The following is a 243,793-nucleotide window of genomic DNA, read 5'->3' as shown; positions in this document are numbered from 1 at the left end:
CTGCAAGGCAGGCTCAAGATTCTGCAGCTCTCTGCAGCATCATTCACCTCTAAAGAGGTTCTTCACCTCCTAATGGTAGAGCAGCACAGCAGGAAACGTAAGATTGAGTAGATCTGCAAAGTGAGAGAGACCAGTTCGGTCAAATGATCTTCGTTTGGCCCTTAACACCATGGAAGAACTATGAATAACCACAGATAAGGAAATCCATATTTCAATGTTTTCCCCAACAAGGAAACAGGATGTATTATTTACTTTATCATTAGTTATCAAGCTTTAAGTAAAACAGGCACTGATCCCTCAGAATTAATGATAGTTGAACAATAAATAATAGAGATGACAATATAATTCAGTTCAACATCCCTGGGGAGATTGCACAGTGCCATTACACTTCGAACATTACATTTCGAACAGGGAATTTCCAAACGATGAAGAAGCTAGTCAAGAAAGCCCTAAAAATCAAGAGTAAAGAAGTGAATCTATTGATTTGGCACGGATACTTTTGAAAGATACAGTACAAGAGTCCCAGGAGGCATGCACACTTTTAAATAAAGGAAGACAAGAAATAAACCACATGGCTAAGTGGCCAACAAACTCAAGAGTTTATCTGAGCCAAAGAAATATCCTTCAGAAAATGGAAATCCAAGCCACTAAAAAGGAACACAAAGGAGAACAGGCAATACGCAAGAAAGGAAACAGGAAAAGCAGCATTAATTAAGGTAGAGTGCTCGTCCTGCACAAAAGATGGCCCACTGAAGACACATGAGGCATTGTGTAGCATTAAAGGACAGAGACCTTGTTGATTGCATTCTTAACTCCCTCGAGGAAGGGGAAAAAACCTGTGCATGAATGCATCCCATCAGCCTGGATTCTGGGGTGAAAGGAGTAAAAATGGCTGACCAGAAGGAACTGAGGTCTCTTTATGCTGTCTGGACACTATGGGGCAAAGATTCCTCAACATAAACAAGAGATCCCCATGCTGCTTAGCATGGGTCAGCCCTAAAGGACATATAGAGCTGCTTATTATAGACATTTACCTTTTCAAATCTTAGACTAACTCATATGTGGATGTGTTTCCTGTTTTAACCTGGTAAATAATTCATTTCTCTTCTCAGTTAATACATCTTTAGTTAGTTTGCTACAAGATTGGCTGCTGGTGTTGTCTTGGGTTTGAATTCTGAGTCCAATGGACCTGGGTTAAGTGACTGGTCCCTTGAGACTGGGAGTAACCTGAATATTGTTGTGATTTTGGTTGTTTTTTTTTGGTTGTTTTTTTTTTGCTGTAAAGTGACCATCTATCACAGAGTCAAGCTTGCCTGGGTGGCAAGACAGATAGGAATGCCCAAGGGGACTGTCTGGGACTCCATGTTCACACTTAATAGTGCTGGAGGAGTTTATACTTGTTACTTGGCTGATGAAATCTAAGTATATTTCACAGCCAGTTTGGGGTTTCTGCCCTGCTTCTTAACAGAATGACCTGAGGTTGGTATTCTCACTCATGAGTCACTCCAGACAGTGAGACACACCCTCACCTCAGTTACTGCTTCCCTCGGGAAACCATAAACCAGCGATTACTGCTGTGATGGTAACCCCACATACCGTCAGTTATAAATAGCCCCATTCAGCTATTATCCTTTGCACCCATTGCCATATCAAGAGCAATATGGAATCAATGTGCAGGTTTACTGGAAACTCCTGACATCAGAGCAGGGTCCGGGTTCAACCGGTATTCAGCAGCGCTACATACCAGCTTCTCTCTCAAGCTGCTGTTCTGTTCTCCAGACTCTCAGCTTTCATTTTTAAGGAAAATAAGCTTCTAGCTATTGTGATCACAAAAAACACCACAAAAAAGTGAGCCCAGTGGAACCCACGAGAGGAGTCTTCAGGGAGCCTGGAACAATAGCGTAGCGAGGCGTGAATGGCCCCCCTTCATCTGAGTGAGGGCTAAGGTCAGATGCCCAGTGATGGTAATGGAACACTGTCAACAGTTTCTTTCCTCCTGGGAGGATCGCAGAGCTGCACGGGTTAAAGTGAGTCACAGCTCATTCTGGTGAGAAAGGCGGGTAGCATGTGAGAGTGATCCCTACTTTTGTTTTTTTAACCCAATCAAGATGGAGCCCAGCTGAAGGAACCTAGGGAGTATGCAAGACTATATTTGGAACTTCCACCCAGAGTAATGGGAGTGGCATCTCGTTTTCATGACTTACATGGGCAGAACTTGTTTGTGGTCAAGGCATGAGGAAGTACCAGTTCCTTTTCCTTCCCAATCTGAGACCTCTGACAGAGGACGTGGTTACAGGTGGCTGAGCAACCCTGCCTCAGGAGAATGGGAGCTGGTTCACATGTAGTTTTGGTGCATCCTTTGGACAGGGTCCACTCCAGTTGAGAATGGAGGCCCCAAATCAGCTGCTTACATGTACATTTTTAAAAAGTGAAATCACAGCCTTGCTCTGTGCTGGTCGCCTCCAAAAACCAAAAAATAATAATGATAATAATCATAATAATCAGACAGGTTCATTTTTCTGGGGGTCAATTGCTGAAGCATGTGACCCTGTTGCCAAACCTGGGTGGTGTTCTGAGTCCATCTGGGGGCAATTTGAGTGGAAACCATGTGAGTGCCTTAAACAGGCGTTGAGTTGGTGGCACACGTCTTTGGGACAGAAAGTGACAGTCAGCGAGCTTTCCAGCAAACATATTTCCATCAGAAAATTCTGGTTCAGTGAAATCAGAGTGTTGATTTCATTAACAAGAATCAACGGAACAAATGGTTTCAAGAAGGCGGAAAGATTTCATTTTGGCTTTATTGTTTCAACTTTGAGTATGACATGAGCGGGAGTCATTTACAATAAGGAACAAGCACTTTTTCCACACTCCAGGAGCATGAGGCATTTCACAACCACTCCCACACAGAACGAGCTAAGGATGCTCGCTGTACAGTATCACTCCTGGTGCCAGCATAGGGCTGGGGAAAGACGAGACCAAGAAACCACACCTGGGCGTATCACCCAATACAGCAGAGTGCCTGGCACAGAGTTGTCCAAATATTTGTTTTGTAGGCTAGTTCCTGCATTGCTGGTGCTGTGCTTGAGGCTTTTCAGTGGGCAGATTTGGGGGCTGAGCTTTCTTTTCCTAGAAAAGTCACAACGCTGTCAGGTGACTTCCGCAGATGGAGGGGCATAGTGCTGTAAGTGGCCTCCCTAGGCACTATCCCAATATCAATTATGAGTGATAGTAATAAGGCACCTAAGCTTTCTACACAATCGCACACCATTTACTGCTTGCATTGCAGTGGTGCAAAGGGGCCCAAGTCAGGGATCAGGGCCTCATTGTGCTAGGCACTGTAGATACACAGACCAAAAGATCAGTACCTGCCCCAAAGACCTTATTAAATGTGATACATGGCACTGGGATGCTGGGTGGATGATGTCTCCTCTAAGGTCAGGTAACAGCAGGCTTAAAACCAGGAATGAACGTCCGTACCAAATGAATCTAACTGAGCTAAGATTTCCCCAAAGAACAAGTGAACTGAAGTTATGCCCTCTAGTGTTCAACCCCGCACAATGTGAGCATCCAATAGGTTGAACCATGTTGCTTTGTATGATCCTGCTTTCTTCCGAATGATTATATTATTCCTCAGGGTACTACTAAATGACAACATTTTAGGTTGCTGGGCAGCTGGTGCATGGAGATGACCACCCATCATGTTGACCAGTATTGTCTCACTGTTTCCTTGTTCTTCCCACCTGTTGTCTCTTGTCGTATACTTCGATAAGATCCTTGGAACAGGGATCATCTCTTGTCTGTGTTCGTACCGCACCTAGCACAAAGGGGGTACTGGTCCATCACTGGAATTCCTAAGCGCTACCACAATACAAATGACCAACAATAATAATTTTGAATGCAACCAGCTATGATCCTGGTACTATATGGACCAAATTCTATTCTCAATCAACAATGTAAATTACTCTGTGGGTAACTGGGAACAGAATTTGTCCTTATGAAATGGAAATGCACAATGAAGAAGAGAGCGATCATTTTATACATCTATAAATAATACACAACACCCAGCCTAGGCACTGTGACAGCCTGTGAACTCTGGCCAAGGTTTTTCCAAGTGACGAGTGATTTTAGGTGCCTCCATTTTTGGGCCCCCAATTTGAGGCATTTTAAAGGGTCTGATTTTCAGAAGGTGGGTGCTCAGCACTTTCTGAAAATTAGGCCCCTTTAAGGCATTTCAAGGTGCCCAACTAAAAACCGAGGCACCCCAAATTACCCATCGCTTGGGAAAAATCTTGGCTAGTACAACTGAAAGCTGTGTTTCAGCTGGTGTTGCTAAATAAATTTCTTAACGAATACAAGCTTTGCATCTAGGCTGGAAATCGCTATATGGTGTTTCTCCTCCAACTCAAGGTTGCCTTCTCTGGTAGGGAACAGTTACCCAGTGCAGCTTATTTTAGTAACTTCCATTGTTGCTATTGCCTTGGCTTCCAATTGCTGCGATACGAAGCGTTACAAACATGCAGACAATGCACCACTGCTTGAACGAGGCAGCACAAAAAATCTACGGCAAGCCACCACATTTCCAGGAGCAAAACAAAAGCAAACTTAACCAAACAATTGCAGAGTGCTCTGAAGGCTGCTGAACGGAGCAAATTCCAAAGGCAAAGGGTGCTTTGCAGAAAACGTTCTGCAAATGGTTCCACTGCGTTCATCCCAGTTGATCTTCTCTGTTGCAGTGGTGTTTACAGAGTTCACTGGCCGGTGGTACATGCCGGATATACCCCACCCTCCTATTAACAGATTCACTGAGACAAGTGGCCCATCTGGATAGAAGGAAGATGGGTATGGCTGCCTGGGAAGAAAGAATCTCGTATGTGGGCTGAATTCAGAACTATTAATAAAGCACCAAACCAAGGTGAGTATTTCACGCAGCCTTTTAAACACTGCTGAAGGTTTGTGTTTACCATCAGGCTAAGGGGCAGGTGTTTCCCTTCTTCCATTCCACCCAATTTGAACTCTCACTTCCAATCCCCAATTCTCCCTTTTTCCCCCACCCCACTTCTTCCCCACCCCTCGTCTGTCTGCCAATGTGTTTCTTGCAGCATCCACCATCAGACTTGCTGGAATGCAGCCAGTCTACTAGGACTTCTGTACAAGCCAACACTGCTACCCTAGGGGCAAGATATTTCAGCACTGCTCAGGCATGGAAGAATAAGACGGGTGGATAAGGAAAGCCACTCGCTGCTCAGAGACCACTGGATAGTGTTCAACAAGATCTTAAAGCTCCAATGAAGTTGGGTTCTATTTTACAGCCCTAGATCCTGAAAGTTTACCCATGTACTGCGGGACGGGGAGGGTCATATTATACAGAAAATCAATGTTATTCCACCCTGGAATTCACCCTACAGGGAAGGAAACGTACTAGAAAGTAGATGGAATTTAAAGGCAGAAGGATATAGCTAAATTCCATACAGGGTGAGCCTGTTCCTTGCTCTCAAAGCTCTCCCTGACTTGAGTGCTTACGAAATGCAGGCTCTGATCCAGGATATACATGTAGGCCTGGCAGAATTCGATTTTTATGTAATTTTGATGGATAATGTCGATGTTTATGCTTTTTTCATTTGTATCCATTTAAATTCGTGGGAAATTATGGGTGGGGGGAATTAAAACATTATTTAATAACAGTAGATTGTGACATTCAAACAGTTAAAGCTTTAACCATTAAAATGCAAACTGTCAACATCACATGTCAAAGTATACAAAGTAAATAACCTGAAATCAAACTGAGTTTTCAAGCAGCGCTTTTGTTTACCTGTCAATTTCCATGATTGTCATTGGAAATATTGTTTCATCGGTCTGTGTGTACGGTGAAATTGACCAATAAAAAACTAATCCTTTTGAGCCCATTTATGTGGGGTTGCTTTCCAACCCAAGTAACTACTCCAAACCCTCTGAACCGAGGGTGAAATCTTGCCATTATGGGTAGGAGCCAAGGTAGAATGGTGCAGGCTACACAGCTCAGAGCAAGAAGAGCCACGGGTGGCATCCATACCACGTTATCTGGCACAGGTGCTAACTAGGGTTGCAACATGCTGCAGGTATGGCTTCTTGTATCTGACCCCAGATAAGCGGACCTTCGGGGGACATAGCCCACCGTCCAGCATGGTAACCGGTTCCCCAATTTAGTGGTGAGATCAGAATCCTGGCTTGCCTTCTTCCCGCTCTACAGCAGTCCTGCAGAACAGGGCAGAATTTAGCCATCAGTCTGTGATGCTGAGGAAAATCATTATCTGAAGACCTACCAGGCAAACCTATTGGAGCAGGCATTGTGCATTAGAGGAATACTGGGGGGAATCCAGTAAGGCGGTGAAAAGTAAAAAAAAGCCAGGGGGCCAATTCTACCCTCTGCAGCCCCACTGGGGAAAGAGGCTCTGAGGGAGAATCTGCCCCATATGAACTTAGAATAGCCTTTTCTTGTCTCACAAAACTGGCTTATCTGTTGGCACTAAATGACAACTATTTTGCTGAACATTTGATTGGGAGGCCTAGTGGATAGAGCACTAGATTGGAACTCTGAAGACCTGGGTTCTATTGTTGGCTCAGCCATGGGCCTTCCGGGTGATCTTGGGAAAGTCATTTCATCGTCCTGTGCCTCAGTTTCCCCATTTGTAAAATGGGGATTCTTCACTTTGAAAGAGCTAGGTATTATTATAAACTAGTGAATCTCCCCATTCCCATAGCAATATGGGCATTGACTGGGCAGCCATTCTGCAAACATCCAGGCATTAATGGCCACAAAGAGCAAAAGAAAAGGAGAATGAAAATGGTTCATCAACCAGATGTGTGATCAGTCTAAACAGACATACATTTTTTGGAGTTGCATGAGGTTTAGGTCTGGTTACATCTGAGGGGAAATCGGACTACATAAATAGTCCTACTTCTCACACACAGTTTTCATTTTTAGGTCTCATATTGCTTTACGTAGTCAGCAAAGCTGCATTAGCCCCATTTTACAGATGGGGAAAATTAGGCACAGACAGGGAATGTGACTTACCCAAGATGACCCAAATGAGACGGGGACAGATGCAAAACTGAAACCCACATCATGACACCTAGCCCCGTCATCCACCCTCTGATCCACACATAAACACTCATAAATCTCTCTTGTGGAATCATCTTAATGATTTTGGCAGCTATATTACTCAGAAGATTTAAGACTTGTCTGTAACTTGAAAAAAAAAATCTAAAACATTAACTCCTTTACAGATCATATTATTGAGTCATACCTCATTTTTATGAAGCAGTAACTCCAGCCAAAATCCCTGCGGCTGTACTGGCATAGCAGTGTTCCTTATTCTGGCTGCCGGAGCCTGCCAAAAACCTTTTTACTGCATGCCACTGGGTTTGCGCTGTTATTCCTACTGGCTTTACATTTCAGGTAGAAACTTTTTCCGTGTGTGCTTGTTTTGATTACATGTCTGAAATTCAGTGGTTGTACAATAAAACCCCACACAGTCTCTTAATTGTCCCTCTGCCTTTCATAAATATTGACGTGTGCCGGCAATATGAAGTCGGTGAGATACAAAGAGTTTCTCTATTGTGTTTCTGACGCCTTGGGCATGAGCATAGGGGCAACGCTCAGGAAACAACAGAGGCAGCAGGAACTAAAACGTCTTGGGGGAATAATTTTAAAAAGCCTATTGACTTCAATAAGAATTCAGACCCTGATTCAGCAGGGCTCTTAAGCACAGGGACGATGTTTCATCTTAAGCACAGAGCCTTAGGGACTAACTACATGCTTAAGTGCTTTGCTGAATCAGGGCCTAGGCCAATAGGGTTCTATAAAAATTAAAAGGTTCCTCTAGAAATTACGCCTAAAAGCTATGGAGAAGGATTTCCTTTCCTCTGAATTTTTAAACTATCCTAGAGCATTTCATAGAGAATTCTGTGTCCCCGGTTTAAAGATTCAATAGACGGATGATCAGTCTATCAGAATCCATAGAGCTTTTCCTGTAAAAGGGATGGCTTGATAAACCAACTCAAAAGAACGTCAGAGCCACACTTTAATGTGATATAATTTCCTGATTACCAAAGCAGACAGAAATCTAGACAGTGGAGGAGGGGATGCTCGTATGTTTTAGAATTGATGAAATATCAGGAACTGTGGATGCTGTCACAAAGTGTTAGCTAACATCAGCCACTCCCTTTCAATCTGAAAAATAACACATGGAGAACATTGCAAAGGGAAATCCCTGAACCTGGGCTATCGTCCTTCTGCTTTGCATACGGAACCCCAGCAGAGTATAAAATGTGTTTGCCTTGCAACAGGGGCACAGTACCTCTAAGGTTAAAGGAAAGAAACTTTGGCAGAGAAGACCATCTCTGAGCACACTTGGAAAAACCTCTCTCGAAAGCAAGGTAAGGCAAATTTATGTTTAACTGAGCAGCTGGCCAGGCAGTAATAGCTGCTTGCAAGTGGAATAGTTTTATTGCTGTTTGTATTTTTTTTCCTCCTACTAACACAGCACCGGTTTTTAAAATCGGTTCCCTGTAATGCTGCCTTGAAACCTTTACCCTCCTTGCTACAAGTAAGAGCAGTGCCACAAATGTGCTTTGAATTAACACTGTTGAAAAGATCTAAAGGAACAAGGGACTTATTTTGATCACCAATGAATGGAAAAAGAGAAATGAAGAAAAAGTGCACTTTGCCACCTCAGGAAGGCTGCGCTGAGATAGTGTGACATGACTTCCTAAAACTTTTCCGTATAAGCTGCTGCTCACAGGTCTCCTAGTCAAAATCTCAGGACACCTCTGCTGTTCTAAGACTGAGCCACAGCAATTATACCATCAGAAGATTAAAAAAAAAAAAAAATCAAATTAGCCTAAAAGACCAGATGCTTTTAATGAATGACAGGGTGAGTTTAGTTTTGCATCGCACTGTAATGTGCTAGCATTGTTTCCAGTGTGGTAACTCTGCAGATATTTTTGTTACAGACCCTTATCTTCCTCTTCTTTTTACTTTTATTAAGGGCCAGAATCTAACACCCCTACATTGAGTAGGACCTTCCAGCATTAGTAGTTGTATTCTTTTCAGCGGGGTTACTCACTGTGAATAGGGGTATCAAAATCTGGGTCTGAATTCTTACACTGAACTACTTAGATTGTGAGCTTTTGGGGTCAGGACTGTCTTTTTGGGCTTTATGTGTACAGCGCCTAACACAGAGGCCACAACTGGGGGTCATAAATATTACCACAATAAAAAAAAAAGAGTAAACAATTTATAACAGGGAAAAAAAAGAACGTTTTTCTCTTTCTTTCCTTATCTTTTGACCTTCTTGGCTACAGCTCAGTCTTTGATTTGTCTTATACAGAAAACTTAAACAATGCAGTAGCTTCACTTTTACCCAGCAAGCTGCTATGTCTTCCCAAGGAGGGAAACTTCGCTTTAGGATCAAAGATGAGCAGAAAAGCCCAAATCCAAAAGGACAGCAAGACAAAATCTGGATCAGCCTGTGACAATTAATGGAGCATCATCCTAAACTCTGATTAGTTTGCTACATGGGTTATAGATACGCTATAGTATTATTGACAAAAATCTAGAACCCATGCAAGATTCCTCGGTTCCACATTTACAACAGAACCTGGAATCCACAAACTTCACTTTCTATTTGGCTCTGGCAATCTCTAAAGTGCTGCAAGTTGTATTTTGGTTTTATTCCCTGGGGAAGAATAACTTTCAGCTGGGAATCTTTGCTTTGTTAATGACACAGGCCAGGTGTTGCCTCCTGTTTTCCTGCGAAACAAAGGTTCAAATAAAGAAAAATATTTTTGTGACACCCAACAAACCTTCACGAAACAAAACTAAAAAAAGAGCTCTTGTGGGTATTTCTGCTAAACTTGGAACACTTGTGTTTTCCAGACCCTAATTACGCTCTGAATTTCATTTGATCTGAGCATTTTGGAACCTCATTGCAAATATGTGTTTTATCTGTGGTGTCCTAGGAATAGGCAGCAGGTGTAGAATAAAACATGTCTACAGCTTCTGATTGGCACGGAGAACCCCTCATTTATTTGGTGTGTATTTACTACAGGATTTGGGCCCTGATTTAGCAAAGCACTGACCTAAGGAGTCCTAGGGTTTTTGCCGAGTCAGGGCCTTAGTAGCAGTTCAGCTTTCAATCATAGGCTATTAATTACAGCAGGTCCATAAATCTGTGGCATTCCCTCATCTGATTGAAGAGGGAGGTTCCTCCTTGGGCACTGTATAACCAGTGCTTAATATGTGCCAGGATCTTGCCAGGGCTGAGCAGTTCTCTTGGCTTGGCAGTTCATAGCCCTGGTCCCTCTGGCCTTGGTGCATCAGTTATGAATATAAAAAAAGTTGCTCGAGTCCCAGCACTTCTTTCACTACAATTCAAGCACCGTGTATAACCTCCTTTTATTTCCTTCCATAGCCGAAACCCCTCATCACCTAAACCAGGACTTCAGGGCTAGGAAACAGCAGGCTAATTAAAAGACCGAAAATGATGTGCCCTTGGCAGTTCCTATTCAAGCCCCAAACCGGTCGGAAAGTGTCCCCCAAGGAGGATATAAACAATAATGTGGAAAAAGCAGTCCTGAAAGTTCACGGGTAAGATTTCTCTCCTCTCAATTTGACCCTTACTGCTTTCCTACACTCTCCCTCCTTTAAGAAGGAAAGATCATGGGAAAGCACCATGAGGTTTCAGAGGTACAAGTAAAGAATTGCCAAAGCAATAATTTTAAAGGACAAAGTTTGAGGGATAACTGTTCCTACGTGTCAATTGCAGCCAAGTGACCTAGGTGAGGTAAATTTTAGATTTCCCTTGTGAGACATACTCACATCACTGTGACATAAAACATCCTGCCTTAAACTTTCATATTTCTCTTTTTAATTGTCTCTGTTTTCTATAAAGTGTATAATGGTGCATGCTATGGATGGCTAGATCCACATACGTGTGTGTTGTGGACTTCGGCAAAGTTATTTATTAACCTTGTAATTGTATTATTACCTCTGTAAAGCATTTTGGGATACCGTTTGCACGAAAGACGGTGTATAAAATAAGGTTGCACGCTTCTCAACTGTCCCTCGTTTCAAAGGATTTCACCCATTTTGGTGCCTACGTTCCAAAGTTTGGTGTCTACCCCCTTCCCTCGCTCCCCATTTTTCACTATTATCAGTGAAAGTTATTTACATCAGAAATAAAGAATCCTGAACCTGACTCCCACGGGAGTCACCGCTCACCAGTCAGAGCAAAGGACACACCATCTGGCCCTAAGATGGACATTATCTAAAGGCCATCACTGCCAGTCAAAAGCGGACTCTTTTGCTCCAGGATTGTCAGGCTAGCTCTTGTCTTCTCAAACCTTGCATCCACTTGACAAAGGAAGAACAGAGTTCAAAAGTCAGGCCTTTTGCATGGACTTCCTTCATTTCCTGCATAAGAAAGAAAGCCATTTGCTTAACCTGCCCGCCGCGAGGTTGGGCCTATTTGAAAGCTTCATGCAGTTATTCCCTAGAGAAAACAGATCTTCTCAACATTTTCCTTCTCTTTGTCTGTTTCTTATGACTAGTTCACAGTGGTAGCTTCTTGATGCATTTCCTTTGTTTAGTTTATAGTAGTGGTTCTCAGCCTTTCATACTCTAGGACACAGCAATATGGAAATGGTGGCCACAACCTGCTACCTGTTTCCAGTTCCCTTGAGTTGGCAACACATGGCTTATTGAGTCAGAATTGTTTTCAGACACTGTGTGCCTACTCACCCCACGAGTAAACAGCAATGGGTTAAAAACTAAGCCTCTTGTACTAAATCAGATTCTGCTTATTCATTTCAAAGCTTCGCAAAAGAAGAAGCTGCCCAGCTAAATGATCTGAGCAACAAGCAGGACGAGATGCCGCGCACCATAACTGCAGGAGAGGTCAGTGAGAGGAGACAATCTAGTTCTAACTTTGGTACTGGATGCTAAGGGGTCGCAGTGACAGCTGAGTGAAATTTTTCAGCTGAAATTTTTTTGTCCCCCCCACCTCCCCGGATTCAGTGACACCAAAATGTTTTGTGAATTCATGTCAGTGTCACCAAATTGTTCATTTTGTGCAACCCAAAACTTTTGTGTGCCTAAGGGAGTTAGATACCCACCTCCTATTCCAGTGGGATTTGAGTGCCTGACTCCCTTAGTCTCCTTTGAAAGTCCAAGCCTTTATTTACAAGTGTGTCTTATTTCTAAGACCATCCAGTTCATTGTTTCCCTTGGACCACCACAATTAACACACATTGAGAAATCCCAGTCTTCCCTGATGAAATTCTGTCGATTGGCAAATACACCAGGGATAAATTTAGTCCAATGGTTTAATGTTACATGATGAATTCAAAGATTATTTGTATTTTCTTTTTCTCTTTGCTCAGAAACCTCCGCAGAACGGCATCCAACCCATGAGCCAAATATCTGGGTGTCCGAGACATTTAAAAGTTAAAAACTGGGGAAATGGAACCAGCTTTAATGACACGTTGCACCAGACAGCAAAGGCGGTAAGACCATGAAACTTTAACGGACAACTTTCCCTGGCGGGGTGCCATTATTGTTTTTAACATTTCCATCTTTGCAGGTTCTCAACTGCAAGGCCAAGGCCTGCCAAGGGGCACTCATGAACCCCAAAGGCTTGGTGAAAGGCCCAAGAGACAGTCCAGTCCCACCGGAAGAGATTTTACCCCAGGCGATAGAATTCATCAATCAATACTACAATTCACTTAAAGAGTAAGGCCATTTTAACTTCATTCTTGAATTAATTGCTCCATCTATGGGATGTGAATGCCTCTTAGTATTCTTTCATCGGGAGCTGCAAACTGCCCTACCACACACCATCCGGTCAAAGAAAGGGACAAGAATTATGTGCTCTTAGTGAGTTAGTTGTACTAATAATATGCTGAAATGGTAGGTACTATTACCTGTAAGTCTCCACCCTCCTCAGTGAATATAAGAATGGACTTTATTGAGTGCTTTGTGCAATCTGGTTTTAACTGTCTTAACCCTCCTGAGGCGAATGCATCAATAGGCAGCGTAGAGAAGACTCTTTTTAAAAACAGTGTTACCATCCGTCCACAAACATCCATGTATAAACAAGTCTCTCCACGTCTGGTTTCTTAGCAAGGAAAGCTAATACAGCGCTAGAGTGGAGTAACGCCCATTGAGACCAGCCTTATAATGCGGATACGGCTTTTAGTTTGGCGTTGTTTTAAATGCCCTCTCTCTGTGTTCTGGCACCCTTTGCTCAAGGGCGGTACATGTTAGGTCAACATTTCCCATGGTTTAGGGCTTCTTGTAAAGTTACTGGCCTTCTAGGCAACTTGCTGCCATTCAGCGTGGCAGAGTCTTCTCATTCTCTCCCTATCAGGCTTACTGAGCATGCTCAGGGGAATTTCCTAGCATCATAAAAGATGGCTGTATCCTATAGTTCTCAAGATGGACAAGGGAGGGTGATTTCACCACTTTGGGTGAACATGTGGGAAACGCTGGAACATTTGAGTCCATCTCAAGTGCCACCATTTCCAGGCCCTAGGAATTAGTAAATAAAAGTTTGATCCTACAAGATATTGAGCAACTCCTGAAGCCAATGGGAATTAAAACTGCTCAGCACATCCAGGGCTTACTCAGCACTTCACAGGATCATGCCCTAGGTCTCCTAGTTAGCTACTTTGGTGATGCAGATGCTCTTGAGTTTAACACACTAGTTATTTTAAATTGGCCCACATTAACTTTTATGAAAGGAGACACTGATTTGCAGCTCATTTTATAGCTGCTTCCTTTCCTCTTTTTGTGCTGCCCACACGGCACTTTTATGTCTGCTAAAGTTCTGCTTTCATGGTGACTTTATAAGAAGAAATTACTCTTTGTAGTAATCAAGGGATTATGAAATCTCATAACACCAAATAACTTCCAATTGCTTAATTGCATGGTTAGAAACAAGCACTTTCAGAAATTCCTGGCATCATTGCATCTTAGTTGCACTTTCCTGGTCGGGTCATTGACCCAGTTTGATTCTGGTCTTGTCTTTGATCCAGATGCAGCAAACACTTAGGCACATGCTTACCTTAACTCCCATGAGTAATCCCATTGAAATCATACATGCATAAATGTTTTCAGAATCACAATCTTTGTCAATTAATAATGCAGTAAAATGTACATTTCTTACCGATGACAAATTCCCACACCAGCAGCACAAACACACAAGTATGGGCCAAATTTAGCCTTGGTGTCATTTACATCAAAGGGGAGTTGAACCCACTGCCAGATGCTGAACTCGATCTATGGTCCTGATTCCTGTCTCATCACACCAGCATAAGTAACACCACTGAAGTCAATGGACCCACATTGGCACGTGAGAAGGTGATCCAGCCCTAGGAGTTTTAAGGCCACATTTTCAGAAGAGCTCAGCGTCCAGATTTTCAAAGTGGCTCAATGCTCCCGGTAAAATCTGGTTCCATTTCTGATACCTGAGCCCTTCTGAAAACGCCAGTCTCAGGTACAAACAGCTTTCATGGTCCGAAACTTGGCTCTTTGATCACACTGATTTACGCTGTCTCATGTACTGCCCTTGATCTTTCATCCTGGTGAAATTCAACATGTGCTTTCAGACTCTGCAGGCTATTTTCATCCTATTTATCAGCCAGCAAACCAGTTTGTCTGTGCCACGATAAATATTTCCCCAATATTGTGTCTTCATTTTCTGTGTTATCAACCTAAAGAATTTGAGAGGTTAGCGTCTCAGGCCAAGAGAACTACCCAGCGCCTCCTCTTTGGTGTGGAGTTTTCTACACACTTTGCTCAAAAGAAACACTTTTGTATTAAAATATTAGACCTCAGAGAGGACAGGTATCCATTAGGCCACCTCCACCATCCTTCTGCCAATGCAGGATTTTTTCCCACCCATAGATTTCCAGTGCTTTCATGGATTTTAACATGCAAACCGGGAAAGTCCATATCTTCCTAAACAAGTTAACATGGGAAGCTAGGCAGAAAAAGGCAGCTTCCATTAATGTATTAAGTATCATGGAGATGGGAGCTGAGTGCTTAGAGGACTGAGCTGCACCAAGGTTAAAACATTACACTTTGCATTTCCAGTACTGTTTGCTCCTGAATAAGTTAATTAATCTGCCATTCACACGCAACAAGGACAGCTCAGAGATTTGGAGGCCAGAAGGAACTATTATGATCTGACCTCAGTTGTTACAGCGGTGGCCCTGTCTCCCCCCACACTCATGCCCTGCGCTTAGATAAGCCTTTTCTTTCCATTGCTTAAAAATACTAAGTCGTCAATTGTAACAATAGAGAAATATGGGACTTTGGGAAGAAGTGCGATGGGACGCACGGTGGCAGTTTCCTCTAGGCCGCAGGCTTGTTGATGCCTGTGAGAGGTGGCAAATATTTTCACCGTTGATGGTGTATTTTGGGTAGATCGCTTTCATTTCCAAGTATTGAACCTTGAGGCCAGCCCATCTATGGATATTCTCTTGCAACATCCATTTGTGCCGAATGACAATTTGCACAGGTGCCTAAGAAAATCCTATGCCTGTGTCTGTATTCTGTGGCAAAAGCAAACCCCATCTGTCTAAATCCTTTGCTTCATGGAGGAGCCCCTTATAATCAGCGAGCTTAAATTCTGCCCTCAATTACACCCATCCACCCTCCTGACCCACAACATAGTGACTAGAGGATATTTCTGCAATCACCTTTGTGAATGAAAATAGTTCTGCCTAAAGCACAGCTCATTGTTTCTCTTGATGATTGTTTCCTATTCTACAGGCCACAACCAGAAGAACACCAGCAGCGAATGCAATCAGTAACCGAAGAGATAGAAAAAACAGGAACCTACCAGCTGACAAAAGATGAACTCATTTTTGCAACCAAACTGGCATGGAGAAATGCTCCGAGATGCATTGGGAGAATACAATGGTCCAACCTACAGGTGAGTTACTGATTATAGAAATCTGGGGGCAGATCAGCAGCTTCTGTAAATCAGCATAGTGACATTGACTTCAACAGACTTACACCAAGTTACACCAGCTGAGGATACGGCCTGTATTTCAGACAATACAAACTGGTTCCTCATTCCAGAGACAAATCAAATAATTGTATATGGTTCAAAACACATTAAAAATCTGCTAAGCAACAGGAGGAAATGCATCTCCTGTACTTTACAGCAAAGCACAAATACGTTTATTGGGCCCATATAGCAAAGATGAAGATGACCTCTTCTTAGATGAGATAAAAGTGAAATCCTGTATCCAGATACTAATCTAAACCATTGCACCTGAAACTTAAATTAGGATAATGAACTTCATTAGAAAAATAATTCTAAATCATCATTCCTAAATCAATTTTTTCCTGTATTTCTTCTGGGAATATATAGGTGTTTGATGCACGTAACTGTACTACAGCCAAGGAAATGTTTGAACATATCTGTCGTCATCTTGAATACGCCACAAACAATGGAAACATCAGGTATGTGCTTTTTTATTCCAACATTGGTATTCCAAACACCAGTCTTTGGATCCAGATCTGGGTTTACATTCAGAATCCCCACCACCACCCCAAAAACTCTGGAGTGTCTAGAAGTTTTGGTCCCCCCGTCTCCAGCCTTAATTCCCTCCTTTATCCTGTATCATCATTTCTTGAAGGTTTGTAAGTTGCACAGTCCCTGGAAAACGAGGGGTTTTGGTTGGGTTTTTAATTTGTTTACAAAATGTAAATTAGCAGGAATAATTTTAAAAAATAATCCAAAAGCATATGACTTGCTGTGTTTTAATGGGAATTAATCTCTCTGGGTAGATCGGCCATCACTGTCTTCCCTCAGAGGACTGATGGGAAACATGATTTCCGTTTGTGGAACAGCCAGCTCATCCGATATGCTGGGTACCAAATGCCAGATGGCTCCATCTTGGGAGACCCAGCTACTGTGGAGTTTACACAGGTAAGTGTTGAAACAGAACTCACCATCCCTCTTATCTAGCTCATCTAACAGATTTTAGATATTCATCTATCTGATTGATGTAGGTACCTTGTTATGTGGCCCTCTATATTCAATTGGTCAAAAATACTCCACAGATCTGATCAAACTCCCATTAAGGTCAATGGAAGACTTTCATCGTGCTGAGTGGACACTTCTTGTTCTGTACCTTTCTGGAGCAGGAGGGAGGAATGAGGGTGGGCGAAAGGAATGGGTGGAGCCTTGGCTCCAATGCACCAACCAGCACATCTTACCTCGCATTGTGGGGGGGCTTGCAATTTATTGCTATTATAGTCCTGCAGTAAATTACTCCCTCCATCCCAGAGCAAGGGAGGGTTGTCGCTAAGGCACGCTGCCTCCTAGGCCTACCTCTGGGGTGAGGCAATTTATGTACTACCCCTCAATCTGGACATACAATACGCAAACACAGCATGGCTTTATTGGGATGGGGGAATGTAGTTTTTAACATTAGACAGCATGTAAAGAGTTAACATGTTTTTGTCTTCAAACCCATGGGAAAAAACCAAAACAAAACCCACTTTCTTCACTTACAGTTGTGCATCGAGCTTGGGTGGAAGCCCAAATATGGCCGCTTTGATGTCATTCCACTGATTCTCCAAGCAAACGGCCAAGACCCAGAAATATTTGAACTGCCGCCAGAACTTGTCCTTGAAGTGTCAATGGAACATCCAAAGTAAGCATGCTGGATTTAGATAATCGTATCTGTGCCGTACCTTGACTGCTAGGTTATTGTTAGGCCCAGTTTATTAGCTTGTGACCTGTGGCGGGTTCCTTTATTAGTTCTTTGTTCAGGTGAAATTATGTTGAATTAACCCAAGAGATAAAAATGTATGTTAAGGCAGCTATGTTACATTGAAATGAATGTAGGACAATAGCATTTTTGCAGGAAGTATTTGGGAGTTCTCATCTCTGTTTTAGTCATAGTCAGTCAAAAGTACATTGCTTTTAAAAAGTGTGCAGTTGAGTGCTATTGTAATACCCTTGTAGGGTATGGGTCTTCTTGCCCTCAACAAGCCCCTGATTCACCCAAGCATTTAAGCAAGACCAACACTGTTCAGCAAAGCACTGGCATCCTGATTCAAGAAAGCCCTGCTAGTCGGGACACGAGCACATGCTGATGTTGCATTAAAGTCATGTCCAACTCAAGTGAATGGAACTTATGCCCATGAAAGTTAAGGTCTGGCCTGAATTGGGGCCTTAATATTAAACATGCAAGAAGTCCTACTGAAGTGACTCCAGCTCAAGCATGTGCTTAAGTGCTCTGCTGAATCAGGGCCCAAGCAGCCCATTGAGGACAGCAGTCTACCTACAAAGGCTACCAGCTAATAGACGTATTCCTTAAAATCTAGTGGTACAGGTATGTGCTTTGGGGTTGAAGGTTGAAACCCTGCTGGCGACTCATGAGAGGGGCCATTATATAGGGCCAGCTCCTCAGTTGTTATAAATGAATGTTACTCTGTTGCCTTCAGTGGAGTTATGCTGATTTACACCAGCAGAAGATCTGGTTATTGTAGGTTTCATTTCCTGCTCTACCCTCTTGCTCTCTCTGCAGAAGTCCTGTACTGTGTTACCTACTATAGCGTTTGACAAATAGTTTGTAGTGATTAGCGATGAGCAAATAATTTAGTCAGTTTCTCTCTCTATTATTTTTCTTGTCTTGTTTATTTTGTGAAGAGACTGCAAAGAGCTCAAACATTCTTTGAGGTTATGCACCAGTTTCCTCAGCAAGGAATTCTTGATTTTCACATGGCTAGTGAAAAATTTGTGGTGAACTTTTGCAACCCCGTGCTGCACTGCTGAGTTACAGACGGGATTGTTCCTATCTATTCCCTGATTGGCATGGGTTGTGCTCAGAAGGAGACCACAGGGGAGGGTTCTTAACTAATGGTTCAAAATGTTTCTTTAAAAAAGGTATGAATGGTTTAAGGAACTCGATTTGAAGTGGTACGCGCTGCCAGCGGTCGCCAATATGCTGCTTGAAGCGGGGGGCCTGGAATTTACAGCTTGCCCTTTTAATGGCTGGTACATGGGGACGGAGATAGGCGTGCGAGACTTCTGTGACGTACAGCGCTACAATATCCTGCAGGTAACCGTCCAGAGGGTTTTTAATGCATCTGCGTAGAAGAGGCCAGGGAGAGCACCAGGTTTTACACTGAGCCCTGTGCAGGTTGGGGCAGGACTTTGGGGCCTTGTCTCAACCAAGTGCTTTCTTAACCATCTCACTGTTGCTAGTTCAGCTCCATTGGGGGCAGCAATGGTGGGAGAACTAGTGGTGATTAGGAAAGAGTCGTTAATGGCAAAAGGCAAATTAAAAACTCTTTCTGCTTTACTACACTCACGTTATTAGTGTCGCATGTGAAGGGGTGGTTGTTTTTTTAATACTGTAAGCTCTTTGGGGTAGGGGCTGTCTTTGCACAGCACCTAGCACATTGGGTTCCTAGCACATGCCTGGAGCGTCCAGATGCAACAACAATACAAATAATAATAGGGGACAGCTTCCCTTTAATACCATATAACCCAGTGAGAAACCCCCTCCCCCATATCTGACCACTTTCCCCTCCCCACCCCCCCGCACCCCTCCCAAATTTTGACCCAGATTTTTGTCCTGAGGATTAAATTTGTTTTTTCCTCTTTTTTTCCCACATGTAGGAAGTAGGGAGAAGGATGGGTCTGGAAACCAACAAACTTTCCTCATTATGGAAAGATCGAGCGGTGATAGAGGTTAACGTGGCCGTGCTTCATAGTTTCCAAGTAAGTCAGTGACAGATATACGAAGAGACAACACACACCCTGGGCCTGATTCTCCTCTCCCTTGCAACAGGTTTACAGCAATCGGACTCCAGTGTAATTGCTCCTGATTTACACTAGGCCCTTTATTTTCAGCAGTGTGTATGTGGCAGCCATTCTTCCCCTGGCTGCCAGTTAAAAACAGGATGGGGTGGGATGTTGTGGAAAAGGTTCAATCATCGCAGTCTAACTTCCTAGTTAGGTGCTAAAAAGCACCATTTGATTAACAGCTTGGTTTCCAAGGACACTTGTTGAAGCCAAAACAAGTCAAAGGGTGGGCAAATGAATCAGAGGCATTGTTTAACTTGCTCGCCCGATGCTGGGGCGATAAACCGCAGGGGGGGAAAACGGTGATCTTCGGGACTATAAAGCGAGCTGCAGCTGAGCAAGTCAAGGGTCCATCTAGTACAGTGCCAGTCTCAAATGACGGTTAGCACTGGATGCTTCTGAGTAAGGCATGAGGTCCCCTTAGTATGTATTCCACCCGGAAAAAGCCTTCTATATATAAAATCAGTGCAGGGAGAAAAGCAGAGGGTACCATAAAGCCCACTTGGGAACCACTGTGATGGACACGATAGAAACCCCTTAGATGTTATTGCACTTATTTGTGAAGCTCCATGACACGGGGCACAATCAGCTTATGGACTTCTCTACCCAACTCTTTTAGAAACAAAACGTCACCATCATGGATCACCACTCCGCGGCGGAGTCTTTCATGAAGTACATGCAGAACGAGTACCGCCTTCGAGGAGGGTGCCCAGCCGACTGGGTCTGGCTCGTGCCGCCGATATCAGGCAGCATTACCCCAGTGTTTCACCAGGAGATGCTGAACTATGTCCTCACACCTTTCTACTATTACCAGGTAAGGGCCACCGAACGATCTCAGCAGACAACTTAAAAAAAAACACAGCACAAGAGGTCCATCCTGTCCAGGGGTCATACGGCACTTCACACCACGGGGTTCTGGTCTATGACTGGGGCTCCTACACACAACGATAATGCAAATAAGTAAACAGGCAATATGCTGCCTGAACTAAAAACACTGTCATTCGTACTAACTGCCAGTGCCTGTGAAGTAAAATTAGCTCATGGCGACATACCGTAATCGTAGGGTTTCTAATGTTGGGGGGTGGGGGGAGGGAAACAAGGCCAGCAGTTTCTGTTAAGAAATATCATTAGCAGTATACTCCCAAATGGTCATTAAAATGCAGTTGGACACAACAGAGAGGCTGACCCTGCATTTGTGAAGTGGATGGGAGCAGGCTTGGACTTGCAGAATGGACCCTAGATGTAGATTCCCAAAGCAATCTGACTGTTTCAAGGGACGACTTGATCGGCGTCAAAGAAATTGTGTACATATTCTTTTAAGATCTCAGACCCGTATCTTATGTCTTTTTCCAGGTGGAGGCTTGGAAAACACATGTCTGGCACGATGAGAAACGCAGGCCAAAGAAAAGGGAGATCAAGTTCAGAGTTTTGGCAAAGTAAGGTTCCCAGATAAAAATCTTAAATATTATATGGGATTGAACCATGAAGAGCTAATCTATCCCATCCCAAAGTTAGGGTAGAGGCACTCCACTTCCAGGTTTTTGGTTTGTCTCATTACAGCAATCAGGGCCAATTGAATCACTTGGATCTGGACCCAGACTACCCACAATTTGATACTGTTCACATCTGAAATGTTTGTTTAGGCCAATCTCAAATATATTCCCCTGGAGAATGCCCCAGGCCATCCTCCAAGTCAGCCTTTCCCTGTATTTTTGTAAATCAGGTCAGAACATTTTGGTGAATAAATGACAAGGTGCATATGACTTTTCCCAGGGCTGCGTTCTTTGCAGCTGCATTGGTGCGGAAAACGATGGCAGCCAGGACCAAGGCAACAGTGATCTATGCAACCGAGACTGGGAAATCTGAAACGCTGGCCAACAACCTGTGCGCCTTGTTCAATTGTGCCTTCAATACCAAGGTAAGAGTCTGTCCCTCCCCCTGAAACCTCCCTTGCACCTTTATGCAGCATGGAGAGAAATCTTTACCCACTGGAGAACAAGAGTTAGAAGACTCAGCACTTCCAGCGTCTATAAGATGTCACAAACATTCCCTGGACATTTTGAATAGCCAAGGAATGCAAGCTCTGGCTAGAGTGTATTTTCGGTGTACCTTGCAACTCATTCTTTGTTAGTCACAGACTATTGTTGCAACAGGAAACACTATTTTCCATCCTCTTTGACACCCATTTAATGGCATCAGTCAGTGAAATATCCTGATACTACAACTGCAGCACAAATTCCTATCTAACACCTGAAGTCATGCAATTCGGAGAAGTGACAAATTCTCACAGTAGAGTACGACATTTATTGCATCAGTTCCCACCTGCGTCAGAGGGCTTTATGCTAACTTGGTGAAGCTTCACACTTCACCTTCAACCAGGTCATTGCTGCTGATTGCTCACTCAATCCATAGTGAGGATTTATTACTATATGTACAGCTCAGAGGACACAGCTGAAAAAGGGGCCCCATATTTCTAGATGCTAGACAGGTACAAACACAGAGTCCCTTCCCTGAGAACTCAGGCCCAGATCTCCAAAGGTACCTAACTTCCATTGATTTCAAAGGATCTAGGCCTCACAGTCGAACTAGAAAAGACAGACATGCAGTGGTAAAGTGAGAGGTGAAGTGACTTGAGCAAAGTCACGCAGTGGCAGAGCAATTAACAGAACTCGTGGCCACTGCCCTGTGTGCTAGCTCACGCTACCGCCCAGGTTGGGTCAGCAGCGACCTGAAAAGACCGTAGCTCTCGAAAGCTGGTCCTCATTTATGCCCCATAGCAATATCTTATGCACTTGGTCTCTTCCAGGTCCTCTGCATGGATGAGTACAAGCTCAGTGACCTGGAAAAAGAAACCCTCCTTCTAGTGGTGACCAGCACTTTTGGAAATGGTGACTCTCCAGGCAACGGAAAGGTAAATTTAACAGAGAAATCTGTGTTAGAGTCTAATCCAAAGCCCATCAAACCCAATGGGGAGATCTTTGAATCTGACCTTACCCTATAGATAATGTAAAATAAAAGTATTTGTGCAACATGAAACATTTTATTTATTTTATACAGAAACTGAAAAATGCCCTGTTCACTCTGAAACAGCTGAGCAAAAAATTCAGGTAATAAAGCCTCTAATTTGCCTCTGATCATATCTATTGCCTTTTATGGATCATGCTGTTCAAGGAGGAGCACTAACTGGATCCCTCCAAGACTCATCTATGTCTCTTTGTGCAGATATGCTGTATTTGGCCTGGGGTCAACCATGTATCCAGAGTTTTGTGCCTTCGCTCATGCCATTGACCAAAAGCTTGCACAGCTAGGCGCCTCTCCGCTCACCCAAACAGGTGAAGGGGACGAACTTAATGGGCAGGAAGAAGCCTTTCGCACCTGGGCAGTTAATGCATTCAAGGTAACTACGGTATTTAACAGCTGTCCCAGCTGCATCTATTTTTTTCCTGGCTCTCCACCAGCTAAATTGCCCCTGTAAAGAAACTTGGGGGATAAGAGCTACATACAATACACAGCTACCATTAATGATGGGAGCCAACTGCCCACTTCAGATCTGGATTTCAATTCCACAACATGTTGGGGATGTCGCTTTGGATCCAGGGTTTTGGTTCAGTTCATTATAATGACAGGAACCATTTGCAAGAGTGGAGGATCTACATCTAGGTTTGGATTTTGAACTCCCCGAAGTTCAGGAGTGATTTGGGACACTGTCTTATTTCCAAGAGCCCAGTTCTGCCACCTTGCGTATAGTTCCATTTCAATGGGACTACTTGTGTGGTAGGCTACACAGGGAGGCAGAAATCAGCCCTAACAGTTTTTCTAACCAGATCCTATCTCTGTTAGACTGGTGTAGATTGGCAGTAACCCCATTAAAGTCAGTGAAGAAATCTATTCACATTCGGAATAAGTGAAATCAAAATCTGGTCCAGGCACTCTACTTGATATAATTACTATGACTATTATTATTATTATTAATTTGTATTGTTTGAGATAGATGCTGCACAACATTATCAGCGAACACTAAAAATGGCAAGTTTTAACATGAATAATCTGAAGATTTTTTTTTTTTTTATTTTTTAAAAAAAGACTGCCTGTGAGACTTTTGACATCCGTGGAAAAAACAATATTCAGTTACCCAAGGTGTACACCTCAAATGAAACCTGGAATCCCAAGAATTACAGGATAGCATATGACTCCCAGCCTTTGGACTTGAGTAAAGGTACCTTCTCTTTCTCTCTCTGTACCTATTCTGCATCTCACATGCCCAGGTTTTATGGAGGAATTGTGGCGGGAGGGATAGCTCAGTGGTTTGAGCATTGGCCTGCTAAACCCAGGGTTGTGAGTTCAATCCTTGAGGGGGCCATTTAGCAATCTGGGGCAAAAATTGAGGATTGGTTCTGCTTTGAGCAGGGGGTTGGACAAGAGGATCTCCTGAGGTCCCTTCCAGCCCTGATATTCTATGATGTAGGAATGAGATCAGCTCTGACAATGCAGGATGATAGATCTGATGTTCCACCAAGTTGGTAGAAGCAGCAATGCCCTGATTTAGATGGGATAATACACAGTCTCTTATTTTAAGTTCGATAAGACATCACAAAAAACACCTCAGCTGGCAGCCATGTTGTCAGCCTCAGCAGAAAGGCCAAGGATTGAATGATTTTCTGTCATAGAAGGAGCACAAACAGCGGTGCAGTGTGTTCTCTAAATACGGTTGTCTATATAGGTTCTCATACTTGCTCCTCACCATAGCATTTATCGCAGGGCAATTAACTACTAAAAAAGCTGGAGCTGCCCTGGGTCAAAAGCAGCTCAGGTCTTTTCCACAATTACATGATGACATCTAAAATAAATTGAATCAATAAAACTTAGATTAACTGTGGCCTCTTTTCCCCCCCCCACAGCACTTGGAAACATACATGCAAAAGATGTGATTCCCATGACGCTCAAGTTCAGGCAGAATCTGCAAAGTTTAAAATCCAGGTATGGCACCTAGATCTTTTAGGTATTTTAATATTTGGTTTTGCTAGAAATTTAAAAAAATCCTGAGATCCAAGCATGGCTGACCCTGTAGGCGTTTGAGAAGGAGGTTTGAATTTCACACCATTACTCTAAACAGGCAAACACCACACAGCATTTTGAGACTAAATGTGGAATCTGACAGAAACCTTTTCCCTGATGAATTCACCAAATCCAATGTGAATTGCTAGTCAATTCAGAAAAAAGTGTCCCCTTGGCGAAAAAGGAATGGAAAAAAAACATAACTCAAATAAAGAAAAGGAGTACGTGTGGCACCTTAGAGACTAACAAATTTATTTGAGCATAAGCTTTCGTGAGCTACAGCTCATTTCAAGCTTATGCTCAAATAAATTTGTTAGTCTCTAAGGTGCCACAAGACCTCCTTTTCTTTTTGCGAATACAGACTAACACGGCTGCTACTCTGAAACCAAAAACTCAAATAACTAGTTTGTAATCTTACTGTCATGCAAATTGAGCCATAACAATGCACAAACAAGCTGAAAAGGACGAGTTACAGGCATTTCCAACAACAATATCCGTGTTAGAAATAGAATCCATAAAAGACTTCCCAGTATCCTCAAATAAGCCCCTTTCTTCTTCATTCTAAATACAGTCTTTGTACAGGAAGCCATCTGGCTTAGCGAGGCAAACCATTCAGCCTTCACTGGTACAGCATGACCTTTCCAGTGGCTCATCTATTTGGGTTCCTGCATGCTGATCAGCAGATCTTGAAGACCTCTCTCATTTTGATTAAGACGCTTGGCTTAACCAGACAGTGGTTTGAAGAAGTCTCCATAAATTAACACCAATTAACCCTCGCCGCCTGCCACTTTGAAAGTGTATTATTCTGCACTGTCAGAGGGAAATCCTGTCAACATAACCGTGATTCATCAGATCTCATCTTCTTATATTTCAGTCGTGTTACCATCCTACTTAAGCTTTCCTGTGAGACTAATCAGGAAGTGCACTATCTGCCGGGAGAACATGTCGGGATTTTTCCAGGCAACCAGCCAGAATTAGTCAGTGGCATCATTGAGCACGTTAAGGATGCACCACCAACTGATCAGACCATCAGACTGGAAACCTGCAATGATGGTAAGTTGGCTGTACTGCAACTCCAGGGCAATGGATGTTTTACAGATATTTTCCATAAACCACCGCTAGAGTTTTCTTTTAAAGCAAAAAAGTTCACCAAAATGCATTAAATAAAAATATGTATTCATTGGGTTCTTCTGATGTCTTCAGAAAACAGAAGAGTCGGTTCTTAGGCAAGAAGTGGTTGCTGCTAAGGGTTTTACTCTATAAACTCCTAATTTTTAGTTATTCTTCTGATGCTAGGTTCTGATTTCAGTCACAGTGAAGAAAATCCACAGTAACGTCACGAGGGCTAATGGAGTGATCCTGGATTGACACAGTAACAGAGATCAGAACCTGGCTAGTGACTGTAATTACGCTAATTGATACAGGGTGTTCATTACTACATAACATATAATCAGTCTCCTAAAAGAGGTTTCCATGTCTCTCCCTGCTCTGTTGCAGAAGCTTGCTAAATGATAGCCTTTTTGCAGGGAGACAGTTGTTTAAACAGTTCCCTTTGTTTAAAAGGAGTGTTCTATCATCATCTGTGATTCAGTGCATATACAAAAGGGCAGATCCTCAGCTGGTGTAAATCAGCTTAGTGTCATTACAGTCTTTAACAAGAAAATTCCTCTAGGAACACCTTGCACTGCTATCCCATAGCTTTTAGTGTTGATCACCTACAATATTATCTTTCACTAGGTTTGTTTCCTTAGTAGACACTCCTCTCAACTGAGGTCTATGTTCTAGATGTGATACATGGTTCACTGCGTGCAGTCTCCTTTCAACTACATTGAGATCTGCACAGCACTTCCAGCTGACAGACTCCTTGGAAAGTGTTCTCAAGTGTTCCTTACATTTCTAGGTGGCTACTGGACAAGTGACAAGAAAATTCCACCCTGTACACTTTCCCAAGCCCTGATGTATTTCCTTGATGTCACTACACCACCCTCCCAACATCTGCTAAAAAAACTCTCCCGGCTGGCAACAGAGGAAGGAGACAAACACAGACTGGAAGTCTTATGTCATGTGAGTGTTTGGACTTGACTTATGCATTGAGGGGTCAGTGCCCCTCCACTGCTGTGATGAAGGCTATAGAAATGCATGTAATAATGAAGAATAGCTGTTTTCCATTTACTGTGTAAGCTGCATTATTCCAAGACCATCCTTGAAAATAGGAAGGATGGTCTTACGGCTAAAGCCCAAGAGTGGGAATCAGGAAATACTGTTTGAAAGACTTCCCGCGGTATGAGATTTCCTGAGTGATTCTGGGCAGGTCACGTAGCCTGTTTGGGCCTCTGTTGAAAGAGTATAACACTACTACTTCCTTGTCCCCCAGCGGGGTGGCGAGAATTAATTCAGTTAAGGATTTTGAAGTCATCAAGTGGAAGGTGTTACCAAGAGCGCTGACAGACAGTTTGGTAAAGCAAAGAGAAGGGATTTATGAATCTCCAACGTGGAAATAACCAGCTGAAAGTTCAAGGTCCAGATGAGCGTCTGTTGAGTTCAACAATGGCTCAATAGCTTTCAGGATCAGAGCATATGGATGTCTGGCAAGATAGGGCTGGGAAAAAAACAAAAACAGGCTCCCCCTTCTACTTCCACATCCAGGCCCAGACAGCGAAAACAACCTCTGGGACGTATTTCAGAGCTTCTAATTCCAGACGTTAAATAAAAAAAAATCCCAACATTTTCAAACAACTCAGTCTAAGTCGCGTTCTAAAGCGGACTAAGGTTTGAGGGAGTCTCCTTTTATCTGAAGGATACCTATCACTAGCTTAGCAAGCAAGCCTGAAACTTATTCCAATATCCCTGCTCCTAACCCCGATGAGACTCAAAGTTCCTTTTTCACATTTGTGGCTGTGTTTGGCTTTCAGAGTTTAGAGGAGTACAACAAGTGGAAGTTTTTCAACAGCCCCACCATTTTGGAGGTACTGAAAGAGTTTCCTTCCACCCAAGTCTCCACGTCTTTTTTACTGACTCAGCTGCCTTTGTTGAAACCCCGGTACTATTCCATTAGCTCCTCACGGGACATGACGCCCAGAGAGATCCATTTGACAGTTGCAGTGGTCAACTACAGGACAAGGGGTAATTGTTACTTACATTTATTCTTTGGTTCGATGCAATTTAGGTGGCACAATGATTAAGTAAACTGGGTCCACCATACGGCATAAAACATACCATTTTAGCTAAGAGTGTATATTGTACTGCTCTCAGTCGATACGTGCAGAATATAAATGGATAATGAAAATTTGCGGTCTAAATAGGGAACATTACTGTTGGACTGGTAATATCCTGCAGCTAATCTTTGGTTTTCAGTTAGTAGACACCAATTTATTTACACACCAATTTGTTTTTATATCAGTTCAACTTCTACAAAAAGTACTTGATGGTTTGGTTTTGGTTTTTTTTGGAGGTTTCATAATGCATTTTCCCTTCCTCCTGTTAGATGGTCAAGGTCCTCTGCACCATGGTGTTTGCAGCACATGGCTGAATACGATAGCTCTCCAGGAGACAGTCCCATGCTTTGTGCGCAGGTGAGTGTATATGTCCTGTAGCGCGTCAATGGGAAAATATCAGTACTTAGTTCAGCTTCGTTATAACAATCTCTAATAATATCCATACTTATTGCAAGGCAACATGGTCTAATGGATTGATCGGGGGCCAAACACTCCTGAGTTTTTACCCCTAATCCAACACTTTGTGACTTGACCCTATGCGTGTGCTTCCACAAAACAGGGGTAATAACACTTCCCTACAACAGAGGGGAATGGGCAGGATTAGCCTTTTCACCATGCCTTGAAAATAGAGAGCCTGATTCTCCACGCTCTAAACACCAGATTTACCCTGGTGTAACTCTGTTGATTTCAGTGTAACAGAGTGGAAATTCAGGCCACTAGTGATAGATAATTGGTAAGCATTATTCAGGGAGCTTGGTAGGAATGGATTTACCCCATATGATGTTTTTCCTAACCACATTCTCACATTTTATTGACATCAGTGCTAGTGGATTCCGGCTTCCGAAGGACCCCGCCAAGCCCTGCATTCTGATCGGCCCTGGGACAGGAATTGCTCCATTCAGAAGCTTCTGGCAGCAGCGCCTCTATGACTTAGAAAAGAAAGGTACAGTGGGAATTACCCCCAGGAGGAGCGCTGTCCCCCCAGGGACGCCATTCATCCAGAAACGTCAACTGCATGATGCTGTTTTCACTAACTTGACATACAAGCAGCATGGAATTCATCCTCATAACTCAGCAATGTGGGGCGCTGTGGGTGGACGTGAAAGAGCGTGATGAGGGTGGGGGGAAGGGGGGAAAATGTACAAATGCTGTAAAAACGTGTGCTTGGAAGTGGTAGCCCTGAGCAAGGAGCACTGCAGACATCCACCAACCCAGGAAGAGCTTTGAGAAGGATTTCACGTTAAAAAACACACACAACCAACAACCACCACCCAATAGCCCTGTCTCCTTCCCACCCTCTTTGGGATGCCTGATAGCAGAGAGCAGACCACAAACATCTCTGCCTCTTTCACAGGGGCTTGTAGCATAGAGAGAAGGTTCTTTGTGATCTTACAACCCTTTTCAACAAGCAACCGGAATTTTGCGGTGTCCCTGCCTGGTCATATAAAGACGAGTTGAGCTTCTGCCAGTGACATTTTGTACCGTTAAATGATGCTGCAGATGCTTAAAGCAGAACCTCGCTCGCTCGCTCTTTCATACATACACAGTGGTAAAAGCTGGTTGGAAAATAGGCTCCTGTCCTTGCATGACTAGCTGCTGAGACAACGGGGCCCTCTGTTGCCATTGTAATTGCAGGTAATTGGGCTAACTTTCCAATGTTGGTTTCAGGAATTAAAGGCAGCGGCATGACATTGTTGTTTGGCTGCCGGCAGTCAGACATGGATCATCTCTACAGAGAAGAAACTCAAGAAATGAAAAGAAAAGGAGTGCTGAAAGAGGTCTACACTGCCTACTCCCGGCAACCTGGCCAAGCTAAAGTAAGCTTCATTCCTCTGCCCTCTAGAAAGGGGGATACAGATCCCCTCCTGCCCCAAGCTAAGGCTTGAGCACTGTTTAAAGTTCTCCTTTGAAAGGGTTCAATGTTTTGTTTCTATGTCTCGTGCCTGAGTGAAGAATGCCATTTTCTTCAAAGGAATGGAGCCAATCTTGCCCTTGACTTCAATAGGAGCAAAGTGTATCTATCTAAGCTTTACATTATTGCCCTGTAGAAGGAAGAGAACAGGCATATCCAGATTCAAGCTTCAGATGGAAAACTGTCTGTGAAGCTAAAACTTGTTCAAAACTCCAGCCCTAAATGCCCTGGACAAGTTCAGACCTGCACATTGTACCTGTTGGGGAAGATGTTGACCCCAGCTCTCATCAGTTTGCCATTTGTCTCTGAAATGGTGCAGCCAGAAAGACAGCAGAGCAGGCACTCTGGGAATTCCCCCAGCTGAGCAGAATCACTGGATGGTAATCTGTGGCACCTAAGCCACCCTCTCTCCAACTGCGGCTATAGGAGTGTGTGCCTGGCATGTCCCTATGCCCTGACAATCCCCAGCTAGCTGAATGGTTTACTGGGGCTGTGGACAGCTGGGGTAAATTAGAGCAGCCTTCAGGCTGCTCTAACTTATGTAAGGGACTGGCCCAGCCTCAAGATCAGGGTAGTATAAAAGGTGGCTTAAAGCCATTTCTCCCTTCTGCTCTTGGGCAGATTATAGTTTGACTGGACTGAGGGAGTCAGAGCCTTAACATGGCATGATGGGGTTGTGTAAGTCTACTCCAAATCTAGATCACCCATGATCTCAGACAGCATTAAGTGGACCTTATTTGACTTTTTCCCCCTCTCCCCTCCCCCCTTAAGGTCTACGTTCAAGACATTCTTCAAAGCAAGCTGCAGGCAGAAGTGCACCAAGCCTTACATGAAGATGAAGGGCATTTGTATGTCTGCGGGGACGTGCGCATGGCCAGGGACGTCTCCCAGACCTTGAAGGAGATGTTCACAAAGAAATTGAAGCTGACGGAGGAAGAGGCTGAAGACTACATCTTCCAGCTGAAGGTAGGTGTAGAAGCCAGATGTGCGTGCTCACCATCGTCTGGGTTGAAGCTAAAGAGTCCTGCGTGAGTTAAACTAGACTTCAGTGTAGTCATCGAGATGCAATGGAAAGGGCAACAATTATAGCAAACAGTAAATTTGTGTGTGTAAATTTGTCAGACATTCTGAATTAGAATGCAAGGCCGGGTGATTTATTTCAGTTTATACAACGTACCTGTTGAGAATGCTCAGGGTGCATGTACAGATTACAGTATTCTACCCCTAAACTGATTTGCAATATCCTGCCCCACTTTGACCCTGGACAGCCAAAGGGGCAGGATTTGCCCATGAATAGCTATGAGTGTCTTTGCAACATGACCTGAACCTCAACATTGTCAGGCTCTGTTGGCCCAAAGGGGACGGGCAGTGAATCTGAGAAGGGAAGAAACACTGCACACAGACACTAGACCTGCTCTGCGGGCTGCCTTGTGCTGTTGGAATGGCGCAAAGTGACAAGAGTTACAACGTTCAGCTTATCCTTGAGCTTGTAGGATTTCTTCTGACCCCCAAAAGTTCACCATCACTAGTCAGTAGAACAAACCCAAAGGAACTGAAAAACGAGCAGGCAGTTTGTTAAATAATGGGAAGCCAGACTGATGTTTTTGTTCTGTGTCTCTGATTTTTACAGAGCCAAAAGCGATACCATGAGGACATATTCGGGGCTATGGTTCCACACGAGGGCAAGAGAAATGCAAGCGCTTTGAAACCCACCAGCCCAAGAACCACTCAACAGTTAATGTTTTAGCCAACATTTGAACGTATGTGATCATTTTCAAACAGCAAGGGGTCAAATTCTCCTTCCAATGCATGTCAAGGCACGCGCATGCATTTGCTGGCAGAATTTGACCCTCAAAAGTTTAGCCTTAAGGAAAAGGTGACTTTTTAATGTAATTAAGCCTTTATTACTATTTATTTGCGACTTCTTTTTAATGTCTATTTTATTATAACCTTGATCATAGTTCAAGTGCAACTTATTTTTTAATGCACGTTAGGAGAGGATAAATGCCTGTAGTTTGTATTTAAATACAGAAGAAGATCTGCTCACAAGGGAAATACAGATTTTTTAAGTGATTTAGAATAATATTTTTGTGCAATGGATTGTGTGTGTGTGTGTGTGTGTATTTATATGGATTTGTTTTACAGTGTAAATAATACCCCTTTAAAAGGAAATCACTTGACGGCTGCGTTGCTTTTAAATGCTGGTCATGCTGATGATTTCTAGTTGTAGCAAAGTTCACATGAAGTAATATAATCATTCTAAAGTTGAAATATTTGTTGCCTGCAAACGAAGAAGTTGCAAATCCTGCTTCATAGGATGGCACTTGGATACGTCTTACTGCTGTTACAGAGCATGTGTCAACGAGGCTCAAAAATACATAAGCACTTTATATGTTTTAAATTCTGTATTCCCATTTGACCGACACTATGTTATAATAAATTATGCCTTTATAGTGAGAACACTCTGTGCTTGTGGACTAGATTTGAGTGTGTAACACGTTACTGACTCAAGCTTGCAAAGAGATCTGCGTGGTTGAGCCCCTGGACTTCAGCGGGAGCAGAATTGGGCCCCACCAAGTTTAGGGAACCCCCTCACCGAGGCAGAATGCTCGTCTACATGACATACATGCTTGGCTTACCCACGGTTAGAACATTCGTGGTATTGCGAACCCCAAACTTTTTTCAAAACAGCATGTGCCAGGCTCCAAAAATCACGAGACTGTCTTCTAAAAACCACCACAACACGGTTTAAAAAAAAAAAAAACCATCTTTTTTGCCTTCTGGTTTTTAACCCTCTTGGGTACCTTCGGGCCCCGTTTCCAAGCTTTCTCCAAACCCGTGAGCTATAAACTTAAAAAAGAAAAAAAAAATTAAAGCTTGAAGTGAGATTTTTCATGTTACTGCTTGCCTGAAGGAGCTGGGACTTTATGAAAACACACCAAATATTGTGAGAGTCAGCAACCATGCATTTAGCATATACACTGCAGCAGGAGACATTTAATGACTAGGGCAGAAAGCCTGGTGCTGCTGAGAGAGATTGAAGACCGACAGTTCAGGCACAGCGTATCAGACAGAGGGCAAACAAGGAGTAACAAATGAAGGTATATGGCAAGTACTGGGTCCAGCTGGTTACCAAAGAGACACATGACCATCAGTATCAATTCAGAATGCTTCACCCAGCAGGACACAAGTTGTCCACTCAGTCTTTTTTAGGAGACCTCCCCCCTCATTTATTCTGTGGAGGCTATCAGTCACTTTTGCGGCAGGGCAGGGCCATTTTTCCCCCTGCAGAACTCACCTTCAGGCAACAAAGTTCTCCCTCAGAATCCAAATTCCATTCTCAGTGCCACCCAAACATCAGCTGAGTCACACGGGCATGAAGAACCAGAGAACATGGCACTAGGCCACCGAGCTCCGGCATATTCCCTGTCCTGAGACGAACAACATGGAGGGCAGCCTGAACCCAACCCTTTCTCCATGCCCCTCAGGAGGTGAAGGGGCTCTCTCTAGAATCCCTTCTTGTCTCTCTACCTTAAGGCTTTACTCGCAGCTTGGTGGGGTGTATGTGTCAACCACCATTCTACACCAACACGTCATAATCCTTTGATTTGCTTTTTAAATGCTTACGTTTACTGCTATAGTTTAGAGAGTGTCATATTCCACTCATTCAGTGTACATCCCTGGAACAACTCCATGATGGAGTTTACATCACCATGAGAGCACAAGGTAGTGCTGTGACTGAAGTCGATGTCCAGCAGGTGGGAGAAACTATTGACAGCTTCCTCTTATGGGAACGTGAACAATTTCTCCCTCCTGTGCCTTTGTTAAACTAGATTAAGAGGCGCACTTGTTTCTGTTTCAGCACAGTGGTTCCATGATTTTCCCCTGCGGAGCCAGTCAGGCAGTTTTAATGTGGGACATTTCCCCCCTCATCTTAGTTCCACCATTCCAGGAACGTCCCATTAACAGGAAGAGGAAACAGGGCAATTCCAGGAAGGGATTAGAAGCAGCAGTGATCCGTTCTAATTCATTGTGAATTTGCTCCTTATATCAACTGGTCCTGACTGTAAATGAAGTCCCAGCAGTGGTGACTGATCTGAAGCCTTACATAATTGCCTTCAGTACAGGAATAAATGGAACAGAAAGTGCAGATGTGAAGGTCAATGGATGGTTATTATATTGCAGGATAAAAGCCAAAGTTTCATTTGAGACAACAGCATTATGGAACATCTCTTTTGAAGCTCTAAACATATTCAAACAATATATTGTCCAATTACTGAGTTCATTACAGCCCCCATTCAGCAAGGTACTAAAACACGTGCATAACTAAACCACAAGTACTCCCTCTAAACTCAATGGGCCTATTTAGATGCTAAAAGTTACGTGTGTGCTTAAAGACCTTGCAGAACCCAAGCCTTTACTCAAATTCAAAGCCAAGATTTTAAGTGAGCCTTGAGTTTGGGTGTCCACATTGAGACACCTAGAAGGAGTCTGCCTTTCTGAAAGTGCTGAGCTCTCACCTTCTAAGAGTCTTGTGTTGGCCATCCAAAGAAAAAAGTACCCCCCCAAATCACTAGCCACTTCTTAAAATCTTGGTCAAGATTTTCCACATGCATACAACCAGATATACAGCGCCCTTCATATACACTAAAGACCATCATGTAACTATTTTTTCCCCCTTTCTCTACTTGAAGTTGTTCAGGAAGGAAAGTTTAGGGGTTAAGGCCTGCATGGGACTCAGAAACCTGGCTTCAGTTCCTGGTTCAATTACCAACTTGCTGTGTCACCTGGGGCAAATCCCTTAACCTGCTCGGTCTCAGTTCTTCATCTGTAAATGTAGGGGATACCGCCTCACCTGACAGAAGGGTTGTGAAGATAAAATCCACGATTGTGAGGTGCTCAGATACTACAGTGATGGGGGCCATATAGTTACTTAGCCAGATAGGAAATGGAACATGTCTTAGTTATAACTTAAATGTCATAGAGCTGTGAATTCCCACCCTCCTCCCCTCATGCTAGCCATGCACCAGGGAAAAAACACAAGTCTTAGGGCGAAGGCAGAGGAGGATAGGGCCTTTAAGACCAAGCTTTCATATATTTTCCATATGAAGCATCCGATTGCCATGTCTCATAGTGCCCCAGGCCAGAATAAGAACTCCCTCCTACTTCCATAGTCAGGAGATGAGCTTGCTTTAGAAAGCAGAATTCTCTCCATGGGAGAGGTGAGCATCACCTTAAGACACACAGCCTCGATGACTGACTACAACCAAGGTACTAAAGCCTCCACTGCACAAGGCGCTGGTCAAGGAGTCACCTGAACCAGACACCTCATGGAGCCAGCTCGGCGCAGGCATTACAGAAAACAAGTTAACACTGAACTCAAACTAGCTACCGGGGTGTTAAAGCCCATAATAGAAATGTTAGTCCTTCAGAGACCCAAGGCAAATACTGTCAAGATTAGATTCCTGTCCAGGCCAGGTTACTTGAGTTAGGGCAAGGAGAGACATCCCTGCCCTGTCTTCACCCAGAACTGGTCTCTAGTAGAAGCAGCCAGCCCTTTTTTATCTGGGCTGCTGGGCCCTGATTGGCTTCCACCTGCTGCCCGCCCTTTGGCGCCACAAGATGCAGCAGGACACCTTCATGGGGAGGAGGAAGAGGTTTTCCCCAGGCAGCAAGGCACCTGACAAGGGGCAGGAGAGGCCTGGTTCACCCCGTCACAGTGCTCAACGTTCTGGTTCCAATCCAGCAAAGCGCCTAAGAACGTGCTTAAGTTTAAGTACGTGATTAATCCAATTGAAGTCACGTACATGATTTGGTGCATCAGGGCCAGGGTGCTTAGCATCTTGTGGATCACAGCCCCAAGCTTAGGTCTGATCCAAAGCCAACTGAAATCAATGGGAGTTTCTCTCTTGGCTTGAAGGAGCTTGGATCAAGCACTTTCAATTGTAAAATCCTTGGAGCAAGGATTGTGGGTTCCTATGTGTTCGTACAGCACCTAACACAAGGACCCCTGATTGTGACCGGGACCTCTGGCCACTACCACAACACAATTTGTAATAATATGGAATTATGAGGTTACTATTTTCCCGTCCCGCATTACAATCTGGCATAGGTAAACCTGGTGTATATAATTTTTAATCCACTGGAGCATCATGGATTCGAATGTTTGATTCAAACACAGTTGAGTTTGTGTTCCTTTAATGGAGACAGCAGAAAAAAAAAAAAAAGACAGGAGATGGGTGAGAACAATTTCAATTAAAGAAAAAAAAAGTACTGGCATATAATTATTATACACTGCTTGGGCAAGCTGAATAGTGGAGAGTACTTATACATATCCCTGATACCTGAGGGAAAGCTACCCTCAGCCAGAAATAGGCTTTTAAACTTCACTCAGCCTTGAAGATGGAAAAGAGCTTTGTAAACTACAGGAAAAATATTTCTAAACTGAACTACGTTTTACAAACCTCCTAGTACTTTGAGATGTTAGTAACACCAGCCGCTCCAAGAAGCAATGGTCTCAAGTAGCAGTAGGGGAGGTCTAGGATGTATATTAGGAAACACTTTCACTAGGAGGGTGGTGAAGCACTGGAATGGGTTACCTAGGGAGGTGGTGGAATCTGCTTCTTTCAAGGTTTTTAAGGCCCGGCTTGACAAAGCCCTGGCGGGGATGATTTAGTTGGGATTGGTCCTGCTTTGAGGAGGAGATTGGACTAGATGACCTCCTGAAGTCTCTGCCAACCCTAATCTTCTAAAGTCCCCAGCCCTAATTAGTGGCTCTTTAATCCAGTATAACAAAATCCAGTGGCTGGGAGCTGGAGTAAGCAAAGTTCAAACTGGAATTAAGATACACATTTTTTAAGCAGTGATGATAATTAGCCATTGGAACAGATTACCAAGGGATATTAAATTCTCCATCACTCAGAGTGTTATAGGGTCCATTTACCATATGGGGTGTCACCTGCTGTCAGCTCTGGGGATTAGCTCTTGCAAGGCACTGCCCTCCTTTGGTGGGGTCTCTGCGTGTTGTCTCTTTCACTCTGTGGCCCCTTTAACTCCTGAAGCTGCAGCTTCCTGTTCATGGCTTGGTCCTCTGGTCCTCCCCTTCCAGGGAAATCAAAGTCCTTCCAGACCATCTGCAACACCCTATATCATTTCCCAGTGCCTGGTGGAGGAACCCAGGCCCACCCTCTACACTGGGTTCCAGCCCAGGCATCCTCTAACAAGCAACAAAGGTCTGCACAGTCCCACCCCTTGCTGCTCTTTCCCTGGGCTTTTTCCCACTTACCTAGCTGCCCTCTCTTGCTGGGTTTGCCAACCCAAACTCCCTCTGCTCAGAGTAACTGTAGTCTACTTCCTTACAGCCTCTTGCTGCTCACAGCTCCTGGGCTTTCTACAGGCCCCTCCTTTTCCCACGCAGCTGAGCCCATTTCCAATCAGTGGCCTGCTCCTGGTCTCCTTCTTCAAGTGCAGCCTGGGTAGTTAATTGGCTTGTCTCACCACTTTAACCCTTCCAGTCCTATGTGGGGTGGACACCCCATCACATACCCTCCCTCTCAGGGGTGTGGATGCCTCCTGCCCTGCCTCTGCCGTACCCACAGCCCATCCCTCTCTTGTTCTGCTTCCTCCACCAGGAGACACAAATTGTACTGACCCTCCATGGCATCCCTCAACTTTTCCTTTTGAAACTCCAGGTCTCCTTCAGCTATTTGCAGGGGTTGTTTTGCCGCCGCTAGCTTCCCCTGGAGCTCCTTCACTTGCCCCACAGGATCCCCCACCGCCCTTTCACTCAGGGTCCGAATTCTCACCAGAGCTTGCTCCACTTCCGTGTGGAGCAGTTCCTATGCCTGTCTGGGCCCTCTCCCTCCCAATCATCTTATCTGTTACCTCCCTACTACCCCCTGCCGGGTGTGTGGGATAACCACATGCAAGGTCCACGGTCATTGCTGCTATGTCTATCCTGACGGTCTCTGGCATGTGCTGGTCTCCAGACACCACCTCCTTATTTCCTGTTTCACTGGGGTCCCTGCCTTCCCCTTTGCTACATCGCCCTTTCTTAAGAGGCCAGTGCCTCTTTTTATGGCTAATCTCATGGCACCTAAAACAAATCCTTGGCCTTTTCTTGGGAGTAGGCCATTCTTCCGCCTTCTCTTGTCTAGCCCCCTCTTGGGCTAGCCTTCCCCTCACAACTCAGAAATGGGCATCCCCTTCTGACCACAGGCGAAACAGGCCCCTCCCCTTCAGGTTCTCCCCCCACGTTAGACGTTTTTGGCTTTCTCGTTTTCCTGCCTGTATAGATGGGGCACTCTCTGTTTAGGTGTCCCCTACATTCACAGACATAACACCGCTTTGGCCAGGCCCACAGCCTCCTGGTGCTGGTGCCTCTCTTCTTATCTCACTCCCTGCAGTCTCTATGTAAGCTCCTGAGGGAAGAAACTAATAAATACAGCTGCTGTTCAGTTAGCCGTGTCAAAGAGGTTTGCGGGTACCCATGTGCCTCTCACTGTCTGTTGGTTCTCCAGCACTTGCCTCAGCAGGGTCTAGATCCATCCCTGCTGATTGTCAGTCCCCTTCTGCCGGGACGGTAACTCTGGAGTGCAGCCTGGGAAGTTATAAGTGCCCTCAGCAAAAAAGGCTTCCACGTACTGCAGCTCCATTGTCTTTTTCACCTTCATTTGTTTTTTTGCTATGGCTCACCACACTCCCTTGTATCAGAGATGACTGTCTAATGCAGTTCTTTGCAGTGCACCACAATCTCTTAACCACCCCCGTATGGTGGCCACTTCCCCCCACTACTTGTCACACGCTCCCAACACACCTCCCTTTGGCCAGGGAGTGACTGTAGCCTACTGCCTTGCAGCCTCTTGCAGCTGCTCACAGTTCCTGGGCTTTCTACAGGTCCCTCCTGATCCTGCCCAGCTAAACCCACTTCCAGTTAGTGGTCTGCTCCCTGTCCACTTCAGGTGCAGCCTGGGCAGTTAATTGGCCTGCCTCGCCCCTTGAACCGCTCCAGTCCTGGGTGAGGTGGACACTGCGTGGCATGGAGTTTTTAAATCAAGTCTGGCTTTCTTTCTGGAAAATATGCTTTAATTCAACCACAAGTCACTGAGCTAGATGCAGGAATAACATGATGAAATTGTACGGGCTGTGTTACGCAGGAAATCAGACTAGATCAACGGTTCTCAGACTGTGGGTCACGACCCCATTTTAATGGGGTTGCCAGGGTCAGCGTTAGACTTGCTGGGGCTGAGGGCTGAAGCCAAAACCCAAGTGCTGCCACTGGGAGGTGATGCCAAAGCCCGAGGGCTTCATCCTGGGGCAGCAGGGCTCAGGCTCGCTCCCTGTCCCTCCCCCTCAGGTCATGTTTTAGTTTTTGTTGCCAGAAAGGGATTGCGGTGTAATGAAGTTTCAGAACTGCTGGACTAGATGAGCACAAGGTCCCTTCCGTCCTTAATCTTTGAATCACAGCCCAACACCATAACTCAGCTGTTCTGATCTACGACAGGGGCTGTCCAGCTGGTATCTGCAACACCCTACGCCATTTCCCAGTGTCTGGTAGGGAAACCCAGACCCACCCTTCACACTGGGTTCCAGCCCGGGGATCCTCTAACAAGCAATGAAGGTCTGCACAGTCTTACCCCTTGCTGCTGTTTCCCTGGGCTTTTTCCTACTTACCTGGCAAGTTACTACAGGGCAAGCCAGGTGAGAGTCTACAGCGTACCACTTTGCTGCTCAGTAATGTCCCATGTGAATTCTGCTACAGCACAGGGAAAGTTGAGGGACTTTAATGTGCAGCAAGCTGGTGAGCTGTAGATGCAGACCCTGGCTTTCCCCACAGTAACTTGCAATGTAGACAGAATCTTTATCCATCAAGATAATACACAACCTTAAGTTTGAATGGTTTCTTCAGAACTCATTAAAAAAACTAACACATTTTCTCCAAATGTTTTAGTATTAAGTTTAATGCACAGATCCCTGATTATTCACTTACAAAATTAAGGAATCTAAGTATTATCGTAGTAAAAAGGCTTAAAAAAATGAACAATATGATCTGAACAGAAGTAAAGTTCTAGCATATAAAAAGCTTATACAAAAAGCGTGGGTTCGTCTAGAAATAGCAGGGTTGCTAGTTAGGTTGAAGTGGTTATAAAAAAAAAAAGAATTAGATTCTTGATTAAGTTTCAGTAGCAAATTCCCTAGTAAACAGCTAATTTTAGGAGGCGTACACAGAAGCTGACTCTGTTATATAAATTGTATGTAGGATTTCATCTTTAAACCTGAACATAGGTCAGCATAACATCACCCTCTACTTCAAGCTTGTCTATCTGCTGCAGGTTAGGAACTCGGTGGTTGTATGCAAACTGGTGGTGTCCATTCACAGTCACCATAAAGCAGCGAGCTTCACATAAAATCCAGATCTGCCAACCAAGGGAGGAAAAAAAGAGTGAAGAAATCCCATAAACAGGCATTCAGAAATGAGCAATAGCTATGGAGAAAAATATATAGAAAGCATCAAATATATGAATTTCTCCCTCTTTTATAAAAATACATTTGCAAAGTTGCGCTTGTAAACCATAGTAGCCATCATTCTAGCACCAGGGGCAGTGTGACCTGGTAGAGTGAACGCTGGACTGGAGTCAGGGGCCCTGGAGTTCCGATGCCAGCTCTCACTGGTTTGCTCTGTGTCTGCAGGCAAGTCATTTAACCTCTATGTTTAAGATTTCCCATCTATTACATGGGGTTATCGATATTTTCTCACCTACCCCACGGGGCTGACTGGGCTCCACAGCTCTGAAAATGTCAAACACTAGGAGTTATTACAGTGGGATTTACAATCCTAGTACAGACCAGCGCTCGTTCTGGGAAGCCTGCCTCCAGCAGGAATATATATGAATGCTAAAGCCTTCATGCAGCGAAATGGAGGGAAATTCTATTCTATGCTATCTGGTCACTGGCTTATTCCCTGAAGCACAAGCACTGATAGTCCTTGTACTGTTATCCTTACTACGAATACGGACCTAAACTTTCAAGAGTGCCTAGGGATTTTAGTACTTGGCTTTTGGGGCTGTCAGCTTGAGACACATTGAAAAGACCTAATTTTCAGAGAGTGCTAAGCACCTGCCCTCTGAAAAATCAGGCCCCTTTAAAGGTTCTCAAATTGGACAACCAAGAGCCACTAACCACTTAACAATTTAAGATGCTATTTCTCGTCCTAAATGTGCCTAAGTGAATGTAAAGGCCTCAAAGGCCAAAAGCAAAAATGTCCTTGTCAATGAGCATAACGAGTGACTAGTTTAAAATGGTTTTGCTCACTGTGAAGATCTGCCCACGGCTGAGAGGCATGCCACTTGGCAAGTCACGTTCCTCTGGCCCCCAGCACTGGTTCAGGAAACTGTTGCGGACAATGGTCTTCTCAGGGAATCTTGGGTTTAGATGGAAGGCAATTTCTTTGCCCCATTTCAGATTGACATGGAATCTAAACACACCGGAGACAAATCACACGCATGAAACCCCTCACTTTTAAACACCACCATTCACTACAGTTTTAACTGGGGAACACAATATGATTAACTAGAAGGTGTGACATGCAAAGTGAGTATCAAGCACAATAATACAGTACATGCATTTAAGCCACTTAAATAAAATATGCACCCTTTTATTTTGCCGCTGCAATTTGTGGCTGCTTCAAGTAGTTAATAGTTGGCCCCAGTTATAGAGCATTAAGTCACCTACTGTCTTAGTTTCAAAGATGGTGAGCAACTGCTGTTCCCCTTCACTTGACATGGAAGTTGTAAGCAGCCCACTCCTCTGAGAATCAGGTAATCAGCTACCTGAATGTGACTACAAGTCAGGCAGTTAAATGTGGCCATCTGTGCTTGCAATTCATTATTCTCATAATTAATTGCTGGTGCAAAGTGAAATGCTTGGCTGAGGCCCCTTTACAAATTCTGACCAACAATTTGACTCATCACTATTGTATTCATTATGATAAACTCAACAACGAGCTTGGCTTAATCAAAAAGTTTAAAAGCTTTAGAGAAAATACATTTTTATACAATGTACACTAGCACCTTCAAGTTGTACAGTCCTCTCCTGGTCATATACCACTGTCATTTTCAGTAATAAAATGCCTTGACTGAAACGTCCCATTCCTAGGATTAATTAACAGTGCAACAACAATTTCTAATGAGATCTAAAAAAGCAGGCTCTGTCTTGTTCAGAAGAACTACTTTCCTCCCGTCTGCAGAGTGAAAATGTCACAGCTGTGTGTGCTGACTGAATTAGCTGGCCAGGAGATTCCAAGAGCTCTCCGCATCTGTAGCCAGGTGTCTTGACAGACACCTCGACTCAGCAAGTGATTCCACACAGACAGACTCCTGCACTGCCATTAAGCATCACTGAAATCTAGGGTGCAGTTACAGGCAAAATTTGCCATCAGGGCTAAAATTTGCAAACCAAGAGCCAAATCTTACTCTCGGATGTACAAGCTGGCTGCAACTGAAGTCAGTGGAAGGAAGAGTGACCTCAACTGACTCTCAGTGAAGTCAATGCAAACACTCTCATGGAAGTCAACGGGAGTTGATCCCCCAAATTGTTAATTAAACACCAGCTGTACTGGCCTATTTGTAGTGGCTGTTATAGGCATACAGGCATGTTGCGCAGCCACTGAGGCTGAGGGGGAAAGATGTAGGGAGAAACACCAGCCAGTTGTAAAGGAAAAATCTTAAGGATGCCAGGACACGTCAACAGCAGCTGTGTTTGTGTGCAGAGGGATTGCAGCTATTTAAAATATAACCATGACTGTATGCTGGGGGGAAAAACCCTTACTGACAACTGCATCTTCCCTGAACTTCAGAGAAGTCTAAATGTGGCTGCAATGCAGACATGGGGCTGTCTCTGCTACTTACCTGTCAGCATCAAGAGGAATGGTCCCTGTTATTACGAAAGATCTTGATGGATAAAGTCCTCCAAGAATCCAAGTGTGGTATGGCACAGGCTAGTGAAAGATACAGGAAAACAGGCTTAAAAAATATCAATCAGAACATATTTGCTTCTGTAATAAATGAAGGGAGGGGCTAGCTCCCTTTTATGGACACCCAGCCAGCCAGTTAGCTATAAAATCCCTCTTAGTAGCTGTTCTCTACTTGCTTTACCTGTAAAGGGTTAAAAAGGAAGTAAGTGGGCACCTGGACAAAGGGGCCAGTAGGAGGCCTAGAACTTTTTAAAATTGAAACAAAACTCCCGTTTTGTCTGTCTGTTGTTAGCTCTCGGCTGAGAGGTAAACTGGATAGGAGTTATGCTGTAAGAAGTGGAGCCAGGTATGAAAAATCATCAGAATCATACCTAGAAACTGCTCATTGGAAAACCCAGATATGAAGTGAGCTGCAGCTCACGAAAGCTTATGCTCAAATAAATTGGTTAGTCTCTAAGGTGCCACAAGTACTCCTTTTCTGTTTGCGAATACAGACTAACACGGCTGTTACTCTGAAACCAGATATGTAAGTAGATCAGGAAATGTTTAGGAAGATGCGATTAGGTTTATCTCTTGTTATTTCTTTATGGCTTGTGGATTCCTCTGTGCTAACCCCAGGTGCTTTTGTTTTGCTTGTAACCTTTAAGCTGGACCCCCCAGAAAGCTATTTTGGGTGCTAAATTTTTGGAATTGCTCTTCCAAAAATCTAACAGCAGCCTGAGTTTCCAGATGTATTTTCTTTCTTTTTGTTTTTAATAAAATTTACCTTTTTTTAAAAACAGGATTTGGATTTTTGGGTCTTAAGAGCTTTCTGCACATGTTTTTAGTTAGCTGGTGGCAACAGCTGATTTCTTTGTTTTTGTTTCTCAGCTCTTCCCCGGAGAGGGGGGTACCTGAAAGGGCTTTGAGGATACCCACAGGAAGGAATTCCCAAGTGCGCCTTCCTGGGCTCTCAAAGGGGTTTGCATTTGGGTGGTGGCAGCATTTACCAAGCCAAGGTCAGAGACAAGATGGAACCTTGGGAGTTTAATCCCAGCCGGGAGGGGCCAGTATTCATTTTAAAGTTCTGGCAGGCCCCCACCTTCTGCACTCAAAGTGCCAGAATCAGCCTTGGCAGCTTCCTTTTTATTTTCACCCACCAGGGGGAGTCTAATAAATGCACATCGGTTAAAAACAAATGACAAAGGAAGTCAGACGGATCCTGAAACAGAAGTGTCAGGGTGTTTCAGGTCCATTTAGAGGTTGAGTCTGTCGCCTGTAAGGAGCACAAGTAATCTTGCAATACATTAGGCATTGCCCTGCACTGTAGGGTAAGCAATACTGAATGTATCAAGCTTCTGACTCGCGGGGTCTGTCTGTACTGCAGCGGGGAGTGCTTTCCAGCACAGGCAGACAAACGTACACTAGTTCTGTTTGGTCTAGTGAGCTAAAACTGGGAGTGTGGCTGCAGCAGTATGCAGGGTGGCTCAGGTGAGCTGAGTTCAAGCCGGCCTGACCCCCTGGGTACGTGTCGCTGTGAATAGAGCACTAGCTTAAGCAGAGCTAGCGTGTGTTTGTCCAACAGGGCTGGGAAGCGGGCTGGGCCCAGTCCTATTCAACAGATTCATAAATGATCTGGAAAAAGGAGTAAACAGGAAGGTGGCAAAATTTGCAGATGATACAAAACTACTCAAGATAGTTAAGGCCCAGGCAGACTGTGAAGAGCTACAAAAGGATCTCACAGAACTGGGTGACTGGGCAACAAAATGGCAGATGAAATTCAGTGTCGGGGGTGGGAGGGGTGAGGGAATAGATTGGTCTCCAGGGCCCATTCGGTCATTGGCTTCCACTCTTCTAATGAGACCATCCATCTGCACCAGTTTTTGTGACCTGACTCTGAGACCCACCAGACCACACTGAGGTCACTACTATACTTTTAATGTTCGCCTTTAGTTTTATTTAACTCAATCCCTCCCCCCCACTGGAATGCCAGGTAGCAATCAAGGCATGCAGGCTCACCAGCGCAGGTCTATGGAACCTTTCCGTAAGAAAGGGGCTCTGTAGACTAACCTTTCGACTGTTGGATAACCCAGTGGGCATTATTCTTTCCCAATGTGACAATTCAGAGAAGTCACTTCTCCTGACCCTCTTTCGGCTCTCCGAAATCACATTCTCAGCCAGAATTCTTTTTCACCTGATCTTTCAGCACTTCAGATTTAAAAAGTACCCACCTCCCCAGTGACAACCACCACAAAATAATGTTATAAAGACTTACATAAGTTTGCGGCTGGTACGGTCCAGGTGGGAAAGCAGGATTTGACGACAAACAGAAAGGAAAAGAGAAAAGATCTCACACATCTGAATAGTCAGCCTTGATAAGCAGGCAGAGTTAAAACAAAAGTGTGCTTACAAATGCCATGAGAGCTATGCTTCCAATTCTTAAATGTAACCCACTCGTTCTTTTAACTATGCTTTACTTCTGTGTATTGATTTTAAAAGTCTGTAAACCACACCAGGGTTTTCAAAGTGGGAGAGGAAGGAGGTTCCAATGACAATTTTGAAAGGGGATATCGCAAGATCCCTATTTAGACATTTGATTAATAAAAGCTTTCTATCTGTGCTGCCTAAAGTAAAGCCAACGAGACAAATTCTGTTCTTAGTGACACCCAGGCAACGTCACTGAATTCTGAGAGCAGAGTATTCAGAAGCTACACACAACAAAGAAAAGGATGGGATTCTCAAAAGCACTAAACATTGGTCTAATTCTACTCTCCTTGACAGCAAAGGAAGTTGAGGGTCCTCAGCACCTCACAGGATTGGACCCCAAGACAATCATTTCACATTACTATCCATCCAAAAGCACCAGTCTGGACTCTTAATATTGCAGACAAAAGTTGGCTGCTTTAGTTCTTGCTAAGCTTGCCTTAACAGACCTGGAATATTGGGGCTGGGCTATGTTCTGCTCTCCATTACATTGATGTAATAAAATCCAAACTAACACTAGTCAAGCAAATTTAATTATTTTCTACTTACATGGTGTAAAAGAGAACTCTATTTAGCCCATTGAATCAAGCAGAAAATTTTCCCTTCAATTAATACAAATGAATTCAGCATCACTTAAACTCACACTATATGTCGATCCAGGAGCGAACTGTGTAGGTGGGAAAACTGCATTGGTCTGAAAAGCGAAAGACAATCTTGGTACTTAACAAATAAAAGAATAGCCACTAGGAGGCACTAGTAACACAGAAAACAGGTGAATCGTCGTGAACGTACAAATTAGCCCTGAAAAAGTCATGAAGAAAGCCCAGACTGTGATATTTTTTTCTCTCTTTTCACATATTGCCATTATTGTCTTTGCGTGCTCTGACAATATGTTTCTTTCTGATTAAAATATTCAGAATCCTATTCTTCCTTCTGATTTTTCGTGGGGTGAAGAAATAAATAGAGCTTGTCAGAGTTGCTCTGTTTTCCAACTTTGGTTCATACAAGCCAACAAAAGGAATAAAGCGCACAAAGAAAGTTAGAGTAAACACTTACGATGCCAGCTGATCTAGGACACCAAGCACCTGGGGGCTAAATGTTATGAAAAAGAAAAAGTTAGTCCAAAAGGCTTGAATTAACAGTCCTGTCTGAATGGCAAAATCAGCTGACAGAAGTAATGTGGTCTAGTGATTCCAGGAGACCTGGGTACACACTCTTCCACAAACTTGATACGCAATTGCCTTCTCATCAGACCATGAGTATTTACTATTAAAGGTACTGATGCAGAAACAGTTACATTTCCTGCAATACAGTGAACTAGACAGATTGTTAGGGTAAGATATGTTGGACATATTTAGACACTCTAAGCAACAGATTTCCACAGTAGTGATGACATGCACCCTCCCAGTGACCATGCTGGAATTGCATTCTCAATCCTGCTCTTCTTCCCCTAAATATTGCTGTTTAAATGGATTATTCTTTTTTAAAAAATTGTATTTTACACATATATGGTCATGAATTTTCCAGCAGTTATTATTCCAAACGAATGGTGACAGCACTGGAAGCAGACAGGCGTAGGGGTAAATACCATGAGAGTTTCCTCAGTATTCCTGTGATAGTCCTTTTAATCCATTGCTAGACTCTTCAGTGTGTGTCAAATAATGAGCTAGTTCTGTTAGGTAGCCCCAGTGTTCACTAGGACTAGATTGCACAATCAAAATTATTTCAACCATGAGTTAAAAAACTAGATTTGAACCAGATCTTAGCATCCTGCACTGTTTCCCTGAATCCTCAGGTGAATTCCTTGCCCAATGCATCAAAAGTAAACCAGGATCTGCAATGGAGAATCAGTGGGCAAAGAAATTAAAGACCATGAGCCAAAGTCAGCCCTGGAGTATGGAAAATTTAGCATCCATTGAAGTTCATGGGAATTACACACAGTTCCTGTGGTACTTAATTCAGCCCAATGTCTAATTCACCAGCAAAGCAGTGAGAAGACACTGCCCCTTCCCTTTTGCTCAAACATCAGTGGGGGAGAGGGCGGGAATCTATACACAACAGTAGGATTATTGCAAAGAAACAGGAATCATAATATGGGAAAACAATAGGTGGCTTTAGTTTTTCAATTAGGTTACAAATTAAGAATGCTCAAATGCACCTGTAAAATTTGATTCAATGAGACAATCGCTGTATATTAAATACTAACTATTCCAGAGATCTTTGTGAAGGATTAAATAAATGTCATATACCAGATTATGAAATATTTGTGTCATTGTGCACTGTTATATTTTGCTCTCAGCATGGAAAATCTTATTATAAAAGCAGGTTTCTTAATTACTAGAATCTAGAGGGTTTTTTTTTATTCTCTGAAGTCATTTATATTTCCCTCCCTCCCCCCAGAAAACAGTAAACACCGCAGCTGTTATACAAATAAAAAAAACTGGGCAATTCTCCCAGAGATACCCTTTGAGCATGGCTACACTTGCAAATGTAGAGTGCTTTGAGTTAAACCAACCTTCGTGGAGCGCAGTAGGGAAAGCGCGGCAGTCTGTCCATACTGACAGCTGCAAGCACACGGACATGTCCACATTTGCGGCACTCGCAGCGGCATTGGGAGCGGTGCATTGTTGGCAGCTATCCCACAGAGCCCCTCTTCCCATTCTGGCGCTGTAGCTTGTGGGAAGGGTGCAGAGAGTGTGGGGCATTCTGGGTCCTGTTCCAACGCCCGGTGATGCATCGGTTCGCATCACAGCAATCCCTCTGCTTCCATCCACAATTGGTGCCATCTTTCAATGTTTTTTGTACTGCGCGCTCTGTCTTCCCTTTCGGTCTGCGGGAATGGAGCCCGAACTGCTGAGGAGTGTGCTCATGAGTCTCGCCAGCACATCACGTTTGGCAGTCGAGTTCCTCCTTACGATCCAAAGTGACGGTGAGGACTCCGACGATGATATCGATGCGAGTAACGCATACGACACGAGATTGCTTGTGGCGTTCACGGACATGCTCACCACCGTGGAATGGTGCTTGTGGGCTCGGGAAACAAGCCCTGAAGGGTGGGATCACATCGTCATGCACATCTGGGATGACGAGCAGTGGCTGCAGAACTTTCGGATGAGGAAAGCCACTTTTATGGGACTGTGTGCTGAGCTCGCCCCCACCCCACAGTGCAAGGACACGAGATTGAGAGCTGCCCTGACGGTGGAGAAGCGGGTGGCTATTGCAATCTGGAAGCTGGCAACTCCAGACAGCTACCGATCGGTCGCTAACCAGTTTGGAGTGGGGAAGTCGACCGTTGGAATCGTGTTGATGCAAGTTTGCAGGGCCATTAATCGCATCCTGCTCAGCAGAGCCGTGACTCCGGGTAACGTGCATGACATTGTGGCTGGCTTTGCACAAATGGGTTTCCCTAACTGCGGAGGGGCGATAGATGGGACGCATATTCCAATTCTGGCACCAGCCCACCTAGCCTCTGAGTACATTAATCGGAAGGGGTATTTCTCTATGGTTCTCCAGGCGCTGGTGGACCACCGTGGGCATTTCATTGACATTAACGCAGGCTGGCCCAGAAAGATGCATGACGCACGCGTCTTTCGGAACACTGGCCTGTTCAGGAAGCTGCAAGTCGGGACTTTTTTCCCAGACCAGAAGATCACCGTAGGGGAAGTCGAAATGCCCATTGTGATCCTTGGAGACCCCGCTTACCCTTTATTGCCATGGCCTATGAAACCCTACACAGGGAGCCCTGACAGCAGCAAGGAGCGGTTCAACAACAGGCTAAGCCGGTGCAAAATGACTGTGGAGTGTGCTTTTGGCTGTTTAAAGGGCCACTAACGCTCTCTGTATGGGAAGCTGGACCTGGCTGATGACAGCATCCCTGCGGTTATATCCGCGTGCTGTACCCTCCGTAACATTTGTGAAGGGAAGGGTGAACAATTCACTCAGGCATGAAACTAGGAAGTTCAACACCTGGAGGCTGAATTCGAACAGCCAGAGAGCAGGGCTATTAGAGGGGCCCAGCGTGGGGCTGCAAGGATTAGGGATGCCTTGAGGGAACAGTTTGAGGCTGAGAGCCACCAGTAATGTCTGGTGCCCTGCACGGGAGTGAAAGGTGGTGGTTCCAATGTTAGTAGAATCTGTGTTTGCTACGCATGATACACTGACTTGCAGTGCCTGTTGCTTTCCTGGGCTAAGGTATCTTTCACGTTATGCAATAATAAAGAATGTTTTCAAAGCAAAAAAAATCCATTTAATGAAAAGAAAATGCATTTATTGAAAAGAAACAAAACTGTGCAAGCGCATTGCCCAAGTTCTGGATGAGAACTTTGAAGAGATCACTGAGGCCAATTACTGCAATGTGAGAGAGCACCTCAACGCCCTATTCTGCATCTAGGCATGCATGCGGCCCTAACCCTCCTTGCCCCAAGAGCCCGCACCGAACAACTTCCTTCCCAAAATAAAAGCCGCTTACTGGGAATCTCCTCTGGTGTTTGTCCTTCTCCAAGCACTGGCCGCCGCGACTGGCTACCTTCCTCCTGGCTTGAGAACAGCTCCTGGTTGCATGCATCTACGGATGCCGGGGGGTCTTCCTCCACCTCAGCACCCTCACTCCTGCTTTGCTCCTCCTCCTCTTCCCGCCTCGTTGAACTGGGCTCTGAAGTGTCCATGGTGGTACTCGGCATGGAGGTGGGGTCGCCCCCAAGTATTGCGTCCAGCTCTTTGTGAAAACGGCAGGTCGCAGGGGCAGCACCGGAGCGGCGGTTTGCCTCTCGGGCTTTGCGGTGGCATTCCGCAGCTCCTTCACTTTAACCCTGCACTGCAGTGCATCCCGGTCATGGCCCCTTTCCAGCATGTCCCTTGATATCTGCCCGAAGGTATCGTAATTCCTACAGCTGGAGCGCAGCTGAGACTGGACAGCTTCCTCACCCCAAACACTGATGAGGTCCAGCACCTCGCCATTGCTCCATACTGGGGATCGCCTGGCGCGTGGAGGCATGGTCACCTGGAAAGATTCGCTGAGAGCACGCCACTCCTGGCTGAGCAAACAGGAAGGGGATTTTCAAAATTCCCAGAGAATTTAAAGGGCAGGTCTGACGGTTGGTCACCTGAGGGCAGGGCAGTAGAGTTCAAAGTGATGACCGGAGTGGCTAGAACAGGCATCGTGGGACACGTCTGGAGGCCGATCACAGCGCATTAACAGACCAGGGTGTCCACACTGGCGCCGTGACGCTCCAGCGGGGGCGCAGCAAGCGTTATTCCACTCGCTGAGGTGGAGCACGAGCAGCGCCATAGCCATGGAGTCAGAGCGCTCTACGTGCCTTGCCAGTGTGGACGCGTTGTGAGTTAGAGCGCACTGGGCTGCTTTAATGCGCTGTAACTTGCAAGTGGAGCCATGCCCTTAGTTGTAAGTACATCTCTGCAAGAAACTGATATTATTCCTAACACTTCATACTTCTCTAGGGAACTGCACAGATCCAAGGATCTCACAGTACTTTAGGAACATTAACTAATTAAGCTTCACAACACAATCCTCAGATTACTTCACCCCGCACTCAATTACCAGCACACCTATGGCTGCAGTTTATCCGAGCACTGCCACACTGTAAAACGGCAGAGGATACAAAGAAGGTATATTGTGTCCAACCGAAACTGCAGAGAGAACTCCCGCAGGAAGAATTAATTTACCTACATTGGAATCTGGACAGGAAAGGAGGGTTCACACCCCTAACTTTTGCAAGAAGAGCCAGGATCTTTAACACAGAGAACAGGTCAGCACTGAGGTTTCACATCTGATTTGAAAGACAGTCCCTGCAGCATCCCAGCGTTTATAAATGCCTGGCTGCTGTCTCTTGCTCACCTACCCAGGTCAGACTGATTGTTAGAGCTGGGGTTGAGAAGGAATTTCCCCCCAGAACAGATTGGCTGGGACCCTGGGGTTTCTTTTGCCTTCCCCTGCACCACAGAGTGTAGCTCACCTGCTGAGATCATCTAGGCATACCTCACCAAATAATTCCCTGTCATTGCAAGGGCCTCGGGCACTGGTGACAGTTTTGTAAAGGGACCATTCAGGGCACAAGAAACACACTTTGCTTACAGTACTGCAGGCTGGGAACTTGCTGCTTTACTCAACTATATACAGACGGGGGGAGGGGGTGAAAAACACACACTAATTAAACAGGAAATGAAGTCAGGGTGGAGCATGGCTCAAACCATCATACTCTGAGCCAGTGGCTCTCAATCTTTCCAGACTACTGTATCCCTTTCAGGAGTCTGATTTGTCTTGTGTACCCCCAAGTTTCACCTCACTTAAAACCTATTTGCTTACAAAATCAGACATACAAATACAAACATGTCACACAACACTATTACTGAAAAATGGCTGACTTTCTCATTTTGACCATATAATCATAAAATACGTCAACTGAAATATAAATATAGTACTTACATTTCAGTATTCAGAGCAGTATAAACAAGCCATTGTCTGTATGAAATTTTTGTTTGTACTGACTTCGCTGGTGCTTTTTACGTAGCCTGTTGTAAAACCAGGCAAATATTTGATGAGTTGATGGTGCCCCCGGGAAGATCCCTGCGTACCCCCAGGGGTACGTGTACCCCTGGCTGAAAACCACTGCTCTGAATAAACCCCATTAACCCCTTAATGACCACTTTACTACAGGCAGTTTGGTGTCTTCCATGACACACATTTTAGTTTCCAGAGGACTAAAATGGTATGGTCTAACTAAAGTCTTTGTACTTCACACAGAGGTCCTGGGTAAAAAGTAATGGCCTGTGATATTCAGAAGGTCAGACTGGATGATCTGATGGTCCCTTCTGGCCTTAAAAATACACGAAACAATGAAGCCTCTTCTAACGCCCTGCTGAGGCATTGGTCTACTACTGACTCAGAGAGAATGAGAATCAGTGACACCACTTGTTCTTTGTAGGCACCTACCAGTTCCTTGTAGGTCTCCAATCCAGTCCCCCGACTTTTCGTATTTAATAGGTTTATAACACAAGGTGGTCTGGCTGAAGGCTCATTACTATTTCCCTGAAAGGCTTGCCTCCAGTTCAGTAAATACGGGAATACAGTAGAGGTTTTGGTTTTTTTTTTACAAGTAAAATATTGGGTTTAAGGACCATGGGTCCAATGATTCCTGAAAGGATCTGAACATCCTCATCCCACACTGAGCTCAGAGCTCACTGAGTTTGCTGGCAATTTTTCCACTGTTGGTTTAGCTTAGTTACAGTTTCATTGATGGCAGCAAAATTGGAAGCACTAGCACAGACAAGCATTGGCTTTTTATCATTCTATCATCTTGGAGCATGACACGGCAATAAAAAAATACCTGCACTCTGTCCACGCTTGTTTTTTTTTCCCATGGTTAGTCGAACACTGGTAAAGCTCCACCACTGGGAGCACTAGTGGGGACAAGACCCGTCTGAGATATTCAGAAACCCATAGGATATACTCAGATTCTCACTGGATCATGCCCCAAATCTGCAAATACTAGAGTCTCTCCAGTTCACCTCGTGGTTCTGAAACACAATAATACATGCAATCGGCACTTACAGTAGCATCTTGGAAGCTGATGATTGCCACTTCCACACCCCCAGACACACTAAGGTTGTTCACTTTGGAAAGTGGAATCCGGTGCTTGTACTCCACAAAGTGCTTTCCATTTACAATAACCTGCCATGTGTAAAAATCAGAAGTTATTCTTTTGGGATAAAGGATAATGTCTCGTGCCCACAAGAAAATGTAAGGTTTGTTTTAAAAAAAAAATTACAAAACCTCAGAACAATAGAAATATTTCTATGAAGTTTTACAAAAATCAAGAAAGAATTCAAAATAAACCAACATTTCCCTGCAGCTTTTGCAACCAAAACACTGCAGCACTGTGCTAGTACCTGGGAACCCAAAAGTGAAATTCACTAGAAACTGACGAAGAACTCAGGCAAAACTGACTAGTCTTTCAATTGTCTAAATGGATGAAGGCCACAGTCCTGTAAACACATATGCCCATGCTTAGCTTTACACATCTGAGCAGTCTCATTAAAGTCAATGGGTCTTCTCACCTGTGTAAAATTAAACATGGACACGTGTGTTTTCAGCATCAGGGCCTAAAATGCAAAAGTAAGCACAGCGTTTTAGTCCATTCCCATTCCAATAAATGGAAAGACTTCCATTAAAGATTCCCTTTAAAAGAGAATTGTTTTAATATAACTCTTTACATGTGAGAATGTTCCTTGATTCAGCAGAATAGCCATTTTAAAAATAATTTGCAAGTAAAATACAGTATTAAAAAAATTACCAGGAACGAGTCGGGTTTTACCAAAACCCGAATCTCAAAGGGGTGACCTTTAAAAAAAGGCATTTCATATTTCCTCTCCTCTCTTCCCCAAGTCTGTCTTTCAAAAGTATTGCAAACCACATATCCACCTTCTTCGAATCGTGGGTTAAAATGAAAAGCAATATCAGCTTGAGGAATTGGGCAGGATCCACACTGAAAGTCTATCTGGAACCTGTGAAGGAAAAACGTACAAAGATGAACTAAACTGAGCATAGTTAAGAAATCTAGTGTGCTCTCACTTGTATCCAAAATAGTCTTTCTAGAGGACTAGCCTCTGCTCCCTCTCAAAGATGTCTCTTCTGTCATTACAACATTTCTGCGTGGAAAGTCTAAAGCAACATAGTAATTTAGGATCACAGTCTATTCTACTGTGAAAACAAACAACAAAAACCTCACGGTGTTCATACTTAGTAGTTAAGCCTGTTCTAACTGATTTCATCCTGCTGAAAACCAACTAAGGTTATGATCCTCCAAACACTTACTTCTGGGCAGAGATTTTTTTCCCATGACTAGTCCCACTGAACTTATTAATTATAATGTTGAATTGTATAATATGAATTAATCATAATGTTTAGGACTATTCCCGGTAGTAAATATTTGTGGGATCAGGGCTCAAACCAACAACTTGAATATTTACAATGCATGTTTCAACGCTACTGAGCCTCTTGAGATATTTCCATTGTTTTAACTGACCTTCCTTCTGAGGTAACTGCGTGATTGGCATATTATAAGATTGGAACTATTTATTGCTGCGATAGCACATCTCCCAAAGGTGCATTTCCTTTAGTATCAATGATAGTAATGTCAGGCCTGATCTTGCAAACCCTATCCCTTTGCGTAGTCCTGTTGATTTAAAGTAGTAAAAATTGCTCAAGAGAATAGCAGCTTGACGGATCAGGCTCTTATTGGGAGAATAGGATGGAGGAGACGAAGCGATGTTTTGGTCACACGATTTTTATAAAGGAACCTAAAAATAGTAATGTGACTAGTTTATGTTATACCAAAAGATGTGAACTCTAACTTGCCTTTTTAAAGCCCCAGTTCAGGAAAGTACTTCATCTCAAATATTCTTCTGAACAGAGATGTGATTACTCATGTGTTTAAGGTTTAGCAGGTGCTTTACTGAATCGGGGATTATATTCTGTATGCAATAAAGATGGTCAGCAGAGGGGGTACCGTACTGCAGTGATGTTAGTTGTATGTCTAAATCCAGTAATGGATACACATTCACCTACAGTATTTGTGCCTAAAGTCTTTATATCTCTGGACACCAACGAGACGAGAATATCAATTCTATGACACATATAGACTCTGATGGCCTGATCCAGGAACTCAAAACGCTTTCGAATTTGGATCTCTGAGCTATCAGCAATGCACAGTTCACCATCTTTTCATACATGATTTCGGCACGCTCTCAAAGCCATATCGGAACCACTCTGTGTCAACAGATAAGAACTGGATCAGTATTTCTGGGAATGGGGGAAACTTTAGCACAGATAAATCCCTCTGAGTCACTAGAGCTAACCTCATGACCTCTTCCTGGTCATATCCAGGGAGTAGAAACATTCCATTATTCTCAACAGTTCATTTTAGGCACAGGAGTGGAGCAGCTGTATACCTACAAGCACACACCTGTCACATGGAGGAAGAACAGTTCCACTGATGATAACCATCAAGCCATCACGAAGACTGCCATGAATAGAGCCAGTAAATGGGAGAGACTGGGGAATAGAAAGAAAGCAACACAGTGTACATTAAAGGGTTACAATATTTAAATCACTTTTCTAATCCTGAATTGGTGTTCATCTCCCATTCATCTGGCTGTGGATTTAGATTCCTCTGCCGGCAAGTCACTACAAATTCCAGCCTGATGAACTGAAGTCAGTATGCCGCAAAATTTCTCTCTGAGGACCGTTCCTAGAGAGCATGACTTTTCTGTGTAAAGGCTTGTCCCTTGCAGCCCAGTTACGTAAGATGAAACAGCTAAAACTCTGTCGATCCTAGTGGTAACAGTCAGCATTCCTTCCTACCAGGCAGAATGGATTGGTTCAGGACACCTGGGATCAACTCTCAGCTCTGCCCCCAGCGTCCTGGGTGACCTCAGGCAAGTCACTTCCCCTCCCTGTGCCTCAGTTTCTCCATCTGTAAATGTGACAAGAAAGCTGCTCACTGCTAGGGCTGTCAGCCTGGGGTGGTTTGGGACTCCAGCTAGAGCCTGGCTGCTCACCAGGTTCCCAGCTCCCCACTCCCAGCCAGGCTGCTGCCTGGGTTCCCCACTCCGATCCAGGCTGTGCCTGCCTGGTTCCTCACTCCTAGCTGTGAGCCCCGCTGCGCGGGGCAGCTCCCATGCTCCCGGAGAGAAACATGGAGCTGAGAACCCAGGGGCAGCTGTGCTCCCAGCGGGGAGCCCAGGGGTCAGGTGGGCTCCTGGTGGGGAGTTGCGCCCAGAGCTGAGAGCCCAGGCTGTCAGCCCCCCTGCCTCCCTAAGTTGGTGGAAGCGCTCCTGGTGAGGACACACATCACCCACAGAAGGAGGGTAGTGTAAGCGTGAACCACTGCAGTCATTACTGTGGTGGCTGTAAATTGACCTAACATAGGTTGACTTAAGTTTGTAGTGTAGACATGCCCTCAGATACAATATCACTGATCCAGGAGTAAGAAGAGGCAAAAACACCCTATACTAGCCTACTCAGAGAAGCTTGAATAGTAGCTTTGGAAGAAGACTCTCTAAGTGGTACTCGGAAGCTCAGAACAAAAAGGGAAGTTGCATGAAGTAAAAAAACAAGCAAACAGCCCAACGACGTTACCTAAGAAGACTATATCTATTCTGCATACGGAAGTATAAAACCAAGTTCATTCCAGTTTTCACACAACAAACACTGACTTTGTCGTTTTAAAAAATAGTTGTTTTTTTTAATCTGAGGTTCTTTTTCTCTCAGGCTTAGTTCTTTCATGTGTAACATTTTTTGTCAGAGGACTTGAGTGTAAGCATGCTTCAATTTCCTATATCAATGGTAAAAGAATAATACGAAGAGAAGATTATAGGTGCAAAACTTGCAAGCATTTATTTGTAAGGAACCTAACAAGACAGATTTCCTCTTGCTTCAACAGATTTCTTTGCTGTGATCATTCATCACCCCAACCCCGGAAGCAATGCGCCTTTCGATTTTGGGTCTCTGGGTTGTTGCTCAATGCTGTCCGTTTCCTGTCCCTCAAAGATGCACTCAGGAAACATGGGATCTTGATTCTCCTCTGCCTCATAGCTGAGGTAGTTATTTGCACCTGTGCAAAGTGGGTGTACAAAGATATTGCCAGCAGAGATTCTGATTTGACAGTGTTTTGCACGCAGATGTAGATGAATACACAAGGTGCAGGGTAGTGGAGAATCATATTTCCTAAAGAGCACCTGGCTTTTTCCAAGAAGCTGTGAAATGCATTAGTCCAAAAGTGAGAAATGCAGCCACTCGGACAGATGTGTCCCTGGTATTACTGTTGTTTAGAGCAGCGATACATTGGGCCCAATGTCTTTTCCAAGGAAGACTGCCCAGGATCTGTTCCATGAACCGCTGTGACCCCATCCCCTTTCACTGCCTTCTGAACCCTGGTGGCATATTACTTTCTCTACCAGACCCGGGACACTTGGGGCCACATTTCCCAGTGTATTTAGGTGCCTAAAGATATAGATAGGGGCCTAATGGATTTTCAAAAACGTTTACGAATTTGGTGCCTGGATAAGACAAAGTGGATGAGGTAATATCTCTTATTGGATGAATGTCTGTTGGTGAGAGAGACAAGCTTTCCAGCTACACAGAACTCTGGGTCTGGGAAAGGTACTCGGAGTGTCACAGCTAAATACAGGGGTGAAGAGAAGATAGTTTAGCACAGTGGCTCTCAACCATTCCAGACTACTGTACCCCTTTCTAGGGTCTGATTTGTCTTGTTTCACCTCACTTAAAAACTTACAAAATAAGACATAAAAATGCAAAAAGTGTCACAGCACACTATTCCTGAAAAATTGCTGACTTTCTCATTGTTACCATATCATTATAAAATAAATCAGATGAAATATAAATATTGTACTTACATTTCAGTGTCTAGCATACGGAGCAGTATAAACAAATCATTGTCTATGAAATTTTCGTTTGTTCTGACTTTGCTAGTGCTTTTTATGGAGACTGTTGCAAAACTAGGCAAATACCTAGATGAGTCAATCTACCCCCTAGAAGACCGCTGAGTACCCCCAGGGCTACACGTACCCCTGGTTGAGAACCACTGGTTTAGCATAAGTCACTAGTGCATATTCCAAGGGACCATTCAAGGTGCCCGGTTGCTTTTGAAAATCCCACTAGGTGCCCATCTGTGGCGCTTGACACACCTTGGGAAATCTGGCCCTTGGTCACTTTCAGCGTGTGACTCAGCCTGGCCCTGAAGGGGGCTTGGGAGGAGCGATGGCTCCCAACTCAGGCAGGGGCGAGCAACTTGGGGGTAACAGAGAAACCCAAGAAACACTTCAGTGGCTACAAAACGGGGGTGGGAGGAGGGGACAAGAAATAACTCTTCCTGTTTTCTCCCCCATCTCTCTCCTGCCCCCTCAGTCCCCACCCAAGTCCAGGGGTCCCTCTCCCCCTGCCCCCCCATGCCCCACACAAGCCCAGGGGTCCCTCTCCCCGTGGGCCCCCCCCCAGAGAGACAGAGAGACTCACCGGCTTGAAGTAAGGCGGCAGCTGAGCCATGGGAGCGACTGGAGCAGACACCCTCTGACTAAAGAGAAACCCAGAGTCAGAGCGGCGGAGCCAGGGGAAGCGGAGGCTATTGTAGGAGAGGGGCAGGCGCGGGGGGGGGGCGGGGGGGTGGCGCACAGGCTGGGGAAGTGGGAGGCGCAGGCTGAGGGGGGAGGGGTGCAGGGAGGAGCTGGGGGAGAGGGGGCAGGCTGGGGGGGGCACAGGTGGGGGGCGCAGGCAGGGAGGCGTGTTGTGCAGGTTGTGGGGAGAGGGGAGCGGGCAGGGGAAGGGGTTGTACAGGCTGGGGGAAGAGGGGGGCGCAGGCTGAGGGGGGAGGGGTGCGGGCAGGAGCTGGGGAGCAGGCTGGGGAAGAGGGGGGCGCAGGCTGAGGGGGGAGGGGAGCGGGCAGGGGAAGGGGTTGTACAGGCTGGGGGAAGAGGGGGGCGCAGGCTGAGGGGGGAGGGGTGCGGGCAGGAGCTGGGGAGCAGGCTGGGGAAGAGGGGGGCGCAGGCTGAGGGGGGAGGGGAGCAGGCAGGGGAAGGGGTTGTACAGGCTGGAGGAAGAGGGGGGCGCAGGCTGAGGGGGGAGGGGTGCGGGCAGGAGCTGGGGGAGCAGGCTGGGGAAGAGGGGGGCGCAGGCTGAGGGGGGAGGGTGCGGGCAGGAGCTGGGGGAGCACAGGTTGGGGGCACAGGCAGGGAGCCGTGTTGTGCAGGTTGTGGGGAGAGGGGAGCGGGCAGGGGAAGGGGTTGTACAGGCTGGGGGAAGAGGGGGGCGCAGGCTGAGGGGGGAGGGGTGCGGGCAGGAGCTGGGGAGCAGGCTAGGGAAGAGGGGGGCGCAGGCTGAGGGGGGAGGGGAGCAGGCAGGGGAAGGGGTTGTACAGGTTGGAGGAAGAGGGGGGCGCAGGCTGAGGGGGGAGGGGTGCGGGCACGAGCTGGGGGAGCAGGCTGGGGAAGAGGGGGACGCAGGCTGAGGGGGGAGGGTGCGGGCAGGAGCTGGGGGAGCAGGCTGGGGGGGCACAGGTGGGGGGCACAGGCAGGGAGGTGTGTTGTGCAGGTTGTGGGGAGAGGGGAGCGGGCAGGGGAAGGGGTTGTACAGGCTCTGGAGGGAGCACATGCAGGTGGGTGATCGCAGGCAGGGAGAAGGGGCACAGGGATGGAGAAGTGGGAGGAAGTAGTTGCTGACAAGGAGGTGTGGGGCAGGCTGTGAGACTGGGGTGGTTGTAATTAGGACACGTACCATAAGTAGTACCAGCACAGGAAACTGGGGCACAAGATGGGACCCACATTCACAATCTTGGGCCATGTCGGAAGAGCGGAGAGAAACAGTGGCAAACCGTTTGCTTTACAAAGGGCACGAGGAGGGAGAATTGCCCTCCAAAACACAGCACACTGGATGGAGGACTCAGTGTCCGTGCTGGCCATTGCTAACGCACCATAGGGTGAACGGTGTTGCCAGTTGAGCTGTCCACATGGACACGAAGGGTTAAATGTCCAGCAGCTCTATTTGAATCCGGAGGTTGCTTCTGTTCTGGGAATTGAGTAAGAAGATTGCGGAAGGAAAGACTGGGATGCACCAGATTAGAGGATTGTGCGATAGGGTTGGTGGACTCTCCAAACATAATCCTGGCGACCTGAGCTTCAGCTGAGCCCACATTGCAAAATGAGTGGCCACGGACCCATGCCACAGTGGGTCTCGGACTCAGACCTGTATCCCTGGGCAAGTCTGCAGGCCTGAGAGGTTTCTGGTGCAAGTCAGAAGACACTGTGTGTAGACAGTGAGTTTGGTGAGTTTGGGCTGAGTCTCAGCCAAGGTTTACTATGCAGTGCAGACATACGCACAGAGGTTTGGCCTGTATGGGATATAGTGTTTACCGAGTACTGAAAAACATTCCATTTTTAACAGCTCGGTAACTTGGGGGGTCAAGCTCTTAGTTACACTTGTGTAAAATGTGGTGTTAAATCTATTTCAGTGGATTTACACCAGTGCAGTTGAAGAGAACAGAGGTTAGCCTTGAGTATTTGGGAGGCATTCGGTGTTTGCATGGTTGTGTAACTAATGTCACCAACAGAGAATTTTAATAAGAAGTGGGCTCAAGCTGCAGAGTTTAGAGCTAGATTTGGATCTCGAACATATCATTGTTCCGATACAGCCGGTTTGGTACAATAGCGAGGCTGGGAAACCTGTGGCTGAACATAACCTGGGGCAGTTTTAGCACATCCCTCTTCTGCTGGAATAGAGGAGATCACTGGGTGAGGCGATCAGCGGAGAATCGGCATGGCAGCACTGATTACAATGCAGCTGCACTGGCCCCCTAGCCCATGGTATGGAGACCACAATTTCCAATTCCTGATTTTTTAGCCTCACCCTTTTCCACTTCAAAGTTAGTTATTCGCCTCCCTCTTTTCATGACGGGAGTATCCCAGACCACAGGCCATTTCTCCTGGAGGGTAGATGATCAGGAACACCAACGTACAAAAGAGTTTGTCCCATATGCCTTCAATTGCCAATGAAGAGGCCCACTCCTGAGGGCATCACTTAACTCTTCAGGGTTAGAGGCTTGGCATAGCTCCAGTGACTTCAGTAGAGCTACTCAGACATCCTCACTGCAGATTTGGCCTCCAAGTCATTACTCCTCCGCAAACCTGTCTTCCAGGCTACCCCCTTGTCACATTCAAAGCCCTATTTTTTTTAACAACACTTTTGCTTTCCGATTCATGAAAAGTGAGGTTCTGGGGAGAGGATATGACATAAAAGAAAGCGAATAAACCTCTCAAGCTGGTATGTAGCTGCTGAGCAGCCACGTGAAATTACTGTCACCCTTGTGCTTTCTCTGTTCTGCCAGCCAGCCTTCCTGTAATTCTTTTTATGTTTACAATGCCAGAAGTGCTGCATTTAATGGTTAGTATGTCTACTATAATGTAGGGGAGACTATGTGGTCTAGAGGATTGGGAGACAGGCTGGGTTTTATTTCTAATGACCATGGACTTGGTGTGTGACACTGGGCATGTCACTTCACCCCATTGTTTCTCTTCTCTATTGTGTCTATTTAGAGTCTGAGCATTCTAGGAGGAGAACTGTCTTTTCCTATGGGTGTGTACAGCATCTGGCATAAGGAATTCCTGGGTTCTCGAGGCACTCCTGTACTAAAATAATGTATCTGTAAAATACTCAGATCTTTCAGCACCAAAGGTGCTATATGAAGTGTAAAATATTCAGTCAGTTTGGAAATCTGCTTATATCGTAAATCAACCATAAGTCTAACAAAAACACCCCACAATTCCATGACTTTTGTTTTATTCAGAGCAGAGATTTATTCACAGAAAAGAATCCTAAATATCCAGAATTTCATTAGCGTAGAGTGCAATTTTTTTTTTTTGCCAGTTGCATAAACTAACCCTTTGTTAATACTAACAATTTTAATTAAATTAATAGCAATTCTGGAAGACAAACTCAGTTGATAGAAAATATAAAAAAAATTTACTGTACAAAGTTTACATCACATTTGAAAAGAAAATGTCAATTTTCACCGTATTACAGACTCCATTTACATACACTACGGAAGTCGTGGCTATTGTAGCAGTCTTGTACAGCAAGCTTCACATTTACAAGGCTAAAACGATACAGGCTTACAGTGCTGGTCATTCCCTTACATAACATCACCACAAGAAGACATAGTACAAACGATCATAAAACAATGCAGCATAAAGACCCAGTTCAGTTAGCAACACGTGTTAAGGAATAAATGGGCCTGGTGCTTTTCACACCATTTCACATCAGTTGAGTTACTTCCCATTTTCACCAGCAATCAGACCCAAAGACACCATTCACAGCCCAGGCTCTTGTAAGCTCTTCTTTAAAATAAAAAAACAATGTTAGATCCAAGATATTAGATCGTTAAGAGAACAAGTGCAGGATTCTAATACCTTAACTCACATCAGACCAGGTCTTCAACTAGCATAAATCAGCGTCACACACGCCTGCTGAAGATCAGGACCACCGAGCAGTTCTCAACATAGCATATGCACAGTAAAGTGCCACTCGATGTGGGTAGGGGTATCAGAATCTGTCCCTAACCTGTGTTGGGATATAAAGAGCCCTATATATTGGGACTATTGTGTCATTCCCATTGAAATGTGTCTGGGAGTTCTACTAAAAAGGGATGGGCAACACAGCCCTGTGTTTCTGTGAATAATATTTCTAAAATGTGCAAATAACTTTTGGGTAGTGGATCTCAAACTGTACTAGACAGAGAACTGGCTAGTCAGATGGTGCTGGCTCTCCTAGCTGATAATTTTATTAAAGAACAGTTAAGAATGCATCACTTTCCCATTACTTTTGCATGTTGCCACAGGAAGGCAACCCCTAGAGTTCCTCTGCTTCCACTGCCCCTTTCTGAAAGGCTGGGCACCCTCTCATTATTTTTAGCAACAAAATATTTAAATCTAAATCTGATGCCCAAGGCAAATGAGGAAGCATCTTACCATATCAACTCAGAAAAGCGGTCTGCTGTAATAACGCTAGACAGAAATTTTAAAAGGCAAGAGTACAACAGAAAAGGGAATTACTGATATTAAAAATTAAGGTCCAGAGCCTTCAAACTGATGTACTGTTTGCAGACCCTTGCACTGCACTCCACTCATGGCTTCAGGGGGGCTCCCCACAGCCTGAAGGGTCCAGACTAACATCTGTTTAAAAATAATTTTAAAAATAATTTGCAAGTAAAATACAGTATTAAAAAAATTACCAGGAACGAGTCGGGTTTTACCAAAACCCGAATCTCAAAGGGGTGACCTTTAAAAAAAGGCATTTCATATTTCCTCTCCTCTCTTCCCCAAGTCTGTCTTTCAAAAGTATTGCAAACCACATATCCACCTTCTTCGAATCGTGGGTTAAAATGAAAAGCAATATCAGCTTGAGGAATTGGGCAGGATCCACACTGAAAGTCTATCTGGAACCTGTGAAGGAAAAACGTACAAAGATGAACTAAACTGAGCATAGTTAAGAAATCTAGTGTGCTCTCACTTGTATCCAAAATAGTCTTTCTAGAGGACTAGCCTCTGCTCCCTCTCAAAGATGTCTCTTCTGTCATTACAACATTTCTGCGTGGAAAGTCTAAAGCAACATAGTAATTTAGGATCACAGTCTATTCTACTGTGAAAACAAACAACAAAAACCTCACGGTGTTCATACTTAGTAGTTAAGCCTGTTCTAACTGATTTTATCCTGCTGAAAACCAACTAAGGTTATGATCCTCCAAACACTTACTTCTGGGCAGAGATTTTTTTCCCATGACTAGTCCCACTGAACTTATTAATTATAATGTTGAATTGTATAATATGAATTAATCATAATGTTTAGGACTATTCCCGGTAGTAAATATTTGTGGGATCAGGGCTCAAACCAACAACTTGAATATTTACAATGCATGTTTCAACGCTACTGAGCCTCTTGCGATATTTCGATTGTTTTAACTGACCTTCCTTCTCAGGTAACTGCGTGATTGGCATATTATAAGATTGGAACTATTTATTGCTGCCATAGCACATCTCCCAGAGGTGCATTTCCTATAGTATCAATGATAGTAACGTCAGGCCTGATCTTGCAAACCCTATCCCTTTGCGTAGTCCTGTTGATTTAAAGTAGTAAAAATTACTCAAGAGAATAGCAGCTTGACGGATCAGGCTCTTATTGGGAGAATAGGATGGGGGAGACGAAGCGATGTTTTGGTCACACGATTTTTATAAAGGAACCTAAAAATAGTAATGTGACTAGTTTATGTTATACCAAAAGATGTGAACTCTAACTTGCCTTTTTAAAGCCCCAGTTCAGGAAAGTACTTAATCTCAAATATTCTTCTGAACAGAGATGTGATTACTCATGTGTTTAAGGTTTAGCAAGTGCTTTACTGAATCGGGGATTATATTCTGTATGCAATAAAGATGGTCAGCAGAGGGAGTACCGTACTGCAGTGATGTTAGTTGTATGTCTAAATCCAGTAATGGATACACATTCACCTACAGTATTTGTGCATAAAGTCTTTATATCTCCGGACACCAACGAGACGAGAATATCAATTCTATGACACATATAGACTCTGATGGCCTGATCCAGGAACTCAAAACGCTTTCGAATTTGGATCTCTGAGCTATCAGCAATGCACAGTTCACCATCTTTTCATACATGATTTCTGCACGCTCTCAAAGGTGTATCTGAACGACTCTGTGTCAACAGATAAGAACTGGATCAGTATTTCTGGGAATGGGGGAAACTTTAGCACAGATAAATCCCTCTGAGTCACTAGAGCTAACCTCATGACCTCTTCCTGGTCATATCCAGGGAGTAGAAACATTCCATTATTCTCAACAGTTCATTTTAGGCACAGGAGTGGAGCAACTGTATACCTACAAGCACACACCTGTCACATGGAGGAAGAACAGTTCCACTGATGATAACCATCAAGCCATCACGAAGACTGCCATGAATAGAGCCAGTAAATGGGAGAGACTGGGGAATAGAAAGAAAGCAACACAGTGTACATTAAAGGGTTACAATATTTAAATCACTTTTCTAATCCTGAATTGGTGTTCATCTCCCATTCATCTGGCTGTGGATTTAGATTCCTCTGCCGGCAAGTCACTACAAATTCCAGCCTGATGAACTGAAGTCAGTATGCCGCAAAATTTCTCTCTGAGGACCGTTCCTAGAGAGCATGACTTTTCTGTGTAAAGGCTTGTCCCTTGCAGCCCAGCTACGTAAGATGAAACAGCTAAAACTCTGTCGATCCTAGTGGTAACAGTCAGCATTCCTTCCTACCAGGCAGTGTGGCCTGGCGGACAGGAAAATGGATTGGTTCAGGACACCTGGCATCAACTCTCAGCTCTGCCCCCAGCGTCCTGGGTGACCTCAGGCAAGTCACTTCCCCTCCCTGTGCCTCAGTTTCTCCATCTGTAAATGTGACAAGAAAGCTGCTCACTGCTAGGGCTGTCAGCCTGGGGTGGTTTGGGACTCCAGCTAGAGCCTGGCTGCCCACCAGGTTCCCAGCTCCCCACTCCCAGCCAGGCTGCTGCCTGGGTTCCCCACTCCGATCCGGGCTGTGCCTGCCTGGTTCCTCACTCCTAGCTGTGAGCCCCGCTGCGCGGGGCAGCTCCCATGCTCCCGGCGAGGAACATGGAGCTGAGAACCCAGGGGCAGCTGTGCTCCCAGCGGGGAGCCCAGGGGTCAGGTGGGCTCCCGGTGGGGAGCTGCGCCCAGAGCTGAGAGCCCAGGCTGTCAGCCCCCCTGCCTCCCTAAGTTGGTGGAAGCGCTCCTGGTGAGGACACACATCACCCACAGAAGGAGGGTAGTGTAAGCGTGAACCACTGCAGTCATTACTGTGGTGGCTGTAAATTGACCTAACATAGGTTGACTTAAGTTTGTAGTGTAGACATGCCCTCAGATACAATATCACTGATCCATCCAGGAGTAAGAAGAGGCAAAAACACCCTATACTAGCCTACTCAGAGAAGCTTGAATAGTAGCTTTGGAAGAAGACTCTCCAAGTGGTACTCGGAAGCTCAAAACAAAAAGGGAAGTTGCATGAAGTAAAAAAACAAGCAAACAGCCCAACAACGTTACCTAAGAAGACTATATCTATTCTGCATACGGAAGTATAAAAACAAGTTCATTCCAGTTTTCACACAACAAACACTGACTTTGTGGTTTTAAAAAATAGTTGTTTTTTTTAATCTGAGGTTCTTTTTCTCTCAGGCTTAGTTCTTTCATGTGTAACATTTTTTGTCAGAGGACTTGAGTGTAAGCATGCTTCAATTTCCTATATCAATGGTAAAAGAATAATACGAAGAGAAGATTATAGGTGCAAAACTTGCAAGCATTTATTTGTAAGGAACCTAACAAGACAGATTTCCTCTTGCTTCAACAGATTTCTTTGCTATGATCATTCATCACCCCAACCCCGGAAGCAATGCGCCTTTTGATTTTGGGTCTCTGGGTTGTTGCTCAATGCTGTCCATTTCCTGTCCCTCAAAGATGCACTCAGGAAACATGGGATCTTGATTCTCCTCTGCCTCATAGCTGAGGTAGTTATTTGCACCTGTGCAAAGTGGGTGTACAAAGATATTGCCGGCAGAGATTCTGATTTGACAGTGTTTTGCATGCAGATGTAGATGAATACACAAGGTGCAGGGTAGTGGAGAATCATATTTCTTAAAGAGCACCTGGCTTTTTCCAAGAAGCTGTGAAATGCATTAGTCCAAAAGTGAGAAATGCAGCCACTCGGACAAATGTGTCCCTGGTATTACTGTTGTTTAGAGCAGCGATACATTGGGCCCAATGTCTTTTCCAAGGAAGACTGCCCAGGATCTGTTCCATGAACCGCTGTGACCCCATCCCCTTTCACTGCCTTCTGAACCCTGGTGGCATATTACTTTCTCTACCAGACCCGGGACACTTGGGGCCACATTTCCCAGTGTATTTAGGTGCCTAAAGATATAGATAGGGGCCTAATGGATTTTCAAAAACGTTTACGAATTTGGTGCCTGGATAAGACAAAGTGGATGAGGTAATATCTCTTATTGGATGAATGTCTGTTGGTGAGAGAGACAAGCTTTCCAGCTACACAGAACTCTGGTTCTGGGAAAGGTACTCGGAGTGTCACAGCTAAATACAGGGGTGAAGAGAAGATAGTTTAGCACAGTGGCTCTCAACCATTCCAGACTACTGTACCCCTTTCTAGGGTCTGATTTGTCTTGTTTCACCTCACTTAAAAACTTACAAAATAAGACATAAAAATGCAAAAAGTGTCACAGCACACTATTCCTGAAAAATTGCTGATTTTCTCATTGTTACCATATCATTATAAAATAAATCAGACAGAATATAAATATTGTACTTACATTTCAGTGTCTAGCATACGGAGCAGTATAAACAAATCATTGTCTATGAAATTTTCGTTTGTTCTGACTTTGCTAGTGCTTTTTATGGAGACTGTTGCAAAACTAGGCAAATACCTAGATGAGTCAATCTACCCCCTAGAAGACCGCTGAGTACCCCCAGGGCTACACGTACCCCTGGTTGAGAACCACTGGTTTAGCATAAGTCACTAGTGCATATTCCAAGGGACCATTCAAGGTGCCCGGTTGCTTTTGAAAATCCCACTAGGTGCCCATCTGTGGCGCTTGACACACCTTGGGAAATCTGGCCCTTGGTCACTTTCAGCGTGTGACTCAGCCTGGCCCTGAAGGGGGCTTGGGAGGAGCGATGGCTCCCAACTCAGGCAGGGGCGAGCAACTTGGGGGTAACAGAGAAACCCAAGAAACACTTCAGTGGCTACAAAACGGGGGTGGGAGGAGGGGACAAGAAATAACTCTTCCTGTTTTCTCCCCGATCTCTCTCCTGCCCCCCCCATGCCCCACCCAAGCCCAGGGGTCCCTCTCCCCGTGGGCCCCCCCCAGAGAGAGAGAGAGACTCACCGGCTTAAAGTAGGGCGCCAGCTGAGCCATGGGAGCGACTGGAGCAGACACCCTCTGACTAAAGAGAAACCGAGAGTGAGAGCGGCGGAGGAAGGGGAAGCGGAAGCTGTTGTGGGAAGGGGGCAGGCGCGGGGGGGTGGCGCACAGGCTGGGGGAAGAGGGGGGCGCAGGCTGAGGGGGGAGGGGTGCAGGGAGGAGCAGGGGGCGCAGGCTGGGGAAGAGGGGAGCACAGGCTGGGGGAAGAGGGGGGCGCAGGCTGAGGGACGAGGGGTGCAGGCAGGAGCTGGGGGAGAGGGGGGCAGGCTGGGGGGGCACAGGTGGGGGGCACACGCAGGGAGGCGTGTTGTGCAGGCTGTGGGGAGAGGGGAGCGGGCAGGGGAAGGGGTTGTACAGGTTGGAGGAAGAGGGGGGCGCAGGCTGAGGGGGGAGGGGAGCAGGCAGGGGAAGGGGTTTTACAGGCTGGGGGAAGAGGGGGGCGCAGGCTGAGGGGGGAGGGGTGCGGGCACGAGCTGGGGGAGCAGGCTGGGGAAGAGGGGGGCGCAGGCTGAGGGGGGATGGTGCGGGCAGGAGCTGGGGGAGCAGGCTGGGGGGGCACAGGTTGGGGGCACAGGCAGGGAGGCGTGTTGTGCAGGTTGTGGGGAGAGGGGAGCGGGCAGGGGAAGGGGTTGTACAGGCTCTGGAGGGAGCACATGCAGGTGGGTGATCGCAGGCAGGGAGAAGGGGCACAGGGATGGAGAAGTGGGAGGAAGTAGTTGCTGACAAGGAGGTGTGGGGCAGGCTGTGAGACTGGGGTGGTTGTAATTAGGACACGTACCATAAGTAGTACCAGCACAGGAAACTGGGGCACAAGATGGGACCCACATTCACAATCTTGGGCCATGTCGGAAGAGCGGAGAGAAACAGTGGCAAACCGTTTGCTTTACAAAGGGCACGAGGAGGGAGAATTGCCCTCCAAAACACAGCACACTGGATGGAGGACTCGGTGTCCGTGCTGGCCATTGCTAACGCACCATAGGGTGAACGGTGTTGCCAGTTGAGCTGTCCACATGGACACGAAGGGTTAAATGTCCAGCAGCTCTATTTGAATCCGGAGGTTGCTTCTGTTCTGGGAATTGAGTAAGAAGATTGCGGAAGGAAAGACTGGGATGCACCAGATTAGAGGATTGTGTGATAGGGTTGGTGGACTCTCCAAACATAATCCTGACAACCTGAGCTTCAGCTGAGCCCATATTGCAAAATGAGTGGCCATGGACCCATGCCACAGTGGGCCTCGGACTCAGACCTGTATCCCTGGGCAAGTCTGCAGGCCTGAGAGGTTTCTGGTGCAAGTCAGAAGACACTGTGTGTAGACAGTGAGTTTGGTGAGTTAGATGAGTTTGGGCTGAGTCTCAGCCAAGGTTTACTATGCAGTGCAGACATACGCACAGAGGTTTGGCCTGTATGGGATATAGTGTTTACCGAGTACTGAAAAACGTTCCATTTTTAACAGTTCGGTAACTTGGGGGGTCAAGCTTTTAGTTTTAGTTTAGATGCCTGAGGGCATCACTTAACTCTTCAGGGTTAGAGGCTTGGCATAGCTCCAGTGACTTCAGTAGAGCTACTCAGACATGCTCACTGCAGATTTGGCCTCCAAGTCATTACTCCTCCGCAAACCTGTCTTCCAGGCTACCCCCTTGTCACATTCAAAGCCCTATTTTTTTTAACAACACTTTTGCTTTCCGATTCATGAAAAGTGAGGTTCTGGGGAGAGGATATGACATAAAAGAAAGCGAATAGACCTCTCAAGCTGGTATGTAGCTGCTGAGCAGCCACGTGAAGTTACTGTCACCCTTGTGCTTTCTCTGTTCTGCCAGCCACCCTTCCTGTAATTCTTTTTATGTTTACAATGCCAGAAGTGCTGCATTTAATGGTTAGTATGTCTACTATAATGTAGGGGAGACTATGTGGTCTAGAGGATTGGGAGACAGGCTGGGTTTTATTTCTAATGACCATGGACTTGGTGTGTGACACTGGGCATGTCACTTCACCCCATTGTTTCTCTTCTCTATTGTGTCTATTTAGAGTCTGAGCATTCTAGGAGGAGAACTGTCTTTTACTATGGGTGTGTACAGCATCTTCTTTAAAATAAGCTCTTCTTTAAAATAAAAAAACAATGTTAGATCCAAGATATTAGATCGTTAAGAGAACAAGTGCAGGATTCTAATACCTTAACTCACATCAGACCAGGTCTTCAACTAGCATAAATCAGCGTCACACACGCCTGCTGAAGATCAGGACCACCGAGCAGTTCTCAACATAGCATACGCACAGTAAAGTGCCACTCGATGTGGGTAAGGGTATCAGAATCTGTCCCTAACCTGTGTTGGGATATAAAGAGCCCTATATATTGGGACTATTGTGTCATTCCCATTGAAATGTGTCTGGGAGTTCTACTAAAAAGGGATGGGCAACACAGCCCTGTGTTTCTGTGAATAATATTTCTAAAATGTGCAAATAACTTTTGGGTAGTGGATCTCAAACTGTACTAGACAGAGAACTGGCTAGTCAGATGGTGCTGGCTCTCCTAGCTGATAATTTTATTAAAGAACAGTTAAGAATGCATCACTTTCCCATTACTTTTGCATGTTGCCACAGGAAGGCAACCCCTAGAGTTCCTCTGCTTCCACTGCCCCTTTCTGAAAGGCTGGGCACCCTCTCATTATTTTTAGCAACAAAATATTTAAATCTAAATCTGATGCCCAAGGCAAATGAGGAAGCATCTTACCATATTAACTCAGAAAAGCGGTCTGCTGTAATAACGCTAGACAGAAATTTTAAAAGGCAAGAGTACAACAGAAAAGGGAATTACTGATATTAAAAATTAAGGTCCAGAGCCTTCAAACTGATGTACTGTTTGCAGACCCTTGCACTGCACTCCACTCATGGCTTCAGGGGGGCTCCCCACAGCCTGAAGGGTCCAGACTAACATCTGTTTAAAAATAATTTTAAAAATAATTTGCAAGTAAAATACAGTATTAAAAAAATTACCAGGAACGAGTCGGGTTTTACCAAAACCCGAATCTCAAAGGGGTGACCTTTAAAAAAAGGCATTTCATATTTCCTCTCCTCTCTTCCCCAAGTCTGTCTTTCAAAAGTATTGCAAACCACATATCCACCTTCTTCGAATCGTGGGTTAAAATGAAAAGCAATATCAGCTTGAGGAATTGGGCAGGATCCACACTGAAAGTCTATCTGGAACCTGTGAAGGAAAAACGTACAAAGATGAACTAAACTGAGCATAGTTAAGAAATCTAGTGTGCTCTCACTTGTATCCAAAATAGTCTTTCTAGAGGACTGGCCTCTGCTCCCTCTCAAAGATGTCTCTTCTGTCATTACAACATTTCTGCGTGGAAAGTCTAAAGCAACATAGTAATTTAGGATCACAGTCTATTCTACTGTGAAAACAAACAACAAAAACCTCACGGTGTTCATACATAGTAGTTAAGCCTGTTCTAACTGATTTTATCCTGCTGAAAACCAACTAAGGTTATGATCCTCCAAACACTTACTTCTGGGCAGAGATTTTTTTCCCATGACTAGTCCCACTGAACTTATTAATTATAATGTTGAATTGTATAATATGAATTAATCATAATGTTTAGGACTATTCCCGGTAGTAAATATTTGTGAGATCAGGGCTCAAACCAACAACTTGAATATTTAGAATGCATGTTTCAACGCTACTGAGCCTCTTGCGATATTTCGATTGTTTTAACTGACCTTCCTTCTCAGGTAACTGCGTGATTGGCATATTATAAGATTGGAACTATTTATTGCTGCCATAGCACATCTCCCAAAGGTGCATTTCCTATAGTATCAATGATAGTAACGTCAGGCCTGATCTTGCAAACCCTATCCCTTTGCGTAGTCCTGTTGATTTAAAGTAGTAAAAATTACTCAAGAGAATAGCAGCTTGACGGATCAGGCTCTTATTGGGAGAATAGGATGGAGGAGACGAAGCAATGTTTTGGTCACACAATTTTTATAAAGGAACCTAAAAATAGTAATGTGACTAGTTTATGTTATACCAAAAGATGTGAACTCTAACTTGCCTTTTTAAAGCCCCAGTTCAGGAAAGTACTTAATCTCAAATATTCTTCTGAACAGAGATGTGATTACTCATGTGTTTAAGGTTTAGCAGGTGCTTTACTGAATCGGGGATTATATTCTGTATGCAATAAAGATGGTCAGCAGAGGGAGTACCGTACTGCAGTGATGTTAGTTGTATGTCTAAATCCAGTAATGGATACACATTCACCTACAGTATTTGTGCATAAAGACTTTATATCTCTGGACACCAACAATGAGACGAGAATATCAATTCTATGACACATATAGACTCTGGTGGCCTGATCCAGGAACTCAAAACGCTTTCGAATTTGGATCTCTGAGCTATCAGCAATGCACAGTTCACCATCTTTTCATACATGATTTCGGCACGCTCTCAAAGGCGTATCTGAACGACTCTGTGTCAACAGATAAGAACTGGATCAGTATTTCTGGGAATGGGGGAAACTTTAGCACAGATAAATTCCTCTATGTCACTAGAGCTAACCTCATGACCTCTTCCTGGTCATATCCAGGGAGTAGAAACATTCCATTATTCTCAACAGTTCATTTTAGGCACAGGAGTGGAGCAACTGTATACCTACAAGCATACACCTGTCACATGGAGGAAGAACAGTTCCACTGATGATAACCATCAAGCCATCACGAAGACTGCCATGAATAGAGCCAGTAAATGGGAGAGACTGGGGAATAGAAAGAAAGCAACACAGTGTACATTAAAGGGTTACAATATTTAAATCACTTTTCTAATCCTGAATTGGTGTTCATCTCCCATTCATCTGGCTGTGGATTTAGATTCCTCTGCCGGCAAGTCACTACAAATTCCAGCCTGATGAACTGAAGTCAGTATGCCGCAAAATTTCTCTCTGAGGACCGTTCCTAGAGAGCATGACTTTTCTGTGTAAAGGCTTGTCCCTTGCAGCCCAGCTACGTAAGATGAAACAGCTAAAACTCTGTCAATCCTAGTGGTAACAGTCAGCATTCCTTCCTACCAGGCAGTGTGGCCTGGCGGACAGGATAATGGATTGGTTCAGGACACCTGGCATCAACTCTCAGCTCTGCCCCCAGAGATGGAATATAAATATTGTACTTACATTTCAGTGTCTAGCATACGCAGCAGTATAAACAAATCATTGTCTATGAAATTTTAGTTTGTTCTGACTTTGCTAGTGCTTTTTATGTAGACTGTTGCAAAACTAGGCAAATACCTAGATGAGTCAATCTACCCCCTAGAAGACCGCTGAGTACCCCCAGGGCTACACGTACCCCTGGTTGAGAACCGCTGGTTTAGCATAAGTCACTAGTGCATATTCCAAGGGACCATTCAAGGTGCCCGGTTGCTTTTGAAAATCCCACTAGGTGCCCATCTGTGGCGCTTGACACACCTTGGGAAATCTGGCCCTTGGTCACTTTCAGCGTGTGACTCAGCCTGGCCCTGAAGGGGGCTTGGGAGGAGCGATGGCTCCCAACTCAGGCAGGGGCGAGCAACTTGGGGGTAACAGAGAAACCCAAGAAACACTTCAGTGGCTACAAAACGGGGGTGGGAGGAGGGGACAAGAAATAACTCTTCCTGATTTCTCCCCGATCTCTCTCCTGCCCCCCCATGCCCCACCCAAGTCCAGGGTTCCCTCTCCCACTGCCCCCGCATGCCCCACCTAAGCCCAGGGGTCCCTCTCCCTCTGCCCCCGCATGCCCCACACAAACCCAGGGGTCCCTCTCCCCGTGCCCCCCCCCCCAGAGAGAGAGAGAGACTCACCGGCTTAAAGTAGGGCGCCAGCTGAGCCATGGGAGCGACTGGAGCAGACACCCTCTGACTAAAGAGAAACCGAGAGTGAGAGCGGCGGAGGAAGGGGAAGCGGAAGCTGTTGTGGGAAGGGGGCAGGCGCGGGGGGGTGGCGCACAGGCTGGGGGAAGAGGGGGGCGCAGGCTGAGGGGGGAGGGGTGCAGGGAGGAGCAGGGGGCGCAGGCTGGGGAAGAGGGGAGCACAGGCTGGGGGAAGAGCGGGGCGCAGGCTGAGGGGGGAGGGGTGCAGGCGGAGCTGGGGGAGAGGGGGGCAGGCTGGGGGGGTACAGGTGGGGGGCACAGGCAGGGAGGCGTGTTGTGCAGGTTGTGGGGAGAGGGGAGCGGGCAGGGGAAGGGGTTGTACAGGTTGGAGGAAGAGGGGGGCGCAGGCTGAGGGGGGAGGGGAGCAGGCAGGGGAAGGGGTTTTACAGGCTGGGGGAAGAGGGGGGCGCAGGCTGAGGGGGGAGGGGTGCGGGCACGAGCTGGGGGAGCAGGCTGGGGGAAGAGGGGGGCGCAGGCTGAGGGGGGAGGGGTGCAGGCAGGAGCTGGGAGAGAGGGGGGCAGGCTGGGGGGGCACAGGTGGGGGGCACAGGCAGGGAGGCGTGTTGTGCAGGTTGTGGGGAGAGGGGAGCGGGCAGGGGAAGGGGTTGTACAGGCTCTGGAGGGAGCACATGCAGGTGGGTGATCGCAGGCAGGGAGAAGGGGCACAGGGATGGAGAAGTGGGAGGAAGTAGTTGCTGACAAGGAGGTGTGGGGCAGGCTGTGAGACTGGGGTGGTTGTAATTAGGACACGTACCATAAGTAGTACCAGCACAGGAAACTGGGGCACAAGATGGGACCCACATTCACAATCTTGGGCCATGTCGGAAGAGCGGAGAGAAACAGTGGCAAACCGTTTGCTTTACAAAGGGCACGAGGAGGGAGAATTGCCCTCCAAAACACAGCACACTGGATGGAGGACTCGGTGTCCGTGCTGGCCATTGCTAACGCACCATAGGGTGAACGGTGTTGCCAGTTGAGCTGTCCACATGGACACGAAGGGTTAAATGTCCAGCAGCTCTATTTGAATCCGGAGATTGCTTCTGTTCTGGGAATTGAGTAAGAAGATTGCGGAAGGAAAGACTGGGATGCACCAGATTAGAGGATTGTGCGATAGGGTTGGTGGACTCTCCAAACATAATCCTGGCGTCCTGAGCTTCAGCTGAGCCCACATTGCAAAATGAGTGGCCACGGACCCATGCCACAGTGGGCCTCGGACTCAGACCTGTATCCCTGGGCAAGTCTGCAGGCCTGAGAGGTTTCTGGTGCAAGTCAGAAGACACTGTGTGTAGACAGTGAGTTTGGTGAGTTAGGTGAGTTTGGGCTGAGTCTCAGCCAAGGTTTACTATGCAGTGCAGACATACGCACAGAGGTTTGGCCTGTATGGGATATAGTGTTTACCGAGTACTGAAAAACATTCCATTTTTAACAGCTCGGTAACTTGGGGGGTCAAGCTTTTAGTTACACTTGTGTAAAATGTGGTGTTAAATCTATTTCAGTGGATTTACACCAGTGCAGTTGAAGAGAACAGAGGTTAGCCTTGAGTATTTGGGAGGCATTCGGTGTTTGCATGGTTGTGTAACTAATGTCACCAACAGAGAATTTTAATAAGAAGTGGGCTCAAGCTGCAGAGTTTAGAGCTAGATTTGGATCTCGAACATATCATTGTTCCGATACAGCCGGTTTGGTACAATAGTGAGGCTGGGAAACCTGTGGCTGAACATAACCTGGGGCAGTTTTAGCACATCCCTCTTCTGCTGGAATAGAGGAGATCACTGGGTGAGGCGATCAGCGGAGAATCGGCATGGCAGAACTGATTACAATGCAGCTGCACTGGCCCCCTAGCCCATGGTATGGAGACCACAATTTCCAATTCCTGATTTTTTAGCCTCACCCTTTTCCACTTCAAAGTTAGTTATTCGCCTCCCTCTTTTCATGACGGGAGTATCCCAGACCACAGGCCATTTCTCCTGGAGGGTAGATGATCAGGAATACCAACGTACAAAAGAGTTTGTCCCATATGCCTTCAATTGCCAATGAAGAGGCCCACTCCTGAGGGCATCACTTAACTCTTCAGGGTTAGAGGCTTGGCATAGCTCCAGTGACTTCAGTAGAGCTACTCAGACATCCTCACTGCAGATTTGGCCTCCAAGTCATTACTCCTCCGCAAACCTGTCTTCCAGGCTACCCCCTTGTCACATTCAAAGCCCTATTTTTTTTAACAACACTTTTGCTTTCCGATTCATGAAAAGTGAGGTTCTGGGGAGAGGATATGACATAAAAGAAAGCGAATAAACCTCTCAAGCTGGTATGTAGCTGCTGAGCAGCCACGTGAAGTTACTGTCACCCTTGTGCTTTCTCTGTTCTGCCAGCCACCCTTCCTGTAATTCTTTTTATGTTTACAATGCCAGAAGTGCTGCATTTAATGGTTAGTATGTCTACTATAATGTAGGGGAGACTATGTGGTCTAGAGGATTGGGAGACAGGCTGGGTTTTATTTCTAATGACCATGGACTTGGTGTGTGACACTGGGCATGTCACTTCACCCCATTGTTTCTCTTCTCTATTGTGTCTATTTAGAGTCTGAGCATTCTAGGAGGAGAACTGTCTTTTACTATGGGTGTGTACAGCATCTTCTTTAAAATAAGCTCTTCTTTAAAATAAAAAAACAATGTTAGATCCAAGATATTAGATCGTTAAGAGAACAAGTGCAGGATTCTAATACCTTAACTCACATCAGACCAGGTCTTCAACTAGCATAAATCAGCATCACACACGCCTGCTGAAGATCAGGACCACCGAGCAGTTCTCAACATAGCATACGCACAGTAAAGTGCCACTCGATGTGGGTAAGGGTATCAGAATCTGTCCCTAACCTGTGTTGGGATATAAAGAGCCCTATATATTGGGACTATTGTGACATTCCCATTGAAATGTGTCTGGGAGTTCTACTAAAAAGGGATGGGCAACACAGCCCTGTGTTTCTGTGAATAATATTTCTAAAATGTGCAAATAACTTTTGGGTAGTGGATCTCAAACTGTACTAGACAGAGAACTGGCTAGTCAGATGGTGCTGGCTCTCCTAGCTGATAATTTTATTAAAGAACAGTTAAGAATGCATCACTTTCCCATTACTTTTGCATGTTGCCACAGGAAGGCAACCCCTAGAATTCCTCTGCTTCCACTGCCCCTTTCTGAAAAGCTGGGCACCCTCTCATTATTTTTAGCAACAAAATATTTAAATCTAAATCTGATGCCCAAGGCAAATGAGGAAGCGTCTTACCATATCAACTCAGAAAAGCGGTCTGCTGTAATAACGCTAGACAGAAATTTTAAAAGGCAAGAGTACAACAGAAAAGGGAATTACTGATATTAAAAATTAAGGTCCAGAGCCTTCAAACTGATGTACTGTTTGCAGACCCTTGCACTGCACTCCACTCATGGCTTCAGGGGGGCTCCCCACAGCCTGAAGGGTCCAGACTAACATCTGTTTAAAAATAATTTTAAAAATAATTTGCAAGTAAAATACAGTATTAAAAAAATTACCAGGAACGAGTCGGGTTTTACCAAAACCCGAATCTCAAAGGGGTGACCTTTAAAAAAAGGCATTTCATATTTCCTCTCCTCTCTTCCCCAAGTCTGTCTTTCAAAAGTATTGCAAACCACATATCCACCTTCTTCGAATCGTGGGTTAAAATGAAAAGCAATATCAGCTTGAGGAATTGGGCAGGATCCACACTGAAAGTCTATCTGGAACCTGTGAAGGAAAAACGTACAAAGATGAACTAAACTGAGCATAGTTAAGAAATCTAGTGTGCTCTCACTTGTATCCAAAATAGTCTTTCTAGAGGACTGGCCTCTGCTCCCTCTCAAAGATGTCTCTTCTGTCATTACAACATTTCTGCGTGGAAAGTCTAAAGCAACATAGTAATTTAGGATCACAGTCTATTCTACTGTGAAAACAAACAACAAAAACCTCACGGTGTTCATACTTAGTAGTTAAGCCTGTTCTAACTGATTTTATCCTGCTGAAAACCAACTAAGGTTATGATCCTCCAAACACTTACTTCTGGGCAGAGATTTTTTTCCCATGACTAGTCCCACTGAACTTATTAATTATAATGTTGAATTGTATAATATGAATTAATCATAATGTTTAGGACTATTCCCGGTAGTAAATATTTGTGGGATCAGGGCTCAAACCAACAACTTGAATATTTACAATGCATGTTTCAACGCTACTGAGCCTCTTGAGATATTTCCATTGTTTTAACTGACCTTCCTTCTGAGGTAACTGCGTGATTGGCATATTATAAGATGGAACTATTTATTGCTGCCATAGCACATCTCCCAAAGGTGCATTTCCTATAGTATCAATGATAGTAACGTCAGGCCTGATCTTGCAAACCCTATCCCTTTGCGTAGTCCTGTTGATTTAAAGTAGTAAAAATTGCTCAAGAGAATAGCAGCTTGACGGATCTTATTGGGAGAATAGGATGGAGGAGACGAAGCGATGTTTTGGTCACACGATTTTTATAAAGGAACCTAAAAATAGTAATGTGACTAGTTTATGTTATACCAAAAGATGTGAACTCTAACTTGCTTTTTTAAAGCCCCAGTTCAGGAAAGTATTTAATCTCAAATATTCTTCTGAACAGAGATGTGATTACTCATGTGTTTAAGGTTTAGCAGGTGCTTTACTGAATCGGGGATTATATTCTGTATGCAATAAAGATGGTCAGCAGAGGGAGTACCGTACTGCAGTGATGTTAGTTGTATGTCTAAATCCAGTAATGGATACACATTCACCTACAGTATTTGTGCCTAAAGTCTTTATATCTCTGGACACCAACAATGAGACGAGAATATCAATTCTATGACACATATAGACTCTGATGGCCTGATCCAGGAACTCAAAACGCTTTCGAATTTGGATCTCTGAGCTATCAGCAATGCACAGTTCACCATCTTTTCATACATGATTTCGGCACGCTCTCAAAGGCGTATCTGAACGACTCTGTGTCAACAGATAAGAACTGGATCAGTATTTCTGGGAATGGGGGAAACTTTAGCACAGATAAATTCCTCTACGTCACTAGAGCTAACCTCATGACCTCTTCCTGGTCATATCCAGGGAGTAGAAACATTCCATTATTCTCAACAGTTCATTTTAGGCACAGGAGTGGAGCAGCTGTATACCTACAAGCATACACCTGTCACATGGAGGAAGAACAGTTCCACTGATGATAACCATCAAGCCATCACGAAGACTGCCATGAATAGAGCCAGTAAATGGGAGAGACTGGGGAATAGAAAGAAAGCAACACAGTGTACATTAAAGGGTTACAATATTTAAATCACTTTTCTAATCCTGAATTGGTGTTCATCTCCCATTCATCTGGCTGTGGATTTAGATTCCTCTGCCGGCAAGTCACTACAAATTCCAGCCTGATGAACTGAAGTCAGTATGCTGCAAAATTTCTCTCTGAGGACCGTTCCTAGAGAGCATGACTTTTCTGTGTAAAGGCTTGTCCCTTGCAGCCCAGCTACGTAAGATGAAACAGCTAAAACTCTGTCAATCCTAGTGGTAACAGTCAGCATTCCTTCCTACCAGGCAGTGTGGCCTGGCGGACAGGATAATGGATTGGTTCAGGACACCTGGGATCAACTCTCAGCTCTGCCGCCAGAGATGGAATATAAATATTGTACTTACATTTCAGTGTCTAGCATACGGAGCAGTATAAACAAATCATTGTCTATGAAATTTTAGTTTGTTCTGACTTTGCTAGTGCTTTTTATGTAGACTGTTGCAAAACTAGGCAAATACCTAGATGAGTCAATCTACCCCCTAGAAGACGGCTGAGTACCCCCAGGGCTACACGTACCGCTGGTTTAGCATAAGTCACTAGTGCATATTCCAAGGGACCATTCAAGGTGCCCGGTTGCTTTTGAAAATCCCACTAGGTGCCCATCTGTGGCGCTTGACACACCTTGGGAAATCTGGCCCTTGGTCACTTTCAGCGTGTGACTCAGCCTGGCCCTGAAGGGGGCTTGGGAGGAGCCATGGCTCCCAACTCAGGCAGGGGCGAGCAACTTGGGGGTAACAGAGAAACCCAAGAAACACTTCAGTGGCTACAAAACGGGGGTGGGAGGAGGGGACAAGAAATAACTCTTCCTGATTTATCCCCGATCTCTCTCCTGCCCCCCCCATGCCCCCCCCAAGTCAGGGTTCCCTCTCCCACTGCCCCCGCATGCCCCACCTAAGCCCAGGGGTCCCTCTCCCTCTGCCCCCGCATGCCCCACCCAAGCCCAGGGGTCCCTCTCCCCGTGGCCCCCCCCAGAGAGAGAGAGAGACTCACCGGCTTAAAGTAGGGCGCCAGCTGAGCCATGGGAGCGACCGGAGCAGACACCCTCTGACTAAAGAGAAACCGAGAGTGAGAGCGGCGGAGCCAGGGGAAGCGGAAGCTGTTGTGGGAAGGGGGCGGGTGGCGCACAGGCTGGGGAAGAGGGGGGCGCAGGCTGTGGGGGGAGGGGTGCAGGGAGGAGCAGGGGGCGCAGGCGGGGGGGGGGTGGCGCACAGGCTGGGGGAAGAGGGGGGCGCAGGCTGAGGGGGGAGGGGTGCAGGCAGGAGCTGGGGGAGAGGGGGGCAGGCTGGGGTGGCACAGGTGGGGGGCGCAGGCAGGGAGGCGTGTTGTGCAGGCTGTGGGGAGAGGGGAGCGGGCAGGGGAAGGGGTTGTACAGGCTGGGGGAGAGGGGTGCGGGCAGGAACTGGGGAGCAGGCTGGGGGAGAGGGGGGCGCAGGCTGAGGGGGGAGGGGTGCGGGCAGGAGCTGGGGAGCAGGCTGGGGAAGAGGGGGGCGCAGGCTGAGGGGGGAGGGGTGCGGGCAGGAGCTGGGGAGCAGGCTGGGGAAGAGGGGGGCGCAGGCTGAGGGGGGAGGGGAGCAGGCAGGGGAAGGGGTTGTACAGGCTGGAGGAAGAGGGGGGCGCAGGCTGAGGGGGGAGGGTGCGGGCAGGAGCTGGGGGAGCACAGGTTGGGGGCACAGGCAGGGAGGCGTGTTGTGCAGGTTGTGGGGAGAGGGGAGCGGGCAGGGGAAGGGGTTGTACAGGCTCTGGAGGGAGCACATGCAGGTGGGTGATCGCAGGCAGGGAGAAGGGGCACAGGGATGGAGAAGTGGGAGGAAGTAGTTGCTGACAAGGAGGTGTGGGGCAGGCTGTGAGACTGGGGTGGTTGTAATTAGGACACGTACCATAAGTAGTACCAGCACAGGAAACTGGGGCACAAGATGGGACCCACATTCACAATCTTGGGACATGTCGGAAGAGCGGAGAGAAACAGTGGCAAACCGTTTGCTTTACAAAGGGCACGAGGAGGGAGAATTGCCCTCCAAAACACAGCACACTGGATGGAGGACTCAGTGTCCGTGCTGGCCATTGCTAACGCACCATAGGGTGAACGGTGTTGCCAGTTGAGCTGTCCACATGGACACGAAGGGTTAAATGTCCAGCAGCTCTATTTGAATCCGGAGGTTGCTTCTGTTCTGGGAATTGAGTAAGAAGATTGCGGAAGGAAAGACTGGGATGCACCAGATTAGAGGATTGTGCGATAGGGTTGGTGGACTCTCCAAACATAATCCTGGCGTCCTGAGCTTCAGCTGAGCCCACATTGCAAAATGAGTGGCCACGGACCCATGCCACAGTGGGCCTCGGACTCAGACCTGTATCCCTGGGCAAGTCTGCAGGCCTGAGAGGTTTCTGGTGCAAGTCAGAAGACACTGTGTGTAGACAGTGAGTTTGGTGAGTTTGGGCTGAGTCTCAGCCAAGGTTTACTATGCAGTGCAGACATACGCACAGAGGTTTGGCCTGTATGGGATATAGTGTTTACCGAGTACTGAAAAACATTCCATTTTTAACAGCTCGGTAACTTGGGGGGTCAAGCTTTTAGTTACACTTGTGTAAAATGTGGTGTTAAATCTATTTCAGTGGGTTTACACCAGTGCAGTTGAAGAGAACAGAGGTTAGCCTTGAGTATTTGGGAGGCATTCGGTGTTTGCATGGTTGTGTAACTAATGTCACCAACAGAGAATTTTAATAAGAAGTGGGCTCAAGCTGCAGAGTTTAGAGCTAGATTTGGATCTCGAACATACCATTGTTCCGATACAGCCGGTTTGGTACAATAGCGAGGCTGGGAAACCTGTGGCTGAACATAACCTGGGGCAGTTTTAGCACATCCCTCTTCTGCTGGAATAGAGGAGATCACTGGGTGAGGCGATCAGCTGAGAATCAGCATGGCAGCACTGATTACAATGCAGCTGCACTGGCCCCCTAGCCCATGGTATGGAGACCACAATTTCCAATTCCTGATTTTTTAGCCTCACCCTTTTCCACTTCAAAGTTAGTTATTCGCCTCCCTCTTTTCATGACGGGAGTATCCCAGACCACAGGCCATTTCTCCTGGAGGGTAGAAGATCAGGAACACCAACGTACAAAAGAGTTTGTCCCATATGCCTTCAATTGCCAATGAAGAGGCCCACTCCTGAGGGCATCACTTAACTCTTCAGGGTTAGAGGCTTGGCATAGCTCCAGTGACTTCAGTAGAGCTACTCAGACATCCTCACTGCAGATTTGGCCTCCAAGTCATTACTCCTCCGCAAACCTGTCTTCCAGGCTACCCCCTTGTCACATTCAAAGCCCTATTTTTTTTAACAACACTTTTGCTTTCCGATTCATGAAAAGTGAGATTCTGGGGAGAGGATATGACATAAAAGAAAGCGAATAAACCTCTCAAGCTGGTATGTAGCTGCTGAGCAGCCACGTGAAATTACTGTCACCCTTGTGCTTTCTCTGTTCTGCCAGTCACCCTTCCTGTAATTCTTTTTATGTTTACAATGCCAGAAGTGCTGCATTTAATGGTTAGTATGTCTACTATAATGTAGGGGAGACTATGTGGTCTAGAGGATTGGGAGACAGGCTGGGTTTTATTTCTAATGACCATGGACTTGGTGTGTGACACTGGGCATGTCACTTCACCCCATTGTTTCTCTTCTCTATTGTGTCTATTTAGAGTCTGAGCATTCTAGGAGGAGAACTGTCTTTTCCTATGGGTGTGTACAGCATCTGGCATAAGGAATTCCTGGATTCTCGAGGCACTCCTGTACTAAAATAATGTATTTGTAAAATACTCAGATCTTTCAGCACCAAAGGTGCTATATGAAGTGTAAAATATTCAGTCAGTTTGGAAATCTGCTTATATCGTAAATCAACCATAAGTCTAACAAAAACACCCCACAATTCCATGACTTTTGTTTTATCCAGAGCAGAGATTTATTCACAGAAAAGAATCCTAAATATCCAGAATTTCATTAGCGTAGAGTGCAATTTTTTTTTTTTGCCAGTTGCATAAACTAACCCTTTGTTAATACTAACAATTTTAATTAAATTAATAGCAATTCTGGAAGACAAACTCAGTTGATAGAAAATATAAAAAAAATTTACTGTACAAAGTTTACATCACATTTGAAAAGAAAATGTCAATTTTCACCGTATTACAGACTCCATTTACATACGCTACGGAAGTCGTGGCTATTGTAGCAGTCTTGTACAGCAAGCTTCACATTTACAAGGCTAAAACGATACAGGCTTACAGTGCTGGTCATTCCCTTACATAACATCACCACAAGAAGACATAGTACAAACTATCATAAAACAATGCAGCATAAAGACCCAGTTCAGTTAGCAACACGTGTTAAGGAATAAATGAGCCTGGTGCTTTTCACACCATTTCACATCAGTTGAGTTACTGCCCATTTTCACCAGCAATCAGACCCAAAGACACCATTCACAGCCCAGGCTCTTATAAGCTCTTCTTTAAAATAAAAAAACAATGTTAGATCCAAGATATTAGATCGTTAAGAGAACAAGTGCAGGATTCTAATACCTTAACTCACATCAGACCAGGTCTTCAACTAGCATAAATCAGCGTCACACACGCCTGCTGAAGATCAGGACCACCGAGCAGTTCTCAACATAGCATATGCACAGTAAAGTGCCACTCGATGTGGGTAAGGGTATCAGAATCTGTCCCTAACCTGTGTTGGGATATAAAGAGCCCTCTATATTGGGACTATTGTGCCATTCCCATTGAAATGTGTCTGGGAGTTCTACTAAAAAGGGATGGGCAACACAGCCCTGTGTTTCTGTGAATAATATTTCTAAAATGTGCAAATAACTTTTGGGTAGTGGATCTCAAACTGTACTAGACAGAGAACTGGCTAGTCAGATGGTGCTGGCTCTCCTAGCTGATAATTTTATTAAAGGACAGTTAAGAATGCATCACTTTCCCATTACTTTTGCATGTTGCCGCAGGAAGGCTAGCTGCTAATGAATAGGAGGGAGAATGGTTAACACAACTGTAAGACGTCAGTGGTTTATGATATGGGAAATAGGAGGGGATGAGCATTGAAGACCATCACCTTACCAAGATGTGCCTCACCAAAGGTTTGGGACCCCCTGCTGTAGGGTCCTGTTTTACTCACACAACTTGCAGAAACTAATTGCTATGAGTACATCAAGGCTGTTTCCAGTGCCACATATTCAAACCAGAGTCAAGTTCTTCAGTTACATGAAGGACTAATAATTCAGAACTCAAGGACTAAAAGTATACAATGGAACAATTTTGAATCACAAGATCTTTACTTAGCCAAAAAACACTTTCTGAAGCTAATGGAGGTTTTGTCTAATAAGTCTTAACATCTGTTTTTAGAGACATGCTGAAGACTAATTTCCCCCTTCATTTAGGCACATATTGTGCCATCAATATTTAAGCAAAATCTTCAAATGAAACTGAATTCTGCTTATTACTGAGGGCACAATTCAGTCTTCAGCTTTGGAGAGACGAGCAAATATTAGTATTTTTTTCATTAGCAAAACCATATGGTGTATATAGCTTGCTACAAATACAGTTACACTCAAGGGGTTTTATTCATTTAATTAAATAAAGCTACGGTGGGATCAGTAACTACCACACAAACCAGCTTTACATTCGACACACACATTATAAACATTTGAACCCAGTATTTGTAAGAGACTGAGCCTGTGTTGACTTAGCATCTACTTGTTATGACATTGTCTGGAACATGGAAGTTAGGAATCCTTTCTTCCATCTTGTTCGCTCTGTGAAAAAATTGGGGGCCAGATTTTCATAAGTGGCCTCTAGAAGCATGGCTGTCATTTTGCATGTCCTAAAGAAATCAGCTGCGACCCCCACCCCTGAATTTGAAAACATGAACTAAAATTTCAAAGCACTTCCACGGCCCCATTTTGTCTGCATGCCGTCATGTGCATGGGGATGGGGGAAATGTCTGAAATAGAACTGCCACAAATATTTGTTTTAATTTAAGTGTCTAATCCTAGCCCCACTGAAGTCACTAGCAAACCACCTGTACTTCAGTGGGACTAGGATTTTTCCCCAGGGGATTGTATTTCCCTTAAGTGCCAACACCAGACAGTTTTATAGCAGAAGTCATGGACCAGTACCAGCAGCTCTCTCCCAGTTTGCTGCAGCTGGAATGTACATGTGATATCACACCTGATTATTATATATATATAATGGGATGGAGGGGAGTGCCTGATTGGACAAAACCATTGTATCTGCATCTATCTGCTACACCATCCAGCAGAACAAGACCTTTATTTTAGCTAACGCATTTGCCCACTTGCTTAGTGTTACCTGGGAGCACAGGTATTTTATGTATACACTTAAAAACGCACAGTGCCAGTCTCTTTTCCTACACTTGGCATTGTTTCCACCCGGTACATCTCTACCCCTAGAGTTCCTCTGCTTCCACTGCCCCTTTCTGAAAGGCTGGGCACCCTCATTATTTTTAGCAACAAAATATTTAAATCTAAATCTGATGCCCAAGGCAAATGAGGAAGCATCTTACCATATTAACTCAGAAAAGCGGTCTGCTGTAATAACGCTAGACAGAAATTTTAAAAGGCAAGAGTACAACAGAAAAGGGAATTACTGATATTAAAAATTAAGGTCCAGAGCCTTCAAACTGATGTACTGTTTGCAGACCCTTGCACTCCACTCATGGCTTCAGGGGGGCTCCCCACAGCCTGAAGAGTCCAGACTAACTTCTGTTTGCAGGATCTGGCCTGAATATTTAATTCTGGCAGAGACAGCACAGAGAAGCCTCCTGGAAAACCTTCAGCCAGAAATGGGATCATAGGCCCAGATTGTGCCAGGTATTTCAGCACTTATCACCCACTGAAGCCAATAGGAATTAGGCACCTAAATACCTGGGAGGATCTTGGCCATAATTCCCATTCTGGGAGGCTGGAAGATGCATGGGCCTGGTCTTCACAAAGCGAGGTGGTAGATGTGCATTATTTATCTAGAGGTAAAAACCTAGAGAAGACAACACAATTTGCAGTTTTTGTACAAGTTAGCGGGTGGAGTTAAAAAACAGTCTAACTTGACCTGATAGCTTGTGGAAAAAAAACAACTAACTGTCTGCTATTCACTAGGATTTTACCTGTAGTTAGTTAACTCAGGATCAGAACATACCTTTTCTCCTAGTTAGGATGCAGCCCCAGAGTGGCTGCTCCACAAGCCCTCTGTTTCCCCACCTATAAAATGAGAACAGATCTTACTCATCTTTGTGCTTTGAGATCTGCACTACGTAAAAACACAGTCTTATTAGGAGGCATGGAGAGGCATTCCAGGGGGCCTGGCTTACAATGTTTCTATGCACGTGACTCCCAATTTGGCAATGGCACCTGCGCACAGCCCCTTGAATGGGGGGGCAGCCCAGGGTATTGTACATGCAAGGCTGCCTAAAGCCAGCATACAGCTGCACATTAACATGGCCTTTGTAGCTCATATGCATGTGCATTTGGGTGGGATGATTCCACTAGTCACTTGCACTAACCAGAACGTGGCCCCTTTGTTTCTATGCAAAAAGTGCCGAGTTTTTACCTCAAAAATCAACCTTTAACACACAAGACAAAACATGAGACATGGCTCAAGTCAGATGGCCCAAGATGGGACTTCCTTCCTCACTGTAAGATCCCTGTCAGCCTTAGTTTTTACACCAAACATAAATGCTTCAAGCCTGATTTCTTTTCAGAATAAAAGCATGACAATCAAGTCCTGCATCCCAGCATAGTCACTGGTGATGAATAAGGCAAGGCAGCTAAAATTCTCCTTGCAACTTTTGCACAATAAGCTTACAGTTTCAAAAGAGAAATGAAGCTTTTAAAGAGTTCTTTTGCCACCCCCACTAGAAAGAAGTTTCACGCTAAAAGTGATACCATGTGGTTAGCGGGTGGAAAGAGCGATGGGGGGAGGTGTTTCCAGAACTCAATGCTGTGTCAGCAGAAATTGTTCTAGTTTGGGGACAGGTTTCAGAGGGGTAGCTGTGTAAATTTGTATCAAGCAAAAACAACAAGGAATCCTTGTGGTACCTTAGAGACTAACACATTTATTTGGGCATAAGCTTTTGCGGGCTAAAACCCACTTCATCAGATGCAGGGAGTGAAAAATACAGGAGGCAGATATATCTATTCACCCCTTCTTGTCAACTTTTGGGAATAGGCCATTTCTACCTTGATTGAATTGGCCTCGTTAGCACTGTCCCCCCACTTGGTAAGGCAACTCCCATCTTTTCATGGGCTGTAATATATATACCTGCCTACCGTATTGGCGGGGGGGACCTCAAGTTCTGGTTTGATCTAGAGAGTAGTATAAGGACATATCTAAAATAATCTCTCCTGTTTGTTTTCATGTCACTCTCTTTCGTTCTTATGCAGAGGATTTAGTAAGGAGGATGAACTAAACAGGCTGTTCAGAAGTCTCACTTGGGCAAAGCAGCATAACTGAACTCTGCAGGAAGAGCACACCAGGAAACGAAGCATTCTGTTCACCCTGAGACACGAGGCATCCTGGGCCTGATTTTCAGAGGTAGCTCCCAGGGAAGTCAACAGGCTCCGCAGGGGCTCAGCAACTTTGAAAATCAGGCCATCTACGGTTACTGCTTATTTACCTAACCTAGGAGGGTCCTTTGAAGACAGTTTCTCTTTTCCACTAAAAGCCATGTTGTTTTGCATTGTTAAAATGTCAGTGGTGCCAATAAAGGGCCAAAGCCAATTAAAACCATAACGCAGTTTCTGTACTGTAGAAACACTGAAGTCTGGGCGGGGAGTTAGGGGGAATAATTATTTGATCTTTTTGGGATCTCACTGTAGGAAGTAGGTAATTTTTTTAAACTGAATCCACTCCAATGAGATATATATATATATAGCCATGTGTATTCCCACCACCAGCACAGTTTTAGTAAATAGTACAAATCCAGCTCTCATTTCCTTTACACTCATTTTACAGCTGTGTAACTCCACGGACACCACTGTAAGCGAGAGCAGAAGCCGGTCCTGAATGTGGACTATATGGTCTCAAATGCAGCTGGCATGGACAGGATCCTAGCACCCATTATTCAATTACTGTGGAACCTGCTTACAGTGAAACTCCATTTACAATGGAGAAGAATTTAAGTCCCAAATAAGTAGTGCTGCAGTATGCAGGTGGCAACTCTGATTACTGTGAATCTGTAAAAGTTAAAGATGAGATTAAACAAACCCTTAAAAGGATTAAGGTGCCCAGTTCTCACTGAAAGCCAATGAGATTATGATGCTCCCACTCCCCTTAGGGGTTTTTGTTTGTTTGTTTGAAATCCCACCCTCTGCTATTCTATGAATAAATGAACTATGCTAGAAAAGGGTTCCACTCTAATCAATAGTCAAGACAAAAGGCCAGGATTCTGATCTCAGTGTAAATCTGGACTCTGAGTTAACATCACTGTGGAGGTATTCCAGATTTGCACCAGTGTAACTGAGATCAGAACCAGCCCAAGCTTGGACAAAGTTTCCAGAGAAGATCAGTAATCAAGAGTTTATTAGTTTGCCCAAACCATAACACAATACATGCATTTCCTTTCAACATAATAAAAATCTAAAGTTCTTTTAGGAGTTTCCTTATGGAGACACAATGGGGCCATAACTCCATTCCTTCTCACTTGAATTGGCTGCATTAGTGATTTAAATCTAGCGGTTCTCGGACACATGTGCAACCTCTATTAGCTTCAGTGGAAACTGTGCATGATTTGCAGTGCAGAAATTAGCCCTTAGTTACTCCACAGATGCAACAAAGAACTGGGAGAGCAGTTCTTTTCAGTGCCATTTGAATGCTTGCACTTAAAGAAAAAAATCTTAAAATCACCTTTATTATTATCATCATCATCAGTTAAAAAAATATAGTTCACATAGAGAAACATATGATGTAAACATTTTTTTAAATAATTGCTGGTGCTTAGGCAGAACTCAGACATCAGAAACAACATACGACAGTTTTAACGGAGGGGTCATGTGGCTTTCAGGTAGGGCTGCACCAGTTTCATAGTTCGGAAGATCCCGTGAAGGTTTCTGATGTTTTGTGTAAGCAGGTAGACAACAATATCAACAAGATAATTACACACCATGCTATATCTTTTGATTACTTGATTCCAGGATTCCCAAGCCAAATCTTTCAAAACGGAGGACAACTTTGCTACTGTTAATGCTGAAAAGAGTGGGGAAGGGAGGGGAAAAAAAAAGTTATGCATTTTCTTTTCCTTTTTGTTGTTTATTCATTGTACAAAGAGCCCTATAAACAGCCCTTATAAAGAGTCCTATAAAGGAAATAAAGTGTGTTAGGCTCTGCAGTACAGCACAATGCAAGGTCGTCCAACAAAGAAATTTAAGTAAAGTGATCGGCAATTAAAATGAACTTTGCTAACAGGGCTTGATGCTGAAGTCCTTACTCCCAATGCTTTTCAGGATAGGTTGCCCCAAGCACAAATCTTTTCTGCTTCAAAAAGAAGTAAATTTCAGAAGGGAAAAAAAACCAAACAAAAAAAAACCAAACACACACAAGGTGGGGAATTTTCAAAGGCCCAAAATGTGTGCTGGAAGCCCGACACCCACTGACTTTAAATGGGTGTTGGAACCCAGCTGTCCTTTGTGCTTTTGAAAATCTCCCTCTCCCAAAATGGATCTCTCCCCTGCCCAGATTGATCAAAGGTAAGAAACTAGATTCATTCTTAACTGGGGTAGGGAGAAAAGAAATAAAAGTCTGGGAATCCACTGTTAAGGTGGGAGGAGGAAAACTACTATTGAAAGGTCAATTTCTATCAAGGAAAAGGATCAATCTGACATGGTCATCCTTTTCTCTCTCTCCAGACTGTAATATGGGTTAGTGGAAAGAGACCTTCCTACATTTACTAAAGGTCCGTTAGCACTATCTTCAAGGATTCAATATACAAAAAGACATCTCCTCAGATGATTTAAAGGCAGGTGCCACAAAGGAGTTAACTATTGAAGGGTACTTTCTTTTATTGTACAATATTGTACACAAGCACCTGGCTATCTGGAAATGTAATACCATGTATGTACAGAGACATTCATCTCCGGAAAACACACTCATTGGAGATCATTTGTCTTCACTGAAAATTAGTGCAAACTGATAGTGGCTCTTGCTTCATAGCCTGCCAGACTAAAACGTTTGTTAGAACTCAGGATCTGTAAGGGCTTGTCTACACGTGGCCTCCCAGGAAAGTTTATTTGAATTAACTAGAGGTGTGAATTTGAAGTGGATTTGTTAAACTGCCTAAACCCCCGTGTGGACACTCATTCAAAATTAAAGTAGCTTTAATTCAGTTTAACCCTGAACGAGAGAGTGTCTACACAGGAGTTTAATGCACTTTAATCATTTTCACTGAAATCAGCCACTGAATTCCTCTCTTTCCAATGGAAAAGTTAACTCTGATAAATTTATCCCGAGTGTCCCCATGTAGACAAAGCCCTAAAATTAAAAAAAAAAAAAAAAATTTAAAATATGCTGAGCTCAAGCTTGATTCAGCAAAGCTCTTAAACACCTGCTTAAATTGAAGTAGTGGAACTTAAAGCAAAGCCCTTTGCTGAATAGGGGCCCTAATTAGCAAAGCCCAAGTGACTGACAGAATTCAAGGAATACTTGTGGCACCTTAGAGACTAACAAATTTATTTGCACATAAGCTTACTTGAGCTACAGCTCACTTCATCGGATGCAGTGAGCTGTAGCTCACGTAAGCTTATGCTCAAATAAATTGGTTAGTCTCTAAGGTGCCACAAGTCCTCCTTTTCTTTTTGCGAATACAGACTAACACGGCTGCTACTCTGAAACCTGACAGAATTCAAATGGCTGGATTGTCCCTGGGCCTGTGTGGGTGCGTAAAGGGGAGGGAGAAGCCACAAGTAATTTTAAAAAGTTACAACTGGTCCCGAAACCGAGGGCTGTTCTATACTACAAAGTTAGGTCGGCTTCACTGTATCGCTCAGGGCTGTGAAACAACAGAATTCTTCCATCGACGCAGATCCTGCCTCTCAGAGAAGGTGGCTTTACTACAGTGATGGAAGAACCCCTTCCATCACTGTAGTGTCTACACTACAGCATCGAAACTGCAGCTGTACTGCAGAAGCGTTTCTAGCGTAGATGCACCTTGAGAAAGGAAACCTACCTCCTTCCAGTTCTCTCCTCTGGAGAGCGAGGTGTTCACTGACTGATTTCAGTGGAAGTGAGGAACCTAAATACCCTTTGAGGACCTACGCCTCAGTCACTAAACTCCTCAACCAGGGCTTCCTGGACCTGAGAGGGGCCTGGCCCTTCGGAGCATGTGCAGTGCCGGTGCCAGGTGAGAGTGCTGCTGGGGGTGGGGGGAAAAGAGAGAAAAGGGCGGCAGGTGAGAGGGGGACTGTGGAGTCCTCCTCTCTGGTCCCAGCCCCGCCTGCACCCCAAACGCCTCATCCCCAGCCCTGCCCCACCCCAGAGCCTGCACCCCCAGCCAGAGCCCTCAACCCCCTGCACCCCAACCCTCTGCCCCAGCCCCAAGCCCCCTCCTGCAGTGTGAATCCCTCATCCCCAGCCCCCTAACCCTCAGCCAGAGCCCTCATCCTCCCACCCCACATTGTGCAATATAGGGAAACTGTTAAACGCTTACAGTTTCCAGTCCACTTATATATTTTTTGAAATAATGTAAACCAGATTACAAGGCAGGTGTGAGGGGACAGGGGGCAGGACTTGGACCTGTTCTGGGCACCACCAAAAATTACACAAACCTGTCACCCCATTCAGCATTACTTCCTGATGATAATTTGTGCCTGTGAAACCATACCATTCAGGAGCTACACACCACAGCAATAACGATTTGAGGTGTAACCTAAGGACTCACAACTGCTCGAGTCCCGTGCCACTCTTTGTTGGATGAGACTTGCAGAATGCACACAACCGAAAACAACAACATTTAGCAACTACAAAACAACCCGCAGCTATAGAATCCAAGCACAGAGTGCCATTTCTGTTGCTTATGCCTTGCTAGTAGGAGGAGTTAGACAGTAACGACAAGACCATTTCAAGGATGAAGTTACAGCCTGCCCTGTTGAAATGATTCAGAAGTGAACACAAATGGCCATGTTGTTAGTTGACAGCAATTTTTTCTTGAAGACAAGCGTTGTTATTCAAGCTAACAGCCCACACCAAGAGAAAAGACAGGAGAGAGGAATTCGTAAAGTGTTGGTTATGTCCAAAGGTTAAAAAAATTGGTAGTTTTGTTTTTAAGTGAGAGATGATTGTCCAAGTTGCCAATTAGGATACAACACATGGAAGCATGCAAGGCAGACCCAGTTATTGCACCAGTAGCTACAACCTATAAAAGATAGGAAGAAAAAAAACAATAAGAGTTAGTCTGCAGTCACCAGAAGCAAGCTTTAGAGAATTATACATTGTAAGGCTTATCCTAAAACAAATCAAGGGGTTAGTGGAGTGATTCTCAAAGTGCATGGTGAACCCAAACGATTTTCCAGAGAGGGTGTGAACCTCTGTTTCTCCATTGTGCCTCAGAATCACACAGCTTGCATTTAAAAATGAGAAAAGTCAGTCTCTAGCTGTTACAGTTATGAAGAAAATCTTCAAAACATGACCTGAATGTAACCAATCCAGTAATGTCTGCCTGAATTTGCAGAGAGCCTGAAACAATAGCTCTGAGTTGTGAACTGCCCCATTCATTTGGCGGGCACTAACTCAAATCCCAATGTTGATAATTAACACGGTTGACATTTACAATATTTCACTGTTAAAAGCATGCAAAAAAGGAGAGGAAGTATCAATTTATGAAGATCTACACAAACTACTCTGAGAGCCTGTCTACGCAGGGAAATTGGTCATACTAGCTATTGCAGAATATGCTATTCCACACACTATTCCAGAATAAAAGTGATTTTATTCCAGATTTATTACTCCGCTTTGAAAGTGCACTAATCATTCCAGATAAAGTGACTTATTCCAGAAGTGTGCCCACATGGGGACCTATTCCAAAATAGCCACTGCAGAATAGCTTGCTCCACATAGTTGTTCCAGTCAATCTCCCCATGTAGACAAGTCCTCAGTGACAGCTTCTTTTGGGGATGCCTTTGAGAACTCATGGGATGGGGCCTACAGGGGGTCACTATTGGATTCATCTTCTTGATGGGAAGCTGACCTTCCAAAGTTTTGGGAAATGCTGAGTTCACGAAAAGGTGCCAGACCATTCATAAAAATTCAGAGTGGCCACTTATCTAGCAGAAGTGTCCTTTATTGTGCAGAGAAACCAGACAAAGTCACTGAACAGAAACATTGGACATTTTAAGATATCCTCTGCACATTTTGTACAATACTGTGCTCTTCTGTACTGTTGTTATCTACAGCAAGGAAAGCAGACTCCTTTTGGACACGCCGCTGTGTCAAATTTGCTAGACAAACCTCATAGCCAATGAGCAGTCATGTCACCCAAATGGGTAAATGATTTAGATTCACAGAAAGAAGGATCAGTATAAGTGAATACAAAGGGAGGGGAAATGTCACAATGGAGACTGGATGGCTCAGCAGGAACTTGGTAACGGGTTAAGGAGCCCTTCACCTCTACATAGCAGGTTAGAAGTGAGCCAAGGTTGGTTGTGGCTGAACTTTGACTTAATGGGCGATCCCAATCCCATCCCTAGTGGCAAGTGCCCAGTCACATTTGGAATTCAGTGAGGTCCTTCCTGGCCAGTCAAAATGGGGCTGGAGATTGAGCCACCCTATCAAACAGGGCTGAGGCACACTGAGGAACACTCCTGCTGCTGGTAGCTGGGGCTAAACAGAGGGCTTCCCTCTCCAGGGCTGTCAGTCCAGCACCTTTCAAAAGGATTTAAAAAATACCTCAATGTGTAGAGGAAAGCTATTCAGATAAAGGATCTGATGGGAGCAGACATGTGGGCGCTTTTGAAAGCCCCATTAGGTATCCACATCTTTACGCACCTAAACACCTTTAAAAACCTGACCCCAAATCCCTATGTGCAAAAAAGCTGTTGATGATATGATCTTAGCATCTTTCAGCTATGAAATAGAACCATCCATATTTAGATGTGCTTTATAAGGTAAGTGGGGATTTTCAGACAGAGGGTAGACAGTGTACAGGTCACATTCTATGTTACGGTTAATTATATCTCAGGAGATTAGACACACAGAGATAGATTCATCGCCACTGAAACTCCATCAGTTACTGACCTCATCCTGTAACTGCTCCAGGTGTGGAATTGCCACTGAATTCACTGGGAGTTCTATGCACATAACAGGATCCAGCCCACCTTTTACTATCTAACTCTGCTAACTCAATGAAAGAGGGATTTCTAAGATAAAACCTCATTAGACCAGAGGGGAGCAAAAAGAACAGGCTATTTCTCTTATTATAGAAGCACAGGTAGGAAAAGCACCATAATTATAGGCCATACATGTGCTTATATATTTTAGCGTAAGTTTCAACATCATTTTCAAATATGTTTAAAAAACAAAACCCAACCCTGAAAATTGTATATCATTTTATAATTAATCCTGAAGAGTCTATGACCAAATTTCTTAAAGGTCAGAGCTCAATCAACAATAGCAAGGACTAAGGTTACATTGCCCCATTGTAGCTGCTATAGCATTCAGGGTGCAAAGAAGATACTTGGCTTTCCCAGGAGCACACCATTGCATAGTATCTGTATAACTGGTGATATATTTGACATGTGTTCTTTTTAAGAACATTTGTGCTATAGCTTTAGAAAAATTACTATAATGGAACAAGTGTAAAGGATTCACGGTGCTTTATGCTTAAAGCAGAGATTGATGCAGAGAGGAAAAATATCAGAAAGCTCTATTTATCAATGACTGGACAGTAAATGTTCATTCTTGGCTGAGAGTAGTGTCCTTTTGTGTAGTAATGATGCCAGGGTCTTGGAGGAAACAGTCACGTTTCAGAATGAATTCAAAGTATTCAGAATTCCATGTCATGTTAGACAGGAAGATTTTGCACAGGGAAATTGGTGAAGTGTTCAAAAAGAAGTAAAAATCAGGAAACGCAGTGGTAATTGCAATACAGAAAAGGTGAAGCATTTGAGGAGTTATGATAAGATACCGCAGGAGGATCACGAAGGGTTAAGAGATGGGAAAGAGGATGATCAAACCATTGGAAAAAAAGGAGAGAGAAAAAAAATAAATATTAGAAGTTCTGTTCATGAAAATATAGCAATGAGCAAAATATTCCTTAAGGGTGGAATTCTCCCCAGTACACTGGGCCTTAGTACCTCACATAAACCCTGCTTTGGGGAACTGGTTCTGGAAAGCATGCAAGCATGTGTCTAAATCCCATTGACTTCAATGGAAATAAAGCACTTTCCTGAGACCAGGATACTTTCTTGCATAAAGGCCCAATTCTGCAAATCCTTATTCTTTTGAGTAGCCCTTCCTCACATTAGTCATGTGATTAATGCTGATGGAGTTACACTGACATTAAACTGGTACGAGATGAAATCAGGCCCACTGGCTACCGTGTTGACTCAGTTCTGCTCCCACTGAAGTCGAGGGAAAAAACTCCCACTGGTTTCAATGCACGCAGAATCAGAAGCTCTGTCCCCCGAGTTAGTGGCTATTCTGAGAGATTGAGGTTAAAATGCTCAGGCCCTGTGGTACAATTAGCTTTATACTATTCTTCTACACTAAGGTGAATTTCACATCAGATTTTGGTTTATCCCCATCATTTACTTCAGAGACTCATGACTGTATCACCATTTAGGTTACAGCTATAATCCCATAGGTCAATCCTCAGAATATATTCCAGCACATACCTTTGCCATGCCCCCTTTCCAGCCACTACCACCCACTTTTGAGGCCAAGATGGCCCCTCCCACAAACATTACAAGGTTGTTTGCCACTTTCCACCAAAACTGGTGGACTTTCTGCCTCAGAAGAGGATTTAAAACCAAGGGTGAATAACTGACAATGGATTTACTCTTCCTTTTAGAGCAGGAATAATGCTTAAGTCTGCATTTTCAGGGGGCGGGAACTGGGGGGAGGAGAAGAGAGACTCAAAAAAGACATTTTAAAAAATAGAATGAATCATTTTATGTTGGGGAAGGAGTTAAGTGTTCTTTAAGTTAGTGAATATCAAATAAATATAACTCCATTATTACAGCATTATACAGAAGAGAAAAAAAAAATAGTACATTCTATAGGTCCAACCCCACTCCCATGAAAGTAAGTAGGAGATACTCACTCTGCAGATTTCCAGAAGTGTCCGGGATGCGACAGCCGTCGGTTCAGTTTTGGCAGTTTTTCAAGCATATCCACGAGAAGAGTAAAGCTGGGTCTCTCACTGAGGTCGAAAGACCAACATGCTGAGAGGATTTCCTGAGGACGACATTTTGGGGGCTCATTATCATCCTGTTTAATTCATGAGGTCAGTGACAGGGGCCAAATGACTAGGCCTTCTGTTTTTGGGCACCCAACTTATGACACTTGAAGGGGCCTGATTTTCAGACAGCAGGTGCTCAGCGGCTTCTGAAAATTGGAGTCTCTCAAGTTGAGTGCCCAAAGCCACCAGTCACTTGAAAATCTTGACTTTGCTCTTTATTCCACATCAGTTATTCAGGACAAGGGACAACTTATAAATTAAGGGCACATGCTTCAAACAATCCTGGCAACAGCCTGAACAATACAGAGCTTATGGATTTCTACAAGAAACGAGTGAAATTCATCTACCCCACCTCCTGAATACACACGTGTCCAGCACCTGCATGAATGAGCTGTGTGAGAGAAACTACCTGGAGGCTGAAACCTACTCCAGCATGTGGGCAACATACAGAGCAACCCTGCAGGTTCTGCACAAAAGAACTCCAGCCCCTGGACTTGAACAAGGACTGTGGCCACAGGATCAAAGAAATCCCAACCTGGTGACCGTGATGTCCCTTCTCCCCTGGCTCCTCTGGAAATCCCAGCTGCACTGTCCTAGGAGGAGCTGGCACAGGGTTCTGATCCAGCGTGTGCAGAGCTTGACACCCATGCAGCCACTACTTTCCTCTGTAGCAAACCACAGAGGTTCCAGGGTCCAGGGGGACATCCAGGGCTCTTACTGCGAGAGGTAAATGTACCCAGATACAAAAGCTGTGCTATCTGACACGATCCTCCTCCAAGTGGAACGGTCTGGGGATAAGTCTGTTGAGTATAAATCTGCAGAAAATGCTTAGGAAACTATGGGGTAAAATCCTGACCCCACCAAAATAAAGGGGAGTTTTGCCATTGACTTTACTGAGGCCAGGATGTCACCCGATGAGCTAAGCACCCAGTTCCTTCTCTGTCCTTGCTCTGTTGGGGCAAGGGAATGCATTTTGCCATGAGAACGGCAGCTAGATTGTAAAGCTCTTTGAGGCAGGCACCATCCTTTTTGTTCTGTGTTTGTACAGCGCCTAGCGCAGTGAAGTTCTGGTCCATGACTGGGCCAGAACGCCACGTGGTACCTGAGTGTGTACATATCTGAATTGGGGCAAAATAGCTGGTAAGGTACTATTGATTTTTAGGGTGTGTTTTTCCCTTTTCCTTCATAATTTTGAAGGACGCTTCAAGTAAGCTTCCCCCTCCTCTCCAGACCTGTTACAGAATCTCTGATCAATGGTTCTTTGGAAGGATTTCCACTTACACTGACTTCTTTCCCTACACTAACTGTAGCAAGGACATGCTTCACTCCTTCTCCGCTTCCGATCTGCCAGATGAGTGCTTCAGCTGGCTGGCTCTTGAAAGGCCATTCTCTTGCTTGGAGCTCATACCAAACAGTCCTGAAACACCGGTAAATAAATTAAGCCTCACAACATCCCTGTGAAGAAGACAGAGTACTGACATCCCTGTTTTACAGATAGGGACACTAAGGCACCGATCACTTATGGAACAGGACCAATATCGTATCGGAATAAAACACATAACTCCTGCCTCCCCATCCTGTGCCTTAACCACAATGTAATTCTTCCTCTCTGATAAAATGTCTGCCGGCTTACATCTTTTACAGCAAGGGACTGAACAGCACAGAAGTAAAACGCACCATTATTCAGCTCTCTGTACTTGAGGCCTGATCCAAAGCCCATTCCAATGAATGTGGTTCTTTCCCTTTGCTTTGGATCAGGCCATAATTTAGCGGGTTCACGCATCCCTACAATCTACCAATATTCATATTCTTACCCGAAAGCATAGACGTCTGCAGCTTTAGAGAAGGGCAGCTTGTCTTCGTCTTTCCCAGGAGACATCTCACGAACGATTTCAGGGGCCAGATAGCACAGCCAGTCATGGGGCAGCTTCAGTTCATTTTCACGCCTTAGTTCAAGGAGGAAGTGAGATTAGCTAACCCCTTTTGCATGTTATAATTGGACACAGCACAGAGCTAGCTGCAGGAACTCTTGATGGGAAGTCTTTTACTCTGAAAATTTCTTCTCCAAGTTTTATTTTTTTACCATAGAAATATACTGGGCCTAATTCTCGGTGGCTCCATTCCTGCACTTGCTCCTTATGTTCAGAGGCTGGGCAGGGGCCTGCTCAGCCCCTGATGTAATTTAGGGCAACCTGGAAGCTGCTCTTATACTAATTCCCATGGTCCCCCATAGACCCTGGGAAGCAGGGGAGGGCTGTAGTGTAATGAATTCTGACCACACACCCCCTCTTTTGCCTCGAACACTAAGGGCTAGGGGGCATAGCTGGTACAGAGCCCTTATGTCATCTCTATACATGCTGGAAGGGCGTCTGTGAAGGGGTATTTCCAGGGGGCCCCTTTCTCCTGCTTTAAGACCCCTTTATTTTGCCAGAGTGCCTTAGCATGACAGTTAGACACACACACACACACACACACACCACTTTTCAAACCTGGGTGTCTAAAGTTAGGTGTCTATATCTGTTAAAGCAAATCATTTCTCCTGATTTACACCAGTGTAATGGAGATCAGAATCTGGCCCCTTGTCTATTTGGTCACCATTGCTTGTTTCAGAAATGGACTAGAGACGTTAACCCTTAACTTACCTTCCCTCCTGAACCACACCCGAAATACCGAATAGTCCAAAGTCTGTGATCACCACTTTGCCATTGTCATAGAAGACATTCTTGGACTTCAAATCTTTATGCACAATCCCCTTTGCATGAAGATACCCCATGCCCTGGAAAAGATTGACACACTTGGCTGTAACCCTACCTTACACAACCCCCATTTCCATATGACCTGGTTGTATGTGACATTCTTTTAACAGATTTATCCTCACGCCACCTCTGTGAGGTAGGGCAGATCTATTATCACCTATTTCCAGAGGGGAGGCTCAGGGAGCCTGGGTGACTTACAGGAAGTCTGTGGGAGAGCAGGGAATTGAAACGGTCTTCTGAGTCTCAGGCTAATGTGCTACCCAGCTCCCAGACCCCCTTCCCCTTCACAACTCAACCCTGCTAGGGCTTCTGGTTCTGCACTTTGACATATCTGGCTGCATTTGGCATATCTGGCTGCATTTCAGAAGCTTTTATCAGAGCCACATTGAGGAAGTTAAATGAGTAACTCGCCAGAGGTCACACAGCAACTTGGGGGCAGAGTCTGGAACAGAAAACAGGCTGCCTGAGTCACAGCCCCATGCATTGTCCTATAAAAACATCTCACAGAATCCATAAACACTGGGAGTTTCCTGGTCAACTGGAAGAGTCGTCTGCCCAAGAGGAAAAAGTCATTCTTATGCTAGAAGGACCACTCTGCATTTGTAGTAAAACAGCCAGTAAACTCGAGCAGCCCCAAGGAACAGACTATATGACCGAGAAAACCAAAGAGAGTCCTGCATTTGGCATGCCTTGTAATTAACAACTCATGAGAAGCAGAACGTGAGATTAGTCCAGCATGGAAAAGCCCAGATAAGCCAAGAAACATAACACTGGCTTTGATGATCTGCATTCCAAACAGTAGAGGAGAGGTCTGTAGCAAAAACTTCAACACAGCACTATACTTAAAGGAATACCAGAGCAGGGTTATGATCACTTCTTATATATTAGCATAATGGTGATGTATCTTGCATGACTTAATGAGGCAGCGCCTGGACATTCAAAGAGAGTTTCTCCCTCTTATTATAGCAGAATTCTTATCACAGACTTCATCCACACTGGCGATTCACCCCAGTTACAGCCACTGGTGTAGCTACCTTCTGCAAGCACGTAGTGTAGTCAGGGAAGGGTGCAATTGGCTGCAATCTGCGCTGGTGCTACTTGCCCTGATTTCAAAAGTGGGATAAGCCCCAGAGGGCAGACCCTCATTTAGGGTAAACTGACATAGCTTCATTGATGGCCATGAGCTTCAATGGAGCTATGACCATTTACACTAGCTGAGTATCTGCCCCCATTGTCAAACAGCAGCTTGCACTGATGAAGCTATGCTGGTGGCTGAAATCAAGGCAAACTCTAAATGTAGACAAGGCCTAAGACAGAGCAATCAGCCACAAGCTTTACTCAAATGATTTGCAGGCATCAGCGAAGTTCTGGACAAACCTGATCCAGGGTTTTAACTTCCCGACTTCCACAGGATTTGGAATGTCACTGCAAATATGATGCCCAGCTCAAAAGCCACCAGAAAGTTTTAATTCTGAAACCAACAACCTCTTCCATTCACCTAGTGTTCTCTCTCTTACCTTAAGGATTTCTTGAGCTATCTGCCTGGTTTTGTTAATATCCAAAGATACCTTGGGATCCCTTACAAATGAGTGAAGCGTCCTTCCTTTGCAAAAGCTACAAAGAAAAGGGGAGGAGGACGGGGGGGAAAAAAAAGAAGAGACAATGTGGTGAAAAATGCAAGTTCCTAAACATTCACCCTTCTTTCCCTTGGGGAAAAATACATATCTAGACTTGAAAGTGCTCGATCTGTCAGTTTCATATGACGTGGATGGCAGGGTTTTATAACACAGGACCCTCCCCCACAAAAGAGAGTGTCTAAAAAATGTAAATGGGCCTGATTCTCATTTACAATAGGCCCCTTTACACTATTTTGAGTGTAAATGCCCACTTCAAGGCACTGCCACTTTCAGGCCTCTTTGCAACTTCTGGAGCAGTGTAAATGAAAACCAGGCATAAACTAAGCATGTACTGTACACAAATCGCTAAAAACCATGAGAGGAAGAGAAAGGTAACTACTACTTTTTTCTGTTTCTTGCTTCGCCAAGAGTCTTTCCTAAGTTTGGTTAGAAGCGGAACGAAAAGGACAGGTCATATGATAGCATTTTGTAAACAGATCAGGTCCATGCACTGACTCTTAGAACATTTCTGCTTTCAAGAATGTGCTCCCTAGATGGGAGAAAAAATAAATTACACACTTCCTTTTCCAAACACAAGAGGCCAGATTGTGGTAGCCTGACCTGCATAGTACTTTGCACTCTAGACCTTTCGGTCAGCAGAGACGTCAAAGAGTGACTAAGCATCAAGCTTGGACAACCGCCAGTCCTTCCCACACATGGGAGGAGTCGCTTTGGCAGGGCAGGGTGCTGGAACCATATGCTACTACTGCTCTTGCTTTACCTGCCTGTGGAGAGGTGACATTTGTCTCCATTGCTCCCAACCCAGAGCCTTACACATTACATCTGCTTTCTGATCCGCAGTAAGAGCCCTGTGAAAATCATAGCAGTGCTGTGGTGAAATTCTACGTCCTCACCTGGTAATAATGGCTAAATGGGGGGGGTGCATGCACGCCCCCATGAAGAGCACCACGTTCTCATGTCGGGTCTGCCTGTAATTCATCACCTCCTTCTTAAAGAGCTTGAGATGGTCCTGATTGTTCCCATCGATCTCCAACAGCCTGATTGCCACCTCTCCATGCCATTTCCCCCTGTAAACCTTCCCCCATCGTCCTTGGCCAATGGGTTCCCCCAGCTCAATCTGTTCAAAGGGAATATCCCACTCCTGCAGGTAAACGCTGGTCTGACTGGCCTTGCGAGAGATCACCCCTTTCCAGTGTGGCCGCTTGCTGGGCAAGTCATCTAACTCGTCCTCATCGTCCTCCGGTTCCGATTTATTTGTCTCTTGCTCTTCGACCTGTTTGCAAATCAGAAAAGGGGGTGGGTGGGGAGAAGAACAACAGTTACACTGGAGTCCCACCTGGTGGTTGGTAACTGACCTCTTAGCGCACTCTATATTTGTATTCCTCCAGCCAACAAACCCCAAAGATGATTCATGATGGGATAACCTCAAAGGGTTCAGCTTGTGGGTTTGATCTGGCTAAGTACCCAGAAATCTAGAGGCTGATCTTAACCTCCCAAGGCTGTAAAGTGCAGCTGGGAAGGCTGCGAGAAGAACCTCTCTCATGGGATCTCAGCACTTCTGGCTGGAGCTAGAGGGCTCGATCCCATGTGGTGCTGAGCACTTGAAACTAGACGTGGACTTTTGCGGGACTTGTAGGTGCTCAGCACCTTTCAGGATTTGACCCGAATTCCGCAAATGAAAATGTAAAGTTGATTTTCAAAAAGGGGAACCAAAAGCTTCTTCAAACTTCAAGACCATGTTCCATTTGAGTTGGAAGCGAGATTCTCATTTTGGGCCAGAACTAAAGCCCAATTGCAGGACTCTCATTCAAGACAATGGTCACTGGATTAAAGCCTGTAACAAAACTGGTTCGCCCAGCCCTACAGCAATCCACTTTTACTTCCTGATCCAGCAAACCACTTAAGCACATGTTTCAGCAGAGCCGCCATCCCAGTGAAGTCTATGGGACTACTCACTTGCTTAAAAGTTAAGCATGTGCTTTGCTGGATTGGAGCCATGAGCTAATCTGACTGTTTATTGGAAGTCTCAGATTTTAACTGCATAGATATGACATGCAGATTTAAAAGAGTTGTTTTACAAAAATGTTTTTAAAAAATTAAAAAACAAAAAGAAAGCAACTCCTCCAAATGCACCTCCAACAATCACTGCAATCAAAGGCTTTTTCTAGATGAAAACTACAACCCTGGTACTGGCACCAAATAGTCCTGCCAATTTATTGAGAAGTGAGCGAACAACAAAAGAGCTCCTTAGTACAATTGGAAAGGGTATAGCTAACAGGCAGGCAAGTTAGATGTAGCCAAATAAAAATACCGAAGTGTTTGCAGCCTAACCCAGTTGTAGCATGAACAGTGGGTTATTAAAGGAGATATTTTGTAGCACAGACCTCTATTTCATTACACAGGAAAGCCATGCTGATTTCAGTAGTCATATCCTGAAGACCACAGCCCTGCTATTTAGCTTTTAATACAGCCTTTGTGACGGCGTATGAGAGTGGACAAAGAGAGAGGTGGTCCATTTCACTCACAAGCATACCTCTGCATCAGGCTCTTCAGCCCCCTCTGTGTCCAGCTGTTCATCAGCACTATCAAGAGAAAATGGGTTTACAATGAAAATATGATGGCATATGGACTCAGGCTAGGAAGCTGGGCTGCTGCTTAGATTTTCAGCGCCACCAACAGAATTGAGAAGAGAACCAAAGCGTATCTACTAACATCAGAGGAGGGCGCTCTATTCTCCAGTTAGCAGGCAGGGAACTTCAGAAGACTACTTCTGCTGTGCAACTGAACCACCACTAAGACCTTGTCTATACTAGAAGGAGAAGGGCCTGTTGCTACAGCAACAGCCAGCAAGGGAACATCTGGACAAGCAGTAGCACCAGTGATAACTGAGGGCAGGTAGGGTTTGAGTAGGTTTTCACGACATGGTCAACAGTTTAGCAGCAGTACAGCGGCACCAGTACTGGCTATTGCTATACCAGGCAACCTAACGTTCTTAGTGCAGATGCACCTACGTTGACAGAGCAATATGGAGTATTGGCTATGGTGTTATTAACTCCCAAAAACGATGAACAGCGATCCGCCCAAAGGCTGTGATCTTTACAATCCAGATCCCAAAGCATGCTTAGAGCCGGACATGCTCTGTAAATCCTAAAACCCTGCAACATCCATTTGACTGGACTTATCTGATCTCTCCTGGGGCACCCAAAAGGTACACTGAAGCCAGCAGCAGTCACCCAACCAGCTCACCCCACTTCCCAAGAGTCACCAGTTTGTTAACCTTTCAATTTAATTAGCTGGGATGGGGTATATAAAACCCACACTGGAACTGAAGGGGAAGGAGCAACTCTGAGCACAGGAGGAGACCCCCACCGAGCCACACCTGCAGAGCGTGTTTCAGCTGGAGGTTGACCCCAGGCATCTCAGAAGGCACCTGAGAGGGCAGGGAGGGAGAGAGAGAGAGAGATCTACCCTGAGAGCCCCTGGAGAAGGGCGCTGCAGAAACCTTTTACTGGAGGGAAAAAAAAAACTGAGCTGATGGTTCAATCATCATCTTTTGCTTAACTATTGTGAGGCAAAAAACTGTAAGACTTTGGCAAGAGCATGGGTGGAAGGAAGTGGCCGAGGGAGGCAGCCTTAAGGTAAGATAAGGCAAGACTGGCCAAAGATATTATGTTGAAACTGTTTGATAGAAAGTTGGTTTTTCAATTAACCATTTTTTTGTTGCAGTCAACAAAAAACAAAACAAAAACCCCCAAATGCCCATAAAAAGAAATATTTCAGCCACAAATAGTTTAGGTTTTGGCCAACATTTTTCAGTAAACCGTAAATTTTCTGTGGAAAATTTTGATGAAAAATTGATTTTTTAAAAAAATTTTCTGTGGGCAACCTCTCTTCACATTTTCTGAGGATTTCAAATGATTAAAAACAAAGAACTTTGCACATTAAGGGAGCCTTTCATCCATGGAGTGATGGAGTAAGCATCATAACCTCTCTTTACCAAGTTTATAAAATGGATCAGTGCTTTCCCCAAAGTTGCACAATGAATCCATGACAGAATTCAGAATGAAACCCAGAAGTCCTGCCTACTAGCCCCTCTTCTCTAACCATTCAACAAAAGTGTTACCTTTTCAGTTAGCTATGAAATGAACAAAAAGGATAAAGAAACATAATGCTTACTTAGTGTCTTCAGCTGTTTCAGGTGGCTGCATTACTTGTGGGGGACTGGGAATTTCTAAAAAAAATAAAATACAAAATACATGTATTTCACGCTTAATCCCTACCATATACTACTGTGGATTTATTTCTCATACAGGAAATACACAGGCAGGTATATTAAGTAAACAATGAACAACCAGCATAGTGCTAAATTATGGGCATTCATGTTGACTGAATCTGATTTACTTGTTCAATTACCACCTATAACAACATTTTGTGAAGTATTCAACTCACCTGCTAACTTAATCCTGAAAAAAATTTACCTGGATGTGCTTCGCTTTAAGCAGTCAATAATACGAGTCATGGGCTTAAAGTTGAGCACTTGTGCATCTGCTTGCAGAATTGGAGCCAGCTTCAGGCACCCAATTGCATAGGGTTTCTAATGATGCTCATGATGAAAAATATACAATTGACTGCTTTACCCATTTGGCTCATCAGCACCACCCAGTGTCAGCTTGGCTTAGGTCACCCATTTTCTATAGCAACCCCACAAGCTATTACCCAAGCCTGTCTCTTTCAGGAAGCCTGCCTCTCACCCATAATCTGAATTTAAACTGGATTTCAAAAGAACTCCTGTGAAGAGCACCAGTTGTAGAAATAGGAGGCTGTAACTATTGATTAGATTAGTATCTTATTCTTCAGTCAAAAATATTTTGCCTTTCATTCAAGGCCCTCTAAGTGGTTTACAGACACCTCTGCGAGACAGGCAGGTACCATCGTTATTAGCCACTTCACAGAGGTGGACTCCAGAGTGCGGCTACACTGCAATCACTGGGTGTGAGTGCAGCTCGTATGGACAGATCCGAGGCTACCTTTAATCTAGCTAGCTCAGGTAATGGAGCAGTGAAGCTGTGGGCGTGCGGTAGTACAGGCCAACTCAGAACCCTGCATAATCACTCTGGCAGCTAACCCACACTAAAGTATGCTCCATCACCTGAGCTAACCCACACTAAAGTATGCTCCATCACTGCTCCATCACCCGAGCTAGCTATATTAAAGCTAGTTCAGGTATGTCTACACAAGCCGCAATCACAGGGTGTGACAGACACACATTAAGGAACATGACCCGTTATGTCTAAAATCTTGCACCTTGGCAGGGGGTTAGATTAGACGGTCCCTTCTAACCCTCTGGTTCTAGGATTCTATGAACATTAGATTCTAAGATCTTCAGGGAAGGGCCCACTCTAGTGACCAACAGGTTGGGAGCTGGGGGTTCGGGAACTTTCACGCACAGTCACTGCTGCACTTCCTCCTTCAGTCTACTACACCCACACACCCCACACCTAACCTACTGCACGCACGGGCAGACCCTGCAAAAATACATTCCCTAACGAAGGCCCTCTTTTGAAAAACAAAAACCCAAACAAGACTCCGAAAGGAACAGGGTGAATTTTTAAATGGGTTCTATTGATGGTAACAGTAGAACAACTATTGCATCTTCTAGACGAACAAACCTTAAAATCAGCTCCACACCAATAGCTATGAAAGTGTCTGACCTGAACCAACTAAATCTTTCTTAAATCCCTGTGGTCCAGATCCTCAGATGCATCCGTTTACACCAGCTGAGGATGTGGCCCTCAGAAAATAGGGATAAGATTTTTCAAAGGAACATCAATGTGGTACATAGACTTTTGTGATGGGACTCTCCACTGTTACAGCTAAACAAGTCATCCATGTCACTTTAAAATGTAAAGAAGAAACACACACATTAGGAATGAATGGTTTAGTGTTATTGTTTATGTCGACACGAGAAAGCTTTTTTTTTGAAAAGCAGGAGCATTCAAAAAAAGCAGAAGATTTAAAAATAGTTTAATTTGGACAGAAATGGCACAAGCTGGTTAGCAGAATTAAAGCAATGAACTCACCTGGGAAGATAAACTGTTGTCTATGCTGAATGTAGTAGGCAGCTTTATATATAAAAAAAGGACAGCAAAAATCACCAGGAAATAATAAAAAAAACAAGTTAAGTGTGTCAAGAGATAGCATCAGCAAATGCCCCATACGCATTCAGTGAATTAGTCCCAACTCATTGTTTGAGCAACAGATTAGTAGATTAATTACCAGGCAGATCAGTGGATGGATTTCAGCACATGCATGTTTGAAAGACTGAACAGGATGACAGATTAAATCAAATCAGGTGAAAGCGGAGTTACGGATAGTGAATGTGGCCAGATGGGGAGACCAAGAACAATGGTTAGGCCCTCAGGTGGTGTATATTGGCACATGAATGAGAATACTAAACCTTCTATAGCGCTTGTCATCAGTACGCCTCAAAGCGCTTTACAGAAGGAGGTTGTGTCATTATCCACATTTTACAGATGGGGAAACCGAGATGAAGTGACTTATGTTCTTATGGCTGTCTGCTAGGCCACATTGTCCTACCCTTGTTTTCAGTGGAGCTCTGCCAACTTACACCAGCTGAGGATCTGGCCCATTCACATTTCTTTTTGCTAATTTTATTCCAATGAATTAACAGGTAGGTTTCTGTTTTGTGTAATCAAATCCTGCTTCTTCTCCATTTGATGTCTTGGCTATCACAACAGATTTTGCATTTAAAACAGCAACTTCCAGTGATGGATCAAAGACTTGACAGAAAAATGCAGCTATCTCTAGGGTAAAAAACAACACGGCTATTTTAAATAGCACCAAGTAAGATTTCCAGGCCAAAGGAATGAAATTTGACCCCAGCAAAGAAATGTGCTGACTATGCAACCCTGGCTCTTGTCTGTATTCCTTACTCAGGCAAGAAGTCCCCCTGACCTCATGCTACTCATTGCAGAGTGTGTTTTGTAACGCACTCATAGTGCAAACACTTCCCACCACAGATGTCTGACTCGGCCATTTCAAAAATCCTCACAGGCGGGCACTCATAATGAACAACATGGATGACCAATAGTGTTTATACAAAGCACAATTTTTTCCTGGTTTTCATTTCCACTCTTCACTCCATTAATCAAGTTGCTCATGATTTCAAGTCATTCACACACACACACCAATGTGCAAACAACAAACAAACAGAGGAGAAAGTCACTGAATTTTCATATGCTCTTTCAAAAGAGGGGAATTTAGAAAGATGAGACCACTGAAGACATGTAAACTTCTCTCAGTGAGCTCTGTTCCAGAGTAGGTAGTTTTACTTTCAACAACTTTTAAAACCATACACATTTCAGACAGCATGAAACAAGGCAGAGAGGCACAAGATGTGTAAGCCAGGGTAGCTTTTCCCCTTCTTTGATCTCACAGTCAAAGCTTTCTGCCCCCTCCCCAAAGCTGCCTAGAGATTTTACCTGCCTCCTGGTTGCAGCAGGACAAATGGAGCTCAAGTGCAGATACCAATTCTTTCCCTCTGTTTCACATCAGTGGAGGGGACACCAGACTGTCTGGTTATAGGTGGGCATCGTGGAGGGAGTGACACCTTGGCACACGTGTCACTCCCCCAGGAACCCGTGGAGTCCTCTCCCACCAGCAGGCCATAGGGGAGTTTCTTTACATGAGTTCTGGGGGAGAAGGGAGGACACCCGGGGAGCAGCTGCTCTTAGAAGTCCATGGAAGCAAAGCATGCTTCTGATTAGAAACCAGATCAGGTGTGAACACTGCTGGAGGCAGCATTTCCACAGACTGTCCTGTGCAGCTGCTGCTGAACAGATGTGAGGGGGAGTCGGCCAATGGCAGCACAGCTCCTGAGGTTCAGCAGAATGGCCGTGCAAAGGCCCAGGGTCTTCACTGACCTTGGAAGTTATGCCAGGCTGTGGGGCCTGAACCTCCTGTGCAAGGGAGGAGAGGGGAGTAGATCCTGCTCCCCCAGTGGAACTCGGCGTCAAACACACATGCCTGCTAGGTGGGGAAACAGCCTGCTTATGGGGGAGTAGGACCCTTACTCTGGATCAAATGGCTGCAGATCATCATGGGAAGTGTAGCCCGTATCTTATATCATCTAGAAACCAAACGCATAAGTCAAGAATGCAAAGTACTGAGGGTCTTCCGCATGGCAGTCTATTTCCTGTCTTCCCCCTAAATCACTGGGCCAAAAGCTATTTTACTCTGCAGTTGGTTCTCTGCCTGGTCACAATTAGCTGATGAGTGCCCACCCTCCATCTCAATGCAAAGACCAACAATGACAGAAATCCCCCTCCATTTACAGAGCCCCTGCAGGACGCGGAAGCACTTTGTAAAACAGGCCAGGTTCTGGTTGATACCTAGGAGCATGAGTTAGGGACTCCAAAATGGGAACAAGCACACTGCAGAAGCCGGCTCGACACAGGCCTGTATCCTAGCCAAGATCGCCCCCGGCAGTAGAAGTGGTGCTATTCTGCACAGGCAGGGCTGTGCACACATGTCCTTGCTGGGTTACGATAGTACCTAGGCCATGCCCGTGGCCTCCAGAGCACTGCCCAAGAAGTTGGGAAGTCTGACCATCCACAGTTCTCCTGAAACAAATCAGTTACCTGGAAAGTGAAACCGGCAGTCCCGCTGGCCCATGGGGGAGGGATTTGGGGGAGGCGTTGCGCTGGGAGGATTGGAAGATTGGAAAGGTGCTGGAGAAGACGGCGTGGAGGAGGTCGTAGAAGATGGGTTACTGCTGGAGTCTAGATGGTTTATTGCTGGTGGGTGATCCTGCAAAAGCAACAAAAGCCACTGAGTGATTTTTGCTTAGGAAAGGGAGACGCTTATTGATGGGTCACCAACTCTTCCCAAAGCAGATCAGCCAATCACTGTCGCTATGTGCAAACAGCAAAGAAGTAGACTCTTCCCATGAGATCCTTATGGGCAGGAGGCTGGAAAAGCCAGCAGATGGTCTCAGCATGAATGGGAATGTGGCACCCACAGCCCCTAAGCAGCTTTGAAATCTCAGCGTAAGACCTTAGTGCTGCTCCCACTCAAGTCAGCGGTAGAACTGCCAATGACTTCAGTCGAAGCAGGATCGGACACTCAGTGGTGTTCTGAGGAATCACAGACAAAATTAAGAGTGTGGGGTTCTTTATACAGAGAGTGAAAAAGAAAAAAGGGGAGCAGGGCCACCAAACTCTTCAGGTGAACGGGAGGAACTTGTTACCTGCAGTCTAATCTAGTTGAAAACTGTCACCTAGACACAGCAAGACCCTGTTATTAGGTAACAGACAGGGTAGTTTGGGGGGATGGATTCTTAACAGCTACTGAGCACCTGCACATCCCATTGGAGTCTGTGGACGCTCAACACTACTGAAAGTTAGGGCCTCGGGATTTTTGGAACATCTTTGTTTTGCTTCTGGTTGGGGGACAAAACAAAGCAATAAATACATCTACATACAAGTCACCCCCTTCCCCCATGGAACCACTGTTCTTTTATGCCTTGCAAACCATCCCACTTCAAAACATCCTCTACCCTCTTCACACATTTCCATTGTGCGCACATTTGCTAAGTCAGTTTCTCAACCGTGCTGTGCAGTTTTGTTTGTAGGGTGCCTCCCTCTCGGTTTCAACTGTGAATGACAAATGCAGCAGTCACACTAAGGCATTGGGCAAACGGCAAGGTAACGTTCACCAGCTCATTTGTCATTTCCCTGCCCAGAGGTGGAAACACTCATCGCTTGAGCCTTCAAACCAGTAGTTCTCAATTTCCACACTACCCCCTCTCTCCCATTTCATGGGGGTCTTGCTGGGACCCTGCCCCCATTTAGCACCATGGAAAGGGCAGGGTTGTCACGACTCTGGCACCTACTCCCAATCCTCCACGGGTCACAACCCACAAATTGGGAACCCCTCTGAAATCCACTATAGGAAACAACCCTGCACTGGGAGGGAGACAGACAGCCTGGGCTAATAGAGCTTCTCCCTTAGAACTGGATTGGGGCGGGGGGGAGATTTTTATTCCTTGGAAAATTGACTTTTCAGAAAAGCAACTTAAATATTTGAATACAAAATGGCATCTCAGTGCCTCATGGGAGTTATAATCCGGGTATTTGCGGTTCCCATTCTCTTCTATGGGCTGGGCTCTCTGGCCAGACTACAACTCCCAGAATGGGTCACTTTTACCCCTCTTGGTTAGGGGCAGTGGTGAGTCATAGAATCATAGAATATCAGGGTTGGAAGGGACCTCAGGAGGTCATCTAGTCCAACCCCCTGCTCAAAGCAGGACCAATCCCCAATCAAATCATCCCAGCCAAGGCTTTGTCAAGCCTGACCTTAAAAACTTCCAAGGAAGGAGATTCTACCACCTCCCTAGGTAACGCATTCCAGTGTTTCACCACCCTCTTAGTGAAAAAGTTTTTCCTAATATCCAACCTAAACCTCCCCCACTGCAACTTGAGACCATTACTCCTTGTCCTGTCCTCTTCTACCACTGAGAATAGTCTAGAACCATCCTCTCTGGAACCACCTCTCAGGTAGTTGAAAGCAGCTATCAAATCCCCCCTCATTCTTCTCTTCCGCAGACGAAACAATCCCAGTTCCCTCAGCCTCTCCTCATAAGTCATGTGTTCCAGACCCCTAATCATTTTTGTTGCCCTTCGCTGGACTCATAGCCCCTGGCCACGGCCCGTCAATGGAGAGGCAGTCTGCCCAGACAGCCCGGCCCATGGACGAAAGGAGGAGCATAAGACATTCAAATGACAATTCACGGGAGATGCTATTTGGAACCAAAATATTTCAGGTTTTGGTTGAAAACTGGGAACTTTTGGTTTCTGAGCATTCACCGTTTCAACAAAAATATCAATTTTCTGCAGGAAACAGCCTTTTTTCACAACCATTTTTCTTGTTCAAAACCCCAGTTTCCCATCAAACCACCACTGTGACTGAAAACGTGTGACCAGTGCTCTTTTCCACTCGATTGCTTTGGTTCTAGGTTTCAACCCCCCCGCAGCAGAGGGCTGGAGCAGCTCAGAAGCCACATTTCACAAGTGGAACATGTCACACGTTGAAACCAAGACTCTCTGCACAGAGAGGCAGAAACAAAACGTGCGAAAAAATTATGCGGCTGTCACTGCGCTAGATGATGGTGCTGCATCTTCCCCAGACATGCTCACAGTTCAGTTGCAGAGACACATCACAAGCTTTGTTTCACCAAGTACCTTTTTCGTTAGTGCTTTTGGAAGGGTTCCAAACTGTGGCTCTGCAGGTCTATCCACAGGGTTATTAATATCAGAAGGGACAGACTCCGTCCTTCTTATTTTTGCTACTGAAAGGGGAGGGAGAAAGAGTTTATTCAGACTGATTCTCATTGCGATCACATCAGTGATGAAAGATAAAATGCTGAAACTCACAGCAAACTTACTGGGAAGGAAAGATATTCTGCAAGCAGGGGCCTCTTTAGTACATTTGTTATGACACTTTAATCTGTGAGGGAGAGAGAGAGAGAGAGACAGAGACACACACACTTGTTAGATAGCGACTAATTCGTTACAGACAATCCAGTCTAGGCCTCCCCTGGCACATTGCATGCGGAGTTCAAAGGAAGTTCTGCAAACTAGCAGGGCCCCAGTGCTGCCCTGTGGTCTGATTGTGTGCCAGGGTCTGCACCCAGATGTAGCCCTAGCTATATGAGGTATTTATAAGGCCCCATTGCTGTAGGATCTGAACACATGACATTTTTTAAATGCACTTATCCTACAAAACCCATGTGAGGTAGGACAGTGCTATCAGCCTCACTTTACAGATGGGGAACTGAGGCAGAGAGAGACTAAGTGACTTGACCAAGGTCACACAGGAAGCCTGTGGCAGAGCATGGAGTGGTGCCTGGGTCTCCCAAGTCACCTCTCTAGCCAGTGGGTCATGTTTCCTCTCCTTCCACCACTCTTTATGTTGATGGACCCCAAAGCAGGGCCTGAAGTTGTAACTTAAACTAAGAAGTAAAGCAAATACGTCTCAGAGATCAATAATAAATCGAATGACACAAAACATTCTTCAGTCAGGGACCAGGATTCGGTGCTCACCTGCAGTGCTTACACTTCACACCGAACATCATGCTTTTCTGACACACGTGGCACATCTGAGATAACCAAGATTTTGTAGAGAATCTGAGCAGAAGGGGGAAAAGTGTTATATTGGGGCCAGTTACACAGAAAACCAAACATTACCTGAAACACCGCTGTTTAACTACAGCCAGTTTACAGTGTGGCCTCTTATAAAAGGGAAAACACACTGATGGAAGTGGCTATTTTATTTTTTTAATAAAAAGGTATTTAAGGAAGCCAGCATCTGCTCAGGGAATGAAAGTGACCTTTGTGCAGAGGACAACCATAGGTTTTGTACTGGGGTCAATTTCAGCCTACAGCAACTCATAGGTGAGCGTACAGGGCTTGTTTGTCAGGAAGAACCAGTATGCACGTGCACGCACACACACACACACACACACACGCGCGCGCGCATGATGGTGTTCAATTCCCAGAAGGAGATTTTTGCCATTTTTCAGTGCAGTTTTGCAAACTGGAATTGCTGGTTGACAACTCCTGAGGCTGGCTGCTCTACGGCCTTATGGATACAGACATTCAGCCAAAACCAACTGGGTCACAGGCAAATAACCACGTGCAGGACTCCACCCAGAGGGGAAAGTCACATCACTAATGTTTCTCCTCCAAAAGCTCCCTAAAAGCAGAAGTTCGCATATAGGGAGGGCTGTTTCTTTATGCCGGGTGCTCAGACGGAGAAGCAACTACGGAGCCACATAAGCCTCTGATCCAGCAAGCACGTATGCACCTGCTTAAGTGCTGTTCTGAGTTGGGATTGTGAACAGCCGCACTGATGTCAGTGGAACTAATCTGGGGGTTAAAGTTAAGCACGTGCGTAGGTATCTGCTGGATCAGAGCCTAAGTTATGATTAACTTTTTTTCCTTTCTAGCAGGACAGCAGAGCAAACATACATAAAACCTGTATTACTGTTTGGGACAATAGTTTCCTCTCCTTCCACCACTCTTTATGTTGATGGACCCCAAAGCAGGGCCTGAAGTTGTAACTTAAACTACGAAGTAAAGCAAATACGTCTTGGGAGGGAGGGAGCATGGCAGGGGAGGAAGAAAGCAGGGGAGGGGCTAATGTGCTCCTCCCATTTTAAGACCAAGACCCTCCCTTTGGTCTGCAAGCTCTCTGGGACAGGGACTGTCTTTGTTCTGTTTGTACAGCCCCGTGCACAACTGGGTCATGGTTCATGGCAGGGGCTCTCCGGCACCACTGCAATAGAAATAAGCAAGACATTGGCAGGATCCCAAATGAACAACTTTGTTAGAGGGAAGGGAAGGTTGCAGAGACCCATCAATAGTTCTAATGTGTAATGCCTTTTAAGGACATTAGAGTTAGAACAAATAGCAATCCAGGAAATGCAAAGTCAAGGCTAAACTTCCCAAAGGAGGCACCCAAGGCACCTTAAAATTCTGTCTCAGAGCAGTCAGCTATACACTGCACTAAAATGTGATGGTTCGGATTACAGCAACATCCATTTCATTTCCTTTGCGGCTCCTGCTGTATTTTGTGTTGGTGTTTACCTGTGTGTTACGGATATGCCAATGTCTCTTCGTACCATCTGAGGGGATCCCTGGGGGAAATCTGATGGGGAACAAATTAGATTTAAATAAATAAATAAATAAATAAATAAATAAATAAATAAAAGTTAATGCCCACAGTTTGTGACCATTTTAGAAATCTAAAGTGAAATTTGCACATGAAAATCTCATTTCTAAGGGAACAACAAACAGCAAATCGCACCAAGGGAGCCCGAATACATGTGTGTTTCCAAAAGAGATCGGTAACATGCCTCTAGCGCTCCTTCCCCTGCACCTGGGTCAGGCACCCCAACACCCACTGAAATTTAACGGGAGTCGAGAACCTAATGCCCTTGGCCTTACGCCCCAGGGTCACTCATTATGGTAGCACACATGGGAATAGTTCACTGGCTGCTACAGAGCCACAGGAGATGCTCTCTTCGTGGTATGGACCCAGCATAAGCTGTGGCTGGTTCCTCGCTCTTCATTTAATAAGGGCATGTGGATTTATAAATTTGTTTTTCCCTATTAATTTATTAACTAGTATTTCAGGATCATGGTTAGAGATGGGAAAAGTCCACCCAGCCTGCAAATGCAGCATCCCCTAAAGGAGGCCACATCAGACACTGCTAACAAACATTTGGATCAGTGGTGGACTGTTAAAGCAACAGGCTGGTGGAAAATGTTAAGGCAAGTCAGACATGAGGCTGAAAGGACTTCCTGTCCCTTTCAATACTATGGGCTAGATTTTGGGCAATGCTTACTCATGCTGAGGAGCACTTACTCACATGAGCAGCCTTACTGAGACTCCAACAGCAGTAAAGCTTACACAATTCTAGCCCCATATTAGCAAGAAAAAGTTACTTTAAAACAGATTTTGAAGGGGGAAAAAAACCCTGCAGGTTCTCAATTTTCAATCAACTTCAAATGCCTGCTTAGGAGGGCAGCTTTGATCTGGAAGGGGACCACCAAATAATGGTTTAACTACGACTAATACTGAGCTCTTATATAGGCTTTTCATCAATAGATCACTAAGAACTTTACAGAGGAGGTTGGAATCATTATCCCCATTCTGCAGTTCGGGACACTGAGGCACAGAGGTGAAATGCCTTGCCCAAGGTCACTCACTTGGCCAGTGGCAGAGCTGGGAAAAGCCGCCAGGTCTCCCGAAGTCCCAGTCCAGCACTCTATCTAGTAGGCAATGCTGCCTCCAAATAAGGCTATATGTTAAATATTAACATACTGGAAAACCCGACACTATATAGTCATACAACACGGACAAGCCCCGGTCTGTGTGCACAGTTCCCACTAGCATCAGTCTCTCATGTGGTCCCTAGATGGCACCAGATCCTTTTTTTTAATTAAGGCCTCACTGAAATGTTCCACTGTACGTCTAACACAGCTGGCAGCCATAAGCCTGGGTCCAGAGACTTGGGTTGCAGGGCTCACACTAGTGCTAGTGCTCTAAAAATATACAGCCCAAGCTCCAGCCACAACTCCAGAGCGCTGCAGACACAGCTGTTTTTAGAGTACTAGCCCATGTCTATCGTTCCAGGCTGGGAGGCTTGCTGCGGGCTGTGTCGACAGTCCAAGGCACCTACATTCTCCAACATCACAGACAATGCTTTTATAAAAATTTTATAAAAAAGCAGCAGCAGCTTGCGTGACTGATATGGCAATTATTTCCTGCGATAGCCTTCAAAACCCACACTGAATTAAGTGCAAGTATCTTTGGAGTCCACTGTATTAAATAATTGTGGGCCTGGTTGATCAAAGGACTGTACTGAACAAAGTAGCAGATAAGAATGGTCGTTTGGGACAATACATATGAAGTGGATTTCCTGGGAAACATCTAAGGGGACATGAATGCAAATTCCTCCTCCCCACTCTCCAGGTTCTGCAAAAACCCAGTCTTTTGAAGCTATGCCCTGAGGAAGGGACCACTGTCTACTGATTACCTATCCCTGGAATCTGTAGACCAAAGAGCCAGGCTGCACAAAGGAAAGTGACCTGTGCATGGGGATGCCTGTTCTGAGCTAAAGCTGGTATGAACTTGTAACCACAGAAAAACCCCTTGGTGGGGATTGAAGCACTGATTTCTACCAGAGCCCTAGCTGGAGTTCGGGATGATTTCTGGTAAACTCATTAGCATGTGTGGTGGTTCTTTTATTGGTTTTCATGTTCTCTGTAATGCTTTCACCTTAAGAATAAAGGTTCTTGTTTAGAGAGAGCTGTATGGTAGCTTGCAACTGGGGGCAATTACGCTGTTTATAGTCTCTGGAGAGAGAGCAAAATGCAGACTCTGGCCTGTTTAGGCAGTCTGGCTTGCTGGGAATAACACAGCATAGGCAGGGAACTGGGCAGCATGGAAAACAACCCAGTCAGGAGGGAAAGAGGAGGGTCTCCATCCAAGAGAGGTGATGGCTAGGAGCCTACAAGCGGGTGCCCTTGGTGGACAAATGACAGCTTGCATACAACAGACGTAACGAGATGGTCAACCAAAGCCTAGTGTTTTTGAACTAGAGGCTTGGAACTTTGGTTACTACATATAAACCTCAAGAAAATTCTTACTGAATGTAAGAGAAAGTGATCTTTCTATGGGTTTTTTTTTTTTTAATCCTTCACAATTTAATAGAGAGTGAGGACCTTTAAACAGAATAGCTAAAAAGACCTAAAAAAAAACAAAAACCACAACTCATTTTCTGTTCCATTCCATAGGTTCTAAAGTAAAGTAATCTCTACACAATCCTATCAAAATAGCTACAGAACTCTACTGGTTTCTATAGGAGTTCTCCACGAGGGGGATGTTTCCACTTCCAATCATTTCAGGTTCATTTCTTTTTGGGAAAGTAACTACTAGGACTGTGTTTTAAACCAGCCATGCTTTTTAAATGCTTACCAGGCCATATATTGCACATGAAAATCTCCTTAGTTTTATTTTATTTTTTTACAGGAAGACTAAAGAGTTTTAAAGGACAAGCGGTTTTCTAGGTTAGCTTCAGGACGAAGGCAGCGGTTCATGAAACAGACCTGTATGGTCCGACCACTGCTGTCATGCCACAGCATGCCGCTGAACCGAACGGCAGGTTGGGACAGTAAGTGCCCTGATAAAGGGCTGCAGCTTGATCCTGCAAACTGCCGAGCGCTCGTCCTGATGCCGAAAAGCACCTCAGCACATGCTCAATTTTAAGCATCTGACTAGTCCTATGGACTCCAACGGGACTATTCGTGTGCTTAAAGCTAAGCATGGGCCCAAGTGCTTTGCTGGTTCAGAGCCAGAGTGCTCTGCACCTGGCACAGCTGAGCCTTAAGTGAGGATTAAATTGGCTACTTACTCAGAAAGCCCCACGTTGCAAATACAGGCATTGCATGATCCCTCAAGCCAAGGCTACATGAAATTTAAGAAACATTACACTAAGTAGAAGGATCGGGCAAGGGTACGTGCGGATGCTGAATGGACAATTATGAAATTAGAGCTTTTAAATACCAACAGACGTTGACACCAGGAGTCTGGAATGACAGGGGAAATTTAAAAACAGAACACCTTCAATGCTGGTCCAAACCCTACAGTATCAGCGTTTCTTTTTGTTGCTCTATTCATCTGAAGAGCTCATGTTAACGAATAAGGACTGCGCCTGCAGCTCTCATGCAAGCAAAACGCCTGCTGATGTTGACCGCTCTACACCGAGGCCTTCCAAAAAGGTAGCATAAAAAGAGGACCATACTGGAGACACAAAGACAAGACGTTCTTTCCCCCACAGGCAAGGATGCGAAGACTGCCCCCCAAAAATCTGCTTCTTACCAAACCTGGAAGACAAAAAGAAAGAAAACCATTTTCAACACAAGTAATCACGTGACAGATGATCTAAACTCCTCCCTTAAATGCAAAGTCTTTATTACAACCTTTAAGACTCTATTTTCAAAACATGGCCTCGGTTTTTGGCACAGCCATCTTTGCACCGGCGTACACAATATTTTGCACATTCTCTTTGTGCGTGAATGATAAAATTCACTGGACAGAGTGCAAGATCCCCTTACACATACATAATATGCATACGTGGATGTTAGTCATAGACCGGGATTGTCAAAGGAGCTTAAGGGAGTTAGGCACCCATATGATTTGGATGCCTAAATCCCTGAGGCTCTGTTGAAAATCCCAGCTGTAAATTCTATCATTTATGCATTCCATGCCAAAAACAGAGAGCGCACGGAGCTGTTCAAAGGCATATGGAGGATGAAGGCGGCCTTTTTGGTCCATAACAGTCTCCGCAACAATGAAGTGCTACATTGGCCTCCAAACAGACTTTGGGCTCCTCTGAAGTCAATAGTTTTATCATTTACTTCAATGAGACCAGGATTTCACCGCTAGATTTAAAGCAAAGCTGTAGCTGGCTACAGGTCTTTTCAATTCAAGGAAATACCTCTCACCCATTGCTAAACAAACAAAAATCAACCTGCATACTTGCTGTCGTTAGAGGCCCCAACAGCGTGTGGGGGTCAATACACACTTCATTTGCACTTGCATATAAAAGCTACGCAGAGTTTATCACATGGTCACACGTGGTTTTGTACTGAACTCTTTCATATGCACCAGTAACCATAACTAACAAAACTAACTTTCCTTCCCTCCCTTTATATAAGAGGATGCAACTTCCTTACTGACCTCTATAGCAGCTCATAGCCAACTCCTTCGTAAAAGCCTTCAGTAAAGCCAGGTCCCAGCTGGACAATAGGTCTCAGCTCTGAACTCTTTCAAAGGGATGGAGGGTTTAGCTAAGTGGTACTGGTTTGGTGCCAGCTGCAAAGTTTGGTTCCTGATCCAAGCGTCCCCAAAAGTCAGGGGGGCGTTCAGACTTTGTGGGGCAGTTGTTTCATGCTCATTTGCATAAATAAGCAAATGCTGCATTAACAGAACACCTTTCATCTCAAAATATCTACAAAGCATATCACAAGTCCTAAACGGATTAAAAAAAAAAAAAGATCTGTATATAGTTGTGTGTCACTGAGATGCAGCTGTTTAAAAGCCACAGCAACACTTAAAACACAATTTCGGACAAGGAGTGAAAGACACAATAGCCAGCTAAACTGTGTACATAGTTGCTGTATATGGAATTTGGCAGAGATGTTCTTGCATAAAAAAAAAAAAAAAAAAAAAAAAAAAAAAGAGTGTTGATATCCTCAGTAACAGCAAGTAATCCAAACCCCTATATGACGTGTGATCTGAAAGACATCATAGCTACAAAAGCCAATTAACGTTGTACTACGGCATCCATCAATATGGATTCTGCACCACAAGCAAACATCACCTTATGCAAAATCTGGATCCACACCAGAACTGATGTTGATCCAACCCAGCTTAGTTTGAGAGCGGATGAGACAGCCGTACACGGTGTTGTGGCTTGGGCCTACTGTACTGTTAACCTCATGCACGGGATGGAAAGCATTGGTGTAAGACGGCTTTCAGAGTAGCAGCCGTGTTAGTCTGTATTCGCAAAAAGAAAGGGAGTACTTGTGGCACCTTCGAGACTAACCAATTTATTTGAGCATGAGCTTTCGTGAGCATCCGATGAAGTGAGCTGTAGCTCACGAAAGCTTATGCTCAAACAAATTGGTTAGTCTCGAAGGTGCCACTCGTACTCCTTTTCTTACTAGTGTAAGAGTTGCACAGCGTTTGTATCAAGCATATGTCAATTGCATCAGCGAGACTTCTTTAGAACATATGGTCTGTTTCACTTTATAACAGGTCTGGGTAATCTCCAAGACAAGACTTCCTGGTTACATTGGGATCGGAGATATGGGAATTGGAATGATGCATGCAGCCAAAGAAAGAAAGGAAGAGCCCCATGTGTAAAACACAGCCCCCACCCCTCCATTAGAAGAGGATGGAAACTCCAGTGCTTACTTTAGAGGAGGAACTTCATCTATCCTGTTGCCCAGCTGTGATTCATGGGACTTGCTTCTTGTGAGCGTTGGAAAGTTTGGTAGCAGCTGAAAGACCTTCCGGCAAGGCGGAGGCGGAGTCCGTGGAGGTTTCAATTTGTGCCGCCTCTTTAACTGAGGTGTCGTCGGCGGTGTGATGGTGATGGTGTGAGGAGTCCTAAATACTACCCGACCACTGTGGGTGGGGAAGGCTAACGGTTCCAGGAAGTGGTCTGAATAGCTAGAAGGTCCTTGGCTCGAGGCAAGAGAATCCGAAGAAGGTAGAGCAGACACAGACACAGAGCGCACCTGCTGGCTGTTGCCCTTTGAAAGATGCAGTATGCCATGAGTCCACGTGGGTCCTGGCAGACAGGAGGGTTCTGCAGGGTGTGCAGAGCTGCTCTCTCGGCGCGCATCAGAAGGATTCCACAACAGATCTTCTTTTAACTCCCCACCTGTTCACCAACAGTATCAGTGTTAGCAATGGACAGAAAACCAGCACAGTGCGGCTTAAGGACAACAGGAGGTTTTTCCCTTGGCATCTGGCCAGGCCATTGTTTCAACTCCTCAGAGTCTTAAACCACCAGCTAAAATTTCCTTCAAATGACTGCAACAGAAACCGTTCCCTTTTCCTGATTGTAGCCATGAGCTTCAAAACCTAAATAAACCTCCGTCCTCTGATAGGGTGCGTGACTGGCTTGGGGCTAGATGTATAAAGGTATTTAGGTACCCAAGATGCAGAGAGGCACCTGGTGGGATTTAAAGAAGTGTTTACCTGCCTTAGGTTCCTAACTGCCAGAGACTGTTCATGGGAGGTAAGCCAGTTAGGTGTCCAACTCGCATTGAAAGTCTATGGCAATTAGACACCTAATTCACTTAAAAAGAAAAGAAGGACTTGTGGCACCTTAGAGACTAACAAATCTATTTGAGCATAAGCTTTCGTGAGCTACAGCTCACTTCATCGGAAAATACTTGATAACCTAAAGATGGAAAGATTAATTCACTTAGGCAACTTCTGTAACGTTCACTAGGCACCTATCTGCATCTTTACATGCCTTAATAAAGCTGGCCTTATGACAATAGAGAGAGACAGAAATGTGTATTAATGGGGTGAGTCCATCAAGAATACAACTTCCCACCCCCATCTATGGCTGGAAAAAAAAAAAGTTGCAAACCACAAAAATTGTATTCAAAACGTCTCCACCTCTCACTTGTCCCCATACATCACCAGTCATTAGCCACTGCCTGTAGCTTACCCCACACCAGACACCTTGGAGTATCAAGACACAGCTGCCTCTGTTAGAGAGGTAACACTCATCCTCAAATTCCAGCATTTAGACACAATCTAGTACTTTCGTTTCATCAGTGTTACATAACCTGCTGGTTTATGCTGGGTGGGGGAAGTGAACCTGTCCAGCTTCCCCTGCAGTATGATCCTGGAAGGAGTAGCGCTCCCTTCCCTAATGCCTCATATCCAAAGACCTCCATTAAATTCCAGCACACCCTTATGAGGCAGGCAAGTATTCACCACTCACAGCCTCATTTGATGGATAAGACCACTGTTCCCTCTAAGTTGTGTGCGTGTGCGCGCACACACACAGATCCTAAACCTCGCACACACGGCGGAACACCGCGCGCACAAAAATTTGCACAGAAGCACAATCGTTTGCACCAAAGACATTTTTTGTGCACACGGCCTGTCAAAAATTAGAAGGAACATTGGATAAGACCCGCATCCATCTAAACACTTACGCACAGGCTTAACTTTACACACGTGAGACATCCCACTGAAGTCAACGGGACAACAACTCACACACCTTAAGCATGTGCTGAACTTTAATGACTTAGAATCATAGAATATCAGGGTTGGAAGGGACCTCAGGAGGTTATCTAGTCCAATCCCCCGCTCAAAGCAGGACCAATCCCCAATTTTTGCCCCAGATCCCTAAGTGGCCCCCTCAAGGATTGAACTCGCAACCCTGGGTTTAGCAGGCCAATGCTCAAACCACTGAGCTATCCCTCCCCCCTTAATGATGGATGGATGGATCGATCGGGGCCAAAGACATTAAGCATCTTGGCTTAAGTAACACTAGCCAGTCAGTGGAAGAACTGGGAACAGAAATGAAGAGTCGCGGCTCTTTGTCTTCTGCTTTAACAGCTACATCTCATACCAAATGGTAACATAATAATTAGAACTTTGGGTCAGATGCCATTGCTTACAGGAAATAGCAACACGTGTCCTGAGCTAGAGGCGATGGCTGGTTTGCCACTGTATGGATGGAAAATACTTGACAACCTAAAGATGGAAAGATTAGAAGAAGGAAAAAAAAAAGAAAAGAAAAGAAAAGGAAACGAAGTCAAGTTCTCTGCTAACTTTTCAGTTTGCAGGTCCTTAGATTTGCCAGAGGTACGAACTGTCAGATTACCAACAGGAAATGACACCTTCCAATGACAGAGCAGTAACTGCTACAAAGAAAGATCTGACGCAGATAAGGATGGTTTGCTGCAAGTAACACTCCCAGGTTTCCATAAACCTACGGCATCCTGTGCCTTTAAGAGCAGCACTTTTCTAGGAAGGGGCTATGAAAAAAAAAAAAAAAAAAAACAGTTCACCAGCTGTAGCTCACGAAAGCTTATGCTCAAATAAATTGGTTAGTCTCTAAGGTGCCACAAGTCCTCCTGTTCTTTTCACTAGCTCTGAGTGACTTGAAACCAGATCCAATCAGTTTGCGGAAAGATGCTTATTTCACATTCCCCCCTCCACCCCTCTTACAATCTGAAAGACATGCTAGGTTTTTTTCTGGCTACTGCACCATCAGCAATACAGATCTGTAATTGCAACTCTGCTAATGAGTCTGTTGTTAATGAGTGAGATAGCTGAGGGTGACGAGACAGCGAGTATGAAAAATCGGGATACTTTTTTTTGAGGAGGTGTGGGGGGGTATAGTTGCATATATAAGTAGGGCCCTACCAAATTCACGTCCATGAAAAACGCATCATGGACCATGACATCTGGTCCCCCACCATGAAATCTGGTCCTTTGTGTGCTTTTACCCCTATACTAGGCAGATTTCACAGGGGAGACCAGCGTTTCTCAAATTGGGGGGTTCTGACCCAAAACAGAGTTGCAGGGGGTCACAAGGTTATTGGGAGGGGAGGGGTCATGGTATAGCCACCCTTACGTCTGCACTGACTTCAGAGCTGGACAGCCGGAGAGCGGCGGAGGTTGACTGGGCACCCAGCTGCCAGCAGCAGCACAGAAGTAAGGGTAGCAGTATCGCAACCCTCCCCTACAATAACCTTGCAGCCCCTCACCCCCACCCCCAACTCCTGTTGAGTCAGGACCCCACAATTACAACACTGTGAAATTTCAGATTCATATAACTGAAATCATGACATTTATGATTTTTTAAATCCTATGACCGGGAAAGTGACCAACAAGGAACTGTGAATTTGGTAGGGCCATATCTATAAGCAAAGCCCATAATATCAGGACATCTGGTCACCCTACTCCAGCTCCAAATGCCAAAGCAGTGCGTTGGCACTACAGTTTTAAACAGAAGTCAATTTTTTAGCACAGTCAGCAAACTGGACTCTGAGCAGGTCTACTGAGTTAGAAGCGGCCGTTTATAGAGTCCTTTCCAGAACCGAATGCACCTCGAGAGCCATTTCCTGTCCTCCGATGGGTACGCAGCTCTTGATCATTTCAATCACACGAACCCCATGTGCATCCAAGGGCAAACTTGGCCCTTAAATGTTGCTGACAGAATAAGCCCAAGAGATTCTCCAGAAGATTTTTAGACTAAGCAAAAGTGAAGCAAGATGGAGTTGGGGGGGGGGGGGGGGGGGGGGGGATGACTGTCTAATTAGCCACTAATCCCATCAAACAGCAAGGAAAACTATACCTGATTCGGTCACCTTCCTTAAGCAGGTGAGAGCCCCATTGAGTCTGGAACACTCCTCATCACTGGCCCCACATTTCTTCATGGTTTCTTTCACCTTGGACTCATTCATATCCAGTAAGACATCTAGGGTTAGCTCCTCTGGGATTCTCTGCAGAGAAAAGAGGAAGAGAAAAAATGACCATTCTTTATTTGTTCCGGAGCATTTCCGGTAGAGCTGCCACCTTGTTGTCTAGGATCTGACTCATGATTCACTCATTTCAGCTGTGACTCTCTCTCAAGGATCCCTGGGTCAGTCATGACTGCACAGCATACTTCAGTCAACCGTGCCTAACAGCTGCTCCCCCAAGCTTGTCTGAAAGCCTCTCTCGCTAAGCTGTGAGTAGGCAGATGTATGGTGCATCATCAGCCTGTTACACTCACTCTCCCGTTAGTAACGAAGGCTTGTTGTGCCAGAATTAGAGCTACTCGGAAAGCAGGTTTCCCCCGCTGTGGAAAAATTTAACGAACAAACAAATCATTGTCAAAAATTTTCAGAGGAAGTTTCATTTTTCAGTCAAAAAAGCCCAAAAGCGTGGAAAGTGAAGAAGGAGGGGGAAAAAAGTTTGCAGCTGGAAGTTTTCTGATGAAAAAAAATTCGGCAAAAAATAGAGGAAAGCAGACATTAAACACACATACACACACACACACACACGACAAAACTCCAGTTTTTCCTTTTCAAAATAAGTGCCAGTGGATAATTTTCAACTAGCCCTAGCCACAATCTTTCCGAGGAACATATTTGTGCCGCACTTTACACACAGAACAACCCACTGAAACCAAAAAATATGGGAAAAGGCTCAAAAGAGGTAGACGCAAAAGATATAGCAGGCTAGGAAGCTTGAAGTGATTTGGTATTTCCTGAACATAAGTCAAGCTCTGTTTTTACAACACCCCTCGGTTTCCAACACAGACTTACAAACAGGGCCGTCCTTAGGCATACGCAGCACACTCGGCCGTGTAGGGCACCCTAAAATTTGGGGCTAGCTACTGCAGCCTGGTGAGTCTTCCTCCAAAAGGGATCTAGTAACTTAAAAGTGAAAAAGCCTTCCAGCCTGCCAGACCTATTAGCACAACACTGAAACTGTTATAGAGCCATTCAAGTGGTAATGAAGACATTTAATAGGCATTTGCCAACCCTAGATATATACTGTCAGTTTCTCAAAAAGAAAAGGAGTACTTGTGGCACCTTAGAGACTAACCAATTTATTTGAGCACGAGCTTTCGTGAGCTACAGCTCACTTCATCGGATGCATACTGTGGAAATTGCAGAAGACATTATTATATACACAGACACCATGAAACAATACCTCCTCCCACCCCACTCTCCTGCTGGTAATAGCTTATCTAAAGTGATCATCAAGATGGGCCATTTCCAGCACAAATCCAGGTTTTCTCACCCTCCGCCCCCCCCACAACCTTGATTATCATACACACTGTGAAGAGAGTGGTCACTTTGGATGGGCTATTACCAGCAAGAGAGTGAGTTTGTCTGTGGAGGGGCGGAGGGTGAGAAAACCTGGATTTGTGCTGGAAATGGCCCATCTTGATGATCACTTTAGATAAGCTATTACCAGCAGGAGAGTGGGGTGGGAGGAGGTATTGTTTCATGGTGTCTGTGTATATAATAATGTCTTCTGCAATTTCCACAGTATGCATCCGATGAAGTGAGCTGTAGCTCACGAAAGCTCATGCTCAAATAAATTGGTTAGTCTCTAAGGTGCCACAAGTCCTCCTTTTCTTTTTGCGAATACAGACTAACACGGCTATTACTCTGAAAACTGTCAGTTTCTGAATTCACTGACAAAAACAGTTGTGCACTACTGTAATATTTACTCAGAACATGTTAATCTACAACAGGACCTTACTTTAAAATTTGCTTTAAAAATATTTCATTAGTGTGCTGCTGAAGATGATAAAGTCACATCTCTAAAAAAATCCTTGCATAGATTTTTAAGATTTAAAAGCCCCCACTTCTTCAGATGCATGGAGTGAAAATTACAGACACAGGCATAGATATACTGACACGTGAAGAGAAGGGAGCTACCTTACAAGTGGAGAACCAAACTACCTTCTCGTCACGTGTCTGTAATTTTCACTCCATGCATCTGTAGAAGTGGGTTTTTTACCCACAAAAGCTTATGCCCAAATAAATCTGTTTTCTTTAAGGTGCCACCGGACTCCTCATTGTTTTTTCAAATGCCATTTGCTTCATTTGGGTCCATGGATTTGGCTGGAAAGGGGTGAGCAGAGTGGGGGAGGGAAGAGAGGTGGGAGACAGTGGGGAGAGGGCAGGGCCTGGGCGGAGTGGGGCGTGGGGCCACAGGCAGAAGAGATGGGCTGGGGAGCTAGCCTCCCCAAGCGGCAGCTTCACCCACTGCCCATGACAGCAGGTAAGAGCGGGCTGGCTCCAGCACACCCTGCAGCCTCCTTAGGCAGGGGCCGTATTCACAGAGCTGAATGCGCTGGCACCGCACATTCTGCATGAGGGAGAGGGTCCGGGTGGTCTCTGCAGGGAACTGTGACTCTCTGCTGCTGTGAGGCGGGCCGAGAGGCTCGGTATCCTTTGCTGCCTCGCCCCTCCGTCCCCAGGCTACGAGCCCGCACTGCCATCGAGCATAGGGGCATCAGTTTAATAATACCGCGTAGGGTCCCATAAATCCTACGGACGGCCCTGCTTACAAACAACAGAAGGATGATAAGGAGTACAAGTTATGGGATAACGGGCTGAGATATACAAGAATTCCCCTGAAACTTTTGCTCACAACGATCATGGTTACCAACCCTCGTGATTTTATCACAAGTCTTGCGACATATCGTTCTTTTTCTTAAAGGCCTCGCAGTTCCTGGAGCCATAGGATTAAAGGACAATTACAACTTTGATTTAAAGAAAAAAGAAAAGAAAAAGTTTCACACCCTCATTTGTGAGGAAAATAGCTTGAAAACATGAGTCCTAAAGGCTCAAAAACTAAGCCAAAAACGGTGTAAGAACCAGAAATGTATAAAGTTTTTTAAAGCTTATTTTTTTTAAATGCAGTCTCATCATATGCCTGATGGATGATTTTTCAATGCTTGGGGTTGGCAGGACTGCAAACTGAGACCCAAACAAACATCTGAGGTTTGTGTTAAATTCTCTTTGCACCCTACCCCCAAGACACAGAGCCATTCTGTACTTCCAGTTTAAATCATATTTACATTAGATTAAAGGGAAACTAATGAATCAAGAAAGGACATAAGTAAGGTCTCTAAGAAAAACACAGTGACATTCTTCTGTAACATGCTGGGTCTGAGCAGAACTCAAAACTGCAGCTGCCTCAAGCCGATGCCTGGGAATTTAAAGGCACAGTACAGAATAAAAAGAGCTGGTTTTCTTAAATGATTTTTGGTCAGATCGAAAGTAGGAGGCACCAAGACCGTAAGCAAAAAAACAATGAGAATGTATGCACTTGGGGGATTTGTAGCCAGACACTACAGATGCCACCAGTGCACACAAATATATCGTAAAATTATTATTATCTACCCTTAAAAATGCCACAAGCTCCACCACTTCAGTGTAGACATTTCCTACGCTGAGAAGAGGGGTTCTCCCATTGGCGTAGGTAACTCACCTCTCTGAGAGGCATTCTTCCATCGACCTAGCACGCTCTACACTGGGACTTAGGTGAGCATAGCTAACTCTCTCCGGGGTGTGGATTTTTCATCTAAAATGAAACCATGACATGCCGTGGGGCAGTCTTCCATCCGACAATGGGTTCAAAGCTTAGGGAATCACAAGAACTGCGGGAGAACAGAAGAAGAGGAGAGGAAAACGTAGAGGAGAATTCCAAGATGTCAAAATTTCAAAGGAAATGCAAACACATCGGCTTTGCTAATATTTTATTCTCAGAAACTCGTATGTCACAAGTGTTACAATATACAGATCTGCTGCTTTTTAGGAAAGATCATACACCAACAGATCATCTGAAAACAGGAACAACATGGGGCCAAAGTCTGCTTGTCTTTGGCACAATTCCCATGGAAGCCTACGGCGTTCTGCAGGCATACGGCCAGCAGAATTGGCTGGCAGAATCTAAGCCCACACCTACCATAGTAGATTCATTACTTCCCCGCCACATCCAAACTCCCAGTCCAATACACCCCCCTAGATGTTCAGAGATGCATCTCTGCCCAGAATGTGTGCAAGGGTCAGCTCTACAATATAGGTAGTTATCTTCAGAAGATGAAAGAAACCCTGTAATGGGCAATCATGCCATAATCTGACACTTGGGGAAAGTTTCCTTCTAACCCTTACCAGTTAGTGGTTGACTTTCTATAGAGTCCAAGGCCAGAAAGGACCATTATGATTATCTGCTCTCACCTCCTATATAGCACAGGCCACAGAACTTCCCCCAAAATAATTCCTAGAGCAGATCTTTTGGAAAAAAACCATCCCATCTTGATTTCAAAATGGCCAGTGATGGAGAATCCACCACAATCTTTGGTAAATTGTTCCAATGGTTAATTACTCTCACTGTTAAAAATGTACACCTTATTTCCAGTCTGAATTTGTCTAGCCAATTTTTTTTATTTTATTTTGCCCTGAAACACAAGGGCTTGTGTCCCTTATAATTTTCTATCGCTTCTAATGCGAGTTTAGATATTCTCATTATGTGTGTAATTAAAGCGATAGGGACTGCATTCACATCACTTTAAAAAAAAGAAAAGATGGAGACAATCAATTAATTACTTTTCAGGCAGGAAAGCAACCTAAATTACTTAGCTACTCCTCTTGGCAATCCTGTCATTCCAGATCAGAGTGTAAGTCAAAGTCATTGTGTGCACACTGCCCTGTGCTGTTCCAAGCATGATGCAAAGGTAATCAGTAATCTATTACTGATTTTAATTTCTAATAGCTGAAATATGTAACAGATTACATTTGCCCTGAGAAAGCGAAGCATCTCAGTCTCCGCTGACTCCATTAACCTCGGGTTTAAAATTGCAGCTACAAATGGAGGTGTGCTGTGGTGTGATGGTTGGAGCACTGGGCTGGGAGTCAGGGGCCCTGGTTTCTCATCCAGGGCTCTGCCATAGAGTGTGTGCCTTTGGACAAGTGCCTTAGTTAACCCATCTGTCAAGCAGCAATAAGAAGGGACCTCTGATCTTTATCACACACTCTGGAATGAACAGATAAAAAGAGCAGGGATACTTCATGATCAGGTCCGTGGACTGAATATGGGTCTCAGTTACACTGTATAAACGAGGAACAACTCTACTGAAGCGATTCTGTATTTGCACCAGTGCAAAATGAGAGCAGAGTCTGGCCCTGCGTGCATACAGAGAAGTGGGATAGGAGAAGGGATGTGGGTATGCCTTCTTTTCTAGACGAGGGATGGTAGATTTTACACTATTATCCCTGGATGAGAGTGCAGTGGCAAGAAAGGCAGGCTCTACTCCAGGGCAATGAGGAAGTGAAGTCTCTGTCACAGAGACAGGTACACCGGGAGTTTGGTTTAATGATGGAACATATGGCTGCACAAATAGGAGCAGAAGATAGGAAGAGGCACACTGGCATAAACGAATGCTGAATACTACCTCAGGCTACAAGCCACACACAGAGGGAAGAGTCACAGCGCGTTCTGGAATTCTGTTCGGCACCAGACGCTCACACATCCTTGCCTGTGAGAACTGTGCCTCCAGCCACCAGCACTCTGGTAGGGGCTGCTAAAGCTGGCACAGCAGATTACACAGGTTCACCCATCTGTTATGTGTCGCACTGAAAAGCTGTACACACACCCCCACGCACATTTTTGCTCTTCCCACATTGTCTGGTGGCGGACCAGAAGTCCAGTACACTCTCGCTCAGTGGCTAGTTCACAAGCCTTAGCCAAGAGCAGACTTCTTTTAGCGAAGAGTTAGTAACTAAAGCAATTGGGACCCTGATCCTGCAAGGTGCAGTACGCTGCCTGAGGTGCTGAGCACCCTCAACTCCCACTCCAGGCTTGTGGGGCTGGGCCTTATGAGCACTAACACCAGGGTCTCCAGAAGAGCTCAGGACCCACAGTTGAGGCTGAGTGTGCAAGACAGCTTGGCTACCACTTACTAAATAAGGGCCAGAGGATCAGAAGTGATCAGCAGACTGGGTGCCGAGCTCATCTGAAGATCTGGCCATCCACACCAGAGGGGAGCTGCTTGGAGCTCAGTGCTTTTGACAACCTGGCCCTGTGAATATACACGACGCTGGGATTGCAGCAAGACGGCACAAACCACTCGGAACACCTCGCCCCACGCACAGCTCCGAAGCACAATTGGGCAAGTGAGTTACTGGGCAGGGAGCGGCATTATGCTGGTCTCCGAGGAGGCACCAGACAAATCACCGCAGGAAGCTGGGCACTTGCTGAGCCAACGGTCGGATTTGCTGCAGCCTTTCTGATGAATCCCTCTTTCATAAACAAACCTCAGCTACTCTCAGATGTTTACACATGCTGCCTTTCCACAATCCCTCAGTTTCCCCCGCTTTGGGTTTGAGCGGCATCCAAAGACATTTTCCTCCTCCTGTGGGAGGAGGCTTTGAAGGTTCAGCAGAGAACTCAGTGTCCAGACTACATGGCTGCTGAATCTTGGATGCTGATTTTTAATCTCTGTTGTGAAAACATCAGTACTTTGCACTGGTTTGAGTCTGCTACAGCACCAGGAGCCACTTGAGAGTGTGTGTTGTTTGGGAGCTGCCAGAGAGGCCAGATATGGGGAGTTTATTTCCTACGCTTCAGCTGGCGAGTTAAGAGGCAGCAAAATGAACTAAAAAAAAAATTATAATCACAGATGTCAGAGGTGGGAGACACCTGTTTAGTCAGCTAGACCCTGCCAGTCCAGGCTAGCTCCTGATGCAGTTGGAGCGCTGCCAATCACCGCCAAATGACAACATGCTCTCAGCAAAGGTTCCTCAGAGTTGGCAAACTTTTAAGGGAGGTTGGCAAGGATTTGAGGAGAAGGTACAAACGCTACCCACTTCTTCGCTAGCTCACAGGACACTCATGTGCGGCTCTTGCTCTCAGAAATGAGCAGACCCCATAACTTGGTGCTTGCTCTTCTCCCTCTTTTGAGCAGGATCACGGCTGGGTCAGACAACGCTGCCAACCCTCTATCCACACCCCACGGGAGCGGGCTGAAATGATACTGGGGTATTTATTATTAATGCTCCAGTCCCTGCTGGGGGTGGGGATGTGCATACTGCTTAGCAAAGACAGGCCTCGTCGACACAGGTTTTGTACTGGTATAAAGGCAGAAATAAAAATAAAACCATTAAAATGGCATCAACACCCTCAATCCACAAACAAACCTAGTTAAACTGGTAACAAAATTAATACTTACCTCTTACCTAGTGCTTTTCTTCAGTAGATCTCAAAGCACTTTACAAAGGAGTCCCCTTTTATATATAGGGAAACTGAGGCACAGAGCCAGGGCGGGGAAGAGATGACTTGCCCAAGGTCACCAGCAGGCCAGTGGCAGAGCCAGATCTGCTGAGTCCCTGTCCTGTGCTCCACTGAGTAGGCCAAGCCCTACCTTGGATGCAGTCATACCCACATAAAGGCACCCTGTACGAGTATCACATTTCCCCTTCTCATACCCGATAAACTATACCAGTCTAAAGGACCTTCATACCAACATAACTGCATTCACACTAGGGGACTGCGTGGCTTCAACTGTATCAGCCCAGTAAAAGCAGTACAACTTTCTATCAGAGACAAGGGCTAAGCCCCAAACCCTACTATGAGCAGGTATCTGGAATGGCATCCTGACTGGGTTCCCGACAGAGCAGAGAGTCAGAGCAGCCAGGGGACAGCTCATCTCCACAGGATAGCCAGCATGAGCTCCTAATACCGCATCTGAGGAAGGCTGGCACTTGCCAACGTTTGATGAGTGGGTATGGCACCGTGTAGCAGCATCTGTCGCCCCACAATGCCCGTAGCTCATTCCCAGTGGCGACCGCACCCAAACCCCGTTTCATCTGCACGGAAAACTGGGAACACCTGTAGATTCAGGTGCGGAGCTTGCTCCCCTTGAAAATGCTGGCCAAATGCCAGGGTGGAATTTTATCTCAAATCTCGTGAGATCTGCTGTGGTTCTTCGAGCCCCAGCTCCCAGCGCAACGCGCTTCCCTTTCTGGCCCTCGTGACTGCAGAGAAAAAGCCTAAAAGCATGACCTCGCTGCACCCCTAAAGGTCCAGAAACCGGAAGGCTGGTAACAAAACCTCCAAATGTTATTGATTTTAAAAATCGTGAGAGTGTCAAGCAAATCTCACGATCTTGGGGCTGGCTGTACTAACAGTCTGACTGGCTGCAGCAGCAGCTGGCGCCGTCATCAGCCCCGTGTTTTGTCCAGCAGATGGCAAGGTCCTGAAGACTTTAAAAGCCTCCTCTTCCGCCATGAGGCTACGGAGCTAGGAGCAAATAGCGAGAAAGTCTTCAGGGCTGATGCTGCCTTCAGGGTGCATTTGGCAGCTGGCACAGCAGGCTGGGCTTCTACCTGCAGATGTGCGCTGTGACACCACGGACCTGGGACCCAAAGCAGCTGCCTCGCCAAACCCATAAGTGACGTCCGATGCCGCCCTCCTCCTGCCCCAAGGAGTTTAATTTTAGAGAGGGATAGAATGGCAAGTTGTAGGGAAGTATAAGCCCAGAAAAGGAGATTATATTTGAACAATCCCAATGACCTTGAGTAGGGAAAGCTCAGACAGGCTTCCAGAACCTGCTGCCAGTCCCCAGGACACGCGACAAAAGAAACTAAGCCTCAGAAGGGGGAAAAAAATAAAATAAAATAAGAGGCTTTCTTTAAACAGCTGCTCATGTGCTGCACATATGTGGTGGCTTAATATAAAACTGGTCAACCTGATCCCTGCAAGATTGGCCTGATGCGATTTCTCTCCGTTGGCCCCCTGGCCAATGCGATAATCATGCCGGTCACTAGTTCAAGTTGGCACTTTAAAAACAGGCTCAGTTGTTGTTGCGGCCGCTCCCGCTCAGCTGTTGAGTCTAGTAGAGCAGATTCTGCACGACACGCTTTGCAAGCCGACGTCTGGCTCACGAGTACACAACACCGGGACTGCCACGGTTCCAATCCCGATCTTGCTAACCCTGATGGAACACCAACAGAGTTATTCCCGATTCATAGCAATTAAGGGAGAGGTAAAACAGCAATGGATTTAACTCTGCCTGCCTTGTTTTGATCCGTTTTTGGACGGTTCCACTTTAAAAATGAAAAGAAACCCAGCTCAAACAAACACAGACATCACAGTCCAATCCTGAGAGGAGCTGGGCTCTTTCAACTCAGAGGGTGTTCATTGGACTGAGCGTAGAGCCCCACCAGGCAAGGCATTTCCCTGAAATTCACCAATCTGCCTTGGAGGCACAGCTACAGACTCAGCAGAGACCTTCAAATCTAGGAGCAGGCTCTGGGTGACTGGTTTAAGGAAAGCAGCAGCTGCCAGACACATTTGCTTTTCCGTCACCTTAAGACGGGCAAGCTGTCGATGGAGCCACTCACCCAGCCCTCTGGCTGTTGCGAAAGAATGAGTGTACCGCAGTTTGTCTCTCTATCAGGATACGAGAGCCTTAAAGAAGGCCCTACACCAATTGCACGGAGGTGCTAATTTTCTGCTCTCTACTTCAATGGAGTTCAAACGGCTTTTTTCTCATTTCTGTTGAAAAGGGCTGGCACAAGTGGCATGGGCTTGGTATTTATATAGGAAGAACGGGGTATGGATGGACGAATGGGTGAACGATAGATGGGAAATGCTAACTAGCGAAGGGGGAGACGCTGTTCTGAAGTAGCTAGGTCCCCTGGAGACACAGGTTCAAACCCAAGCAGTGTTTACACAGACCCTTCTTGCATGCAGCCTACTGCACATGGCTCTTTCTGAGGAGAACCTGGGTTCTGATAGTGCCTCAATGGGTGCAGCACAGGAACCTAGACAGACCCTGCCCCCACTGGGAAAAACTCCCATAGGATTCAGAGCAAACAACCCCAAATACTCTGTGTGGATAAAGGAATCCCTCTTCTTGCAAGGAAAATTTTCCCCAGAGGACTTGGCCAAAATCTCATGTCCCTCCCCCGACCCCCCAAACACTGCCATGCAGCAGTCAATGTGCTGGCTGGCATATGGGACCACAACATGACATGCTATAAACCCAAGAGCGTAGTTCTGTTTCAAATCAAAGCATGAGCGCTCCCATACCTCAGAGAGGAGGGAGAGTGTGCTAGCCTATGACTTGGAAGAGCCAAATTCAATGCCCTGCTTTACCACAGACTTAAGGCTGTCAGAACGGCCACACTGGGTAAGACCAATGGTCCATCTGGCCCAGGATTCTGTCTTCCAATAGTGGCCAGTGCCAGATGGTTCAGAGGGAATGAACAGAACAGGGGAGTTATCAAGAGATCCATCCCCCGTTGTCCAGTCCCAGTTTCTGGTAGTTGAAGGTTTAGGGACACCCAAAGCGTGGGGTTGCATCCTTGACCATCTTTGCTTATAGCCATTGATGAACCTATCCTCTGTGAACCTGTCTGAATTGAATAGCCCTGGCCTTTTTAATCTCCCCTCAAATGGAAGCTGTTCCATACCCCTAATCATTTTCATTGCCCTTCTGTGTACCTTTTCCATTTCTCATGTACCTTTTTTGAGGTGGGGGAGACCAGAATTGCACGCAGTATTCAAGAGGTGGGCGTACCATAGATTTAAATAGTGGCATTATGATACTTTCTGTTCCATTATCTATCCTTTTCCTAATGGTTCCTAACGTAGTTTCCTTTTTTGGACTGCCGCTGCACACTGAGCAGATGTTTTCAGAGCACTAGCCACAATGCCTCCAAGTTGTCTTTCTTGGGGGGCAACAGTTAATTTAGACCCCATTATTTTGTATATAAATGTGCTTTACTTTGCATTTATCATCAACATTGAATTTCATCTGTCATTTTGTCACCCAATTTAGTGAGATCCCTTTGAAGTTAATTATCTTGAGTAATTTTGTATCGTCACACTTCCCGTGTAACCTTGAGCAAGCCTTAGTTTCTCTGTGCCTCACTTCCCGATCTGTACAATAGGGACAATAGCACTGCTCTACCTCACCAAGGTATTAGGAGGATAAATAAATTTATGGTTGTAGGGTGCGCAGATACTACGGTAATTAAGGTCTACGCAAGATAGGCTGCTGGCAACTGTGAAGGCTTACTCATCATTCTTGATTCAGCAGAAGAGATCTAAAAAACAAAAAAACCCAAACCAGGAAACAAACCCTTCTTAGAACAATGAGAAGGGCTTTTCTACAAAGCCCACCTTCATTCCAGACATACAGAGTGTGAACTCTACCATGTACATGCTTGAAAATGAGCACTAATGAAAGAAAGGTTTACAAAAGGCAGCTCTGTCTTACTGTGTGACTAAGTGTTTCACAGCAAGCTATCCCCTCTGTTTGGCAGGGACACCGGCTGTCAGGACCAGGGGCCACCTATATGTTGGAAAAAATGTCATGGAGCCATACAGATGTTAGCAATGTTGGGATAGTTTTTGCAAAAATTCCCTAATGCAGATAAACCTATAGTAAATATATTAATGTGTCACACACACACACACACACACCCCTTTCTATGTACACATGCAACGTGTCTCCAACCCCAACCTGAAAACAGTTTTCTTCTACCAGCTCTGCAAAAGTGACCTGACCTGTTCCTCACCCCCATATGGGCGCTGTCTTTACAAAGCTGGACATCTGTCAAGGCCCCAAATGCCCCTTCTTAATCAATACATTCCTGGAAGATAGCTGGCTAGGTGAAGAAGCAGATGCTCGAGAGGAGAAAGCCCATTACATAAGGTGCTTAAAGTCCTGCTGGTGACCCTAAGTAAAAGCATGTGAGCGAGGGTGCTTTGAAGATTGTCTCAGTGAAATTAGCTTTTATTCTGCCTTGGCTGCTCCAGTGCCCAAAGAGAAAGGCAATAGAGGGACCTTAGAGTATTAGCTCTCTGGTCAGTTCACATAATAAACAAACAATATTCTAATAGTCATTGTAGAAACCTCTCAAGCGATATTCATAGATCACTCTGTAAACTGGATCTGCCCAGGTTTTGGTCTAGTGCAAACTCCCCTCCAGCTACTAAATCTTTTATACAGACAGACATTCTTGGTGCACAGAGGTGGAAAGCCCTTGCCCAAATTGCAAACTGAACTAGTAGAAGAGATGACCCTGTAGATAATAGCCCTATGGACTTTAGGATTTGGGATGCCTGCCGCGCTGCACAGTTGTGGTTCTCAGATTAAGCAGCATTGCAGTAGGGTGAGGAATGATGGGGAGGGAGTGGACATGGCCTCCTGTCGTACATGGGAGGCGTCACAGACAAGGAACCTGTGGGAAGCTTGTTGTTACCACATTATATGTATATGGCATCCTACTAAGAAATCTCCAGATTCCTTGTGCTGTCACAGTCAAGATTGGGCCAGTCTCTCTTTGATCATGGTGATGCCCTGCCGTCCCACAGGATGCAGATGGGATCAATCAGCAGCCCTCTGTTTGGAAAAGCATGGGATTACTGAGTGGAGAGATGGTCTCATACCAGTTGGTCTCACACCACTATTCACAACCTTTTGGAGAAGAGAGCTAGCGATGTGCCAAGGGAGGTCTCACCTGCTGACTGACTACAGCCTCTTGAGAACATCAGCCAGGTACACTGCTTATGAAGGAGCCTCGTTTAGGGTTATAATTTGCCCAGTGCCTTGATGCTGTAAGTGGCACTTGGGCCATGTGCCAGTGCTTGGTGCTGGACTGAATTTAACCCCTACTGCAAACTTTTCGTGCTGTAAATAGAGGAGCTGCTTCATCTTCCCCACTGCAAAGCTAATGCTGAATGAAGGGAGCTGGGTGGAGAAGTCCACGCTGCTAGGGTTTGTTCTTCCAAGGACTACGTGGTGACCTTGTGGGGATGCTCCCGCCAAATGGCACAGTTGTCCTGACCTGTGGGGAAACCATATGCTATGGAGTCCTGGAGAGAGGGCAGTAGTTCCCTCATGTTCCTCACAGCAATCCCCTGAGGCTACAGAGCTGGTGGCTCTCAAGGGAGTCCCATCCAGTTCTCCCTGATGGGTAGGATGGCAACTGTAATATGGCCTTGAAGTTGGAGACCGAACAGGAATACACCATTCAAATGAAAGGTCTTTATGGGGAGACAGAGCTCCAGGTGCTGCTTTTCCACTCCCAAGCTAAAAATACACTGCACAAAAAACTACAGGACCCCCAGACAGCTGGGCAGGACAGTCAGTTACAAACTGGTCACAATCGGTCTGAACCACTCCACTCCCTGCAGCCTGACCTACACTCCAGGGAAGGGAATGCTGCAGAGAGAGATGGAGGCAAACTCCTTGCTCAGTGCACTTGTTCTTCCCGCTGAGTGCAATGTGTAGCCATCCACCATATGATAAAATTAACAGCTCAGCCTGTTCAGATACCAAAAATGTCCCTCAGGCCAGGCCCCCCGGGGGGGGTCACACAGAAGCTGCAAGAAACCAGAAGAACCTGACACATGCACGGATTAGTACAACCATGAACCGATGGAGCGAGGCTCTTTCCCTGCCAGCCTACTTGCTCTGATCCCTTCGGGTACAATCCCTCTTGAGGGTTTAAAAAGGAAACACAGCTCCCGTCGAATTCCATGCCCTCTACCTCGATCATAAAGATTTAATGGGCAACAAACTAAATGTTTCACAAGCAAACCCAACACTGATTGAAAAGAACCATGGTATTGCTAGACATTCCCAAAGCAGAATCGTTACAAATCAGACCTGCCAGCAGAACTGCCCTTCATACCATTGATCCTCCTGGAAGCCCTGCGGTGGGAGACGTGTTGGTTTAATGCAGAGGTCCCCAAACTGTGGGGCACGGAGGAACGTTCAGTCTGTGTTTCTCCCCCTTTCCTCCCTCCCCCCACCCCCCGAGCTGCAGCCCCGCTCCTGGCCCCAGCTGGGAGGGCAGACAGGGACAAGGGGGGGGGGGGTGGACATGACTCTGAAAAGTTTGGGGACTGCTGGTTTAATGCAATCTCTAGAGCCAGGCTCACCACTCCCTGTCTACAAGAGGCTGCCAGTTATCAACACTAAAAACAGACTTCCAGGCTTGATTGACTAGAACCCCTGCTAGGGCAGAGCAGGGCCAGTTCAGACATGTCTCACAAGATGATAATGAGGCAGCCATCTTCTTCAATTACCTTTAAGTCTGAGACAAACATTGCAGGGAGTGAACCAAATAGCATCCTGCAGGATTTTTCTTACATCAAAGAAAACAAGCCAACGGTAGGGCCCATTTTAGAAAAAACAACTTGGGTTTTTTTTTAATTTAATTTAATTTTTTTTTTTAATTTTTTTGTTTTCTTTTTTTCATTTAAAAAAAAAATTAAATTAAATTAAAAAAAACCCCACCACCAAACCATGGAAGTTCAAGCTGGAAAAGACCTATTAGATCAGTGATTCTCAGCCTGTCTACCCCAGGACCCTCTCCCTTTTTGCAGAGATTTACCCCCCATTTAATGCTAGGCAAAAGGCGGGGCAATCACACCCCCCTCCCGACACCTGATCCACCCTCCTCGGGTTCACGACTCCCAGCTGAGAACTCCTGCATTGGACCATCCATACCAACTCCCAGTCCAGACAGGATTATCCCCTGTGTTTTCCCGAGCACTTTGTCCAGTCTCATTGTCAAAGTATGTATCTTCCACCCTTTGGAGAACACTGCTCTCCCCACACATGGACTTGGCTAAAGCTAGCCCCTCCCCAGAGCACTTAGCCATCAGATATCTCCTCAGCCTTTTGCCACAAAATTATCCAAGACAGAATAGCCCCATCCCAAAGCAGAGCTGCCTCAAACTAGCCGACTTACCCCATGGGGGGCGGGGGGGGGGAGAAAGAGAAATCATCACAGCAACTGGCTTCTACAAATTTGCTGACTTACCCCTCACAAAAACGTGCATTGTAGAGCAAAAATTGGAGGCTTCTATTCTCCACCTACCTCAGCGTCTGCTAGCCCGGCACCAAACAGCCCTCTCACGCTCCGCAGCATTACTGGCTCACTGTTATCCATGTTCACAGGAGTTTTAGCTGTTGCCCAACGCCATAAACAGTGCATTGTTATTACTGTAATCTCTTCCAGAGCTAAAGGATCTGACAGGCGGACATTATTCTGGTTTTAAATACAGGCGTTCACCGGGGGTGTGGGGGGGAGACAGCAACTCTAACACTGTGCCGCTTGAAAGCTCTCGATGGCTGGAGCTGTGTCAGTGAGCAAAAAATAGGGTTTGCGCTGGACTGGAGGAGTCAGCAAATATTTTAAATTAGAACCGGGGCTCTATTTCTGACAGGAGAGCCCGGGAGTTTTTGTGCTTCACTGCACAGCAGCTTTATTTTTGGAGAAGCCCGATCAGAGTTTGGGGGTGGGGGGTGGACTAGCTGAAAATGCCTTCGAAGAAGGCTGGTTTTCCAAGTGCTATATCACAGATTAGCACAGTCACCAGGATGCTCCGGTAGCATTAGAACTGACAAGAGCATCTGAGCATTCACATAATATAACAGGAGCACAAGCCCTTTAGTTGCTTGGGAGAGACAGTATGGGCCAATGGGTACAGCACCAGGCTGGCAGCCAGAAAGCCCTGGCTTCTGTCACTCTGCCAATCTACGGGGTGCCCTGGAGCAAGTTACTTCACCTCTTTGGGCATCTGTTTTCCTTCCCACACTTTGGGTCTTCTCTATTTAGTTTAGACGCTCTTCTTTAGAGCACTACAGGAAAACATCCCTAAAGATGTTACATAAACAAGAACACTGAGCCCTGCATAGCACCCTTCTTCTGACTATCTGTTTTCAAAGCACTCTGCTCCAATGTGGATACATTTCAGGTTCTATAAAAACAAGCTCTTATGAAACCAGAGCCCAACAGAAATGGTCCCACGATTTGTGTACAATTTCTAGTAGCCAACTCATCACAAAAAACAGACAAACAACCCCCTGCACAGTTTACATCCCAGGCATTAAAGCCCCAGCAGCCTATCAACTAAAGCTAAAACAGATTTCATTAACTGCTATTGTCCAAGCAGAGAGAAAAGGAGGATGAAAAACCACCACCACCACAAATGGCGAAAAGCCAACTAGGATTTGTACAATCCTGTCTTTGGTTTAAGAGAGTGTCTTTCCTTCCCCCGCCCCCCGCAACCTGCAGCTCCCAATTCGTTCCCATGAGCCCACACAAAAGTCAAAATGGACAGACTTTGCTGTGTATTTCCTGCGCAACGCATCTCAATGCTACCCAAACCGACTGCCGCTGCATGAGAAAACAAATAACCCTCGGCAATGAAACGGGATCAGAACCGAGGAAAAGGAGAATTGGGATCAAAAAGCAATTTAAATAAATGCTGCACACGGCACCGGTATTTCTGACGATGGAAGCAAGAGCCACCTGGTTTGTCTATTTCTAAGAGGATTGGAGACAGCAAGGGGGCTGTGAAGAACAGCATTAAGCAGTGAGAAAGTTTGCTCTTCTGGGCGTGGAGCAGACACATCTTTGCTCACCATCCTAGCAACCACGCAGATGACTTGAAATGCCCAGGATGGGGTGCGGAAGGTACTTCCCCACTCCTTTCTACAGGCACTGTAAAGAGGTTTTCAGTGAGTTCCTTAGGCAAAAAGAATTTCTGTGTAAGTTGCAGTTACCGCAGAAACCAATGAACAACCTGGCAGTTCAGTCCCAGGAACAGACTGCACCGTTGCAGCTGCTGCATCTAGGGCAGTAATCCCCCCCCCCAAAATCTATGAGCTATCGATGAACCACCTACGTTCTACATAAAAACAGCAAGACCCAGTCCTGAAATGGTACTACTGGGCCAGGTTCTGCACTTTTAATAGCAATGTGAATCTGGAGGAACTCCACAAACACCAGCTCAACAAACCCCCAGTTTTCACTCAATCTTTATTCCTGTTGGAGTCAAGGAAACCTTTTGCTGGAGAAAGGATTACGTGAAAGCTGAACTAGGACCTCGGGATTTGCCCGGGGCTGCCAAAACCAGGAAGAGAGTTCACTGCTTATTCATATGCATTGGATTATTATTAGGAGATTTGCAATCACTGGGAATAGACATCAAGCTGTTCATTTGGTGCTGGGCGGTGTGTATGTTGCTGAGCGCTCCCAGGAACGGACCCCATGAAGCCAATGGCACTTACTCCTGTGAGCAACTGCTCACTGACCTGTGTAAGATTTGCGGAGTCCAGCCTCAAGTGACGAACTTGATGTCAGTTTCCTGCAGTCATAAATTTCCCCATAATCCAGTGGATACAAATAAGCATGTACGTTCTTGCCATTAACAGACAGAGCCAGCACTAGGATGGGAGGCTCATGGTCATAACTGGCTCGCTGCCAGGTGTTTGGTTTTTTTTTTTTTTTTTGGGGGGGGGGGTGTCGATTTTTAGCTGCCATGGGTTTCTGAAGTGTGGAGAATTAAATTATAAAGGATCCACACGCTCTTCTGGGGTCACACACCTCAGGCATGGTTTTCAGGTGCTGAGCACCTGTAGCTCCTACTGACTTCAACTACAGCTGTGGGTGCTCAGCACCTCTGAAAGTCAGACCCAGGGAGTCTGGCTCTCCTCTGCCATGCAGGTGCAAGGCCTCACACTTTCAGTTTGACCCAGAGACTTTACCCGCTGAACCCACTAAGATAGGAATCCTTCTGGTATGCCCCAATCAAGGCTAGATTAGTGGGAGAGTCTCTGCTCTCTTACATCAGTAGAGCTCTAGATCCACTGGACCAAATTCTCTGCTGGTATAAATTGGCGTAGCCCCATGGCACAGCTCCAAAGGAAGGCAAATTTACACCAACAGAGTATTTAACCCACGGAGCTCAGTAAAGCAGCTCCCAATGTACAGCAGCGTTGCTGAGAGCAGATTCCGTACAAAAACAAGGGGAAATAGCGCAGTTAAATATCAACCAGACAAAAGTGAGGAAGTTCTAGGATCCAACTGCAAACAGCTCCACCCACAAATGCTTATGCTCAACTAACTTTGTTAGTCTCTAAGGTGCCACAAGTACACCTCGTTCTTTTTGCTGATACAGACTAACACGGCTACCTCTCTGAAACCAAACTCCACCCTTGAATCCCGTTCTTCTCTGCATTTACAGGAGAGATCCCCACAAGCCCAAGTCTGCCCTGGCGGGTATATTAATTGCAACATTATGATCTTTCAGTATACAAGATTATAACCTGAAGTCACCTTCCCAGCCTGTATCAGGTACAGAGGGGTCTCCAGCCCACTGCAGCCAGCAGTGTGAGGTGTAGGTGGACATCTGGCTTGTTTGGAGGGTGGTGTTTCTGACCTATACCAGGTGAATAGGTTAAGGGCAGCCCCTGGTCCAGAAGAATAGTAGGTGGGAGAAGGGTGTGTCTGGTCCATAAACGTAGCAAGATATTAAGGTACCCAATCCATAGTAAGCACCTCCATCTTGTAGCTGGGGGGGCAGATTTTCCCTGCTCCTCTGGATAGGGATGATGGAGAAAGAAGGACTTTAGGCAGGAGAGAAGAATCTTCTCTTCCCATTAGCAGTTGAGGGAGAGAGGACTTAGGAAGCGCAGACCCACCGGGCCTTTTACCGGAGCTGCTGCTGCCCACGGAGCTGGAAACAAAACATGTTGCAAAACCTGTTTGATCTCCTCTCATTCAGATCTGAAGCAGGAAGAGACCAGGTACGCTTGCCAACATGTGATACAGAAGTTCCGGGGCTTCTTAAAGAGACAGTTATTATCTGGACTAGCGTATATATAGTTTTTCCAGATCAAACACACATCAAAGCCGCGTTCTGCAGCTCCAACCCAGACAAAGTAGCATTGTTGTCTGAGACGAATAATTTTACAAAGGTGCATGCAAATCATCATTTGCAAAAAGCCCCTTGCTTTAAAATAACGTCAGGAGTCTGAATTAGACCAGCAGGCAGTCAGGAAATCCAGTACTGAAGAAGCAGGCACGCTCCGTACTGGTGGATTTGTCCCTTACCTGTACAACTTCTTTCTTTACATTGACTAGGTCTAACCAGTCATTGAATCTTGGGTAGCTGTTGAGCTCCACTGTCCGGTCATTCAGGGGGACGCTCAGCTTACACTGCCGCTGTCTGTTGATGTACCGGACCAGTTTCACCTGTTGGGATCCAGAAAGCAAATGGTTACAGTTGAAAGCTCTTTGAGGCACGGACTCATTCTTTTGTTCTAGCGCAATAGGTCCCGGTCTGACAGGGGCTCGTAGGTGCTACTGGATTGCAAATAAATAAGCCACCAACAACGACTAACCAGGCACTTCTGGGAGTCAATAGCGCTATTCCTTTACGCTGAACAGCACAGTGACAACTTGATTCCCCCCTGTGGTTTCACTAGACAGGAGTGGGGCAGGAGGTTTCCATTCCTGCACGACCCTTCTTTAAACCATCACGAAAAGACAGTTGCCGACAGCAGTTACCTTCACCCAAAATATACCACATACATAATGAGGAGTGATCCGTTGCCTTCTGTCTGAAAACTGTGCACACAGCTGGTCTACACTTCCCGAGGACTGGGTGTTCCTGTTGTGGTTACCCTCATTCATTCTTTCCATGTGGTGGTTACACCCACTTACAGCATGTGGTCCACATTTAGACTTCCTAGTGTCTTCCTAGAACTCTGTACAGCACCCAGAATAATGGGGACATGCTCAGGTTGGGATCTCTGGCCTCGACTTCAAGACAAATAATTACTTAAAGAATAAAAATTATGTTGGACTCAAAACACCAAACGCTTCCAGTGCCTGACAATCTCAATTTTGCTACAAGAGTTGGAAGAACACAAAAGGAATATTAGTATTTGTGCCTTATGTATTTCCTAACATAAAATAAACCTCAAAAGATTTCTCATTGTTTCTATGTCACACATCCCCAGAGGGCAGACATAAGCTTCAAAGACTTCTAAACAAACACACCTCAAAGCAATTTAGTCTATCTGAATTTTATTAACCAAAACATGTCTACAGTAAAACACAAGAATTTTAGCATTCAAGGGAAGATCAGATTTATAATTAAAAAGGAAAAACAAACATGCATTTCTTGTCCTCTTTAATGTCTCTTCTCAAGTTTCCACTGGAAATATTTTCTGTCTACATGTCTGCATGATGTAATCCAGTGACTTGCATGCATAAAAATCAGAGAAGTTACAAATGGGAAAGATTTATTAGATCTATCTAATCCAGTGGTTTTCAACCTGTGGTCCCACAGACCCCACCCTGGTGGCCTAGGTTTAGGATTTCCAAAGGGGTCCGCACTGCCATTTGAAATTTTGTAGGGGTCCGCAAATGAAAAGGTTGAAAACCACTGATCTAATCCATCCCCAGAGAGAGGGGGTATCAAATACTAAATGGCAAACAGACACTATGCTTGATCTTCACTGAGAGGCTGGTGTACACTGCTGCCCTCTACAGAGCAGATTATTTCTGACCTGTCCACTGGTTTGGAAGGATACTGCCTTCTACTGACTGTCCTGAAGCAGACGTGGACGTCCTAATGCTATTTTGGGGTCTCTTTGGTGACACAAATGACAGAGTTACTAGTATTTACAGTAGTGCCTGTTGTGTGAGGAACTTTCCACACGTTCAAGAAGGCGGTCTGAGGCGCTCATGATCTAAAGCAATAATACCTAGCTCTTATACAGCACTTTTCATCAACCAAACTCAAAGTGTTTTACAAAGGAGCTCAGTATCATTATTCCCATTTTCCAGATGGTAAAACTGAGGCACAGTGAAGTACAGTGACTTACCCCATGTCACCCCACAGGCCGGTGGCAGAGCTGGGAATAGAACCCAGGTCTCCTGGCCCGTGTGCTATCCACTAGGCAACACTGCCTCTCAGAGGAATAGGGGAAATGGAACATCAATAGGTGATAAAATAGAGGGGGCTCCATCCACAAGGTCTCTGGGCTCAAAGCCCTGGATTGGTTTAGCAGAACACACAGTGTGCGATTACTGTGCACACAATGAGTGGCAGCACACTAGAAAAACCCCTCACTACTTGAATGTGACTTGTTTGTAGTGCATTTACGACTATATTGCCCATTACTGCCTCTTCGGTAGGTGGCTGGAAAGCATGTGTTTTAGGACCAGTTCTCTGAAAGACAACTGTGGATTTCTGCAGATGTACATGGCCAAAGCATGCGACACCGGGCTAGGAAGAGCCCGGTAAGCCATGCTCAGGATGGGGCTGCGATCCCTGGCCATAAACAACTCGGCTTGATAGTTCAGCAACAGTCGCAATGGCAAAGCAAAGGTGGCAGTCACGCAGTACTGGGATCTTTATTCAGACGTGCATGGCTGTAGCTTCCAAACTGAACCGTTCATCATACGAGCGAATAACCGTGGAGTGGGTCACTAGAAGGTGGGCGCACTTGAGTCAATGTGAGACAAGTATCAGGAAATAGGAGAATCATTAGCAGGCAGAACAATATCTTGGGCTGCAATCGTTAGATTGGACAGAGATAGCACAGTCCAGTGGCTAGAATGCTGCACTAAAATTGAGAAGAGGTTAGGGTTCTAATCCCAGGTCAGCTTCTGAGTGACTTTATGCAAGTTGCTTTGCTCCCAACCACCAGTTTGGGCTTGTCTCGTCTATTTAGACTATAAACTCTTTAGGACAAGGGGTGTTTTATTTATTTATTTTTTTTAATTGTATGTGTACCGCTCCTAGCACAAGGATCATCTGAAACAATACAGGATAGGTTTCATCTAAGCTGGCAGCATTCTAGCAACAGAGCCATCTAAAGAATAAAGCGGTCTTAAAATAGCAAGCAGCCATTGGGAATGCACAGCAGACCTGCATTCCTGGATTATGCTTTCCTGTAAACTAGCTGCTGGTTTATTTTACCAGTAATCTGACTACGCACAGTTATCTGGTGTAAATGCGGGGTTTCGCTGCCCACACACACACACACACCCACCCACACACTTCTCAAGTCAGAAAGTAGCAGCCCTGTGAAATTTTCAAGGGTTTTTTTGGTTAGTTTTTTAAATTTCTGGTTGCAGTTTCATGCAACCGAGAGTGATACTGCATGCGGTGACCCCAGAGATAGCAGTCTCAGATACGTTACTCCCCGGATAGCATGTTGTGCAGATGGGAGCTGCAGTATCCTAAAAAATAAAACCAAATGCAACCACAATTTTGCAAGATGACGTCCAGCACATGGGGCCTGATTTTCAGAAGGGCTGACGAGGACCCAGAACTCCAACTGGAGCGAACGGAGCACTCAGAACCTTTGCAAGGAAGGTCGTGATCTCTGAACGTAACTTTGGAATGCTAGACCCACTGAAAGTGGCTTTTGAAATCCTGCTATCTGCCTCAACCCCCATTCTGTAAGACTGGGATGATAATTCTGGTCTTGCCCTGATCCTGCAAAAAGAACATGGAGTGGACACGTGTTCACATGATGCTGTGTGTAAGTCAGTGGGGCGCCATGTGGACACAGGGGTCTGCTTGCGTAGGTCTCTTTCCAGGATCAGGTCATTTGATTCTAAGCTTCGTGTTGGCAAAGGCCTGTCTTACGGTGCGTTTGTACAGTGGCTGCACAATGGAGCCCCCGACTTGTACTCTCTACCCTAACACATCTAAACAACAATGGTCCTGATACAAATGACCCAGCAGTTATGTATTTCTGGGACAGAGACACCCACTACTTAGCGAGGAAAGCACTGGCAAAATGTTTAAATGGGCACGCTCATTGCAAGAAGCGCAAGCCAGACGTGACCAAGCATCAACTGATCCCGTTATGGGACGAAACCTTGGCCGTACTGAAGTCACTGGCCGTTTTACCATTCACATCAGTAAAGCCAGAATTCCCCTGCCCCTGGTTTTTAAAAGGGAGATGAATTCTGTTTAGTTCAGGCATGGTGGGTTTTCACGGCTTTAGACTGAAACAGAGAAACAGGACTCAGTTAAAAAGTGTTGGGGTGGTGGTTGTTTTTTTTTTTTAAAAGTTGTTACAGTTTCTAGATCTTTGCAGAAACATCTGAACACTTCAAATATCCAGTGTAACGTTCCAATAGTCAGGCCACCAAAGGTTTGTTTGGGGTGGGCGGGCAGCACGTTGGTGCATTCCCTTCCTACAACAGCCTGTCCTCTGCACCATTTACAGTAGTGCCACGGGTAGACTGGCCTTACGGGATGGGGCGGACCTCTGTATTCAGAGTGCTTTGCAGAAGGTGTCGGAGCTAAGGTGAGCCAGGACGGCACACAGGGTGAAAGGGGAGGTTACAGGATCCATGACTGCACAGATCCACTGATGCCAGTTCCCTATCCAGGTGTGCACAGAAGCAACATCAGACATTCCAGCCCATAGGCCAGCATGGTGACAGCAGAGGAGATCTGTTGTAGCCCTGTGGTTTGGACCCTTCTTCAGTATTGGGCATTTTTCCTCTTAGTCCTTGCCCCTTGAACACCCACCCCCACCCAGAAAGCCAGATCATTCTGTCTTAAAGTGATTGCTTTCCATGCGAAGAGTGACAATTCCTGGAACTGCAATACACCAAAGCAATACAGGATTCATGAATGCTGTTCCACTGGACCTTGAAAGCCCTGCCTTACCGGTCAGTCTTCCAGGCACAAGCTGCCCACATGCAGCTGTCAGAGAGAGCCAGCAGTTTGTCAAACCACAGGAGACTTCTGAAGTCCAAAGACTTAGAAAATTAGAAGTTAGAAATTAGAAAATTAATGCCAAAGAATGGCCATGCTGAGTCAAGGGCAAGGAGCCAAGTCAGTCACCACATACAGGACTAAACGGAAAGTTCTCCAGGCCACTCATGCACATGGCTCTGTTCCTTACTTCAGCCTTGGCTCAATGCAGTGAAGAGACCCTCATGAAGCGGTGACCCAGTGCAACAGGCTGACTAATTTAAGGGATGACTGTAGGCACTCTCCCACACACCCCTCAGACCAAGAGATTCTATAGAAAGGGAGCTCTCCTATTTATTCCTGAGTCACAGTCAGAGAGGTCAGAAATGAGCTGTAGAAAGCTCATTTTACAAATATTTGCTTCTCAGTTTCAATTCTTAATCGGTTACTTGTTGGAATATTTTTTCCCTTATGCCGTCATGATATGCTGCAGTTTGTCTGACTGTCTCTTCACTGGATTGTATTTCTTCTGCTTTATAAATCTTCAAAAGTACTTTGAAGATTTATAAAGTGCACACACACAGGAGAGACCAGACCTGAGCATCACATTTTTGTATGTTATTACATGGGAGTAGCTGGGATATCATATTCTGGACTGAAAGCAATCCCTCCAGAATTTAGACTGCAGTGGAGTTTCCACTCCCAAGTGGAGTTTTAACCCTTAAAATCGATTTTTAAACATTGCATCGGATAGGTCTCTGGCTGAGGCAGAGCCCACAATAGAGCTCCCATTTCTACTACTAGATAACACAACAGTCCAGTCAGATTCAAGGAAATGGCCTTACTGCAAGATGCATCTCAACAGACGGCACAGGAAAACAGCTACAATAATACAAGCCATACTTCCACATGGGCCACTCCTAATTAACAAACACTGGCTGTGGGTGCTTGCTATGGATATACAGGTTTCATCAACTAGTATCATCCAAGGCCAGACAACTGCATTTCTGAAAAGCGCTGCAGGGTAAATTCACAGCAAGTCAGCACCGGGGTGTGGTTCATCTTGTCCTTTCCCCCAGGTCAGCTCATCTCTTCCCCATTCTTTGGCATACCTCCAGGTAGCAGAGCACCTGCAGAGGGAAGAAATTCTGTTTGCACAGTAGGTTTGAAACTGGCCTGGCTAGTAGTGAGAGCTGAGAGCAGAACCAACAGTCCAGCTCCTCAGACAGATAGCAGGACACGCGCCAAATAACCAATTAAGCATGCCTGATGTATTTTCCCATAATTGTGAAAATACGTAGCCTTGTTCTTATTCTTGCTAGTGTGTAGATTTCATCAGGTGATCTTAGGAGGTCACATTCATTCTGCTCTGGGCACATTTCATGCTTCCTTTTACGAAAACCCATCCATACAAGTTTAGGGTGCAAGTCTGCTCCTATCGAAGCGTACGAAAGAATTCCCACAGACATCAGTGGGAGCACAGCATTGGGTTTTAGGGCACTCACAATTCCTACTGAAGTTAATGGGATTCAGCCTCTCCAAAACTCAGGCTGTAAATTTTAAAAACCCTCCTCTTCAATATCAATGTAACTGGGGTACCTTTTGTGAGCACAGCATAGTCTAGGAGATAGGGTACTGGACTGGGAATCAAGAGACCTGGATTCTACTCTGGGCAAGTTAGATCATCTGTTTTCCCTATCCTTTGTCTGCATTGTCCATTTAGTCTCTGACCGCACCTGTACAGTGCCTCACCCAATAGGGCTCTCATCTCTGAGGAGATAGAAATATTTGATACCTACACTAGTTCCCACAGCACAAGGTCCCACCTGGTGCTAGTGCATTTCACTGCAGAAATGTACCGTGAGATGGTTAGGGCAAGCTACGAGCAAAATCACCAACCTAAACCACGATATTGTGAGGAGAATTACATTACAGATTGAGAAGCACTCCAACATTATGGGGATGGGGGCCTTCGATCGATCACTGAGCATGGTTTGCCTGGAACATCTCCTTTGCATCTGAGATGGTTTTTCCCTCCCATAAATATTAAATTTGCATTTTCCCCCCCTTACAATGAATCTCATTTTGTTGTTTCCCCACTCAGTTCTCATTAAACTGCATGGTTTGGCTTTCATGGCTGAGCAGTTACAAAATCAATTTCTGAGAACATAAACTTTTGGGTTCAGTGACGCAAATAAAAATCCACAAATACAGTGCCGGTCTCCAACCACAAAATTAGAAATAAAACCAGTAGTAACCTTTTCACTGCCTGTGTACCAACGAATTAATCCTTTACAACATAACAGCAAAACCTACTAACTGGTAACATGTAGACTGCAACAACCGAACGGGGGTGGGAAAGAAACAAAATGGGGGAAGGGGGTGAGGAAGGTGTGTGTGGGGATGAGAAATAATCCGCAGCATAGAATGACTGCTCCACTTAGGGCTGATCTATACTGGCAGTGTTAAAGCGCTGCCGTGGCTTGTGTCTTCACAGCAGAGAGCTCTCCCAGCACTCTTACAAAAAAACCAAAAAAAAAAAAACCCACCTGCACCAGGAGCGTAGCTCCCAGCACTGGTGCACTGTCTATCTGGGCACTTTACAGCGCTGAAACTTGCTGCACTCAGAGGTGTTTTTTCACACCCCTGAGCGAGAAAGTTGGAACACCGTAAAGTGCCAGTGTAGACAAGCCCTCAGACTCCATCTCTCTTTTCCTCCATTCAGTTTGCCTGATGCCCATTGTGCCAGATTCTCATTTAAAGGGAAAATAAAAGGCACTGTTTTGTACTACTCTGGCAGCGTACAGGGACCTAAAAGCATGTGCAAATATAAGTGACATCCACTTTACTGTATAAAGGAGTTTTAAAGAGGCCTTAGCATAAAGGAAAATTGGGCCCGGTGCGTTTAGGGGAAATTGCCAGGCTTGACTTTATATATACACAAAATAACTAGTTCAACCTCTAGAGACACAAGCTTGCCTCTAACGACATCAAAACAATTGGGAGCTTCAACACACACACAAACCAAAAACATACGAGCTCTCTCATCGGACTCACAAAGACCGCATCCGTGAAATTAATGTACTGACACCACAGTGCAATATTCAAGAGAGCCTTTCAAACCTGGAGCTTGCAAATACTGCTTGGAAGAATTCAGTCTTCAAATTGTGGCACTGAATTCTTCAAACCACGGGGCTGTGACTGATCAGAAGCTTCATTCTCTGAGAAATTAAAACAGAATGTAACAAAAGAATCACAGCGTTATGCCCCCTAACCAAAGGATCTCAGACATATGAGACCAAGTGTCTCTTCCACAGAGTTTGACTCAAATATGCTTTATTCATATTAGGACCATGACATCTTATTCCAAAAGTTTTTAAAGACAAACAATATTGAGTCAGTCTCTAACTCTGGCAAGTTATTGAGCCTTCATTGTTCTTTTAATACCAACCCAAACTGAGTGCAATCAATCCATATTGTTACCTACCCCTAGCTTTCTCTCATACAGTGCTTTTCCTCCATATATCTCAAAGTGCCAGCTAAGAGGAGAAGTATTCTTACCAGTTTACAGATGGGGAAACCGGAAGCCAATGACCTGCAAGATCACCCAGCATTTCCGTGGCAGAACTGGGAATAGAATCCAGCTCTCCTGGGCTAGAGTCCAGTGTCCTATTTAGTAGGCCACACTCACGATCGGTCTGGGCCTCCCTTGATTGCTGCATGGGTTGAAACCCTGGATATCAACAAGAGTAAACCCCTATTTGCACCAGTGGCTTTATCCTGGTTTCAAGCAGGGGACAGTCATGGCTTATAAAAGTTTACCCTCTCTATGCTAGCAGGTTTCAGAGTAGCAGCCGTGTTAGTCTGTATCCGCAAAAAGAAAAGGAGTACTTGTGGCACCTTAGAGACTAACCAATTTATTTGAGCATAAGCTTTCGTGAGCTACAGCTCACTTCATCGGATGCAGAATCCGATGAAGTGAGCTGTAGCTCACAAAAGCTTATGCTCAAATAAATTGGTTAGTCTCTAAGGTGCCACAAGTACTCCTTTTCTTTCTATGCTAGCAGTTTGCACAGGTGCCACTGCACCGGTGCCTGAAGTCAGACAGTTCTGTGATCTATAGATAATTATAGACCTTGTTGAAGTTGATGGGTTTGCCCCCTGCCCCTTCCCCTTTTCCTCCTCCAAGTTTTCACCAAAATCTTTTTTTTTTTTTTTTTTTTTTGGGGGGGGGGGGGGCACGCTATTGATGCCTAGAGCATTCCCCGAAATTTTGGAATTGATTGATGGGGTGTTCAAAGCCAGTCAGAGAAACGCCATCAAGTTCAGCGGAGGGCCTCATTTCACTCAGCCAAGTAGTCAAACAAATGCTTAAAACAAAAAGTTTCCCTTCCCTAGAAGATGCTGCTAAATTCCATAAAAGACTTCACTTGGGATAAAAATAAATATGGGCGTGTGCAAATACTTCTTCGTGCAGCCTGCAGTCTTTGCCTGTCCGTGCAATTCAATGAGCCAGCCGGTCATCAAGTCAAATATCTTAGCTAGAGGTTTTAAAGGGCTGGATTATTTTACAACCTAATATATTCATAGTTATGCATGGCTTAGGTAAGGGCAGTCACATAGCTTGCTTCAGGCAGAAGCTGACCGGGAAGAAATTCCATGATGCACCTCCCACCAGGTACAGAGTACAAAAGGCAAGGTACAGAACTCCTGAAGGTTGAGTCTTCTGGAGCAAGAGATAATAGGCACTCTTGGAAGCACGATACCAGACTTGCTGAACCAATGGTATGAGCCAGTATGGCAAGTTCTATATTCCTATCTTCTAAACCGGAAAGGAGAACCTGGCCTCCAATTACAGCAGTGAATATTCAGAGTGACTCTGCTGAATGAGGTGGGAATGAAATACATACTTCAGGGGTTCCTCAAACAAAGTCTTCCAGCCAATGCCACAACTAAGGAAGGCCAGGATCCCTTTACAGTCAGTGTGTTGTTGGGTTTCAATCCCATTCACACAAAAGAGTAAAGAAGCAGCCCACACAAGGCCTGGATGGAGGCGGCATTCAGAATGAGGAGCACGGTCAAGACGTCCAATAGGCAGGCCATGTTTCAAGGAACGATCTGCATCCCATGTGATAATGTCAACAGTCCATCTAGCCTATCCTAGAGATTGTCTCTCTAGAGGTTGGAGCCAAGGGGCCGGGAGTCAAAAGGCAGAGCTGAGAATCAAACCCACGACAACAACCCACTGTGAGACACTGGGCGAGTCGATTTATCTTCTAAAAAAAAATCGATGAATAATCCCGAGCCCTCCCCTGGTTTCTCAAGGTAGCTAAAATGTGTGTCTCAACTTTGTAGCACCTTCCACGCGCTCACCCACAGATCAGCAGCTCTTGCAGCTTTTGAACTCTGTTCTCCCCAGCTTTCAGCAGCTCTTTCAGTGCCACTTACTCGAAGTGACTGACGCAGCAGTTCTCAGACTGGGAACCCAAAGTGGGTTGTGACCCCATTTTAATGAGATCACCAGGGCTGGCTTACACTTGCTGGGGCCCAGGACTGAAGCCCGAGCCCCACTACCCGGGACCAAAGCCAGAGGGCTTCAGGGCTCAGGTTACAGACCCCCTGTTGGGGCTGAAACCTGGCGCAGTGGGGCTAGGGCTTTGCCCCTACCCCCTGCGTGTGCACACACAAAGGGCAGAGGGGCTCGGGCTTTGGCCTCCCTGCCTGGGGTCGCGTAGTAACTTTTGCTGTCAAAAAGGGGGTCACAGTGCAAGGGAAGAGGGAGAAGTGCCACCATTTACTTTTTCAAGTTTCCAGCTGCCTTTACAATTTCCCCCCTGTATTCAAAACACAAAAAAGTTACTAGGGACCAAGGATGGGCTGCCCCTGAGGGCACCCAGCAAAGCCAGGCAGGCTGCTCAGGTGTGACTCAGGGCAGAACCCGGCCCTGGAACCCAGAATACGTATGCAGCAATCACAAACCTAAGGAACCTGAAGTCATTTGTCTGAGTGTTACTGAGACCTGAATTCTCAGGTACTCCAAGGTGTGGTCAACACAGGTTTTGCACGGAGAGCCACCTTGGGTAGGGGTGTGATCTTTATTGATCCAGTGATACTGGTACAACCCCTACCAGCATAGGTTATTCCCCTTCCCTACAGGAAAAATTGCTTATTTCCTATTACAGGACTAGCTAAACCAGTATAAGCACCTTCATATTGGTATAATTGAGTCCACACTGCGGGGGAGGGAAGGGAATTGTACCATTTTGGGTTAGGTATATTCTCATTTGCCTATGAGAATTGTTCAAAACTCATTCACTGGCTGACATTCTCCCTTGGCACAGAGCTCCACTTGTTACCCCCCAGCTCCCGTTGACACCTCTACCAAAAGCTTTCAGCTGTCTCAGTAAATACTGCACCTAGAGGAGCTCTTTCTACTTGATTATTTTAACATTTAAGGAACAACAAAACTAACCTGAAGTTCAAAAGGCATGGCACGAGTCTAGTGCGGTGGCCACATGTGGATAGAGAGACTTACCAAACATAAAGGGGAAAAGAAAGAAGAAAAAGAAGAGGAGATGTAAAACAGGCAGGCATGTTTCAAGAAATGATCTGAATCCCACATGATGTGGTTGGTTTTGGACTCTCGAACACATATGGTTTTCCTTTTGCCTTCAGAACTGAATCCACTATAGGATGGTATTTCAGCTTCTGCCTTCCTCAGAGACACAGGAGCAAGGATAAAATCAAAAGATTAATTATAAAAATGGGCTGGCAGTGGATTGACTGGTTTATCAAGGGCTGAGAAACTGCTGTGTGTGTGTGTGTGTGTGTGTGTGTGTGTGTGTGTGTGTGTGTGTGTGTGTGTGTGTGTGTGTGTGTGTGTCCATCCTGTGGAATACAGTCACACACACTCTCACACACACACGAACGAACCCTGATGAGGGACAGCTTGGGGTCCAATGGACAGGGCTCCAGACTGGGACCCATAAGACCTGGGTTCTTGTCCTGACTCTCCTACTGAAGTTGGACAAGTCACTTCACCTCTTTGTGCCTTTGTTTGGATTGATCTTAAGGACAAGAACCACCTGTGGAGTGCTTAGCTCAATGAGGCCCTGATCTTGGGACCTTACAGTACAACTGCAATACAAAAAAAAAAGAATCAACACACGACCCCTTGTCAGAATGACAAGGCTACCGTGCTCCCATTCATTCCTGAAAAGTTTATTCCTTGGAATGAGTCTCAATCACCTGGGCACAAGGCTGCCTTCAGAGTCTGCTTCTGAGCACCTGCCTTTCCCATCGGCTTCAGCTGCAGTTGTAAGTGCTCGGTGCACCTCAGAATCAGGCCCTTGCTGTATATGCTGTGAGCAATAGGAAAAAACATTTCTGTGCTTGTCTCAAGTGCTGTCAAGGGCACCAGGATGAAGGCCAAGTGACTTCAACCTATGCAAAACCCCAGCCATAAACCCCTGGAAAATGCTTGGCCTGGAGAATCTTGTCACTGTAACATGTATCTTGCATCAGAGAACTGCGAAGCAACTTATAAACATTAAGTAATAAACCCCATAAGATCCCTGTGGGGCAGGGATTATTATACTTGTTCTATAGAGGAGGATACTGAGATGAAGAGAGGTTAAGTGACTTGCCAAAGATTGCATAGTCCAATAGTAATATTAGTAATGGGACAGGCGAGTCTGGACTTCCAGTACCCCACTCTAATCACTAGATAGATGTCATTGCTATCAGTAACTACACTACAATGCTTCTAAGGGTATGTCTACACTGCAATCATGGGGTGCGACTGCAGGCTGTGTAGACATACCCTAGCTAGTTTTAGTACTGATGCAATGATGCCACAGCAGTATGGGCTAGCAACATGAGTAATTCCCCAGGGTTCCAGGTGGGCATGTACAACACGCACGGACGTGTACGTTGCCTGGCTTCACTGCTCCGGTACATGAACTAGCTTTAAGCTAGCTAAGTCTACACAAGCTGTAATCACACCCTGGGATGGCAGTGTAGACAAACCCTAAAAAGCCAAGGAACTCAGGCCTCTCATTCCCAGGTCCATGATGCAGTAGAGGCCTGACTGAAAAGCCAAACTGAAAGCAGCCTTTTCGTTAAGCAGCTCTAAAGCCAGTTGCTAACAGCAGGCACGTCATGTTTGGTTGTAGGTCTTGTTGCTGCTGGTGGCAGGAGAAATCCTGGCTCCACTGAAGTGAATGGAAAAAGCTCCCGTTAACATCGGTAGGACAAGGATTTCACATTGGTGCTCAGAAGCCCAGCTTCTCCAAAATTACTTATGTTTCTTTCATGGGGCCCACCATCTCCACTGATATTAACTCTGTGAATCTGGAGGCAAGGCTGGATTCTCAGCTGGTATGAACTGGCGTTAGCGCCACAGAACTAAATCAATCAGTTTACACCAGCTGAGAATCTGGCCTGGGGGTTTTTTAATCCCAACCTTGTACACAGCAACGGCACAAAGAAATCCAACAGGCGCCTGAGGGACTTTCAGTTTTGCTCATGAAAGAGGAAACAGTTTCTCAATGCGTTGCTAAGAGAATTGTGAGAACACACCAGAGCAAGTGCCCAGTAATGCCCTGTAATGCACATGGGTGGGGGCGGGTGGGAGAGGAGGGGGGAGCCCCTCTGGAGAAAAAAAAAAATTCACGCAGCTGCTGTAGCTAATTCACACTGCAGCTAGTTACAAGAAGAGGGGCAGACAGTTGGGTTTTCCTTTGAAACTTCAGTCATGCTGCCAGCTGACACCCGAACAAGAACCGTCACCCAAGCCTTGCTGTGGCCGGTTATTTCTGCCCTGTCACATGATTCATATAGCGTCATTTCTGGGTCACTTGGAGGCCATCCACTGTTCCTCCCTACCCCTTTCAAGCTCCCAGCCTCGGAGACTCAGAGCTGCAATTGCTACACAGAGCTCTGCCCAGCTACGCAAGGGGGAAGGGGGAAAATCAAGCTGCTTTCTCGAATGGAGAACACTATGCTCTTCACCCGTCTCTCAGCATACGGAAACACTGGCGTCTATGCTCCCAGCCTTAAATATCCTCGCCTTAAATATCCAAGGCTTCTGCCTGGGCACACAGCAAAAAATGAAACTCTCCCCCTCTTCCCTCGTCGCCCAAGGGACACTCAGCCACGGGAGAACTGCTCAGAGAGCCAGACGAGGGTGGGGACTGAACTTGCAGCACCTCACGTTTCTCGGGCACATTTCTGCCACTGCTGCATCCAATCTTCAGCTCACTCTCAGACTTTCCTCCAAGTGTCCCATCTCCCTTCTCTAGCTCACCTCAGTAGGGTTTCCCATATGGAACAGTGGGGAATACATCCCCTGCTGCCTGGATCACGGGGAAGCCTGGGCTGCAGCTTCATCATAAAGGACCCATCTAGCCTTACAACTTATTCCTCTCTCTCTTATCCACCCTGCAACCAATGCACATGCCACGTCTCCATTTCAGGATTTATTACGTGTAGGGCCCCGTCCTGCCGGATGCCACCAACCAGCAGCTGAGCACCAAGTCCATGAATTTTCTCTCACCCTCCCCGCCCCCACTCCCGGCCCGTTTCAAATCCTGCCCAGACCCACATGCAGCTGAATTGCATCAGTTCCACTAACTCTGGGGACCTCCTGGCCCATGGAAAAGGGGAAGGGGCAGGAACTGCTTTGTAGCAAGGGGTAGAAAGCATGGTGGAGACCCTCCTGAACGGAGGTGAACTTTGCCTTACATCAATGGTCCCTATGCACTCACAGTGCCTAGTACACAGGGCTCTGATCCCTGACTGCAGACTTTCAGAGCTACCACCATGTAATCATTTAGAGAAGAAGGGCAGTTCAGCAATTAGGTCGCTAGTCTCAGGCTTGGGAGACCTGGCTCTGCCACAGATTTCCTCCATGACCTAGGGCAAGCCACTTACACCCTGAGGTATTTAGGCACCTAACTAAATGGGAGTTAGGTGCCCAAATGCCCTGGAGGATCTGGGCCTTGGGTACATCTATGCTGCCCTGGGCAGCGAGTCCCCCAGCCGGGTCGACAGGCTTGGGCTAGCAGGACTCATGCTAGCGCTCCAATCGCTCTGCCGATGGTGCCCGGACGTTGCGGCACAGGCTGGAGCTTGGGCCTTGCGCAGCTATTACAGCGCTAGCGCCAACCTGAGCGGTCGACCCAGGCCGGGAGGCTCACCACCTCAAGCTGTGTAGAGCAAGGTCCCATCCATGTGTGGAATGAATTTTGTTATGTGCACCAATATGGAGAGGATATGTGGTGGGGGTGGGGCTGAGTGGTTTGGGGTGCAGGAGGGGGGCTCAGGGCTGGGGTTCCGGGCTCTGGACTGGGACGCAGGCCTGGGATGAGGGAGGGGACTCAGGGTGAAAACAAAACACAAACAAAAAAACAACATGCACCACAACACACTCCCCCTAGCCCTCTGTGCTCCGGGGGAGAGCATCGCCTCTCTCCGCCATGCAGCTTAGAGGGAACTTGAGTGTAGAGATACCCTCTGTGCCTTAGTTCCCCATCTGTCAAATGGGCTTGTCTAGCCAAAACACTGACCGTGGTAAGCTGGGGTGTAAGTCTACCTTGCCTCGGCCCACCACACTCTAACTGTCTGTGTGGACCCTGCTGCTGCCACACACTGCAAGTTCCGCAGTGCGCTCGGATCTACCCCGCTTTGAAATGGGAGTCAGTCAGTGCGCGCTAGGGAGCTTTTAGCGTGCAGACCCTGCTGCCACGCAGGCCATTAGCGAGCAGCATGTGAGCGTGACAGATTTACGCCCCAGCTTGCCGTGAACTGTTTGTATAGATAAGCCCTAAGACTGTAAGGTACTCAGAGGCTAGAGCAATTTAAAATAGATCATCATCAGAGTAACTCCTTGGCACAAGCCCATGGAGTCACACCAGGGGGTGAATGTGGCCCAGAGATCATGCTAATCGCATGCCTCTGTAGGACTGTAATTTCATTCCCTTCGCTGTTCAATTGCCTCTCTCCTCCCAGAAAGAAAACAAAAAGCCCTCAGCATTTACAATCACTGCAGCCAGAAAGCAGTGGAGCGATGGGGATGAGGATCATAAATGGTTCATAATTTGGAGAGGAAATGCCCAAGGGAAAACAAAAACAAAAACAAAAACACACCTCTCTCCCAGCCTCCCTTTTTAAATTCCAGACCTTGAGAGGGTTATCTTCGAAGACATTTTATCACGTCTATGATGGCTCACACACACACTAACTCTCAGGTGGACTTGGATTGCACAGTAGGGGAGATTAGAGAAAAAAGAATTCTGTGCAAGCTTCAACTTCCAGTGCAAATAAAGGACTGGAATTTACGGCTAACATAAAGCTTGACATTTCCTCCAGCAAGGTCAGGAAGGGAAAGAATAATTCTAGGCTCTCACCACTTTCTTGCTCCTCCCTAGTTCAAACCTCATCCTGCAAGGCGCTGAGCACCCACAGCTCTGATCGTAGTACATGGAAGCTGCAGGGACTCAGGGCCTGCATTTTCACAGGTGCTATGGGGCTGATCCTGAAAGGTGCTGAGCACCCCAGCCCAGATCCTCCAAGGTATTTAAGCACCTCACCCCCCTGGGAATTAGATACTTAAATACCTTACAGGATCTGGGCCCCCGTCTTTAGTGGGACTTGGGGCACCTTAAGGGTGCTTAGCACTCTCGAGTCCCACCAATTTTTTTTTTAATTCTGAATTCATTTTATTTCTTTTTCTTTGCTCTTTTATCCTGCAGCCTTCGTCACTGTGGTATTCAGCTTTCTTTTTGCCCTCATGTTACTACTGTCCCTTGCCTTCCCCCAGGCCCTGGCTGTGGAATGAGGCTGATTAGCAGCCAGTTCTCCAAAGCACTGGGCCTTACTGCCAGAGCTTCAAACAGAAGGGAACAAAAATCTGTGCTCAGTTGCCTCAATGCCTGGGGCATTTGAAGAAGGTCTCTGCCCCCCAGCTACCAGTGAAGCAGGCTTCGGGGGGGGGGGGGGGGGAGGTTTACATGGAAAAAAGTAAGGTTTCCTCCACACACAGGCCGATTCCAGATCCCACACTCAAAAGACCCCTCCAGACATACATCCCCTCCTGTCACGGGAAATCTTTGCCGTGAAACCTCAGTCCATAAAATACTCTCCAAATTACTCTGCTCTCTACAAAGAATGGAGTGGTTTTGGCAAGCTGGTAGTGTCACATTTCTCCACCAACAGACACTACATGAAAAAGCTGCTCTCACTGCCTGTTTCCCCCCACCCCCAAAGAGATCGTTTAGCAAATCTTGCCCTCTTCCAATACAGGCACCACTTTCACCTAGAGATCATAAGCAGGTAGGTTCATGGCCAAATGCCTCTAAACCACCTAGCATGCCTCTTTCCCCTCGCTGTGTGTTTTGTCCACCTGTTGTAATATAGGGTATATTTACACTGCAATAAAACACCCGGGGCTGGCCTGTGTCGGCTGACTCGAGCTCACAGGGCTATAAAAATCATTGCAGATATTGAGGCTCGGGCTGGAGCCCTAAGCTCTTCAACCCCGCGAGGGTTTGAGCAACACACAATGTGTCTGTATCAGAGTAGCAACCATGTTAGTCTGTATTCGCAAAAAGAAAAGGAGGCACCTTAGAGACTAACCAATTTATCTGAGCATAAGCTTTTGTGAGCTACAGCTCACTTCATCGGATGCATTCAGTGGAAAATACAGTGAGGAGATTTATATACACACAGAACATGAAAAATGGGTGTTATCATACACGCTGTAAGGAGAGTGATCACTTAAGATGAGCTATTACCAGCAGGAGAGCGGGGGGGAAGGGGGGAGGGAAGGAAGAGTTTTACTTTGTGTAATGAGACATCCACTCCCAGTCTCTATTCAAGCCTAAGTTAATTGTATCCACTTTGCAAATTAATTACAATTCAGCAGTCTCTTGTTGGAGTCTGTTTTTGAAGTCTTTTTGTTGTAATATTGTGACCTTTAGGTCTGAAATCAAGTGACCAGAAAGACTAAAGTGTTCTCCGACTGGTTTATGAATGTTATAATTCTTGACATCTGATTTGTGTCCATTTATTCTTTTACGTAGAGACTGTCCAGTTTGACCAATGTACATGCCAGAGGGGCATTGCTAGCACATGATGGCATATATCACATTGGTAGATATGCAGGTGAACGAGCCTCTGATAGCGTGGCTGATGTGATTAGGCCCTGTGATGGTGTCCCCTGAATAGATATGTGGGCACAGTTGGCAAATGGGCTTTGTTGCACGGATAGGTTCCTGGGTTAGTGGTTCTGTTGTGTGGTGTGTGGTTGCTGGTGAGTATTTGCTTCAGGTTGGGGGGCTGTCTGTAGACAAGGACTGGCCTGTCTCCCAAGATTTGTGAGAGTGTTGGGTCATCCTTCAGGATAGGTTGTAGATCTTTGATGATGCGTTGGAGAGGTTTTAGTTGGGGGCTGAAGGTGACGGCTAGTGGTGTTCTGTTATTATCTTTGTTGGGCCTGTCCTGTAGGTGGTGACTTCTGGGAACTCTTCTGGCTCTGTCAATTTGTTTCTTCACTTCAGCAGGTGGGTATTGTAGTTGTAAGAATGCTTGATAGAGATCTTGTAGGTGTTTGTCTGTGTCTGAGGAGTTGGAGCAAATGCGGTTGTATCGTAGAGCTTGGCTGTAGACTATGGATCGTGTGGTGTGGTCTGGATGAAAGCTTATGCTCAAATAAACTGGTTAGTCTCTAAGATGCCACTAGTACTCCTTTTCTTAATGTGTCTATATGTATCACATACAAAAAAACAAAACAAAACCAAAAAACACAAGCTCTGGGATTTCCAAATTTTAGACTTACCAGGCCAAATATCAGTTAGCCCTGTGAAAATCCACAGCAACCAGTGAGATTACAGTGGTATAAACACAGCATAATCAAAATCTGAGTCTGGCCCTCTGAACTGGATTGTCTTTGTGCCCCGCCAAGAGGCTTTGGCGAATCCTGCCCACTCTAGTTAGCCGGTTGTAATATTTCTCCAGCTCTGCTTACTGCACTCTACTTATTCTTCTGCAGAGCGTGCCTTGCCGTCATCTTGCCCCAGTAATCAGCACGGCTCGGAGAGGCATCTTGGGAGTTCACTCCACCAAGCACATTCCCAGTCACTTTGCATCCAAGTTTAGGGCTGGTGAAGCACGGGATGAAAGATGCGCGGTCATGCGGCCCGCTTCTGCCTCTTGCTTTCTGGGACCATTCTAAGCAGCTTCGTTTCTGCACACAGACGCTCAGCCAGGAAATACTGGTTCATTAGGGAGCTCATTCTGCTCTCATGCAGGGCTTGTCTACACAGCTTTTTGGTATCACTTGAACTATACAGTTCAATCAGTTCAACACCCCCTCTCTCAACCTGCCTCCTCCCAGCGTGGATGCAGTTATACCAGTATAAAAGGTGCGTAGAATGGTAGAACGTATTTCCACAAATTGAGTTCAATCATTACCAAAACAGTGTGAAGACCAGCCCTCGCTCAACCCTGAATTCGGTGGAGTTGTTCATGGTTTTTTCCTAGTGTAAGTGAGAGCAGAGTTAGGTTCTGGCTACACAAGAAGAATTTGCTGCTGTAGACTATTGGTTGAAAAGGCTTCAAGTCCAGGATGGAATTTTCATCCAAACCAGAGAAAACAATCCCGCCATGGCCAGTAGCCTGGTGGGTAGGAAGCTTGGCTAGAATATGAAGGATGCAGGTTTGAGTCCCTGCTTCAAATCAGGAAGAACAGGGACCAGGGGCGCCAGAACAGGGCCATGGCCCTCCCACTTTTTACCGGCCATAGGGGTGAGTGACAGGGGGAGGGCCAGAGAGGAGTGAATGGGGATGGGGTCTTGAGGGGAAGAGGCAGGGCCATGGTTCAGGCACCTGTAGGGCCCCCCCAGCACCACTTTCAGGGCACGTCTGCTGCTCCTGACAGGGACAAACTCAGGTCTCCCATACGAGTCCCCTTACCACTGGGGGACTGGCTATTCTAGGGTGAGATGGTCAAGAAAACTATTCCTCCGCCCCCCCCAAAAAGATCCCATTTTTATTCCCATGTGGAAAACTCAATTCTTGATTTCTGGCCAGCCCTAGTTATAGCTCATTTAGAGTGGTACAAAAGCACTTATCCAGATATGCTTATTCCAGTTCAGGAAGCAAAATAAGCTATAGCAGTTGTGACAGGGTCAGACCAGATGGCTCTAGGAGAGTAACAGAAGGCAGATATATTAGCCACAGGTTAAGTAGGTCCCTTTTCCCTGGGTAAGGTAACAGGGAAGGTTCCAGAACAATCAGGAACCTTCTGGAGACAATTAAGACAGGCTGATTAGAACACCTGCAGCCAATCAAGAGGCTGCTAGAATCAATTAAGGCAGGCTAATCAGGGCACCTGGGTTTAAAAAGGAGCTCACTTCAGTTTGTGGTGCGTGCGTGAGGAGCTGGGAGCAAGAACACGGACTGTTGGAGGACTGAGGTGTACAAGCATTATCAGACACCAGGAGGAAGGTCCTATGGTGAGAATAAAGAAGGTGTTGGAGGAGGCCATGGGGAAATAGCCCAGGGAGTTGTAGCTGTCGCACAGCTGTTCCAGGAGGCACTCTAGACAGCTGCATTCCACAGGGCCCTGGGCTGGAACCCGGAGTAGAGGGCAGGCCCGGGTTCCCTCCCAACTCCTGGTCAGACACAGGAGGAGTTGAACTGGACTGTGGGTTCAGAAAAATGGCCACGCTGAGGGCTGCTGTGAAGCTCCAAGGCGAGCAAATCCGCCAATAAGCGCAAGACCCACCAAGGTAGAGGATGAACTCTGTCACACAGTAACATAAAAAGAGATTAAAAAATACAGCCATCGCATCCCTAACCAACATAATGATACTGGTATAAAACCTTCTCATTTACACCAGTAGTTAGATTGAGAAAGCCAGTCTTTATAGCCCCTTTATGCTGTCAGAGTGTTTGTTTAAAAGGCCTTAAAGTGGGTGCAAAGGCGCCTTCGTGTTAATGAGAATCAAGCCCTCAGTGTTTTCTGTTAAAAGCTTTCAAAGATCTTGTCTTTCACTCCCAACACCCCATGCTCTCCTTTGGAAACATCCTTCCCAGCATCCATCTCATCTCCTTTGTCCCCTCTTCTGCAACACATACGGCTAATTATCACTTTCTGCTAAAAATAAGCCCTATGATTATCAACGGGAGAATCAATTTGGCAGTCCCCGGGGTTCAAGATTTCTGCAGCAGCTCTTTCTCAGATGACTTCCTAGTGCGCTGCTCAGACACAGCTACCGAAACAAAAACAAAACAAAAAAAAAAAAACTTAGGGGGAAAAATAAAAAGGCCATTGTAACCACTGTGCATATCATTTTGTAATGGATATGGCAGTACAGACAAAGACAAAGGGCTTCTATCTTGTGTTTCTCTGCCAGTGAGCTGATGGTTCTGAATGTCTGGTATAAATTCATTTCTTAAGCTTTCAGATTTTAGCTCTAGCCAACCAACATTCCACATTTACTGGGCAGTTACTGGTTTTGGGGATTCATCCGTTTAAAATATTTAGGCTTGATTTTTCAAAAATGAGCCAGAGGCAGGTAAGCACCAACATCCTATTGAAAGTCATCACGCTTGGGTGCCTAACTCCCCTAGGTTCACTTGAAAATTCCAACTTTGGTCTTTTTGATCTATAAAAGACATAAGGAGAAAAAAAAAAAAGAGGAGTTTTGCCATTTGGGGCAGAAAGAGGTCGCTGGGTGTTTGCCAAGAACATCTCATGGATCACTTATGAGACCCATGTTGCTCAAGTAACCCACTGGTGATCATGTTCCAAGTCCCTCTCTATGCCAATCCACTGAGGATAGGAGTTGTTACAATGACCAAGTACAGAGCTCGAGCTGTAACAGCTCAGCCAGACCCAACAGGCTGGCCAGGAAGGCAGCCGTCACACAATAAGGGCAAATCCTTTGTGTGTCTGTCTGTCCCTATCCCCTTCGCACAGGCATAAAGGCTCAAAAGCAACTGAACCAGCATGGAGAGACTGCACAGGGAGAGACACTGGTGCAGAAAGGCTGCCAAGTAGTCTGTGTGCTAGGGAACAGCATTCTGGGCTGGTTCTTACTACAGCAGGCCTTAGATATTTCTGACATTTTACTAAATGATCATTCAGAGGGCTTTTCAATCATGTTCTTGACTGAAGACTGCACCTTCCTCCACTCCCATCAAGAAAGGTTAAAACTTCAATGGACCGGTGCAGATGGACACCCACTGAGGATCTGGCCTTCAGTGTTTTTCCAAAAAGATCCAAAGAGTCATCCTAAAAGAAGAAATATTCTGGGCTAAGAGCTGGGGGTGAGGGGAGGGGGAAAGAGGGTTACTGTAATGGTGAAAGGGGAGGGAAGCATGTTTTTAAAAATACTCTCCACCATAGGAAATTGCTCAACCAGAATGTGGCAACCTGCCACATTTTCACAAGCATCTCCTCAGAGCAGAACAGCCTTGTTTTATAAAAAGTTAGTTTCCCAAACTGCAGTTTGGGATTCGGGGAGGGGGGGATTAGAAACTTCTCTACAAAATGCTTTTGAGCTACACTGCAATTGCTTCATTTTGATTATATAAAAAAACAACAACAAAACCCCTAAACACATTAAGTGCCATACCAGGCTGTGAGGATAAGAGATTTGGAGCCAGCTAGTTGGCTTTAGAGTAGGTTTCCTGAGCTCCTTCTCTGCACAATGTCCTGAAGTGAAGCCAAAGCAGCACAGGAGAGATGTGACTGCTAGTTCAAGAGGTGGTGGTCAGCAGAGCTTTTGCAGAGAAGGACACTTCCAAAATAATTAGCAGCCTGTACAGGAAGATGAACTCCATGGATCATTAAACCTTATTCTCCCTTCCAATAGGACCCTGGTAAACAATTAATAAGTGAGTTTATAAATGGGAACAATATTGTGCTTCCTGCTCATCCCAGCTACCTTCCCTTCCCAGGAACACCAAACCCAGATTGGGCACCCATTGGCCTTTCCCCTCCAGCCTTTGTGCCCCTCTGAAGTTCATTATTCCTACCGTACTTCAAAACCACCCCCAGCCATCCAGCAGCAGCCAAGCTGCCAGGGAGCGCGCAGCACACTTACAGCACAGCCCAAGGGAGAGACAGGCACCAAGACCACCATGTCTAGAAACAGGCTTTCAACCAAAACTCTGGATCACAAACCCCACATGCTTTAGTGAAGAGGCATGTGGGGGGGGGGGTGTATTTCGGCAAGCAGAGCATCACAGCTCATCTGGTTTATTCAGTGCTGTGTTCAGCAAAGGTGCTCAGGTTGGATCCCCCTGGATTTGACAGTCAATGGGGTGGCAATAGACTATGCTCCAGAAACGGTCTTCAGCTCAGGAACAGCTCCCCTCCTATAACTCAAAAGTAACCCCGACCTGTCTGTGCGGGCTGCCGCAGAGAGTGGGTTACACCTGCACGTTCCGCTGCCTGTCAGCGGATGGGGTTGAAGCTGGATTCCATTTTGTGTTTTGAAATTTGCATCCAGAGTGCCAAGCGTTCTGGATGGCTCCTTCCATCCACCCCCCCCACCCCCCCGCATGCTATGGAGCAGGAGGGGTAGGACATGGGGATTCTGTTCCCCACTTATTAGTGCAGAAGTCACAAGAAATAATAAAACAGTATTTCTGCTCCTCAGAGGCCCAGTCCCGGCTCAGGGAACTCCTTTGTGCCAGGCACCGTACAGCCACAGAGCAAAGGACAGGCCCCTGCCACACAGAGTTCGCAATCTAAGGCCCCTACCCCTGCATGGGGAACCATATGGGCCAAATGAAGTCAGTGGGGCTCTGCCAGATAGTTCTCGGTGCAGGACGAGAGCCCAAGTAACACTTACTACATCTGAGTGTCATGCTGAACAACGGCCCGATTCCAACACCCTTTTGTCTCAGACTAGCAAGTACTGCCCTACCACACAAGTGGCCCCGCTGATTTAGAGGGAATATCCTCTTTCGTGTCATCTCCCGTTAACAAAAGGGCCCAAACCCTGCAACTCCCACTGACCTCTATGTTGGGGTCAGAGTTGTTGCTCATCATACGGGAAGCACTTATCCCTTGCAAGACCCAACCCTAACCAGTTCATGAATAGCCTCTGTTTGCATTGGATGAGGAACTTGGAAACTCCAGGGACCTGTCTGTCCAGCTGCAAGGCAGCCCTTCCTCATTATACTCTTTGATCATGTGCCACATTGCCTCAATGAACTCTACCTTTGCATTCAACGGCCTCGTAGGACACCGATTTCCACACGGCTCCTGAGCCTTTGTTTTCCAGAGCCACGGGCAGGTACCATCCTGAATGAGGCAATGGAAATAGGTCAGGGCAGTTGCCAGGGCATCTCCAGGCAGTACTGAATGGCAAAATCAGAATGGTGCACAATGTGCGCGCTGCACCTCAAAACCCACCACAGAAACAAAGCACACCCAGAAACATGGCCACAGATCCAAACATGGAGGATGTTATTCCAATCAGTATTGAATCACAAGGTGCTCCTCATCGTGGCATCTAGAAATCCTTATTACAGCAGTTCTCAAACTGGGGTCTGCAAGAGTATTCCAGGAGGTCTGCGAGTCATGTCCTGGGCTGCCAGCCCCGCTGATCAACTCTTCCCCTCCCTCCCAGTGCCTCCTGGATGCCACGCCATGGAACAGCTGTTCAGCAGCATGCAGGAGGGAGGGGGAGAAGTGGGGATGGGGCAAGCTCAGGGGTGGGGGTGGAGAGGCAGGGAAGAGGAGGTGCAGGGGTGAAGTGGAGACAGTGTCTGGAGCTGAGCAGCCCCCTGGGGAAAATTTGCCAGCTTGGGGGTCCGTGAAAATTTTTTTAAATCAAAATGCGGGTCCTCAGGTTGCTAATGTTTGAGAACCGTTGCCCTATTATGTATTTGTACTGCGGTAGCACCGAGGAGCTCCAGTCAGTAACTGGGACCCCACTGTGCTGGGCACGGGACAAACATAGAACAAGATCGGCCCTGCTCCAAAGAACTTACAATCCAAATGATATGGGGAACAAGCTACCTAACCAGGCCTCTTAGAATCATAGAGCAATAGGGTTAGAAGGGACCACAAGGATCTAGTCTAACCCCCTGCCAAAATGCAGGATTTGTGTGTCTAAACCATCCAGCCTCCTTTTGAAAATTCCAATATCCAACAAGTCTTCTAGGAACTCATCACTTGACTTGCTTAAAAATTCTAGATCTTGACTTGATCTTTGCTATTAAAAAGGGATTTTTTCCCCCTTAACTGCAATCAAACTACTACTAATAAAAAAAACCAAACACCTGCATCCAGACCTTTAATCTGGTTTATACCAGCTGGTTACACGGACCTCATCTGAGCTGCACATTTATGCCATAAGAATCTGATTTTTTCATCTTTATCGCATTCCTTTGCAGGTTATGTACCCCAATCAGAAAACCAGCTGACTTGTGCACAGCAGCAGACGTGAGTGCTCAGGGCTATTAAAAACCTGAGAATAGCCAGACCTAGGCTAAGAGATGCTGGCATCTGACCAGTTCAGCAAGATACTTAAGAACATGCCTAACTCTGAGCCGGCGAGTAGTCTCATTGAATCATGGGCATAATGCCTGACTCTAAGCGCAAGTACCTTGCTAAAATCAGGGTGAGAAACTTCAGCCAGAGGAGGTAATTTATGCACCGTGCTGAGCAGTTACCTCATTGCCACTTGCTGTGTGGTTTGAAGAACAGAAAGAGAGCTAGATTCTGCACACCCATAAAAAGAATGCAGACTTTGAGAGACATCTCACTTGCAGCAGTACATGGGAACTACTCTGTTTAAGTCAATGGAAAAAGGTGAGCACTGATTCAGGCCCATGCAGTGGATCAAATTTAGATTACTTTCCCAGTCTATAGTAGGGAACACTTTCTCACATTAAAATGGATTCTAAGTTTTTTGTTTTGGTTTGTTTTTTTTAAATAATGCCTTCAAATGCAGTATGCTCTCTGGGTAGCTTTACCCTCCCTGACACTGCCCTGCAATCACATCTGGAAATGAACTTGGGGCAATCGGCTCCAAGCCACTGTGGGCTACATAAAGGATGCAGCCAAGTCTCTGGGCAGGAAAGAGGTGAATTAACCACACTGCAGCCAGCACTCCCCGGTGAGTGATCCATGGATCAACACTGGACTCTGCTCACCTGCCCTTCCGCTAAGATGCTTCCAGCTGGAGCAAAAACAAGTTCTGAGGCAGTGACAGCAGCAAGCTTGTAAGCACAGGGGCAGAGAGGGATGTTAACACCTTCAGGGGAAGGGCCTACCCTGGGGAAGATTACAAATTCACACAAGAGGGGCCTCATGGAGTGAAAGTCACACACACACGCACACAGCAAGACAAGCAGCATCTCCAAGACCCAGGATCTTCTGTATGGAACTGAGCTAGGGCATTGAACATATGGTAACCTGAAGTCCTTAAATCATGATTTGAGGACTTCATTAACTCAGCCAGAGGTTAGGGCTCTATTACAGGAGTGGGTGGGTGAGGTTCTGTGACCTGCATGGAGCAGGAGGACAGACTAGATGATTGTGATGGTCCCTTCTGACCTTAAGGTCTATGACCACTCTTTCTGCAAGTTGGAAGCTATTGGTGGCTATTTAATCACCAGGCATTTGCTCTGCAAGCCAGACACCTGACTGAGCAAAACCCAGTGGCTTCTTCCCATTACACACTGCTGTCATTTCATTGCGTTGGAGACAGTCTTTTTACTGGCATAGGTGTCCCGCCCCGTCCCCACCCCCCATCCGCCAGAACAGCCACCACAAGTGATGTGGAGAGTATATGTACACATCACAAAGGAAATCTTTCATATGACTTGGCCCTAATGCCTCCATACTGCATCCCAGCTTCCACCTTCTGTCCCCTGCCTCCAAAAAAAGTTCATATCAAGCCATGTAACAATTGCCCGAAAATCTGTTTCAATTCTAATCCACCCCAGAAGCACCTTAAATCTCCGTTAGACATACATCAGACAGACATTCATCTGGCTGGTGGCAGGAACCCTCTCCTCTAAAGGGAACGATAGCAAACCACAGCCCCTGCTATTAACTTAGAATTTGGAACCTTCAGCACTCTACTTACCTTGCCTTCTAAGCACAGGAAAGACCGCAGTTAATCCATTAACTGCCTTAACCTGCATCATGCTTACTGAGATCACTCCCCCTAGCCTACCACAGCCCTTCCTGTGGGTGGCACAGGGTGGAGGGGGCACTGAACCAATGAAGGTGGCTCTCCATCCCCCCCCGCCCACCTGCAGCTGAGTAATAACTAACTGTGTGAATATACAACGCTTCACCCTTGATTATTCAGCCTCAGGTTGCTCACAGAAAGTGCTGACGCCACCAAGCATGTGCACACAGTAAGGTTATAAAAAAGAAAAAAGTTAGCCCCTTCCTTTATAGAAGGGGCATGTTAAATAGAGCCATCTCTCATGCGGGATTTAATGACCTTCTCTGTGGTTTTGCGTTCATCTTCTGGGGGATTCTCCCTCTTCCACCCCCCTCCCCGTTAAAGTCTACCTAGCTTTCCACAGCCCTGGAAACCGAAGTGCTACATCTAGCCACAGAACTGGTAGAGCATGATCTGCTGCAGTGCAACATGCCTGTATGCTGCCTCGCCCTGACCTACAGGGTGAGAATCCATCTGCATGGCACTTTTAGCGCCTGCTCCAAAGCCCACTGAGCTAACTACGCAAGAACGGCCACACTGGGTCAGACCAAAGGTCCATCTAGCCCAGTATCTGGTTTTCTGACAGTGGCCAATGCCAGGTGCCCCAGAGGGAATGAACAGAACAGATAATCATCAAGTGATCCATCCCATGTTGCCCATTCCCAGCTTCTGGAAAACAGAGGTTAAGGACACCATCCCTGCCCATCCTGGCTAATAGCCATTGATGGACCTATCCTCCATGAACTTTTCTAGTTCTTCTTTGAACCCTGTTATAGCCTTGGCCTTCACAACATCCTCTGACAAAGAGCTCCACATGTTGACTGTGCGTTGTGTGGAAAAAAATACTTCCTTTTGTTTGTTTTAAACCTGTTGCCTATTAATTTCATTTGGTAGCCCCTAGTTCTTGTGTTATGAGAACGAGTAAATAACACTTCCTTATTTACTTTCTCCACACCAGTCATGATTTTATAGACCTGGGAGTCTTTCAATTGACTTCAAGAGGCTTTGGATCAAGCCCTTAATCCTTGGCACCTTTTCTAAGGCTGCCAACAAGGTGGTTAAATAGTGGTGGCTTGAGACTGAAACCAGACTAACTTCCTGACAGGTCACTTAACCATGTCAGTGTGACTGCCTCATAGCTGTTATGGGCCTGCTGCACCTGTCCCCTGTCTTGTCTCTGAGTGCATACCCTCAAGTGTCAGGCCTTGAGCCCTCCTGGGGTAGAATTGCAGGATTCTCCTCCTCTTAGAGCAAGCCCTGGGCTACAGCACCCTGTGTAACCACTGTGCTTTCCCCAGCGGGACCTGCGATTCTTCCCTTTGGGAGTCTGTGAGCAGTGGTACACAGTAATCAGACAGCCTTCTTAAACCAAAGCACGGTTTATTTTGCAGTAGGAACAAAGTATTTAGAATCCTTCTTCTCTAACACATTGTCCCTTAACAGCACTCGGGTGTTTGCTGAGAAGTGGCTTAGCTTGAGCTATTCTTTCCTTCCATGCTTGTTTTTCTAGCTAGTCCCCTATTAAATAAAACCAATATATTCATAGAGTTTACTGTATGAAAGTTCTGGCCATAAACACCCGCAATAACCAGAAAAAAAAACACAACACAGTCATGGGAGGCAGCATGGCCTAGGGTACAGAGCACTGGACTGGAACTCAGGAGACCTGGATTTTATTCCCAGCTCTGCCACTGACCTGCTGGGTGACCCTAGGCAAGTCACTTAACCTCCCTCAGTCCCCCGCCATCTGTAAAATGGCTATAATGCACTGTTAGATCTACTGATGAAAGATACTATGTAAGAACTAGGTTTTATTATTATTACAGAGCATCTCCAAATTCATCACATAAACCTTCCAGACATTAAATGACTCAAGCCTGTGATGAAAATGCTAAGAGACACTTTTACATAGAACATATGGGCTTGCAAATGTTCCAGTTTGTTGCTAACACAAGCAATTAAAAAAAAAAAAATCCTGTACACTGACACCCAGTTAATATAAAATGCATAATTATTGGATTTTTAAAAAATGGAAGGATACATTTCAGTAGTCATGAATATTTGTCTAGAATTTTCTGTAGCAAGTTTTAAAGGGACTCTACTGAAAACATAATTTGACAGTCAAAAGTTTGTCACAACGTTTTTAAACTTTAAAAAAAAACGTTGAGTGAAAAGAACAAGGCCTCAAACATTTATTCAGTAACATAGTGAATGCAATTTTCAAATCATTAATTGCAATGTTTAAGCATTCCAGTAGCACAGGTGACAGCATCAGGTAAGGAATCTCTTGCCACCTAAACAGGTAACCTCTAAAAAGAAAAACCAGGAAGAGTCAAAAGCTCCCAAGTTTACAGCAGGGCTGAGTGCCTAGAATAGAAAAGCAGACACACACAAAGAGGAACAAACAAGGAAGTAATAGAGCAGGCCAAGAGCCAAGGCAATTAGGTTTTTGGAGGTCAGGGAAGAAATTAATCTCTGATGCAACTACACTGTAATCAAGTGCATTACATCAGGCTAGGATGAAGTTGGCCACCGATGTACCCTACCGGAAAGGGAAAATTAAAGCCCTTCAAAGTGTCAGGGAGGTGGGAGTTCTGTTCCTAGTTCCATCACTGTGAAACTCTGGACATGACACTTTCCCTCCCTGTGTCTCCATGCCCCTCCACTCTGCCCATCTATAAAATGGGTATAATACTGACCCGCCTGCATAAAAAGCACTGAGATTAATGGGTGAAAAGCAGTGCGTTTAGTAAGGGGGGGAAGCTTATCCCATCTAAGTACAGAAAGACTTTTCAAGATCAATAGAGATCAGATTCTGCAGAAGAAGAATATCTGTAGATGAAACACGGAGTACTTAAGAGAAAAAATATTGATTAATAACAGTCCACTAATAGGTTTTTTTTTGGGGGGGGGGGGGGGCGAAGAAGGGTTGTTTTGCATTTGTTTGTTGCACATAAATGTATATTATCTTAGTTATTGCACCCAAAGTTAATTGTGCAACTTCTAGAGTCTAGACCAAGTTCTGCCTCAACTTTCACAGAGCAAGTGCACAAGGTGCAAACCAACATTAGATACGTTCCTCTAACTTGGTTTTAGGGGAAGTGATTTCTTAGTAAAATACTGGCCTGACATCAGAGAAGTAACCTTCCACTGCACATCTCACACACAATTATTTCCACCCTCACAAAACCTACAATTGAGCTTCTTCACACTTCAGGCTGCTGAAGGAAAGTCCCTGTTCTAACCACTTTGGGATTCAATCCAAGATAAACTCAGCTGCATGCCCTCCACCTCAGCACTAACCATCCATTATTAAAGCAAGGCACCACAAAACAATAGACAGAGCCATTCCTGTAATTCCTAAGCTGCAAAAGGAATGTGACAGAAACAGGAAAGCCAAATCCATCTTCAAGAGTACTTAGTCACTTTCCAGTAATGTAACGGGAACAGCAATAAATGGATACAGTTCAAAGTTCCACATCCTGCAGGTTTGTCCAGCACCAGAAAAAGACGACCCACCCCAGTCTGTCTTCATAGCAGTCACATTCTACCTACTGAATGTACCAAGTCACTTAATTGAAATACAGCAAACACAAGGGGGAGGGTGGGTGTTCAAAACGGTTATTTTAGCAGAGCAGCTTGTATCAAACAGCATTCTCTGTCAGAGCATACATCAACCAGGGATCTGACATTTTCATTCAGCGTCAGAGAATATTTAAAGTATTGCTGGGGGCATTTGATTTGCCCATTTTAGGAGATCACTCAACTGTGCACTTCTGTGAGAAAAGCCACCCTCCATGTTTATGCACAGTGGGCTTAGAGGAGACAAGTGACCCATGGGAATTAAAGGAGGTTGTGCCCTAAAAGACTAGAACACATGTAACTAGTCTTTTACTGCTAGGTTAAACCACCCAGGGAAAGAAATACACACACACACACGACAGATTTCAAAAGAGCTCCCTCCCACCCCAATCCACTCCTCCCAAGATGCCCATAACTACAAGCAATTTGCATAAATTGATTTTTAAGGATCTTGGGGCCTGGATAATTAGGCTGAGCAAACCAAATTCCCTTCCCCACCCCCACAACCTCATCTGGTGTATATTGGCATAACTCCCCTGGAACAACATTGCTTTACCCCAGCTGAGGAACAACGGGCTTGTCCATATGGGAAACATACTGGTAAAAGCTAAAGCGTCAATTTAAACAAAATATACTTATGCTGGTAGAACACCCATGCGGGCTCTTATTCCTCTACCACCGATTTCCTGCGTGACGTTGGTTAACTCACCTAACTGCAGGGCCTCTGCTGGAAGATGGGAATGAGACTTCACCACATCACGGGGCTGCTGCGTGGAGGCTAATGTAATTAGAGTTTATAAAAGCACTGTGAGATCCTATTAGAAGGTGCTATTAGAAAGCTCATGCTCAAATAAATTGGTTAGTCTCTAAGGTGCCACAAGTACTCCTTTTCTTATTAGAAGATCGGCTGCTAATCCCCACTGTGGCGGTGAATTCCAAGACATGCTTTCCTTTCAGTTTTCACCAGCCACACCATCTCCCTGTCTCCCCACACTGCATTTCGGTAACTAAGCCAACAGCCTCCTACCAACAAACACAAGCAGCCAGTTGATTACTCGCTTCCGCATCTGCTAGGGCATTCAGCATTGCAGTGTCTAGACTGCCAGCCCACTTCCCCGTTCAGCCTCACCCAGCCATGTGACATCACAAACAACTGAACACTTACAGCAGGGCAAGGTTTGGCCCTAAGTTGGGGGTGCAACTCTGTTGACCTCAATGGAAGCCTTAGTCATAGAATATCAGGGTTGGAAGGGACCTCAGGAGGTCATCTAGTCCAACCCCCTGCTCAAAGCAGGACCAATCCCCAATCAAATCATCCCAGCCAGGGCTTAGTAGCCCAACTTGCTAGACTGTAGCTTCCCAGAGCAACTCAGGGGTGAAACAGCCCTATTGTATTATCAGGAAGTCGAATGAATGATCAAACTACTATTAGTTACCAGCAGGTTCAAGCACTGATAAGACAGCTACTGAGTGACACCAGTCGAGGAGCAGGGCTGCTTTCCTGACAGAAAGCAAACGCTATGAAGGATGAAACAGTGTTCAAGGACAAACACTGAGCTTCCTCCTTCTGCTGCACCTGTTTCAGGTAATTATCCAGGCCCCAAGAGTCTTAGAGTGGGTTGGGGTGGGAGGGAGCTCTTGAAATCTGGGGGTGTGTGTGTGTGGTGTGTGTGTGTACACACATGCTAGATGCTATATGTACATTGGGGGGGGGGGGAAGAAGAGAACTTACCCCAAAGAGCTCACAGTCTAACTAAATGTATGTACAGAGCCTAGCACATTGAGACCTAGATGTTGATTCACATGACATCCAGGGCAGGGGCAGGAATCAAAAAAGTGTCTGAACTGCACTAAGAAAACCTTTTGTGAAATAAAGAGGAAGGATTCTGCTACATGCAAAAGACAATCCACAACAAACAAAAACCTTGAATGCAGAAATAGTTGGCTAAATGAGGCGCGTGACTGTCCAATGCCCTCAGATGTTGGTTTGCAGGGATGTGTCACTCAGTGTAATAATTTCTTTCAATAAATAAAATGAAACACACATTTAGGCTGGGAAGCTACTATTGGGCAGATGAACATTGTGGTTTTCAACTCACTGCACTAGTCACATGGATTTTCCTGGCAACGGGTGGGCCTAAACACATCAAAGCCGCAGAACACTGAAAGCATCTGTTGGAGCCTAAACAAATGCATTACAGAGTCCTGCCATTCACTGTGTTCTAAGGTTGTCGCTGGGTGTGGGATGCTGGTTTGTTCTAACTAACTAGCCCGAAGACACTATCCTTCACACACCCAAAAAACTCCCGCTGCATTCAAGCGAAGCGAATAGCCAAACATCTGTTGCAGTCAATTGAACCAGTCATTCTGGCTGCACAGAATCAGGCCTACAGCCAGAAGGAAACCCTCCTGACAAAACAAAACAAAATTCACCTTTATATGAAAGCCACCAGGTAGGAACTCTTTTCCCAACTGAGGGATAAAAGGCTAATTTCCATATTAGAAACTTGTGTGTTTTCTTGGCAAATGAAATTTTTAGCTACAACAGAAAGCCCAAAAGTAGTTATTTCACTTCGGGGGGGGGGGGGGGGGGGGAGGAAATGGTTAATACACATTGTATGTCCCTATGCATAATTCTAGGGTTTGGAATTTTTATTAGTATGCACCTACTCAATTGGGACCTAATTGAAAGGCCACAGAAGTCAAAGGGAGTCTTTCCTTTGACTTCAATTTGGCTTTGGATCAGGCTCTTTGATCACTAGAGCAGAAAAAGTGAAATTACTCGTTAGACGTTGGAGCCTGTGTCCAAGCTCCAACAGGCTCAAGCTAGTACAGTTGGTCTGCTCGTGTTCTGGGCTATCCAGAGATCGTTCAAAATAATCAGAGACTTGACGGGCTGTGAGCCAGGTACACTGAGCCACACATGCTAGGACTCCTCACACCGCTGACAAAGAGGAACGGCCAATTTTGATCTCTGCCAATTCTGCATTAGTATATCCACATGACTGAGCAGACAATGGTTTGTTTATGGAGCCCCTTCCCAACCACACTACATTACACAAGGGTTGGATTCAGAAATCCCTCCAAAAAAGGACAGATTGGCCTTCTAGTCCTAAACTTTAAGGATCCATCCAAAAATCACTGTCAGACATGAAAAGAAAAACTGAACTCTGTCTCCAGTATCTAGCAAAGACAAGGATTCTTCCTCCCACCTCTCCTAGGCAGTAAGGGCCAAACTTTTGTCCCGCCAGATACCCAGGTGGTGTAAATCACTTACCTCCACTGAAGTTAACAAGCTATGATGATTTACACTAGTTGGGGATCTGGCCCACTGACTTCAATGACATCTGTGGGTGCTCAGCACCTCTGACTCAGGCCCTAAGTGGCTACGCAAGTTGGAAGGCAGTAGGGAAATCCAACCCAAAAAGCCCAAGATATCTTACCCTAATTTTATATGATCCTATCATTCCACTGACATTAGTGTCATTACTCCTAATTTACACTGGTGTGAATGACAGTAGAATCAGGTCCAAAGACTATCCGAGTCTCTGGGCCATAACCTCAGCTAGTATAAATTGACGCACCTCCATTAACATTAACCAAGCAATGCAGATTTACACAAGCCGAGACCGGAGCTCAGTTTTATTAGTTGTTGAGTTTAAACAACTATGTACTCTACTACAAAAAATATTTACCATTTAATTCACGGTAAGTGCTCTCTATGGGGCCAGGTGTTCCATCAGGAGACAAGGCTGTAAATAAATTTACCAGCAACCACATAACGCTTGATTAAAACCTACTGAAAGAAGAACAACTAATTAAATTAGTCTTTGAAAAGACCAGTATCATGATATGACAAATTCATACAAGGCAGATGGCAAGCAGGAACTTGCACGTGAAGTCACAGAACCAAAAAGTAATTTTTTTTTAAAATACGTATCTTGATTTGAATCAGGGCTTGAAGAAGTCCACTTACCCAAACTCGGGTGCATGAAGTTAGGCACCTTAACCCACATTTAGGCACCTGCAGATGTGAATTTAAGTATTTAACTTCAGGCATCGGACTTTGAAAATGTTGGCTTGTTGCAGCTTCTAACAACTTGCACCCAATACCAGATCGAGTTGCAAGAAATTGTATGACCTCACGAGGACTGACAGCCCCTTCCTCTAATGAGGGCTACAAAAAACAAAAAACACGTGGGCATAAACTGACAAACCTGCAAGTGAGTGGCGTTTTCCATGGATCTTCAAACACCAGCAGAAGGCAAAGACAAAATCGTGTAGAGTCCAAGTGCTTCCATTCTGCCCCCCTCCCCCGCCATGCCACTGGTTGTCCCATAATGTGTGTAGGGGAGAGGAGAGGTTGGATTTAAGGCATAAGGAAAAATTAAGTACGTTTTACTGACTGGATCAGTATTATCTTCTGCAAAGAAATTCCCAGGGGTCTCTAAGTGGATGATGCCATGGAAAGCTACAATATCCCAAGGGTGCAGTAGGGCAAATCTGCAGCCACTACATGGTGAGAAGAAAATGTTTTACCTTCCATGTAGAATAAAGAAGCTACAATGAGATTGATCTAGCAAGTGTAGGCATCTTCTTTACCCCAGTGGAGCGTAAATCCTGACCACAGTCATCTCTGACCCAGTCTTTGTAGGGCACCACAAAAACCTTAATCAGGAAGGTAGCAACTTCCTCCAGACTTCACTAGCAAGCGGACAGTATTTGTCCTGTAGTTCACACCCTTCCACTCAACCCCTGAAATAGGATCTCACACACAGCAAACAGCCCTAGCATCACTTCGGAGAACAATACAGACACTTGTACAAGGTCAAGACAGATTCAAGATAAGCAGACTACCCCACTGAACCTCAGCTCCTCCTCCTGTTTCCACCGGGGAGGCTCAAGAGGACAAACTGCTCTCTGTTGAAGAAATGCTTAGCATGGTTAGAAAGTTACCACCAGATAAAATCCCATGTCCAGCTTGTTTTACAGCTAATTGTTTCTTCTCCAAGCTAGCTACTCACTAGCCGAGTGTGCAGCCTGTATCACAGCTTTGGGACACCCTCCTGGCACATAAATCAAGGACAAGGCTTGCACTCTTGCTTAAGACAGACTTTGAGATGTGATAATTATACAGATCCCCTATTAACTCAGGCCACTAGCAACAGGCAGTCAGTAGTTACTGTATCACTCAGCTCTGCCCAGCCAAACAATATAGTCCATTATGTACACTCCAGTCAGCTTTATTCTTAGGATTCCAGTAGGGAAACTATTTTTTAAAGAAATCGGAGAAGAGTTTAAAGCAAGGAATAGACATTAAAGCAGTGAAAGGATTCACAAAGCTCACTGGTATGAGGGAGACAGAGAACCTTTGTTAAATTAGCTCTACAGAGGGTGGGATTGCCACTCAGAAGAACAGGCTACAGGGAACAATTTGTGGACTTAGGCTGTATCCTGCACTCCTTGAAGTTAATGGCAGCTGCCTTACTGAATTCAGTGGGAGGGGTCTCTCAAGAGCCCCTTGTTTAAGTTCAATCCCCAATTTGAAGGGTAGGCAGGGTAATTTCCCTGCCTTAGAGAAACCATCATGGTGTGAATTCTCAAACACTGGCATTACAGAAGCTTTTATCAGTGAAGCAGTGCAAAGCTACCCAACCAAGTAAGGGGGGAGGGAGTGGGGGTGCGAGAAGAGATCTGCTATAAAGCACCTGCTATGATTATATTATAGTACATTGAATATATTGAGCAATGCAAGTAGTAAGAGGCAGAGCACTTTTTCCTATATTAATGCACACTGGAAGACAAAAGCCACACCACCATTTAAGGTAAAATAAAATCATTCTTTCCTGAGCAGAGACATTTCAGGCCAAGCTTATGCCCTGATGAAGCTTTACAGCCCAGCCGATGAACACCTGAAAACAGTTTTCTACATAAAGTCCCAACACAACCTTCAACAGCCTTCTGGGCATCCACTGCAGCCAAGCCATAAACAAAGCAAAAATGGAAAGGAGACATTAAAATGAAGTTTGGCGGCCTCCAGCCCCAGATTGATTTGGCAGACAGTCAGCTTTCTAAGCGGGCTGCAGTCGTGGAAAGAGAAAGGTTTTTAAAGCTGTTCAGTTTGAGAATCAGCGACTGCATGTGTCCTGGCAGGCAAGTGAAACTGTAGGAGATCCCCAGATCATAGGGACCAAAAAAGCAAGTATTACAAATTAAACACAGGCACTTTACACTGTGGGCCAGATCCTTAGCTTAGCTCCATTGACTTCAATAGAGTTACACCCATGTATACCAGAGGAGTATTGGGCCCTTCTTGTAAAAAAAATTGAGAGTATTTTTCTGCCCCCATAGAGTGAAAGTTTCACGCCCATTTCCTACCTAAGGTACTTAGAGACCCATTACCATAATATCTGGGTCTGTTGTAATCTTTAATGGCTCTATTTTCACAACCCCCCTTCTGAAGTAGAAGAATGTTATTCTCCCCATTGCACAGACAGGGAATTGAGTCACAGAGAAGTTAAGTGACTTGTCCAAGATCACACAGGAAGACTGTAGCGGAGCAGGGAACTGAACCTGGCTCTCCCAAGTGCCAAGCTAACATCCTAACCCTCCTTTCTTTCCCAGCATTTTGGTAAGTGCCTTAAAATTACATTGAAGCAGCATATGTGTGATACAACATTGAACCTCAGCGTGTTTCTTTAAGGTCATACACACATCACTTCACTGCAACCCCAAACAAGAGTCTAGTTTTCTGAGGGGAAGGGAGCTCAGATTCAACACACAGAACTTATCTACGTGGATAGGAGTGAGAAAATGGGCTACCGAACACCATATCTGGAGACAGTTAAGCAGGATTCTGCCCCATGTTTTGATGCAATCATGCAACAGGACATGAAGCAAAAATCATGATACATCATCCACACTGACCCCATAGGGAGCCCATGTTCCTGTGGATTTGAGTAGGTGAGAAAGAGGAGAAACTTTAATCTCCGTTTTTAAAAATAAGTGTTTAACAAGCCTGCCCTTAAAAGTAGTTAGTGTAAAACCCAGACCCTTTGGGCGTACTTCCATGCAGAATGACTGGCAAGTAGCCTTCACTGAAATGGGATTTTCCACTGTTACCAGATTCCTTGCACAACAACTGCAGCCTCACAATACCATTTAACAAAACACACAGGCATTTCACAAATGTTAGGTCAACACAGGGCCAATACACAGGCTGAAAGCAGGAATGAAACTACACAGGTATCTGTATTGCAGCCTCTTAATTGCTATTAGAGTCTAACGTGCACACGCTGGGAGATGGGGTCTGCTGAACCAACCTCAGTGGTATTTAGGGTGGAACAGTCCAAGCCGCCCGATTCTAACAGGAATTGGGCATTCACTTCCCACTGGCAGCTATGAAAATCTTCCCCTTATTTAACTCAGGGTGGTTCCTGGGTTCTGTCGCGCCCCTCCCCCCAGCTCCCACTTAAAGAGTTTCAGGGCCAGATCTCAGCTTGGTGTAAGCTGCCGCTACACGGATTTACGCCACCTGGAGGCCATATTTAAGCAGGCTCTAAAGAATTCTAGCTGCATGGAGAACTGCTGTCCTTGTGGACACGGTTCCCACCCCCCGCAGCCGCTTGGTCAGCATCAGCACTGTACTCACTACCCATGTGGATGCAGGGAGTATCTGAGCCACAACTGGAACACACAGACTTCACTGGCTACAATACAATAGATTGGGTTTAGAGAGGGCTCTTGCATGACTGCCCTGATCAGGGATACAGGAAGACAGAAGAGCTGAGTCAGCCTTTTGAGACACAGGATCCTAAGCTACTGTGGGGGGGAGAAAAGGGGGATATTATCCGGTCATGTATTTCCTCCTCTGTTTTTCCCCCCTCATTTTACTGCCAGAGGGAAGATGAAGCCAAACGGTAAACTGCTGAGTCAGAGAAGCCCTGTGGTGGTTTGCATTGCTTGAGGCGGAGGCCAGCGCTTTAATGAAGCAGAAGACCACAAGCAGATGGGAAGGCTCTGCAATCAAATGGCACAATAAAAGGAGAAACCGCCAGAATTTGCTAGGCTAAAGATGAACCATGGAGCCTGACAAGAGAAGGATCAAGAACCTCGGGATTTCTGCAGTCAAAGAGGGGTGAAGCCTGCCACCGTTCTCCAAAGCCACGCCCAGAACTCCCCTGACCCAGAACAGCAGGATTGACACCGACTTACAAAACACACACTAAAAAAAAATGCATCCGATGAAGTGAGCTGTAGCTCATGAAAGCTTATGCTCTAATAAATTGGTTAGTCTAAGGTGCCACAAGTACTCCTTTTCTTTTTGCGAATACAGACTAACACGGCTGCTACTCTGAAACCTAAAAAGAAAAGGAGTACTTGTGGCACCTTAGAGACTAACCAATTTATTAGAGCATAAGCTTTCGTGAGCTACAGCTCACTTCATCGGATGCATACTCTGCATTCACAATGACCAGACGCTTCGTTGCAGCGAGGATCACTCAAGAGCCAGCTGAGACATGGAACATGTTGCTGCCTGCTGCTATCTGGAGAGAGTTTGCCTCCGCAAAAGGACACACAGCATTCCCAATTTATCAGCTGGTTTACACCTGATACTCTCCTGAAACCTAATGGAGCAATGCTGATTTGGCACAAACATGGAAATTTGGGGGCTGATCCTCGGCTAGTGTAAGCCATGCCCAATACCTTAAACAAAACACAGCTCCCATTCAGATGGCTTGAATTCTGCCACTCTTATTCACACCAAGTAGCTCCTTACTCCTGAACAGTCCCACTGAAATTCCAAGGGCCAGGCAACCAGAGGGGTCCTTGCTGCCCACTCCTTCCTGCATAGGTGTGTCGTGCAACAGTAGAGAACCCTTAGCACCGATGGTATTCTACCTCTATTCTTCTTCACTTCCTGCTCTCAACTGCTGTGGAGCATTGTCACATTTCACCACAGAGCTGATAGTGGTGAAATGCAGTGATGGCCAGAGAAAATCCTACACACAGCTCTTAAAAAGGAATGTAGACTTCTGGTGGTTAAACTACAGGTCCGGGAGTCACATGTTCCGGATTCCATTTCCAGCACTGCTGCACTTTTGCTTTCCGGCTTCAGTAGGGCACCCGCTTCTCTGTAGCTCAGCTTCCCCACCCCTGGGGGCCAGAACTTACTGCACAGGGAGTGTTATGAGGATTCTTTACTAGAGTAAGGGTGACAGAATCGACCTTGAGCGAGGAAATATGGAAACGGTAGTTTGACTCAAGGGACAGAAAGGAAGTTGTAAGGAACATTCTGTAACATCTTTGCGAAGAGCAGTGTTGGATCTCCCTGTTCTAGGGAGAACTGCTAAAAAATGAATAAATCACTGTGCTGCTGAGTGCCAAGGAATCCATCCCTTACTTTATTAAAAAGTGTTAAGTTGCCAAATTCTGCCACCCTTACTCAGAGAAGTCTCTTACACCACATGTCATCTTATTTATTTCAGGGCCCTAAGCCTCTCGCCAAAAACTGGTGTTTCTTTTGGAAAATCTGAAGCAATAATGCTGAAGCAGTTTGAATTTCAGCTTAGTGGAAATACATTATTAAGGGCAGAACACAGATCAGTAGAGCTGGAGCACATCCTGGTAGCTGGATGTTGTTGTATATTTAAGATCCATGGGAATCAGAGAAATAATGAGAGAGTCACACGTTCGTTATGGCTCTCGTTACAGATTAGCACCAGATTACTGCAGATGAGCTGGTTTGGGTTTTTTAGCTACAAGCAAACAGAAAGTATGTTAACAATGCAGAAACTTTTCCAGCCATTTAGCACCATTTAAAAACAAAGACAAAAATGTTGCTAAGAAGAAGGACATATTTGTTTTCTTTTATAATGAACAGGCCCTCAACACAAAATTCACATGGTCACAATGTCTGGATTTAAACAAACAAGTTTCTCATAAGCAGAGTCGCTCAGTGTCTTGTCTTCAGGACTGTGGGCTTCAGCCCTTTTGGCCTGCTGGGATACTGATTCAAACAGGAGAGAATTGTGATTATGGCACAGGACTGGAAATGGAGATATTCCAAGGTCTAATCCATGGCTCAGGCTTCCAGGCAAATCATTTTGAGGCCTCAGATTCAAGGTGTGAGAAATGGGGATAGTTGCACTCATGTGGTTCTCCCAGCTACTGAGGATTAATTTGGGGGGTACTGGGAAGATGAAAGGTGCTATTTAAAAATAAAATGATGCCATGTGCACTGCACTAAAAGCCTACAGGCACACGATATCCATGGAGCTGGTGTCAAGGTGACACTATTCACATGTTGGACCACCTCTCATCACCCTCTGCTCACTAAGGGCCCTGAGCCAATGCCCACTGAAGTCAACTGAAAAATTTCCATCCTCCTCTCCAGGACTTACTTTTACATTCCACACCCTTCAAACAATCACTGCTTCTTTAAAACCATGCCCTCCACACCTCAGATACAGAATTTACCCCTCTCCCCACATGCACAAGATTTCTTTCCCATCCAATCTTGGGCTTCATTCAGTCTTGAGCCAACAACAGCTTTGCTATCCTCATAAGTGTCAGGATTCTGAAATCCATCTTGGGCCCCTGCAGGGCTAGGAATGGGTGCTGAGAAAAGAAAAGTCCCAGCTTCTCAAAAAGGTCAGGCCCTCTCTTCAAGTCATGCAAGTGCCCAAGATAACAGACCTGAAATAGCTGGACTTTTAAGTTCCCGACTTTTTTAGGTGCAGACTTTTTTTTGTTTGGTTTTAAATGGCTCCCTATGCACCGTGTATAGTTGGGCTGGTAGCAACTGACCCATCTACTTTTACAGGTGAAGGTATATAAAACTAGTCCTAAAAAGGGGGAAAAAGTTAACTCTCGAGGGAAAAATCAAACCACTTCAGTAATAGTTGTTCCTGTAATGCTGGTATTGAGTTTTATTGGCACTGGGCTGAGGTCACCTACATAACTCACTTGGGCTAATGCAGCCATTCAACATTCATACCAAATAAAACTGTTGTACCACTCCTCTTCTGTATCTCATGTATGCACACATTTGTGTCTTTTACCTGTGCATCCCCACTAGCAGAATATGCTATTGTCCCAGTTTTTACCTACCTGCTGTATGGCTCTCATCCATGGTCTAGATCAAGTTGGGTTATGATTACACACTATCTTGGCTTGTTTCTATATTTTGTAGTAAACTAGTCCTTTGACTTGCTGCAATACTGTGATTAGGTGAGTGTGGAAGCAAAGGCTAAAAACATTGGTTAAACTGAACTAACTTCCCTTGCCTGGAGAAAGTTGAGAGTGCACACAGGGCTCCTCAGAGTTTCATCGGTCACACAGTAAGGAGTAGAAGAAATAACAGTTAAACAAAGTGGGTCTCATTTAAAGGGGCTTTCCCCTTTTTGAACACACCTAGGAAGCCCTGAAAGTGCAATTGTTAAGGCCTCATTTTGACATAGCTATGTTGGTCAAGGGGGTTGGGGGAACCAACACGCCTCTGATCAACATGCTATGCTGAGAAAAAACCCCAGTGTAGATGCAGCTACGTCAATGAAAGACTACTTCTGTCGATGTATGTACTGTTGCTTGGGGAGGCAGCGTTCCTACATACAGGAAAACCGCTTTGGTCGGCATTGGCTGCATCTACACTATGAGGTTGATGGTTATGGCTACATCAGCGTAGCTACATCAGTTTAGTCTCCATAGCGTAGACAGTGACAACTGAAAAACACAGAAAGAACTCAGGGCCCTAGCTTCAGCTAGTGCAAATCAACCCAGTGCTGTCAGCAAGGGCTGATCCAAAGTTTTCCCTCGAAACTATTTTTCGATAGAAAATTCAAGTTTCAGCTAAATGAAATTTTGTACAAGTACTGTCTGCTTTCTGTGGAAATTTTTGATTTTTCCATCAAAAAAAGCCACATGCCCAAAAAACAAGATATTTTAATTTGCGGCTGATGTTTTTCAGCTCTTGAATTTCTGTTGAAAAATTAGATTTTCACTGACAATTTAGACAAAAAAACCCTGATGTTTTTGTTGGAATTTTATGCGGGAAAAAATTAAAAGCCATTTCTTCTGTGAATGTCAGTGGAAGTGTGTGATTTGCCCCAGCTGAGGATCTGGTTCTCAATGCTCCATAGAAGCAAGAAAAAACAAAACAACAAAAAACATGCCCTGAAATAAAGAATTTTCCATTAACGTTTCCTATGCTTTTAAAAACCTCCTGCTTGGAAAACCTCAATTGCAGCCTGCCTTAAGGGCTGTTGATACATATCTTCCATTAATTTTCACGATAGATGTGTCTAAGCCGCTTTGAAAATGTCAATCTAAAGCAACCATCAAAAGGCACTGAGCTGCAAAAAAAGAGTTAATATGTCAGGCTCTTCTTTTCTAATGCATTTCAGCATCATTAATATCTTTTAAAAAATAAAAAACCTGCACTCTGCAGCCTGCAGACTTCAATAAAAGCCCACGCACAACAGCAAGGAGAAACGCAAAAAAAAAAAAAAAAAAAAAAAAACACCTTCCTTTCTAAATTAAGGTTGCTTCAAACAGAAGTGAAAGTTCTTTTGATATGTCAACATTCCCCTTCCTTTGAATCAGATAATGAGAGATCGGTGTGAAAAAAATAAAATAAAGCACCTCTTTATTTATAGCACACAAATTTGTGAGACGGCCCCTTACGCTTGCTCTTTTGGTACCGGTCTGTTCACGCCCAGTTTACTCTGGCCCTCCATATCTGAGCCAGTCCCCTCCCTTATTTGTTCCTGAATTGTAATGGCTTCAGGACATTGGCTAAGGCAGTGGTTCTCAACCAACAGTACAAGTACCCCTGCGGGTACGCAGGGGTCTTCCAGGGGGTACATCAACTCATCTAGATATTGCCTAGTTTTACAACAGGCTACATATAAAAAGCACTAGCAAAGTCAGGATAAACTAAAATTTCATGCAATGACTTGTTTATACAGCTCTATATACTAAACACTGAAATATGTAAGTACAATATTTATATTCCAATGGATATAGTTTATAATTATAAAAGGTAAAAATGAGAAAGTCCGCCATTTTTCAGTAACAGCGTGCTCAGGCACTTTTGCGTTTTTATGTCTGATTTTGTGAACAAGTAGTTTTTAAGTGAGGTAAAATTTGGGGGTGGAAACGCAAGACAAGAATCAGACTCCTGAAAGGGGTCCAGTCATCTGGAGAAGGTTGAGAACCACTGAGCTAAGGCACTGACGTATAGCACCAAGTAAAGGACATCGCACGGGAGAGGCAGTAGCTAGATGAACAGAAGAATTTTTTCATCGACCTCGCCACTTCTGCGCCAGGGAATAGGTCAACCTAAGTATGGACCACAGGGTGCAACATTTTTCACAGCCCTGTCACAGCTAGATTTTTCTCGTTTTTAAGTGTAGACCAGGACTACGCTACTCTACCTCTACATGGGGGTTTTCTACCAATTCCGCTACATTGATGCAAGCTCTGCAATACGCCAGTGTGCTGCATCTATACCAGAGGTTCGCAGGGGTGTAGCTACACCAGCATAAATAGCCTCAGTACAGAGAGGGCCTAAGATCTCTTCATGCTCTCTGGACCCATTCCTAGACTGCTTAGAGCTGGTATAAGAGCTCTGTGCTGGCCCTGCTTAGGGTTGCCAACTTTCTGATTGCAAAAACACCAAACATACCTTTCCCCTGCCCCGCCCCCACACTGAGGCCCCACCCCTTCTCCAAGGCCCTGCCTCCCAGCTCACTCCATCCCTCCCTCCCTCGCTCTCCCCCACCCACTCGTTTTCACCCGGCTGGGGGAGCGGTTGAGGGCTCTGGCTGGGGGCTCTGGGGTGGGGCCAGGGATGAGGGATCTGGGGTGCAGGAGGGGGTCATAGGAAATATGGCCAGTGGGAGCTGCGGAGTCGGTGCTTGGTGCAGGGGGTGGAGCCTTCCTGGCCGCACCTCTGCTTAGGGGGCTCAGGGACATGCCAGCCGCTTCCGGGAGCTGCACGGAGCCAGGGCAGACAGAGAGCCTGCCTTAGCCCTGCTGCACCGCCAACCAGTCTTTTAATGGCCCAGTCAGCAGGGTCCCTTTTTGACTGGGCATTCTGGTCAAAAAACGGTCACCTGGCAACCCTAGCCCTGCTCCCAGGCCCCAGTGTAGCAAGCATGTTGGGGGGCAGGGACCTAGCAAGCTTGGGAATGGGGTGCAGCACTGTATTAGGAGGAGTCTTTGTTCTCCAGAAACCACAGGAAACAGAGCACAAATTAGAGCAGTCCTGATGATGCTCTAACTTAGGCAGGCAGGATCCTAAACAGCCAAAGCAGCATACAGAAGGCTTAAAGCCACCTTAGCCCACATCCTGCCCCAAGCACAGGGATGGGGTAACAGAATCAGGCCCCGAGATTTTATCATCACCTTATTTTCACTTGTTAATATGATTCCTAAGTCACGGGAAAATATGGTCTTCTTACATCTGGCTTTCCAATTTAAAAAAAAAAAAAAAAAAAAAAAAGCCAAGACCAACACTATAAAAAAAAAAAAAAAAAAACACACTGGGTCCAATTCTGCCCTCAGTTACACCTGTGCTACCATAGGTAAGTCAAGAGGGTTAAACTAGAACTCGGTTTACAGCTAGAAGAAAGTTATTTAAGGAATATTTGTAAGTATGAAGCCGGCCCATCATAATTCAGTTCTCTCATTTATATCAACGTATACGGAGAGTCATCTTCCCTGGAATTACTCTGGATTTATACCAGTGTTATGAAAACCTCTGTATTTGACCCCGTGCCCTCTGAGATTGTCACCACCCCATTTCAAGGCCAGATTCTGTTCTTATTCACTTGGGCGCAAATCCAGGGTAACGCCATGGACCTCATTTACACCCCTGCAGAGTCAAAATCAGCCCTTAACATGGGAAAGGCAGGTTTGGATCCTTGCCGCTGAAACTGAAAGCTGGAAAATCCTGGTCAGAGGCTGCCGTTTTGCACTAGGCCAAGCCATCTCATTTGCTCGTCTCCCCCACTGTGAAAATGCCAACAAGGAAGAGCCAGCAGTTTATTTTTAGAAAGAGCTCTGCAACGGGTGCAAAGCAGGCCATGTATCTGCAAGCAGCATAATCCCACCCTTAGAGTGTTCTGCCCCAGTATCCTCACAGCACAGCCAGGGAGACGAGCCAAACTAAACTCTCTCTCTCCCCCCTCTTCTTTTAGGGAAACCGCTGCTAGAAACAGGAAACTGTTTTGTTTTTTTTTTTCCACTAAAGCACGGACTATGTATTTAAGAGCCACAGCCACCTAACCACACACGCTGTGTGCGCGCCATCTGCTACTCCTCTAATATCACTTTCAGGCCAACCACGGTTCTTGAGTAGCCAGGCTACAAAATTCACTTGTTCGGTTTTATGAAAAGCCGGTTTCTGTTGACGCAAGAAGTCAAATCTCATACCGAAAGGCCCTGTTCCTGTCTCTCTTCCTCCCCCTCAAGGCACACCTTACTTTGGAAGTAGCTGTAGTGAATCAAGGGGATACTCGGGGGTCAGATCGTTAGCAGGCACAGCTCCATTGAGGTCAAGGGAAGGCAAGCAAAGCTGGCCCCAAGTGCTTTTTATTCTGCTGAGCCTTTTCACACCACACGGAGCCTTGCTCCTGAGCTGGTGCCCTTCCCAGCGTGGTCCAACACAAAATCCACTTGCTGGGCCAGATTCTTCATTGCTATGCAAATGGCTACACAGAGCGCAGGGCGTTCTGACCAGGTATCTTTTAACACTCACTTTGGGTCAGATCCTCTGCTGGTGTAAACCTACATAATCCCATTGACTTCAGTGACAACGGACGTCCGCTGGAGAGCGGACCCAACGACTACAAAAGGTGCAGGGGAACTGAGGATCATGCTCCCTGAGCAGAGTCCAAAGCTCACCCCCTTTCAAGGGTTTGGCTTTACTGACCTAGAAATTAACAGCAACATTCAGCTCAGACCTTCCCCCAAGCTTCTGATCCTGTTCCTTCTGCTTTGGCAGTTCCTGCCCTAGATTCAGCAAGAGGCTCTCGGCTGCCCCTTCTCAGAGCTCCTCACGCAGGCAGCATGTTAGAAGGAGGACTGGAGTGAAGGGGAAACGATTGGAGCGCCTATATGCTGTGGCTTTTCTTGAGTCCTACAACGGCTTTATGGAGGTGCGGAGAGCTGGTGTAGGTTAAAGCAGCCCTGTGGCTTAACTGGATTAGTTCACGGCCAGTCCCAGAATCCGGAGAGTGGGGTACAATTGGTGGAGCATGGCCACAGTTGCCCACCCTTGAGTCCCTCCAGCCAAACTGTGCCGAGAACAGCTCTAGCACATCTCAGAATCAGCACCAGGGATCCTGTGGCTGGAGAAAAGAAGGGGGGGGGGGGCAGAGGGGGAGAAAACAAAACACACACACACACACACACACACCACCCGAACAATTTCTTAACTATTCAGAGCCAGACTGTGTTTTGGACTAGAGGCATACACAAGTGTGCAAGAACACTCCTAGGCAGGTTTCCTAGACCTTGTATTCTGGCCCAGAAGTACGTGGGCCACTTGCTTGCTTTCCCCTGTCCTGGAACAGGTGTAGCCTGGACTCCTTTATTTGCTGTTAGGACAGGCCAGCAGTACAGTTTTACTCGCTGGCAGTGAGAATCAAGCAGGAAGGAACTGTGCCCCAGGGGATGGCTGAGTCATACCACCTCTGGGGGGCACGGCTTATTCACCGACTTGGAAGGATTCATTTTTTTTTAATGAGTAAAAGTCAGTAAATGTTGAGGTCACCAACCCACACCCAAAGGGACAAGACCATGTATTTCCATCATTAATAATCAAAGTAAGACAAATCCTGCTTGAGCAATGATTAGCGTTTGAGTTAAGGGTATTTACTTTATATATTTTGACATGCGATGTTGACGATTTGCATTTACCACAACTGCGAAAATTGGGGGGGGGGGGGGGGGAGACAAAACAAAACACCACCACAAAAAAAACAAACAAAAAAAGTTTAAAAATAAACATGGCTCTTATCTGTGGCAATGACAAAAAAATAAAAATCAAATTCTGCCAAGCCTACTTGTACAATCACTCTTTGCCCAGGGCAGTGCTGAACGGCACTTACATATTTCGCCCCATGGAAAGGCCAAGAAGTGACCAAATGTGATTTAATGATTTTTATTTTTTTTTAGTTCCCTCTTTGGACTAAATAAGCACAAAACTTTTCAACTTGAAGAGGAGGGCTTGGGGTTTATTTTAAGAAGTTAATCATCTGAAAATATACAGTTTATGCTGAAAGTGTCTTTTCAACCTTATCATCACACTATTACAAGATACTTTATGTTCTATTTATGAACAAAAGTCAATGAAGTGATAAGTCTGCATGCTTGCATGGCTGACTCATATCAGTAAATCCATACTGTTAGTATGCAGTGTGAACTTTTTAATTGCCCTTATAAGCTACCTTTGAACTTGACTGACTATCAGACCAAAACCAGCTCAGTTACACCTGTCAAAGCAACAGGTTTGGAGGAATGAAGCGGAGGACAGAATTGGACACTAGTGTAAATCAGAAGTTAAGGGGGGAGACTGGAACAAGCTCTAATCAGAATCAGCCCAGTCTTATCACTACTAGCCACTAAAGAATTTGGTTTTACAAAACAATGCATGTGCAAACAAAGGGCTCAACTTTAGGCTCTGCTGAAGCTCCTTTATGGAGGCTAAGCCAACACCTAGGTGGCTTAACTTCACCCATAGTGGGACTTACTGGGATAGAGGGAATGATTTGTCCTCCAGCTATTCTATGCTAAGGCAGCCACTAATGGACTGCTGTATAAGTTACCCTGTGGAGCCTCTGTATGTCTTCACTACAGAGTCAGCCCAGGATACAGCTCAGATGTTGGCCCTAGCTCCCCACCCATCCACACAGAAAAACCTCTAATCCAGGCTTGAGGGCAGTTTAAACCCAGGCATTGCTGAGAAAGGGTGTAGGCTTGAACTTGGATTTCACTTCAGCCCAAGCTGGCCCCCATCCTACTCTGCAGGCTAATCAAGCCTGGGTGCTGTTAATCTGATCCCACAACTCCATCTGGGCTGTTCTTATTGGCCAGACAAGCAAGAAGGCATTAATGTCGGAAGACAGGATACTGGGCTAGATGGACCTTTGGTCTGACCCAGCATGGCCGCTCTTATGTTCCCCCTTCTTCAGCACTGTGTGTCAATCCCAACTTTGCCTACTCCATCGCCACACCATTTGTACAGAACTCCTTCTCCTGTGCTGACAGTTGGCCAGAGCCTGACCCCAGCCTTTCAGTAAAACTGTTCTGGGATAGCTGCAAGTCTCCTCATTTTTGGATTTTACAAAAAGGTTTCCCAGTTTACAAAAGTGACACTTTCTTTCTGGCCAATTTTCACACAGTTTTTGATCACTCAGGTACATGAAAATACTGATTACATTAAGAAAAGCCAATGTTACATTAGGAAGATTTGTTTATGACAACAAACAATTAGTCTAAGTATAAATGTGATGCTGTCTGTAGAAAGGCAATGTAGTGGGGCAGACAGACACACTCAGATCAGGTGAACCGATGTGTTGTAATAGAAGCAAAGGAAGAACAGGCCTATACATTTATAGTCGCAGGTAATTTTCCTCAGGCAGATGCTTTAAACAGATCCACTCTTCCAAAGGCTTTTGGGGGGTTCTAAATGGCTATTTGACCATATGAAACTAACTAAAAATCCAAAAACTTGCACCCCCAATTTCTGAGGAGGGGATTACAAAAATAAAGGTACCGTTTGGGCTCAAAGGTGCATGGCACTCGTGTCTGAAAGGGAAACGAAGCAAGAGACCCTCTTACATAAGGCCTGATGTGAAAGGAAGTCGCTTTGACTGAGCAGGCATCATTAACACATGGCTGCAGTTTGGGATGAAAAAATTCACTGCTCCTGTTAGTTCAGGTTTACAAACAATACAGCCTCACCTTTAGTTTATTTATGTTAAAGGCCTGGCTTCCAGTTTGCAAGTTCAAACTCCTAGTACAATTCCTTCCCGCCCTGCCCACCCCACCCCCCCGAAAGCTTAGCTCTCAGAGCGTTCCTTTCTGGTTAGAGACCAATGGCAGACAGATAAGCCTTTTTTGGTTAATTGTCAAACATGTCAATATAAATTCACCCCCAGTCTGAATGAGACACTATGGCGGATTCTCTGAGCAGATCATTTAGAGAGTTGTAAAGGTACTTTGGAGGGATCAGACAGAAATCAGCACTGGGTTCTGGGTGGCTCCTCCAGTGGGGTGCTTAGCTGAAGGCACAGCCCCAGGGAGGACTCGGGCAAGGTGCCTTTAAGCCACCTCTGTGCCCTCTTGATGCCAGGCTGCCCCAGGAACCAAGAGAGCCCCCCAAAGTAACTTAGGCAGCCCAGTGAGCTGCTTTAAGTTACAGCAACCTGTCCCCACTGTTCCCATGGTAAGCAGAGCAAACCAGGATGGCCTAGTGGTATGCACCATGGGGCCATGGCCCCACCCCACTCCTGCCTCAGCTCCACCCCTAACATGCCCCCAAGAGGGGGGTGAGGAGGGAGAGAATCAACCAAGGGCCTAGAGCATGATACAGTGACCTTGAGTGAGGGGCAGAAGCCTTCCCTATATATTCAACTTGAGAATGAGGTGGGAGAGGTTACACACCAGGGGCCCGATTCATCACTCTCTGAAGCACCTTTACACCAGCTAGGCAGAGAGGTGAAGACAGTGATTGCCACATTGGATCAGACCTGCAGTCCATATAGCCCACTACATGGTCTCCCCCAAAAGCTACAACCAGAGGCTTCAGAGTAAGGTCAAGTACACTCCAGTGTGCAAATGTAGGACAATCTGCCACCAGCACCAGCACTTGGTCACTAATATATTGGCTTAAGCCCTGAGGTTTAAGGGGACTTGGCCTCAGATTGGCAGGAAATCTAAGGCAGAACCAAGATCAGAACCCACCACAGGCTGGGGAGTCCAGAGGTCAGTCTTCCTTCCTTCTGTGTTCTAGGGACCAGAGAGTTCTACCACATTTGTAATCACAGAAGGCAAAACTTCAGAAGCATTGTGCAGGAGACTAGGCTGGGGACAGACAAAAGAGGCTTTAACAACTGGGACGTTCAAAAGTCAGGCTCCATCTACACAAAAAGAGACAGAACAGTGCTTTCATCTGATTGTATAAGTATACTTTTAGCCCGGTGGGTCCCACGATATTTGAGACACAAGGTGGGTGACGTAATATCTTTTACTGGACCAACTTCTGTTGGTGAAAGAGAAATTGATCCAATAAAAGATATTAGGTCACCCAACTTGTCTCTCTCATCTTATTGGGAGACAACAATACTCTAACCCAAACCCAGGGCAGTTTATTAATTTATCTCCCATGTAGACTACAAAAATAAACATATCAGGGTGGGAATGGGAGTGAGGCATGCACCAGGGCACAGGTTAAAAGAAAGCCCGTTCAAGCATTCTTTGGGTACAATGTACAGTAATAAAACACAAGGCTCAGTGGCACCAGACAATCCACTCTTCTAACAGGCAAACTAAACACTGCATACGCTATGCTATGGGGAACCCCCTTACTCTTCATCCAAAGGGCCTTGCCACACTGTCAGCAGAAAGTTTTGCAGCTAGCTCATTTGCTACAGGGTTTGCACTCACATGCTCTCTGCAAGCAGTTCCCACGGATCTAAAATTCATCTTCTGCATTACACAAAACTCTGTTTCCAAGAGCTGCTCTGTGCTCTTGGCTTCCCGACAAATCCCGAAATAAAAAAAATAAAAATAAAATTAAAAAAAAAAAAGCAGCATGGTAAAAACATTGCTAGTCTGGGTGTTCTTTATAGCCATCAGGCCTGATGCTACCCATGAAATGCTGCAGTAGTCAGAGCAGAGTGCTCATCTCTAAAGGCAGAGGCCCTAATTCAGTGGTCCATTCCTACTCAGGAAAGCACTTAAGAGTATATTTTACTTTAGCTGTGTGCTTAAGTTTCTGTCCAGTGGGACTTAAGCACATGCCTCAGTGCTTTGCTGCATGGGTTTGTGCTCTTTACATATTCTATAGTTCAGCTGTTCAGTTAGAACAGAAATACGTGCAAGCAAGAAAGCAGTTGCCAAAAGTAACCACACAGCCAGCGACAAGCTTTGAAAACATACTGGAAACATTTAGATACATTTTCTAAAATTTGAGAACATTTTTTCCACCCAGGTTGCTACTGTTCACCCTGAAAATGCTTACAGAACACTGCTCCAGATCTTCCTTCTATCCGGGAGCATGGGAGCGCGCATCCCTGAGGTGCTCCTGGTGGCCAACAGACAGCTGGGAGAAAGTTTAAGCGGTACTACGTACCTCTGACAGAATAAGGCGTGAACACTGAAGGGGGTCGGACCAGAGCACAATCACAAAGATAGAACACCGAAACTAAGCTAGCACTTATCAGTATAACGTATGTCGCTCAGAGGGGTGCGTTGTTTACACACACACACACTCTGAACGACATAAGTTCCACCAACATAGCACTGTCCACACCGGCACATCTGTCGGTGTGAGATGCTCTCCTGCTGACATAGCTACTGCCGCTAATTAGAGGTGGTTTAATTATGCTGATGAAGAGCTCTCTCTCTTTCTCCCCTCAGCATAGAGCGGCTACACGAGCCATTTTACAGCAGCACAGCTGCATCGGTGCCGCTGTAAGCTCATAGTGTCGGCATAGCCAACACAGGACACTTGGGAAATGCACACACATAGGAAGGCAGCAAACAAGCTTCACATTCCCCACCTCCGACCCCTGCCTCTTGCTCCCAAGAGGGACAGCTTTGCCTTCAATACACTGGGCCAAATCCTGCCCTCAACTTACACAAGTGCAACCAAGTGATTAGGTCTTAGAAAGTGAGCCCCTTCTTCTGCAAAAACCACCATTTTATAAACAAAATCGTGTCCTCCCTTCCCCACGTCACCCCTCTCCGATCCCAGTCTGTTTGTTGTATCCACCTGTTGTGTTTCCATCATATACTTCGGGCTTGGCTATAGGGGAAAGTTTTCCAGTGATACTGGTGCAGTAAGACCCAGTGTGACTACCCACACTGGCACTCTTCCAGAATAAGAGTGACCACATGGAAGCTTACATTGGTAGGGCTATGTTCGTTTAAATTCATACCTGATCTTATTCCAAGGCAACTTTCCCCACGTAGACAAGTTCCATGGAGCCAGGGCTGTCTTTTCATTACATGCGTGAACAGCACCTAGTACATTGGGGTCCCGATTAGGGCTGGTTAAATAATTCTGTCAAAACTGTTTTGATGGAAGATCGGGGGGTTTTTTAAATGGAAAAAAGTCTCTCTGGAAAAGTCTGAGTTTCCATCAATAGCTTTTCAGCCAAAAACTTCATATTTCCAGCCAAACAATGTTCAGTTTATTGACAAAAAGTCAAATGTATTCCAAGCAGCTCTAGGCACTACTACTGAAATTCAAATTATTAACAACAGTCATCTCCAAAACCACTACGTGACTTGCCCAAGACCCCACATGCACAGCAAGCCAAACTTTCCAGAGTCCAGGCCCTGATTTCTAGTCAAGTTTACGGACTATGCTGAATCCCCTTCACCTACTAGTCAACACACAACATGATTTTGTTTATTATTTTACTTTCAGAGATAATAAAACCAAAGCCACTACCTCCGATACCCAGAGCTTGACTCTCTGTTGCCTGCATATTTACAAAGTACCAAGTGGGTATGAAAGGCCACCAGATCAGAACGGCAGTATTTTTACTCCTACTTTACACTGGGTCAGCAGGTGGGAGAAGGGGTGGATGACTGTACAAAGTGCAGAGCAACCTGGAGTATCAGTCCTCATGTCTCTCTTTGACTAGGAGTGCTGCAGAGGTACTGTGCTTACACTGAATAGCACGTCAGTTTCTCACACCCCCAAGCAATGAGAAAATACAGCCTTATTACCAAAGTACACATTTCACTATCATACATGACTACTGGAAACATCTGTTTGGTTATTTAGTGGGTAAAATATTTAAAGTGACATTCAGACATGTATGTTGGGTAGCTGTCACACACACAAAGGGAGAGAAAACAAAAGCAAAACTTTTTAGGACCAGAAAGTGGTTTTCACCTGTCAAGGTCAGGAGGCCAAGTCACCATCTCCCTACAAACTGAAGTCTCTTTAGGACTCTTTCTAGGTACTGTGCCTGTCATTTTCAAAGCACACTGATAAGCAGATCTTTGCATGTTCTGAGCACAAGAGTACACCCACCAAAATCTAGGCAAATGCTGATACATGAGGATGAGTGTTGGTTTTCTCTTCTTTTGAAGACCTTGTTTGGGGGGAGGGAAAAGAGAGAGAATGGACAGATTGCCCTAAATGAGCGGTCCCCTATTGTTCTACTCATTCTATTAAGTACCTCACTTCTTCATGGATACTTGTTTTTAAAAGCACGTCTATCTAACCCATAACTGGCCTCATACAGATGTTCCTAGAGGTTCCAGACGTGTGGGAGCACTCACACCTTTGTTTCTACCACATCAGCAGCAGCGCCCACTGGAGTGCATTAATATAATACTTTATTCTAAGCACAAACAAAAGCCTGACTTCCCATGGAGGGGAAAAAAAAAAAAAAAAAAAAAAGTATGTTTTGCTTCTCCTGGATATGACAACACCAAAACATCGAACAAGGCAAAAAATGCAGTTTCAGCATTAAAAAGAGACAAAAAAACACCAGCATTCGAAAGCTATGGCAAGATCCAGCATTAAGTTCCTGTTATGGGAATACATCACACATTTGGGAGCAAGAAGAATTTAATACAACCTGTCTAAACAACATAACTATCTTCTAAACTGGACGTTGGTGTTATCTGTGAGTTATCCAGGAGAGAAATAAGCAGGATCAGTGAAAAGGAGCCAGTAATAGAAAGATAGGCCTGCAAATGCAGAGCAGGAAATGGAGAGTCACAAAAAGCGAGTGTCAGGGGAAGATAGCAAGAGGGAGATTTGTGTATCTCCCAGCCTCAGAACTGACTGGTGGGAGGTCCCAGCCACCAACAGACTTTCTAAATCATGCTCACATCATTCCCATTTCCATCCCCAGGCCACAGCAGCTTCTACTTCCACAGTGATGTTCGGAGCCCATGTTTACTGCCCACCAGCTTCAGAAAGTGGTTTTAGAAGAACAAAACAAAGCAAAACAGGCAGGTTTCCCCAAACTCTCCAAGCAAACCCTGCAAACTAAAGCAGCAAGCCTGGCATCCTAGTAACTAGACCTTCCCAAAGGGGAGTCCTTCTCCCACATGCAACTCTCCAGCTTATTATTAAACTTTATCATCCAATGACTTCCTTCAGCTCTCATTTAACCACAGACTGAGTTATCCAGGGAGTGCCTTTTGATGGGAGACTACAGCTGTTATAATACAAGATAAGGAAGTGCAGAAGGGGATGTTGAGAGATAAGGGCATCCTTGCACCCGCCATAAGGAGCCCCCCAGTTTGCATGGCTAGGAAGGAGAAGATTCACACACACAGAGCTGTTATAGGACTGGGGAAATGCATAGGTGCTGGGAGAGGACACCGAGTCCCCTCTATTGTCACATGGATTGTGCAGGACTAAACGGATCAGTGCAGGGGTGACTCTAGCTGAGCCCCCAGTTGTGTGGGTGCCCTGATGTATATCTGTGCTCCGTACTTCCAAGGTCCTAGCAGCTGGTAAAGCGGGGAGGTGGGGGGAAGAGAGCAGGAAAAGGAAACCCCTCTAGTTGTTTCAAGGGTAGTATGGGGTGGGATGGGGGGGGGGGAGAGAAATGCCTTACAGTTGTTGTCAGGGGGGCCCTCTATTGTTACAGGGCTGGGGCAAGTCCTCACCAACTGTTTGCAGGGTAGTGAACTGGACAGGAGGGGGGGGGAAGAAATGGAGGGGAGGGATTGGCCTAAGGGCCCCCCAGCTGTTGCTCTCAGAGACAGGGCCCCCAGGTGCTGTCGGGGGGAGTCCCTGTCAGGGGCTGCAGGGCTAGTAGGGCCCCCCCCCCCCAGCTGTTGCTCTAAGGGACAGGACCCCCAGGTGCTGCCAGGGGCAGTCCCTGTCAAGGGCTGCAGGGCTAGTAGGACCCCCCCAGCTGTTGCTCTCAGAGACAGGACCCCCAGGTGCTGTCGGGGGCAGTCCCTACCAGGGGCTGCAGAGCTAGTAGGGCCCCCCCCCAAGCTGTTGCTCTAAGGGACCAGACCCCCCAGGTGCTGTCCGGGGCAGTCCCTGTCAGGGGCTGCAGGGCTAGTAGGACCCCCCCCAGCTGTTGATCTAAGGGACCAGAGCCCCCCCCAGGTGCTGTCGGGGGGGGGGGGGGCGGGGAGTCCCCATCAGGGGCTGCAGGGCTAGGAAGGAGGGGTTGACCCTCAGGGCGCCCCCCCCCCCGTTGCTCTAGGGCTGGTGGGCGGGGGGGAGCGAGTCCCCTGCAGCTGCGGCCGGGGGGCACCCCGCGGCTGCCGCCCGAGGATTTGGGGCGGGGGGCGCCCCGGGCTCGGTACCTCCAGGGTCCGGATCTCCTGCTGGGTGAGGTCGTTGGAGGCGGCGCACTTGGTGCGGAGCCCGCGCAGGCTGGACAGCGAGATGTCGATGAGGCTCTGCAGCTGCCCGCACTGCTGCAAGGCGGCCCGCGGGCCGGCCGGGGGTCCCGCCGCGCCCGCCCCCGCCCGGCCGGCCGCGGCCGCCTCCCCGCCCCGCCGCGCCTTCCGCGCCACCATCGGCCCGGCGGCAGCGCTAGCCATGCCTCGGCATCGGGGGGGCGGGCCGCCCGGGGAGGAAGCCGGGGCGAGGAGCCTTCCCGGCTGCGGCTGGGTCCGCCCCGCCGGCGCAGGACCGGGCGCGCAGAGCCGGGCAGCGGCTGCAGCGCCACGGGGAGCTCGCCGGCTCCTGCTCGCCTTCCCCTCGCTCGTAGCCTTTTCATAGCCGCCGGGGGCCAGGGTCAGGCCGACGGGGACGCCGGGACTTGTAGTTTTTCCTGCTGCCGCCCTGGCTGCTAAGGGGTAACACTGCGGGGGGGGGGGGGGTTGCACTTTAAATTCCCCCCCCCTACACCGGGGAAAGAGGATAAACACACACCCACGGATGGAGCTAGTGGAGGTCCACTCTATTACCCCCCCCCCCCGAAGATCAAGATTGGAAGGGACCTCAGGAGATCATCAAGTCCAACCCCCGCTCAAAGCAGGCTCAAGCCCCAAATCCTTAAATGGCCCCCTCAAGGATTGAACTCACAACCCTGGGTTTAGCAGGCCGATGCCCAAACCACTGAGCTAGCCCTGTTATCTTTCCCCAAATGTTCCATAAATCAATCAGTTATGTGTTTCATGTAACATAAATGTTTACTTAGTAAAGAATGAGAGCAGGTCTAGTATTTGAAGTGGGCATTAATGTAAACATCTTTTAGCCAATATAAACACTGAAGTACAAGAGTCATGTGGGTTCATTCAAATCTTAACTGAATAGCATTCTACAAGTAGCTTTATTATGGTATGGTCTGTGGGAACGCTATGTTTGCAGCTCAGTTGGTGTTTCATCGGGAACTACAATATAAATAACAATTACAAAGAAAGCAGATTTCATATCCTGAATATCTGATATAGTGACCACAAGCTAATGTGCATGCGAAATATCAAAACAAAAACCAGATGCCTCCACAGTGGTACCAGTTTGGGTTGATACTTAGCTGGGTGCTCAGAAAGAATGTAACTGCATGCTGACGGAGGAAGATGATTGAGATTATTAATGAGAACTAAATGAATACCTTTTTTTTTAGAAGACAATATGGCAGCATAGCCACAAAGAAGAAAATAAAAGCAGGCTCTAACCAAACATAAAGGAATATCAGGAAAACAATGTAAATATCAGTAGAGAGTCATGGACAGTTTCTTAGTGGATCTTGCAGGGAGCTTACATAGAAGACAAGGAGGTTTTGAATGCAGCTCAGAGGCAGGATCTGACCCTAGTATGAAAGAGTCATTAATAAATTAAAGCCCACAGAACTGGAGAGTAACAAAAACATGGAGAGAAGGGAAGAGGAGAGGAAGCACAGTCAAGTGGTGAAAGCACAGAAACAGGAGGATATTTAGGCTTCAGTCCAGCAAAGCACTTAGGACCCAATCCCAAATCCACTGAAGTAAATGGAAAGACTCCTGTCTTCAATGAACTCTAGGTAGGTGTCTTAAGTGTGCCTGTGAACATAATCTGAGTAGTCCCACTGACTCCAATGGCACTATTGGCCTGTTGTAAATTACATATTTAACTGCTTTGCTGGATTGGATCCTAATGTTCTTTTGCCACTGACTTGCTGTCTGACCTTGGGCAAGCCATTTAACTGCTTTATTGCCTTAATCTTCCTATCTTTCTAATGGGGATAACATTTATTTACCTCACAGGAGGGTTTGGAATTTTAATTCATAAGTGTTTGCAACACACTGAGATCCCAGGATGCAGGCTGGTATAGACCTGGGAAATATTATTACAGTGATACAATTGCTAAAAAGTCCATTGCATAGCCAGCCAGCAAGGAACATAAAGGAATTGCTACCAAAGACACTGTGGATTTATTGCATGGGAAAGCAAGCCTCGGAAATAGAGGGGTCCTGCATTGCATGAGATTTTTAATCCTTGAGCAATGTTTGTGTACTCCAATGGGAGTGGCTGCCTAATTCACTGGCTCCCATGAGCAGGCAAGACCCACAGTGCACTAAACTGCCCTCTGGGCCCAAATGGAGAAAATGTGCTGACTAAATGTTTTGTACTGTACATGCATTAACGCCCCTACCCTCCGCATTCCTCAGTGTTCTCCTCTGAACACTTATATGCTCAGGCTGCTGTCAACATTAGCAGGAGAAACAGAGAATCCTCTCCGAGTATTGTTTCATGGGAGCTGCTTGCACAAAAGAGAGCCAGTGCCTTCCAGACAGAGCAGTTTTGACTCCATTCGCTGGAAAGAGAGGAGAGGGACTGATCTGCAAACACCAAACCACAGGGAAATCATTGTCTGATTCCAAGACTGTAGCCCAGAACTGCAACCTTCGGTGTCCCATACAGCTTCAGGCTGCGTCATGGAGTGAGCACCGAACAGACGTGGTATTGAGAGGGCTGTGAAGGAGTGGTTGGGGGATTATAGTCTCTCTGGCTCCACAGTTATTATGGTCATAACTAAGAGGTATATCCCCTATTCCAGCCTAGGGCTGCAAAAGCAGTCACACTGGAACAGCACTCCACCCTGCTCTCAGGCAAGGGTGGGGGATGGATTTCAAACTCACATGCAACCTCTGTTTAGCTACAACACTCGTTTAGGGCCTGACCCAAAGACCACTGATGTCCATTCACTTCAATGGGTTTTGAATCAGGCCCACAGTCATTGCGTGTGTACTGGGGAGTATAACTCAGCCTGAAGAGAAAGCTGATCCCAATGCCCCTTACCTTCACTTGCTTGTTCTCACTGGGCTCTGTTCACTATTGCCCTATGCCTTGTACCATCATTTACACCAATGCACGGTGGGTGTAAAATGCTACCATGCTGATGGGGTTGTAATTTACACCCACTCTGCACTCGCTTGGCATTGGTGAAAATCACAGCGTAAGGTGCAGGGCAAGTGAAGGGAAAGATGGGCCAGTGCCAGGCTGGGACTCGGGAAATCCTAGGTCAGTTCCCTACTTCCCCACCAACTTCCTGTTTAACTTTGGGCAAGTCACTTTGGCTATGTCTACATTTGGCGCTAGGGGCGCGGTTGCCTTCTCACGTAGACATACTCCTGCTAGCTCTCCCTGAGCTAGCGCATGACACATAGTGGTGTAGCCATGGAGCATGGAGAACAGCCAGGCAGCATGGTGAACAGCGGCACAGGCCAGCTGCCCTGAGTTCAAACCTGCCTGGCACCTGTGGGTACATACTCAGGACGGCTAGCCAGTGTGGCTGCCCACACTACTGTGTCTAAGTTACTCTTTTTAGTGCACCGGCTCAATGAGAGCTTGTGCAAATATGTCCACACCCCTTGCTCCAAGAGTAGATGTAGCCTTAGTTTCTCTGTTCCTCAGTTTGCCGTCTGTAAAATGGGATAACAGCACCACCCTACCTCACACGGGTGCTGTGAGGATAAATCCACTGAAGACTCTGAGTTGCCCACATACTATGGTAAATGGGGCCATGGATAGATGGATGACGGGCTGTAAATCTTGCCCAAAACATGCAAATTCCCATTCATGCAAATAATATTTTTCATGCCGTGGATGGTGCATTTAGCAATGTCCTGGTTATGCCTTCTGGTTTCTGTGTCTCACCACCCCATTCAACCTCTAAGGGCTCCGCTCTCCACACAGGAAGGCAGCTGGTTTTGTTGAGTCCCTCACGGAGGAGACGCACTGAGCCTTCTCACAGAGACTTTGGCTTTGTCGACACTGGAAACTGAATGACAAAACTTTTGTCATTCAGAGGTGTGAAAAAAAACCCCACCCCCCGAACGATAAAAGTTTTGCCGATGAAAGGTGCCGATGTGAACAGCGCTTTCTGACAACACTAATGCCGCTCGTTGGGGGTGGAACTATTTTGTACATGGGAGAGCTCTGTCCTGCCGACGAACAAATCTGCCTAGTTGATATGAAATAGGAGAGGAAGGGAAATGGACATTAATTATGTAATGTGGTTAATAATTTGTAGTGTGGTGGCACCCAGAGGCCAGGGCCCCATTGTGTACAGACATAACGAAGAGACAGTCCTTGCTCCAAAAGACTGGAGATCTCAGTGGAAGACTACGGGCAACAGGTCGATAGACAGGGGAGCATGAGGCTGTGAGATGTTGGTCAGCCTGATAAGATGTGGTCCCAGCACTCAGGCTGCCTAGCCCCTGTCAAGTTTTTTCGTAGGCATCGCAGAAAAGGAGAGTTTTTGAAAGGGGTTGGAAGGAGGACCAATGAGGCGGCTTTAAGGATGTTTACGGGGAACTCCTCCCCTGCATCAGGGGCAATCTGGTGGGAAAATGCACTGGTGCTCGCTGGAAAAAATCTTGCAATCGAAGCTGGCATCATTTGCAGAACAAAGGTGCTGAGGGGACAATATCCTATTAGCGTAAAAGAAATGCTAGGGTAGGACTCAACTGTAGAAATGAAAACCTCTGAAAAACAGAAGGGGAGAAGGACAAAGGAGAGATAATCCATAATGAATAGCGCACGCATGCGCGCACACACATGCGCGCGTGCGCGCAAAAAGATGGGGGAAAGACAACAAGAAACAAGGAGTGAAAAGATCAGAAGTGGAAGAAAGCAGACGTGTCCAGTCTCCCCTTTTGAGACTCATTTGGATTCAGGTTTCATTATGAAGGCAGCCCAGGTTCACTAATGCAGTAGCAGGACTCATTCATCTATCATTTAACAAGATTTGTGCCCATTCTCTGATGAGTATCCCCACTGGTTACACTGAGTTATTAATATTAATTACTGCACAGTTCCCAGAGGTGTAAACGGCACTGCATAGGAGGCACAGAGAGACACAGATCTTTCCCCATCCATTCGGAACATTTTTAATCACAAAGACTAGCCCTAGTGGAGAAAAGAAAGAGGGCTGCTTCCCGTCTCTCCCCACGAACCAGATTCCATAGCCCTCAAGCAAACCCGCTCCTTGGCTCAGCGTACAAAAAAATTTGCCTTGCTAAGACAAAATATTTCATTTGCTGTCAACTCGACAGCCCACATGGGAAGCACTTGACGCCTATTGTTCAAAAGTTTCAAAAGTGAAAAAAAGTAGAAGAGGCCTGAACTGTCACACATTTCTGTCCCCACTTAAGTAATTTTTCAGATCCACTCAGTGGTTCAAGAAGGAGACGATTCCTTTACAAAGAAACTCAGTCAGTTACAGGCCACTTGTGTTTGGAAAAAAAACAAAAACAAGATGCTCCTCTTAATAGCTGTGCAATAGATTTGAAAGGAACTTAATAACTCAACTTAATACCTCATGAGGAATTGCCAGGCAGAATTTGGCAATCCAGCGTTGAAGTATGTCACCAGCCACTGAGCATCTGAACATCAGGATTTTTCAGCAGGCCAGTGGCAACAAGTGTGTTTTCGAATGAGCTGGAGTAAAGAGCTGCTGGAGGAAGCTGTTTGCAATGCACGTTTTGTCACTCTTACAAAACCCACAGACAATGACACTGTACATGACACTGGAGTGTACAGACAATGACACTGGAGGTCCTGGTGATGTCAAGGAACTATGACGTGATTGGAGTAACAGAGACTTGGTGGGATAACTCACATGACTGGAGTACAGTCATGGATGGTTATAAACTGTTTAGGAAGGACAGGCAGGGCAGAAAAGGTGGGGGAGTAGCACTGTATGTAAGGGAGCAGTATGACTGCTCAGAGCTCCGGTACGAAACTGTGGAAAAACCTGAGTGTCTCTGGATTAAGTTTAGAAGTGTGTGCAACAAGAGTGATGTAGTGGTGGGAGTCTGCTATAGACCACCGGACCAGGGGGATGAGGTGGATGAGGCTTTCTTCCGGCAACTCACGGAAGCTACTAGATCGCATGCCCTGATTCTCATGGGTGACTTTAATTTTCCTGATATCTGCTGGGAGAGCAATACAGCGGTGCATAGACAATCCAGGAAGTTTTTGGAAAGCGTAGGGGACAATTTCCTGGTGCAAGTGCTAGGGGAGCCAACTAGGGGGGGCGCTTTTCTTGACCTGCTGCTCACAAACCAGGTAGAATTAGTGGGGGAAGCAAAAGTGGATGGGAATCTGGGAGGCAGTGACCATGAGTTGGTTGAGTTCAGGATCCTGACGCAGGGAAGGAAGGTAAGCAGCAGGATACGGACCCTGGACTTCAGGAAAGCAGACTTCGACTCCCTCAGGGAACAGATGGCCAGGATCCCCTGGGGGACTAACATGAAGGGGAAGGGAGTCCAGGAGAGCTGGCTGTATTTCAAGGAATCCCTGTTGAGGTTACAGGGACAAACCATCCCGATGAGTCGAAAGAATAGTAAATATGGCAGGCGACCAGCTTGGCTTAATGGTGAAATCCTAGCGGATCTTAAACATAAAAAAGAAGCTTACAAGAAGTGGAAGGTTGGACATATGACCAGGGAAGAGTATAAAAATATTGCTCGGGCATGTAGGAAAGATATCAGGAGGGCCAAATCGCACCTGGAGCTGCAGCTAGCAAGAGATGTCAAGAGTAACAAGAAGGGTTTCTTCAGGTATGTTGGCAACAAGAAGAAAGCCAAGGAAAGTGTGGGCCCCTTACTGAATGAGGGAGGCAACCTAGTGACAGAGGATGTGGAAAAAGCTAATGTACTCAATGCTTTTTTTGCCTCTGTTTTCACTAACAAGGTCAGCTCCCAGACTGCTGCGCTGGGCATCACAAAATGGGGAAGAGATGGCCAGCCCTCTGTAGAGATAGAGGTGGTTAGGGACTATTTAGAAAAGCTGGACGTGCACAAGTCCATGGGGCCGGACGAATTGCATCCGAGAGTGCTGAAGGAATTGGCGGCTGTGATTGCAGAGCCCTTGGCCATTATCTTTGAAAACTCGTGGCGAACGGGGGAAGTCCCGGATGACTGGAAAAAGGCTAATGTAGTGCCCATCTTTAAAAAAGGGAAGAAGGAGGATCCTGGGAACTACAGGCCAGTCAGCCTCACCTCAGTCCCTGGAAAAATCATGGAGCAGGTCCTCAAAGAATCAATCCTGAAGCACTTAGAGGAGAGGAAAGTGATCAGGAACAGTCAGCATGGATTCACCAAGGGAAGGTCATGCCTGACTAATCTAATCGCCTTTTATGATGAGATTACTGGTTCTGTGGATGAAGGGAAAGCAGTGGATGTATTGTTTCTTGACTTTAGCAAAGCTTTTGACACGGTCTCCCACAGCATTCTTGTCAGCAAGTTAAGGAAGTATGGGCTGGATGAATGCACTATAAGGTGGGTAGAAAGCTGGCTAGATTGTCGGGCTCAACGGGTAGTGATCAATGGCTCCATGTCTAGTTGGCAGCCGGTGTCAAGTGGAGTGCCCCAGGGGTCGGTCCTGGGGCCGGTTTTGTTCAATATCTTCATAAATGATCTGGAGGATGGTGTGGATTGCACTCTCAGCAAATTTGCGGATGATACTAAACTGGGAGGAGTGGTAGATACGCTGGAGGGGAGGGATAGGATACAGAAGGACCTAGACAAATTGGAGGATTGGGCCAAAAGAAATCTGATGAGGTTCAATAAGGATAAGTGCAGGGTCCTGCACTTAGGACGGAAGAACCCAATGCACCGCTACAGACTAGGGACCGAATGGCTAGGCAGCAGTTCTGCGGAAAAGGACCTAGGGGTGACAGTGGACGAGAAGCTGGATATGAGTCAGCAGTGTGCCCTTGTTGCCAAGAAGGCCAATGGCATTTTGGGATGTATAAGTAGGGGCATAGCGAGCAGATCGAGGGACGTGATCGTTCCCCTCTATTCGACACTGGTGAGGCCTCATCTGGAGTACTGTGTCCAGTTTTGGGCCCCACACTACAAGAAGGATGTGGATAAATTGGAAAGAGTCCAGCGAAGGGCAACAAAAATGATTAGGGGTCTAGAGCACATGACTTATGAGGAGAGGCTGAGGGAGCTGGGATTGTTTAGTCTGCAGAAGAGAAGAATGAGGGGGGATTTGATAGCTGCTTTCAACTACCTGAAAGGGGGTTCCAAAGAGGATGGCTCTAGACTGTTCTCAATGGTAGCAGATGACAGAACGAGGAGTAATGGTCTCAAGTTGCAATGGGGGAGGTTTAGGTTGGATATTAGGAAAAACTTTTTCACTAAGAGGGTGGTGAAACACTGGAATGCGTTACCTAGGGAGGTGGTAGAATCTCCTTCCTTAGAGGTTTTTAAGGTCAGGCTTGACAAAGCCCTGGCTGGGATGATTTAACTGGGACTTGGTCCTGCTTTGAGCAGGGGGTTGGACTAGATGACCTTCTGGGGTCCCTTCCAACCCTGATATTCTATGATTCTATGATTCTATGATACATAGATGCCAAGGCCAGAAGGGAGCACTGTGTTCATCTAGTCTGACCTGCTCTATAACACAGGGCATAGGACTTTCCCCAGAATAATTCCTGGAGCAAATCTTTTAGAAAAAAGATTCTCCTCTCACCCGCCTACCCCTACCCCTGCCACTAGTAACTTTTAAGTCATAGTCCAGTGTCTGGACGACAAGTCCCGGGTTCAATTCCTGACTTTACCACAGATTCTCCGAAGACAATAGAAAGGCTTCAGTTGGTTTCAATGATCTGCAACCCTTAATCCCTCCGGTTTCCCATCTGTAAAATAGGGATAATAACAGCATTGCAAACTCTCATGATTTTATTATATATCTCTTTCTTAAGCCCCAGCACTTGGAGTCAAGTGATTAAGCAAGAATCTCAGTTTTCATTTAAAAAAAAAAAAGTTTCTAGCCATCGTGGCTAGAAAAGCTTGAAAATATGAACCCCAAAGGCTCAAAAAACAGAGGGCAGATAAAAAGAACCCAACATTTATTATTTATCACATGACTTTTTTCCTAAACATTTTTTAAATGAGGCACAGTTACAATAAACCGTGAATGTATTACTTCATACGCTGCTTATTCAGGATCAGGTCAGTATTCAAAGTAGCTGGCTAAAGATGCTGGCTTGCTGGCTGGACAGACCTAAAAAGGGAGATCAAATTTTCAAATACCTACCCTCTTTTGGGGACTTGTCTTGTGAATGTACTTGCTATGAAAAGTTTTCCACTACAAGAATAGTCCGTATTTGGCTACACCACAATTTCATAGGAGGAGGGTCACATTTTTCCAATAATGTGCAATACAGAGTCTAGCTGCGAACAATAAAAAAATTAATTTGCTCTTCTGTTTAAAATATAGATCCTTTATGACAGCATTAAGTAAGCAGGTCTGGGGATCTCTAGGAAGCTGGCGTTTTGTCCTAAGATCAATCTCTTAATAATTTCCTCCCCAAACCATCTAATTCTTGAACACAACCACCACATGTGCAAGTATGTTCCCCTTTCCCTGCAACCCCCTCCAACAGAGCATGTCCCTACGAGCAAAAATATGATGGATCTTAATTGACATCAAATGCCATCTATACAGTCATTTTTAAACATTTTCTTTATGACCTACACAAACTGAAGATGTATATCCCCTTTCCATTATAGCAGCATTTCTCAAATCAGGGGTCCCAACCCAAAAGAGGTTCGCAAAGCTATTGTGGGGGGGGTCGCAGTATTGCCACCCTTACTTCTGCGCTGCCTTCAGAGCTGGACAGCTGGAGAGCAGTGGCTGCTGGCCAGACGCCCAGTTCTGAAGACAGCACCACCGCCAGCAGCAGTGCAGAAGTAAGGGTGGCATGGAATGGGGGGGATGTCATCACTCTTTGGGGGGTTGTCACAGTCTGAAATATTTCCAAAGGGGGCCCAGCAAAAAAAGTTGAGAACCCCTGCCATATAGAGACCCACTCATCCAGAACAATTTCTTTGTCCAAATTCCTTTCCCATCTTTTCATCTGTGTTGCTTTCTTATCAAGATCTTTTTCAGTCGAAATTGTATCTATCTTACAAACTAAACCTTTTGTTCCAAGCTTGCTCCTGGGCCAACTCCTCCAAGGTGCTTAAAGATCTAGATAGAGTCGCCTCATATCCAGATTTCACAATCAAACTTTTGACTTATGAATACTGAAAATAGGAGGTCTTTATATTATTAGCTCCTGATTTTTGGAGGCCCGACTTGGGCTTGACAATGCTACAACCATACTAACTTTTCCCCAGCTTTTGTCTGTCTTTTCGGTTTAGACTGTAAACTCTTTGGGACAGGAAGTGGCTTTTACTATGTATTTGCACAACCAGGCTTGAGACTCTGTTGGGGCCTCTAAGCATTATGCAAATAATAAATAATAACCAGAGAGGAACCTTACCTTTCCCTTGAGGCCTGCCAGGCTGTAACTTTTGTTTACACTCTTGGCACGTAAGCCAAGTCAAGTGACAATTTTTTGCTGGCCAAAGAGTTTCTACTACATGTAAGTCTAACAGGAAAGAAATGTGCCAGCCCTAATCACACAGGTTTAGGTCTTTATTCTACTGTCTCCTTGGTTAAACTACAATCTACGATTGACTCATATTGGCGCTAATCCCCTGGTACAATTTGTATATTGGCATTAAATGTGTATTAGGAAAAGGACAAACATTTGCTTAACAAAACAACACGGGGATAATAAAAATGACGAGAGAGTTGTAGCACACAGAACAATGCGGCAGGTGAGCTGCAGCTGCACCCGCTCTCCCCCCGCCCCCATACACCTTCCAGCAGAGCCTGCTGTGTTTGTTACACCTGCCGCGTATTTGCCATTTAGTTAATCTCCATTTTGTAAGGGCAGCAACTTCAAAAGCGACACATACCTCTTCAATTTCCTGGCCTGACAGTGAAAAGGGAAGCGTCTGAGGTGCGGAAAGTTGGAAACAGGCTCACGCACCACAAAAGGGCTCTGTCGAACTTGTCGGGTCAGGAGATTACTTCTGTGAGGCTCCTTCGCTGCCGAAGATTTTAATTGTTTTGCCACCGCCTCTGTCATTAGCACTTTATGGAACTGGATCATGTGACTACGTCTCTCTCCTCTTTATGTAACGAGGCAAAGGTGGGGCCTACATTTCTAGGAGATGTTAGAGCACATAGGGATTAGCTTACTTCTCCAAGGCCTTTTCTTTTTGGCTGGTGTTTTAGAGGAAAAGCGGTTTGACAGGTTAAACATCTCGCACTGTACCTATGCCCTCGGATGAACTTTACACAGATTCTGTTGCATAAATCCTGAGTAAGTCCACACAAGCAATTCTCTGATAGACTCTAGCTCAACCGGAAGTTACTGGGCTCATTGCAGGAAGCACTGGGTGAAGCTTTACGGCCTGTGTTATATAGCAGGCAGGGCCGGCCCTAGACCAAATGGCGCCAGTCATATAAGACTGGCTGGTGATGCCCCGCCCATTATATACCCACCAGGGCAGCATGGCTGACAACATTCTAGGAGGTTTGAGGAAAATGTCGTTCTCAGAAAGTCTGGAAGGTTCCACGAGATTCTACAGTCTCGAGATTCTACAGTGGTCCAGAACGTTCTCGGAGGTTAGTGAAAAAAAATGAATCTACATACGGAATACCTGGAACATGTTACCGCAGACATTCTGTTTTCCCTTTTGTCGCTAACAACAAAAACAGCGCCCGCAAGCCCAGCGCCCCCCCCAAGTCCGGCAGCCCAGGCCTGGGTTGCCTGCCCCTAAATCTGGCCCTGATGGCAGGTCAGCCTAAATCTTGGGAACACATGAACAGCCAGACTAGATCAGAAGCGAGATCCATCTAGTTCAGTGTCCTCTCTCCAGCCATGGCCAGATGTTTCAGAGGATGGCCCAAGAGCCCTGCAGTAGGCAGAGATGTAATAATCTGCCCCCTCCCCCACATAGAGATCAGGATGAGACCTAATAGTTGCTCAAGGTTTAATATCCCTTAAAATCAATGTTTTTTTATTGTCATTAGTAACTTTGGATATTCCTGACATCCATGTAAATATCCATGATCATGGTGGCCATCTAGCCTTAAAAGCCTATGAATCTACACCTGTGTACCTGAAGGCAGAATTTGACTCAGTTATGGGGCCAGATCTTCAGCTGGTGTAAATTGGTGTAACTCTACAGACTTGAATTGAGCTATGCCAATTTACACTAGCTGAGGCGCTGCCCCAGGGCCTCCTAGAGGTACCACCTGTCACTTTACCTTCAAGGGCACTGGATTCTGCAAATACTATGCACATGCTGAACTTTACTCCTGTAGGTAAAGCCATTGGCTTCAAATGGGAGTGCTCACGTGAGTAAAGCACAGCGTGTGTATGGTGGATCAGGCTCTTGGAAGATAAGCCGATTCCATGCAAAATCTCTGGACTGTCTATCTAAAATAAGCCTCACAAAGTTAATATGAAAATTTACAAGCTCCGGCAAAATACATCTAGCTATAAATTTACCATGATGATGAAAATTATGGGTGGGGGGGAAGACATTTTACTCACCTGTTCTCATTGGCCCTTGATGAGTTGAGATTTAACCCACAGAAGAAAAGTAACCATGCATCTATTCCCCCTTAGGGCCTGATGCAAAGCCCATTAAAGTCCATATGAGTCTTTCCATTAACTATCTGACTTTCTTTCCCCTGTCACTGCAGCACCATGAAAATTTAGGTCTGTGTCTTCTCACTTCCTTCCTCTTCATAAAATGTACCTAATAATCAGCCATCTGGTGTCCACAATGCCTGTAGTATTAGGGCATTTCCTTTATCCCGGGGAGGCTTGTTGGAGAAAAGATAAATGTGTTCTCGTCCCATCTCTACTGTGCCCTGATTAGGGTCTGGCTGTTTTTACTTTGTTTATCAGGATTTCTGTAGAAGCCGCGGGCTAGCAGTAAACGGTTTGGTAGAGAGACTGATCCAGACATAATGGGACTATTCATTAGAGAGACTTGCAGTCTCTGATTGCATCGGATTATATGACATTCACTGACTTATTTATAACAACTTTTAATAGTGATAGCAATAAAATAGGAGCAAGACACAGAGTGCAGGGAAGAGGTGGAGAGAGGTATAGAGAATGCTGTATATTATGTATGACAAATGTGGATTCCCGCTTTTATGCTGGACCCAGGTTGAAAATGTTGCCCTCAATGCCAGTCCACCTTAGGGACTAGAACACTTGCCTACTCCTTTGTAGGCTGTTTAGTGCCCAAGGCCCTGATCCTGCAATGTGCAACATGCTGCACTGACACAAAGCCCCATTCAAGTCCCCGGGTTCAATGCAGGTGCAGGAGTCTGCCTGCACGTGGTATATAACAGGATCAGCTCCCAATTCAGCAAACAGGCCAAGCTTTGAGCGTCTGCTGAAATGTACTGGAAACAGCATGCAGTTTATCAGAGAGCTTCCCTTGGCCGATGGTGAAACAGAGAACCAAGTAAGACTGAAATGGAAATAAAAGCTGTATGGGGAAAAAAATCAGCTCTCAGCTCTGCAGGAACAAAATCTTTCATAATCACAATTATTAATTACATTGTTATTGTTGTTTGTTTATTTTTATTATTATTTACAGCCAACTTTTGCAATTTCATCAACTATCAAAAAGAAAAGGAGTACTTGTGGCACCTTAGAGACTAACAAATTTATTTGAGCATAAGCTTTCGTGAGCTACAGCTTACTTCATCGGATGCATTCAGTCTCTAAGGTGCCACAAGTACTCCTTTTCTTTTTGCGAATACAGACTAACACGGCTGCTACTCTGAAACCTATCAAATATCAAGAGATTCATGATGTTTTACCAGTGGCCCCAGCTCCTAGAGACAAGTGACTGAGAATCTCAGCTTTCATTGCATGGTTGCAGAGAAATATTTGAAAGTAAATACATAAATAAATACCTAGCTCATATCTAGCACTTTTCATTCGTAGCTCTCAACACATTTTACAATAAAGGTCAGAACCTTAGGGCACAGAACCCCAAAGGCAAATAACAGGAACCAAAATTTAATATTTTTTTCAATCTCTTGTTTTTTTGCAGAGGGTGGCGGGGGGGACATGATGGAGAGGGGGCTAATATTGGATTATATTAAAGAAGTTCTGTATTAAAATCACAAATGAGTTTGATTCCCCATAGTTTAAATTCCAGAATATTACTAATTAAGAGGTCTCTTGGTTTTTGGTCTCTTGTTTTTACTGTTTCTCTCCCTCTCTGAGTGAAACTTGCAAGCTGCTAATTGTGTTAGTACATCCTAAGACAGAGTCTGTTCTCAAAGCAATACTTTGTAACAACAACTACTCACACAGATTTCAGAGTAGCAGCTGTGTTAGGCTGTATTTGCAAAAAGAAAAGGAGTACTTGTGGCACCTTAGAGACTAACAAATTTATTTGAGCATAAGCTTTCATGAGCTACAGCTCAATTTGTTAGTCTCTAAGGTGCCACAAGTACTCCTTTTCTTTTTACTCACACAGAGACTCCCCGCTCTTTTGTTGTATTTATCTCGCTTTGTTAACAATTGTGATTAAAATAGAGATAGAGGATGTATGTGGATGGATGCTTGGTGTGGATAATAAATGAATGATCACGGAAGTGCCAGCCTAAGAATCCAGTGTCCATCGGCTGAAGAAGGCGTCAAGTGGAAACAACTAGAGGACCCCCGGAGGGCAGAGTGGAATCCACCTGACAGCCTCAAGGATGGGAGAACCGAAGAACAACACGGAGCCGTCAGGAATGTGCCATCTGCTGATTGATTCAGCAACAGCATGATGAAGCAATTCCCATAGACTGGCATAGGAATAAATTCCTATAAAAATGGACTCTAGAAACTGAGAACTTTGGGGTCTCATTCTGCAAACCAACTTCCAGGAGCGTCAGATGTGCATCTGACAAGGCCTTGCTCCCTACTCGTGTCCAGGCCACCTGGCCAGTGGCTTGGCACGAGCAACTCTAAGGCTGGTAACTATGATAACAACCTTGCAGAACCTGTGTGTGTATGTATGAATGAATGTGTGAATAAATATGAAACTGAATGGAATGTTATAGCTATAACTAACTGCTTAGTATGATTCTTTCTGTATTCACAATGAATGTGGCATTTTGCCTTTTCCCCTTCAATAAGATCCTGCTGGTTTTTATTTTATTGGTATAACACTAACACAATTTTGGAGAGTTTGGGGTTGGCAATACTAAGTATCTGTTATTTCCATTATAGTAGCACTCAGAAGCCCTGATCAGGATTGGGGCCTCTTTGTGCTTGGGGCTGTACATATTTATAAGAACATAAGCCCATCTAGCTCAGTAACCTGTTTCTAACAGTGGCTAGTGCCATATGCTTCTGGTAGTTGGAGGTTTAGGACCTCGTGGAGCATGGGGCTACATCCCTGACCATCTCTGCTAATAGCCAGTAATGAGACTATCCTCCATGAACGTATCCAATTCTTTTTTGAATCCAGTTGTACTTTTGGCTTTCACAACATCCCGTGGCAATCAGTTCCACAGAAGAAGTACTTCCTTTTGTTTTAAACCTGCTGCCTATTAATTTCATTGGTTGGCCCCTAGTTCTTATGTTATGTGAAGGGGTAAACAACACGTCCCTATTGGTTTTCTCTGTACCATTCATAATTTTATAGACCTCCCTCATACTGCCCCTTAGTTGCCTTTTCTACGGTGAACAGTCCCAGTCTTTTTAATCTCTCCTCGTCTGGAAGCTGTTCCGTACCCCTAATAATTTTTGTTGCCCTTCTCTGCAACTTTTCCAATTCTAATACTGTATATCTTTTTTGAGACAGTGCGACCGGAACTGCACGCCAAATTCCAGGTGCGAGCATGCCATGGGTTTCCATCGCAGCACTATGGTATTTTCTGGTTTATCATCTATCCCTTTCCTCACGGTTCCTAGCATTCTGGTAATGGGCAGCAGCCGTCAAAAAACCTGAGCGGGTGTTTTCAGAGAACTACCCACAATGACTCCAAGATCTCTTTCTTGAGTGGCAATAACTCATTTAGACCCCATCTTTTTGTATGTGTGCCTGGGATCACATTTTGCAATGTGTATTACTTTGCACTTATCACCATTCAATGTCATGCGCTATTTTGCCACCCAACCTGTGAAGATTTTGGCTCTCACTGTCAAGTAATTTTGTATCATCTGCAAGCTTTGCCACCTTACTGTTCACTCCCTTTTCCAGATTATTTATGAATATGTGGAACAGCACGGTTCCCAGTACAGGTCCTTGAGTGGGACCTACTATTTACCTCTCTCCATTGTGAAAACTGACCATTTATTCCTACCCTTGGTTTCCTATCTTTTAAGCAGTTAGTAATCCAGAGTTTATGATGCTTTCTAATTTTCCTCACTAGGATTAGACTTCCAATTTTTAAAGGATGCCTTTTTCCCCCTTCCGCCTCTTGTACTCTGCTATTTAACCATGATGGCGTTTTTGGGTCCTCTTTTTTAAGTATTGTTTGGGGTTATACATTTATTTTAAGGTATTTCACCCTTGTAACTCTTCCTTATAATTCCTGTTTAACTAGTGTCCTCGTTTTTGTGTAGATCCCCTTTCTGAAGTTAAATGGGCTTAATCTGCAGCAAGGGAAATTTGGGTTAGATCTTAGGAAAAATGTTCTAATTATAAGGATAGTTAAGCATTGTGGAATCCCCATCACTGGAGGATTTTAAGAACAGATTGGACAAACACCTGTCAGGGATGCCTACATACACTTGGTCCTTCCTCAGCACAGGGGGCTGGACTAGATAATTTTTGAGGTCCCTTCCAGCCCCACATTTCTGATTCTATATTTAGACTCTGGATTATGATGGTTGCATCCTTCTGTGTTTAAGCCACTTAGTGCATCCATGAATTAAATGGCTAGCACCATGAGTGCAAGACACAAAGAGATGCATACTCTGGAGTTGGTGTGGAACATCTAGCACTTACTGTGAATGGAAACAGATTTGTTTCCTCTATATCCCTGTAAAGAGCAAGACTGCAACCCTACAAAGACTTATGCACGTAATATGTGATTCCCCTCTGAGACTACTCACAGAACATCAAGTTACACACACGCATCAGGGTTTGCAGGATAAGTGTCCAAGAGAACAATGAACTAATTGTTCTGAACCCTATTGAAGTCCAAAATGTCCAGCTTTTTTTAAAATAATTTTACAAAACCTAACAAGAGTAGAAAATATGATTATTATTACTACCACATTAGCACAATTTTGAATGTTTCTCTAGTGCTTTGAAAATGTAACATGATCTAAACGCTGTTTAGAATATCATAGAATATCAGGGTTGGAAGGGACCTCAGGAGGTCATCTAGTCCAATCCCCTGCTCAAAGCAGGACCAATCCACAACTAAATCATCCCAGCCAGGGCTTTGTCAAGCCTGACCTTAAAAAACTTCTAAGGAAGGAGATTCCACCACCACCCTAGGTAACGCATTCCAGTATTTCACCACCCTCCTAGTGAAAAAGTTTTTCCTAATATCCAACCTAAACCTCCCCCACTGCAACTTGAGACCATTACTCCTTGTTCTGTTATCCGCTACCACTGAGAACAGTCTAGATCCATCCTCTTTGGAACCCCCTTTCAGGTAATTGAAAGCAGCTATCAAATCCCCCCTCATTCTTCTCTTCCGCAGACTAAACAATCCCAGTTCCCTCAGCCTCTCCTCATAAGTCATGTGTTCCAGTCCCCTAATCATTTTTGTTGCCCTCCGCTGGACCTTTTCCAATTTTTCCACATCCTTCTTGTAGTGTGGGGCCCAAAACTGGACACAGTACTCCAGATGAGGCCTCACCAATGTCAAATAGAGGGGAACGATCACGTCCCTCGATCTGCTGGCAATGCCCCTACTTATATATCCCAAAATGCCATTGGCCTTCTTGGCAACAAGGGCACACTGTTGACTCATATCCAGCTTCTCATCCACTGTAACCCCTAGGTCCTTTTCTGAAGAACTGCTGCCGAGCCATTCGGTCCCTAGTCTGTAGCGGTGCATGGGATTCTTCCATCTTAAGTGCAGAACTCTGCACTTGTCCTTGTTGAACCTCATCAAATTTCTTTTGGCCCAATCCTCTAATTTGTCTAGGTACCTCTGTATCCTATCCCTACCCTCCAGCGTATCTACCTCTCCTCCCAGTTTAGTGTCATCTGCAAACTTGCTGAGGGTGCAATCCACACCATCCTCCAGATCATTTAAGAAGATATTGAACAAAACCAGCCCGAGGACCGACCCTTGGGGCACTCCTCTTGATAGCGGCTGCCAACTAGACATGGAGCCATTGATCACTACCCTTTGAGCCCGACAATCTAGCCAACTTTCTATCCACCTTATAGTCTATTCATCCAGCCCATACTTCTTTAACTTGCTGGCAAGAATACTGTGGAAGACCGTGTCAAAAGCTTTGCTAAAGTCAAGGAACAACACGTCCACTGCTTTCCCCTCATCCACAGAGCCAGTTATCTCATCATAGAAGGCAATCAGATTAGTCAGGCTTGACTCACCCTTGGTGAATCTATGCTGACTGTTCCTGATCACTTTCCTCTCCTCTAAGTGCTTCAGAATTGATTCCTTGAGGAACTGCTCCATGATTTTTCCAGGGACTGACTGGCCTGTAGTTCCCAGGATCCTCCTTCTTCCCTTTTTTAAAGATGGGCACTACATTAGCCTTTTTTCAGTTGTCCGGGACTTCCCCCGATCGCCATGAGTTTTCAAAGATAATGGCCAATGGCTCTGCAATCACATCCACCAATTCCTTTAGCACTCTCGGATGCAGCGCATCCGGCCCCATGGACTTGTGCTCGTCCAGCTTTTCTAAATAGTCCCGAACCACTTCTTTCTCCACAGAGGGCTGGTCACCTCCTCCCCATGCTGTGCTGTCCAGTGCAGTAGTCTGGGAGCTGACCTTGTTCGTGAAGACAGAGGCAAAAATAAGCATTGAGTACATTAGCTTTTTCCACATCCTCTGTCACTAGGTTGCCTCCCTCATTCAGTAAGGGGCCCACACTTTCCTTGACTTTCTTCTTGTTGCTAACATACCTGAAGAAACCCTTCTTGTTACTCTTAACATCTCTTGATAGCTGCAACTCCAGGTGTGATTTGGCCTTCCTGATTTCACTCCTGCATGCCTGAGCAATATTTTTATACTCTTGCCTGGTCATTTGTCCAATCTTCCACTTCTTGTAAGCTTCTTTTTTGTGTTTAAGATCAGCAAGGATTTCACTGTTAAGCCAAGCTGGTCGCCTGCCATATTTACTATTCTTTCTACACATCGGGATGGTTTGTCCCTGTAACCTCAGTAAGGATTCTTTAAAATACAGCCAGCTCTATTTATTCTGGATATTACCATTATTATCAGGACTTTTTAAAAAAGGTACTTGTTTATCTTGGCAGCCAGAATAAAACCATGTACTGAAGATAACAGAGACAATTCCTCGACCAATCACATATTTAGGAAGCCAGGACTTGAAGGCTGGTCACTGAGTTCTAAATACACTAGCTGTTATACCTTTCTGTACTAGACTGCAGAGCCCATTATCAAATATGTGCTCCGCACGATTACCGTCTAAATACTGACAACTTCCCCTTTAACATTCTTTTCGTTAAGCTAAATAGATTGAGCTCCTTGGGTCTTAGGCCATGTTTACACTAGTGAGTTTACGGCGACACAGCTGTATCGATTCACCGGTGCCACTGTAAGATTGCTCGTTAGCCAGTCTATGCTAATGGGAGAGAGCTCCCCTGTTGACATAATTAAACCACCCCACTGAGCGGTGGTAGCTCTGTCGGTGGGAGAGTCTCTCCCACTGACATAGTGTGTCCACACCAATGCTTCTGTTGGTGTAACTTATATCGTTCTGAGGGGTGTTTTTTTCACACCCCTGATCAACATAAATTATACCAGCAAAAGTGCTCGTGTAGATATAGCCTAAGGCATATTTTCCAATCTCTTGGCTCTTCTCTAAGCCCTCTCCAATTTATCAACATCCTTCCTGAATTGCGGTTAAATAACCTGCCCAGGGCTACACAGAACTTTAGTAACAGGAGGCAGGAGTTCCTGATTCCTGGTCTGTGACATCAGTTCTCGCTTTCTTTAAATTCTTGGTACTGTGTCTTGGTAGAATCAGGATGGGAACATCAGGACTGGCAAGGATCCAGTCAGAGAGCAGAAATAGACCTGCAGTTATTTTAAAACAAAGTGAGCATCTTCGGGGAAATACACACACGCAAAATGGGCACTGGATGGTCCGAGAACTGGTCAGAGGCAACAGTTTTTCAACTCAAAGTCACAGGATAAATCACGCTCAGGGAGGAGGAACTGGGCTGGTTTGACTCCTGTGAACTGGGACTGGTTTCTTATTTGTGTTTTTTTTTAAAAAAAACACTAAGAAAACCATTGTGTTTTGTTTGGGGGGAAAGTAGTTTTATTTTCAGCCTTCCTAACAATCAGAGACTGTGAGAAAGTTTGTTCTGTCCATGCCTGGTGACTCTTACTGGAATCCTGGCTCCTGTCAAAGTCTCTGATAACAACACCCCAGTGTCATGAGGTAATACCAGCACATCCCTCTTCTAGCGAGCCAGGGCTCAATTAATTCCTGATGTCACTCTATTGACTTCAGTGGGGTGACACCTGGGATGAATTAGGCCCTGAGTAACCAGTCCTACAACAGCCTCCCCATTTCCTTCCTTCCTTTCTTGTTTTTTCTGTTTAATCTTTTCACAGCTGGTACTTCCCCAACACTCTACAAGTGACTATTTCAGGGTTGTCATCTCTCGTAATTTCATCACAAGTCTTGTGATAGTTGATGCATTTCTTAAATCCCCAGTGGCGGGAGTCATGTGAGTTGTGACATTCTCAGCTTTTGTTTTTGTTTTTAATTTATTAGTTTTTAATTTGTCCTACCCCTCATGGTTGTGAAGTAAAGCTTAAACATGTGACCTTAATGCACCCCAAAGTTCAAAAATCAGACGGTAAATAAGAAGTAGTATTGGGTTTTTTAAATTATTGCATGGTTTTGGGGAATCCTAATTTCTGAGCATGGGGGATTGGCAATATGGCTATGTATCTATCTACTTCCATGGCCTCCATCATGTAAGCATTGACCACATTATGCTAAGTCAGTCAGCTGGTTTCAGTGCCTCTACAGTAGAGATCTGCACTTATGTAAATAGATTGGTATAAGGACCAATTTAGCTCTTCTAGTAGGCCAGGCCTGAGAATAGTGGTGCATTTTACAAGGCGCTGCGGGGACTCACACTGCTGGCAGGTCCAGCCCTCAATCACTTACACACACCCCTCCACACTGCCTGGCTCTAATTATTGCTCTGTCACTTTTAAGGGTACTGAACCACAGGCCCAGGGACACATTTTACTCAGTGTCTGGAATGTACAGTCTCCATGAAGACCCAAAAGGTTAGAAGGAACAAGTCACATTACATTTGAGTTTTCCTGGCTTCCTTGGTTTAGGGGCATTAACATTCTATTGGTGCAACATATTTGCAATTGACCCTCTTTACACAATAAGTCAAAATTCAACCCTAAGCTATTGTGGGCAAATTGTTGGATAGGGGAGAGGGTGTACAAATCTCAGAAACCACTGATTTCTTTTGGTACGGATTGTTGGACAGGCATGCGAGATGGTGTGCCAAATAGGTTAATAAACCATGCAGCATAGCATGTCCATCACGCAGAATGTGACAACTGCTCGGTGCAATTTGCTGTTTATTTCTTGCTCTGATGGGTTCCCTTCCTCCCACCCCTCCACTTTCCCTTGTGGAGCTGATTATGGTGGGGTTCGAGGAGAGGGGAGGAGAGGGGGATGCTGGCACGAAGCTGCATTTTGTGTTTCTTTCCCATGGGAAAGTTGAATTAGATAAAAACTGAAGACAGTGCCTTTAAATCAACAAATTCCACTTGGGAAGTTTTCTTCTTGCTCTAGCCAGAATAGGTTGCTACGCCCTGGAAGGTTTAGGGAGACATTCTGAAAACTCTTTTTTGTTTGTTTGTTTTTGGTGGCAAAATATCAAATGCTCTAGGACTGCATTAAAAAATAGGAGTCCATTTCTGCAGCTCAGAGTTTGCTGGGAGTGCATGTTCCTGTTACTTTTGCTACAGGTTAGCGTGATCAACGGTTCAGGAACAACTAGAGGCTCATCTTTCCTCCCCTTGAGGCGCAGTCACTGGGACAATCTGGGTTCAGTTCCGGATTTCCTGTTGGACCCTGGGCAAATCCCGGGGTTTCTCACTTGTGTCAGGGGGATAATGCTTCCTTTATTTTGTCTGCTTAAATGATAAGCTCTTTGGGCAGGGACTGTCTCAGCAGTGCTTAATTTATGCCAGGGCTTGCCAGGCCTGAGTCCCAGCATCTCTAGGCTTGGCTGTTCATAGCTCCACCACCTCTGGGCTTGGTGCATCAGCTATGAAAATAAAAAATATTGCTTGAGCCCCAGCACCTCTTTCATTGCAATTTAAGGACTGTGTCTCACTATGTATATGTGCAGGGCCTAGCTCCATGGAGCCCTGATCTTGGCTGAGGTTTACTATCCTATAAAAAAATAACTGGAGATCAGGACTCTTGGGCTCTATCCCTAGCATTGCTGCTGACACAAGACCAGACTTTCCCCTCAGCCCCACATATTTTCCCACTGTTGTGACTCCCTGGTGATTGTGTCCCTAAGGCCTGCCCTGAGCTGAATTAGACAATAGCTTTTAAAATGCTCTACGCTAGCATTGCCACCATCGCCTTTACCAGTAGAGGGGGACCTGTGATAGCAAAGGTGGGAAATCTTAGGGATAGTCTAGTGTAGATGAGACCCGAACACAACCTTGAACAAATCACTCCTCGGTGCCTTTATTTACCCAACTGTGTAATACTCTGTGATGGGGTCTGCTCCCCACACTGGCCCTGCCAGAGCTGAATTAGGCCAGGTGGGACCAATCAATTAATTAGGCTGGAGGCAGCTAATTGGAGAGACGTTCACCTGTGAGGGACAGGTAGGGCTTCTACAAAAGACTGGAAACTGGATTCAGAGGAGGCTGCAGGGAAGGACTTGGTCGCCCTTTCTTGGGAGAAGGGAGGGAGCGTTTGGAGACTGCAGAGATGAGTTGCCTAAAGGGAGGGAGTGAAGAGACTGATGAACCCAGAGGAGTCGGGAGGGCCAGGAGGCATGGACGTGGCTCAGAGAAAGGCAGAAAGGTGCAGGTAATGGACCTTGGCTGTGGCTGTTATGTAGGGCCCCTGAGCTGGAACCCAGAGTAGAGGATGGACCCAGGTTCCCCTGCCAGCCACTTTGGGAGTGGTCCTGTGAGGCAGTGAAGCAGAAGACTGCCTGAGATTGCAGGAGAGCAGGAACTTTGGTACATCCCCTCCCACCACCGAAGGGAAAACCACAAGCAACCTGGCCAGAGGGCTGAGTCACAAAGAGGACAGCTGTGGTGCCTGAGAGCGAGAGAGCAGGCTGCAGAGGAGAAACCGTCTGTAAACTGCTGGAAGGAGCGTTGGCCGCATGGAGCCAATCCCCAGAACCGCTAGGAGGCGGTGCCATTCAGCGGTGAGTAGAGCAACCTGTCACAAGTGGTGGTGAATGCAGGCAGTGCTGGACGGTCATGTCTGACACAAGGGCTCGGCGATGCACTGTGCCTGACAGGAACCCCAAGGTGAGGGGCAGAGGGAAACTGTAAGGTCGTTGTACTTCATGGCAAGGGACCATAACAGAGAAAAGAACCCCTAAGGGAAGGTGAAAATGGAAACCCCCACGGTACAGACTTTCTTTGCCGAGGGAAGTTGAACCCGACTAGGGTGGATGCCAGAATTGCTGCTCCCACAGAAGGGAGCTCAGAAGCAACGGGGCAGGCCCCTGCTACACGGGGACCGATATTAGAGAACCAGCAGAGACGGTGGGAAGCTGAAGCATATTTCCAAGACTATGTGGTGCCAGTAGCTGGCCAACAGCAGCCGCTGTACAGAATCCTGCAGGAAAGAAGCAGGAGTTGTCATAAGGACCAGGAATGGGAAAGGCGCTCTGGCACCAGGAGGCCACAGGTGTTGGGGCTGTAGGAGCGGGGGGCACCTGAAGAGGGAGTGCCCCTATTTAGAGGGAAGCAAAGAGCCTTCTCAGGAGACAAGGGCCCAGAGAGCCCCACTCAATAAGCGATTCAGTTGGAGGAGGACCGGCTTTCGGTGTGGCGAAAAGGGCCATATAAAGAGGCATTGCCCCCACAGGGAAAGGTCTGGAGCAGCAGAGAAAAGAAGAGCCAGGGCTCGTAAGGAACCTGTAAGAATGGTGGAGAAGCCCAAGAGGCAGGTAAAGAAATTTGAGGTGAAACTGAGCGGAGAAGAGAGCCCCTGCATTCATTGCTTTCTCCCTGAGGGGTCTGACACTGAGATAAACCACAAAAGAGTAGGGATTCAGACTCTGGAAGCAAGGGGGCTGGAGGACTCTGTGGATCAGCTGATGGAGAAACTAGTAGCTGCAGAGCCAGCCTTGGAAGAGCCTGTGCAAGACCTGGAATTCCAGTGGAAAAAATTGATACACTAGGGAAAATTACTCTTCATGGCGGGTGAGCTAAAGCAGGAGAGGGACTGCGCATTCAGCTACGTGAGAGACTGGGGAGGTGATACCTGCCCCCCCACCCCACACACACACACATAGGTAGAAGTCTTGAGGGGGACGGTGTGTTATAGGGTGTGGTTCCCCACACTGGCCCTGCAAGAGCTGAATTAGGCCTGAATGGGCCCAATCAGCTAATTACAGAGAAGCTCACCTGTGAGGGACAGCAGGGCTTCTACAAAAGACTGGAAACTGGAAGCAGCGAGGGCTGCAGGAAGGTGTCTACAGTCCCTCCCTGGGAAAAGGGAGGTGTGTTGGGGTGGGGGTTTGGGGCTGCAAGAGATGAGTTGCCTAAAATTACTCCCTGGGAGGAGGGAGTGAAGAGACTGACAAACCCAGAGGAACAGGGAGAGCCAGGAGGCATGGACATTGCACAGGGTGTGAAATTCTTCACAGCCCTGAGTGACCAACATTTTAGGTGTAGCTTAAGTCTCACTGAAAGACCATTCTAAAAGTCATTTCTCCTAAATGCCTCAGTCACTTTTGAAAATGGGACTTAAGCTCCAAAGTCACACAGAAAATTTTAACCAGAGTCCTTTGCTCTGAAGAGCTTCCAGTCTATACTAGTCAAGCATGGAACATGAAGGATAGTCACTATCTATAGTAGCTCCTAGGAAGCTCAGTTAAGATCAGGATCCTGTTGTTCTTGGCACTGTACAACCATATAGCATGAGACAGTCTCTGCTACAAAGAGTTTACAATCTAAATACACAAGCCAGGTAACAGGTGGGACAAAGGCAGTATGATTACCCCCATACTATCAGAACTGAGTTTTGCCATCTGCAGAGAATTCACATTTCAAGACCCGTCCGTTTCAATGTCTGAAAACCACGACAAGTCAGCAGGAATGAACTCAGTCTGTTCTGTTAGACACTTGGGCGTATTCCCATAATTACATATTTCAGTGCTGTGAACTCCTTGTCTTCACACAATGTGTTTTAGGTATCGGCTGAACCAAAGGTCAACCATTGCTAGAGAAATAAACAGGCAGCCTTGCAATATGAGAGGAGCTGGAAATTGCTTGTGCTGTGGGACACACATATCCTTGGTAACTGTAGTTCTCATGGGCTGGTCAAAACACCTCAACCCTGAATCGTCAGTAGTTCAGATGGTGTGTTATTTATACTTCAGTAATGCTTAGAGGCCCTAATCAAGGTCAGGACCCCATTATGCTAGGGCTGTACAAACGTAGAGTAAGAGTTTGTGCACCAAATAGCTGGGAGTCTAAGACAGCATATCGGTAGGAGATGTGCCTAATATCACCCTACCAACCAGCAGTAGTCCCAGGACTCCAACCCAGGTCTCTTGAGCCCCCGCGCCATACCCACACCTCTGGATCACTGTGCCGCATTACTTTGCTAATATGGATCTGAAAGCACTTTACAAAGGTCAATAAGTAGCATTATTCCCACTTTCCCAGATGGGGAAAACAGGCACATAGAGTGTGTGAGTGACTTGGCTGTAGTCACGCAGTGAATCAATGGTAAGGCCAGAAATAAAAGCAGGTATATTGACTGCTTTTCTACCCTGTTCACTGAACCAGGATATCCTGGCTCTTAGACCCAACAATCTTTGCAATATTCAGCTGCTTGAGAGAGTGAGAAGCCAGTGGTGAGTGGTCTCGTGCTCATGTGAACAACCGTGTCCCTGGATCATTGGCTAATGGCAGCAGTCAGGTGAGGGAAGAAGATTGTTGTGAGTCAAACAGAGTGAGGGGAGAATCCAGGTGACAGAAAATGTCTGTGTGACCTATGGCCATTGCACATGAGAAAGTGGAGATTGACGGGGCAGGTGTACAATGGCCATTTTTATCATTATTGTGTCATATGTGTAGCTGCTCAATGGTTAGGATTTTGTCTTGTGTACTACACTTTCAAATGTCTGAGGACTTGGCACAAAGTTGTACCACCTTAACTACACTGATATTTAAAGCAGTACAACACCCCTTCCAAGTATGGGCACAGTTTGATATCAGGATAGTTTATTCTGGTACAGAAAGGGAATAAGCTAAACTGGGGGAAGGCCCGGTATAACTGTCCTCGCTAGGGATTGGGCCAATATAACTATATTGGTGGTGAAGAGGAAGCTGAAAACCTACAAAGTTATCCCAGCACCAAGACTGCATAGACCAGGAGTCTGTCTTCTGCATGGCCAGCTGCTGTTTCGTGAGGCAGAGATGATGTACCGCATTGCAGAGATGTGCAAATAGTGCTCCCAGGGAGACCAACAAATGCTCTTCTTCATCTCAAATACGGCGTTCATGCTGAGCATGTACAGTAGAAACTTGTGAATAGTGGAGAAGCATAGCACACACCAAACTCCATTCCCATGTGCATCTGTAACACGGTACATGTTACATAACATGAATTAGGTTACCTTGTTAGCAGCGTCGGTGATAAATTGAGAACTGATGAATACCTGTAGATCAAAGATGCACTGTAACAGGCACTGGTCTTCTGCCATCACGCTGACCAATATTGATCATAAAATCATAGGACTGGAAGGGACCTCGAGAGGTCATCTAGTCCAGTCCCCTGCACTCATGGCAGGACTAAGTATTATCTAGACCAGGCAGGGCTTCTACAAAAGACTGGAAACTGGAAGCAGCGGAGGCGGCAGAAAGGTGTTAGTCTAACCTGCTCTTAAAAATCTCCAACGATGGAGATTCCACAACCTCCCTGGGCAATTTATTCCAGTGCTTCACCACTCTGACACTTGAAGCTTTTCCTAATATCCAGCCTAAACTGCCCTTGCTTCAGTTTAAGCCCATTGCTTCTTGTCCTATCCTCAGAGGTTAAGGAGAACAATTTTTCTCCCTCATCCTTGTAACAACCTTTTATGTACTTGAAAACTGTTACCGTGTCCCCTTCTCCAGACTAAATAAACCCAATTTTTTCAATCTTCCCTCAGAGGTTGTGTTTTCTCAACCTTTTTCTTTCCGAGCCCCCCCCCCCCGCCCCCCCCCGCAACACACTATAAAAACTCCATGGCCACCCCATGCCACAAAAAATGTTTTCCCTGCATATCCAGTGGATTAAAAGCCAGGGCCAATGTTAGAGAATAGAAAGCAAGGCAGTTGTCCAAGGCCCTACGGCACAGGGGGCTCTGCAAAGCTAAGTTGGATTCATCCCCATGCAGCAGGGTTTAGGCTTCAGCTTCGGCCCCAGGCAGAGGGGCTCGGGCTTTGGCTTTCTTCCCTGGGCCCCAGTGACTAACACCAGCCCTGCTCTCTGGTTTATTGTGGTGGACCCTCTGAAACCTGCTCAGACCCCTGGTTGAGAACCATTGTTCTAGACCTTTAATTGTTGTTGTTCTTCTGTGGACTTTCTCCAATTTATCCACATCTCTCCTAAAATGTGGCACCCAGAACTGGACACAATACTCCAGTTGAGGCCTAATCAGCACAGAGTAGAGCGGAAGAATTACTTCTCATGTCTTGCTTACAACATTCCTGCTAATACATCCCAGAATGGTTGCTATTTTTTGCAACAGTATTACATTGCTGACTCATATTTAGCTTGTGATCCACTATGACCTGCCCCTCTCGATCCCTTTCTACAGTACTCCTTCCTAGGCAGTCATTTCCCATTTTGTATTTGTGCAATGGATTGTTTCTTCCTAAGTGAAATACTTTGCATTTGTCCTTCTTGAATTTCACCCTTTTTATTTCAGACTATTTCTCCAGTTTGTCCAGACCACTCTGAATTTTAATCGTATCCTCCAAAGCACTCGCAACCCCACCCCGCTTGGTATTGTCTGCAAACTTTAAGTGTACTCTCTATACCATTATCTATATCATTTATGAAGATACTGAACAGAACCAGACCCAAAACTGATCCCTGCAGAACCCCACCAGATATGCCCTTCTAGCTTTACTGTGAACCTCTGATAACTGGTTGGAAAACTGTTCCCAAAGAGTTATGTACCCACCTTACAATAGCTCCATCTAGGCTGTATTTCCCCAGTCTGTTTATGAGACAGTCATGCAAGACTGCATCAGAAGCCTTAATAAAATCAAGATATATCACATCTATGACTACCCCCTTATCCACAAGGCTTTATACCCTGTCAAAGAAAACTATCAGGTTGGTTTGACACGATTTGTTCTTGACAAATCCATGCTGACTGTTACTTATCACCTTATTATCTTCTAGGTGTTTGCAAATGGATTACTTTATTGTTTACTCCATTATCTTTCCAAGTACTGAAGTTAAGCTGACTTGTCTGTAATACCTTGGGTAGTCCTTATTTCCCTTTACATTGTCTCATTGTTTCTTGTACTCCCCCATCTGTCTGTATCCATTTGTTGCCTTAACTGTAATATGGGGCCTTTATCAGTGCCAGTCCAGTTTACCCCAGTGTGAAAAAATCTTGACGGTAGACAAGGCCTACAACCACTTCACATTTTCAACGCCCTTCAGAGAGAGGGCTGCATAATCTAGTGGATAGGACACTGGGCAGATAGTCAGGAAAGCTGAGTTCTGTGCCCAGCAGGGTGGTGTTGGGCAAGCTCGTTGTATCTATCTAGAAGATAATTGTGTTGGGATAGTCTGTGACTTTGTGTTAATACAGTCCCTAGTGTAATGCATCTTCTGCTTATATTACAGAAGATCCTAATTATAATAATTTACAGTTAACTAATTAATCTTCCCAGTGACCCTTGGAAGTGGATAGATAATCAAATGTACCTCTTTTACTGGGAAAGAGAGATTACCCAGGAGATTTGCCTAAAACTACACATCAAATCAGTGGCAGAGTTTAGATTAGATGCCAGGTCTCCTAATCTCATGCTCTAACCCCTACACCACATTGTCTTTCAAGTTGGTTAATCAACTGGGCATCAGTTTTTGCTATGCATACATTTTTTTTTCTCCCATCTCTTTAAAGCAAGCTAGTGAATCCTAGCTCCTAAAATATCACGGAGTACTGAGGATTCATTCTAGTCCGCAGGGATGTTTTGTGCTGTATTCACTGAATCTGATTTGCACCTCTGCTCGGGAACATATGACACAGTGGGCACCATGGCAAACAGTGTTTACCTCTCCAATTACTATACATGGTCTTCTCAGCATCACTGCTTACCTTGGAAGTTTAATTGGGCATTAAAGTTAATCAGTTACAGCTGGTTTTGTAAGCATCTAAGCCCTTAATTCTCCCCCTTTCCTGAGCTTTTGTTTTCCAAAGGTATATACTGCGGGCTTCAAAACCTGTTGTTTTCCAACATTTTTGTTCCACATTGGTGCTACGGGAAGGGCCCCATGTGCCTGTGTATTTTTCTGCCTGCAGTTTGTTAAATCTAACTCAACAGAGCATGTTGATCTATGAAAGCTGTGGAAAAAAATCATTACGAGGATGCAAAGCGGAGGTGACTGGTCGCTTAGCTGATGTGCTGGCTGTCTCTAAGGTGCCACAAGTACTCCTTGTTCTTTTTACAAGTAAACTAGTGGTTACTCAAAAACAAGTAAGTTGTGTTAACGGGCTGGTAGCTGTGGCTTGAGCCCAAGAAACAGCCACAGACAATCGGATCTTTGTTACCCTTGGGAGAGGCAATCCGTCCATTTACGGACTATTTTATCATCCTTGTTTGTACTACCGTAATGTGTCCCAGCTGCAGTCATGGACCTTGAGCCCATTGCTCTAGATGCTGTGCAAATACAGAATGGAAAAAAAAGATCCCTGCCCGCAGACAGCTTGCAACTGGAGAGGTCAGGGGCCCAGCCTACCCTATCAGGCTCCACAAGGGGGAATGGGGCATTGCAGGCTCACCTTGGCGTAGCTAACTCACTGAGTAACTGGGAGGCAGTTAATTAGGCAGGGAAGAATCTGGGCATGATAACAGATTGAGGATGGCAGAGGGGGAGCTCCTGAGGAGAAAGGCAGCTGCTGGAGAGAGGATCCCTCTAGCAAACTGGTGAGCAGCTGAGAAGCTAACACTCCTAAGAGGCAGAAGCAGGGTGAGAGGCTAGAGAAGCCTTCAGAAGAGCAGAGGTTGGGGGTAGCAGGAAGGGACTGAGGAGGATTGATTCGAGTTGTTCCAAACAAGGGCCCTGAGCTAGAACCCAGTGGAGTGGGTGAGCCTGAGTTCCCCTACCTACGCGAGCCAAGGTCTTTGTAGAAGGCGGCTCTAAACCCAGCAGATCTAGGACTGTCTAGACCCCACGAGAACCACAGAATTTCCAGCTCTGCATTATCGTATCCTCCCATAGTATCCATGGGGGCTGCAGGGATGTGCTGGCTGCCACTTCCCGCGGCTCCCATGGGCTGGGAATGGCGAACCGTGGCCACCAGTAGCTGCGGGCGGCCGAGCAAACGTAAACAAACTGTCTCGCGGCCTCCCAGTGGGTTACCCTGACAGGCCACGTGTGGCCCACCACTGGTTTAGATCCTTTAAGGCTGTGGCTCTCAACCTTTCCAGACTACAGTAGCCCTTTCAGGAGTCTGATTTGTCTTGTGTACCCCCAAGTTTCACCTCACTTAAAAACTACTTGCTTACAAAATCAGACAGAAAAATACAAAAGTGTCACACAACACTATTACTGAAAAATGGCTGACTTTCTCATTTTTACCATATAATAAAATAAATCAATTGGAATATATATATATTGTACTTACATTTCAGTGTATAGTATATTGAGCAGTGTAAAGAAGTCATTGTCTGCATGAAATTTTAGTTAAGTACTGACTTCACTAGTGCTTTTTATGTAGCCTGTTGTAAAACCAGGCAAATATCTAGATGAGTTGATGTACCTCCTTGACGACCTCTGCATATCTCCAGGGGTACATGTACCCGTGGTTGAGAACCACTGTTTTAAGGATCCTGACTGCAAAAATGTACCAAATGTCAAACAGCCATGCTCACCCAATAGCTGAGCCTGCCTCTTCAATTGCAGTGCAAAGACCAGTAGAAATATTTTCCTTGAAGCCAACTTTGGTAAAACATGGACCTCACACATGAGTGTTGGATTAAATTTCTGTTCACTATGGCCTTGGTCCAATGCCTAGTGAAGTCGATCGAAAGACTTCCTGAGTGGCTGTTTTTCTACAAGCCTTTAGCCTACTCTGCCCTCCAATGTATGCAAAGCATCATAGAATCATAGAATATCAGGGTTGGAAGGGACCTCAGGAGGTCATCTAGTCCAACCCCCTGCTCAAAGCAGGACCAATCCCCAATTTTTGCCCCAGATCCCAAATGGCCCCCTCAAGGATTGAACTCAAAACCCTGGGTTTAGCAGCTATCCCTCCCCCTGAACTAGTAGGTCAGTAAGAAGTCAGTCAACTAGTAGGTCAGTAAGAAGTACAGAGGCATCCACTGTACTAGAGGCAGTGACAGGAAGCCAGGGTTGTAAGAACTCCGCTGTTTTGTGTGTCTGTTGCCATCTAGTTACCTGCTGAAGTAAGTGCTTGTCATAGGCCTTCCATCCTCATTATGTTAATTCTGACAGTCCAAAGGTTTAATTGTCAATAAAGCAATTGATGTGAGGGCTGCACAAATTAAGATGTGGAGCTAGAGAGATTAATCAGGTGCTCCGCTCTGCTGCAACCAAACCTTGGGAAATCGATGAACGCAAAGGAAAAGCTACATTGTTCTGTTGCAAGCTCAGAAACTTTCGTTGAACAAGCAGAGACTAATTGCATTAGAAAGTTTTTCTGCTTTAACTACATTGGTATACTTAAGGCAGCAAAAAATCCCCATTGTGGATTGTAACCTATTTCCCCTTGTTTTTTCCTACCCCACCCCCTCCTCAGAGGTTCTTGTTAAACCTGGATTTGTGCTGGAAATGGCCCACCTTGATTATCATACACATTGTAAGGAGAGTGGTCACTTTAGATAAGCTATTACCAGCAGGAGAGTGGGTTTGTGGGGGGGGGGGGGTGAGAAAACCTGGATTTGTGCTGGAAATGGCCCAACTTGATTATCATACACATTGTAAGGAGAGTGATCACTTTAGATAAGCTATTACCAGCAGGAGAGTGGGGTGGGGGGAGGTATTTTTTCATGCTTTATGTGTATAAAAAGACCTTCTACACTTTCCACAGTATGCATCCGATGAACTGAGCTGTAGCTCACGAAAGCTTATGCTCAAATAAATTTGTTAGTCTCTAATTAGGTGCCACAAGTACTCCTTTTCTTTTTGCGAATACAGACTAACACGGCTGTTACTCTGAAACCTGTCATTGTGGATTCAGTTATCTAAGTGTAAAGGTGCTTGTGCTGGTGTAGCTCATTCCAGTTCAAGAAGCAAAATAAGCTATACTGGTATATGGCATCTTTTTACATGAATAACTGCATCCACGCTAGGGCTTATATCTAGATCAGTTAAAAAAAAAAAAATCAACCTCCTACCTGACCAGTACTTACACTGTTTAACATTTCTAATGCAGACTAGGCCAAGGGTAAAATTTTCAAAAGCACCTATGTGACTTAGGAGTCTAAGTCCCAGTATCAAAAGTCAGGCCAGGTCTACCCTTAAAACTTTTGCCAGTCTAGTAATATTGCTTATGGGTGTGATTTTTTTTTTAATATATCAGCAAAAGACTTAGTGTAGGCAAGCGTGCTTTTGCTAGCACAGCTTATTTCATTCGGGAACTAATATAAGCTAAGCTGCGAGGAGCACTCTTGCTGGTATAAGCTGTGTCTACACTAGGCAGGTTAGCCAATTCAGCTATAATTGCAAACCTTTCCTAGAGTTCGCTTCAGTCTTACTGAAAATGAGTGGGGGACACAGGCTCTTCAATCTCTTTGGAAAATTTTACCCCAGGTCAGTTGTTAGGCTGCTGTGAGCTTTTTGGGGGGGCTTTTGTTTTCTGCTGTGTTAAATCTAAAGAAATAATAAATATGCACATTATGTCAGCCCTTCCACGCTCTGCCCCTGTTGCTATTGCTATGCCATTGAAACAAACAGTAAGCTCCTCAAAGCATGGTCCACACGGATACCACTGGCAGGAACACGGAGCCAGTCTTCCTACAGGGAAACAAAGGCCAGAGACCATGTGCAGTAGCTTAAGCTTTGTCTGCTCCCTTGTAGGACTGTTAAGTGGTGCTACTTTAGACAGATGTGGCAAAATATCATGCAGCCAGCTACCCCACCACATTGTTTGAGTCTGCATCTTCTCCCAGCCTTCTTATATGAGAAATAGCATTGGCTAGTATACATTTGTTCATCATTATCATTAGGTTTGTAAGGGCATCTCCGACTAATCCCCCTCCGATCTTGCACAGCACAGTGGCACAGTCTCTGTTAAGTGGTACCACAACCCCCCAGCAAAACATCACCATTGCCACATGGTTTCAGAACACGGTTCAGGGTCCCCCCAAAACTACTCCCGGCTGGGAGACAACCTGGAGCCTGTGCTACATTGTTTCTCCCCCCCAGCGTCTTTCAAGGGAGGAAAGAACTTGGCTTTGGGGCTGTTGAAAATTCTTGCTTATGCGCTAGTGCCCTCTACAGCCGGCTGAGGCAAGTGGGGTTTGGAGGGCTGAACTGGAGGGAAGGTTAATGCAGTGTGGGACTGAAGGATAGCCATTCCAGAGGCAGGGCAATGCCTCCGCTGGGAGAGGAAGTGAGTCACTGATACAGTTGGTTGCAGGGCAGCATTGTGGGAGTGTGAATGCTCCCCAAACAGGAACTGCAGACAATTGCAGGAAATGAAAAAACTTAAACCTGTCAGGAGACAGTTATTTCATTAGTCATTTAACACGCTCCAGTTCCGGGTGAGCGAGGGCAGCCGCCTCCTTAAAGGAAAATTGATTGGGCGGGGGCATATTTATCTATTTATTGTGCTGCATGTCTTATTTTCTGGATTCCTTCTACCCTGTCTGTGCATGAATATCATTCACTCTGATTAAAGGTGCAGCCTTTGAACCTTTTCCTGTGTTTCAGTTAACCCATGCATAAAGTGGAGACAAAGGGCCTGAACTCAGTTATGCATGTGTAAATCAGGAGTAACTCCCGTGACATCACTGGAGTCACGCTGGTGTACATGAGAGGCCTTTCGAAGGTGCTTGGAGCTAAGTGAAAGTGCTAAGTATTGTTTTTTCCTACACAGAAGGGTTACAGCACGGGCAGCAGCTCTGCAAGCTTCCCCCACACGCTGTGTTGGCCATACCCCTCCAACCCGGCATAAAGAGGCCAGCTTTAGCAATATGCTAATTCTCCACACTTCATGCAAGACAGAACCACCGTCAGACAGCACGAAATGTTGAGCACTACCAACCCTGGCATCGGGGGGAAAGTAACTTAAAGGACTTACCGGCACGCAGGGCCGGGGTCCTGAGCAGGGGGCATGGCCTCAACCAGAACGGGGCAGGGCCTCAACCGGAAGAGGTGGGGCCTTTAAATCCCCAGGCCCTTTAAAAATCAAGATTTAAAGGGCCTGGGGCTCCAGCTGAGGTAGCGGCGGCTCGGAGCCCTGGGCCCTTTAAATCACTGACGGAGCCCCATGGTAGCGGTAGCTGCGGCAGCCCCAGGCCTCTGGTGGCGATTTAAAGAGCCAGGGGCTCCGGCTGCTGCCCAGAGCCCAGGGCCCTTTTAAATTGCCGGCCTGGGGAAGCAGCCCCCTGCCGGTATGGTCGGCTGTGTACCGGCTCTTGGCTGTACGCCGTACTGGACATAACAGATTACTTTCACCTCTGCCTGAGGCCTGGTCTACACTAGAAAAGGAGGTCGGCTGAACTGTGTTGTCAGGGGTGTGAAAAATCCACATCCCTGAACCATGAAGTTCAGCTGACCTAAGTCCCCGTGTTGGAGCACGAGTTCAGGAAGGTGGAGGACCTATTCCAATAGGCGAACCCCTCCCCTCACCGTAGGTAGCATTTACACTGCAGTGTTTTAAGTGTAGACGAGCCCCCAGATGTGAGAGTCTCTGCCTCTGTCTACACTTAAAATGCTACAGCGGCTCTTCAGGGTAGATGTTCACTACAGTGACGGGAGGGGTTCTCGCGCTGCTGATGTTAATCCACCTCCCCGAGAGGTGGTAGCTTGGTCCATGGAAGAATTCTTCCATCGACCTTGTGCTGGCTACACTGGTGAGGTAGAATTAACTACCCCTGAGTGGTGCAGTTGGGTCAATCTAACTTTTCAGTGTAGACCAGCTCTCGGATGGCCCTGTTACACCTGAGCCATCTAGTTCCCTTATTGTCTGTATTTTCGCCAAGCAGTTAATTTTATTGTGGTAGCACCTAGAAGTCTCAGTCACAGACTGGGACCCCATTATGCTAGGCGCTGTACAAACACAGAACAAAGGGACAGTCCCTGCCCCAAAGAGCTTACTAAGACAAGACTCTACAGGACACAAAAGATAGGGGGAGCACCTGGAAACAACACTGATCAGCATGTTAAGCAGGTCTCTGAGCACACTAGCTGCACATCTGTTGTCAGCATCTGTTTAGTCCTCAGCATCATTGGTGAGAAGGCAGATGTGGACTGTCCTAGTATGGCCTCCAGCCCCTACGTCGGTTTCCCCCTCCAAGGGACGTCTTGAATAACTCACAAACCCTGTTGTCCATTCATGGCCCTTCTGAGGCGCTGGTTTATTAAATTAACAAACATTCAAAATTAAAGCTCTCAAGTCCCGCCGTTCACCCTCTTATATCGCCATGCCCAGGCCTTTCCTGCCTGTTGTCTTATGTCCAAGTCCCAGGTTTCTCTGCTGGAGCCTCTTCTATGCTTTACTCTGGTCTCCCTGAGCATCCCCCCCCCCCGCCCCCACTCTCTGCAGCCTCCTGCTGCTCTTCACAGGGGAATCAACTGATCCTTGCTCAGGTGTGCCTTCTCAGTAACCAGGGCCAGCAGCCCCAGGCCTCTCTCCCTTAAGGGGCAAGCCAGCCTGCCCCATGGACATTAGAAACCAGGCTGTCCTACATAAAACCCTAACTCTTCATGCCAAAGCGAAAGGCTTCATAGCCCCTCACCTTTCCCAGAGCCATCCCATCCCCAGCAATAGCAGAGGTATTAAGGTAAACAGGTGTGGGGCAGTTCCTCTCTTCTTCCGCACGATGCAATCACAATCCCTTGAGGTTAGTCATTTTCTCCTCCTGCTGAACTGTTTTTTCAGCTGGCCATTTCATTAGTTTTTGCTCTTATCTATGGACATCCCAGGCCGTAACACATTCTGTTTTGAAGCCCTTACTTTCATATTTTTCCCTCTTTATTTCCTGTTGTGGAAGCAAACTGATTTTTTTGAAGCCGCTATTTTTAAATTGTTATTCTTATACCCTTCTGCTGCCCTGCATAGCGTGTTCTAAAGAGCAATAGTCCACTTTCCCCAAAGGCTCTGCTGCCAATAAAAACTGACCTTGACGTCCATTGTGCATCCTTGTCTTCAGCTCTGGACACAGCTGTCTGCCAAGTCATTTCTGTGACAGTACAGCCGTTGATGGGAACTGCTCCTTAAGGACAGACACTGTAGGGAGATCAGAGGAAGGGAATTTCTGCCCCAGGTCAGGGTTTTGAAGTCACAGATGGAGGCTTCCTCAATAGCCAGCGATGAAATGAGTTAATCTCAGATCCATTCCGAGTGGGCAGATGCGTCACTCTACAATCACAGCTGGCACCATTCTCAGAGAGGGGGGCCAGGCTTCCTCTCATACCAGTTCTAGTGCTGTCATTCCACTGGCTTCCTGAGTTACCCTGGATACTCATCTGTGGATTCTTGGGCCCCAGCTGAACAGGGAGACTCTCCCTGACTGGTGGTGGCTGCCTGACGGAGGAAGCTTGTACTACCGCTCTGTCTCCAGGGGTGCAAGTCCGACACCCGCTCACCCACCCTAAATCCCAAGTGGTTACTCTAGGAATCTTTCCCAGTCCCGATGCTTCTGTTCAGGCTCTGTCCCACTTATTCAAATTATCAGTAGAGCCATAGGGACAGCGGAAATGGACAGGTCCTGCCGCCAAGGACAATGGTGAAGTAGGCTTAACTCAGCAAGAGAAAACAAAAAAGAGAGGCGTGATGGGAGGACAAATGGCTCCATGTCTAGTTGGCAGCCGGTATCAAGTGGAGTGCCCCAAGGGTCGGTCCTCAGGCCGGTTTTGTTCAATATCTTCATAAATGATCTGGAGGATGGTGTGGATTGCACCCTCAGCAAGTTTGCAGATGACACTAAACTGGGAGGAGAGGTAGATACGCTGGAGGGTAGGGATAGGATACAGAGGGCCCTAGACAAATTAGAGGATTGGGCCAAAAGAAATCTGATGAGGTTCAACAAGGACAAGTGCAGAGTCCTGCACTTAGGATGGAAGAACCCCACGCACAGCTACAGACTAGGGACCGAATGGCTCGGCAGCAGTTCTTCAGAAAAGGACCTAGGGGTTACAGTGGATGAGAAGCTGGATATGAGTCAACAGTGTGCCCTTGTTGCCAAGAAGGCCAATGGCATTTTGGGATGTATGCGTAGGGGCATTGCCAGCAGATCGAGGGACATGATCGTTCCCCTCTATTCAACATCGGTAAGGCCTCATCTGGAGTACTGTGTCCAGTTTTGGGCCCCACACTACAAGAAGGATGTGGAAAAATTGGAAAAGGTCCAGCGGAGGGCAACGAAAATGATTAGGGGACTGGAACACATGACTTATGAGGAGAGGCTGAGGGAACTGGGGATATTTAGTCTTCAGAAGAGAAGAATGAGGGTGGATTTGATAGCTGCTTTCAACTACCTGAAAGGGGGTTCCAAAGAGGATGGATCTAGACTGTTCTCAGTGGTAGCGGATAACAGAACAAGGAGTAATGGTCTCAAGTTGCAGTGGGGGAGGTTTAGGTTGGATATTAGGAAAAACTTTTTCACTAGGAGGGTGGTGAAACACTGGAATGCGTTATCTAGGGAGGTGGTGGAATCTCCTTCCTTAGATATTTTTAAGGCCTGGCTTGACAAAGCCCTGGCTGGGATGATTTAGTTGTGGATTGGTCCTGCTTTGAGCAGGGGGTTGGACTAGATGACCTCCTGAGGTCCATTCCAAACCTTAAAATATTATAAGATTCTATGATTCTATGAACCAGAGACCATGGGCTAAGCAGTTTGATGATGTTACGGTAATGGGGGCCATACAATTACCAAAGACAGACAGACATTACTGCAAAAAATAAATAAGGGGGAGGCTATCAAAGGCACAAAGCGTACAGCCCAGATCTTACTGGCTTTCAATGGGAGGTGGGCGCCTAGCCGCCTTCTGTGCCTCTGAAAATCTCCCCTTCCCTATATACTGCATATTCCTGTCCCTTTACTAATTTTAGCCTCCCCGCTCCACTGAAAGGGTTAATGACTGCCCCCGGGATTTCATAGGACTGCAAAAGGCCAGCCAGTGCTCATGTTAGAGTCATTGCACTATTTTTTTCCACCTGAGGCCAGCAGGGCCATGGTTACTATCCACCGCTGGTTTATGCCCCCTTCCAACCTTGCTAAATGGGCTTTTGTTTAAATGTGGGTGGGACATCTGATGCTGTGACTGCTGTTCACGCTTCCCCTTATGCCTGGCATGCCCTTCCTGATCCTGGGCTCCAGGCGTTCATGTTCCTTCTCAAAACCCGCATCCTCAAGGAGGCTCTAGAAGATAAATGATAGGCCTGCTGGCATAAGCCAATGTGGCTCCATCCTCTGAGGATCTGGCCCTGGGTCCATTTATGAATATTGCAGTTAACAATTAAACAAATTGTAACACTTATGCCACCAGTCTCCCACGCGACTCCATCTCACACCCTTCTTCCCCAGCTGTCCTCTCCTGTTGTTCTTGTCTTACCAGGTCCTCATGGTAGCAATTTCATCTTCACCTGTTTTGCCAAGAGCTGTCGCCATGCCAGCTGCCACATAAGAAATAAATAATCATTCTAATAATCCCATAATATCCTTGCTGCTGGGTTTATAAGCCTTGCAGCAGTACCGCCTTGTGCTGGTCGCCTATGACATCTCACAAGCAAAGCTAGGCTGGCCTAGCACAGTACTGGAACTGGTGTTCCTTGGTGGCCTCCAAGGGTTGAGGAGATGTGGTACTGGAGATTCAGTAGGTGGTGGTGTTCTCTCTCCCATGGTGTTATGGGTGCCCTATGCTGCGAGAGGTCATTAGCCAGATTCTGGTCCCAATTGACTTCACTCTGGATATACATCGGATAAGAATCCTGCCTGTCATCCTTCAGATCAGAGTGAAAAAAAGACCATTCACAGTTGTTGAAGATCTCATGGCATTTTTTGGTAGGAGCAGGGATCTTTACCCCATTGTCCTTGCCAAAGTCCAACCACCTTGTCACTGAGAAATTTTTCAAGTTGTGGTATAACACCAAGTCCCAGTGTGCTCCACAAGAGTAGCAAAAATTCTATTCCTGGAACTGCGGCTATGAAGTTATTCTGATGGCAGAAATAGATCTGGTGCCGACAACACTAAATAAGTTATGAATCTACCTGTGTGGCCTCCATCATCACAGTATCTCTCTCCCTCAACAATGAATTGTTCCCAGCTCTTGCAGTTTTATTATCAGTCTTGTGATATTTGGTGTTTTACTTTAAAACCCAGCTCCTGGAGGCAGGTGATTGTGCGAGAATCCCAGCTTTCATTTAAAAAACAAAAGTATGTTTCCAGCTTTCATGATTGCAGGGGGAACAAAGCTTGAAATGTGACCAGAAGAGGCTAAAAAACAGACAGCAAATAAAAAGAAACCCATTTTTTTATTTTAAAAATCTCATTATATTTAAGACAAACTTATGCCATGTTGGGGCTTGACTCATGATTTTTGAACGTGTGGAATTGGCATCGCTGGGTAAGGTAGTACAGCATTATTCCGAGTGCCACAAGTACTCCTTTTCTTTTTGCGAATACAGACTAACACGGCTGCTACTCTGAAACCAGTAGAAACTGAGGCACTGAGAAATTAAATGGCTTGTCCAACATGGAAGCAGAGGTGGGAACTTAATCCAACTTTCCATCTGTAATGGATTAGACCCCCACCATCCGGGATGCCACCTGATGTGCTGGGGTATCACTGAGCCTGCCCGTTCCACCAACCTGGGCTTCCTTACCCTGTCTTTGCTGTGCCAGGTCCTCAAGCCTTCTTTAGCGCACACCCATACCCACATAAGGCCGCACCCAGCTGCAGACAGACTGAAGTCAACTCTGAGATTCACCCACCACTCACGTGCACACCCCCTTTGGGGAATAAACCTAAAATAATGTTGTCTTGCGCTGTATAGAAAAGTCTGCGCAGCACAAGCTCATAAATGTCGCCCTCTCCCTCAATGTGGAGAGAGATATGCACAGCTTCTTGCCCACCCCACCCACCAGATATGAATTACACAAACTGGGTTATGTTATAAACAAAAAATAAGTTTATTAAAAGGTAAATTTTAAGTGATAAGGGACAGCAAACAGAACAAAGCACATTACTAAGCAAATAAAACAAAACACGCATACTAAGCTTAAGATCATAAAGAAACTGTTTCAAGTAGTCATTTCTCACCCTAAATGTTGATTTTGAGCAGGTTGCAGGAATTCTTGAAGGTTAGCTACCCCGCTTGCAGCTTAAATCTTCAGGTATCTTATTCACAGACCAGATCCCTTTTCCAGCCTGGGTTCAGTACTCCTCCACTTTCCCTTTGACCTTATTCCTTAGGTGTTTCCAGCAGTCATCCTGGGTGGGGAGTCCATGAAGAGTGACCCAAGATCAACTTACTCCCCAGCCTTAAATAGAATTTACATAAGGTGGAAACCTTTTGTTTCCCAGTCTTGACCTCCCCCTCCTTTTAGTGGAAAATCACTAGAAGTCTGCGTTGGTGTTTAGTATCAGGTGAAATTATCACCTGATCTTGTAGTGTAAAAGCAGCATCCCAGTAAACTTCTCAGGAAGGAATGAGATTAGCATTTTCAAAGTTCTGTTGTTCTCCTTAATGGCTTATCCAGGCTCTTTGCCTACTGTCCGGTGGGCGTTACCCAGGTGAAAACACAGTTGTAACGGTTACATAGTTAATATCCTAACTCCATATACAGAAATGATGCATGCATACAAATTGGATAATCACATTCAGTAAGTTATAACCTTTCCCATGATCTTTTACAAGACCTATCTTGCATAAAATATATCATAGTTATGCTATATTCATATCAAACATACACTCCATATTCTTTATGGAAATAATGTCCTCTCAGTCTTGTGTCCTAAATATAAGATCTACAGTATGATCTCGGGCAAATGCTCAGTGCAGGGAAAGATGTTATCTGAAAGGTTCAAAGCAGGGACAGTGAACAACGGAGAACAACAAGATGAGCAGAAATTGCAACAATTCTCCCACTCCTACCCCCCTTCCAATTATTTAACAAAGGGTATGTTTACACTACCCGCCGGAGGCAGGCAGTGATCAATCCAGCAGGGGTCGATTTATCGCATCTAGTCTAGATGCGATAAATCGATCCCCGAGCGCTCTCCGGTCGACTTCTGTACTCCACCACCGCGAGAGGCGCAGGCAGAGTCGACAGGGGAGCGGCAGCAGTCGACTCACCATAGTGAAGACACCGCGATGAGTAGATCTAAGTACGTTGACTTCAGCTACGTTATTCACGTAGCTGAAGTTGCGTAACTTAGATTGATTCCACCCCCACCCCCCACAGTGTAGACCAGGGCAAAATGTTCTCGGTCTGTGAAAGTGGAACAAAATTGTTACAAAGTTGGAAGGTTGTAAATTGGACCTTGTGATGATTTCTGACATCTGGTGGGGGGGCGTGTGTGTGTGTGAGACAGAGAGAGAGAGAAAGTGAGCGCATGCATTCATCACCAAAACTTGATTTTAAAAAGTAATTTCTAAATGCCTGCTTGAAGGACAGAATTTCCCCTCTTAGGCCAGAACCCAGATTGTTCTTTCCCAGAAGTGATTCAAACAAGCGACTTTGATTGGGCCCTTCTGTCACATTCCAGCAACAGGGATCTTCCAATAAAGCCATGCTAAACAACAGCGTGATTGTTTGCAGGCCCAGGAAAATATCACTGGCAGATGTCAATTTCTCAGCAACTTTAAGGGAAGACAGTCTGGAGAAATTCCAATGGCCAGAGACTCTCCGGTCACTCTCAGGCCAACATAGTGCTCCCATGACTCACCAGCTGGACAAAGAGCATGTCAGAGACAGAGAGCTGGGTATAATGCATATTTTCTCCTGCCTCCCTCAAATTCCCCTAAACAGCAGACCACATGGGGCTTATTCAACCCTAGTCTGGGGGAAGGGAGCTCAGAGGGGGCCTATGGAGATGGGAGGGGGTATATCTGGGAAAGAGCTGCAGTCTTACAATAATGGTACGCCCGCCAGTGTCTGGGCTGTGATCCCTCCACAGGTAGCAAAATCCCACACAGACTGATGTCAGTCGCTACAGCAAACAAATCATATCTGCAGTTGGACTCAGCTGATTGCTGCAAGAATCCCACCTCCAGCCATGATGACTGATTCAAGAGACAAGCGTAAACAAGCCCTGGAGGTTTTATCACCACATCTGTCCTATGAGAATTGACAATATTTGCTCACCCTGGGGGTTATATTTTTGGCAGTCTTCCCAGCAACTCCCCCAGCTGTAGACCAAGTGGTGCTCTAGACTTTTTTCCCCCTCTGTCATCATGTGATTTGCTATGTTGGGAGAACTATCTGGGTGTGTAGGATAGAGTGACTGCCTCGGTTTCCATAGAAGAGGATCATTCTATTTTAACCATGTGAGCATGATGGCATATTGCCACCACTAGGGAGCACTGCTGACACAGGCAGGCTTCTGCCCTGCTAGAGGAAATATTTGTCGTGTCTTCTCTCGTGGGGTTGGGTCCAGGATATTAGGGAGAGAAGGGGGGAGAGATAATATCTTTTATCGGACCAACTACACAGAATTTGTCTTCAGGTCTAGAGGAACGCTAGTCTTACAAACAGTTCAGAACAGATCTGCAACCAACCAACTTCTTTTAATTTTTTGCCAGAATACGCTGGGGGGGGGTGGGAAATGCAAAAACACATTCCCAGCCTCTTGGTGCAGTTAAATGAAGCATGGCAGAGGCAAGCAGTAAAAGCAGAAACCCACTGAAATTACACACGGCATTAGGAATAGTTTTCAGTATTGCCAACCTAAGTGTTCAAAAATCAGGAGTCAGGCCTGCCCCCCAAAAAATCCTGAGAGCGTAACAAGAATACATTTTGAGTCCTTTTAATTTGCTTTCTGGAATTGGAACCTTTAGGAATCACGTTTTCAAGCTTTTCTTTACAACCATGAAGGCCAGAGACTTTTTTGGGGTAAGGAAAGCTACAAGTCTCCCCAGATCACTTGATTCCAGGATCTGGAGTTTAAAAAAAAAAAAAAAACACCACCAAATATGGCCAGATGTGATGAAAAAATAGGGAAGATTAAATCTACCTCAACATGACATCTGCAGCAGCTGGGTAAAAGATCCTGGGTTGTGCTCTCCAGGCAACTCTTTGCCTGGCACGGAGCCTACCACTTTTAGGCAGCCAGGTGCAGGTCCCTGAGTGCCCCATGGCATG

The 243,793-nt window shown here is 45.7% G+C and overlaps 3 protein-coding genes and 1 long non-coding RNA gene across 20 annotated transcripts; 2 read left to right on the top strand and 2 right to left on the bottom strand.

Annotated features, from left to right (window-relative positions):
• Positions 1–8,232: 8,232 nt before the first annotated feature.
• NOS2 (nitric oxide synthase 2) lies at positions 8,233–32,653 on the top strand. The gene is made up of 27 exons (XM_037880794.2): positions 8,233–8,415; positions 10,452–10,627; positions 11,854–11,935; positions 12,421–12,543; positions 12,621–12,769; positions 15,815–15,977; positions 16,422–16,513; positions 16,841–16,982; positions 17,573–17,712; positions 18,951–19,125; positions 19,689–19,790; positions 20,494–20,688; positions 21,228–21,310; positions 21,648–21,792; positions 22,681–22,785; positions 22,932–22,981; positions 23,097–23,271; positions 23,958–24,090; positions 24,773–24,851; positions 25,804–25,982; positions 26,830–26,993; positions 27,842–28,052; positions 28,414–28,501; positions 28,966–29,087; positions 29,813–29,961; positions 30,828–31,022; positions 31,687–32,653. Exons 2-27 carry the CDS (start codon positions 10,521–10,523, stop codon positions 31,801–31,803), a joined length of 3,465 nt encoding a protein of 1,154 aa, XP_037736722.1. The 5' UTR covers positions 8,233–8,415; positions 10,452–10,520; the 3' UTR covers positions 31,804–32,653.
• Positions 32,654–39,997: 7,344 nt separating this feature from the next.
• LGALS9 (galectin 9) lies at positions 39,998–80,427 on the bottom strand. Of its 4 annotated transcripts, XM_037880335.2 has the most exons (17): positions 80,313–80,363; positions 79,157–79,255; positions 74,711–77,710; positions 73,889–73,946; positions 72,727–72,815; positions 71,053–71,263; positions 64,974–65,062; positions 63,303–63,513; positions 55,470–55,558; positions 53,799–54,009; positions 53,057–53,176; positions 46,546–46,581; positions 46,133–46,183; positions 45,281–45,292; positions 42,962–43,050; positions 41,367–41,529; positions 39,998–40,471 (listed from the first exon to the last, which is right to left on the bottom strand). In XM_037880335.2, the coding sequence occupies exons 3-17, from the start codon at positions 74,893–74,895 to the stop codon at positions 40,325–40,327; spliced, it is 1,761 nt and encodes a 586-aa protein (XP_037736263.1). In that variant the 5' UTR covers positions 74,896–77,710; positions 79,157–79,255; positions 80,313–80,363; the 3' UTR covers positions 39,998–40,324. The 4 variants fall into 4 exon arrangements, with proteins under 4 accessions (XP_037736263.1, XP_037736261.1, XP_037736262.1 ...); XM_037880333.2 differs by lacking the exon at positions 73,889–73,946 and having other exon boundaries at positions 77,500–77,710; positions 79,167–79,255; positions 80,313–80,427; XM_037880334.2 differs by lacking the exon at positions 73,889–73,946 and having other exon boundaries at positions 77,500–77,710; positions 79,060–79,255.
• Positions 80,428–81,018: 591 nt separating this feature from the next.
• Positions 81,019–88,102, top strand: LOC122463218. The gene is made up of 2 exons (XR_006286382.1): positions 81,019–81,746; positions 87,765–88,102. It is a non-coding gene; the product is annotated as an uncharacterized LOC122463218 (long non-coding RNA).
• On the bottom strand, positions 83,250–200,060 carry KSR1 (kinase suppressor of ras 1). Of its 14 annotated transcripts, XR_005222625.2 has the most exons (23): positions 199,670–200,060; positions 167,584–167,667; positions 143,726–143,866; positions 124,648–124,795; positions 120,726–121,197; positions 118,626–118,630; positions 114,827–114,887; positions 113,282–113,365; positions 112,624–112,685; positions 112,421–112,527; positions 109,820–109,988; positions 107,240–107,281; positions 105,336–105,390; positions 103,693–103,741; positions 102,053–102,432; positions 101,040–101,136; positions 99,409–99,542; positions 98,581–98,712; positions 98,048–98,183; positions 96,629–96,762; positions 86,521–86,582; positions 86,253–86,361; positions 83,250–85,121 (listed from the first exon to the last, which is right to left on the bottom strand). XR_005222625.2 is itself a non-coding variant. In XM_037880322.2 (22 exons), the coding sequence occupies exons 1-22, from the start codon at positions 199,907–199,909 to the stop codon at positions 86,348–86,350; spliced, it is 2,808 nt and encodes a 935-aa protein (XP_037736250.2). In that variant the 5' UTR covers positions 199,910–200,060; the 3' UTR covers positions 83,250–86,347. The 14 variants fall into 14 exon arrangements, 11 of the variants coding, with proteins under 11 accessions (XP_037736250.2, XP_037736248.2, XP_037736253.2 ...); XR_006286380.1 differs by having other exon boundaries at positions 83,250–86,361; positions 86,521–92,725; XR_006286381.1 differs by lacking the exon at positions 86,253–86,361 and having other exon boundaries at positions 86,521–92,725.
• Positions 200,061–243,793: the final 43,733 nt, after the last annotated feature.

The sequence above is a fragment of the Chelonia mydas genome, chromosome 17 (assembly GCF_015237465.2).
Source record: "Chelonia mydas isolate rCheMyd1 chromosome 17, rCheMyd1.pri.v2, whole genome shotgun sequence".
Classification (NCBI taxonomy): Eukaryota; Metazoa; Chordata; order Testudines; family Cheloniidae; genus Chelonia; species Chelonia mydas.
This window is presented reverse-complemented; position numbering and strand designations above follow the sequence as displayed.

Excerpts from the sequence above, each read along its gene's own strand:
- NOS2 (XM_037880794.2), top strand. The coding sequence starts at position 10,521 with ATGATGTGCCCTTGGCAGTTCCTATTCAAGCCCCAAACCGGTCGGAAA. Across the intron at positions 16,983-17,572 it reads CTACTGTGGAGTTTACACAG|TTGTGCATCGAGCTTGGGTG; the intron begins GTAAGTGTTGAA and ends CTTCACTTACAG. Across the intron at positions 22,786-22,931 it reads ACTCTCCAGGCAACGGAAAG|AAACTGAAAAATGCCCTGTT; the intron begins GTAAATTTAACA and ends TATTTTATACAG.
- KSR1 (XM_037880320.2), bottom strand. The coding sequence starts at position 199,909 with ATGGCTAGCGCTGCCGCCGGGCCGATGGTGGCGCGGAAGGCGCGGCGG. Across the intron at positions 143,867-167,583 it reads CGAGGCCGTTGAATGCAAAG|GTGAAACTGGTCCGGTACAT; the intron begins GTAGAGTTCATT and ends GGATCCCAACAG. Across the intron at positions 105,391-107,239 it reads ACAACAGTTTATCTTCCCAG|AAATTCCCAGTCCCCCACAA; the intron begins GTGAGTTCATTG and ends TATTTTTTTTAG.
- LGALS9 (XM_037880333.2), bottom strand. The coding sequence starts at position 80,342 with ATGGCTCAGCTGGCGCCCTACTTTAAGCCG. Across the intron at positions 79,256-80,312 it reads TGGCGCCCTACTTTAAGCCG|TCTCTCCCATTTACTGGCTC; the intron begins GTGAGTCTCTCT and ends TCTATTCCCCAG. Across the intron at positions 41,530-42,961 it reads ATTCCTCTTGATGCTGACAG|ATTCCATGTCAATCTGAAAT; the intron begins GTAAGTAGCAGA and ends CGGTGTGTTTAG.